This window comes from Cibotium barometz, chromosome 35 (genome assembly GCF_041138505.1).
Source record: "Cibotium barometz isolate CiBa-2024 chromosome 35, ASM4113850v1, whole genome shotgun sequence".
In the NCBI taxonomy this organism is placed as follows: Eukaryota; Viridiplantae; Streptophyta; class Polypodiopsida; order Cyatheales; family Cibotiaceae; genus Cibotium; species Cibotium barometz.
This window is the reverse complement of record NC_141080.1, coordinates 39,424,239-39,712,596: the sequence shown is the minus strand read 5'-3', so window position 1 is coordinate 39,712,596 and position 288,358 is coordinate 39,424,239. Positions and strand designations below refer to the sequence as shown.

Sequence of the window (288,358 nt, the reverse complement as noted above, 5' to 3'; positions counted from 1 at the left end):
ATGAAGGAGATTAAGAAGAAGGGAGATCGATGGAAGTAAGATTATTGTGAGCGACAAGTAAAAGTTACGACTTATATAAAGGAAGGAGCTAGCGTAACCTAGAAGCCAACGGTAACTTGCCACTGAAGTTTTACCGTCTTTCCATGATTTGGGTTTGGCACATTTTTCTACAGAAGGCATTAAGAACTTTGAGATGAGGAGACAAAAGAAGCTTGTAGGCTAAGTCACCTACTTTCATTGAATTCAGATAAGGTTCACAATATCTGGGGGATAACTTCTTATACTTCCCAAGAGATAAAGAACTTCTTTTGGGCCGTACTCGAATGAAGACCAAAACCTTGATATCCAAAACATCGATTCTCACTTCTAAACTCATTGTTCTGAATCTTTAAAACAGGTGGGACTCTTGAGAAGTATTCAGGGAAAAGGTTCTTCCTTTTTTAAACAGAATCTTTCTTTTATTTTAGAGAGAGAATAATTATAAGATCAGAAAGGGAGATTCTTACTCCTGTATACCTCGAAGGGTGGGGGAGAATCTTACATTCTACCCCACTTGAAAGTGCGAGATGTCCTCATCTCGCAAGGTAGCGGACAACTCTTTTTCTTAAGATCCAATTTTTTCCTGGGTTCCTTATATTCTGGACAACCTAACAGAATACTGGGATAATTATCCCTTAAATGGAACTCATCATCATTAAATAACAATTCATTCAAATCATATCATTCATATCTTTAACATGATAATGGTCCATTAGACCGAAAAATTCCCTTCTGAAGATTCCTCCACGAAAATTTTAGTTAAGCAAGTTCTCAATTTGTCATCCCTTAACTTGATCTACGGGTCAAGTGTTAACAATAGCAATCAGACAGCACAATCCACTAATCTCATAGTGATTTGTTGAAATCATTATTATCATTCCAGTTATGAATATTATCACTGGGACTCGTCCCATTCATCCTCATTGTGGTTTCGCTCAGCTTATTACATTTCAACTAAATTTCAGAATTCATCATTTTCCAATCAGAATCCAAATCAATTTCATCAGTTCTCAAACAGAATTAAAAATCATATCAACCACATTTGAATTCATCCTCTGGATAGCATTAACGCTTATAATTTCAAGTCTTAGATTTACTCGTATATACTGTCAGTAAAGAGCTGCAGTATACTCTCGTCGGTATATACGGTTAGTCACGGCACTTGGAATTATAAGGTAAATACCATCATGTCTAGGCCTCAAGCAAGTCAGGGATTCTATATAATTACGGTACTTTCATCTGAAGACCCAATTACCAAATTACGAATTTCAGTTTGAATATCAAATTGTATGAATTATATCACACAATTACAACCTTTTTGTGCTTCTTGATAATTTTTTGACATATTTGGCTTCTCAGTTGATCTTTATTAACCAATTCGCTCTGATACCAACTGTAAGATCCCGGTCTCCACCGCGCAACAGACTCGGGGTACTAGCAGCGGAAGTAGCACATCGTGCACTGGTAGGGGTCTCACACTCGGGGCCTCGCCCACGGATATCCGGACAAAAGACTAATCCGTCGGTTTTTCCAAAACCGAACCCGAAAAAACTTCCCTTATCCGGAAAGCACGGGCGATTCCTCCAGGATAACTTTTTACTCTAACGTAGTCAAGACCATTAATAGTGATCATGATCCGACTGCACTTATAAAGATACTCGGTCAGATCAAGGAAGAAACTTGCACTTGGATCATTGGGATCAACGCTTTTTTCCCCATCAAGAGGCACAGTCGTTGATTCCTATCCATAGAACAATTACTATCCGAGACTTACTTCATCTATCGTAATAACGGAAATTGAGTCTCGATTTACGGATCCATCAGTCCAGCCTAACCCCATCCGATCCCATGGGTTAGCTAACCGCCCAACCGCCCAACCACTGTAGTGATGGGATCCAATTTGAAATTTGGTTAGGTTTTGTCTCGATCCTTCATCAGAGTATCTATGGCATCATTGGCAACTAGAACGCTCACCACCTATCCACACAGGGGCCTTTTTGATAGTTCCTAGCCCATAATACTCGGCAATATAATCACTTATAAAAATCAAGATGGACTCTCGTTGAAGATCAGCAAGATCAACCAACAGATCCATAAAAAGAGCCATGGACTCATCCATTGAAGACCAGCAAGGTCAATCAACCAGATCCATGCCCGGTTTCAGAAAACAACTCTTACTCCTTGTTCCAATATCTTCCTCGACGCACGCGTGGGTATCCTAGGCGACCCAGAGCCCGAGCACCGTATGGTCAGCACCCTCTAGGATCCTTCGCAGGTGACCTAGCGCTTCACTCATAGGCCGCTTCCTTGGTCCCTCATCCAGCGTATCGGAAGCTCACCATTTTAATCGAACCGAGGCTGGTCAAGACCTCGGCCGATCTTGCTACGCGAGACGTCCTCCATTGACTCTCCGTCCAGCAGTTGCAACTTTAACAGTTAGGTCTCCACGACCTTAATCACAAGACGGTCAAAATGCTTTCCCAGCATTCTTGACATAAAACAGCCATTTACAAATAGCATTTACAACAGTTTACAAATACAGTTTCTATATTAACTCTCATTTTTCCACATTATTTCTCATTAATCCACATTACTTATTCCACATTCCATTTATATATGTACTCATCCAATCACATCATTTTCCATCTCTTCACTTCAGATTCCTTCACATCACATATCATATATTCACATCCATATCCACATCCATACATCCACATCCACATCCACATTCACATCCATACATCCACATCTACATGCTTACCTCCATTCCCACATCCTCATTTATACATCCACATCTCGTATCCACATTCATACATACACATCCATACATCCACATTCATACATACACATCCATATCCACATCCATACATCCATACCCACATGCATACATCCACTATCACGTCCTCATTCATACATCCACATCCACATACATACATACATCCACATCCACATTCTCATTCACATCTATACATCCACATCTACATCCACATACATACATACATCCACATCCACATTTCACATTCACATCTATACATCCACATCTACATCCACATTCACATCTATACATCCACATCTACATCCACATTCACATACATCCACATCCACATTCCCATTCACATCTATACATCCACATCTACATCCACATTCCCATTCACATCTATACATTCACATATACATCCACATCTACATCCACATTCCCATTCACATCTATACATCCACATCTACATCCACATCTACATCCACATTCACATCTATGCATATACATCTTCATGCATACATCCATTTTCACATTCATACATCCATACTCCCATCTCCACATCCACTCATCCACATACATACATCCATTTCCACATTCCCATCCATATAACCCCATATGCCTTCACATCTAATCTTTTACATCACATCCATTCTCGCCCTATCACAACCCATATACATCACATCCTATCACATCTCATATCTATTTATAGAATACAAGAGAATTCTTATATTTGATATAAGATTTCTTTACACATTTACTTATGCATAAATTTCATTTAAGGAGATTAATACTTCCGAAGTAAAATCAATCTTTTATGCATCTTCCTATGCATAAATTCATTTTAACTGAAAATGACACTTTTGAATTAAAATTCAATCTTTTATGCATCTTCCTATGCATAAATTCAATTTAGATGAGAATGACACATTTGAATTAAAAATCAATATTTTATGCATCTTCCTATGCATAAATTCAATTTAGATGAGAATGACACTTTGAATTAAAAATCAAATTTTTATGCATCTTCTTATGCATAAATTCAATTTGGTAGGAATTACACTTTTAGAATAAAAGAATTTCTCTTATGCATCTAAGTTATGCATAAAATCCATTTATGATGAAAATCACACTTTTAGTATAAAAAGAATATCTTTTATGCATACCTCTATGCATGAAATCCAATATGATAAAAGTAATACTTTTGATATAAAAATTTATCCATTATGCATACTTCTATGCATGAAAATAAGAATGGTAAAAATAACACTTTTGATATAAAAATTTATCCTTTATGCATACTTCTATGCATGAAAATAATAATGATAAAAATAACACTTTTGATATAAAATTTTATCCATTATGCATACTTCTATGCATGAAAGTAAAAATGGTAAAAATAACACTTTTGATATAAAAATTTATCCATTATGCATACTTCTATGCATGAAATAAAATGGTAAAAATAACACTTTTGATATAAAAACTTATCCTTTATGCATAATATTAAAATTCAATTTCTCCATGATTATAATGAAATTCTTTCAATTAATCTAGGATGATAATTCCTAGAATATGGTAGGAAGTCCTCTTTTTATGCTTTGAATGAAATTATTTTATGCATAATTTTTATAAAAATTTTGCCATAGCTCCGCTACTATGACTGATAAATCTCAATTTTTCTAAGGGATAAAGCTTATCATTAAGGAAATAATTAAAATGATTCTCTAATTGGATCATTAATCCATAATGGATTGAATCATCAATATTCATAAACTAAAAGCATAGAAAAAAGCCATTAATTTGGCCTCAAGCATAGCTTAATCTTGGGTTAAGGAAAAGCTTTATGAAAAGCTTGATTTGGATTGAGAAAGGGTCATGAGTATGACCATTTCTTGAGTGAGAGAGAGAAATTACATAAAAACCATTAGGAATTAACTTCAATAGCATTTATTAAGTTATGTAACCCTTCACTACTATTCACCAATTATCTTTAATAGCATTTAAAAAAACCATACCAATTAAGCTTCTCAAGCTTGAGAGGGGTTGAGAAGAGAGAACATTGAGAAATTATAGAAAATGATCAAAATTCACTAATTACCTTACAATTTGCTTGATTCTTTGTTCACGGTAGAGGCCCCCAACCAATCAATTGGTTAAGTATGTTGATGGAGCCACCAATGGGAATTGAAGAAAGAGGGAAGCTCCAAAAACTAGTGAATTATTAATGAATTCATAGTTCTTGGCTTAGGTGGAGTAGAGTAACGATGCATAAACACTATATTTTTCAACAAGGGGGAGGCTTCTATTTATAGGAAAAATTGAGCTCCTAACCAAACAAACTGATTCTAGAATTTTCTAAATCAGTTTGGTCAATATTTGACCATTTTTAGGTCAGTTAAGCTAACTTTTTGGAACTAGACTTGAATGAGGAGAGAGGAGAGATGAATTATCTCAATTTTTATGAGTTTAAAACTCATTCAAGCATGTGAAATATGCACCTCCTTTAAAGAACTCCCCTTCCTTACATATGTGTCATAAAGGAATCATTTTAATATTGCTCATAGTTTTTTTACTAATAAACCTTGTACATTTTCAACTCTTCATCTTATGTGAGCATTTACTCATTTTTGGGTATCTTCTTTTACAAATTGGATTTATCTCCTCCCTACACATGGATTGATGCTATTGGCCCATAGGAACCTTAATTGGACCATAATCCAAAAATTTCTGAAAATCTAGACCCTTAGGCTAAGGTCCTTTATACCCATTTCTAATTAATTCCAATTGCACATTGGAAAGTTCTTTTTGAATTTCTGTTTCAGGGGAACTTATTTTAATAAGATGAGATAATTTTCAATCCAAAAATATTAAGAATCTGAATATTTTCTCTCTAGAATATTTTCTCTCTAGAATATTTTCTCTCTCTAGGTTAAAACAGTTAGAAACAAGGTCTTTTATATTTCTGAAGAGGGATTGATTATAGGGGAAGATGCTGACATTTTGAGAGGCTGGGGAGGAATCTTACATTCTCTCCCACTTGAAAAATGCGAGATGCCCTCATCTCGCCAACTGGGGTAATTTCGCAAGATGCACAAGTAAGAGACTGAGAGAAAATTTTTAATTAAGATTAACCTTAAAAAAGTCTCAAAAAGAGCAAGATTCAAGATAAGAACAAGATTTAAACTTTCTTCATTCTCGAAACATATACAGTAAAGATAGAAGAACATCTTTACACTTCCATAAGCCCGTCCATCATATGGTCACAAAAGCAGCACTCACAAGCTACGCACGTATAAGGTAACTCATCTATGGGAATAATTCTGTAGGTTATTGCCGCACCTATCTCAGTGGTATGAGGTGATCTAACAAAAGGTCCTCTGAGAGGCAAGCCAAAAACGGGGTAAAGGCATATCTTCTCATGAGGAAGAAAACACGCCAGTAAGAAGACCCCCTCAGAAAACCCCAGATGCCTTGATCTCATGACGCAGTAGTATCGGGGACCCAAACCCAAAGCTTCAATAACCATGGCCAAGCGGACATTATTACGAAAATGTTGCTGACCCCAGGGTGTTACCCTAGTTATGTTTTGATAGGTCCGCCATTTGGTCTGCGCTACAGAAGTTCCCAAGTGAGGGAAAAGTGAGCGCTCATACTGTTCTATAAAATCCTTCTTCACAGACTCACTTGCGTCTTGAAGGTGAGAAATCATCATGGATAAAACTAATTCCTGTTGCCAAGCCATGAAGGAGATTAAGAAGAAGGGAGATCGAAGGAAGTAAGATTATTGTGAGCGACAAGTAAAAGTTACGACTTATATAAAGGAAGGAGCTTGCGTAACCTAGAAGCCAACGGTAACTTGCCACTGAAGTTTTACCGTCTTTCCATGATTTGGGTTTGGCACATTTTTCTACAGAAGGCATTAAGAACTTTGAGATGAGGAGATAAAAGAAGCTTGTAGGCTAAGTCACCTACTTCCATTGAATTCAGATAAGGTTCACAATATCTGGGGGATAACTTCTTATACTTCCCAAGAGATAAAGAACTTCTTTTGGGCCGTACTCGAATGAAGACCAAAACCTTGATATCCAAAACATCAATTCTCACTTCTAAACTCATTGTTCTGAATCCTTAAAACAGGTGGGACTCTTGAGAAGTATTCAGGGAAAAGGTTCTTCCTTTTTTAAACAGAATCTTTCTTTTATTTTAGAGAGAGAATAATTATAAGATCAAAAAGGAAGATTCTTACTCCTGTATACCTCGAAGGCTGGGGGAGAATCTTACAATACTCATGTGGTGAAAGGTGGAGCTACACGGCATGGGGGGGGAGATTGCACCAAATCTTGTCTTGATGGTGATGTTATTTTCTTTCCTTAGCTTTTGTGTTATGGTATGTTAATTAATTTAAATTTAATTCATTTATTTTTTGATGTATTTTGTGAGTATTTTATTATTTCTCTTCAAGAAGATTAAAGGGTCCCGTGTGACAGTGGTATCAGAGCTTTAGTTTAATTTAATCTTCTTGAAGGCGGTCAAAAACTTGTGGACAAAGAGGTGAAAGAGACAAAAACAAAGGTGATTTAAGTAAATTTTTTGAATTTAAATTGAAGAAGAACATGTTTATGGATTTATGTTTATGCATGGTTGAAAGAAGGCTTGTTTTTAACCATTGAATAACCAATCTCCATCAATCTATTGTCCAAATGGTTTTTTGCTTTACTTAAGCATTATAAGATTTAGTAAAAGAGCTTTTTAAGCTTTGATAAACCCCTTACAACAAGCTTTATATAAATATATATATATATATATATACTTTATCCCATTACCATCTACCTCTCTCTCTCCTTTTATATATATATATATATATATATATATATATATAAGGAGAGAGAGAGAGGTAGATGGTAATGGGATAAAGTGTGTGTGTGTGTGTGTGTATATATATATATATATATATATATATATATATATATATATATATATATATATATATATATATATACACACACACACACTTTATCCCATTACCATCTACCTCTATATATATATATATATATATATATATATATATATATACACACACACACACACACACACTTTATCCCATTACCATCTACCTCTATATATATATATATATATATATATATACACACACACACACACACACACTTTATCCCATTACCATCTACCTCTCTCTCTCCTTTTGGGTGCATTTTTGTGACCAAAAATTTGAAGAGAGAAAACCCATAACCTCTTTAAAGCAAATTTTTGCTAAAAGACATTAGAATTTTTATAAATCTTATCCTTATTCCTTCAAAAGAAAAAATTATTGAGAAAAACTCATCACTCCCCACAAAAGGTAACAATTCAACAAGAAATTCAAAACTCTCAAATCTTTTAAAGACGGAAGTAAACCCATCATTTTGTGTGACTGATTTATAAGCTAAAACTCTCTCTCTTAATTTAGTTTTGATGACTGCTTTACCCATTCCGCCCACGGTTCAAGAACAAATCTAAGCGCTTCAAGAACAAATTGCTAATGAACGAGAACTCCAACGCAAATTAGAGTGTCAAGTCAAGCGTAACAAATGCAAACGCGATGCTTCTGATTCTTTCGACTCAGATGAGGAGGAAAGTGATCAAGTTAGACACACTATTAAAGTTACATTGCGTGCTTAAAATTCTAAGAAAGGCTCACGAATCAGTCGAAAGGCATTCACTTTTTCCAAAATTATGATGGCACGAAAGATGCACAAGTTCTCATTGCTTGGATTAGGCAACTAGATGATTATTTATGTGGTGAAAAATTCTCAGGAAAGGATAAAATTAAATGTGCTTGTAATCACTTTATTAAAAGGATAAAATTAAATGTGCTTGTAATCACTTAATCGAAAGGATAAAATTAAATGTGCTTGTAATCACTTGATCGAAAGTACTGCCTTATGGTGGAATGTGATCAAACAAGGAGAACATAGACCTTCAACATGGAAAAAGTTCCAAAAACTCTTAAAGAAACATTTCCTACCTTCACAATACTAAGCTAAGACTCGACAATGATGGTCTATCTTCAAACATCTTAACACAGAAAATGTATCAACTTATGTGGACAGGCTTTGGAAAACTTTATTACAAATGCAAGTAATCGAGAAGGTTTGCACCAAGGATCAAAGAAGAAAGTTCGTAGTTAGCAGGTTTGAAACCTACAATTTGATCTGAGGTAAATATGTTTTGCCCACATTCTCTTAGCACAGCTATTTCTTTAGCTTTGAATTGTGAAAAGAAAAATGATTTTTCTAAGAAAACAATGAATCCTCAAAGCTCGGCATCAACATCTTTGAACCCTAAAACCTCTACAAAACCATTTGGCACATCTCTTAATGACCATAACATAGGTATTAACACTAAGATAGATAATTCACAAAAAGCTAATAAACATGATTCCAAGAAGTGTTACAGGTGTAACGAGATTGGACACACCCAATCAAATTGTCCATGGAAGTCAAAGTTTATTTCATTAGGACTCAATATGATCGATGAAGATGAAGAAGAAGAATACCACGACGAGTACTCGGACTCTTGAGGTAACATATTTATTGCATTTGATTACTTAACACTTTTTGGTAAACTCAAGGAGAGTTTTTATGCATCAAAAGTAGAACTTCTTGAAGGAATTGGCCCTTTCATCTTGAATTATACTTTATGAATTTTTCACTATGTAGTATTGGTCTTGTGGTATTGGACACGAGATTAATCTTGTGTGAAGGATTTTGATGCATGCTTATCTCTACATGTGTGTGGGATAATTTATGGTGGTATGGGACACTAGAATTTATTACACATAGAAGTCCTTGATATAATGCATTTTGTTGGGGAATATACTTGAATTAATATAGTATATGACAATTGATCTCCTTTGCTTACATAAACAAACAAGAATTTGAGGTCAGTTTCTTACCCAAGCAGGAGGGATCTTACATAATGTCCATCCTTTAGTTCTACTAACACGCCCGGACACTAGTGTGCCATTCTAGTTAATTGGTATCGTTGGGTGACTCCACATTAAATACTGCTTACCTAGTGGTAATTGCATAGCCCTGAGACCATGCTTGACGGGTGTATGTTGTTAAAGTGTAAGAAGTAGTGCCTTGCTTGACAACTATATTGTGGTCAAGTGAAACAAGTGGACTATGCTTGTTGACAACTACACACAGTCGAAGTGAAACAAGTGCTTTATGCAACTGATGTGCCATGCTCATTAGAGTGTAACAAGTGGCAGCTCACACCATGCTAAATGATGTGTACATAGTGATACTCTCATCATAGTGAAACAAGTGGTGAATATATGATGTGTTTGTGCCTACTATCAATGTGTCATATTGGGATTAATTGTACGCTGGACAATTAATTGGGATATGTTTATAGAAATAGATGATGAGCAATGTGTGTGTGTCACACATAAGGGATCTTGTTTATATCATATTATTTTTTATTATTTGTGATTTGATAATGGTGCAAGCATCACAAACTTTTCGCACGAGATTTTTTTTTTTTGTATCATTTTCTTTTACGCAATTGAGTGCAATTGCTTCCTCAAAGGGAGGACTGTTTTACAAGTATATATTTATTCATATTTTTGATGAATTAATAATCTTACAAAAATATGTTTAATTTAATTTGTGCAGGATTCAGTTTAATGGAATATGCAAGTGGGCACAAGATTAACGTATAGGTGTAAATGTGCACATAGTCATTTTATGTAACAAGGCCCACTAGCAATTTTATTTGGGCAAAGGTTTTTATATGTATAAACCTTAGGAGACTTCATATGGTTTAATTTAATTTGTGCAAGATTCAGTTTAATGGAATATGCAAGTGGGCACAGATTAATGTATAGATGTAAATGTGCACATAGTCATTTTATGTAACAAGGCCCACTAGCAATTTTATTTTGTACACTCACCTATTCTTAGCTCCTTGGGCTATTTTACGAAATAAAATTCTCTAAATACTCATGTCGTGAAAATGGAGCTACATGGCATGGGGGGGGAGATTGCACCCAATCTTGTCTAGATGGTGATGTTATTTTCTCTCCTTTGCTTTTGTGTTATGGTATGTTAATTAATTTCAATTTAATTCAAGTGTTTGTTTTATTTATTTTTTGATGTATTTTGTGAGTATTTAATTATTTTTTCAAGAAGATTAAAGGGTCCCGTGATGACAGTGGTATCAGAGCTTTTGTTTAATTTCATCTTCTTGAAGGCGGTCAAAAACTTGTGGACAAAGAGGTGAAAGAGACAAAAACAGAGGTGATTTAGGTAAATTTTTTGAATTTAAATTGAAGAAGAACATGTTTATGGATTTATGTTTATGCATGGTTGAAAGAAGGCTTGTTTTTAACCATTGGATAACCAATCTCCATCAATCTATTGTCCAAATGGTAAAACTAGGTGGGAAAACATTAGTGGGTTTCCCAAAACCACAAAACCACCTTCCTCTCAACACTAATCCTCTTCATAATCTGTCCGTAATTAAAAGAGCAAGGAGAGGAGCATGGAGAGCCATAGCCAAGTTTCTAAACCGTTGAGGGAGGAAGGAACCTATAATGGACAGTGTACAAATCTCTAATAGGGTCAGGCATCCAAGGGTCACACATGGGAAATGGGGAGTCAAGAGTCACAAAACCACAAAACCACCTTCCTCAACACTAATCCTCTTCATAATCTATCCGTAATTGAAAGAGTAAGGAGAGGAGCATGGAGAGCCATGGCCAAGTTTCTAAACCGTTGAGGGAGGAAGGAACCTATAATGGACGGTGTACAAATCTCTAATAGGGTCAGGCATAAACTTGTGGACAAAGAGGTGAAAGAGACAAAAACAGAGGTGATTTAGGTAAATTTTTTGAATTTAAATTGAAGAAGAACATGTTTATGGATTTATGTTTATGCATGGTTGAAAGAAGGCTTGTTTTTAACCATTGGATAACCAATGGTTGAAAGAAGGCTTGTTTTCAACCATTGGATAACCAATCTCCATCAATCTATTGTCCAAATGGTAAAACTAGGTGGAAAAACATTAGTGGGTTTCCCAAAACCACAAAACCACCTTCCTCAACACTAATCCTCTTCATAATTTATCCGTAAATTGAAAGAGTAAGGAGAGGAGCATGGAGAGCCATAGCCAAGTTTCTAAACCGTTGAGGGAGGAAGGAACCTATAATGGACGGTGTACAGATCTCTAATAGGGTCAGGCATCCAAGGGTCACACATGGGAAATGGAGAGTCAAGAGTCACAAAACCACAAAACCACCTTCCTCAACACTAATCCTCTTCATAATCTGTCTGTAATTGAAAGAGCAAGGAGAGGAGCATGGAGAGCCATAGCCATGTTTCTAAACCGTTGAGGGAGGAAGGAACCTATAATGGACGGTGTACAAATCTCTAATAGGATCAGGCATCCAATGGTCACACATGGGAAATGGAGAGTCAAGAGTCACTTGAAGGCCCTCCTATATAATAGGGGCATGGGGCACACTTAAGGGAGGTTACCTTGAGGCTAGGTGTGATGATATGATTTTCTCTTGTATAGAGGATTATATCTACTCTCATGCCATTTCACATTACAACTACATGCTGCTGGATTGGAGTCATACCTGGGACATCAAGGTTAAGGTATGAGGTACTTCATTGTAATTCATGTGTGCATCCCTTGGGCTCGAGGGTGGTTGGGTGGATGAGATTAGTCAATTTATGGAGAATATGCACTCTGGGAAAAATTTCAAAAATTCGACTTTTGACTAATTAGAAGATTTTTTTATCTTATTTCCCTTTCCACTCACGGCTATGAAATAGCAAGGGATTTTTTTTTTCTTCTCCTCTCAACTCCACGATGGCCAGCTGGCGTTACGCATTCGAGAAGAAGAAGACGGCTGTAAATAGCATTGCGAATTCACGAAGAGATGGGCTGTGCGCCAATTGCTTCTCCTAAGCTTTTATTAAGCTTGTGATTAAGCTGTGTTTTGACTAGCTCGTAAGCTTTATTAAGTAAGCTTTATAAGCTTTAATTAATAAAGCTTACAAGCGGTGCGCAAGGCTATTTCTTTTTCCAAAAGCTTATTAAGCTTTGATTAAAGCTACATTTTTTTTGCTTTACTAAAGCGTTATAAGATTTAGTAAAAGATCTTTCTGAAGCTTTGATAAACGCCTTACAAAAAGCTTTATATATATATATATATATATATACACTGTATCCCATTACGATCTACCTCTCTCTCTGCTTTTGGGTGCATTTTTGTGACCAAAAATTCAAAGAGAGGAAACCCATAACCTCTTTAAAGCAAATTTTTACTAAAGGACTTTAGAATTTTAATAAAGCTTATCCTTATTCCTTCAAAAGAAAAACTTATTGAGAAAAACTCATCACTCTCCACAAAAGGCAACAATTCAACAAGAAATTCAGAACTCATCACTCTCCACAAAAGGCAACAATTCAACAAGAAATTCAAAACTCTCAAATCTTTTAGAGAAACGGGAATGAACCCATCACTGATTTATAAGCTAAAACTCTTTGTCTTAATTTAGTTGCAAGATGACTGCTTTACCCATTCCACCCCCACGGTTCAAGAACAAATCTTAGCGCTTCAAGAACAAATTGTTAATGAACGAGAACTCCGACGCAAATTAGAGTGTCAAGTCAAGCGTAACAAATGCAAACACGATGCTTTTGGTTCTTCCGACTCAGATGAGGAGGAAAGTGATCAAGTTAGACGCACTGTTAAAGTTATGTTGCATGCTCAAAATTCTAAGAAAGGCTTACGACTCAGATGAGGAGGAAAGTGATCAAGTTAGACGCACTGTTAAAGTTATGTTGCATGCTCAAAATTCTAAGAAAGACTCACGAAAGGCGTTCACTTTCCAAAATTATGATGGCAAGAAGGATGCATAAGTTCTCATTGCTTGGATTAGGCAACTAGATGATTATTTCTCTAGCAAAAAAATCTCAGGAAAAGGATAAAATTAAATATGCTTATAATCACTTGATCGAAAGTGTTGCCTTATGGTGGAATGTGATAAAACAAGGTGAACATAGATGTTATGGCTCAACCTAACCCTCCTTGGAACACATCCAAAAAGAGATTACCTGGTGAACCGCAAACTGTCATCTCGTGAGGTTCTTTCCAATGGTCGAGCTCGTAACCCTTGAGGTCTCCAGCTCTACAACTCCTTGAGAAGCAATTCCACCGCATCTCCTGAGCGTTGTCACACTCTCGCGTTGCATTATGGGTCCTCGTCCCTCCTCTCACCTCACTTCACTCACACACACTCACTAGCATGCATTAGGGAGAGAGATTAGCAAGAGGACTAGCAAGAGCAAGACTCGATTGCACAATGGAAGAGTATGTTGTATTATGAGAGAAATTCACTTATATACATGGCCATAAGTGTTCACACTCACTTAAACTGGGCCGACCGGGCACTTTAGGCTTATAAGAGGCCTAATGCTATTATAATGACTACTCTTATAATATATCCATGAAGTACATCACTTAGAACTTCATCCTAACTTGCTACCACACGCTCTTGAAGTGAGAATTGCCATAAATACTCCATCACACCATTACAGGCGCCCGTCCAAGTTGTAGCTTTAGACACTATTGCTTGATATCTTGAATGTATGACCCTTTGGTGTATCTACCGTGACTCCTTGATGTAAGATAATGGCGGTAGCTCTTGTTAATCCTAGAATTGGATTAACATTCCCCCCTTTCCTGATGACGATCGCGTCCGCGTGATCGTGTTGAAGACCTTTGTGTGTGGGGAGAATGAACAAGCTTTGTCGATGGCTTTGATGTTGAATGACGTTCAATGGTCTTTGGTCCTCCGGAAGGAATAAGAAAAGCTAATTAATGAATGAAGAGGTTAGTGGTGTATTGGAAATTTCTAACGGGGTGGGGGGGTTTTTGTGAATGATTGCATTTTTATTTTTTGTGTGACTTTTTTTTAGCCCACTTTATTTTTGGCAATCATCGACAGAGTTACATGTTATTTTTGTTAGTGGGGACACTAAGAGATGTTAATAATGTGGGAGAGAAGAGAGAGAAGAATCCAGAGGAACGTAGGCTTAATCATCAGAATGAGATGATGATTCTCAGTTCCTCATTTGATTTATTGAAGCGACTTTCATCATTTGAAGTAATTGGCTTGTGATGATGTCCCTTTGTGTGGCAAGATTCTTGTCAAATGTTTGTTGAGTAGGACCTGATCCTGTCTTCTTCTGCCCATGTGCTTTTTATGTTTTTATGTATATTTAACTGCTCTTAGAAGCAGATTTTCATGAAGTATAAGAATTGAGTCATATAGACTCTTATTGACTACACTGTAGTATTGAAGTAGCCCCTTGGTGAGGATTGAAAGAATTACGTCGACTTGCGAGGCTAATATAGAGATCTTCACTAGGAATTGAAAATCATTGAGTTGTAAAGACTGTGGCATCGTTTGGAGAGGTTTGTAATTTGAAGGAAAATTCCAGGCGATGGGTTGTACCATTGACTAGGCTTTTGCCCACTATGGAAGTTGTCGATGGTGAGGCTTTGGTGTAAATGTTCTCCAGTGCATGAGTATGGATATGTACACATGGAGCAGCTACTACATTAATTTAGCCAAAGAATAGTAAGCCATAAGCTTAACAAATATATAGTGGCTATTGTGTGATATGGCTTAATCCGTGATGAGGCTAGTGAAAGTGCAGGTTCTTAAGCCGTGAGATGGAACTCCTTGAATTGTAATTCGGTGAGATGAAATTCTGTGAATGTGTAGATTTTGATCTCGTTTTTCTTTTTTTTTAATAAGGTCATTAGTTGCAAGCATCAGCTTCTTGTGCACTCATTTCTCACTTCCAGAGGGGTGACAAGAGCATTGTTATGATGTTATTGATGTGCTCCTAAGTCTCCATTTTATTGCTTCTTTAATTTGTTGTGGAAATGATGTGGAGGTAGTAGGGAAGACTGCTGATTGTCTGCATGAACAAACAAGCTCCTATGTTGGTGCTGAATGCACGAGAGTGGTTGAGTGACTCAATTGCTGTTGCTTGGGCCTCCTTTTTTTATCAAACTTTAGGTGAAGTTGGGATTGAAGTCGGTGGTGAGGTTTTCTTCACATTGTTCGATTTTGGCAACCATATGATGGAATTACCATCATAGTATTTTTGTTGTTGAAGCACATACACAGGCACCCTTCTTTGATGAACACTGTAATTTGGTGGCCAATGTGCTTGGTGTTGAGGCTTCCTTCTTTGTGCAAGCTTAGGGGACTTTGTGATGCGCTTAGAGATCCAAGATTTGGTATTTCTTTGGTAGTACCCTTGTATTTGCAAGAGTGTTTTTGGTACCCACACTTGTTGCACTGGTGGAGCTCTTTGAGGAACTCGCATAGGCTTTTGTGGACGGTATTGTGGAGTATTCTTCTTCCTTAGCTTTCGAGTACTTCATTGAGGAGGAAGTGGTTTTGACTGTCGAGGTACCCAAATTTTATTGGCACCTTCATAGTAGCTACTTCTCCACCCACATTTTGATTGGCACCTTCATAGTAGCTGCTTCTCCACCCACATTTTGATACTATTAAGATATCTTGATTGTGGTTGTCATGGTTTTTGGGTGATGTGGAAGGTTTGGGACCCTCCATGACTTTGGTTGGCGCTGAGGCTACAGGTTTGAAACTCATTGGCATTGTTGATGAGGTTAGAGTCTCGTGGAGTGGTTGTCGTTGATGATGATGAGGCCTTTGAGCATGTGGTTGTCTCCTTTGGTAAAGTTTGTAAATGAAGATGCATAGGCTCCGAGGTCTTTCCTTTGAGTTCCCTGTTAGAGATAGATGGTTGGTGGGCTCTGGGAAATTCTTCAGGAATAGCTGTTGATTGTGAGGTTTTGGCATCAAACTTCGTAGGTGAGGATGGGGTTAAAGGAGTAGAGGCTTTATCGGAGTTGGTTGTTGATGTAGATGGTAGGTCATTGTGTAGAGTGGCTTTTGTGGAAGAGGCTTGTATCCTTTTATGTTCACCATCATAGATATCCCATTAAAGTTGGATCCTCTTCCTCGGAGTATGGTATTGTTAACTTCTTGTCGCGTTGACCATCATGATGACTCTATCGCTAGAGCAAAGCACAGTGGTTCTTGGGCAACAACAGTCCATTTATGCCCCAAGATTAAATCTGCTTCCAACACATACTCAACCACAAAAAACTTGCAAGTGAGGAAGTTAGTTTCAATATACATTGCATGTTAAAGTATCCCAAACATGGCATGTTCAAGTATTGTGTAAAGGTAATCTTTACAGGATGTGCCGTGAGTGTTGGTTGACCTAACAAATCCCATAGCTCAAGGGTCATGAGATTGTGTTCTCATGTTGGATAAAGTTGTGCATGAGCTGTGGTGATTTTATTTGCAATTTCCAATCCAACCAAAATCCTAGGGATTTTTTTAGTAAGATATGTTGGAATATCCGGCTCCTGCAAGGTTTCTTCCTCCCGTAATAATAGCAATTGTACATCGCATGCAGGAGTGTTCAAGGTGACTGTTTGCATGGATTCATCTAGTGAATACATGAGCTATGGTGGTTTTATTTGCAATTTCCAATCCAACAAAAATCCTTGGGATTTTTTTAGTAAGATATGTTGGAATATCTGGCTCCTGCAAGGTTTCTTCCTCCCGTAATAATAGCAATTGTACATCGCATGCAAGAGTGTTCAAGGTGACTGTTTGCATGGATTCATCTAGTGAATACAACGATTCAGTTATCCAAGGTCCGCTAATGATGACATCATACTCAAGGGAATCTAGGGTGACATAAAATGTAAATTCCATATCGCCATCGATTGTTCGAGTAGTGTATCTAAAGTATCCTGGAACTTCAATGTTTTGTTTATTGGTTCCTTTTGCAAGACTATTGCTTGTTGAGGTGAGGTTAGGTTGTCCCCCAATGAAACCTGTCTATTGTCATGATGTTATGACTTGCTCGAGGGCTAATCAATGCGCACTTACGTTGAACATCATTACCTGTAGGGAAATCCAACCATACCATGATAGAATCTTGCAAAGGAACCATGGGTGTTTCGGTTATTGTTTCACCTTCAGATCATGTGTCTGTTTCATATTCCCATTAACTTTCATCCTCTGTTTGGGTCTCAGCTTTTTCAAGAGTACCCAATGCGTACAATGGCACACTTGGCCCTCTGACAATTCTTAATGAGGTCTGTTTGGAAACTTGTGAATCCTCACAGTCCTGGTTTATGTAGTTCGTTATGTCCTTGTATAACTCAGGTTGAGCCATGAATGGTACAAATGTTGATATGATGTTGGCTTTATCATGAGAGAAGAGCATTCCTCCGAATGAGGTTTTGAGAGATTGTTTTAATCTTGTAAGGGAATTATTGAATTCCTCACGTTCTTTCTGAAGTCTATAGTTCGTACAATCTATCTCAAATGACTCTTCTGTGTAGAGAGTATGTCTTCCTCCTCTTGAAAGGGAAAGCGGTACTCTTCCAGGCTTTGAATCTTGGTTGTTGTTTTAGGATTGGCATTATGAGGCTCAATCACAACCGGTGACCCTATAAGACATTCAACCAAGCTAAGCATACTCTCTTGAGCTTGCTTTTTGCATTCCACATATGTCATATGATCATTGCAACAAGCCTAGCCTTATGGCGATCCACTGTGCCATCAGGCTTACGCTTCAATTTGTATACCCACTTAGTGCCAATGGCCTTCTTGCCAGGGGGCAAGTCACATAAAGACCATGTACCATTCTTCATAATAGCATCGTATTCTGCTTGCATAGCAGCCATCCAATTTTCTGAACTTTGTGCCTCATCAAATGAAACAGGCTCACTTTCATCGCACATACTAGAAACAGCCAATGCATAACAATCTGACGCATAAGAGGCACCATGAGAGCCAGAACGAGTGCGACTAGACAAAGGGGCATCCAACTTGCTGTCACGCAAAGTCTGCACCAGCCATCTAGGCATATTCCTAGAGCCCTCAATCTCTTGTCTCTCATCCTCAAGTGCATCATGCACATCTGCATCAGATATAGGCTGATCTGTGCCATCATTTAAAACCTGCATAGGCTGAAAAACTGCCTCATGAGGTATTGCACTTGACTGTGCACCACTGAAAAGAGGCAACAATGTATCATAGACATCACGTGAGCTGATATCTGTCTCCTTAGTACATGAAACCAAGGGCTGAACTGCATCTTCCACAAATACAACATCACGGCTAACCAAAATGCGCTTTGTCTGTGGATGATACAAACGATAGCCTTTGCTCTCAGCACTATATCCAACAAAAATACATTTGACAGCTTTGTCATCCAATTTTCTGCGATGTTGCACAGGCACTAATGCATATGCTAGGCAACCAAAAACACGTAAATGGCCAACAGATGGCTTGCGGCCATGCCAAGCCTCATATGGAGTGACAACCTGTAATGCTTTGGTGGGACACCTGTTTAGTACATAAGTGGCACACATGACAGCCTCAAGCCAAAAACCATGTGGTAGACTTTGACTCTTAACCATACATCTTGCCATTTCCATGAGAGACCTGTTTTTTCTCTCAGCCACACCATTTTGCTGTGGTGTATACGGAACTGTACATTGGTGTTTTATCCCACGCTCAGCCAGAAATGCATTAAATTCTGAAGACATATACTCCCCCCCTCGATCTGAACGGAGGGTGCCCATCTTACTTTCTGACACATTTTCAGCCATAACCAAAAACTGTTTGAAGCACAAAAACACTTCGGACTTTGCCTTCAAAGGATATACCCATGCATGCCTGGTAAAATCATCAATGAAAGTCACGAAGTAAAGGTAGTTTCCAAATGATGGAGTTTGCATGGGACCGCAAACATCACTGTGAACAAGCTGCAATCTGCGTTCAGCTCTCACTGATCCATCTTTGGGAAAGGAAGCACGCTGCATTTTACCCAATATGCAGCCCTCACAAACATGCTTGATAGGTGCCTCAAGCTTAGGCAAAGAAGACACCATTTCAGATTTCTGCAGGCGCAGCAAACTTGCAAAATTCAGATGACCAAAACGTGCATGCCACAGTTTTGCATTTGAAATAGCCTGCGTATCCATAATAGCACATGCTGAATCCTCTACACATTTGCCATCCATATTGAGCTTATACAGCCCTCGACATAGTGAACCAGATGCTACAATGATGTCACCACAAGAGAGATCATGAACAGTACATCTGTCATCCACAAATTTTATAACCAAACCTGTTTTGGCAAATGCGGAGACTGACAGCAGATTCTTTTTGATCCCTGGCACATACAATGCATCAAAAAGTGTAAAGGTGTTGCCATTTGCAACATTCAGCACAATCTGTCCAACTCCTTTAACGGGATAAGAGGAGTTATTGGCACAAGTGACAGTATTCCCTGTGGGAGCAGACTCAAGGAAAGTGAATAAACTGCGCTGCGAGGTGATATGCTTAGTGGCACCACTGTCAAAGTACCATACATCTGAATCTACTGCAGACATACATGTGTCATGCAAAGATGGGTCATAACTGCACTGCGCATTGAATGCCCATTCTGTATCTAGCACAACATTAGCAGACTCATTGTTAGAAGGAGAGGCATCTGCAACAGCCATACCAGCCTCTTTCTTCTTAGCCTCTTTCGCAGCCAGCTTAGGGCAAGCTTTGATGACATGATCATTTCCCTTACAGTACTTGCAAAATGTCTTCTGTTTGTCACCCTTCTTCTCATCTTTGTCTTCCTTCTTTGGTTGCGCAGCATTTGCAGATTTCTGCTTACTAGAAGAAAAGCCAGCTTTACCTTTCCCGCTTCTCTGATTAGCAACGAAAGCTTGATCTGCGACACGCATAATATTCCTGTTTTGCCTTGACTGGTCTTCTTGCAGCAAAACAGAAACTAACTCCTCAAATGATAAGGCATTGGGATTGCCTTTCATCATCAAGCGAAGAGTGGAAGCAAAACCCTGATAAGAATCTGGTAGACCATTCAAAACAGTCTGCACAAGTGAACTGTCTGACAGGATTTCATCTGCAGAAATGAGCTGCTCTTTGAAATCCTTGATCTTTGTCAAAAAGCTATCCATAGAATCACCTTCGTTCATATGCTCACTCTCCAACTGTTTTCGGAGATAAGCAACACGAGCCTCATTTCTTGCCTGATACAATGTGGCAAGTACATCCCAAGCATCCTTAGAAGTCCTGCAGGAGCGAATATGTGGGATAATGGTACGTTTGACAGACAGCGCAATCAAGGCATGAGCCTGCGCATCTCTACCATCCCAACGAATCTGCTCTGCTGAAAGTGGTGGTTCTCGAACAGCTGCTACAGCACTTGTGCCTGCACCATCATCAACAGTACCTGTTTCTGATGTGTTTGCAGCATTCCCAGCCACAATAGGACGTGCATCAATACATATGTGTTATGCTCAAGAGAAGGGCATTGATTTTGATGAGACTTTTGCTCCCACATGTCGTATGACCACTGTTCGTAGCATCTGTGCATTAGCAGCTCATAATGGTTGGAATGTACATCAGCTGGACATAAAGACTGCGTTCTTAAATGGAGATTTGCATGAGGAGGTGTATGTATCGCAGCCTCGTGGTTTTGTTCAAAGAGGGCAGGAAAACAAAGTGTGCAGGTTAAAAAAGGCTTTATATGGTTTAAAGCAAGCTCCACGAGCTTGGTATGAAAAAATACATGCATATTTGACTGCACATGGGTTTCAGAATAGTCCAACAGAAAGCACTTTGTATGCTAAACGTGTGGATGGTGTACATCTAATCATTGCTCTCTATGTCGATGACATGCTGCTCACAGGACCAAATGAGAATCATATTGCTGATTTTAAGGCTGATTTGAATGCCTCTTTTGAGATATCAGATTTGGGGCATTTGCATCATTATTTGGGGATACAATTTAAGCAGTGTGATGGAGGTATTGCTTTGTGTCAGACAAAGTATATTGAAACATTGTTGCGGAGATTTGGCCTTGAAGACTGCAAGCCTATTGCTACTCCAATGGAGACAGGTTTGAAGTTGAGTCTTCATGATGCTGGAGATCACTTTGATGTCACACTCTATCAGACAGCTGTTGGTTGCCTCATTTATGTATGCATTACGAGGCCAGACATTCAGTTTGCAGTCTCACAGGTGAGCAGATTTATGCATAGCCCAGGCATTAAGCATTGGCAGGCAGTGAAGCGTATCTTTCGCTATTTGAGTGGTACTCGGCATCTTGGGTTGTTTTATCCCAAGGGGGGATCATTGCCGCCAGATTTACATGCTTTTTCAGATTCTGACTGGGCTGGTTGTTATGACACACGCGTGTCCACGAGTGGTTTTTGCTTCATGCTTGGAAGCTCATGCATATCATGGTTGAGCAAGAAGCAGCCTACTGTGGCCACTTCTAGTTGTGAAGCTGAGTACAGGGCAGCTTTCACAGCTACGGTTGAGTGTGTGTGGCTCAGACGCCTTATGGCTGATTTGGGTGTTGGGCAGCCATCTGCCACCACCATCTTCACTGACAGTCAGAGCGCATTGGCAGTTGCGCGGAACCCAGTGTTCCATGCTCGTACGAAGCACATTGAGGTGCACTACCATTATGTCAGGGAGAGACTCTCTGCAGGAGAGATCAGTTTGGCTTATGTGCCAACACAGGATAACCTTGCAGACCTTTTCACAAAGGCTCTGCCTCGTGAGAAGTTCGAAGCTTTTCGCAAAGCTTTGGGCTTACTCCCTTTTGTGGATTCGTCCACATAGCTAGACACTTCCCTATACATGAGTGCTAGCTCTTGTTCACCGCATCACTCCAGGGGGGATTTGTTACCATATTATAGTAGTGATGTGTGTGAACACACTTAGGACCGCCGGGGCACTTTTTCCCTCACTAGGAGGTTTTTTCCCCCGTGCATTGTATATACGCCCATTATCTTCTAGGGCTTGTAATCTTTCATTTTTGGCACTCATAATACACTACTGTGTTGTGCTCAAGCTTCCTCATCTTCTTGAAGTTGTGTGTGCATTCCTGCAACCCTAATTCCAACAATTATTATCCATTTGGGGTGGTTGGTTGGGTTCTAGTTTCTCGATTGGTCTATGTAGTGCACTAAGCGAGGAGTAGCCTCGCCAAAGTCACCATCGCTAATAAGAAGGTTTCCCCTCATCATCGAACTCGGGCTCTCTAAGCTCATGTGAGAAGCCAAAGGGAGCATCCTCATCTACAAGAGCGAGTGTGGAGCTACCGAACCACGTTGCACATAGGTATGCACTCTGTCCCTGGAAGCACCACGAATTGAAAATCATTGAGTTGTGAAGACTGTGGCATCGTTTGGAGAGGTTTGTAATTTGAAGGAAAATTCCAGGCGATGGGTTGTACCATTGACTAAGCTTTTGCCCACCATGGAAGTTGTCGATGGTGAGGCTTTGGTGCAAATGTTCTCCAGTGCATGAGTATGGATATGTACACATGGAGCAGCTACTACATTAATTTAGCCAAAGACTAGTAAGCGATAAGCTTAACAAATATATAGTGGCTATTGTGTGATATAGCTTAATCCGTGATGAGGCTAGTGAAAGTGCAGGTTCTTAAGCCGTGAGATGGAACTCCTTGAATTGTAATTCCGTGAGACGAAATTCCGTGAATGTGTAGATTTTGACCTCGTTTTTCTTTTTTTTTTAATAAGGTCATTAGTTGCAAGCATCAGCTTCTTGTGCGCTCATTTCTCACTTCCAGAGGGGTGACAAGAGCATTGTTATGATGTTATTGATGTGCTCCTAAGTCTCCGTTATTGCTTCTTTAATTTGTTTTGGAAATGATGTGGAGGTAGTAGGGAAGACTGCTGATTGTTTGCGTGAACAAACAAGCTCTTGTGTTGGTGCTGAATGCACAAGAGTGGTTGAGTGACTCGATTGCTGTTGCTTGGGCCTCCTTTTTTATCAAACTTTAGGTGAAGTTGGGGTTGAAGTCGGTGGTGAGGTTTTCTTCACATTGTTCAATTTTGGCAACCATATGATGGAATTACCATCATAGTATTTTTGTTGTTGAAGCACATACACAGGCACCCTTCTTTGATGAACACTGTAATTTGGTGGCCAATGTGCTTGGTGTTGAGGCTTCCTTCTTTGTGCAAGCTTAGGGGACTTTGTGATGCGCTTAGAGATCCAAGATTTGGTATTTCTTTGGTAGTACCCTTGTATTTGCAAGAGTGTTTTTGGTACCCACACTTGTTGCATTGGTGGAGCTCTTTGAGGAACTCGCATAGGCTTTTGTGGACGGTATTGTAGAGTATTCTTCTTCCTTAGCTTTCGAGTACTTCATTGAGGAGGAAGAGGTTTTGACTGTCGAGGTACCCAAATTTTATTGGCACCTTCATAGTAGCTACTTCTCCACCCACATTTTGATTGGCACCTTCATAGTAGCTGCTTCTCCACCCACATTTTGATACTATTAAGATATCTTGATTGTGGTTGTCATGGTTTTTGGGTGATGTGGAAGGTTTGGGACCCTCTGTGACTTTGGTTGGCGCTGAGGCTACAGGTTTGAAACTCATTGGTATTGTTGATGATGAGGTTAGAGTCTCGTGGAGTGGCTTTCGCGATGACGAGGCCTTTGAGCATGTGGTTGTCTCCTTTGGTGAGGTTTGTGGATAAAGATGCACAGGCTCCGAGGTCTTTCCTTTGAGTTCCCTATTAGAGATAGATGGTTGGGCTCTGGGAAATTCTTCAGGAATAGGTGCTGATTGTGAGGTTTTGGCATCAAACTTCGTAGGTGAGGATGGGGTTAAAGGAGTAGAGGCTTTATCGGAGTTGGTTGTTGATGCAGATGGTAGGTCATTGTGTAGAGTGGCTTTTGTGGAAGAGGCTTATATCCTTTTACGTTCACCATCATAGATATCCCATTAAAGTTGGATCCTCTTCCTCGGAGTATGGTATTGTTAACTTCTTGTCGCGTTGACCATCATGATGACTCTATCGCTAGCAAAGCACAGTGGTTCTTGGGCAACAACAGTCCATTTATGCCCCAAGATTAAATCTGCTTCCAACACATACTCAACCACAAAAAACTTGCAAGTGAGGAAGTTAGTTTCAATATACATTGCATGTTAAAGTATCCCAAACATGGCATGTTCAAGTATCCCAAACATGGCATGTTCAAGTATTGTGTAAAGGTAATCTTTACAGGATGTGCCGTGAGTGTTGGTTGACCTAACAAATCCCATAGCTCAAGGGTCATGAGATTGTGTTCTCATGTTGGATAAAGTTGTGCATGAGCTGTGGTGATTTTATTTGCAATTTCCAATCCAACCAAAATCCTAGGGATTTTTTTAGTAAGATATGTTGGAATATCCGGCTCCTGCAAGGTTTCTTCCTCCCGTAATAATAGCAATTGTACATTGCATGCAGGAGTGTTCAAGGTGACTGTTTGCATGGATTCATCTAGTAAATACAACAATTCACTTATCCAAGGTCCGCTAATGATGATATCATACTCAAGGGAATCTAGGGTGACATGAAATGTAAATTCCATATCGCCATCGATTGTTCGAGTAGTGTATCTAAAGTAACCTGGAACTTCAATGTTTTGTTTATTGGTTCCTTTTGCAAGACTATTGCTTGTCGAGGTGAGGTTAGGTTGTCCCCCACCAATGAAACCCAAGTGTCTATTGTCATGATGTTATGACTTGCTCGAGGGCTAATCAATGCGCACTTGCGTTGAACATCATTGCTTATAGGGAAATCCAACCATACCATGATAGAATCTTGAAAAGGAACCATGGGTGTTTCGGTTATTGTTTCACGTTTAGATCATGTGTCTGTTTCATATTCCCATTAACTTTCATCCTCTGTTTGGGTCTCAGCTTTTTCAAGAGTACCCAATGCGTACAATGGCACACTTGGCCCTCTGACAATTCTTAATGAGGTCTGTTTGGAAACTTGTGAATCCTCACAGTCCTGGTTTATGTAGTTCGTTATGTCCTTGTATAACTCAGGTTGAGCCATTAATGGTACAAGTGTTGATATGATGTTGGCTTTATCATGAGAGAAGAGCATTCCTCCGAATGAGGTTTTGAGAGATTGTTTTAATCTTGTAAGGGAATTATTGAATTCCATGCTTTCTGAAGCCTATAGTTCGTACAATCTATCTCAAATGACTCTTCTGTGTAGAGAGTATGTCTTCCTCCTCTTGAAAGGGAAAGCAGTACTCTTCCAAGCTTTGAATCTTGGTTGTTGTTTTAGGATTGGCATTATGAGGCTCAATCACAACCAGTGACCCTGTAAGACATTCAACCAAGCTAAGCATACTCTCCTGAGCTTGCTTTTTGAATTCCACATATGTCATATGATCATTATTATCCGTTTGGGGTGGTTGGTTGGGTTCTAGTTTCTCGATTAGTCTATGTAGTGCACTGAGCGAGGAGTAAGAACTTGTTTCATCCTCACTTAGTGATATACTAGAACTTGTTTCATTCTTTGACTTTCTTTGGTTTGTCAGTTTTTCATTATGTTTACCCATGCGACCAAATCAAATTTTCTTTTGGGTTTTTGTATCCTGTGTCGCACATATGGGTGTTGAGGTTTGTGTGGTGGTCTTTGAGGTGGATGCTTCTGCATCATGTATAGCTTTTGGCTCTTTTGTATTTATGTCCCCTTTTGGGTTTATGTCCTCTACAGGCTCCTTTTCCATGTCTTTTAACTCGACCTTGGTTTCGAGAGTTTAACTCGACCTTGGTTTCGAGAGTTTGTTGTCTTTTGTTTTTCTTGAATTTAGAAGGTTTTGTTTTCTCTTTTGGGTTCTGTTTTAAAGCATGTTCTTCTACCCATGTTGAGGTATTGTCTTTTTCTTTCCTTTTGACTATTTCTTGTGCCTTGGCTTGTAAACGTGTAAGCACATCCAATGGCACTGTGGACAATTGCCCATTTTGTACACTTAAGATGTTAAGAGTTGTATTTTGTGAGACAAGTTGCATTGAAGCAACTCGTCTTGGGCAATCTTGGAACATGTGATCTATGCCATATCGTTCACACATTCGGCAAGGTGTCAGTGACTATGGGCATGGAAGTATTCCAAACTATGCAGTCTGCCACCTTATCAGGTCCACGATAATCATAGTTGTCATGGTACAAAAATACGATACCGTACGGGGATTTTCAGTACCATATGAAATTTTAGGATACCGTACGATAAAATATGATTTTTTTATTAAAAAACACCTACAAACATAGACATTTTCAATTTGGAAGGGTGGAGTTTAAAGAAGTTGTTTCAAACCAAAATATCATTAAAAACAAGTTTGAAGTGACAAACAAAAGTACATAAAGCATAGAGTTGCGATGCGATCATGTGTTCTAGGCACAAGTACAAAAAGAGAGGGTAGAGCCAAGGCCCAAGGAGAGACTAGACAAAGGCATCACTATCAAAGCTCTCGCTGAAATCATCCTCATGAGAAGAGGACACATCAATGGCCTCGCCGAAGTCGCCATCGCTAAGAAGGTTTCCCCTCATCATCGAACTCGGGCTCTCTAAGCTCATGTGAGAAGCCAAAGGGAGCATCCTCATCTGCAAGAGCGAGTGTGGAGCTACCGAACCGTGCATCCATGGCTTCCTGCTTGCACTCCTCTGCCACTACCTCCACACCCACGACGAGTGCGAGTAGGTCGTCGATCAAACGACTCGAGCTCTCGATAGATCTCTGCATAGATCCTCTCCTCCTCATATTGCACTTTGTTTACACTCTCAAGAGTACCCCCTGTGAGCTTGAATGCATCCACATTCACCTACATTATACAATGATCAAGTGACAAGAAATGTATTAGAATTTAGTTTCAAATTTCAATAAACATTGAAGTTTGAAATTTGAATGCTTATAACTTATAACTTATAAGTTATAAGTTGTAACTTATACCTGTCTCGCTTGCCGATTCCATCTTTTGCATTGCGCACACCATGCGCAAGTTAGCACGGTAATACACTAGCCGCTCTAACTATTGCATGCTCAAATGATTGCGTAACTTTGTGTGTACAAGTGAGTCGGAACTCGAGTTTCTCTCACATGCACCTGAACAGCAATCCTGAGCTAGAATTCTCAAAGCCACCTTTGGAGGCTTGAGAGCGCATACCCAAATGTCTCCAACCAAAAAAGGGGCTTCACAAGGGATTCCCTCTTCCAACAGGTAGTAGATGCAAATGCCTAACTTGCCCATATCCTCCATGAGCAAGTCAATGCAATGGACGTCATAAGGCGTCCATACTATATGGAGGGATAGTCCTCCTTGAGAAACTTCCCCATCCGACGGCAATTTGAAGCGTTGTCGGGTGATGACTTGCACCACGTTCTCCGATCCGACCTACATGTCACAATGCACATGAATGGATGCAATGAGCATATACGGTATGAGACTTAAGTCATGATATAGCCACATATGATCATATCACATATACTAAAGCCTAAACTTTAAAGACTTGAGTGCAATTTATATAGTATATGACAATTGATCTCCTTTGCTCGCATAAGCAAACAAGCATTTGAGGTCAGTTGCTTACCCAAGCAAGAGGGATATACATAATGTCCATCCTTTAGTTGTACGAGGACGCCCGGACACTAGTGTGCCATCCTAGTTAATTGGTATCGTGGGTGACTCCACATTAAATACTGATTACCTAGTGGTATTGGCATAGCTTGAGACCACGCTTTGACAGGTGTATGTTGTTAAAGTGTAAGAAGTAGTGTCTTGCTTGATAACTATATTGTGGTCAATTAAAACAAGTGGACTATGCTTGACAACTGCACACGGCCGAAGTGAAACAAGTGGTTTATGCAACTGATATGCCAGGCTCATTGGAGTGTAACAAGTGGAACCTCACACCATGCTAGATGATAGTGATACTCTCATCATAGTGAAATAAGTGGTGAATATATACTGTGTTTGTGCCTATCAACGTATCATATTATTGGGATTAATTGTACACTGGAAAATTAATTGGGATATGTTTACAGAAATAGGTGATGAGCAATGTGTGTGTGTCACACATAAGGGATCTTGTCTATATCATATTATTTTTTATTATTTGTGATTTGATCATCCTGCGACGAGGAGCATCACCAATTTTGGTGTCGCACGAGATTTTTTTTGTTATTGTAGCATTTTCTTTTATGCAATTGAGGACAACTACTTCCTCAAACGGGAGGACTGTTATAGGTATATATTTATTCACATTTTTTATGAATTAATAAATTTATAAAAATATATTAATTATTTAATTTATGTAGGATTCAGGTTAATGGAATATGCAAGTGGGCACAAGATTAATGTATAGGTGTAAATGTGCACATAGTCATTTTATGTAACAAGGCCCACTAGCAATTTTATTTGGGCAAAGATTTTTATATGTATAAATCTTAGGAGACTTCATATGGTTAGAAATGTGTAAAGCAATACCCCAAAAGTGGGAAAAGGAAGCCCAATTTGTACGCTCACCTATTCTTAGCGCCTTGGGCTATTTTATGAAATAAAATTCTCTAAATACTCATGTTATGGAAGTGGAGCTACACGTCAAGGGGGGGGGAGATTGCACTCAATATTGTCTTGATGGTAATGTTATTTTCTTTCCTTTGGTTTTGTGTTATGGTATGTTAATTAATTTCAATTTAATTCAAGTGTTTGTTTCATTTATTTTTTGATATATTTTGTGAGTATTTAATTATTTCTTTAAGAAGATTAAATAGTCTTATGACAGTGGTATTAGAGCTTTGGTATGACAATTGATCTCCTTTGCTCGCATAAGCAAACAAGAATTTGAGGTCAGTTTCTTACCCAAGCAGGAGGGATCTTACATAATGTCCATCCTTTAGTTCTACTACGGGGACGCCCAGACACTAGTGTGCCATCCTAGTTAATTGGTATCATGGGTGACTCCACATTAAATACTGCTTACCTAGTGGTAATTGCATAGCCCTGAGACCATGCTTGACAGGTGTATGTTGTTAAAGTGTAAGAAGTAGTGTCTTGCTTGACAACTATATTGTGGTCAAGTGAAACAAGTGGACTATGCTTGACAACTGCACATGGTCGAAGTGAAACAAGTGGTTTATGCAACTGATGTGCCATGCTCATTAGAGTGTAACAAGTGGCTTGAGAGATGGCCTATGGAGGAGAGAGTGGCTTGAAAGTTGAGAGTTAAGAGAGAGCGAGAGAGGGGGGGGCTTGATGGTCACTTGAGTCTTGACTCTTGATGAGTAATGAGAGCCTTGAGAGAAGCTTAGGGGTGGGCATTTTATAGGAATCTTCAATGGCCCATGGCAATGGGCCAAGCAAAGGCCTAAACACATGTGACATGTCACATATCACATGGGCCACAAAGCAAGCCAAAAACGGTCCTTAAAACGGCTAAAAAACTACGCAAGAAATGGGCAGCGCAATGGCTATAAATGGCTAATCGTACCATACAATATCGTACCGGTAAGGTCGAGAAACAACTATGGCGACTATAGAAACACTGAAGTGTTTGATTAACTGCTTCCTGAGCAGTTTTCACCCTTTGGACTGTTTCTGTTTGGTACACGGGAGGTTTTGAGTCCATTGTGGATGAAGTGGGACACTTTTTAGAATCATGGTCAAAGATTTTACAATATATGCAGTATAAAAAAACAGGTGCCTTGTATGCACAATGAGGATTGGGATGGTCGTAGTGATTGCATTCAACACAAGGCATTTCGCTCCTCACTATTAGAGGCATTAAGGATGTTTGGTTTTGAAGGTTTACATCCTCTCTTACAAATGTTGGCTGTAAGGTTTTAAACAAGGTTGCATAAAATTCTAGGAATGTCAATTCCGAGATCAATCTTTCTTTTGGCATTGCTTCACTTGGTTTAGATGAGGAACATCTCGTAGCATGATCATCTTCTAGCATGTTGTCATCTAAACATATTGCTTCTTTACAACATTGATCAAATGTTTTCGGATTGGTTACAATGATCAAGTTGTGTAAGCTGTTATTCATCAAGCCCATCATGAAACATCTCCTCAATTAAACATCGTTTAATTTTTCCCATGACTCACAACGTGAGTCCAAGAGTTTTATTCGAAGGATAAAATCTCTAATGGATTCATTGGGTTGACGTTCAATTGAATAGAGTTCTATTACTGCACTCCATCGATCACCTTGTCTGGAAAAGCCATGTATAAAGGCTAATTTCAAGGTTTTGAAGTTGGCCTTGATCGCCGACATTAATGCGATGAACCATCAACTAGCTTTTCCCTCTAAGCATAAGTTCAACACATGTACCTTAGTGGGGCAGTTAGGATTTCCAAAGGCTTCACATCTTTGTTCAAACATTTGAATGAATTGAATAGGGTCTATTGTTCCATCATATTTATCCATAATTTTAGAAATTTGTACGGCCGTATTTTTGTATGAATCATTGAGGTCGTATGTGAGTGCTCTTGTTGGAAGAGACTTAGTGAGTCCTTGGGCCACCCCCCTTCCTAGACTAGTCAATATATCCAAGGTGTGGGCATCTAGGAAAGAGTTAGTACTTGTAGGATTTGCGGGAATGTTAGGCAAGGGACCAAAGCCTGGTTGAATCGAAGTGACAGGGGGTGTAAAACCCGATAACACGCTTGTTATAGGCATGGCCAATGGCATTGGGAGGTGAATTGGTCGCATAGATCTCAATGGCTCGAAGATGTCAGCCATTGGGTTAAGTCCTTGTGTGATCCCTGGCAATCCCTCTATCGTGGACATGTCAGAGTGTCTAAATGCTCCTTAATGAGCAATCACAGTTTTTTTTTTTGCTTTTTATACTTTCCCATAGCCCGTACAGCCTTAAGAGGCTTCGCGTACTCTTCGTTGGATCAAATGGGTGTCCGTTTGCCCTAATTACCTTAAGCATTATACGCACGTGAACCTCTGAGATATTTTTTCAAAAAGAGTGTATGCTAGGAACTTTTCAGATGGAAGAGGAAATCCTAAAACCTATTCTCCATCACTGTCTCAGGATGGAAAAAAAATTTGAGAATTTTTTTCCTGTTTCGTAGCACGTTTTTGAGAGTGTTTCAAAAGGAATTTTAAAAAACTCTGTATGAGGGAGTTGTAGTATTTTTGGAGTACTACAACTTTGTTTCCCTGAGTCGCCCGTGATTTTGTCATTTAGACCCTCAAAAAGTAGCCCGAATATGGCTCGTCTTTGTTTTCGCGCTGTTTTTTACGATTTTTCGTGGTTTTTGGGCTTTTTTATGCCTTGATTTTTGGGTCGAATTTTGAGGTTGTTGGTCAGAGGCCAAAATGGTTGATTTTGACTTCGAACGACCACGTCCAAAGTCGAAGAGCTCGATGTCAGCTTTCTGATAAGCCCTAGAGCGTCTTCATCAGATAAACGGTTTAGGAGATACGGGCCTCCAAACAGGGGTGTTTTCCAGAGTTTTTTTTCCTCGTGAACTGTTGTTTCACGCCGTCACGTGTGAACTCTGCGGACTTCACGTGGAAATTAAATTTTAATTTTTTTTTTCACGTGAACTGATGTTTCACGCCTTCACGTCGCGTGAACCGGACTTCACGTGGAAATTAAATTTTATTTTTTTTTTCGCGTGAACAGTTTCACGCCTTCACGCATGAAGCAAACTTCACGTGGAAATTAAATTTTGATTTTTTTTTGCGTGAACTGTTGTTTCACGCCTTCACGTGTGAACCGAACTTCACGTGGAAATTATATTTTGATTTTTTTTTAAACGTCATTTTTTCGTTCACGTGATTTTTTCGTTCACGTCGGATTTTTTTTTTGAGTTTAGTGGAAAATACGAATTTTGGACATTTTCCCAAAAAAGGTAAGTGGAATCAAAAAAGTCAACCTTTTAATGACACACCTTACACCCTTCATAAATAACTCCCAAACAACTCATGAGCATCTTCTCAATTGAATGCTCATTAGCCTTAATGAATTATGTAAAAAAAAGTGATTAAGAATTAATCCAAGATTAATCCTTTCACTAATCTTTCCTTTCTTTACACTAATCAAAGACTCTAATTAACCACTAATCCCTAATTAATTGACACAATTAAGCACACCATTGGATAGAGCAAGAAAAAACTAATCTTTGTGCATCAATAATTATATAAATTAATCTAAATTAGGAGATTAATTAGACTTTTAATTATAGTCTCCTCTTTAAGGTAAAATTAATTATAGTCTCCTCTTAATTAATTAGACTCTTAATTATAGTCTCCTCTTTAAGGTAAAATTAAGCTAAAAGAGTCAAATTTTTCCAATTGATTAAAAATTTGATGTGATTAGGTATTTTGATGCATCTAGATTCTCTCAAAACACTCAAAAATCCCAATTTCGACTACTCATATGATCAATTTTAGACCCCAATTAACACATTTTCTAATTTTTTAGCCTCTTGAATAAAAATAATCACCCTTAATGACAAAAACCAGTCCATTAAGAGAAATTAGTCAAATTCAAGGGTTTTTTGATGGGTTTAAGATTTTTTTTGAAAGATTAAGCTACTCCTTATGCTTGCTAACACTCTAATCCAAACAATTTCAACCAAAAACACACAATTAAACTAAAATTAATGATCTTACATCTATGTTTAAACTAAAGAGAGCTAAAATTCACTAAGATTTTTTTAATGCATTCTCTTGCATTGTTTGATGCAATGGATGCAAACTAAACCTAATACAAACTATGTGCAAGTCGTAAGAACATGAAAAACCACAAAAATAATAACAAAAACAACAAATTAATCTAAAAATTAAGTAAAAAGCATTCTTTTCAAAAACAAAAAAAAAAGGAGCTATTCTACACCAAATCTCACACAAATCACCATCAAATCCATATCTTTTTCATCGAAAACCACTAATCAAGATAATGGGCAATGGGTTATGTGTAGATTAGAGAAAAGGATGGAAAAAGGCAAGGGATGGCTCCTCAACAGCAACGCCAAAAATGTTATGGCTCACCCTAACCCTCCTTGAAACACATGCAAAAAGAGATTACCTAGTGAACCGCAAGTGTCATGTGAGAATCTTTCCAATGGCCGATCTCGTAACCCTTGAGGTCTCCAAGCTCTACAACTCCTTAAGAAGCAATTCCACCGCGTCTCCCGCGAGCGTTGTCACACCGCTGCGTTGCACTACGGGTCCTCCTCCCTCCTCTCACCTCACTTCACTCACACACACTCACTAGCATGCATTAGGGAGAGAGATTAGCAAGCGCAAGACTCGATTGCACAGTGGGAGAGTATGTTGTATCATGAGAGAAATTCACTTATATACATGGCCATAAGTGTTCACACTCACTTAAACTGTGGCCGGTTGGGCACTTTAAGCTCATAAGAGGCCTAATTCTATTACAATGACTACTCTCATAAAATATCCATGAAGTACATCACTTAGGACTTCATCCTAACTTGCTACCACATGCTCTTGAAGCGGGAATTGTCATAAATACTCCGTCACACCATTACGGGTGCCCGTCCAAGCTGTAGTTTTGGACATTATTGCTTGATATCTTGAATGTATAACCCTCTGGTGTATCTACCGTGACTCCTTGATGTAAGATAATGGTGGTAGCTCTTATTTTGTTAATCCTAGAATTGAATTAACAATAGACCTTCAACATGGAAAAAGTTCCAAAAACTCTTAAAGGAACATTTCCTACCTTCATAATACAAAGCTAAGACTCGACAACGATGGTCTACCTTCAAACAACTTAACACAGAAAATGTATCAACTTATGTGGGTAGGTTTTGGCAAACTTTATTACAAATGCAAGTAATCGAGAAGGTTCGCACCAAGGATCAAAGAAGAAAATTCATTGCATGTTTGAAACCTACAATTCGATCTGAGATAAATATGTTTTGACCACATTCTCTTAGCTTAGCTATTTCTTTAGCTTTGGATTGTGAAAAGAAAAATAATTTTTCTAAGAAAACAATGAATCCTCAAACCTCGGCATCAACATCTTTGAATCCTAAAACCTCTCCAAAATCATTTGACATATCTCTTAATGACCATACAACACAGGTATTAACACTAAGATAGATAATTCACAAAAAGCTAATAACATGATTCCAAGAAGTGCTACAGGTGTAACGAGGTTGGACACATCGTATCAAATTGTCCACGGAAGTCAAAGTTTATTTCATTAGGACTCAATATGATCGATAAAGATGAACAAGACGAATACCACGACGACTACTCAGACTCAAGGAGAGTTTTTATGCATCAAAAGTAGAACTTCTTGAAGGAACTAGCTATTCCATCTTGAATTATACTTTATGAATTTTTCACTATGTATTAATCTTGTGGTATGGGACACGAGATTAATCATGTGTGAAGGATTCCGATGCATACTTATCTCTACATCAGTGTGGGATAATTTCTGGTAGTATGGGACACTAGAATTTATTACACATAGAAGTCCTTGATATAATGTATTTTGTTAGGGAACATACTTGAATTTATATAGTATATGACAATTGAACTTCTTTGCTCACATAAGCAAACAAGCATTTGAGGTCAATTGCTTACCCAAGCAGAAGAGATGTTACATAATATCCATCATTTAGTTCTACAGGGATGCCCGGACATTAGTGTGGCATCCTAGTGAATTGGTATCATGGGTGACTCCACATTAAATACTGATTACGTATAGTGGTATTGGCATAGCTTAAGACCGCGCTTGACAGGTGTATGTTGTTAAAGTGTAAGAAGTAGTGCCTTGCTTGACAACTATATTGTGGTCAAGTGAAGCAAGTGGACTATGCTTGACTCCACATTAAATACTCATTACGTAGTGGTATTGGCATAGCTTAAGACCGCGCTTGACAGGTGTATGTTGTTAAAGTGTAAGAAGTAGTGCCTTGCTTGACAACTATATTGTGGTCAAGTGAAGCAAGTGGACTATGCTTGACAACTACAAACGGTCGAAGTAAAACAAGTGGTTTATGCAACTGATATGCCATGCTCATTGGAGTGTAACAAGTGGTAGCTCACACCACGCTAGATGATGTGTACATAGTGATACTCTCATCATAGTGAAACAAGTGGTGAATATATGTTGTGTTTGTGCCTATCAATGTATCATATTGGGATTAATTGTACACTGGACAATTAATTGGGATATGTTTACAGAAATAGGTGATGAGCAATGTGTGTGTGTCACACATAAGGGATCTTGTCTATATCATATTATTTTTTCAATACCCCAAAAGTGAGAAAAGGAAGCCCAATTTGTACGCTCACCTATTCTTAGCTCCTTGGGCTATTTTATGAAATAAAATTCTCTAAATACTCATGTCGTGGAAGTGGAGCTACACGACATGGGGGGGGAGATTGCACCCAATTTTGTCGTGATGGTGATGTTATTTTGTTTCCTTTGCTTTTGTGTTATGTTATGTTAATTAATTTCAATTTAATTCAAGTGTTTGTTTTAATTTATTTTATTTTTATGTATTTTGTGAGTATTTAATTATTTCTTCGAGAAGATTAAAGGGTCCCGTGACAATCATGTTTTTAAAAAAAGGAAGCTGATTCCTTGTTAGAGATCGGGATAGGTTAAGGAGGCTATCAACCTTGTAGCATAGGAAAGAGATGATGACAATAGCCAGGGGAAATTTGATGATAGAATGTAGAGTCTCATTAGACAAGTTGGTAAGGTTAAAGGTGCTGAGAAGAGAGCTCACAAAAGGCAGCTTTGAGAGTTGATGAGGTAGGGAGGTATGCTTAGCTCAAAGCTAAGTTGGATTTTTTTTAAGAATGAAGAGCACAAACTCGTAGGATCTTGTCCTAGTAGTACAAATTATTATAACTTATTGACATTGTACATTGTTTTATATGTGCAAGTTAATGATTAATTCCCAAGTTCAACTTAGATCTCCATGTAAGTAATTAATTATTTTTTTTGGGCAAGGAAGTTGTTACTCACACACCTGTTCATTTTACTGTTTCCTACCCCTTTTTTTAGGGCAAGGAAGTTGTTACTCACACACCCGTTCGTTTTACTTTTTCTTACCCCAGTATGGAGTGGGGGGAGGGGTAACTTTTGAATTCGCGTCCCTGTGGGTCGAGTTGTTGGTCAATTATGCCCACCCCTATCTATCTATCTATTGACCATGGACAACCAAGGAACAAGGAGAGGAGAGAAATCTTGGATTTCTAAAAAATAAGAGGAAAAAATCCCTTAGATTTGACCCTTTGTATTTCCTTCGATTTGACCCTTTGTATTTTGGCACATTGCACATTTCGCTTCTACATACCACAACAATGAGCGGGTTGAGTACTAGTTAATTACAATTTACATTTCCCTTGTATCTATTGATAGTGGTTTGTGATACTAGCCAGTTGGAAATTTGGAATTGCGTGGAAACTCGCCCATAGTCGATGGTGCCGCCCACGGTCGTGGGCGCCGGGCGGCCGACGGCCCGACCAAGTAAAGGTGTAAAGTCTAAAAAGGTCAAAGCTCGACAGCCGCCATAGCTATGGTGGTAGCTGACCGCAACAACACCCTGCAAGCATTCTACGCAACCATCTCCGTCTCCATTTCCAACTTGCCTTTCCCCGTTCTGCGGATCCTCAGTGTTTCTTGATCCGTTGCAGTCATGTTTCTCTTCGACTGGTTCTACGGCATCCTCGCCTCGCTCGGTCTATGGCAGAAGGAGGCCAAAATCCTCTTCCTCGGCCTCGATAACGCCGGGAAAACGACGCTCTTACACATGCTCAAGGACGAGGTAGGGCAATCTGCTGCTATCTCTGTGTTTAGGGTTTCTCTGTGTTCTGGTTTAGGGTTTCCATGTGTGTGTTTTCCATTGTCTGTCATGTGGTTAGGGTTTCTTTCTCCATTTGTACTTCTGTGTAGGAATTTTCGTTTCTGTTTGGCCGCTTTTGTCTAGCTTTTCATCGATTTTTTATGTTCAGGGTTTTCTTCTTTATGCAGGTTAGAGTTTTGGCTTCTAGGGATTTCCATCTTCATTTTGGTTGCGTTTCCACGTCTGTCATCACACGTTGATGTTAATGGTTTTGATTTGTTCACCCGTGCATCAAGTTTCTGCGTTCTGTAGGATCCGATTTGATTTCCTGTGCCTTTGGTAGAACCCTTGAGATCGTAGAACCTGGCAATGTAAGGCATCAGTCGTAGCATTTTGTGGGATCTTTATTTTGTAGCTTGCCTTCATCTCATGATCTTGTATTCAGATCGTCTACGGTATAATATTCCATGATTATCCACACCGTAGAACTATTTTTGGTTCTCATATGATAGTTGGTAGGTGCATGCATGAATGATTTATATTTCAATTACTGGAGTTGGAAGAGATCAGGTCCAACCAGTGGTAAATATCAGTGGCATTTACCCTCTGAGATTTCTGTGCCTCAATCCTTTTTTTCCCCCCTTTGTAGCCCTGACGTAATCTTGCTACACTTAAGCATTACACCACCAAACTAAGATCCAGTTTGGAGTCAGTCCCATGACAGTGGTGTCAATTAATTATTTCGGAGAAATACATGCTTACTTTATAATCTGAGCTCATGGACGAACTGAATTATTCTGAATTCTTGGTTTTTAAAGCGTGGTAATGCAGTTTTTTTTCTCTTAAGGAATATTTAGCTTGGTAGTTTATGACTGACATGTTATTGTGTTTGTGTACAAATTATGCTGGTCAAGATGGGAGGCATATAGATGTTTACCCTTGGAGAAGTGATAGGACTGGTTTATTTTTGAACCTGTGAAAATAAGGACATGTCTTTGTGCATAAGATCCGCATTGAGAGAGTTGTCTACTCTACGTATATATCAGGTTGATAGTCTGGAAAAGTCACTCCTCATGCTAATATTCTCCTGTCTAGTCCCCAGAGAAGTTTTCCCAGGGACAACCTCATCTTCAACGATATGTGTGGTTCTTATATTCACCTTTATTATCGGTTTTAGAAGGGAGTTTATGGCAAAATGTCTCCTTGCTCATCGGCGGAGCCTTCCCTTACTTTTTGAAGGCTCCATAGAAGTATTTAAAAGTGGTTCATGTATGTAGTTGTTCGGGACATGCCTTCTGTAGAAGGCAGTGGCAATACAAAAACAAGGAATGCAAAATTATCAGCACTACCCTATGTACATGGGAAAGGTTAAAAATGGATCTGCAGCCCTGCCACCGGGCCTTTATTGTTGTCTTTTTCCTTCACCGTTACAATCTGAGTTTCTGCTCTGCTGACAGCATTGGCTGCCTATCCAGTTGAGGACCGTAGGTGTCGTTATTTTATACAAATAATAAGAAGACTTCACACAGACCATGACATATATGGCATAGCATCAAAGACATAGGCAGTCCTAACATATAAAGTTAACCCTAACATAATGGGCTGCCAGCATCCAGTAGGTAGTAAGTGCAATCCAGAGCCTTAGTGTAACATTCAAGGTGGTTAAAAAGATTAGGTAAGATACTGTGAGTGTTTGGTGCGAAGTATGCAAAAGTATTGATCAGGATTAAGGTACATAAGAAAGTGGAAATATAAAATTTGATCTCTTTTAGAGAAAGCTGCTTGGAGGTGGCTTATAGCCCACGGGCTGGATTGATGAGGGGTTATGAGCTCATGCAATAAAGTACAGGTGAAAGTGGGCCTCAAAATATTTAAATAAAAGTTTGCATTCTTTATAGTCTAGCGAATTCCATAATAAACAGCTATGCAAACCTGCTCTTTTGAAGGTTTGAGCAGCTCTGATCAGCGTTGGTGTGATACATGGCAAGAACCTTCGGCCTTTTTATCACAAACTTTATCTATGCCAGAAAGGTGGTGAAGATCATGCCTATCCAACCAATCTTTGCCACATCCAGGTCCAGCACATGGAGTCCACACAATCTATGGGAACTTATCCTCTAGCATCCTTCCTATGGACAGAGGGTGATCCATCATATGTGATTACTTGCATGATGTTTTCCGGGTCAATCCTTAGGATTGGCTCGTGAATCTGTCTCCAAATGTACCCTCCTAGGATGACTTTCCTTGGTACAGATGCATGGATGCATGCCACACAAAAACATCGTGCCCTTACATGAGGACATCTAAATGTTTGACATTCCTCTTCTTGATATTGGTTGAGATACCCCATAAGAGCATGCAACCACACGCATCTTGCATCTTTCTCTGTTCGTAGTTCTATTGTGTGTGCAGACTCATAAGAGAGTCCCTCCCCATTGTACCCAATTTGGTTGAGGGTTTTTTAGTTAGAAGTGATTTTATTTTTCACCAGTCTGGATCAAAACAGTTTCTTAGCTTGAGCGATCCAGCTTGATTTCTGAAGCGTTTGTATGTTGAGGTTGAAGGAATTGCGAGATTGTACATCTGTATTGCAATGAATTTTACACACCCAAGATCAGAACTCGAGGGTGTTACATGTCACATTAAGGTTTCTTGCTGAGTAGGTCAATTCAAGGGAGATGAAAGGCAACCACTATATATATACTAAGCTTGTTGACATTGTTTCCAGCAATGTAGTAGAATCATTTGTTGGTAAGCTTTATGCTTTTACCTTTTAATTATCCGTTGTGTCCGTCTCTTGCAGAGATTGGCCCAGCATCAGCCAACACAATACCCTACGTCCGAAGAATTGAGCATTGGGAAGATCAAGTTCAAAGCTTTTGATTTGGGAGGTCACCAGATTGCTCGCCGTGTTTGGAAAGACTATTATGCTAAGGTAATTGACATTGAGAGTTTTTGGGATGGGAAATTAAATTTTTTATGCAAATTCAATTGCACCAAGAGTTGGATGCAAAATGAACCCTTTTTTTTTTGTAATTGTTTTTGTATTGCACCATTTTGTCATTGCTTGCAGGTTGATGGCATAGTCTATCTGGTTGATGCTGCTGACAAAGAGAGATTTGCTGAATCCAAGAAAGAACTTGATGGTCTCCTTTCAGATGATTCTTTAGCTTGTGTGCCTTTCTTAATCTTAGGGAACAAGATAGACATACCTCTTGCAGCTTCAGAGGATGAGTTGAGGTATTACTTGGGGCTTTCCAATTACACAACAGGCAAAGGGAAGGTAAATCTTGGTGACACGAATATCCGACCTATTGAAGTTTTCATGTGCAGTATTGTTAGGAAGATGGGGTATGGTGATGGTTTCAAGTGGCTATCACAATACATAAAGTGATGCTGCTGGCACTGTGTTCCTTTGTAAGTAAAGGTGAAGCTGAAACAATTATTATTTACAGATCTGAGACTTGGGGGTGTTTGTAAGGGGTTTAAGTACTGTGCTGCACTTGGAAGGGAAGAGGCTCTCTCAGATCATTTGGCATTCACAATAATGGCTTTGCTTGGGTGCGAAGTGTATCTACAGGGTAGGGGGTTAGTGGTGAGTTGGCTTAGCAACTTCTCGAGTAAAGATTTGTCTTTTCATGTTGGTATTTCAGAATATGAATGTAGAGAGAGAACTAAACTGCTACTTGTGCATTGCCATTCTTTAACGCTTTTTTTTCTTGTGAAAACTCCACCTCATAGTATATATATATATGTAGTCTTTACTAACATAGGCTTGCAATGAGAAAGGGCTTCAGTGTGAGATTTGTGCACTTTTTCATTGTGCTGCATTTTGCTAGCTGGGCTGCTTAATGCAGACAGACCTTGTTGTACCAAATTCTGTCTTACTTCAGCAATTTATAAAAACTGAGTTCGCCGTATATGCCGCAATAACTGCTCCAAGGGGGATAAGATACTGCTTCACTCCTGCAGGATGGGTGTGAAATGTTTTAGGACTGGGACTTGGTAAGCTTCAGGACTGGGACTTGGTAAGCTTCAGTGTGTTTTCCAACAGGCTGAAACAAGTTTCCCATGTACTTTGTATAAGCAACCATTTCTTGGCAATGTCTATCACTGTTCAAGGATTGTTACGTGTGTCCTTTTTATCTCAGCTCATCATAGAAGAACGAGTACAGTTCTTGACCATGAACCAAAAGCATTTGCTGTGGTACGACGATGGACGTGATCTCGTGTTTTTTATTCTATTAGATGTATGTGATTTGTATAGCTAATGTTTTAGTTATGTAATGGTTTGTATTTGGTACAGGATGTTTGGTACAGGATGTCATGTAATGAGATCTTTTGCTGTCAAAATCTTGATATTTAACAATAATGCAGCAGATAAGTTGAATCTTGGTACTGGGTAGTGATTGGCATAACATCTCTTTGGAGGAAACTTTTTACTATTCATGTTGTGTTTCAGAATAAAAATGCAGAGAGAATTAAATTGTTTCTTGTGTATTGCCATTCTTTAACACCTTTTCTAGCCCCTGAAAAAGACTGGAAAAAAACAAACCTTTAACAACCTTTCTGATTGCATGGATTCTACTTAAAGTGAAGTTATCGTTACATAGCCCCTATGGCTTCGAATCCAACAGGAGGGCTATGGAGATCCCTCAGTCTCAGCAGAATCAGAGTCAGCCAACAGGGCCAATGTGTGAAAGCCGCATAATTTAGTCTTTACTAACATAAACAGGATTTGTGAGAATTGTGCGCTTGTTAATTGTGCTGTGTGTGTTTTGCTAGCTGCCAACTCTAATAGGCAGCATGTTGTATGTCTTGGACCAAAATACTGCAGTCTTGAAAAAACTGAGATAAAGGGTATGCACTCCACAAGCTCTGCAATTATCCCACCGAGGGGTTAAGATACTGCTTCGCTCTTGTGGGATGGGTATGAAGGGTTTTAGGACTGGGAATTAGTAATGCTGGTGTATTTCCTAACAACCTGAAACAAGCTTCCCAATGTGAATCATGGTACTGTGTACTATGTTTTGAAGAAACCATTTCTTGGATGTCTGTTACTATGCACGGACTGTCATTGAAAGTGGGAAACCCTCTACTTCTCACGGGTGCCCAACTACAATAGTAGCTTGGTGCTCATCATTCCCTAGCACCCAACATTTAAGCCTGACCATGAGCTTGAGCATGTAGTTCAAAATGAGTGCCCGATCTTGATCAGTTTCCCAAACTTGCCCTATTATTTGTGGTCGGAGATGCCCAAAGTGGCTGGTGCCATGGTTTATGCCTCCCCTTTAGAACTTAATAAAGGTTGCGGTCCCTATAAGGTGTTGCATCCTTTGACAATGAAACATCTCATAATCTTGCCTTTTCCAACCTAGAAGGAATCAAGTTCAATGTGGCTATCAATTTTGGCACTTACTTGGATTCTTGCTACAAATGGAAACCATTGCTTCCAAGGGCCAGAGGGACTCCCTTCAATCATTGATGTAAAGGGCTCAAACTCCCCCACAAGGGATGCATCATGGAGATGATCAGATACCCCCTCATGCTAGGCCGGTTCTATTGCCACACCCTCCCCCCTGGCCCCCATCTTGGATCCAGTGCAGTGGGGCAGAGGTCTTGTAAGTGGGATAGGGAACCAGTTTGCGACACTACCCTGGGGGTAGATGATAAGCCCTCTAACTCTTTCACTCCCATACATTCGAAAGATCCCAATACTCCTCCTCATGGCAAGCCTCCCCTCTCAAAAGTAGGCTTCCCAAGATCCCTCAGAGTCACGGCGGCAAGAGTTCAAGAGACAACGGTCATGCACTCATTTTGCATAATAAGTTTGATGCCCTTGCACACATTGAACCCATTGATCTTGATAGGACATTCCCCATACTAGTTAGTATGTCCATGCTTGCAAAGGTCAACATCCTCTCCTAAAACATTCGTAGGCTCAGAGAAGCATACTAGAGTTAGCTTGTGTCAAATTTTTTTATACTCAAGTCCTAGAGATGCTCTATGTTGAAATGAGTGATGCTAGAGTGTCAAGTCACCTACTCAAAGTTATCCACATGAGCTATCAAAGCCTTGTTATACCTACCTCATATAAAAAGGGTCACTTTTAAGTAATGAAATCAAGCAAGCTCTCAAGCCACTTTTGAGTACAAGTCTTAATCTTGTAACCTATTTGTACTTGAGTCTAAATCTTAATTAGTTTAATTTATTTAGGATCATAATTGTGTTTAGGTATCATCTACTCTAGCTTAGCTTAGTACTAATCACATTGTTAATTAGTATAGGATTAAGTCACCCTCATCATCACCATCTCCATGGAAGCTTGGATCCTCAAGTTTCAACATGGTATTAGAGCGAGGTTTAGGCTCCCATCTCCATGGGAGCTTGGATCCTCAAGTTTCAACATGGTATTAGAGTGAGGTTTAGGCTCCCCATTAGCTTAGCTTTAGCTTTCCTCAGCTTGATTTTAGTCATTAATTATCATTAAGCTTCACTAATCTCATCTTATCCATTTCCTCTACTAGTGGCTCAAATTCGTGGAGTTTGGCAGTGCTTGTTCCCTCAACCATTTTAGAAATCCCTTTAAGGGGAGATTCCTTAGCTCATTTCTAAGAGACTCGCTAAAGAAATTAGATGAATTTGATCCCTATTGCTCGATTTTCACATTCCACGCCACGTTGCTATTTTTGCCCATTCTCACACTTTGCTTACAATTGAGACAAGCCCTCTTAGCTTGCTAATCATCATTAAAGAAACCCACGGCCCGAAATTGAGCGAATTTAGTCTATTGCAAAGCAACCGCAAGAAGCAAAAAATCAATCAAAGAAAAATCCACGTTTTTTCAACTAGGAATGGTGTCCCTTTTGTTTGAGGCTTTTCTCATCATCAAGGGAAATCTAGCCATCCTAAAAGCCCCATCAAATTTGCTATCTATAAGCTTAATTCCATCCTCCAATTTTTTATCCTCTAATTACTCCATGATTATAGTACTATTTACTATCATTAACTGTGATTAGCAAATATTTAATATATTACAGCTTCAAGTCTGAAAAATTGAGGTTGATTTAAGCCTAGAGGATTTGTCATCGCCATTCAGACCCTTTCCATCCTCTTGCATTGAATTTTACCAAAAAAAAAGAGGAAGTATTGGTCCATCAATTGTAAGAGAGTAAAGACACTACCATGAGACTTGTCACAAGGTCATGGTAAGACCCTCTCATCATGGAGCATGTAGAAGTTATCTCAAGATTCAATGGTGATGTGTTTTTTACATAGCAAAGCAAGATCATGTACTTGCTTATACATAAGGAGCTTTGGAACCTAATTGAGGATGAACAAGTGGAGGTGGCGCCACTTGAAATTAACAAAGCATTGGGCCTTATGCTCCAAACCTCAGTGATGATGTGATTAGTCACATTGCCGGCATCAAAGATGCCAAATTGGCATGACAAGAGCTTAATAAGATCTTCGACACACAGACTCAACGATCTTAGAGATTAACCTCTCATGCAGTTCTACAAGCTTGAGAAGAAAGACACATAGAGCATGGCACAACACATCAACAAGTTTAAAGATATTAAACACCAACTAATTTTCTTAAAGAATATGATTCCATTGCTGTACTATTGAAAATTGTTGATAAAGGACCATATGAATCACTTGTGGCTGCACTAAAAAATGTACTTGATATAGCATTATATGGTAGTGATGTGTGTGAACACACTTAGGACCGTCGGGACACTTTTTCTCTCACTAGGAGGTTTTTTCTCTCGTGCGTATGTACACCCTCTTATCTACTTATTTTTGGGGTGTATACTTATCTTTTGTATCTAGCACACATTTGATTATTCTAATCTAGTGAGTTTGTATGCTCTCAAGATTCTCTATCTTGTGTGTGTGCATTGTTGCAACCCTAACCCTAATTCTAACAATTGGTATATCAGAGGTATAGCTTCCTTGACACTTGATCTAGTAGTCTGGCTCTCTCCTCACGACTCTATTTTTCTGTCCTCTGATTGAGATACCCTCTTAGGAGAAGAAGATATATACTATAGTGTGCTGTATACTATGTATACAACATTTTTTAGGATCTGTGGTTCGATTCGGATGTGTTTTGAGGCGTGTTTTGTGCATTGTAAGGTTTCTAAAGACGTTCTAGAGAGGTGCCATTTTGGATTGGTTCTATCTGATTTTGGGTGTTTAGGCTGTGCAGCGGTAAAGATTTGGTGTGCAGCAACAGCATCTACAGTGTCGTCAACAACATCGACCATCATACTTTTGCTAGTAACACTCTATTCTCTACTCTGTTGTTTTTCATACACTTTGTAGGTGATTCAATCAATTGTTGTGACAACCATCCGAGGTTGCATTCAGTGAATATTGAGTACTTACAGCGTGCTGAAAGATTTTGCATTTGATAGAGAGTCATAGCTAGCAGTAGGTGATGTATTCAACATGTCTGCTATGATGAGGACAAACTTGATGGGACTAACTACCCATTGTGGTACTATATGATGAGGCATGTACTGGTTGCTAAAGGCTTTTGAAATATGGTCAGTGATAGTGAAACTCGTTATGTTTTCCAATTACCAGTGCAACCAGGTGCTGCAGGTACATCTGAAGTAGAATATGATATAGATGTGGCTCCTCCACATGCACCACCAATACCTCCCACTGCTGCTCAAACAAGATGGAATGGAAGAGATGTACTACAAGCACATGCATTGCTTGCACTTTCTGTGAAGCGAAGCATTAATCCTCATATTCGGTCATGTAAGACTTCAAAACATGCATGGGGAATGTACTTGCTATATATAATAGGTGTGCAATGAAACATATGTTGCATATCTGTGCAAACAGTTGGAGTCTGAGTACATGAATGAGGGAGACTCAATGGACAGCTTCTTGACCAAGATCAAAGATTTTAAGGAGTAGCTCGCTAGTGTGGATGAGATATATCTTGATAGTACATTGGTGCCCACAATTCTCAATGCATTGCTGGATTCTTATCAGAGTTTTGTCTCTACCCTTAGACTCATGATGAAGGAAAATCCAAATTCCCTGACATTTGATGAGCTGGTTTCAGTACTCTTGCAAGAAGAGAAATCTAGGCTAAATAGATCTCTTATGCGAGTTGGTGACCAAGCTTTTATTGCCAATCGGAAAGGCAAAGGTAAAGCTTCTTCGTAGGGTGGCTATTAGCCAAAATTAGAATCCTCAGGCAAGGATGCAGAGAAAGAAGGTGATAAGCCTAAAACGTAGGGCAAGTGTCACTATTGCAAGAAACCAGGGCACTATATAAACGAGTGCAAAAAAGGCTAGAGAAGGAGAAAAAGAAAGAATCAGGCATGATTGTGGCTAATGCATCTGCACCAAGTGCAGAGAAGAAGGAATCTACAAGTTTTGCTCGAGATGATTGGACATGGATTGTACATTGCAGTTATGATCCTTATGTTCATGATGTGTGCATGTCAGTGGTGGCAGAATCGAATGCTTGGTACTCTGACAATGGTGCTAGTAAGCACATTACTTCACAAATTTTTTTTCTCATCTCGAAAATCTGTCCCAAGTGCAGGAACCATCACATGTGCAAATGGTTCCTCATATCCTGTCAAAGGAGTTGGTAGAGTTGTGCTCACTACTGCAAATGGAGGTGCATTTACTCTTTCGAAAGTTTTATATGTGTCAAGCATTAAGAACTTGTTGTCAGTTTCAACCTTAGTCTTGTCAAGCTTGATGATGAAATTTGTGAATGACAGATGTACAGTTCAAGATAGAAATGATGGTTATTCTATCAGTGTCAGGTACCTTGTTTCATGGCCTATACAACAAGATGGATGTATTTGAGAAGTTGCAGCATGATGCTTGCTCAATCTCTACGATGTAATGCAGAATTTTGGCATGCACGATTTGGCCATCTGAATTATGGCAGTTTGTTATGCCTTCAAAGACATGATATGGTGTCCGAGTTGCCAACTCTTGAGACCCCTGCTAGACATGTATGTGAGGGGTGTGTTCTTGGTAAAATGCATCGGAAATCATTTCCAAAGGATGGATCTATGAGAGCTATTAAGAAATTATAGCTTATACATAGTGATGTATGTAGTCCTATGAGGACACCATCTATTGGGGAGATATCGCTACTTCGTCACTTTTATTGATGATTACTCCAGATATAGCTATGTGTATCTATTAAAGCAGAGAGGTTTTTATGTGCTTTAGGCACTTTGTATCCATGGCTGAGAATGCATGTGAATGTAAAGTTGGCACCCTTTGTTCGAATCGAGGGAGAGAGTATATGTCCAAGGAATTTCATGTATATATGGTTGAAAAAGGCACAAGACATCAATGTACAGTGCCATACACACCTCAACAAAATGGTGTGGTTGAGAGGAGGAAGAACAGGTCTCTCATGGAGATGGCACGATGTATGGTGAAAGCCCAAGATTTACCTCAGTTTTTGGTTAGAGGTAACTATGTGCGCAAACTATGTATTGAACAAATGCCCTACCAAGGCCTTGCAATCTGAAACTCCTTATAAAGCTTGGTATAGCAGGAAGTCTTTTGTGGCTCATTTGCATGTTTTTAGTTGTCTGACAAGTTGCTCTTGTGCCTGAGTAGCAACAACGTAGTAAGCTTGATGATAAGACAATTAAATGCATATTTGTGGAATACAATTCAAAAAGCAAGGGATGTAGACTTCTACCATCCGGTCTCAAAGCGGATTTTGATAGTAGGATGTTGTTTTTGTCGAAAACTCAATTCAACCCATGCTTTCATGAAAAAAAAATAGCAGAATGTATGCTCACAAGACATGTTTGATTCGCTCCTACCTTTGTTTAATGAAGGACAGTCATATGTAAAGCAATTGAATGCTCAACCAAGTGTTGAAATTCAACCTTTGTTTGTAGGTGCAAAATCAACCTACGAATCGGCCTTTTGATGAGGCAATTATTGAGGATGTAATGGACGAGGAGAAAGCAGCCATAGAAGAATCTAGGCGTATGACGAAATGGCTTGTACGAACATTGAGGGATAGCAAGTTGGTAGCTTCTTTTACCTAACAGAACTCGTGCAGGTTCTCATCATACAAATTATTCTCATGTGGATCATGTTCTCATTTCTACTTTATGTAATGAGGAGGAACCTGTTTCCTTTGAGGAAGCATATGATGATTATTGGATGCATGCTATGCAAGATGAGAATAGCTCTGTACTCAAGAATGACACTTGATATTTGACAGATCTACCTCATGGCAAGAAGGCCATTGGTACTAGGTGGGTTTACAAGTTGAAATGCAAAACAGATGGTAGCATTGATCACTACAACGCCAGACTTGTTTGCAAAAGGGTATGCCTAGCAAAAGGGCATTCATTATGATAAGACCTTTGCAGCCACATCTCATATGACTCATTAAGTGTCTCATTGCTTTGGCAACACATCATGGGTGGAATGTAAATCAGTTGGACATTAAGACTGCATTCTTGAATGGTGATTTACATGAGGAGGTGTATGTATCGCAACCTCCTGGTTTTGTTGTGAAAGGAGAAGAGTCTAAAGTATGCAAGTTGAAAAAAGGCTCTTTATGGCATTAAGCAAGCTCCTAGAGCATGGTACGAGAAGATTCATGCATACTTGGTTGCAAATGATTTTTGCAACAGTTCAACAGAGAGTACCCTCTATGTGAACAAGAGTAAGGACACATTTTTTGTCATCGTTCTATACATTGATGCCACGCTCCCTATGGGACCCGATATAGATCAAATTTCAACCTTTAAGGCTAATTTGTAGTCATCGTTTGAGATGTCCAATTTAGGACCCTTGCATTACTATTTGGGGATTTAGTTTATGCAGTGCAATGATGGCATTGTTATTCTGTAGTCTACATATGTACATAAGCTATTGAAGAGGTTTAATCTTCAAGACTATAAACCTGTGACTACACTTATGGACACAAATACTCGACTTAGTCTTCAAGATGTAGGAGACTCTTTTGATGCTAGTTTGTATCAGTAGGTTGTTGGATCTCTTCTTTAGGTGCAACACGAGGCCAGATATATACAGTCTCAGAGTTGGGCAAATTTATGCATAGCCCAAGCACAAAGCATTGGCAGACTGTTAAGCGAGTTTTCTCGCTATTTACACAGGGCACTCAGTATTTTGGATTACTTTATCCAAAAGGAGGTAAGTCACAACTACATGCTTTCAGTGATTTAGATTGGACTGGATGTTATGACACACAAGTGTCCACTAGTTTTACCTTGGTGATTCATGTATATCGTGGCTCAACAAAAGACAGCCTACAATGGCCATTTCCAACTGTGAAGCTGAGTACAAGGCAGCTTTTACAGCTACAATTGAGTGTGTGTGACTAGAGCATCTTATGACTGATTTGGGTGTTAGACAATCGTCTAGCACTACAGTTTTCACTTACAGCTAAGTACATTAGCAATTGCGAGGAACCCAATGTTTCATGCTTGCACTAAAAGCATTGAGGTGCATTACCACTGTGTCAAGGAAAGACTCTCTGCAACAAAGATCAACTTGGTGTAAGTGCCTACACATGACAACATGGCAGACTTATTCACGAAAGCTCTTCGTTGTGAAAAGTTTGAAGCTTTTCATAAAGATTTGGGCTTATTGTCTTTTCAAGATTGATCGACCATTCCCTGTACATGTTCACATCATCACTCCAAGGCGGATTTGTATCATTATATGGTAGTGATGTGTGAACACACTTAAGACCGCTGGGATACTTTTTCCCTCACTAGGAGATTTTTTCCCCTGTACGTACGTACACCCTCTTATCTACTCATTTTTAGAGTGTGTACTTATCTTTTGTATTTGGCACACAATTGATTAGAGAGGGAAGTAGGGGAAAGTTGCTCCTCTTTTTCTTCTCCCCCATAAGAAGAAAAAGATCGTACACCACTTCAAGCTTCTCTTCTCCATCTTGCCAACCAGATTTGGTAACCCTTAAACACCACACCTCTTTTTCTCTCACACAATCACACACACACACACACCCGCACGACCACACAACATCGTGTATATTAGTAATGCACCCGCATCTACGGCAACAACATTTCATCCATTTGTATTTTTATTTTTCTTACACCCAATACTTTTGTACATGTCTATAATCAAATCATGTATCTACAATTCAGCCATTTTCATTGTGATACCAATGTTGGACATAGAGATATGTAGTGTCTGTCTCAAGTATCCTGTATTGAATATAGTGTTGTAATACCTTAGTGTTAACAATGAATTCAAAAAGTTCATTCACATGCCATTCAAAACCTCAATATAAGACACCATCGAAGTTCGATTATTCACTACCACAATTTCCATGAACATATTAGTGCCCCAAAAAAACCAAGGTACATTTACCTTAAGATTAGGTATACTAATTGTTATAAATCTACTTACATCTAGAATACTAATTGTTTTTTTATGCTGAGTCAACTATTCTTGAATTTGTTACCCAAAAATAGAGCACACGACAAGGGAGTAAAGATGGATTACGATGACATGCCAAGCCCAAGGTCTCATGGTGGTTGAGTTGCAGAAGGTACAATGCATATTAACCACAAAAGCCTCACAACGTGGATAATTTGCATCCCTCGTAAGTTCCACAAAATGCAGCAGCACCCACCCTGAAAAAACTCAAATATAACCTTTCAAAATGTCCACCACACTTAGGTCAAAATCTGCTCCTAAACCAGACATTCAAATTTAAAACTTTACATCCTAACCCATAAGCAAAGCACCTAAACCTTACTCTCTTAATTATGTGCTTGATTTTTAATTCACCACCTTGCAAATGTGCTTATCATAAACTAGAGAGCATTACGACAATACTCGTCTTTGATTGAAGCACATCCCAAATTCAGCTTGAATTGGTCCTCCATCTGGCTTTAACAAAAGATAGCCGAATCTCTCCAAAGCCAAGACTCATGACAGCCTTCTATGATCCACGTGAAAAAAGAAAAGTGGCAGCACGGGACATATGAGGTTGAAATTACATGTTTCAAAAAAGTCTGTCTCTCTCCTCCCAAAACAAGGCAACCCAGTTGTGAAGGGCATTAAGTCACAACAAGATGCAATTGCAACTTGTCAAGTCTACCAAAGAAAAACAAAAAGAGACAAGTGCTCTCTCTCTCTCTCTCTCCCCCTTCAAAGTCCTTATTCTAGCAGTTCCAAGGTTTTTCAACCCATGACAAAAGTGAGGGAAGCAAGTGGGCTTTTAGTTTGCAGTGGTGGTGGAATTTTTGGACGGGTTAGGGGGGAAGGGGGTTGTTAGAGGAGGAAAAATTGTTGATTATATTATCAAGACAGCAACTCAAAATGCAGCTTCCTAATCCACATCTGGAGAATCAAGGGTACCAAAGACAATCCATGGATCTATTAAAAAGCTCATTCCGAAAGCACCAGCAAGCTCTCCAAGCAGACCACCTGTCAATATCCCCCCCAAAAAAAAGGTAAATCATTTTGATAATAAGAATAAAGCATCAAGAACCTCTATTTACACAGCTATGCTGAGTACCAAGACATAATCAAAATAATGCAGAGTGTGTGCATGTGCATGTGTTCGCACGCGCAAGAGAGACAGAGTCAGAGAGAGAGAGAGAGAGAGAGAGAGAGAGAGAGTCTGAAATACCAATCCATTGCCCGACAGCAGGTCTAATCACCACAGCTCCAAGGCCTGCTCCCACTGATGCGAATGCAAGAGATGCTCCACACTTCAATGTGTTGCCTACTGTCTTCTTCCAAAGGATGACAAGCTCCTCTCTCTCTATCTGGTAACAGGCTTTAATGTTGCCTTCTGTCAACTTTCTCTTCCGATGGTACAAACTACGGATGCAGCTGTAAATGTCCAGGAGCAGTTGCACTAACCAACTTGCTGCAATCGCAACCGCATGGCCTACAAAAAGCCCAGAGCTCTCATTTGATGCCAATCGAAGCACACCCACAGTAACTTGCTTGAATTTTTGCATTTTTGTAGAAAGACATCATGTAAATGGGAAAGAGAGTTTCCAACCTCTGAACGTCGTTTTTGTGACACCAAGAAACAGCTCAAACCTTGAAAGAAGCCGTCCTGCCTTCCTTTCTGAAGACCTTTGAAGATCTGCTCACATTTTGAACCCCTTACTTTACACCACTATATTTCAAAGAAAATAATGAATGTTTTCTTTTGCTAAAACTGACTCTTCTAAACATGCCCACCATTGGGAGCTGGGTCATTACAGGAGTTTCCTGCTCATATACCCTTGACACTTGCAGTATGATCCTCATAATATAATATATGTAACATTATTCTCTCAAAAAAATGACCTAAGCCATAACCTTATCCAATATCTTAGGCCTCATGTTCTCACTTCACGAGCCTAACCATGAGGTAAGGTGCTAAGATTAACTGCTCTGTCACTATACCTTTGAGTAACTTCCAAGCAATCCGCTTTGAAACACACCGCACTACTATCCGTTCTAACAAGCATCTCGTTGTGACAACGGTCACCTAAAAGAACACATTCTAGTCAGTAAACATCACCAAAACAAAGAAGCATAAGCTCAACCCCAAAGGCGTGTCCAAGGCCAAGTGCAAAATCAAACATCTTTTTAGCTACATGTAGGTGGGAATGATACCTACGGGTGTTGATAAAGAACAAAACTGCAAGAATGATTACACAATGCAAGAAGCTAGACCAACGTCATCAAATCGACTAATACTACTACTTCGACTATTAATACTAGAACTACCACTACCTAGTACTTCACGATAACCACCACCACCACCATCACCAAAATTACTGCTATGACCACCAGGGCTACTACTACCACAACTATCAACTACCATACAAACCAATACTCCTCCCACCACTCCACTACCCCACCATAACGACCACTTCTAGGACGACCACCACCACCACCACCCACTATTACTACAACTGATTCTCTGCAATTCCCCTTTTGTTGCATCCCTGGCCAAAGATGGCCCATTACTTTTCACTTGTTTGTCCATGAACAGAAAAATGTGGCTTTTTTAAGTAAACGGAAATAACCAACCTCGCGCAAGATTGTCCATCCTGATCCCTTCAAAGCAGCCTTGCAGTCAATAGGCTCTTTTGGTGATTCTTCCTCGAACTCATCTTCATCCTCTGACTTCAGGAGCAAGACATATGCCTCCAATACTGGTTGAAAATTCAGTAACAAAGCTCTCGTGATTGTTAAACTGAGGGCTCCAGGACTTAATGCAGAAAAAAAGGGTTTAAGAGTAATAACATAAGGCTTATCCGGAAAAGCTTTTGTGTAAATCCCATCTACTGGAAATGTTGTTGCTTTCCAATCTTCTAAATCAGTGTCTCTGTCGTGAAATTCTTCACAATGTGCTATAGGTCCTAGGGAATCCCTGAAAAAAATCCCCAAAGAGCATTTAAATTTTGCATTTAATTTAATAAAAAGGACTTAGAACCTTAGACATGACTGATATAAATTAATGAAAACAAATAAGAGCACAGATTAATATTGATAACCATAAACTCAAAGTCATAGATTCTCTCCAAGTATGTCTGGTTTTGCAGTTAAGCCACATTAACACATCCTTCCTGAGGAATATGAAAGGTTGGCCAGCAATGGACGAAAATCTGACTCCTGAAATAACTCTTGATTCTTTCTTAAGAATCTCATAGACGATCTACTACCATACTTCATCTCTCATGCATTAACAAATAGCAAAGATGGACAATGAGAGTGAAAATAGGGATTGCACTTGTGGCTACAACCAAAGCTGTGGAGGCCTGTGGAGATGCAGCTACCTTCTTGGGGAATTGGGCCTTCGTATGTCCCTTACCTTGGCAGAAAAAACAACAGTTATCCTTGCTTACTGGCCTATCTCAATAGGGGACAATTTACCACCCATGATGCCTTGAGCATGCTTTTGGTCATGGGACCCTTAGGGCCAGATGATTGGGCTTGGGTTTGGGAGGATCCTTGCCCCTGGGACTTATGGTCAGTCTTACCTTCAGGTTGATATTTATTCTGGCTACTAGTGCCCATGGACTGCTAAGGTTTCCCATGATTCTATTTCATCTCCATATATTGGGCAAGCTGGATGGCATCAAACATGATTTTGGGCCAGAGAACCCGCACATCCCACTAAATCTAATGATCAAGCCCATAGAGAAAAACACCAAGGCGCTCTTTATCAGACTTCTGAAGCTGAGTCCCGAGCTGGGTTACCTTATAATGTATTGAAGGACTAGCTGTGAGTTCCAGCAAAGACCTCAAAACTCGTCCTCCAAACTATTCAAATACTGGGGAGGTAAAAATCTGGTCTTGAGATCATAAAGGCTTCCCACGTTGAAGTGAGTACGCGCCCCTCGGTCTGCTGGCCCTGCCCAAATGGTAGCATCACCTGTGAGGTGCATCGATGCTAAAACAATTTTATGATGGTCATCCTTAGGAACAACAGAAAAATACGAAGTAAACTGATAAAACCATGACTGAACAACATCGGCATCCATCTTACCACATCATACTTACTGAATTGGATCTGCTCGTGAATGCCGGTTGTCTTTGGAGTCGTTTGCCAGTTCAGGTTGTACGGAGAGAAGCAAGGCTTTGAACTCCTGTTACCGAGTTTCCTCCATCTGCTGAAAGCATTCATGAACGATGGTTTGCTCTTGAGCCCGTTCAGCTGCAAGGGAAGCCAGCAGCCTCTCAAGCTCGATCTCTCAATGAAGGGCATTGGCCCTTGCAGCTGCCTCACGCATTTCCTCCATGTCATGGGCTTCAGCCAAGCGTTTGACCTCCGCTGCACAGGCCTCCTGATTGAACTGATCCAACTCCATGGCTCTTTGCTGACGAATCGATCTTTGGATCTTGACGTAGAGCGGGGATAGCTGGGCAAAAGACTTGAGGACCTCTGCATGTCCTGTTGCTGCTATATCAAGGAATTCCGTGGGAGAACATGAATCAAGGTGAGTAGTGAGCTGCTCCTGTAGTGACTGTTTTGGGCTGAATGGAACCTCTGTTTTGGAGCTGATTCGGGGCACCTTTTGGGCTGCGTTTTCTCACTGTATGTACTATGTACCATGTTGCTGCAGCTCTCTGGCCAGCCTGTATGCGGCATTTTCATGTTGATGTAGGCCGCCTATGTGCTGTGCATTTTTTGCTCCATAGACGGCCTTCTGATGACCTGCGTTTTAGTGTTACAGGCTGGCTCGACAGCCTTCTATTCTCTCCTTCAGATGATGAAGATATGGTTGATCACTATGCTCCCCTTATGCAAGCAATTCAAGGGTTGATTCCCTCTTCATGCTTGGGCTAACCCTTGAGCTCACAGGTTGCGATGCATTATGCCCTTGGCTGGCTGCTCTAATGTAGGCATCAAGAGCTAGGAGCCTAGGATTGCTCTCAAAAGATGTGCCCTTAAAATCTCTTTACATAGGCACCCTCTATCAGCCTAATAATTGTTAGAAATGTGCATCTCATATGCGGTGCGGGAACCAAGGCTTGCTTAGTAGTTGGATAAGTCACCTTTCTTGGTGGTCATGTTCATCTAGGAAGTCGTGCTCTAAGCCTATATAAAGGCAGCCCATTACTCATTTGTTATCATCATCCATCATCTATTGCACCTTGGCTATTACCAAGCCATTGTACCTCTTGGCTACTCTAATACATTGTTGACATTGTTCACTCATGTGTGTGTCTCTCTCTCTCTCAAGTGTACTTCCGCACGTTGCTCTATCATGGTGTCACAACACGGGGGCCTTCGCATGAGTCTTTGATGATGTGAGAGCAAAGCATACAGGACTACATGTGTGTAACTATTTGGCCCTCCTAGCTCTTTTGACATGATGGAACCCGTGCCTGGACACTGGACAGACAGATGAAAGCAAGGGAACAAGGACCATTAAGTTGGTTCAAGGAAAAGCACTAGTTTTGGTCAAAAAGCAAGGAAAAGCAAAAAGCCAAACTGAGTTGACCGTGAGCCAAGGGCACCATTGGCAAGAGGAGGTTGAGCCGAACCAAAAAGCTAAAAGCCGCTTTTTCAAAAAGCAGCTCTAGGGCCAAAAAGCAAGGCCCTAAAGCCAAAAAAGCAAAACAAAAGAACTTTGATTAAAGTTGAGTAATATTTTATTATTAAAAGTCAAAAAGACAAAAGCACAGTGAAAAAGTGAAAAGCAAAAGATTGGCCCGCTTTTGGCAATAGGGCTTCCCACCATAGTAACATGGGACAGGGAACGAGGACGCGGACGGCATATGGAATATACAATTTATTGACTACAAAGCACACTAAATAAAATAACATTTATGTTTTTACACTTTGAACATTCAAGGCATCACTTTAAATGTGCAATACGTGGTGCAAAGTTCAAACACCGAACAGGCGCTAATAAGACTTAAGTACACCGACAAAGTTCAAACCAATATATAAGCATGGAATGATGATCACTATCAAATAACAAAAGACTAGTGTCTACAATGCATATAAAGTGCTGAGTCAAGACTCAAAAGTAAAAACAATGAAACATAGCTAAATGATAAATCATAGAGCTTGCAATGCTCACTCGGAGGCTCTAACTCTTGCAGCTTCTCTATCATTCTATCCATTGCCTCGTACACCTTCCCGATGCATGGTTGCACAGCATCTACAAGCCTCAACAAGTGGACAATAGGCCTCACCATAGCATCAATGCGTTTCACATCCTCCCAAAAGGAAGTGCTCTCTGCATGCTCCCTGCATAATATGCCTACGGCTGTCGAAGCCAATGCAAAAGTGGTGAACTCGTCGCTGATGAAGAGCTGCCTCAATGCACCACTGCAATCCCTCATGCGGGCCAACATCCAGCAGTTGAAGGCAAATCGGGTGTCTAAGTATTTGAGAAGTGAGAGCCTTGATTTCTTGGAGAACTCGTGGCGGTGGTTCAAGACAAATGTGACCATTTGATTGGCCTCCTGAATGATTGGCTCAATCCATGACATCTTTCCAATATCCTTTAAAAGATTGTTCAAACAATGTGCCATACAATATGACAAAGTCATGTGTGGATACATGCCCTCAATAATAGCTCCATCTGCCCTATTTGCAGCCTCGCTATCTGCAACAAAACCCACCACACATTCCGGGCCCATGAGCTCAATGCCACTTGCCCACTCTGCTGCAAGCACGTCTGCACTCTTCCTTGTCCCTGAGGCATCATGTGAAGCAATAAAGTACATCTCGCCACAGGAATATGCAACGAGACCATGGATGGACTGCTTTCGTGTGTCACTCCATCCATCTGCAATGAGTGACACTCCATTCTTTGCCCATAGCCGCTTTGTGTTCTCTGCAGCTTGCTCGCCAAGGCGCTTCTCCTTGTCGAGCAATGTGGTGCGCAGAGAGACTGATGATGGGGGGGTGTAGTTTGGACCATACTCCACAATCATCTTCACCATAGCCTTTAAGTACTCGGATCTGATTACAAAAAGAAACAAGTGAACTTTCAAGAATGAAACTTAGAAAAATCGTGTCAAGAGGGAAGAGTCAAGGCTTACCTAGGAGTATGGAAAGCAATATGGTCATGGAAGAAGAAACGAGCCACAGTTGTATCAACCTCTTCCTTCTTCTTAGGATCCCAACTTCCCTCAAGTGTACTCTGTCGCCGCACGGGTGTGGGCATCGCAAAGGAACCTACACCATGTGGCCGTGGTGTAGCTGTGGTAGATGCACCCCCTGACCCTGAAACAGACCCCTCCGGTGGTGTCACAAATGTTGTAGGATCCACAGCCACACGTGTCGGCCTTGCAGCCCTCAAAGCCTCATGCCCAACAATGCGCTCAAGAAGCTCCCTTCTCTTCTCCGATGTGATTCCCGTGCAAAATCGAACCTCGTGCCCGGACTCATGCATAAGGTGGGCTCTCACTTTGTCTGACCCACTCGTCCGCCTATAGAAGCAAAGCTTGCAAGACCACGGGCGTGAACCTCCTCCACTTCCAGGGCGGTTGGCATTAACCTCTTCCCACCATGACCAACCATCGGTTCTTCTAGCACCACCACGACGTGTGGAGCCAAAGGTTGCTTGTGAAGAAGATGCCATGAGAGAGGGTGAAAGTTGAGAGAGAGAGAGAGAGAGAGAGAGAGAGAGAGAGAGAGCTCTTAAGGCTTAGGGCTTAAAACTTAAAAGTTAAGAGGCTAGAGCCTAGAGAAAGCTTGCAGGTTGAGACGAGAGGGAGAGAGAGATTGAGAGTGAGGGAGTGGGAGAGAGAGTGAGTGAGAGAGTGGCCCGTGGGAGAGGGAGTGGGAGAGAGAGAGAGAGAGAGAGAGAGAGAGAGAGAGAGAGAGAAAGAAAGAAAGCTTTTATTAACGTCTTCCAAAAGACCGAACTCGGCCTATGAGACAAATCAGTGTACTTGTGTGGGGTATCCTCTGTCATCCCAACAAAATGAAAAAGTACTGAACTAAAAAAGCTGAATCTAGGTGTGCAATAAGTACAATGAGTGGGGGAGGTGACGGAGCTCTACTACTAGGAGAATGCAAAGCTATATGCATGGAGTATACAATCATGATATGCAACCTAGCTAGCTCCATCCTGTACCATACTGGGGGTATAGAATGGTATACATCAATGAAGGGGGTGTCCACAGCTCCCTGAAGAACATGCCTGGGTCTGCTCTGAAGCGAGCCAATCACTCCACACCCTCTCTGTGAAATTGAGCTCTGATCTCTGTCATCTCTCTCTGGTATAGGCGTGGTGTCCGAAAGCCAAGTGTCCTCTGTCTCCTGCAGGCTCTGAGTGTCTCTGCTCTCTGGAGAGTAATTCCCTCTGTGTAGGAGCTGGGAGTGGGGTGGATCTCTGAAAAAATGTAGTAATTTGTGTTTGTCGTCCCCCCTCTGGAGCTGTCTGAGCCTGTAATGATGTCTCTCTGTGACGTTGTATGTCTAGAATGAATCTCCCTAGTATGCGCTGGTCTGCTGCCTCAAAGATCTGGCGTAGGGAATGTGGCTCTCTGAATAAAATGGGATATCTCTCTCTGATGGCTGTATATGCTCTGCATCTGCATACATAATGCTCCTCACTCTCCACCTCCTCTCTGCACAATCTGCATACCCTCTCCTCTCGGGGGATCCGTGCTGCTCTGCCAGTCTCGATCTCCAATCGATGTGATGAGACTCTAAGCTGACCACCAATAGCTACTCGGGAGCCGTGTGGTAAAAAGCCCTCCATGTATCTAGGCCTCTCTATAAATCCATCATTAGTGATACTCATGAAGTGATCTCTGTAGTATAGCATCTTCGGTGGAAGAGGCTCTGTAGGTGATATCCATGTCTCTCGTTTATAGAGCTGCCATAGGTCCTGTCTCAATACTCTGTTCCTCTCACTATGAGAGAGACGGATATGTGGTACATCCCTGTCATACTGGAATGGTGGTAGATGATCCATGTCTAGGCCATGCTGTGAGAACCAATGTGTGACCTATGCATACCATGATCCTCTGTCTCCTGCCTCAACCAACTGTTTAGATGCCTCAAAAGCTCTGTATGAAAATATGTCCTGTGGCATCTCTCTTAATCTGTCTAGCAGGCATATAGTCTGGAATATGGCCTCTACCATCATAGGATGGTGCAGCAAACTCTGCTCGGATAATGTCATGAGGTACTGACGGTTTGCTGCGTATCATGCGTGCCATCATGAGGGCCTGTGGTCTCTCTATCTGTGTCCACCAATGGGTAGCAAGTCCTGGCGCCCATACCGCTGCTCCATACATCAGTGCCAGTGTGACTAATGTGTCAAATAGCCACCCTTTCATCCGGGGTTCCTGAAAATGCGTCTGGTGGCACTGTCTCTCTAGCATAGCCAATGCTGCATATCCCCGTGTCAATCTAGCTCTGGCTGCTGAACCCATGGTGAAGCGCATGGCTGCTTCCGGGAAGGTAACCCCTAGGTACACGTATGATGTCACCACCTCCACCTGGCGTCATGCGAGAGTGAATGTCAGCTGACTCCTGCCTTGTCTCGATGTATGAAAGACCATAACCTTGGTTTTCCCAAGGTTCACAGTAAGACCCCTCTGTGTGCAGAAATCATCTAATGCATGTAGATGCTGCTGTAGACCTCCTGGAGACTCAGACACTAATACAATATCATCAGCATAAAGCATAATATGTACTGAGGTACCTGCTAAATCAACTCCATCTCCGCCTCCCCGTGTAATGAAGTCAGCCACCTCATCAATGTATAACCCAAATAGCGTGGGGAAAAGTGGGCATCCTTGCTTCACACCAATGGTGCTAGCAATAGTCTCGGACATACCTCCTGGACATCTGACTCGCCCAAAAACCTGCTCATATAATGCATAGATGCCCCATGTCATATCTGCTGGTATGCCAAGAGACTGCAGGCGCTGAAAGAGCCTCTCTCGTGGTACTGTGTCAAATGCCTTGCGGAAATCCACAAAGTAGCAATAGAGCTTTCTCTTCCTCACTCTGGCCTGATCAATCATACATCTCAAAGTGAATACATGGTCACTAGTAGAGAAAGCTCTCCTCAAGCCTGCCTGCCTGCCCTGATGAGCGTAAACCTGCTCGCTCACCATATAAGCTAAGCTCTTGCTCCAACACTGCACCATAGAGTTTGGACAACACGTGGCCAACCATAACCGTCCTGTAGTTGCTCGGATCGAGCATATCCCCTATTTTGTGAATCGGCACAATGGTGTGCATCGTCCACTCCGCAGGTAAACCCTCTGCTAGTGCCCTGTTAAACAAGTGTGCACGAAAAGGAGCCAAAGAATCTACTACATATATGAGATGCTCACCCTACAGGCCCATATGGTCGGCGGCCCGTCCATGCTGTAAGCGGCGGATAGCTTCCTTTACCATTGAGTGGGCAAAGAAGCTAGCTGTGGTAGGTCGAGGCTCCTGTGGCTGAGGTATAGGTGGTTGCTGTGGGGCGTGGTATAGGCCCTCTGCATATGTGTGCCATGTCTGTGGGTCTGCAATGGGTGTTGGTGTCAGGGGCTCTCTGAAGTGCCGCCATGAGATAGGGCTATCTCTACTCATGAAGAAATGAAAGATCTCTAGCTCCTATATCGCTGCGAAGGCCCACCTTTTGTGGCGAGTAAGTCTCCTCATCTCTCTCCTCGACTCTTGCTCTGTGATGGCTCCCAAGGCTCGCTGTATGCGGAGCCGTGAGTATAGGGCTCTGCACTCGTCATCATACCATCTGTTCTGGGGCATAGTCCCAGATCTCGCAGGCTCTCCTGAGTGGACACGACGTGGGAAGCTCTGTAATGCAGCCGTGTGTAGGAGTGATGCCAGCTGGCCTGTAATAGTATCCATAGGTGCCAGGGGATCCATGAGTAGGAGCCCATCCTCTACTCTGCCAATGTATATATGTCTGCCATGTCATGTCTGAAGTGGATGGTAGTGTGTGGCGTCGGTATGTGGGGGGCTGGTGATACTGGTGATCCGGCTAGTGAAAATGCCAAGTATGTATATCTGCCCCAATAGGACGAGGTGGGATGGAGAATGAGGTGACAAGCTGTGATGCCTCCAAAGATCCCATAATGTAGTCCACCACCGTGCCTCCGGTCCGTTTATGACCCCCATGTGGGAAGCATGTCAGCCCTCCTGATCCCGGCCACTGTAGCATCCCGTTATAAATAACGAGATGATGCCTGGTTCCCAACTCTAGTAAGTGTCCTCTGATGCCCGACTAGCCCCTATCTCCTCTGGATCCACAAGGTGGAGGATCTCCATGTCATCATAGTCATACACCTCACACTGTCTGCTCTGTGTGTGGGCATTGAAGTCACCCGTAAGAAATACTTCCCCTAGTGTAGAATAATGCATAATCTCCTCTGACAGACAAGTGTATGGCGAGGCTCCTGTCTCCTCCTCCTGTGGCATGTCCTCTGTAATGACATAGGAAGATCCTGATGGAGGAAAGTAACATAGGGCTATGTATATAACCATGTCCTCACGCTGGCTTGGCTGCCATCACCGCCGCCTTCGCTGTTCCTTGTTTGCCGCCGCCTTCTCCCTGGGCTGCCCCTGCTCACCGCCGCCTTCGCTGTTCCCTGTTCGCTTCCGCCCTCTCTGTTCGCCACTGACGGCCAGTACTGCTGCTCAATCTCGAGGAATGGCCTCGAGTCTCCAAGAGAAACTCGAGGCCCTCGAGACGGCAATGAAGGCACTAATCAAGGAGAATAAGAAGACATCCGATTCCAACCTCAATGAGGTGGAGAACAAACTACATCGGCACATCATGGCCCTCGAAGCACGGGTCACGGGCCTTGAACAAGAGAACACAGCACTCAAGGAGGAGGTGAGTGCATTGAAAGTGGAACTGGTAGCCGTCAAGAACACCGAGAAGGAAGAAGGGGAGATCAATGAAAACACTCTCACGGCCATCAAAGAAGAGATCTCCAAGGAGATCACAAAGGACATGGAGGGAAAACTCGAAGCCAAACAGTCAGGATGGGTTGAGGTGGTGAAGAAGAACATCCGCAAAGAAGTGAGGGAGGAGACTCAAAGGGAAGAACATCAAATCATTTACACCACCATTGAGGAGGAGAAGATGAGGCATGCCCGCCGCCTCAACATTCGAGTCACAAGTATAGCCGAGACACCCAAGCGAGCCCTCATCCTACAGTTTGCAGGAGAGACGGAGAGGGTCACCTTCATGAGGAAGAGGGTCATACTACGAGGCTTAGAGGGAGCTCCTATTTTCTTGGATGATGATCTCACGAGGATGCAGCTAGAGCATAGGAGAGCTTGCATGCCACGAGTCTTACACGCGAGGAGAGAAGGCAAGAAGGCCTTCTCTCGAGATGGTCGGGTCATCATTGATGGCCGGCCCATGGATTAGCTGTTTGGGGCCTATGGGACACAGACCAAGCCACTGAGACAGAGACACACATGGCAGTATGGAACTGTAATGGTTCACTATGGGTGCAGCCTGGACGACTGGAGCATGTTATGGTGGGGAGAGACATCATAATCATGACAGAGACACATCAGAGCCCAGAGAGAGGGCTACCTCGAGTAGAGGGATTCCAGTGGGAGTCAGCATACAGGAGGACCACACGCCAGAGTACCTCGAGAGGGTCGGGGGGAGTAGTAGTTCTATTCAGACGGGAGCTACAGGGGAGACTAAGAGTGGTAGCACAGGATCCAGAGGCCAGATACATGTGGATCAGCTTAAAAAAACGGGCACAATAAAATAGCGAAAAATAAAAAAGGTGCGAAGCCGTCCCATCCCCGACATGTGCTGCCCGTTCCACCATTCCTAAGACGGCGTCCCCCACCCGTGCTAGAACGCCTGCCGATTCGGGACGACGTTTCTGCGTCCCGGCCCTCCGTCCCCTCCGTCCCCTATTACTATGCTTCCCACAAGTATAAAAGAAGCCAAGAGTCCCTCTTGAATCATCATCATCAAGCGTGTGGAGATTATGAAGAGCGTGTAACTTTTGATGTAGGAGTTGAGGGGAATTCCTAAAGCAATCTATTTCTTCGTACTTGGTATATGTCAGAGATCCAAAGGAATTTGAGAGTGATGAATCATTCCCGACTCTTGATCTTCAAAGAAAAGATTTCTTAAGGAAATATGAAGATTGTTTTGCAGATACTCTTCCAAGAGAGTTACCTCCGGAGAGGTCGGAAGATTAGCAGATTGACATCATGCCAGGAAGTTCACCTCCTAACCAACCTCCTTATCGTGTGAGTCAGGCACAACCAGAGAAGATTATGAAGCAAGTGAAAGAACTACTGGAGGAGGATTTGATTAGACCTAGTTCATCACTCTTTTGTTCTCCAGTTTTATTGATTCAGAAGACGGATGGTTCTTGGCGTATATGTATTGATTACAGGGCTCTTAACAAGATCACTGTGAAGAACAGATTTCCTATTCCTAGGATTGATGACATCTTAGACAGATTGGATGGAGCCACCATCTTTAGCAAGATTGACTTGAAGAGTGGTTACCATCAAGTCACTATTGTTCCAGAGGACATCCACAAGACCACATTTGGACTCTATGAGTATCTAGTAATGCCTTTTGGTCTTACCAATGCCTCGGCTACCTTCAACCAAATGATGGAACGAATATTTCGACCACATAGAAAGTTTCCAACTACCTTTTTTTATGATATTATTGTGCATTCTAAGAAATAGAAAGAGCATCGAAAGCACTTGGATACTATGTTTCAGGAACTGCATAAGCACAAGTTGTATGTGAACGACCAGAAGAGTGGGTTCTTTCTGCCAGAAATTCACCACTTGGGCCATATAGTGTCCAAGGAAGGGGTCAGGATAGATCCAAACATGGTCAAGGCTATTATGAAATGGCCAGAGTTGACTAGTGTGCATGTAGTTTGAAGTTTCCTTGGCTTATGCTCTTACTACATAAAGTTTATCAAGTGGTTTGCAATGGTAGCTAGTCCATTGCATGATTTGACAAAGAAAGCCGTGGGATTTTGATGCGCCAAAGCTGAAAAGAAGCCTTTGAAGCATTAAAATTTTATGCTAGCAAAGGACGGTGTTGATTACTCCAAACTTATCAAAGCCTTTTATGGTAGAATGTGATGCCTCATTAGATTGCATTGGAGCAGTCTTGAACCAAGAGGGCCATGTTGTGGCCTATGAGAGTCGAAGACTTCAAGGAGCTGAAAAGACCACACCCCAATATGAGAAAGAATTGATGGCTATCATTCATGCATTGAAGATTTGGAAGCACTACCTTATGGGTGTTGAGTTTGTTATCAAGACGGATCATCAAAGTCTTAGGTACTTCATGTCTCAACCTAAGATATCCGAAAAGCATATAAGATGGGCTAGTTAGTTGGCCCAATTTCATTTCCAAATTATGCATACCCATGGTAAAGACAATAAGGTAGCATATGCTTTATCTCAAAGACCCATGAGCCATGCGGTCTCTATGGGATATCATATGGATTTCACTTCGATGAAAGATCTTTATGCTACAAATGATCTTTATGCTACAAATAAGGATTTCAAAGATATTTGGAACAAAATGCAAAATGGAGACTTGGTGACCTCCTATGTCATCAAGAAGGGTTTCCTTATGATGCGAACCCGGTTATGTGTACAATGTGACTAAAGATTTGAGGCCAAAAGTAATGGAAGAATGCCATGCTCCACCCTACATGGGGCATAGAGGTATCATGACTAAAACTCAAGCTTTGAAGAGCTATTTTTTATTGGCCTAGGATGAGAAAGGACATTGAGCAATATGTTCAAGAATGTCTGGTTTGTCAGAAGGTCAAGTTTGATCGACAAAAACCCACATGAATATTGCAACCCTTGTCAATTCCCAATGTTCCATGGGAAAGTATTGCTATGGATTTTATCTTTGGATTGCCAAAGTCAAGATATGGAAATGATGGTATATGGACTGATATTGATAGATTCAATAAGCAAACCCACTTCATTCTAGTAAAGAAAACTATTCGCACAGAGCATATGGCAAGATTGTTTATTCAAACAACAGATTTTCAAGCACCATGGATTGCCTATAAATCCATTGTGGGGGATAGAGATCCTCGGACTACTAGTTTCTTTTGGAGAGATCTTTTCGACAACATAGGGACAAAGCTGAATTTCTCTTCGGCTTATCATCCTCAAACCGATGGCCAAAGTAAGATTGCAAATCTCACTATCTTAGATATGCTAAAGCCTAAAGTGTTATGCTCTCAAAGTGAAGGATCAATGGGAGAAGTATTTGCCTTTGGTTGAGTATGCTTACAACAACACCATTCACCCCTCGACAGGCAAAGCTCCCTTTGAGACTATCTATGGCAAACCATTGTGGTTGCCCGTACTAAGAACCAAGGAAGAGATCTTCCATGCAGATGAGTTTGCACGAGATTTGGATATAGCTTTTGCACAGGTTAGAAGGGCTATAGAGACATCTCAAGCCACGCAAAAGAGAGCTGCAGATAAGCGTAGAAGAAAGGTCACATTTGAAGAAGGGAACTGGGTCTTGTTGTGGTTCGAGAAAGCACAACTCAGAAAGTCTAAAGCTACGGAGCACAAGGACCCCAAGCTTGCTCCTAGATATTATCAACCTTTTCAAGTTACAGATAACAACGATGTATGCTATCGATTAGGCCTTCCAGAACATTGGAGGATACATAATGCCTTCCATGTCGACTTATTGAAACCATATACAGGACTACCCCCCAGGAGCATGTATTGGAGGCAAGGTTGCATCCGTACGTACGTACGGATCGATCCGTACCGTACGGAACGTACTGTACGGATCCGTACGCGTACGGATCCATCCGTACGTTTATTTTTAAAAAAAAAAACCCTTTTTGACCTTCGCCGTGCGATTTTGGCCTTGTTTTGGAATTTCGCCCAGCCGCCAGCGCTCTGTTTCGCTCCGTCTCTGCACACTGTGCACAGGTAAGTCACACGCTCTCTCGCTCATGGCCTTGGTCCCTCATGATGCATCTCGTACTGTACCCCCTCTCTCTCTCTCTCTCTCTCTCTCTCTCTCTCTCTCTCTCTCTGCCAATGTACTACTGTCTACATGATTAATCTCGTCTCTCTCTCACTCCCTCCCGAGTCCGGGGTCCCTCTCCCTCTCTCTCTCTCTCTCTCTCTCTCTCTCTCTCTCTCTCTCTCCTCTCTCTCTCTCTCTCTCTCTCTCTCTCTCTCTCTCTCTCTTTCCTCCTTTGGAGTATGCTCTACGTTCTCCCTCTCTCTCTCTCTTTCTTCCTTTGGAGTATGTACTCTGCTCTAAGCTCTCTCTCTCTCTCTGTTTGTGTCACAGAGCTTCCAGGATCCAATATGCCGAAGCCATGCAACCCCTACTGGCAGGAGCACACGAATGTCATCCGTGTTATTAATACGCCGACCCAAGCTGGTTCTGGCACGCATAGATGGCAGTGCAAGTATTGCAACTTCGAGCTCACGAGCACAATTTCTCGTGTCGTGATACACAAGGACCCCAAGCTACGGAGCACAAGGACCCCAAGCTTGCTCCTAGATATTATCAACCTTTTCAAGTTACAGATAACAACGATGTATGCTATCGATTAGGCCTTCCAGAACATTGGAGGATACATAATGCCTTCCATGTCGACTTATTGAAACCATATACAGGACTACCCCCAGGAGCATGTATTGGAATTTGGAGGATCCACCAGAGGTGGAAGAGCCAAGAAGAGATTTTGCAGACGAAACAAATTGTATTCCATTCTGTGAGAAAAAGAGGAAAGACAGTGGTCATAAAATTCCTCTTGAAGTTTAAGAATTATTCGCCTATGGATACGAAATGGATGCCAGAGGAGTACTTCAAGGACTATCCAAAGATGCTTCAAGCTGATGAGGAAGCAATGGGTCCAGATGTATTTGAAGTACAAGCATAGACATCTTGCGAACGAGACAGATTCAAGAGGGAGAGATTGTATCTTTAGCCCTCTTCATTGTATATATTTATATTGAAATGGAATTGATCATTATCTTGCTTATGTAATGGTTAATTCGGTGGGCTTAAGTTTGGGTGGCAACAATGCCAAATAACCCAAGGAGCAAGGTTTATATTTGGGTGGCAACGATGCCAGATGACCCATTGGATGGCCTTTTGTGCCAGATATCTTGGACTTCATAGTCAGGCGATCATTGCGACCAGATCCCAAATGACTATTGATGAACAGTCGGGCAGTCATTGCAACCAAATAGCCCAAATGACTTTATTATTGGATTTTATAGTCGAGCAATCATTGCGACCAGATGACCCAGATGACTATTGATGAACTCTCAAGCAAAAAGTCAAATTGAGTTGACCGCGAGCCAAGGCACCATTGGCAAGAGGAGATTGAGCCGAAGCAAAAAGCTGAAAGCCGCTTTTTCAAAAAGTAGCTCTAGGGCCAAAAAGCAAGGCCCTAAAGCTAGAAAAGCAAAACTAAAGAACTTTGATTAAAGTTGAGTAATATTTTATTATTAAAAGTCAAAAAGACAAGCAAAGTGAAAAAGTGAAAAGAAAAAGATTAGCCCGCTTTTGGCAAAAAGCAAGGCTTCCCACAAGTATATAAGAAGCTTCATGGGCTGATGAGGCTGGAGCCAATTAGAGGGCTATAAGGACAGTCTATAACAATGGACTAGAGAATATATTGGAAGTTTTTTGCCAAAAGCGGGCTAATCTTTTTCTTTTCACTTTTTCTTTAGAGTCCCTCTTGAATCATCATCATCAAGCGTGTGGACATTCTCAAGAGCGTGGAGACCTTCATCATCAACTTCATCTTCATCACCTTCTCCATCCACCAATCTGTTGTGTTGCGCCACCATCGCCGCCAACCTCTACCACCAACAACGCCACCGGTCAACCCCTGAGCCACTTGCGCTGCCGCCGCTACATGTGTTCCTAATGTCTTCTGCCAGCCTTTGCCGCCTGTCTCAGGCTTCGCACCGCCTGTTCAGCCCCTGCGTCGCGCCGCCTAGTCAGCCCTTGTGCCGCCTGTAGCGCGAGCCAACAGCGTTGCTGGCGCCGCCTGAAGCCAACAGCGCCACTGGCACCAACCACTGATAGCCGGCATTTGCCTTTGCTGCCCATATATCCACCACCTAGTACAAGCACCACCCTACCATCTGTGGACTTATTCACTCTTTCGAGGGGCTTTTTGTTCGAGGTTTGGCTTTTACTTCATCTTGGGCATTGAATCTACTACTAGACATCACCCCATAAAGCTCCTGGTGTACAAGCTAGGGCTTCCTACGGATACTGGATACTAGTGCTAGCCCAGTGAGAGATTCTTGTGGGTCATCCTGTCAGAATACGCAGCGGAGATGATGACCAGATCTGGGAACACTAGAGCAAAACGCATGCAGAAAAAATACAACACAAGAGAGAGAGCGATGTAGGTGTGTAACTCTGCTCTATATACACAAGAAAATCTCGAGTATGATACACTAGTGGCAAGGGGGCTGGGGGCCTATTTATATGCCCCCACATTAGCAGTCGGCCTGCTGTAGACAGCCGACTGGCCCTGAAACTCCACGACCAGCTCACATCTCCAGTCAGCCAGATCATCAGCAGTCGGCCACCTCATTGATGGAGTCGTGGACCAGTTCAGCAGTCAGCCAACACATAGGCTGCCTCCCAAGCCACAGAAAAAATAGGAAAAATAAGGCTAAATTCGGAGAGTGGGGAAAAATTATAAAACACCTCATAAGGGCGGGCACACCCACAACAAAGGCCCTCTCGATGACCATGGGTTCCTCCAGTGGAAGCCCAAACCTGTAATGTAACCTCTGCATCCTCACCACCTCACAAGCAGCATCACAAACAGCCCGGTACTCTGCCTCTGTGCTCGACAAGGCAAAAGATGACTGCTTCTTACTGCTCCGGAAAACTGCTCCTGGGCCTGAAGTAGATCTCCTCGTGTCCGGATCTCCTCCCCAAACTGAGTCACTCCAACCGTGTAGTCGGACTCCACCCAACAATCCCCCTCGTGTACAAGAATCCATGATCCTTCGCATGCCGCAGAAACCACAGGAAACGCAATCCTGCCTCCCAAAGAGTCATCTGCAACAACCATGAGCTCAATTGCCTCATCAGGAAGCTCCCGTCCAATCTGGTGTCCATCAACCATATCAATGAACCATTCTGCTTCTGAGTCAAAGAGGCATCACACTGCTCACAAGGATCAACACCTGTTACAGTGCAAAAACAAGTCCTGGAAACCTGATGAAGACCACGCAAGGCCTTCTGAAACCTGTCAACCACACCCTCTGAATCTGGAACCACAAAGCCTGGAGTATGCACCTCCTTCTGCAAGTAATCAACTGCCACCTGCCTGGCTTTCCGAAAGGTCCCCGTGGAAAGAACATCCTCATCTACAGGAGGTTCTTTGTCCCAAATACTACGAGACATCAGAGCATAAGTTACCTGTTCAGTTTCCTCTAACTGACGAACACAAGAACTACCAACATCAGTACTGGAGAGTTCCTGCCAACTGCTGCCATCTACTGGCAAGCTATCCACCATCTGGTCCCGGAAAGCCTGCACGTGCAGCGTATCCACACTTAAGTGGCCATTACCAAACTGCCACTCATCACAAACCTGAGGACCTGGGAGAGAGAGTGCTGAAAGCTTGTAGACTCCATTCTCCAGTCCACCTTCCCAAACCACTTGGCTTGTTGCTTTGTCCCGAAGAGCAACAAAATGCTCATCAAACTCCACCCGTACGCCAGTCTTGCAAACCTGATGCACTGACAACAGATGAAAACCAAGTGCCGGAACACACAACACCTGGTAGGAATGCTTCCCCCCTCTGCCATTGGGAACTATCTCCATCCTGCCCTCACTGTGAACTGGGATAGTGGACGTATCCCCAGTAAGAATATGACCAGAAAGCCTGCAGAGATCCTGTAAACCGGAACGGGAAGGAGTCATGTGCCTGGAAGCACCACTATCGAGAATCCACTCCCGAGTATCCGTTGCGGAGAGTCCTCCAATCTCCTCCCTGCCTGAAGAAAATGAAACATCGGTGTCCACCACCTCCAGGTGCACAAAAGTCGGAGTCTTCATGATTGCTGCCGAGGAATCTTCACCCTTCTGGTCAGCGTCGGACTTCTTCTCAGAAGACTTCTTCGATGAAGCCTTTCCTTTGCCCGAGTTACGGCCTTTCGACCGTTGGCCAGTTAAGGCCTCCGAACCTCCACCCTGAGGAGGGTTCGTAAATCGTTCCTCCTGGTCCAAGACCATGGGCACAAGCTCCTCCACGTGATGGTGCTGAGCCTGCCACTGGTAATCAAAGACGAGTAAAATGCTAAGTACGAAGAGGGCAAGTGTGACAGCAACGTTATGGCCATGTCCTCTGACGATATCTCCTTCCTTGCCTGAAGAACTTCCTGCTGAGAGCCTGCAGCTTGTTAATATGCTCCCGCATCGTCGACGACTTTGCAGGGCTCATAACCCACATCTGTACTTCCAAGGAAATCCTCTTCATGGGCGATACCCTGTTGTAAAGAGAAGCCAAATGCTGCCATATACCTCTGGCCAGCGTCATGTGCTTTACATGATTGATTACCTGTGGTGTGCAGTTGAGAAAGATAAACGAACGGACCCTAGCGTTGACACGATCCCACATCTGTGTCTGAGCCTCCCGGTCCTTTCGTGTCGACAGTAACTCCCCTTCCTCTACTTCCGGCCGTGGAACCCCAACAACGACGAAATCAGCGAGGTCGTAAGACTCCAGAACAGATTCCATCATAACCTTCCATATGCCGTAGTTGCTCCCGTCCAACTGACGGTCCACCGGGAACGTGGGGAGTGTCGGGATCTTCACATGCCTCTCGGCCATCTCAAACAGATCTGCCATTGCGGGGATGTACTCTGAAAAGGGTGGGTGGGTGCGAACAAAGAAGAACTAATACCTGCAAGTGGCTGTCCAGCAAATCAGCCCGCCGTCCTCTTGCTTCTCCTCTTCCCGAACAGTCCAAAACAGTCCACCAATCAGCCACACAACAGTCCCCCTCTTGCTCACACAAATCCCAAGAACTATCTAGAGCCTAGGCTCTGATACCATGTCAGAATACGCAGCGGAGATGATGACCAGATCTGGGAACACTAGAGCAAAACGCATGCAGAAAAAGTACAGCACAAGAGAGAGAGATGTAGGCGTGTAACTCTGCTCTATATACACAAGAAAATCCCGGGTATGATACACTAGTGGCAAGGGGGCTGGAGGCCTATTTATATGCCCCCACATCAGCAATCGGCCTGCTGTAGGCAACCGACTGGCCCTGAAACTCCACGACCAGCTCACATCTCCAGTCGGCCAGATCATCAGCAGTCGGCCACCTCATTGATGGAGTCGTGGACCAGTTCAGCAATCGGCCAGCACATAGGCTGCCTCCCAAGCCACAGAAAAAATAGGAAAAATAAGGGAAAATTGCGGAGAGTGGGGAAAAATGATAAAACACCTCATAAGGGCGGGCACACCCACAACAAAGGCCCTGGTGTATAAAACTGGACAGGAGATGACTTCTAACACATCCTCTTGGTGTGCTCGGCATTAGAGATCTCCTGCCTTGACATCGACTCCGGCCCAGATTTCTACATCAACATATTTGTTTGACTTTGTTTTCATTGGTTGTATTGGTCTTGGCTTGAAAAGCCCGTGGATTGTTCCTGAATAAATTCCTAAAAAGGGACAAGGCTTGCCCGCTCAGTGTGCAAAGCTCCCTAAACCCTTCTCTCTCTCCCTCTCTCTATCTTTATCTCTTGGATACGTGGTTGAATCTGTCACGGCACGCCCTGTTGGGCTTACAATGTGTGCATGTTTGTTGACGGAAGGCCTTTTGGTCGGTGTAGCACATGAACCCTCCCATATCAAGCCTTTGAAGAATCTGTGTGCAGCGTCTTTCTTTAAGAGAAGGTTATGGCTGCATTTTCTTTCTTTAGGTCTTTCTGCAGTGGAGGCAAGGCAAAGCGAAGGCAATGCACGCAAGGCAGAGCAAGGCAACACAACAACTGAAGGCAGCTAAGAGCAAAAGCAGGGCTCCAAGGTGGAGCACACGGCAGCAAGAAGCAAGCAAAGGCAGCCAAGAAATAAAGTGTAATATGCGGAAGCTTCAGAGAAGGATCGGTAACTTCACTTGTAGTTGCTGTCTGCTCGCTGAAGCTACCACCCCTCCCTGCTCGCGCTTCCTGCACACCTGCGCCCTCCGCCTTCCTGCCTGTTCGTCCCCTCGCGCCCCCCTCAGTCCTCGCGCCTCCCCTTGCCCCCCCCCCGCCTGCCTGCCTGTTCGTCCCCTCGCGCCCCCCTCAGTCCTCGCGCCCCCCCTTGCCCCCCCCCCCCCCCCCCCCCCCCCCCCCCCGCCTGCTTTCGCTTCTGCGCCCCCCTCCCTTGCTGCGTTGCCCGCCATTGCCCCCCCCCCCACCCGCCTTCACTACTGCGCCCCCCTCACTCGCTACACTGCCCGCCGCCCATCCTCGCCTTCGCGCCCCCCCCTTCTTTCACGCCCTCCTCCCCTCTGCAGCGCCCGACCCCCCCCCTCCGCCAGCTCTTTCTCCACCCCACCCCTCTTGAGCGCCCCCCCCCCCCCCCCCCCCGGGCTTCTCCTTCGCCGCTTCACCCCCCCTCCCTTTTTCTTGCTGACTTCCGCCCCCAGGGGGTTTTGCTTTTTTTTCTCCGGCCTTCGTCTTCCGCCTCTCCGTGTGCAGCTCGGTTCTTGCAGGATCTCCGCTTTCGCCATAGCTTCAGACTCTGATGGAAGCTCCTCCCGCCCGCCTCAGAGGGACTCCCCCGCAGCCCCTCGCCCGCCCCTGAGGACACCCCCATCAGGCTTTCTCTTTCGCCAGAAGAGGAAGCGAGCCTCACCGCAGAGGTGGAACGCCTCCAGGCTCATTCCACCATCTGCCGTATAGTCGGCACTCGCCCCAGCAGAGGGGAGATCCGGGATCTTCTCCAGGCCCGCCTTCTTGCAGATGTGGGCAAGATCCTGGACGTACAGCTACTGGGCCGTGGACATTACCAGATCGAGTTCGAGACCGCCCAGAGCGTGGCCAAGGTCCTTGCCATGAGTCCCCTTGACATCAGGGGTGCTCGGGCTTTCTTCAGACCTTGGCAGCATGGCTTTGACCCAGCAGCGGCTAAGCAGGGAGAGCGCCTTTTTCATGTTACAATTTGCTTCCCTGGACTCCGCCGGGAGTATCTTCCGCTCCTCTCTAGGCTAGGAGCATTGGTGGGCTCGGTACTAGAGACTGGCCCCACAGCAGCTTCAGTGGTGGCCAGAGCAGCTGGGCTACCTTCGGTCAGAGTTTTGGTGTCTGACATCTCCTCCCTTCCGAAGGTCATTCAGCTACCCAGGATAGGGGGGGGATGGATTGATCAGAGAGTGGAGTTCTCGGGGCTCCCGAACCAGTGCTTCATTTGGAGGCAGGTCGGTCATCTGGCCAAGGCCTGCTGCCCTCGCAGGAGACCCCAACCCTCACCACAGCAGCAGGCCCCAGATGGCCCGCCCACAGATGCGGCTCGGCAGGCTGCCTCCGGGACACCTGCTCAGGCCACAGAGACCTCGGAGTGGCAGCCTGGACAGGGGCGCCGCTGAGGGAGACAGCCACAGCAGCACGCCCAGAGACCGCTGCAGCAGCAGCCACAGTCTCAGCCTCACTGGGTTCCCGTGAGGAACAGCTTTGCTCCCCTCCAGGAGGAGACCCCTACGGCGACGACTGAGGACCAGGAGATGCCAGCACCCCCTCCTTCACCCCCCCCCCCACCCCCGTCCCCTCCCACCGCCTCGCTCCCACCCTCGCCTCCTCCCGTCCCCGCTCCGGTTTCGGCAGCAGCTCCCTCTCCACCCCCCTCGCCCCCCCCTCCTCCCCCCCCGCCCGCCTCACCTTCCCAGGAGGCCCTGGCAGTCCCCTGGGGTTCACCTGCAGTCCGGAGGGCGCTGAGCACCGACCTCGCTCGAGCACCTCAGAGGAGGCCTACCATGCCGATTCGGGCTTCACGGATATCATCTATCCGCAGTCGGCTGAGTCGCCTCGGCATTAGACAGCGCTCGGAGGCTTTTGATTACGCCTTCACACGGCTTTTTGGAGCAGAGGGCCCCCATGAGCCAGCACCCATCCGAGTTCATGTAGTGATACCTCCGGCCCGCGGGGAGGAGGCACTAGATTCAGCGGTGGCCTTCTCGTTCCCTCTTTGTGGCCCTTGCGACCGGGAGTGGACTCTAGAGCTCGCTCTTAGCACTTTGAAGACTCAGGCAATTGAGTTTTCTCATCATGTGAGCGATCTGGAGGTGACAGATGTGATAGGCCGACTATGGGAGTTGGCTCATTTTTTCTTGGATCCCGGGAGTGTGGATGCCTCAGGGATTCGTCATTTGGTCGTTCGCATAGTGGCAAATTTAGCACGCGACCCTGGATATGTATGTATACACGAGGTTGCTCTGTCAGAGCGGGAGACAGTCGCCATGGGCCACAGCCACTGGCACCTGATCCGTGATTCTTGCAGTACACCGGGTGGGCAGATTCGCAGCCGCTCGGATGGGGACTACTCTCCATCCAAGCCGCTTGCGAAGGCCCGCCGTACGGCTGAGACAGCATCCACCTCAGCAGGTCATCCATGAGGATCATCTCATGGAATGTACAGGGCCTTGGAGGAGCACATTTTATACGCTATCGTGGTTGCTTGAGGCAGGAGCTTCAGAGATGCCTGGTTGGTGGCAGCATTGATATTTTGATGATGCAAGAGCACCACTTGGGTGAGAGCAGGATCCGGAGATATGGTTCGGTGATGCCTGGTAGATGGGACACCTTTTGGTCTGCAGGGTTTGGTCCTTTGGGTGGACAGGGAGGAGTATGCATGGTCATTGCAGATGTATGGCGGCAGGCCATTGTGGATCGAGGGATCATTGTGCCTGGTAGAGCACAATATGTCATTCTGAGGATGCATGACGAGCTATTGGGCGTGCTCAACGTCTATGCGCCCAATCATGCTAGTGCCAGAGTAGAGTTCTAGACTCAGGTTACGGATGCATTGCCAGAGGCCGCACATTGGTGTGTCGGGGGAGACTTCAACATGCTTGAGGACCCGGCCGATAGGGTGGGAGGCAGTCATGTTACAGTGCACGGCACGGAGCTTGCAGCTTGGGACCAGTTTTGCATGTCACTGAGGATCACTGATGTGGGCCTTCTCCCGTTCTCAGGACAATCTTAGTTTCTCTCGGTCGGATCGCCGGCAGGGAGGGACTAATCTATCACGGATTGATCGCTTTTATGTGGGCGACTGGTTAGGGGAGCGAGGGGGCTCCGTCGGCATTCTCGCTGGCACCTCATTTTCAGATCATGCGCCAGTTATCTTGACATTGGAGGAGAGGACACGGGAGCCCAGCTTGCAGTTGAGGATCCCAAAGAGGGTACTTACAAATCCCAGTCTCGCTGAGGACATTGAGAGGATCTAGCATGATAGTCAGTGCTCTGACCAGGATGCAGCAGGCCAGTGTGCCAAGGGTCTCATCGAGCTTAGCTCTTTTTTGCACGCTACAACTTTGACACGATTGGGAGAGATTCGCGAGCGGGAGCATCGGCTGAGACGCAGCCTTGCTTCGCTACAGCGCCTTCAGGAGCAGCAGCCTCCATGTGAGTGGGTGGCGTCACAGCTGAGCCAGGCATGCCAGGACGTTAGAGAGGTAGAGGAGCAGAGACATGAGTTTTACTATCGTCGTCAGGCCTCTCAGTGGACGCAGCTTGGTGATAGAGTGACTGGAGAGTTTTTTGAGATCACTGGACCCCGCCATGCTCGAGCAGGAGTCCGTCAACTTGGTAGACCGGATAGATCGGTAGCTACTGAGCCCGGGGAGATCAGAGCCATTGCCACGGCATTCTATAGAGACCTGCTTTCAGCGGAGCCAGCCACCACTGAGGATCGAGATGCTTGCAAGCAGACTGTGTGGGCCCATGTGCAGAGGAGGGTCACAGATCGTATGCGCACAGTTCTTGGTGCGCCTCTTTCAGAGCTTGAGCTTGCCAAGGCCTTGAGGGTCCTAGTTGCCCAGGGGAGGACGGACTGACGCCGGCCTTTTTTATGCGCTATTGGGACCTTTTGGGGCCAGGCCTCCGCAGGGGCTTTCAGTATGTTTTGGACACTGGGGTGATGCCACAGAGCTTTTCAGAGGGCTTGATCTTTCTTATCCCCAAGGGGGAGGGAGTATCAGATGATATTCGGCATTGGAGGCCTATTACGATCCTCAATACTGTCTACAAGGTCTTAGCAAAGGCCTTGAGTTTGAGGATCCAGCCCTTCATGGGGGAGTTGATTCATGCCACCCAGACAAGATTCGTCAAGGAGCGCAGTATCCTTGACAACATCTTTACTTTCTGGGAGGCGACGGCCCGAGCTAGATTTCTTGGCGAGGACTTGGTCGTGATGCTTCTCGATTTTGAGAAGGCATACGATAGAGTTGATTGGGGTTTCTTAGAGGGCACTATGCTTCGCCTGGGCTTTGAGCCAGGATGGATCAGAGGGGTGGCGGCTCTGTATTCCACAGCTTGTAGCCAGGTGTTGATTGCAGGAGGACGGGGGCCGAGTTTTGAGCTGACCAGATCAGTCCGTCAGGGGTGTCCCCTCGCCCCTTTTCTTTTTCTCTTCTTTGCGGAGGCTATGAGCATGTATTTGACGGCAGAGGAGGTTGGTTTGAGAGGACTCCAGCTCCCAGTCCGGGGGAAGGACCTGCTCGATGCTGAGTTTGCAGACAACACGGGCTTATTTTTGCATGGCCAAGAGGCCAATCTTCTTCGGGCAGAGCAGTCGCTCCACGTTTTTAGTGCACGCCTTTCGAGCTAGTGGCCCCACGGTGGATGGGAGCCTTTACACACTTGGAGATCCTGATTGCTGTCAGAGCTTGCGCTGAGGATGGCAGATGCCTCTACTATGAGATTCAGGATGAGGGCAGACTTCAGAGAGTGGAGGTGGAGTCGCCTTTGGTTGCAGAGTGCACCTTTCAGAGGATTCGGGTAGTGGCCGCCGCTTCTCGGAAGTGGCATATTGACCCCAACCCTACAGATGTGCTCCCGGATTGGCGCATATGGGCATATGCAGCGCGCCCCTTGGCCCGGCTACAGTGGGACCCGTGGGAGTACGAGTGGCATGATCCTTATGCATCCCTTGAGGCCACAGAGATCACCTTTTTCTAGTATACTGTTCGGCTGGGGCGGCATATTTTGGCGGCGAGGATGGTCTCTCCAGCTACAGCGGGGCATTGGCGGCTACAGGGACTCTCACAAGAGTTCCTGGAGGATTTTTGGGCTCGGCTCTGGGCTAGTCGACAGGCCCGCAGGATCTCGACTTTCCAGTGGCTGGTCGCCCACCACCCACAGGGGCTCAGCACAGCTGTCACAAATCCCTATATTCTAGGGACATGCGGATGCGTGTCAGGCCTAGAAACATGCGGATGCATGTATGTATTATACCTGGGCATGTGTATGGATCATATGAGTGGATGCATATGAGTCCAAGGACATGGCAGGACATTTGTGGACTTTCGGGCGGTGCCCGTGTGGGTTCCGGCCATGCACACATGGTGTGTTATGATGGCAGGCGGAATATTTTCAAGTACAAGAATGATGATAGGTGGTTCTCCAAGTTTACATGTGCACAATGCATAAATGATGCATGCCATAACTTTATTTTACTTTGTGTGACATTGTCTTGCTGCCTGGACAATGCTTGTTATTTTGGCTTGTGAAGTCCGAGGGACCGGGGACGCCCGGGCACCTTGTGGACGCGCGTGTGCACACCTGTTTGGGCCTAAAACTGTGGGCTTATGGGTTTTGCAGGTGGTAAGTGCGTCCACACTCAATTTACAGCTTATTTCATTTACTACTAAAGTTTATTGGTTTGCAGGTCCACACTCATTAATAAGTGGCCGGACAACTTATAATGCGTTCGCATTTGGTTGGACCAAAATTAATGAAGTCCGGACAACTTATGGCCATTTCCCATTTGGTTGGACCTAAACTTATACAAACATGACAAATGGAGCACTATGGGCTGGACACCTACCTGGACACCTTATGGGAACACTTGTCAGCCTGTATGTGAACCCACCAAGCCCCATAGGTGGCACTGGAGAAAGGCGCCTCCTTCAAGAGGCCATTTGGGCTGTTTTATTCATAATTCAGCACATTGGAGAGCTGGTTGAAGCTTTGGGAGTTGCTACAGGGCTGGTTGCTTGCTTCCCGGACTCACACAAGCTTGGATATCGATCCCCACACTCTTCTAAAGGGCTGGTTGGTAAATTTCAGACCTGTATTTTCTGGTTATTGCGAGTTTTGGGCTGGTTACAGGTGTCCAAAGTCAACTTGGACAGTACGGGACAGCTCTAGGGACCTCCACAGGGCTGTAGGACCCTTTACAGGTGGATTTCTCGCGATGGAAAGCTGCTGTTTTGGACTGGTTATTGCATAAAACAGGCCGGACAGCAATGGAATATGTGAGCATGGATGTGTCTCAAGGATTCCTGGTGTAACAGGTGTTTAGGGCAAGCATTGGGAACACTTGCTCGCGGAGAACACAAGTTTCTAGATCAGTTTCTCGCGTGGAAACAGGGCCTAAAGATCCTTTTACATCCTGTGCAGGGCGGAGTACCTGTGAGGATTGTGATACTCTTGTGCAGGGCGGATGTACCTGTGAAGAGGCTTGTGCAGGGCGGATGTACCTGTGTGTAGGGCGGATGTACCTACAGATTCTCTTGATTGAAATGTATTCATTCATGATGTATTTGGAAGAATCAGGTGTGTGCAGGCTGGTGGTGAATCCCCAGGCACCCGTAAACTTGTACTTGCAGACTCTTTTGGTAATTTAACCTAAAGGGGGGGGGTCAGCCTATCATCGGCCCCTTTATGTGGTGTACTGTCATTTTCAGCTTTGTGGTTGTAATGCTCAAGTGTTAAGTGCTCAGAATCTTGTTCACATTTATACGATTCCAATACACGCTTCCGCCTCCCGTTACATTGGTATCAGAGCTCAGTTTTTCCCCTCATTGGAAAACGGTCTGAGGCTTGGAATCTTAAGTGGTGACCTGATTTGAGTGTCATGGACAGCCACATTTCTGACAGTGTGGAGAACACACAGGACCGTGAATTTCATGGTACAAGGGATGCGAGAGATGCTGCAGGCAATGATGTCTATGGAGATGCAGGTACTCATGACACTATGCATTCTGATTTGGAATCTTTGAGGCGTCAAGTGCGACGCTATAGGGCTGAAACCGAAGAGCTTAGGTCATTGAACAATGACCCGGATGTACAAAGGGTGTTGGCTGCGAAGGCAAAGGCTTCGGTCCATGAAGTCACTTTTGAAGCAATTGCAAAGGAAATGGATGTTGAGAAACCCCGAGAGCTTGCACTTGCATACCTAATGGTTAAGGGTGATGTATACACTGAAGCAGATGGTAGTTTGGCTTTCAAGAAGCCACCCCTCATGGCTGCCCATGGTGATGCACATGATGCACAACAAGCAGAAAGAGCACAGCAAGTGCCAAATGCTGAAAGGACAAGAGTCCCTGGTGCTAGGCTTGATGCAGGTCAAGAGAAGAGTAAGGATGAGGGATCCTCTACTCATTCCCGCTTTGCTCCAAGAAGACATGTCCGTTCTCGTGTTGAGCTTTCCACTCATTTGGAGAGTGTGACTCAAGAGAGAATGAAGAGGGATCGTGAATCTTCATCGCGGCATCATCATCATGCAGATGAACAGGATGTACATAGGGATGTATATAGAAGGAAGAAGCCTCGAGAGTTCAAGTCCGGTGACAAGGATGTAAAGTTTGAAAACTTTCAGGGACGGATGGACTCTACCAAAGCACTTGCTTTCATTAGACAGTTTGAGATAGCTTTTTGCAATGAAGACTTTTCGGAAAAGTCTATGCTCAGGCATGTCGGAATGCATCTCAAGGATACGGCAAGTGATTGGTGGCTTGCAAAAATACTTGATGGAAGTGCTGCCCCAACTTGGTCTTCTTTCAAAATTCAGTTTTATGATCAATTCTTACCACCAAACTTTGCAAAGGATGTACGCAAGGAGTGGGATTGGCTGTCCCAAGATGAGGGAGAGTCCGTTGCTTCATACATAGCAAAGTTTTGGAAAGTCCTTCTCAAGGTTACTCCCTTCATGAAGATTGGAGAGGACGAGAAGAAGAGAAAGTTTGAATCGGGGCTCCATCACATCATCCAACAAAGCTTGGGAGTGTACCCAAATAAGACCATACAAGAGCTTATACACTCAGCCATGATTGCGGAGAATTTGCACATAAAAGCACCCACAAATAAGCCATTTGCAGGTCAAAACAAGAGCAAATTCAGGGCTGGTTATGACCAGAATGTCATGTGCATCAGCAATGCCATGGACCTTCTCAAGGCTAGATTCAGAAGAGGCAAGCAGATAAAGACTAGGAACCAGATAGAGTCAGACTGTGGAGCACAAGATGCAGTAGTAGACAGGTTGGACTTGGAGAAGCACCAGGGAGCAGTCGGCTGAGGACAGAAGCTGTCGGCTGAACCAGGAAGTAAGGCGTATGAAGGCAAGACAAGATGCCCAAGTCGGCTAATTAAATAAGCATTTAATGCATTTTATACTGGCCGACCAGCAGTCGGCCAGTTTCCAACAGTTCCTACCTTGTCCAAGGAGCATATAAAAGGCATCAAGGGCTCATAGCATTACTCATTCCACCCACTAGGGGTGTGGGTCACTTAGAGGTCCCATAGGGGACAGATTTAGGGATTAACAACCTTTTTATGAAGGCAGCCCATGGCTGTACAGATTTGTACCTTTTTTGTACATAGTATATACTGAAATTCCAGCACTTCTCACTCTCTCTCTCTACTCTCTCTCTACCTGCGTTTTTGCATCATGGTGCGTTTTTGCATCAGAAGGTCTTCAAGAGTGTTTAGGGCTGAAAGAAGACTACCCAGAGCTTCCGCGCGTTACATTGGTATCAGAGCGATGTCATGTGCATCAGCAATGCCATGGACCTTCTCAAGGCTAGATTCAGAAGAGGCAAGCAGATAAAGACTAGGAACCAGATAGAGTCAGACTGTGGAGCACAAGATGCAGTAGTAGACAAGTTGGACTTGGAGAAGCACCAGGGAGCAGTCGGCTGAGGACAGAAGCTGTCGGCTGAACCAGGAAGTAAGGCGTATGAAGGCAAGACAAGATGCCCAAGTCGGCTAATTAAATAAGCATTTAATGCATTTTATACTGGCCGACCAGCAGTCGGCCAGTTTCCAGCAGTTCCTACCTTGTCCAAGGAGCATATAAAAGGCATCAAGGGCTCATAGCATTACTCATTCCACCCACTAGGGGTGTGGGTCACTTAGAGGTCCCATAGGGGACAGATTTAGGGATTAACAACCTTTTTATGAAGGCAGCCCATGGCTGTACAGATTTGTACCTTTTTTGTACATAGTATATACTGAAATTCCAGCACTTCTCACTCTCTCTCTCTACTCTCTCTCTACCTGCGTTTTTGCATCATGGTGCGTTTTTGCATCAGAAGGTCTTCAAGAGTGTTTAGGGCTGAAAGAAGACTACCCAGAGCTTCCGCGCGTTACATTGGTATCAGAGCATCAGGCTCAGCCAAGCTAATCACTGATTCAGTCCCATATGATGGTGTACAGGTCCAAGGTACAGGAAAGTACACGGATTCGAAGCCCAAGGCGGGAACACAGATCGAGAAGAACTCCCAGGAGGTTTGTTGGTGGTGTTCCACAGTGCCAGATGGGGATGGCAATTCCGTGAGCCAGATGGGTTCTAAGGGAACGGTCCCAAGGGAGGTTGATCCTCCAAGGGTGATGTGAGAGTGCCAGACTCAGTTCCAGGAACGAAGACCAAGACGGTGTTCAGAGTCAGGGCAGGAATGGATTGTGGACTAGAGGAAGACCAGATGCATAGATCTTCATCAGAGACAGAGTGGATTGGAGAACAGATCGGATTTTCAGGGAAAAAGGTTTGCCAGGGATGGATGATGACAGAGGGACTTCGGAACAGGATTGGGATGATGACAGTCATCCAAGAGCAGGTTGGATTCCCGTCATCAAGTTTAGCAGAGGGGGATGTCATGTGCATCAGCAATGCCATGGACCTTCTCAAGGCTAGATTCAGAAGAGGCAAGCAGATAAAGACTAGGAACCAGATAGAGTCAGACTGTGGAGCACAAGATGCAGTAGTAGACAGGTTGGACTTGGAGAAGCACCAGGGAGAAGTCGGCTGAGGACAGAAGCTGTCGGCTGAACCAGGAAGTAAGGCGTATGAAGGCAAGACAAGATGCCCAAGTCGGCTAATTAAATAAGCATTTAATGCATTTTATACTGGCCGACCAGCAGTCGGCCAGTTTCCAGCAGTTCCTACCTTGTCCAAGGAGCATATAAAAGGCATCAAGGGCTCATAGCATTACTCATTCCACCCACTAGGGGTGTGGGTCACTTAGAGGTCCCATAGGGGACAGATTTAGGGATTAACACGTACTTGGATGCCACGTAGACATTCTGTACAGAAGGTGCAGGACCTGGGATGGTGAACTGGTCCCATGTGAGCCCAGTCCGGGACGAGTCAGCCAGGGATCCATCTCAGTCGTCCGAGGTCAGGTGTGCATTGTCCTGCACATGAGTCCAAGGTCAGGTGTGCAATGTCCTGCACAAGAAGCAGTGCCAGTCCGCGCTGTGAGTCTCCCTCTAGAATGATGTCAGATGTGCTGTGTATCTGGTTTGCAACTGGATGCCAGGCCTCTGTAGGCATGTAGTTTGCATGTAGAGATGGGGCCAGCCCATAGGGCTACCCCAGTGTAGGTATTTGCATGTGCATACTTTGATGGGCATGGGGGAGGTGTAGAACCACCCCCAAGGGGCCAGGAGGGCCCAAGACTATGCCCACCAGCCAAGGCAAGGGCTGGAGGGGCAGTCGGCCAGCTCCAGACCCTCTGGACAGGCAGCCGACAGAGGGTAGAACCCCTAACAGTAGGCGGCCAGGTGTGGGGGGGCAGCCCTACACCTCTACGCATGGTGCCCAGCAGCAGGCTGCTGTCCCAGATCATATGCGCAGGCTGGACAGTACTTGTCAAGTGTGAAAACACTTTTATAAAAGTGTGAACCCAATTTATTATTAAATTCAGTCGTGGAGCTTCATGAGAGCCAGCCGACTGCATGATTTGGGAAGTATAAAAGCCCAAGTCATAATTCATTCATATCATCTCATAATTCACCAAGAGCCTCAAGCATACAAGGGCCAGGACAGCCAAGGGTTTGCTAAAGCTAAGGGGTGAAGGACTGAAGGTCAAGGGCAGGTTTTCCAGCCAAGAAAAGGTCAAGTACTCTTGTATTTGTTTCAGATTCACATCATTCTAATAAAGCAAATACACCATCCGTGGTGGGGGCCCTACAGAGGGTAATTGGGACCCAATACTGTGTCCTTCTCCATCTCCCCCTAATCTCTCTATTTTTCTGCACATCGTCTTTCAGTTTGTGCGTTAATTCCGTCGCGAAAAGAGTGCTGTTTTCTGAGTCTTGAAGTACCGATCCTTCTCCGAAGCTTCCGCATATTACAGTGGTATCAGAGCCTACTTCAAGGACGAAGATTCAGCAAGAAAACCAGAAAATTTTTTTTCGCTCGTGTGGTTGGTTTTTAGACGCCGGTGGACTACCCTTTCGGAGTGACTCCTGTCCCTCGAAGGACGGTTGGTTTTTAGCCTCCGGAAGCCTCCGGAAGTCTCCCACACAGACAGTGGATGGTCAGATTGCGTTCCGGAAAGGAATTGCAGATTCCCGCTATGGCGAGCTTTGGCGACGAGAGAGAACCAGAACCATGGGACCAGAGTGCACCAGGCAGCCCAGCTAGGGCACCCGGCTTGAGTGTACAGGACATGTTCCAGCAGATGATGCGAGCAATCGCAGACCAGACAACCAAGTTGGACGAGCAGAAGGCGCGGATTTTGGCTCTGGAGGAGCGTTCTCGCTCTCCAGCGTCGCGTTTTCCATCTCCTCCTCCCTCTCCTTCCGTACCCCAGATACCAGATCCTCGTCACAGGGACCCTCTCGAGGGGTCACAGCCGCAGTCAAGCTCTTTGCTTGAGAGGCAGATACGGGCATTGGAGATTCGACAACGAGAAGACGAAGCCATGCGACGGGTGGAACACGAGCGTTACCTCCAAGCTTTGGACGCCAGATTGACACCGGCGGCGCCCTCGAATCATTTTCCCGAGAAAATGAACTTCAGTAAGTATAATGGTAAACTCGATCCCACTACTCTGTATTCATGGTTACATCAATTTGAAGCTTACTTTGCCGCAGTTAGGAAAACAGATATTGACAAAGTGATCTTAGCCAGTTGGTATTTGGAAGGTGAGGCCATTCCTTGGTGGACTCAGTGGGCTCATGCCCACACCAGATCAGGTATGGCAGCTTATGGGTGGGACGAGTTCGTCCGTGACCTTAAGCAGCGGTTTTTACCGCCCCACTACCTTGAGCGACTCGAAGACGAGTTCAGGGGAGCGCGTCAGAACGCGCAACCAGTCCTTCAGTTTGCCAATAGAATTTCGACCTTGTGTCTACAATTAGGCTTATCTGATGCGGACAAGAAAGGGCAGTTTTTGTATGGCCTGGACACGCATATCCAGTGGGAGGTGCGTATGTTTAGACCAGCCACCTTTGAGGACGCACTCTCGCTTGCGCAGAGTGCAGAAATGAAACACAATGGTGGCAAGCCCAAGACTTCCCAGCCGGCTTCTCCCAAGGCTAACGCCTCGGGGGGCAAAAGCCAGAACCAGACGGGGTCTTCCCCAGGACAGAGCCCGGGAGCCTCTGGCTCCAAGAACTCGAACAATGTGTCTAAGCTTACTCCAGACCAGAAAGCGGAGGCAGGCAAGACAGGTGGCAAGTTGAGTGCTGAGGAGCTTTCTCAGTACAGGAAGGAGGGTAGATGTTACTTTTGTCACACAAAAGGACATACTTCTCGGGATTGCCCGAAGAAGCCTCCAAAGCCCGCCGCCGCCTCCACAGCTTCAGTGGTGAGCACAGCTCCCACACAGACCCCAGTGGCTACCCCTAGTTCTTCAAACCCCGGTGCTTCAGTCGGAGCAATTATTAGCCGGGAGCTCGAAGATAAGCAGAAGGGCGCCCATGACCAGGAGTATGAGCGCAACGAATTGCTCAAGTCCTTTGGCTACATAGGTGGCCAGAGAGTCGTTGTCTTGTTTGACAGCGGCAGCACGGAGGATGTGATCACGGAAGAGGCCGCTAGGCGTGCCCGTTTCGAGCTCACTCCGGTGGACAAACAAGTTGAGGGTTTTAGCACAGGTATGACAACGAGCGTCAAGTATGAGGCTCTAGGTGCTAAATTAGTGATTCAGGGCATAGAGTTTGTGCGTGACTTTATGGTTGCCCCTCTTGTAGGAGCAGACATAATTTTGGGGATCCAGTGGTTTCACAAGTTCCTTCCTGATGTCAAGTGGGACAAGCACACGTTCCAGATTGATCGGAATGTGTCAAACACCCCTGTGACCATTAAGTGTGAACCAGGTATTCCAAACTTTCCGCTCATAAGCCACTTGCAGGCTAAGAGAGCAGTCAGGAAAGGCGCACAGTGTGCGATGATTTACATCCAGACTGCCCAGACGGTGGCCAGTGCTTCCGAGAAGTACTCGGTTCTCCATGAAAAGTTCCAGAAGATTTTTCTTCGGGACAGTCTCCCTCCCCAGCTTCCCCCGTCCAGACCGGAGGATCACAAGATTGACCTCCTCCCAGGCTCGGAACCCCCGAGCAAGTTTCCGTATCGCCTTTCTAAGGCAATGGAATCGGAGTTGGACCGCCAACTCCAAGAATTGTTGCAAGCTGGCTTCATCCGCCCCAGCGTGTCGCCGTTTGCAGCACCGATCTTGTTTGTCAAGAAGAAAGATGGGTCTTCTCGGTTGTGTGTCGATTATCGTGCACTCAACAAGCTGACTATCAAGAGCAGATTCCCGATGCCTCGAATTGACTATATTCTCGAGAGGCTGAATGGAGCTAAGGTGTTCTCTAAATTGGATTTAAAGAGTGGGTACCACCAGGTTCGGATTGTTGAGGGGGACATCCCCAAGACAGCTTTCCGTACAGAACGGGCCCACTATGAATTTGTGGTCATGCCATTTGGTTTGACGAACGCCCCAGCTACATTTAACCGCATGATGATGCGTATTTTCCGGGAGTTGATTGGAGTGTGTGTGTTCATCTTTTTGGACGACATACTCATATTTTCAGCTACAGTTGAGCAGCATGACATTGATGTGGAGAAAGTCCTTAAGTTGCTGGAAAGCAACGAGCTCTATATCAATGAAAAGAAGTCAGAATTTTATCTGTTCCAGGTGCATTACTTGGGATATATAATCAGTGCCGAAGGCATTCGACTTGATCCGGCTAAAGTAGCCGAGATTGTTAACTGGGAAGTACCTCAGACTGCTTATGACATTAGATCATTTGTGGGTATATGCCAGGCATACTCCACCCACATTGACAAGTTTTCTGATCTCTCGGCAGACCTCACCGATCTGCTAAAGGGAGTGAAAACAAGGAGGCAAAAGATTCGAATGACTCCACGAGCGTTGGAGGCATTCCAGAACCTCAAGGTGGCTTTGTCAGAAGCGCCTTGTTTAGCCCTTGCCTCGTGGGACGAACCATTTCAGGTGATCACCGATGCGAGTAACATCGCAATTGGAGGTGTATTGCAACAGAATGGTCATCCAGTAGCTTACATGTCTCGTAAGTTACTGCCCGCCGAAAAGAATTACTCAGTCTACGATCGTGAACTCCTAGCAGTCATTCAGGCCTTGAAACATTGGAAACATTTCCTGTATGGCCGTGACTTCGAGGTCCGCACTGACCATCAGGCATTGCGCTGGATTCAGACGATGCCAAGTGCACAGTGGAGTGATCGACAGCACCGCTGGAGTCAGATATTCCAGCAGTTCGGTGGCATGATTGAGTACCTTCCAGGAAAGGCCAATCCAGTGGCCGATGCTTTGAGCAGGAAGGGACAAGTATCTACGATTCAGACCACTAGACTAGACCTTGTTGGTACAGGACTAGAAGACATGAAGCACACGTACGCGGATTCCGAGGAATTCGGTACACAGTGGGAACAGGCATTGGATGCCACAGGACCATGCCATTTTCTGATACGCGATGGTTGGCTTTACTACAAAGGCCGACTGTGTGTCATGAAATCATTCCGGGCAGCTCTTCTCCATGATGCCCATGACGCCATTACAGGTGGTCATAGGGGCATGAATTCGACTCTGGAGAAGTTAGAACGGCAATACTATTGGCCAAAGATGAGGCGTGATGTGTTTACTTATGTACAACGCTGTGACATTTGTCAAAAGGTGAAAGCTCCTCGTGGAAAGAAGATAGGGTTGTTACAGCCTTTGCCAATTCCTGAGGGTCCTTTCCAAGACATTTCGATGGACTTTGTCACAAATCTGCCTCCCAGTCCGAGTAAGCGTAATACACAGTGTTTGACTATTGTTGACAGGTTCAGCAAATTTGTGATGCTTATTCCTTGCAGGGCCAATGTGACCGCCGAGGATGTTGCCCAGCTTTTCATTCGGCATTGGTACCCGATTGGTGGGATTCCTAGGACCATAGTGTCAGACCGAGATGCCAAGTTTACCAGTCATTTTTGGAGGGCATTGTTTGATAATTTTGGTACTAAGTTGAATTTTTCCAGTGCATTCCACCCACAGACAGATGGCCAGACAGAGATATACAACCAGTTGGCCTTTGATGTGCTGAAGTGTTACGTCCACGATCAGCAAGGTAAGTGGGAATCGTTTTTGCCTTTAGTTCAAGCTGTTCTGAATGACTCTTTTTCTTCAGCTATTGGCAGGACTCCATATGAGGCAGCGTTTGGAAGGCCTTTCCAGTCGTTGTTCACCAGGACCTCGTCTTCAGTACCGGAGGCGAACAGAGTGACGGAGTCTTACCAGGAGATACTAGAGTCCGTCAAAGACAGATTGGCTAAAGCGCAAGAGGCCTACACTCGACAGGCCAATAAAGACCGAAGGGACATGAAGTTTTCGGAAGGAGATTGGGTATATCTTCGGATTATGAAGCAAAGATTAAAGCAGGTGGGCAAGCGATGCCCAAAGTTGTCTTTCAGGAGCTTCGGACCCTTCCCCATCCGGAAAAAGATTAATGAGGTGTCTATGCAGTTAAAGCTACCTCCGAGTTGGACTATGCACGATGTATTTCATGTCAGTTGGTTAAAGCCATATGCAGGTCCACCCCCTTCAGAGGTCAAAGACGAAGCGGAACCAGACATCATTGATGAAGCCGAAGTAATGGTTCCAGAACAGATCCTTCTGCACCGTTTCAAGCATGGCTCAGGCCGAAGACTACGACAGTTCCTCACGAAGTTTCAAGACCGAGGAACTCATGAAGCGGTATGGCTCGACAAAGAATTCTTCGAGGACTATCCGGCTTTATTGACGGATTATTTGGAGGCTATGCAGCTTCCGTCAAGTTAAGCAGAAGGGGATGTCACGTGCATCCCGCACTTGGATGCCACGTAGACATTCTGTACAGAAGGTGCAGGACCTGGGATGGTGAACTGGTCCCATGTGAGCCCAGTCCGGGACGAGTCAGCCAGGGATCCATCTCAGTCGTCCGAGGTCAGGTGTGCATTGTCCTGCACATGAGTCCAAGGTCAGGTGTGCAATGTCCTGCACAAGAAGCAGTGCCAGTCCGCGCTGTGAGTCTCCCTCTAGAATGATGTCAGATGTGCTGTGTATCTGGTTTGCAACTGGATGCCAGGCCTCTGTAGGCATGTAGTTTGCATGTAGAGATGGGGCCAGCCCATAGGGCTACCCCAGTGTAGGTATTTGCATGTGCATACTTTGATGGGCATGGGGGAGGTGTAGAACCACCCCCAAGGGGCCAGGAGGGCCCAAGACTATGCCCACCAGCCAAGGCAAGGGCTGGAGGGGCAGTCGGCCAGCTCCAGACCCTCTGGACAGGCAGCCGACAGAGGGTAGAACCCCTAACAGTAGGCGGCCAGGTGTGGGGGGGCAGCCCTACACCTCTACGCATGGTGCCCAGCAGCAGGCTGCTGTCCCAGATCATATGCGCAGGCTGGACAGTACTTGTCAAGTGTGAAAACACTTTTATAAAAGTGTGAACCCAATTTATTATTAAATTCAGTCGTGGAGCTTCATGAGAGCCAGCCGACTGCATGATTTGGGAAGTATAAAAGCCCAAGTCATAATTCATTCATATCATCTCATAATTCACCAAGAGCCTCAAGCATACAAGGGCCAGGACAGCCAAGGGTTTGCTAAAGCTAAGGGGTGAAGGACTGAAGGTCAAGGGCAGGTTTTCCAGCCAAGAAAAGGTCAAGTACTCTTGTATTTGTTTCAGATTCACATCATTCTAATAAAGCAAATACACCATCCGTGGTGGGGGCCCTACAGAGGGTAATTGGGACCCAATACTGTGTCCTTCTCCATCTCCCCCTTCTCTCTCTATTTTTCTGCACATCGTCTTTCAGTTTGTGCGTTAATTCCGTCGCGAAAAGAGTGCTGTTTTCTGAGTCTTGAAGTACCGATCCTTCTCCGAAGCTTCCGCATATTACACATATAAAAGGCATCAAGGGCTCATAGCATTACTCATTCCACCCACTAGGGGTGTGGGTCACTTAGAGGTCCCATAGGGGACAGATTTAGGGATTAACAACCTCTTTATGAAGGCAGCCCATGGCTGTACAGATTTGTACCTTTTTTGTACATAGTATATGCTGAAATTCCAGCACTTCTCACTCTCTCTCTCTACTCTCTCTCTACCTGCGTTTTTGCATCATTGTGCGTTTTTGCATCAGAAGGTCTTCAAGAGTGTTTAGGGCTGAAAGAAGACTACCCAGAGCTTCCGCGCGTTACACAGAAAAAGGGTGGACAGCCACCTAAGAATGCTCCCAAAGATGGTCGAGATGCAAAGGATGACTCCGAAAAGAAGCCGGGGGGTAAACGCCACAATTTTGGGCTCTCAAAACAGCAATTGGAAGAGTACAGGAAGGCTGGAAAATGCTTTAAGTGTGGCAGTAAAGACAATATATATCCTAAATGCCCACAGAATCCTAAGAATGCTGAGCCTAATGTGCAAAAGCCTCTTGTGAATGTTGTACCCGATGTGCAGGGTAATACAGGGCATGAGCCCAAGAGTAGAGTCATATGCAAGGCTTGGGGCAAATTGAAGGATCAGCCCGCTTTGTTTCTTTTTGATGATGCTTAGTTTTGGGCTGGTTACAGGTGTCCAAAGTCAACTTGGACAGTACGGGACAGCTCTAGGGACCTCCACAGGGCTGTAGGACCCTTTACAGGTGGATTTCTCGCGATGGAAAGCTGCTGTTTTGGACTGGTTATTGCATAAAACAGGCCGGACAGCAATGGAATATGTGAGCATGGATGTGTCTCAAGGATTCCTGGTGTAACAGGTGTTTAGGGCAAGCATTGGGAACACTTGCTCGCGGAGAACACAGGTTTCTAGATCAGTTTCTCGCGTGGAAACAGGGCCTAAAGATCCTTTTACATCCTGTGCAGGGCGGAGTACCTGTGAGGATTGTGATACTCTTGTGCAGGGCGGATGTACCTGTGAAGAGGCTTGTGCAGGGCGGATGTACCTGTGTGTAGGGCGGATGTACCTACAGATTCTCTTGATTGAAATGTATTCATTCATGATGTATTTGGAAGAATCAGGTGCAGGCTGGTGGTGAATCCCCAGGCACCCGTAAACTTGTACTTGCAGACTCTTTTGGTAATTTAACCTAAAGGGGGGGGGTCAACCTATCATCGGCCCCTTTATGTGGTGTACTGTCATTTTCAGCTTTGTGGTTGTAATGCTCAAGTGTTAAGTGCTCAGAATCTTGTTCACATTTATACGATTCCAATACACGCTTCCGCCTCCCGTTACAGCAGCTGGCACCTGGCTTGTTTACAGCGGTCTTCCGGCGGCCTGCGTCCGATGCGGCCACCCTATGGAGACACAGAGACATTGCCTTTGGGATTGCCCTAAGGCGCAGCAAATTTGGCTGCGGATGCTACGTATTCTGGCCCCCCTCTCTCCAGAGGGTATGTTTACGTGGGGTGCCACTGCTTGGTCAACTTCGTCAGGGCCTGCTATGGGCTATGAGATGGAGCAGGACAGTCAGGCCATCAGATTCATTAGGGGCCAGCCTCGCCTGGTTCCGGCACCGGATTTCTCGTCCGCCAGCTGGACACAAGAGAGGGATTTACGATGGGAGCTTCTCAACAGCCTCACCATCTGGATCACCTGGAGGGCCCGGTGTTTCACGGCCTTTGAGGGGAGACTGGAGCCACCAGCAGAGACTGTACGGGGGATTTGGCAGGAGTTGATCCACACCCTGCGAGGACAGTATGACCGCATCCGGGGCGACTCAGATGAGGCGATCTTGCAGCGCCAGGCCTTTCACACCACCTGGCGCAGCGGCCCCTTCTATACCTTACACACGAGATCCCCCCGTTGGCATTACAGGCCACCTATTTGGCTTCCCGCCCCCCCCCCCATTGTATGATTTAGCCCCTCAGTCCTTTGTACTCATGCTTGTATTTTGCAGCACCTAGGGAGAGTCTCCCGAGATGCCTTGCTGTATTCACTGCAGTGTTTCTCTTATGAGTAGGAGAGATCTTTTGTAGCCCTACGGGCGTTTTTATATAACTAATGAAAGGATCTTTTCTCGAGAAAAAAAAAAGGATCGGTAACTTCAATACTCAGAATTCAGCACTCTTTCGCGAGACGGAAATTAACGCACAAACTGAAAGGAGAAGTGCAGAAAATAGAGAGAGAGGGAGAGGTGGAGAGGACACAGTATTGGGTCCCAATTACCCTCTGTAGGGCCCCCACCACGGATGGTGTATTTGCTTTATTAGAATGATCAGAAAATCTGAAAAAAAAATACAGCAATCTTGGACCTTTTCTTGGCTCGGAAATCCCTGCCCTTGACCTTCAGCAGTCCACCCCTCTGCTTAGCAATTCCCTTGGCTTGTCTAGCCCTTGATTTTCTTGAGCTCTTGGTGAATAATGAGATGGTGAATGGGATTGTGGCCTCCACTATTTATACTACCCCATCAGGAGCAGTCGGCTGGTTCACTTTTCCCTCCATGACCTGTTTTAATAGTATTTAATGCTGAAAATTCCCACGTTGACACTAGACTGTCCTGGCTGCCTCTGTGGGCTGCTGTCCAGGCCAGCGCAGGCTGCTGGGCAACACCTGGGCACTGGCCGCCTGCAGTCCAGGCTGCCCTATGGGCTAGCCAACTGGCTGGGCTGGCCCAAAAGCCAGTCGGCTGCTTGGCGAAACCCTCTTGGGCTGGCCGACAGCCTGCCCAGCCCCTCCTTGGGCTGGTGGGCAAGTCCTGGGGCTGGGTGGCCCATAGCCTTCCCCGTGTCCAAACCTGCTGCATACCTACATCTACACAGCTGTCTGACATCTCGTGGGGGCAGACCAAACATACAGAACAACTGACATCATTCCAGAGGGAGACTCACAGCGCGGACTGGCACTGTTTCATGTGCAGGACAGTGCACACCTGACCTTGGACTCATGTGCAAGACAATGCACACCTGACCTCGGACGACTGAGATGGATCCCTGGCTGACTCGTCCCGGACTATAGGCTCACATGGGACCAGTTCACCATCCCAGGTCCTGCACCTTCTGTACAGAAATGTCTACGTGGTATCCAAGTGCGGGATGCACGTGACATCCCCTTCTGCTAAACTTGACGGAAGCTGCATAGCCTCCAAATAATCCGTCAATAACGCCAGATATTCTGGAACCACAATTTCTGCTTCATCCACAATGTCTGGTTCCGCTTCGTCTTTGACCTCTGAAGGGGGTGGACCTACATATGGCTTTAACCAACTGACATGAAATACATCGTGCATAGTCCAACTCGGAGGTAGCTTTAACTGCATAGACACCTCATTAATCTTTTTCCGGATGGGAAAAGGTCCGAAGCTCCTGAAAGACAACTTTGGGCATCGCTTGCCCACCTACTTCAATCTTTGCTTCATTATCCGAAGATAAACCCAATCTCCTTCCGAAAACTTCATATCCCTTCGATCTTTATTGGCCTGTCGAGTGTAGGCCTCTTGCGCTTTAGCAAATCTGTCCTTTACTGACTCTAAAATCTCCTGGTAAGACTCCGTCACTCTGTTCGCCTCCGGTACTGAAGACGAAGTCCTGGTTAACAACGACTGGAAAGGTCTTCCAAACGCTGCCTCATATAGAATCCTGCCAATAGCTGAAGAAAAAGAGTCATTCAAAACAACTTGAACTAAAGGCAAATACGATTCCCACTTACCTTGCCGATCGTGGACATAACACTTCAGCACATCAAAGGCCAACTGGTTGTATATTTCTGTTTGGCCATCTGTCTGTGGGTGGAATGCACTAGAAAAATTCAACTTAGTACCAAAATTATCAAACAATGCCCTCCAGAAATGACTGGTAAACTTGGCATCTCGGTCTGACACTATGGTTCTAGGAATCCCACCAATCGGGTACCAATGCCGAATGAATAGCTGGGCAACATCCTCGGCGGTCACATTGGCCCTGCAAGGAATAAGCATAACAAATTTGCTAAACCTATCAACAATAGTTAAGCACTGCGTATTACGCTTACTCGGACTGGGAGACAGATTCGTGACAAAGTCCATGGAAATGTCTTGGAAAGGACCCTCAGGAATTGGCAAGGGCTGTAACAACCCTATCTTCTTTCCACGAGAAGCTTTCACCTTTCGACAAATGTCACAACGTTGTACATATGTAAACACATCACGCCTCATCTTTGGCCAATAGTATTGCCGTTCTAATTTCTCCAGAGTCGAATTCATGCCCCTATGACCACCTGTAATGGCATCATGGGCATCATGAAGAAGAGCTGCCCTGAATGACTTCATGACACATAGTTGGTCTTTGGAAAAAAGCCAACCATCGCGTATCAGAAAATGGCATGGTCCTGTGGCATCCAATGCCTGTTCCCACTGAGTACCGAATTCCTCGGAATCCGCGTACGTGTGCTTCATGTCCTCTAGTCCTGTACCAACAAGGTCAAGTCTAGTGGTCTGAATCGTAGACACTTGTCCCTTCCTGCTCAAAGCATCGGCCACTGGATTGGCCTTCCCTGGAAGGTACTCAATCATACCACCGAACTGCTGGAATATCTGACTCCAACGGTGTTGTCGATCACTCCACTGTGCACTTGGCATCGTCTGAATCCAGCGCAATGCCTGATGGTCAGTGCGAACCTCGAAGTCACGGCCATACAAGAAATGTTTCCAATGTTTCAAGGCCTGTATATCTGCTAGGAGTTCACGATCATAGACTGAGTAGTTCTTTTCGGCGGGCAGTAACTTACGAGACATGTAAGCTACTCGATGACCATTCTGTTGCAATACACCTCCAATTGCGATGTTACTCGCATCGGTGATCACCTGAAATGGGTCGTCCCACAAGGCAAGTGCTAAACAAGGCGCTTCTGATAAAGCCACCTTGAGGTTTTGGAATGCCTCCAACGCTCGTGGAGAATCTTTTGCCTTCTTGTCTTCACTCCCTTTAGCAGATCGGTGAGATCTGTCGAGAGGTTAGAAAACTTGTCGACGTAGGTGGAATATGCCTGGCATATACCCACAAATGATCTAATTTCATAGGCCGTCTAAGGTACTTCCCAATTGACAATCTCGGCCACTTTAGCCGGATCAAGTCGAATGCCTTCAGCACTAATTATATATCCCAAGTAATGCACCTGGAACAGATAAAATTCTGACTTCTTTTCATTGACGTAGAGCTCGTTGCTTTCCAGCAACTTAAGGCCTTTCTCCACATCAATGTCATGGTGCTCAATTGTAGCTGAAAATATGAGTATGTCGTCCAAAAAAAATGAACACACACTGTCCAATCAAATCCCGGAAAACACGCATCATCATGCGGTTAAATGTAGCTGGGGCGTTCGTCAAACCAAATGGCATGACCACAAATTCATAGTGGGCCCGTTCTGTATGGAAGGCTGTCTTGGGGATGTCCCCCTCCACAATCCGCACACCTGGTGGTACCCACTCTTTAAATCCAATTTTGAGAACACCTTTGCTACATTCAGCCTCTCGAGAATATAGTCAATTCGAGGCATCGAGAATCTGCTCTTGATAGTCAGCTTGTTGAGTGCACGATAATCGACACACAAACGGGAAGACCCATCCTTTTTCTTGACAAATAAGATCGGTGCTGCAAATGGCGACACGCTGGGGCGGATGAAGCCAGCTTGCAACAATTCTTGGAGTTGGCGGTCCAACTCCGATTCCATTGCCTTGGAAAGGCGATACGGAAACTTGCTCAAGGGTTCCGAGCCTGGGAGGAGGTCAATCCTGTGATCCTCCGGTCTGGACGGGGGGGAGCTGGGGAGGGAGGCTGTCTCGAAGAAAAATCTTTTGGAACTTTTCATGGAGAACCAAGTACTTCTCGGAAGCACTGGCCACCGTCTGGGCTGTTTGGATGTAAATCATCGCACACTGTGCGCCTTTCCTGACTGCTCGTTTAGCCTGCAAGTGGCTTATGAGCGAAAAGTTCGGAATTCCTGGCTCACACTTAATGGTCACTGGGGCGTTTGACACATTCCGATTGATCTGGGACGTGTGCTTGTCCCACTTGACATCAGGGAGAAACTTGTGAAACCACTGAATACCCAAAATTATGTCTGCTCCTACAAGAGGGGCAACCATAAAGTCACGCACAAACTCTATGCCCTAAATCACTAACTTAGCACCTAGAGCTTCATACTTGACGCTCGTTGTCATACCTGTGCTAAAACCCTCAACCTGTTTGTCCACCGAAGTCAGCTCGAAACGGGCACGCCTAGCGGCATGTTCCGTGACCACATCCTCTGTGTTGCCGCTGTCAAACAAGACGACGACTCTCTGGCCACCTATGTAGCCAAAGGACTTGAGCAATTCGTTGCGCTCATACTCCTGGCCATGGGCGCCCTTCTGCTTATCTTCGAGCTCCCAGCTAATACTTGCTCCAACTGAAGCACCGGGGTTTGAAGAACTAGGGTTAGCCGCTGGGGTCTGTGTGGGAGCTGAGCTCACCACGGCAGCTGTGGAGGCGGCAGCGGCCTTTGGAGGCTTCTTCGGACAATCCCGAGAAGTATGTCCTTTTGTATGACAAAAGAAACATCTACCCTCCTTCTTGTACTGAGAAAGCTCCTCAGCACTCAACTTGCCACCTGTCTTGCCTGCCTTCGCTTTCTGGTCTGGAGTAAGCTTTGACGCATTGTTCGAGTTCTTGGAGCCAGAGGCTCCCGGGCTCTGTCCTGGGGAAGACCCCGTCTGGTTCTGGTTTTTGCCCCCCAAGGCCTTAGCCCTGGGAGAAGCCGACTGGGAAGTCTTGGGCTTGCCACCATTATGTTTCATTTCTGCACTCTGCGCAAGTGAGAGTGTGTCCTCAAAGGTGGCTTGCCTAAACATACGCACCTCCCATTGGATTTGCGTGTCCAGGCCATACAAAAACTGCCCTTTCTTGTCCGTATCAGATAAGCCTAATTGCAGACATAAGGTCGAAATTTTATTGGCAAACTGAAGGACTGGTTGCGCGTTCTGACGCGCTCCCCTGAACTCGTCTTCGAGTCGCTCAAGGTAGTGGGGCGGTAGAAACCGCTGCTTAAGGTCGCGGACAAACTCGTCCCACACATAAGCTGCCATACCTGCTCTGGTGTGGGCATGAGCCCACTGAGTCCACCAAGGAATGGCCTCACCTTCCAAGTACCAACTGGCTAAGATCACTCTCTCAGTATCTATTTTTCTAGCTGCGGCAAAGTAAGCTTCAAATTGATGTAACCATGAATAAAGAGTTGTGGGATCGAGTTTACCATTATACTTACTGAAGTTCATTTTCTCGGAAAAATGATTCGAGGGCGCCGCCGATGTCAATCTGGCGTCCAAAGCTCTAAGGTAACGCTCGTGTTCCACGCGTAGCATGGCGTCGTCTTCTCGTTGTCGGATCTCCAATGCACGCATCTGCTGTCACCAATTGGCCGACCATTTGGTCCATCTCGAGTTTTGTGCCTCGTTCACTTGAGGCCAGGCCGGTGTCTCATGTGAAGAGGTCAGTATTCTTGCTTGACATGGACGAGAGCCAGACTGGTGCCACCCATGTTAGCAGGATGGTGTTGTATGGACGGGAGGCAGACTGGTGCCACCCGTGTATGACCTGGACTGTGTTCTATCCATGGGATTGTCACGCCATGGAAGGGCCAATATTTGTGCCGTGTCTTACCTATGGGACTGTCACTCCATAGGGAGGCTCGTGCCTGGAACTGTGTCTTACCTATGGGACTATCACTCCATAGGAAGACCAGGATTTATGTTTTACGTCGTGCCATTTTTGTGCCGACAGATATTTTGTACTTGTTCCATGAACGGGAGATATGTCCATGATACTATTTGCAAATGCAATCATGTTCTGCATGTTTGAAATTGTTTTTGCATGACTTGTATTTTTGTGTTTGCCTGTTTGACGTGTCACTTACTGAGCGGGGATGCCTGCCAGTGAGTCGTGAAGTCTGCTTTGTCTTCTGACGAGTTTTGTTGCATGTGAACAGGTGGTAAGTGTATTGCACATGTTGGTTTAATATTTTATATTCTAACCTTTTGTTTTATAAGGTTATATGTTTACACTCACTTAAAAGTGGGCACCCCCTTTGGGCACCCACTTAGGGGCCAAGGTGGGGAGCCACACTTGACTTGTGTGTGTGGGGGTGGGTGCATGGTCACCTACCCACACCACCATGGAGCTGGCCACCCACATGCAAACGTGGGGAGCCAACCAACACTATGGTTTTACTCCACTCCAACCCTTACAAAAGGAAGCCACCACCTCCATCGTAGAAAATCAGCGATCGTTTCCACCATCTATCCCGGCGTTCATCTCTTTTGATTTCTCAGGCTGCGCCAACCTCATCCCCACAGCTGATGGTGGCGCCCTTGGTCCAGCAGGCTGACGGCAGCCTGTGTGCTTCATCTATAACAGCTGTGTGACCAACTTCAAAGGACTGTTTCTCTACTCTACAGGCGGCCACACAGGCTGCGCCTGTCCACTGCAGGCATCCTCTCCTTTCAACAGCCAGGCGGCTGTGGCTGTGCGCCTCCAGACAGGCAGCCAAACTGGCTGCGCTGCCCACCACAGCAGGCGGCTGTGTGTGTGTGCGCACCTCCAGACGGGCAGCCAAATAGGCTGCGCTGCCCACCACAGCAGGCGGCTGTGTACTCATCTCCAACATCGGGGATGCCTGCCAGTGAGTCGTGAAGTCTGCTTTGTCTTCTGACGAGTTTTGTTGCATGTGAACAGGTGGTAAGTGTATTGCACATGTTGGTTTAATATTTTATATTCTAACCTTTTGTTTTATAAGGTTATATGTTTACACTCACTTAAAAGTGGGCACCCCCTTTGGGCACCCACTTAGGGGCCAAGGTGGGGAGCCACACTTGACTTGTGTGTGTGGGGGTGGGTGCATGGTCACCTACCCACACCACCATGGAGCTGGCCACCCACATGCAAACGTGGGGAGCCAACCAACACTATGGTTTTACTCCACTCCAACCCTTACAAAAGGAAGCCACCACCTCCATCGTAGAAAATCAGCGATCGTTTCCACCATCTATCCCGGCGTTCATCTCTTTTGATTTCTCAGGCTGCGCCAACCTCATCCCCACAGCTGATGGTGGCGCCCTTGGTCCAGCAGGCTGACGGCAGCCTGTGTGCTTCATCTATAACAGCTGTGTGACCAACTTCAAAGGACTGTTTCTCTACTCTACAGGCGGCCACACAGGCTGCGCCTGTCCACTGCAGGCATCCTCTCCTTTCAACAGCCAGGCGGCTGTGGCTGTGCGCCTCCAGACAGGCAGCCAAACTGGCTGCGCTGCCCACCACAGCAGGCGGCTGTGTGTGTGTGCGCACCTCCAGACGGGCAGCCAAATAGGCTGCGCTGCCCACCACAGCAGGCGGCTGTGTACTCATCTCCAACATCGGTGCTCCTACAGCTAGGCGGCCAACGGCTGTACTCTGTAAACAAGCGGCCACATCTCCATCTTCTGCAGACTGCTCATCCTCTCCTCAGGCGGCTGTACCTTCCATGCGTAGCTACTGTTCCTCCCGTTGGTAGTTGTGCTCCTACAGCCAGGAGGCTATACCTTTCTCCAGGCAGCTACTCCTCTCGACATGCTGCTACATCTTGGTATCTCGCAAGTAACTGCGTACTGACACCATGAATTTTGGTCTTCCATCTACCATCCACAAGTAAGTGAATTTCATATTTTAGTAAAGAACTTTATGTGATAAATCTGATAAGGGATTCTCTCCACGGCAACACCCGTTCGGTGCCGGGTAGTCCAAGCTCTTGGAGAACCACGGTCCAAAGGTGCTAAGATCGGGAGAGCCAGGCGTTAGTACGAGAGCGCCTGTTTGTGCGTGGTCTTGGAACACCAGTGGGGCGCTCTCCGCGGAGTCCAGTGAAAGCATTGGACCACGCTAGTGGTCGTTCTACTTCGAACATCTACTTCGAGCCTTTTGTTTGGTACTGTATTCATTTGTACATGGACATCATCTGGTTCTTGGAACCCATGGAGCATTGTATTTGTTAAATACTCCCAATAAATATATCATATATTGAGGGGGGGGGGGGGGGGGTCGGCCCGTTCCGGCCCCAGTGCTGGTGTCCATTTATCTCATTTCATTTCAATTCAATTTCAAGTTGTTATTAAGTTGTCCATTTCAAATTGTGATATTAAGTTGTGCTATTATGCGTGTGGGTGTCCAACGGAGTCTATTCCCACTTGACGGGATCGGTTTCATCTGCAACTCAAGCAAGGAGCTTGGCTGCGGCTATGACCCCGCGAGAGGATCCCTGTGACGAGGATCTGGAATCTGGGATACGGAAGGAGAGGGAGGAGGAGATGGAAAACGCGACGCTGGAGAGCGAGTACGCTCCTCCAGAGCCAAGATCCGCGCCTTCTGCTCATCCAACTTGGCTGTCTGTTCTACGAATGCTCGCATCATTTGCTGGAACATGTCTGTGACACTCAAGCCTGGTGCCCTAGCTGGGCTGCCTGGTGCACTCTGGTCCCATGGTTCTTGGTCTCTCTCGTTGTCAAAGCTCGCCATAGCAGGAAAATGCAATTCCTTTCCAGAACGCAATCTGACCATCCACTATCTGTGTGGGAGACTTCCGGAGGCTTCCGGAGGCTAAAAACCAACCATCCTTCGAGGGACAAGAGTCACTCCGAAAGGGGTAGTCCACCGGCGTCTAAAAACCAACCACACGAGCAAGAAAAAATTCTGGTTTCTTTGCTGAATCTTTGTACTTGAAGTAGGCTTTGATACCACTGTAATATGCAGAAGCTTCGGAGAAGGATCGGTAACTTCAATACTCAGAATTCGGCACTCTTTTCGCGACGGAAATTAACGCACAAACTGAAAGGAGAAGTGCAGAAAATAGAGAGAGAGAGAGGGAGAGGTGGAGAGGACACAGTATTGGGTCCCAATTACCCTCTGTAGGGCCCCCACCACGAATGGTGTATTTGCTTTATTAGAATGATCAGAAAATCTGAAAAAAAAATACAGCAATCTTGGACCTTTTCTTGGCTCGGAAATCCCTGCCCTTGACCTTCAGCAGTCCACCCCTCTGCTTAGCAATTCCCTTGGCTTGTCTAGCCCTTGATTTGCTTGAGCTCTTGGTGAATAATGAGATGGTGAATGGGATTGTGGCCTCCACTATTTATACTACCCCATCGGGAGCAGTCGGCTGGTTCACTTTTCCCTCCACAACCTGTTTTAATAGTATTTAATGCTGAAAATTCCCACGTTCACACTAGACTGTCCTGGCTGCCTCTGTGGGCTGCTGTCCAGGCCAGCACAGGCTGCAGGGCAACACCTGGGCACTGGCCGCCTGCAGTTCAGGCTGCCCTATGGGCTAGCCACCTGGCTGGGCTGGCCCAAAAGCCAGTCGGCTGCTTGGCCAAACCCTCTTGGGCTGGCCGACAGCCTGCCCAGCCCCTCCTTGGGCTGGTGGGCAAGTCCTGGGGCTGCTTAGCCCCCCTTGGGGTGGCCCATAGCCTTCCCCGTGTCCAAACCTGCTGCATACCTACATCTACACAGCTGTCTGACATCTCGTGGCAGACCAAACATACAGAACAACTGACATCATTCCAGAGGGAGACTCACAACGCGGACTGGCACTGTTTCATGTGCAGGACAGTGCACACCTGACCTTGGACTCATGTGCAAGACAATGCACACCTGACCTCGGACGACTGAGATGGATCCCTCACTGACTCGTCCCGGACTGGGCTCACATGGGACCAGTTCACCATCCCAGGTCCTGCACCTTCTGTACAGAAATGTCTACGTGGCATCCAAGTGCGGGATGCACGTGACATAGAGGAGGCGGGTAGCAGCAACGTGCAGAGGGAGGTAGGCAGCAAGGCTGTGGTGAAGTCGTCACGACAACAAGCACAGAGCAGCAACATTTATTTTTGAAGCAGGAGAATCGGCCAAGCCAAAGCAAAGCAACTGCACTTTATTGCGTCCTTTTTGCTTTTCGTCTGCGTTTTCTCTCCTACTAAGCGATCGTTTCACACCGGATTCTAGTAAAAGGGGATTTGGCTCTCTCTTGGGGTTCATTTCCGTGACCGGCCAAGATCTTTTGGAGTCTTGAAGTGAAAGGTGATGAGATCAATGCTTGTGTCATTGCTTCATGTTGCTGAGCCCGAAGTATCTTCTGCTACGAATTTGCTAGATAATGTTTTGATATTGGTGGTGATGGATCCCAAGTAAGTGTTTCATGCCATGTTAGTAGCGTGGCACGTCGGAGTTCTCTTTGCAGAGTGAACCTCGATGGAGCATTTACATAGCAAGCGTCTACACGCGGATGGCAATACAACTTGACATATTTTCTCGGCAATGGTGAAGGGGGGCATTGTCTCGATTGGTCGTTGCTAAGAGCATGGACGAGTTCCGTGCAGAGCACAAAGGACGAGCCAAATAGATCGAGGTCTCCATCTTCAAGGAGCGGCAACGCTCTTGCATCTCTTGGGGTTTGCAGCGTCAAGGACTATAGGCCCTAGGGAGGTGTCGGCATCCCTACAGTGATAAGATTATACTCCCCCCCCCGTGCTTTCAGCCAGAGAGAGGCATGTGGGGGGTGGAGGGAGGCTATCAAAAGCTCCTTTTTGGTGCATGGTGACCCATCAGTTGGAGTTGCAAAGCACACAATGGGCTAGGGTAGTTAACTTTGTGTAGTGTCTAAACTTCATTGTTTGAGGTTTTTCATAGGGACTATTGGACGTGATGTGTTCACAGTTCATTGTTGAGAGAGTATGGACGTGGAGGAGTCTTTAGTTCATTATTCATCCTTGGCGTTCATTGCACACTTGTGTGGGAACTAGGAACCAGTATTTTCCTTTGGTGCTCAAGATAGCATTTTGTTATGAGAAGACAGGTTGGCAAGTGCATTCTCCATAGTGTATCCAATAATTCGGGATGTTGGGGTGTTCATGGTAGTGTCACGTGCATCCCGCACTTGGATGCCACTTAGACATTCTGTACAGTAGGTGCAGGACCTGGGATGGTGAACTGGTCCCATGTGAGCCCAGTCCGGGACGAGTCAGCCAGGGATCCATCTCAGTCGTCCGAGGTCAGGTGTGCATTGTCCTGCACATGAGTCCAAGGTCAGGTGTGCATTGTCCTGCACATGAAGCAGTGCCAGTCCGCGCTGTGAGTCTCCCTCTGGAATGATGTCAGATGTGCTGAGTATCTGGTTTGCAACTGGATGCCAGGCCTCTGTAGGCATGTAGTTTGCATGTAGAGATGGGGCCAGCCCATAGGGCTACCCCAGGGCAAGGTTTTGCATTGGCATACTTTGTATGGGCATGGGGGAGGTATAGAACCACCCCCAAGGGGCCAGGAGGGCCCAAGATATTGCCCACCAGCCAAGGCAAGGGCTGGAGGGTCAGTCGGCCAGCTCCAGAGCCTCTGGACAGGCAGCCGACAGAGTGTAAAACCCTAACAGCAGGCGGCCAGGTGTGGGGGGGCAATCCCACACCCATGCGCAGCATGCCCAGCAGCCAGGGTGCTGCCCAGAACATGTGCGCGGGCTGGACAGCCATCAAACCAGTGTGAAAACACTTTATTGAGTGTGAAAGCATTTAATGATGAAATTCAGTCGTGGGCTGTCCTGAAGCCAGCCGACTGCATGAAGGGAGGGGTATAAATACCCCAGCCCATAATCCCATTATTCATCTCACAATTCACCAAGAGCCTCAAGCATTCAAGGGCCAGGACAGCCAAGGGTTTGCTAAAGCTAAGGGGTGAAGGACTGAAGGTCAAGGGCAGGTTTTCCAGCCAAGAAAAGGTCAAGTACTTTGTATTTGTTTCAGATTTACATCATTCTAATAAAGCAAATACACCATCCGTGGTGGGGGCCCTACAGAGGGTAATTGGGACCCAATACTGTGTCCTCCATCTTCCCCTTCTCTCTCTATTTTCTGCACATCGTCTTTCAGTTTGTGCGTTAATTCCGTCGCGAAAAGGGTGCTGTTTTCTGAGTTTTGAAGTACCGATCCTTCTCCGAAGTTTCCGCATATTACAGTGGTATCAGAGCCTACTTCAAGGACGAAGATTCAGCAAAGAAAACCAGAAAATTTTTTCGCTCGTGTGGTTGGTTTTTAGACGCCGGTGGGCTACCCTTTTCGGAGTGACTCCTGTCCCTCGAAGGACGGTTGGTTTTTAGCCTCCGGAAGCCTCCGGAAGTCTCCCACACAGATAGTGGATGGTCAAATTGCGTTCCGAAAAGGAACTGCATTTTCCCGCTATGGCGAACTTCGGCGACGAGAGAGAACCATAACCATGGGACCAGAGTGCACCAGGCAGCCCAGCTAGGGCACCCGGCTTGAGTGTACAAGACATGTTCCAGCAGATGATGCGAGCAATCGCAGACCAGACAACCAAGTTGGACGATGAGAAGGCGCGGATTTTGGCTCTGGAGGAGCGTTCTCGCTCTCCAGGGTCGCGTTTTCCATCTCCTCCTCCCTCTCCTTCCGTACCCCAGATACCAGATCCTCGTCACAGGGACCCTCTCGAGGGGTCACAGCCGCAGTCAAGCTCCTTGCTTGAGATGCAGATACGGGCATTGGAGATTCGACAACGAGAAGACGAAGCCATGCGACGAGTGGAACACGAGCGTTACCTCCGAGCTTTGGACGCCAGATTGACACCGGCGGCGCCCTCGAATCATTTTCCCGAGAAAATGAACTTCAGTAAGTATAATGGTAAACTCGATCCCACTACTCTGTATTCATGGTTACATCAATTTGAAGCTTACTTTGCCGCAGTTAGGAAAACAGATATTGACAAAGTGATCTTAGCCAGTTGGTATTTGGAAGGTGAGGCCATTCCTTGGTGGACTCAGTGGGCTCATGCCCACACCAGATCAGGTATGGCAGCTTATGGGTGGGACGGGTTCGTCCGTGACCTTAAGCAGCGGTTTTTACCGCCCCACTACCTTGAGCGACTCGAAGACGAGTTCAGGGGAGCGCGTCAGAACGCGCAACCAGTCCTTCAGTTTGCCAATAGAATTTCGACCTTGTGTCTACAATTAGGCTTATCTGATTCGGACAAGAAAGGGCAGTTTTTGTATGGCCTGGACACGCAAATCCAATGGGAGGTGCATATGTTTAGACCAGCCACCTTTGAGGACGCACTCTCGCTTGCGCAGAGTGCAGAAATGAAACACAATGGTGGCAAGCCCACGACTTCCCAGCCAGCTTCTCCCAAGGCTAACGCCTCGGGGGGCAAAAGCCAGAACCAGACGGGGTCTTCCCCAGGACAGAGCCCGGGTGCCTCTGGCTCCAAGAACTCGAACAATGCGTCTAAGCTTACTCCAGACCAGAAAGCGGAGGCAGGCAAGACAGGTGGCAAGTTGAGTGCTGAGGAGCTTGCTCAGTACAGGAAGGAGGGTAGATGTTACTTTTGTCACACAAAAGGACATACTTCTCGGGATTGTCCGAAGAAGCCTCCAAAGCCCGCCGCCGCCTCCACAGCTTCCGTGGTGAGCACAGCTCCCACACAGACCCCAGTGGCTACCCCTAGTTCTTCAACCCCCGGTGCTTCAGTTGGAGCAATTATTAGCCGGGAGCTCGAAGATAAGCAGAAGGGCGCCCATGACCAGGAGTATGAGCGCAACGAATTGCTCAAGTCCTTTGGCTACATAGGTGGCCAGAGAGTCGTTGTCTTGTTTGACAGCGGCAGCACGGAGGATGTGATCACGGAAGAGGCCGCTAGGCGTGCCCGTTTCGAGCTCACTCCGGTGGACAAACAAGTTGAGGGTTTTAGCACAGGTATGACAACGAGCGTCAAGTATGAGGCTCTAGGTGCTAAATTAGTGATTCAGGGCATAGAGTTTGTGCGTGACTTTATGGTTGCCCCTCTTGTAGGAGCAGACATAATTTTGGGTATCCAGTGGTTTCACAAGTTCCTTCCTGATGTCAAGTGGGACAAGCACACGTTCCAGATCGATCGGAATGTGTCAAACACCCCTGTGACCATTAAGTGTGAGCCAGGTATTCCAAACTTTCCGCTCATAAGCCACTTGCAGGCTAAGCGAGCAGTCAGGAAAGGCGCACAGTGTGCGATGATTTACGTCCAGACAGCCCAGGCGGTGGCCAGTGCTTCCGAGAAGTACTCGGTTCTCCATGAAAAGTTCCAGAAGATTTTTCTTCGGGACAGTCTCCCTCCCCAGCTTCCCCCGTCCAGACCGGAGGATCACAAGATTGACCTCCTCCCAGGCTCGGAACCCCCGAGCAAGTTTCCGTATCGCCTTTCTAAGGCAATGGAATCCGAGTTGGACCGCCAACTCCAAGAATTGTTGCAAGCTGGCTTCATCCGCCCCAGCGTGTCGCCGTTTGCAGCACCGATCTTATTTGTCAAGAAGAAAGATGGGTCTTCTCGGTTGTGTGTCGATTATCGTGCACTCAACAAGCTGACTATCAAGAGCAGATTCCCGATGCCTCGAATTGACTATATTCTCGAGAGGCTGAATGGAGCTAAGGTGTTCTCTAAATTGGATTTAAAGAGTGGGTACCACCAGGTTCGGATTGTGGAGGGGGACATCCCCAAGACCGCTTTCCGTACAGAACGGGCCCACTATGAATTTGTGGTCATGCCATTTGGTTTGACGAACGCCCCAGCTACATTTAACCGCATGATGATGCGTATTTTCCGGGAGTTGATTGGAGTGTGTGTGTTCATATTTCTGGACGACTTACTCATATTTTCAGCTACAGTTGAGCAGCATGACATTGATGTGGAGAAAGTCCTTAGGTTGCTGGAAAGCAACGAGCTCTATGTCAATGAAAAGAAGTCAGAATTTTATCTGTTCCAGGTGCATTACTTGGGATATATAATCAGTGCCGAAGGCATTCGACTTGATCCGGCTAAAGTGGCCGAGATTGTTAACTGGGAAGTACCTCAGACTGCTTATGACATTAGATCATTTGTGGGTATATGCCAGGCATATTCCACCCACATTGACAAGTTTTCTGATCTCTCGACAGACCTCACCGATCTGCTAAAGGGAGTGAAAACAAGGAGGCAAAAGATTCGAATGACTCCACGAGCGTTGGAGGCATTCCAGAACCTCAAGGTGGCTTTGTCAGAAGCGCCTTGTCTAGCCCTTGCCTCGTGGGACGAACCATTTCAGGTGATCACCGATGCGAGTAACATCGCAATTGGAGGTGTATTGCAACAGAATGGTCATCCAGTAGCTTACATGTCTCGTAAGTTACTGCCCGCCGAAAAGAATTACTCAGTCTATGATCGTGAACTCCTAGCAGTCATTCAGGCCTTGAAACATTGGAAACATTTCCTGTATGGCCGTGACTTCGAGGTCCGCACTGACCATCAGGCATTGCGCTGGATTCAGACAATGCCAAGTGCACAGTGGAGTGATCGACAACACCGCTGGAGTCAGATATTCCAGCAGTTTGGTGGCATGATTGAGTACCTTCCAGGAAAGGCCAATCCAGTGGCCGATGCTTTGAGCAGGAAGGGACAAGTATCTGCGATTCAGACCACTAGACTTGCCCTTGTTGGTACAGGACTAGAAGACATGAAGCACACGTACGCGGATTCCGAGGAATTCGGTACACAGTGGGAACAGGCATTGGATGCCACAAGACCATGCCATTTTCTGATACGCGATGGTTGGCTTTACTACAAAGGCCGACTGTGTGTCATGAAATCATTCCGGGCAGCTCTTCTCCATGATGCCCATGACGCCATTACAGGTGGTCATAGGGGCATGAATTCGACTCTGGAGAAATTAGAACGGCAATACTATTGGCCAAAGATGAGGTGTGATGTGTTTACTTATGTACAACGCTGTGACATTTGTCAAAAGGTGAAAGCTCCTCGTGGAAAGAAGATAGGGTTGTTACAGCCTTTGCCAATTCCTGAGGGTCCTTTCCAAGACATTTCGATGGACTTTGTCACAAATCTGCCTCCCAGTCCGAGTAAGCGTAATACACAGTGTTTGACTATTGTTGACAGGTTCAGCAAATTTGTGATGCTTATTCCTTGCAGGGCCAATGTGACTGCCGAGGATGTTGCCCAGCTATTCATTCGGCATTGGTACCCGATTGGTGGGATTCCTAGGACCATAGTGTCAGACCGAGATGCCAAGTTTACCCGTCATTTTTGGAGGGCATTGTTTGATAATTTTGGTACTAAGTTGAATTTTTCCAGTGCATTCCACCCACAGACAGATGGCCAGACAGAGATATACAACCAGTTGGCCTTTGATGTGCTGAAGTGTTATGTCTACGATCAGCAAGGTAAGTGGGAATCGTTTTTGCCTTTAGTTCAAGCTGTTCTGAATGACTCTTTTTCTTCAGCTATTGGCAGGACTCCATATGAGGCAGCGTTTGGAAGGCCTTTCCAGTCGTTGTTAACCAGGACTTCGTCTTCAGTACCGGAGGCGAACAGAGTGACGGAGTCTTACCAGGAGATCCTAGAGTCCGTCAAAGACAGATTGGCTAAAGCGCAAGAGGCCTACACTCGACAGGCCAATAAAGACCGAAGGGACATGAAGTTTTCGGAAGGAGATTGGGTATATCTTCGGATTATGAAGCAAAGATTAAAGCAGGTGGGCAAGCGATGCCCAAAGTTGTCTTTCAGGAGCTTCGGCCCATTTCCCATCCGGAAAAAGATTAATGAGGTGTCTATGCAGTTAAAGCTACCTCCGAGTTGGACTATGCACGATGTATTTCATGTCAGTTGGTTGAAGCCATATGCAGGTCCACCCCCTTCAGAGGTCAAAGACGAAGCGGTACCAGACATCATTGATGAAGCCGAAGTAATGGTTCCAGAACAGATCCTTCTGCACCGTTTCAAGCATGGCTTAGGCCGAAGACTACGACAGTTCCTCACGAAGTTTCAGGACCGAGGAACTCATGAAGCGGTATGGCTCGACAAAGAATTTTTCGAAGATTATCCGGCTTTATTGACGGATTATTTGGAGGCTATGCAGCTTCCGTCAAGTTAAGCAGAAGGGGATGTCACGTGCATCCCGCACTTGGATGCCACTTAGACATTCTGTACAGTAGGTGCAGGACCTGGGATGGTGAACTGGTCCCATGTGAGCCCAGTCCGGGACGAGTCAGCCAGGGATCCATCTCAGTCGTCCGAGGTCAGGTGTGCATTGTCCTGCACATGAGTCCAAGGTCAGGTGTGCATTGTCCTGCACATGAAGCAGTGCCAGTCCGCGCTGTGAGTCTCCCTCTGGAATGATGTCAGATGTGCTGAGTATCTGGTTTGCAACTGGATGCCAGGCCTCTGTAGGCATGTAGTTTGCATGTAGAGATGGGGCCAGCCCATAGGGCTACCCCAGGGCAAGGTTTTGCATTGGCATACTTTGTATGGGCATGGGGGAGGTATAGAACCACCCCCAAGGGGCCAGGAGGGCCCAAGATATTGCCCACCAGCCAAGGCAAGGGCTGGAGGGTCAGTCGGCCAGCTCCAGAGCCTCTGGACAGGCAGCCGACAGAGTGTAAAACCCTAACAGCAGGCGGCCAGGTGTGGGGGGGCAATCCCACACCCATGCGCAGCATGCCCAGCAGCCAGGGTGCTTCCCAGAACATGTGCGCAGGCTGGACAGCCATCAAACCAGTGTGAAAACACTTTATTGAGTGTGAAAGCATTTAATGATGAAATTCAGTCGTGGGCTGTCCTGAAGCCAGCCGACTGCATGAAGGGAGGGGTATAAATACCCCAGCCCATAATCCCATTATTCATCTCACAATTCACCAAGAGCCTCAAGCATTCAAGGGCCAGGACAGCCAAGGGTTTGCTAAAGCTAAGGGGTGAAGGACTGAAGGTCAAGGGCAGGTTTTCCAGCCAAGAAAAGGTCAAGTACTTTGTATTTGTTTCAGATTTACATCATTCTAATAAAGCAAATACACCATCCGTGGTGGGGGCCCTACAGAGGGTAATTGGGACCCAATACTGTGTCCTTCTCCATCTTCCCCTTCTCTCTCTATTTTCTGCACATCGTCTTTCAGTTTGTGCGTTAATTCCGTCGCGAAAAGGGTGCTGTTTTCTGAGTTTTGAAGTACCGATCCTTCTCCGAAGTTTCCGCATATTACAGTGGTACCAGAGCCTACTTCAAGGACGAAGATTCAGCAAAGAAAACCAGAAAATTTTTTCGCTCGTGTGGTTGGTTTTTAGACGCCGGTGGGCTACCCTTTTCGGAGTGACTCCTGTCCCTCGAAGGACGGTTGGTTTTTAGCCTCCGGAAGCCTCCGGAAGTCTCCCACACAGATAGTGGATGGTCAAATTGCGTTCCGAAAAGGAACTGCATTTTCCCGCTATGGCGAACTTCGGCGACGAGAGAGAACCATAACCATGGGACCAGAGTGCACCAGGCAGCCCAGCTAGGGCACCCGGCTTGAGTGTACAAGACATGTTCCAGCAGATGATGCGAGCAATCGCAGACCAGACAACCAAGTTGGACGAGCAGAAGGCGCGGATTTTGGCTCTGGAGGAGCGTTCTCGCTCTCCAGGGTCGCGTTTTCCATCTCCTCCTCCCTCTCCTTCCGTACCCCAGATACCAGATCCTCGTCACAGGGACCCTCTCGAGGGGTCACAGCCGCAGTCAAGCTCCTTGCTTGAGATGCAGATACGGGCATTGGAGATTCGACAACGAGAAGACGAAGCCATGCGACGAGTGGAACACGAGCGTTACCTCCGAGCTTTGGACGCCAGATTGACACCGGCGGCGCCCTCGAATCATTTTCCCGAGAAAATGAACTTCAGTAAGTATAATGGTAAACTCGATCCCACTACTCTGTATTCATGGTTACATCAATTTGAAGCTTACTTTGCCGCAGTTAGGAAAACAGATATTGACAAAGTGATCTTAGCCAGTTGGTATTTGGAAGGTGAGGCCATTCCTTGGTGGACTCAGTGGGCTCATGCCCACACCAGATCAGGTATGGCAGCTTATGGGTGGGACGGGTTCGTCCGTGACCTTAAGCAGCGGTTTTTACCGCCCCACTACCTTGAGCGACTCGAAGACGAGTTCAGGGGAGCGCGTCAGAACGCGCAACCAGTCCTTCAGTTTGCCAATAGAATTTCGACCTTGTGTCTACAATTAGGCTTATCTGATTCGGACAAGAAAGGGCAGTTTTTGTATGGCCTGGACACGCAAATCCAATGGGAGGTGCATATGTTTAGACCAGCCACCTTTGAGGACGCACTCTCGCTTGCGCAGAGTACAGAAATGAAACACAATGGTGGCAAGCCCACGACTTCCCAGCCAGCTTCTCCCAAGGCTAACGCCTCGGGGGGCAAAAGCCAGAACCAGACGGGGTCTTCCCCAGGACAGAGCCCGGGTGCCTCTGGCTCCAAGAACTCGAACAATGCGTCTAAGCTTACTCCAGACCAGAAAGCGGAGGCAGGCAAGACAGGTGGCAAGTTGAGTGCTGAGGAGCTTGCTCAGTACAGGAAGGAGGGTAGATGTTACTTTTGTCACACAAAAGGACATACTTCTCGGGATTGTCCGAAGAAGCCTCCAAAGCCCGCCGCCGCCTCCACAGCTTCCGTGGTGAGCACAGCTCCCACACAGACCCCAGTGGCTACCCCTAGTTCTTCAACCCCCGGTGCTTCAGTTGGAGCAATTATTAGCCGGGAGCTCGAAGATAAGCAGAAGGGCGCCCATGACCAGGAGTATGAGCGCAACGAATTGCTCAAGTCCTTTGGCTACATAGGTGGCCAGAGAGTCGTTGTCTTGTTTGACAGCGGCAGCACGGAGGATGTGATCACGGAAGAGGCCGCTAGGCGTGCCCGTTTCGAGCTCACTCCGGTGGACAAACAAGTTGAGGGTTTTAGCACAGGTATGACAACGAGCGTCAAGTATGAGGCTCTAGGTGCTAAATTAGTGATTCAGGGCATAGAGTTTGTGCGTGACTTTATGGTTGCCCCTCTTGTAGGAGCAGACATAATTTTGGGTATCCAGTGGTTTCACAAGTTCCTTCCTGATGTCAAGTGGGACAAGCACACGTTCCAGATCGATCGGAATGTGTCAAACACCCCTGTGACCATTAAGTGTGAGCCAGGTATTCCAAACTTTCCGCTCATAAGCCACTTGCAGGCTAAGCGAGCAGTCAGGAAAGGCGCACAGTGTGCGATGATTTACGTCCAGACAGCCCAGGCGGTGGCCAGTGCTTCCGAGAAGTACTCGGTTCTCCATGAAAAGTTCCAGAAGATTTTTCTTCGGGACAGTCTCCCTCCCCAGCTTCCCCCGTCCAGACCGGAGGATCACAAGATTGACCTCCTCCCAGGCTCGGAACCCCCGAGCAAGTTTCCGTATCGCCTTTCTAAGGCAATGGAATCCGAGTTGGACCGCCAACTCCAAGAATTGTTGCAAGCTGGCTTCATCCGCCCCAGCGTGTCGCCGTTTGCAGCACCGATCTTATTTGTCAAGAAGAAAGATGGGTCTTCTCGGTTGTGTGTCGATTATCGTGCACTCAACAAGCTGACTATCAAGAGCAGATTCCCGATGCCTCGAATTGACTATATTCTCGAGAGGCTGAATGGAGCTAAGGTGTTCTCTAAATTGGATTTAAAGAGTGGGTACCACCAGGTTCGGATTGTGGAGGGGGACATCCCCAAGACCGCTTTCCGTACAGAACGGGCCCACTATGAATTTGTGGTCATGCCATTTGGTTTGACGAACGCCCCAGCTACATTTAACCGCATGATGATGCGTATTTTCCGGGAGTTGATTGGAGTGTGTGTGTTCATATTTCTGGACGACTTACTCATATTTTCAGCTACAGTTGAGCAGCATGACATTGATGTGGAGAAAGTCCTTAGGTTGCTGGAAAGCAACGAGCTCTATGTCAATGAAAAGAAGTCAGAATTTTATCTGTTCCAGGTGCATTACTTGGGATATATAATCAGTGCCGAAGGCATTCGACTTGATCCGGCTAAAGTGGCCGAGATTGTTAACTGGGAAGTACCTCAGACTGCTTATGACATTAGATCATTTGTGGGTATATGCCAGGCATATTCCACCCACATTGACAAGTTTTCTGATCTCTCGACAGACCTCACCGATCTGCTAAAGGGAGTGAAAACAAGGAGGCAAAAGATTCGAATGACTCCACGAGCGTTGGAGGCATTCCAGAACCTCAAGGTGGCTTTGTCAGAAGCGCCTTGTCTAGCCCTTGCCTCGTGGGACGAACCATTTCAGGTGATCACCGATGCGAGTAACATCGCAATTGGAGGTGTATTGCAACAGAATGGTCATCCAGTAGCTTACATGTCTCGTAAGTTACTGCCCGCCGAAAAGAATTACTCAGTCTATGATCGTGAACTCCTAGCAGTCATTCAGGCCTTGAAACATTGGAAACATTTCCTGTATGGCCGTGACTTCGAGGTCCGCACTGACCATCAGGCATTGCGCTGGATTCAGACAATGCCAAGTGCACAGTGGAGTGATCGACAACACCGCTGGAGTCAGATATTCCAGCAGTTTGGTGGCATGATTGAGTACCTTCCAGGAAAGGCCAATCCAGTGGCCGATGCTTTGAGCAGGAAGGGACAAGTATCTGCGATTCAGACCACTAGACTTGCCCTTGTTGGTACAGGACTAGAAGACATGAAGCACACGTACGCGGATTCCGAGGAATTCGGTACATAGTGGGAACAGGCATTGGATGCCACAAGACCATGCCATTTTCTAATACGCGATGGTTGGCTTTACTACAAAGGCCGACTGTGTGTCATGAAATCATTCCGGGCAGCTCTTCTCCATGATGCCCATGACGCCATTACAGGTGGTCATAGGGGCATGAATTCGACTCTGGAGAAATTAGAACGGCAATACTATTGGCCAAAGATGAGGTGTGATGTGTTTACTTATGTACAACGCTGTGACATTTGTCAAAAGGTGAAAGCTCCTCGTGGAAAGAAGATAGGGTTGTTACAGCCTTTGCCAATTCCTGAGGGTCCTTTCCAAGACATTTCGATGGACTTTGTCACAAATCTGCCTCCCAGTCCGAGTAAGCGTAATACACAGTGTTTGACTATTGTTGACAGGTTCAGCAAATTTGTGATGCTTATTCCTTGCAGGGCCAATGTGACTGCCGAGGATGTTGCCCAGCTATTCATTCGGCATTGGTACCCGATTGGTGGGATTCCTAGGACCATAGTGTCAGACCGAGATGCCAAGTTTACCCGTCATTTTTGGAGGGCATTGTTTGATAATTTTGGTACTAAGTTGAATTTTTCCAGTGCATTCCACCCACAGACAGATGGCCAGACAGAGATATACAACCAGTTGGCCTTTGATGTGCTGAAGTGTTATGTCCACGATCAGCAAGGTAAGTGGGAATCGTTTTTGCCTTTAGTTCAAGCTGTTCTGAATGACTCTTTTTCTTCAGCTATTGGCAGGACTCCATATGAGGCAGCGTTTGGAAGGCCTTTCCAGTCGTTGTTAACCAGGACTTCGTCTTCAGTACCGGAGGCGAACAGAGTGACGGAGTCTTACCAGGAGATCCTAGAGTCCGTCAAAGACAGATTGGCTAAAGCGCAAGAGGCCTACACTCGACAGGCCAATAAAGACCGAAGGGACATGAAGTTTTCGGAAGGAGATTGGGTATATCTTCGGATTATGAAGCAAAGATTAAAGCAGGTGGGCAAGCGATGCCCAAAGTTGTCTTTCAGGAGCTTCGGCCCATTTCCCATCCGGAAAAAGATTAATGAGGTGTCTATGCAGTTAAAGCTACCTCCGAGTTGGACTATGCACGATGTATTTCATGTCAGTTGGTTGAAGCCATATGCAGGTCCACCCCCTTCAGAGGTCAAAGACGAAGCGGTACCAGACATCATTGATGAAGCCGAAGTAATGGTTCCAGAACAGATCCTTCTGCACCGTTTCAAGCATGGCTTAGGCCGAAGACTACGACAGTTCCTCACGAAGTTTCAGGACCGAGGAACTCATGAAGCGGTATGGCTCGACAAAGAATTTTTCGAAGATTATCCGGCTTTATTGACGGATTATTTGGAGGCTATGCAGCTTCCGTCAAGTTAAGCAGAAGGGGATGTCACGTGCATCCCGCACTTGGATGCCACTTAGACATTCTGTACAGTAGGTGCAGGACCTGGGATGGTGAACTGGTCCCATGTGAGCCCAGTCCGGGACGAGTCAGCCAGGGATCCATCTCAGTCGTCCGAGGTCAGGTGTGCATTGTCCTGCACATGAGTCCAAGGTCAGGTGTGCATTGTCCTGCACATGAAGCAGTGCCAGTCCGCGCTGTGAGTCTCCCTCTGGAATGATGTCAGATGTGCTGAGTATCTGGTTTGCAACTGGATGCCAGGCCTCTGTAGGCCTGTAGTTTGCATGTAGAGATGGGGCCAGCCCATAGGGCTACCCCAGGGCAAGGTTTTGCATTGGCATACTTTGTATGGGCATGGGGGAGGTATAGAACCACCCCCAAGGGGCCAAGAGGGCCCAAGATATTGCCCACCAGCCAAGGCAAGGGCTGGAGGGTCAGTCGGCCAGCTCCAGAGCCTCTGGACAGGTAGCCGACAGAGTGTAAAACCCTAACAGCAGGCGGCCAGGTGTGGGGGGGCAATCCCACACCCATGCGCAGCATGCCCAGCAGCCAGGGTGCTGCCCAGAACATGTGCGCAGGCTGGACAGCCATCAAACCAGTGTGAAAACACTTTATTGAGTGTGAAAGCATTTAATGATGAAATTCAGTCGTGGGCTGTCCTGAAGCCAGCCGACTGCATGAAGGGAGGGGTATAAATACCCCAGCCCATAATCCCATTATTCATCTCACAATTCACCAAGAGCCTCAAGCATTCAAGGGCCAGGACAGCCAAGGGTTTGCTAAAGCTAAGGGGTGAAGGACTGAAGGTCAAGGGCAGGTTTTCCAGCCAAGAAAAGGTCAAGTACTTTGTATTTGTTTTAGATTTACATCATTCTAATAAAGCAAATACACCATCCGTGGTGGGGGCCCTACAGAGGGTAATTGGGACCCAATACTGTGTCCTTCTCCATCTTCCCCTTCTCTCTCTATTTTCTGCACATCGTCTTTCAGTTTGTGCGTTAATTCCGTCGCGAAAAGGGTGCTGTTTTCTGAGTTTTGAAGTACCGATCCTTCTCCGAAGTTTCCGCATATTACACGTAGCATCTTCATCAACTTGTTTTCTTGAAGCAATTATGCACACACTGAGCTGCAGAGGGGGTGTCAGAAATGTGCATATCATGTGGTCTGGGAACAAGGGCTTGCTTAGTAGTTGGATAGTCACCTTTCTTGGTGGTCATGTTCATCTAGGAAGTCATGCTCTAAGCCTATATAAAGGCAGCCCATTACTCATTTGTTATCATCATCCATAATCTATTGCACCCTAGCTAGTACCAAGTCGTCGTACCTCTTGGCTACTCTAATACATTGTTGACATTGTTCACTCTTGTGTGTGTGTCTCTCTCTCTCTCAAGTGTACTTCCGCACGTAACTCTATCAATAATTGGTCCAGATTTGCCCCCTTTTGGTCCCCGCCACCAAGGGTGCCCATGGGTTGGTCCATGGCCCCCCAAAGATTTAAGGCTTTTGACTTGACACGGCACGGACTTGGACAAGGAGTTGACACACAATTGGGCTTCCTCAAGCACACAACCAAATAGTCTAATAAGTGCCCGATTGGCCGATACAACATTAGAGAACTTGCAAAGAGGGTTACATAGACTTGAGCCATTGGCACGACGAACACTGACCCTAAACCTAGATGGTGCTTGGCGACATGTCCCTTGGACTAGGGCTCACAACATGCTCTTGGCCCATCAAAAAAGGTGATTGACAGCTGTAAAATGTCTACATGGCACCCTAGGACAATAGTGCACTTGACGTGTGTGGGACAATGCACACTATGTCATAAGCCCTAAACCGGGACAATGCACTCTCACTTTGTCCTAAGACTTAAACCTGATGGCAAATAGCCACTGGTCCCCGGACTAGGGCTCACAATATGCTCATCACTCATCCCCAAAGTGTTACTGATCCTGAGCACTTGACTCTGCAAATATGTCACGCAGCACCCAAGTGTGGGGTTCCAGGAACACAAAGAGATAGGTAAATGAAGATCGGTATAACATACCCGTTTTCAGCATCGTATGGGCACCTGATCATGCATATCAACCCAACTGTGGGCTTGGGCACAGCACCCAATCAGCAATCTAGATGTCAATGACTAAACTGCACATTAGATGGTGGAACAACCAAAACCAATGCATGTAAAAAGGGGTACTCCAATGTCATGCAACCAAAACTTAGGTGTGCAGCAGTTTTTTTACTGGACTTCAAAGGAAACATTGGAAAAGTATGTCCAAAGATTCCAAAGAAGAAGTCCAAGAAAGACCAAACTAGCGCAACAGCCTTGACCCCAGCATTTACTACATCTCCGGCAATAATAGATTTCCTTCAGCATGACACAAATGAAGTAGCAAATCAAAGGTAAATGTAATGCATGTTGAAGGTCAAAAGTCATGACTATACTGCTCGTGTACTAGCAGTCATATCTGAGCAGTTGGTGATGGGTGCCCTAAGTATGCCTTTTATCTAATCTGAGGGGAGAACTCATAATAAACTTGGATTTGAAGTTATGGTTCTAAATTAGATATAGAAGTGCTCCTAAGAAACACACCACGACAAGAATGATTAAGGCAAGGATTTTGAGATTCTTTTTCTAATTCTTTTGGTATTTGTAAGGTACCTGGAGAATGTGTAAAGAGGCAGGATGCCAACGGCGGAAGCGGCGGCAGTGGCGGCGGCGGCGGCGGTGGTGAGGGATGCGAAGGAGTGGACGGCAACAGGATTGGTGAGAGCGACAGAAGGACCATTCTTGGAGAGCAGCTCCAGAAGCAGAGCTAGTCCAGCCATGTCGTCTTCAACCACCTCTGTGCCCTAAATCTGCATCAAACGTCCCTGCTTCTTCTACTGCACAAAAATTTCTTCGCCTAAGCCCAACACAGGAGATCATCGCCTTTATGGATCTCGCAACACCAACAGGCAGCTTATTAGTATATAGGCAGCTGAAGTCTCCCGCAATTTTATTTTATTTTTTAAAGCTCCTATTTGTACGCAATTGCCTGTTTCCACGCTGCCAAACTGGGGCGCATGTCCCTAGCTTTCTGGCTTACCACCAATACTCAACCCACGCGTTGATGCGGTATGTAAAAGACAATAAGAAGTGAAACGCGTGAATGGAAGCCGGAATACAAAGGGTGTCAATCGAATGGATTTTTTCCCTCCAGGATTTCTCTTTTCTCTCCTCTCCTTGTGCCTTGCTTGTCCATGGTTAATATGTAATAGATAAGTCCCATTACTTACTCACTTTGGATGTCCTTCTTTCCAAACCTTATTTTCAAAGGTGGATTTCTTTTTAAGGCGGCTTATGAGGTACCTCCCATTACTCACCAATGAGTCCACCACATCATAACCAAGCTGTGCGAGCAAGCTGCATAACCATACAGCCTCACATGTCGTAGGCATATGCTTAAGATATCTCATAATGCATCTAAATGTGACTTCCTGGGTGTCTGCATGTACTGACTCACAACTCCGATTGCATAACTAAGATATGGCCTCATAATTGTGAGGTAGATAAGTGATCCCACCATCTTCTGATACATGTTGCAATCTTTTATTTCTACACCCATATTTGCTATCATTTTGGCATTTGCATCCAGTGGCGTAGACACAGGCTTACATGCCGTCATGCCATACTTGGCCAACATGTCCAATGCATACTGTCTCTGTAATAGCCATGTATCCTGTCTCTATCCTATCCACTTCTCATCACCTCTATGCCAAGAAAATATCGGAGGCTACCGAGATCTTTCATCTCAAAATCCCCTCTCAATTGTGTCTTAACATGTGCAATCAGCTCCTCATTGCTTCCTGTGACAAGTCGTCTACATAGAGTATGATGTAAACTCTATCACTCCCTGTGTCAAGTCATCTACATTGCTTCCTGTGACAAGTCGTCTACATAGAGTATGATGTAAACTCTGTCACTTCCCCTGACTAGAACAAATAAAGAGGGATCCGCCGAGCACACCATAAAGCCAATTTGTTGCAAATACTCGGTAATGCGACCATGCCGAGCACAAGGTGCTTGCTTCAAGCCATAGATTGCCTTACGTAACCTACACACCCTGTGAGGGTATCTCTCATCCTCATAACCTAGTGGTTGTTGCATGTATACCTCCTCAATCAACTCTCCATTGAGAAATGCATTCTTCACATCCATTTGATGCATTTGCCATCCGTTAGCCATAGCTAATGCAACGACCATCCTGATTGTAGCCATTTTGGCCACAGGGCTGAACGTCTCATCATAATCGATGCCATACTGCTGAGCATAGCCTTTGGGCAACCAACAGGGCTTTATACTGACTTATGCTTCCATCTGCGTTGTGCTTGATTTTATAAACCCATTTGCAGCCTATTGCATTCTTGTTTGTCAGTAAATCAACCAATGTCCAAGTGCCCTTCTGCTCTAATGCATTCATCTCGTCATCCATGGCTTCCACCCACTGTGGACTCTTTGATGCATCTTCAAATTTGTTTGGCTCCTTTTCGTGTAATACATATGACATATACGCATGATGTACTACCATAAAGCCATCATATGTCAATCTATTCACTGGATATCTCACTCTGCTAGACCTGCGAGGGATAACACTCTATGGTGTATCATTTTGACTAGGCTCTAGTCCCATCTGCTGCTCAAACTCTATCCCCACATTAGGCTAAATATTTATGCTTCCTCTTGCATGAGAGTCTAGGCTCACTAGGGCTGACTTAGTGCCACTAAATTCCCTAGCATGGGGCTGGTCTAAAGCTGCCATATCAGGCATACTCGTGGTACTTCTTATGTTGCCTGCACTCCCTGCATGCCTACGTAAATGTCCTGACCATGGACTTACATTTCCAGCACTTGTAACTCCACTAACACTAGTGGATGGCTCTCCAACATAGGGCTACCCATTACCTTGACTTTCAGGCATATCCGTGTAAGAATTAGGCACTCCATTTGCTGGTTTATACCAGCTACTCAACTCATTAAATACGTCCTCGACTAATGCGAAGTTCTTTTGTCATTGGATTTTAACATCTGTATCCTTTTGACTCCAATGCATACCCCACAAAGACACATTTCTCTGCCTTTAGATCAAGCTTCCTCCTCCTTTCCTTGGGTACATGAACATAGCATATGTAGCCAAACACTTTCAAGTGTGATACATCCGGCTTCACACTCGTAAATGCCTCTTTTGGCGTCATGTCATGCATTGCCACTGTGGGCATCCTATTCACATGATGTACATTGCACACTGCACAGCTTCAGCCCAAAAATGTCTTGGCATATGCTTTTCATTCAATAATGCTCTTGCAGCCTCTGTAACACTCCTATTTTCCTCTCAGCTATGCCGTTTTGCTGAGGCGTGTACACACATTAGACCTTGCCTCTGTATGCCATGAGCATCTAAATAGGCTAAAAATTCTTTGGACATGTATTCTCCCCCTCCATCCGAACGAATGTGCATGCCGATCTCTCTCAACCATGGCCTTATACTGCTGAAATTTGCCATAAACTTCTGACTTTTCTTTCAAGAAATATACCCACATCTTCCTCGAATAATCATCGATGAAGGACATAATATTTTAGCCCGCTCATGCTAGTCTGAGATGTCGTCCATACATCAGTGTGCACGAGTTGTAGGACCTGTCGAGCTCTTCCCCCTTGCACTACGAATGGCTTTCGTGCTTGCTTGGCAAACTGGCAAGCACTGCAAACACATGACGGCTCAACGAATGTGAACTTTGGAACACGTGTACAACACCTGAACCTGGAAGACTTTTCAGCCTTTGGTAATTCATGTGTCCAACTCTCTTATGCCATATTTCTAGGCTTGAAATTTAGCATGCAACGTAGCCATGTGTGCCTTCTTTTCCTCGGGCTTTACCGCTCTGAGCATAAACGTCCTGCCCCGACCTTTTTACCTTGTGCAACCACATGCATGTTATGAAAAGTGTCAAGCATGGTACACCCATGTTTGGTTAACTGAACTTCCAAATGTCTCTCGGCCTACTGACACAAGGTTCTTTGTGATACTTGGCACATACATTACATCAGCAAGTGTTTGCTTCCATTGTCAGACTGTATGGGTACATTACCCATATGCGTAATCTCATGCTTTCTATAATCCCTAGTGTATACATAGGATACATGCGTAATCTCATGCGTTCTATCATCCCTAGTGTATACATAGGATACATGCATAAGGGGCTTCATGCTGTCAAAACACTCCACATGTGGTGTCATGTGATTTGAGGCACCTGAGTCAATGTACCACTCTGCATCCATCTTGCACATAGCACCCATTACATGTTGCATGGCTAGAAGATCTCCTACATGAGATGAGTCATTCGAGGCATAATTTCCTTGAGATAGCTTCCCAGAGCGTATGTCTGCTTGCTTTTTGTGACACTCATAAGCATAATGTCCTGCAATTTCGTAGTAATTGCAGTTGCCGGGCTTTCTTCCTTGCCCTCAGCCTCCACCACGGCCACGATTGCTCCCCCTGCCTCGAGCAAATCCACCTCTATTTTGAGTGTACTGTGGTTGATTTCCTTGTTGATTTTGTTGGCCTTGTTGGCCACCGCCTTGGCCTTGTTGATTTTGTTGGCCTTGCTAGCCACCACCTCAGCCTTGGCCTCGATCGCCAAATCCCGAGGCTCTTCCACAATCGTTTCCACCGGTCATTAATGCTTGCTCTTGCTTTGAAGATGAAGCACCACTAGTGCTGGCAAGCACACCTTCCTTCGTCAAACACATTTCCTCGTCGCTAATGAGAAGCGGAATGAGCTCATTGAACTTAGGTATGTTCTCCCTGACACGGAGATACTGGTAACGAAGGATTGGTACTCCTTACCTAAACCGTGTAAGCATGAGTCTACATCATCATCATCAACTATCACAGTGATGCTTCCGAGCTGATCTATAATCCCACGGATCCTCAACACATAGTCCTGAATACTATAATTCTCCGCAACACACCATGAAGCTCCTGCTTCAACTAGAGCTTAAGAGCCTTAGTGCTCGTCTCAAATAACCTTGCGATCTCATCCCATGTTTCTTGTGTAGTCTCCTTGTCATGTATGTGACCAAGGATGCCATCATCAATGGTTATCAAAATGTAGTGCAATGCCTGATGTGTCTTATTCCAATTTTTCACGCGGGTAGGTTGGCTTCGCCCTCTGGTCTAGCCTCAACACTTGACGTGATATCCCACAGGTCTTTGCCAATAAGGAAGTTTTTAATGTGGAATTTCCATTCGGGATAATTGTGCTTTGCTAGCTTCGCACCAGTGAAATTTGACACACTCGTAAATGACTCTCTAGACATGACTCAATCTGCAATAAAATCGACAGAGTCTCCCCACAAATACTGATGCAAAATAGTGCTCAAATTAGCGTACAAACGGAGAAAAAAATGACCAAGTATCACTACACAAATCCCTGTGCATTCAATGTGTCAAACCCTTAAGCTGCCCGCAAAGGCAAGGCAAAATCTACGTTTTTTGCTCTGCAATCACTGCATACAAGGCATCAATGGCATCACATGCACCTTCCTCTGCTCACAAGCTACCTCACAAGACATGCCTAATGTATTCCAAGCCTTCAACGATGTGAATAATGCACAATGCCTCTAGATTTGCCCAGCGAAGTAACATCCGCTTCCTCCTTTTTTTTGCACAGTGCTGTAACTGTGGGAAGTTCTTTCAAAGGCAGAAGGGTCTCGAATATGCCGTCGGACCTTAAATGTGGGCTATTAACTGAGATGCAACAAGTAACGTAGTCACTTACAAGGAGAATGATGCCGCCTGTACTGTAGATTTTTGTGTAGGATTGAGAATGGTCCCAAGCTGATCAGCTTCACGATAGGCCTTGAAAACAGGCCCATTGGATTCCTGGCCAAGTTGGGGGCTTGCTTGCTTTCTTGCTCGATGGTTGCTCCTTCCACTCTGCTTCTTCTCTGAGATTCAAATTTACTCACTTTCTCTAAGCATTAGGGTTTCTTGCAAGATAGACTCACACACCCACCGGCCCCTAATGGGCTCTGATACCATGTCACGAGGGTGGCATGCACCACGCATGCATACACCCAAACATGATAACTGGAGGAAGGGAGCTTCTTAGGCTCTAAACTCTATTACTCTAAGTATTCTACAACTCAAATGACTAAGTGTGCCTCATATATGGCGGCACTAACCAACACACACTACATCTAATCTGCAGGGTGACGTGTCTCGCTTATTACCATACAACTGAGCCTCCGCCTTTCCACACACAGCTAGTGGATAGAGTCTGGCGTCCTTGGTGCCATGTATCTCAATAGTGCCAACCATATGTCTATAAATGCTCACACTACATGTTCCTCCTTGCACTTTCCATGTGCTACCTTTTTTGACCTTTGATTTCACCTTTTACAAATGACCATACAAATCAACCTTTGCCAATGTACCCTAAGTCTATCCTTTTCTATGCTCCTCCCCTTGCTCTACACATGTTGCACCCTCACACATTGCATTTCTCAACACCTCCCCTCAATGTGATGAGGGAATAACACCTAACATGTATTGACTTGACCTCCACTCCATACTCATATGGTTGTAGCGGTCCATCTAGTTTGCTTTATGAGCTACAATGTTGGCTTTATCTTGACACTTTACACACCGGGAGAGTGGGGTTACAACCACGGATTAGAAGCCATGCCATTTCTTTACTAGCACCCTTGGTGCTCTTCATTTCTTGGGCTTTTTGACTCGTTCTCCACCTTGGACTCAAAGGCTTTTAGCTTGTTCCTTTTGCTTGTGGATGATTAAGTGGCTCTTACCCATTTCTTTCTCAAGGGCTCTTTCTTTGCCCTCACACACTTACTCCACGTATGCTTATTTGGCCGCGTTTCATTAAGGTTACATTTTTTTTTGGTCATGCATTTGTCTACTCTTATTGGGGCATTTACAAATGTTGCATATTTTTGGTGAAAACATTTTGTCGAGACGATGATGACTTTATTGATGGTATCGCTTTTGATGAGGTGCATGTCAATGATGCCCAAATTAAAATGGCAATTTTCATGGTTTTGCATATGAGCACCTCTATTGTAAGGCTTTTTACACCATTCATTTTAATAAAAAAAGATAATTGGAAAACCTTGTCAAGGAGGAGAATTAGTGCGCCACACAATCTGCACTTGAGCTGACTGAGGGCTTTGTTTGTATTGTGTCTAGGTCTTGCTACTGAAGCTGTCTCCTCCCGCCTTCTCTTGACCGCTATAGCAGACTTCTTATTTGTTACAAACTTATTATATTAAAAAAAGCCTACAGGATGATTTATGCCTTGGCTGTCATCAGGGTCTTCTACCGTTGTGGGCGATGCGCTGGTTGCAATGCCTTAGAGAGATCGTTGATATTTTGCCCACTGCACCGCGACTGAAGCTTGGTGCTGCAAGATGCTATGTTGTGAGATGCCTTTTAAACTATTGCCGTCTTCTACATGGTCAGCCTTTGATGCCACTAACTGTGCTCTTTTTGAGTGGCACGTTATGGTCTCGCTTCTCTCCATTTGTTCTCATGAGAAATAGCCCTCTCTTCTTTGCTTTGTTGCTTTCTTGATGCTGTAGATAGCTACTACAACCTTGGGGAGAGCTGTGGTGCCTCTTCTCTACACAACAACAGGAGACTTCCACACAAACAAGAATGAGGAAAGTCCTAATGGAACCCTAATTTGTAAGAGAAATAAAGAAGAACTTAATGATTCCCTAATCAATAATCGCGCTTGTAAGTGAAGGCTAATCGCTTTGCTATGGCCAGCCCCTAGGTGGCTTTGATACCAAGTTGAAAGAGCATTAATCTAGGGCAGCTCATAGCAAGTGATCAAATCCATGGTAAAGTTTAAGAAAACACTGATACAAAATTATGCTAGAGGTTAAGCAATCACACAATGATAAGGATATAAACTCAATAATCTCATTGCATTAGAGTTGATCCAAGTACATCCTTTTATAGCTCTCATGGAGCTCCCATCTCACAAGATGCGTGCACCTTAGTGCCAACCATGTGTCCATAAATGCTCACACTACATGTGCCTCTAGTGCCAACCATGTGTCCATAAATGCTCACACTACATGTGCCTCGCTATAATTGGTAGAGAAGGTAACCTGGGTAAGAGAAGGTAACCTGGGTGGAAGATGAGGCCATGAGGAGCCAGGCGAGTAGTCCCTAAAAAAACACAAGCAAGAGGGGCTAAAAAAAGCCAGCAAGAGAGGCTGAAAATGCAGCTTAGATCGAGCAGAGCACTGCCATGAACCTGGCCAAGGAAGCTTCGCTCGGCCAGAGCACCACCATGAACCTGGCCAAGGAAGAGAGAGCAGAGGTGGAGCATCTCATGGCATTGCAAAGGAGGGCATGAGGAGGAGCGGCTCTACGGGGTGTCTAAGCAGCCCTGGTAGAGGTAACCCCACAACCACAAGCACCGCCCGGTAAAACTGGCTGAGCAAGACGAGCCACTAAGATGGGGCGGAGTATCAGCACTCACTCCGCTTGAGTGGGTGGTAGGAGAGGGCATCTAGCAGTGGAAGCACGCTTTGAATGGCGGAGGTAGGGTGATGCTTGGTGGCGTGGGTGGGTTTTGGACGTTTTTTGCAGGCGGTAGGTTGGTTGTCTTCGCAAAGGCGGGTGCCCAACTCTATGGAGGTTAGAATAGCTTCATGTTGAAGATGTGTGTGAATAGGAGATGAGGCGGCTTGAGGGGAAGAGGAGATGGACCTTAAGCCATGGTAATGAAGTACAAAGGTTAGAGAGAGAGAGAGAGAGAGAGAGAGAGAGAGAGAAGTAGTAGAGCTCAAGTATGCGAGAGAGATTGTAGAACTTGAATGGTACTCTTAATGTAAGAATAAAGGACCCAAGTACATGCTTTTATAGGCACTGAGCTTTATCTTTTGACACCACTAAGGACACTTGATTAGACTCTAGAGTAACTCCGAAATACCCAACAAGTGATAGCATTGCCTATAGCCAAATTGCTATCGTTACCACCATAAACATGACATAATTAAATTAGCCTTGATGAACATTAAGCAAAGACAACTTGCCCTCACCTAAGCCTTGGTGTATTAGAGCTTAATAATAGTTATACAATTGAACACCAACAATTATCAACAAAATTTGGATTGCCTAATTTTTTAAAGGTTTTGCCAAGGTTACTAGGTATTTGGTGCTCTAAAACCAAATATTAAAAAATTGCTCACTTATGGTAGCCATATAACATACACTAATTACTTACCTTATCACATTACATACCAATATTACCTGAATAAACTTTTGAAAGTTTACACACCTTGGATGCACTTTCCTCTTCCCTTTCTCAAAGAATTTCATAGCCTTAGGTAAGACATTGATCTTTGAAGAACTATCTTTGGGAAACCTTAAATAAGGCAATTTAAGACCCATAATTACAAGAGCATCTAATTGTCCAAGTCTTCTGGTAACTCATAGTGAAGGAGTGTCACACATACACTCCATGAAAAAAGCACTTGTATTTAGAAGTTCCAAAAGCATTGTTGAAAATAAGTGTAGAAAACACTATAGGCTTGCCATAACTTTTATAGGGTTGACATCAAACAAGGTATTAAACCTATAGGCACAAAGACTCCCTATAATTTTACTTTATAATAGGAAAATTTGTTTAGTTGTTTTGGTGGTCAAACTTTTGTTCGTTCATTCAAAGAGAAATTAGCACATAGGACTACCCATGGTAGGCCAAAAACCATCAAAGACGATGCACTAGCCTTGATTTTTGTATACAAGGGTGCATAGGTTGTTTTACACAGTAAAGAAACATTTTCTTGCTATAAAATGAGGTATAAAATTATTAATCGGGTTGAGTAGGATGTAACCCGAGGGACAATACCTTGGGCCAAGGGTGAGGTTCGAATCATAGCATCTAATTGACATTACTATGGGGTGGTAATATGAATTACAAAAAAGCGTATTAAACTCTCAAAGAAAATGATTTAACTTAAATAAATCATTAAAAAATTGGATCATTCAACTCTCACAAAGGTTTAGTATTATTATTAGATTATTACTAGATTTTAAGTATTATGGAGTCCCTAAGAAGAGATTTATTTTTTTGCTTTGGCCCCTCACTCCACGAAGGGGTGAAAAAAATTCCCCAATACAAAATCATTCTCGGCTGAATCGCGCTCAGAGACGAAGAGCAGGAGCGGCGTCAACTGAAAACCGAGGACAGAAAGCTTGGCCGTGCATAATCCATCGCTGGGCGGAGTAGCTTAAAAGCCAGCTTTCATGCTCTGATGGTCCTCCTCTAAGTTGTCGCTGGTAGCGTGCAGGTGTATGTAGTGCAGTAGGGTCGATCAAAGAGCAGGATGGGAAACAAGCTGGCTCGCACCACGCAGGCGTCGGCGTCGGAGTACTACCTCCACGACCTCCCTTCCACGTGCAACCTTGTGCTCAAGGAGCCCCTGGGCGGCGGCCGCTTCCTCAAATCCGTCCTTTGTATCCACGACGAAGGGCTCGTCGTCGTCAAGGTCTACTTCAAGCGTGGAGAGTTTCCGGATCTCAAGGTATGCCCTTGGATTAAGTTTGCTACCAGGATGTATGTCTCATAGCTGAATTCATCAGATAATTCTACCAGGATGTATTTCTCATAGCTGAATTCATCAGATATGCCCATTCCATAGTTCAACACCATACCATCCATCGTAATACAGAAACAGGGAACATACCTGCACCCACCATATGGGTGTCTGCAAGCATACACTGCAAAAGCCTTTCATTTTCGTAGAATCGGGAAATTGAAAAACACAAGTGCATCTACCACGCTCATGAATCATTGGCAATCGCTTTGGAAGACAAACAAGTTTTTGCTCATTGTGGCCGCAAATGAAGACTGAAGGCAGACGATCCTTCAATTTCGAGTTGATGCCACAGCCTGCTTCGACTTCTGAATCGCCTCCAACACTTTTCTCTGAACCTGATCCTTCTAGAATTAAACTATTCCATCTGCGACAAAGAGCTTGTGGCAGTGATCCATGCTCTTGAGACTTGGAGCAAATTTTATATGGCACACAGAGTTTGTGGAATGAAGTAATTGCACTGACTGCTCTGCCTATCTGGCTGTGTGCGCAATGTGCTAGAGTTGTTCCTTGAATCTTTCCCCGTTACAGCTGTGAACTGTCCCTCAACTACCCAAGATTGCTATGCTAATAATACACATTGTCATCCATTGAAGTCTATGCAAAGGTCCTTGAAATGGCGGTGCTTTTAAGCACTCATGGCCTTCTATGCAAGGCTAGGATAGATAAGAGTAACATGGCTTAAGTATCTTTGTTAATACTCCAACCAAAAATTATTGATTGTCTTTTGGGACCTCTTTCCCCCCAATGGTCACGGAGGTGCAATGGAAGAATTACAGAACACTTCTCTCATTGTATACTTACGTGCTACATAACCTCTTACTTTGGGTTGCACCAAGGACCAAGAAGCAATCTAAACTTCCTACCCATACAACCACTACAAAAGGACCATTGCTTCTTAAAGAAAAAGCAACAAACAAACTCTAACCCATAGGCCAACTCACACCTACTTACGATCAATGACAATACATGTGTACTGCAGATAGGCCATTCTTGCTATACAAACCCATAAAACATAGTTCCAATCATACGGGTAAGATTGCACTGTTAGAAGTCATCTCCTATCCAGTTTTATACACCAGGGCCTTTGTTGTGGGTGTGCTCGCCCTTATCAGGTGTTTTATCATTTTTCCTCACTCCCCGCATTTTTTCCCTATTTTTCCCATTTTTTCTGTGGCTTGGGAGGCAGCCCTGTAGTGGCAGGAGGACCTTGAGCCTGGCCGACTGCATCTGTGAGATAGCCGACTGCACCTCATGAGTCGTGGGACTCTTCTGCTGCTGCTGGCCGACCCATCTTGATGCTGGCCGACTGTGTTTATCCAGTCGTGAGGCTTCTTGTGTCTAGTCGACTGCCTACAACAGGCCGACTGCACATGTGGGGGCATATAAATAGGCCCCCACCCCCATACCACTCATTGTATCATACCGGGATTTTCTTGTGTATATCAGAGCAGAGTTACACGCCTACATCTCTCTCTCTCTTGTGCTGTTTTTTTCTGCATGCGTTTTGCTCTCGTGTTCCCAGATTTGGTCATCATCTCCGTTGCGCATTCTGACATGCACCTGCAAATGTTTGAATCAAACGGCATGGTATGGGATTTTTATACGTGGCTCTTTTTTTAAAAACAATTTTTTTGGGGTTTTTCATTTTGCATGACTTTTTCACCCTATTCTTTGCTTTGTGTCTCCTTTCGAGTGCCCAACAACAAGTAGTTGCCAACGCATTTTGCCTCCATTGCAGGTAATATTTTGCCTCCATTGCAGGTAATATATGTGCGCTTCACTCGGCCTAGTACGCGGCTTGTACAACATGTGCATGTGTTGTGGCTTCTTGTACGGGTTGTCTTGGGCAGCGGACTGAAGCAACCTTTTTGATGAAGAGTAAATGTGACATCGGTTATCTGTTTGGCATAGCAAATTGCAACAGACAGATTGACTCAATCATAATTGTGAAGGCTCGTGTGCAACATGGCTGTAAGTTCTTCGACAAAAGCATGTAGCTTGTCTTTTGGGGACAAGGGACAATGTAGGAATCTCCGTTACCAAGCTGTTAAACTATGAGATATAAGAGGCCAATGATCTTGTTTGGGTCAAATGGTGTAGTTGTGATCGTGCTTGAAAGTCCGCATTGGCAGGCATGAAGTGCTTACCGATCACATGCTCGAATTTTTCCCACGGTTGTTGACGGTGTTCCCATCAGCCAGTCGTCGTTGCCATCATAACAATGCATTGTCTTTCAACAAAGATGTGGCGAAGGTAATTGGTGAGGTCCAGGGATGCGGAGCTTGTTAAGAATATACGCTTATTGCGTTGGGACTAGAATAAGAATCATAAGGTTTAATGTCCAGTTTCTTAGTTTTAGATGCTTATAAAAGATAATAAATAACCTTTAAGTCATCGGCTTCTAACTTTGGGGGCATAATGTTGGTGTTTAGAATGGGTGTGTCGATCGAAGCTACTAAACTTGGAGGTTGAGAGTGTCGTGACTTTATCTATTGCATTTGTGAAGTAAGAGTCTCCAAAGTCTTTTTGCATTGCCACCATCTGGGCTTGCATCTCCTGTTGCCATCAAGAAAGCACTTGTTGGTCTTCAAGAATTGCTTCATCCACCATGGTAGGAGATGGAACTTGGTTGCGTTGCTGCAGCTCCTGTGGAGATGTTGTTATGTCCTAGTGAGAACCATCGTCGGGAGGTTGAGTTGAGGCCATTGTGGAGTAAAGTTGGAGCGAGGCTATCAAGGGAGGAGCAACGATAGACCACCCGGTGTATCGTGGAAGATAGGCAAGCATTGTGGTCGGGTTGGGACTTTGGGTGTCATGTGCATCCTGCACTTGGATGCCACGTAGACATTTGAACAAGAAGGTGCAGGACTTGGAGTGGAAATTGCATAGTCTGGGACGAGTTAGCCAAGGTTCCACTCTTATGTGTTCGAGATCAGGTGTGCATTGTCCTGCACATGATGCAGTGCTAGTCCGTACTGTGAGTCTCCCTCTGGAATGATGTCAGGTGATCTGAGTATTTGGTCTGCGATCGGGTGTCGGACATCTGTAGATGCATGTAGGTTTGCATGTAGAGAAAGGGCCAGCCCATAGGGCTATCCCAGGGCAAAGCCTAGAGCTCTTGTTGTGGCCATGGGGGAGGTGTAGAACCACCCCCAAGGGGCTAGGAGGGCCGCAAGCTGCGCCCACCAGCCTTGGCTTGGGCTGGAAGGGCTGTTGGCCAGCGCTAGTGCTTCTGGACAGGCAGCCGACAGGCCCCAGGCCCTGGACAGTCTTGTCGGCCAGGTGTGGGGCAGCCCACACAGCCAGCACATGGGCTGTCCAGCAGTCCAGCAGGTGTGCTTGGTGGCCAGCCATTTCATTGATGTGAAAGCCACGAGATTAACTAGCATTTAATGTCTTTTTAGCAAGTCGTGAGGATTTGCTGCATGTAGACCTGGCCGACCAGCACCAGTAGGGATATATAAATCCAACGCTGGAAATTCTGTAGATTCATCTCAGTCTTCACAAAGGGTTGATGCGTTCCAAGGGCGAGGATAGCCGAGGGGAGTGCTCCAACCAAGGTGAACATTGTAGGTCAAGATTTAGTCTTTATTTTCTGATTTGCATCATTCTAATAAAGCAAATACACCTTTCATGGTGGGGGCTTGTCATGTGCACAGAGTGTATCTACCGTGTGCTACACGCACACAAGACTAGCTTCGAGGCTTGGGGAAGCTTGGAGCTAGGCATGTTGATTGGCGAGCTGGGCTAGGGATAGACTGACGGGTGGGCACCCAAGTATGGACGGGCGGGCACCCAAGTGTGGATGCTCGGTGACCGGCCAAGAGCCTATAAAAGGGTGGCCAAGGTTAGCATAGAGTCTCGTGAGTCTTTGTGAGAGCTCTATGGTCAGGAGCCTGGATCTAGTGCAGACGTGCACTTGCTTTATGCAGCCGAGGCCGGTAGCGGTCTTGAGGCCCGCGAGGGTAGCTCCGTGCGGTATGGGACGTCCGGGGTAGAGACTGGTCGGTACGTCTTGCTAGTTAGCTCAGCTCGTGGCTTGGTGGGGACAGCCAAGACTTGTGGGTTGTACCCACGGCTGTCAAGGTTGGGAGGTGAGTAAGGCCTGCACCCCCTTCACGTTGCTTGGCTTTGTTTTGCAGGTTTCGAGTCTTGTACTAGGAGCGTTCTACGAGGTGATCCTTGGGGGATTTGACAGTGGTATCAGTGATGCCTTCAAGAACATGCAAGTCGGTAGGTAGAGAAGAAAGAGGTCAAAGAAAGAGGTATGAATTCGAGAAGACTGCTGTTTTTCGTGCATACTGCTGTTTTTTTCAGAATTCAGCATGTTATGTTTGCATCGTTGGAACCCAAGTGGGTTGCGGTCATGCAACGGGTTGTTTGTTAAGCAAGAAGAAGAGTTGTTAAGGTAAAGGCTGTGAATTCGTAAGTAAAAGAGAGAAGAGGAGAGTAGATCTCATTCGACTGCATGATTCAGTTGTTAAGGTAAAGGCTGTGAATTCGCAAGTAAAAGAGAGAAGAGGAGAGTAGATCTCATTCGACTGCATGATTCAGCGTGAGCAGCTATTGCATGTATGTTGGTCGGCTGTTTAGTCTACACAGCCTATGAGAGAAATTGCAGCAAGGACTGGTGTTGAGTAGAAGAGGGCTGGTTGGCGATCGCTTAGGCTACTTCATTCCTTTTCGAACCAGTTGTTGGCGTGCAGGTCAAGGGCTTTGCTGCAAATCGGTGAACGAATTTCTGCAGAGAAAAAAGCGGAAAGCAATCTGTCGACAAGGAGCAGTCGCTTTTTGTTGTTTTAAGCCTTTGTTAAAAAAAAAAACTTGCATGATCTTCTCCGAGTTTATGGAGAAGTGCATGGCCATAGAATCCACATTCTTTTGGACACTGGCAGCTCACATAACTTTGCTAATTACAAACTTGTGCAGAAATTGGGTCTGGACACAACACCTAGCGATCATACCTACGAGGTATGCCTATCTGCGGGTCGGCCAAGTATGGGATCGAAAGGTGAAGAAGCTACCGATCCGGATTCATGACCATGCAGATATTCTGGAGTGCTATGTTATGCATTTAGAGCATGTAGACTTGTTATTAGGGATTGAGTTGTTTAAGACTCTTCAGGTCCAGATAGATTGGTCTAGTCATACTTTTTCTTTTGAACATAGGAACACCGAGTATTGTATCTTAGATGATTGTATACATCCCTCGTGTAAATAACGTTGATTTTGGAAATATAATGGATTCTTCTTTGTATAATGCTTTCCACTGTGTCTTGATTTCACTTTCTTCATTTCTCATACCTATTATGGATGTCAATGAATTAAGTGTGTTTGAAAGCAAAGAATTACAGAAGTTACTTGATTCGTTTAAAAATGTATTTCCTAAGGAACTGCCATCAGGCTTACCACCTGAAAGGGCAGTGGATCATCGTATTGATCTGGTCCCTGGTGCTCAATCTATTAGCATTCCACCTTACAGGATGAGCCAGGCTGAGGAAGATGAGTTGGCCAAACAACTCGAAAATTATTTGAGGATGGGTCAGATCCGTCCAAGTAAATCACCTTGGGGTGCACCTGTGTTACTTATGAGAAAGAAGGACAACACCTGGGGAATGTGTATAGATTACAAGAGATTAAACAAAATGACAATCAAGAACCGTTATCCTCTCCCTAGATCAGATGACCTGATTGACCGTTTAGCCGGAGCAAAGTACTTCACAAAGATAGATTTACGTACTGGCTATCACCAGATACGTATTTATGAAAGGCACGTCGAACGAACCGCCTATGGAGATGTACAAATTCAGCTTTCAAGCGGTGATCAAGGTACACTCAAAGATGTCTTATTTATTCCTAAATTGGCAAGAAATTTGCTAAGTGTGGGCTGCATAACAGATCAGAAAATGTCTGTGGAGTTTTTTAGTGATCACTTTGTCATAAAGGATCTCAAGAAAGGTGGAGAAGAGATAGCATGCGGTGTAAGAAGCCATGATAGGTTGTACAAGCTCATGACAATGAGCGGGCAGCAAGCATTGTTGACAAAGAAGGGTGAATTGACGAAGCTTTGGCACAGAAGGTATGGGCATTTGAATATTGAGGCTTTGAAGTATTTGTTTGATAAAGGATTGGTGATAGGCTTGCCTCAAATGGAAGCCATTTCAAGGGTGTGTGAGCCATGTATACTTGGCAAGCACTCAAGGAATCCCTTCCCTCATGCAAGCTCATGGAGAGCTCAAAGATCATTGGAATTGGTGCACAGTGATTTATGGGGACCTACTCAACGGAAATCAATGGGCGGTTCAAGGTATTTCCTGTCACTTATTGATGATTTTTCAAGAAGATGTTGGCTGTATTTTTTGAAGCACAAATCAGAGGCACTTGAATTGTTCAAAGAATGGAAGGCACAAGTGGAGAATGAAGCAAATGAAAGGATAAAAAGGTTGAGGACTGATCGTGGTGGTGAGTTTAATTCAGATTTGTTTGATTCCTATTGCATGGAGCATGGGATATTTAAACAACTCACTACATCTCATACTCCACAACAAAATGGTGTTGCCGAAAGAAAGAATCGAACTCTTGTGGAAGCCGCAAGAAGTATGCTTAAAGATGCGAATTTGGGATCAAAGTTTTGGGCAGAAGCTGTGCATACCGCAGCTTATCTTCAAGATAGAGCACCAACCAAAGCGTTGGATGGTAAGACGCCAATGGAGGTATATACGGGATACAAGCCTAATGTGTCTCATTTAAGAATTTTTGGATGTGATGCTTTTGCATATGTTCATAAAGAAGCAAGACAAAAGTAAGATCATAATCAGTCGTGATGTGAAGTTTGATGAAGACTCCTTCTCAGCCCATGAGGGAGATTTGCATGAAGTGGATGGAAACCTCATTTTTTATGAGGTAGATGTAGAGGATGGCACCCAAATTGATGAAGACACCCAAAACAGAAATAAAAGACCAGCAAATACAGTTCCTAATGGAGGTGATGTGGCTGTCCCAAACAGTCCAAGAAGAGGCTCAAATGATGGGGGAGGTGAGACTCTACAAAGTGGAGCACCTACTCAAGCAAAAAGACTTCCAAAGTGGTATATAAAGACGATAGATGAAGGACAAATGCAGCAGCCTGAATCAAGCATGGATGGTGAGAGACAAAGTCAAAGACTGAAAGCAAAGAACAATTTAGCCCGTGTCAATTTAGCACTCATGTCAAAAGTGTTAAGTGAAGAAGAGCCTGTGACATATGAAGAAGCAAAGAATAGTGCAGCGTGGCGAAAGGCAATGGAAGAGGAGTATAACTCCATCATGAAGAACCAAACATGGAGCCTTGTTGATTTACCAAAAGGTAAGAAGGCAATTGGCACAAAGTGGGTGTATAAAATCAAGTACAAATCAGATGGTACTCTTGAAAAGTACAAGGCGAGATTGGTGGCAAAAGGGTATGTGCAACAAGAAGGCGTGGACTATGAAGAGACCTTTGCTCCCGTGGCAAAGATGAACACTATCAGGACTGTTTTGGCTGTAGCAGTTCATAATGGATGGGACATAGAACAAATGGATGTGAAGAGTGCTTTTCTCAATGGCATTCTTGAGGAAGAAGTGTATGTGACGCAGCCAAGAGGTTTTGAAGTGAAAGGAAGAGAAGAGCAGGTTTGCAAGCTCAAGAAGGCATTGTATGGTTTGAAGCAAGCTCCACGCGCATGGTACTCAAGAATAGATGAGTATTTGCTGTCCAATTCATTTGTGAGAAGTAAAAGTGATGCAAACTTGTATGTTTTTCATCATAATGAAGAAATGTTGCTACTGATTGTGTATGTGGATGATTTAGTCATCACATGATCAAATAGCTCTCTTATTGACAAGATAAAGAGGAGCTTATCATTGGAGTTTGATGGATCTAGGGCAGCTTCATTACTGCCTTGGTATTGAAGTTTGGAGGCACGAAAGCAGCATCTTTCTCACGCAATCAAAGTATGTGAAGGATTTACTTGAGAGGTTTGATATGGCAGATTCAAAGCCTCTACCAACACCCATGGAAATCAATGAAAAGCTCACGTCAAGCGGCAATGAAAAGAAAGTGGATAGTACAGCATATAGGCAGCTTGTGGGCAGCCTCATATATGCAACAATAACTCGCCCAGATGTTTCTTTTTCAGTTAGTGCACTGAGTCAATACATGGCAGATCCAAGAGAGCCCCATTGGAAGGCGGCAAAGAGAGTGTTGCGGTACTTGAAAGGCACTTTTAACTATGGCATTGAATATGTTTCAGTTTGTGATCTCTTGCTATGTGGATATTGTGACTCAGATTGGGCAGGAAGTGTGGAAGACAGAAGATCAACCACAGGTTATTGCTTCACCATTGGTAGTGGAGCTATCTCGTGGAAAAGTAAGAAGCAACCAACTGTTGCTTTGTCATCAACGGAGGCTGAATATATTGCAATAAAGAGCGCTGTTTGTGAAGCCATATGGCTGCGCCGTATTTTGGGAGAAATCATGATGAATCAGGATGATCCTACGACTATCTTTTGTGACAACCAAAGCTGCATACAAATTGCAAAGAATCCAGTGTTTCATGCGCGCACCAAGCACATTGAAATTCAGTATCACTTTGTGCGGGAGAAGGTGCAATCAAAGGAAATAGAGTTGATGTATTGCTCTACTGAAGAGTAGGCCGCAGATATTCTCACCAAGGCGTTGGCAAGAGATAAGTTTGAAAAATTCAGAAATATGTTGGGCATAAAAGAAAATAGATTGATCATTAAGGGGGAGTGTTAGAATTAATGAGGTCAATCTAATGTGTAATGTGTAAGGGGGACAATAAATGAAGGGAAATAGATGTGTACCACTTGTAAGGTACAAAGAGTGGTTGAATAAATGAGGGTGAACCTAAGGGTCACACCTATGTTGATGTATATCATTTTATTTTCAGTTTCTAATGGAAGTTACTTTGAACGTGTCTACTCGCCCACCTTCTCTCTCTTTCTCTCAAGTTCCATTTCCAGCTTTCTATTGCGCATGTTTTCAATTACGAGTTTCTTGTGTTACCTTTTGGGTTAACCAATGCTCCAGCCACTTTTCAGCAAATGATGAACGATCTTTTTCGTCAACATTTGGGAAATTCGTGGTTGTGTTCCTGGATGATATTTTAATATATAGTCGTACTCTTGAGGATCACGTTAGACACCTCACGATTGTCTTAACTATTTTAAGACAGAATCGACTATATGCTAAATTAAGTAAATGTGAGTTTTTTATGACAGAAATCATTTACTTGGGACACAAGATCACAAGAGACGGGTTGAGCATTGACTATGACCGAGTTCAGAAGGTTTTGGATTGGCCTATACCGCAGACTGTGAAACAACTTCGTTCTTTTCTCGGTTTTGTTGTTTTTCTTTGGAAATCTGTGTGGGAGTGCTCTCAGCTCACACTATCGATGACCGACTTGTTAAAAGGTCGTGGACGTAAGTCGAATCAGCCTATCACTTGGAATAATGATCTGGATATGGCTTTTAGACTTTTGAAAGATAAAGTTGAGGAAGCACCTATCTTAGCACTATCCGATCCTAGTAGGCCTTATGTTCTTGAGACTGATGCCAGTGACTATGCAATCGGGGCTGCTCTATTCCAAGATCGTAGACGTGTTGCTTTCGAGAGTAGAAAGCTGGACGACACTCAATCTCGTTGGCCAGATCTTGAGAAGGAGCTTTATGCTGTCATTCACGCTCTCAAGGTTTGGAGACATTATTTATATGGCTCCAAGTTTGTGGTATTGACTGATGATCAAGTGTGTGTGTGATGCAGATGATTTGAGAGGAAGGAAAGCTCGATGGGTTGAGTTAATGCAAGATTTTGATTTTGAGATCCGTTATCGAAAGGGGTCCAAGAATAGTGTAGCGGATGTGCTTAGTCGGATTAGAGAGGTGAATACTTTGTTGTTCACTGAGATTTCTACTGACTTATTTCAGTTATTGAGAGGGCTTTGCAGGATTGATAGTTATTTTGGTCCATATTGGCAGAAGATCCAGGACGGGAGCTCATTGATTGACCAAGACTCAGTGATTGAGTAGCCTACCATTTAGGCTGCGGGAGGCCAGTGGATGATTTGGAATGGTTTACTATTCCGTAATGACAAAATTTGTGTACCACAAATCTTGGACATTAGGTCCAAGATTCTTAAAGAGTGTCATGACGCCCCTTCTGCTGGACACCCTGGGGTACACAGGACATTAGCTTTAGTGAAACACACTTTTTATTGGCCAAAGATGAAAGGGTATGTAGAAGATTATGTCCTCAAGTGTCAGGTTGTCAAGCAAATAAAGCTGAATGCTTTAGACAGGCTGGGCTGTTGCATCCTTTGCGAATCCTGGGTAATAAATGGGAAAGTATTTTCATGGATTTTATTACTGGATTGCCAAGAACACGTCGAGGCCACGATTCTATTTGGGTTGTGGTGGATCGCTTGATAAAAATGGCTAGATTTTTATCGACACGGAAGACCATTATAGCTATGCAATTTGCAAGGCAATTTATCGAGCAATTGTTTAGACTGTACGGGTTACTGTAGAACAGAGTCAGTGATAGGGACTCTAAGTTTACAAGTGACTTTTGGAGGCTTGTTTTTGAGAAGTTGGAAACAACTTTGAATTTGAGTTCCTCAGATCATCCTCAATCTGATGGCCAGACTCAAAGAGTTAATCAGATTTTGGTGAATATGCTTTGAGCATATGTCTCCAAAAGACAGAGTTCATGGGAGGATTATCTTTCTATGTTAGAATTTGCATATAATAGTACTAAGCATACGAGCACAAGTTTTAGTCCTTTTATACTTATGTATGATTTTCAACCTAGATCACCTGTTACCGTAGGATTTTCAGGACTTCAGTATGATGGAGCACGTAATTTTTTGCAAGATATGCAAGAAATGTTACAAGTTGCGAAGGAATCTATTAGAAGTGCTCAAGACAGAGACAGATTTTGTTCTAATAGACATCGTTCTGCCAGAGAGTTCTCTGAAGGAACGATGGTGTATTTAAGAGTTCCAAAAGATTTCGAGACTTTACGGACAGGTCGATCTCCGAAATTATCTCCTAGATATTGTTGACTATTTCGGATTACATGACGGATTGGTTCAGTTGCATATGAACTGTATTTGCCTTCTCATGTGAAAGTTCATCCCATATTTCATGTTAGTAGACTTAAGGAAGTACTGGGTGGAACAGACCAATTAGTAACTCCTCAAGAAATCATAGATGTCGAGGATATGACATTTGTTCCACACGAACCGGAAAAGATCCTTGGATTTCATGAAAGACGATTACGAAATACACTTCTCACGGAGTACAAAATCAAGTGGAAGGACCGTGTTGAGGAGGACGCTACATGGGAGACATTGACTACCCTTCAGAGAGATTACCTTGGGTTTTTACTGAGCTCAGGAGTGAGCTCTTAGAGGAAGGGGAGTATGTCATGTGCACAGAGTGTATCTACCGTGTGCTAAATGCACACATGACTAGCTTCGAGGCTTGGGGAAGCTTGGAGCTAGGCAGGTTGATTGGCAAGTTGGGCTAGGGATAGACTGACGGGCAGGCACCCAAGTATGGACGAGCGGGCGTCCAAGTGTGGACGCCCGGCCAAGAGCCTATAAAAGGGTGGCCAAGGTTAGTCAATTGTTCATAGAGTCTCGCGAGTCTTTGTGAGAGCTCTATGGTCAGGAGCCTAGATCTAGTGCAGACGTGCACCTGCTTTATGCAGCCGAGGTCGGCAGCAGTCTTGAGGCCCGCGAGGGTAGCTCCGTGGCGGTATGGGACGTCCCGGGGTAGAGATTGGTCGGTAGGTCTTGCTAGTTAGCTCAGCTCGTGGCTCGGTGGGGACAGCCAAGACTTGTGGGTTGTACCCACGGCTGTGAAGGTTGGGAGCTACACTCCCTTCACGTTGCTTGGCTTTGTTTTGCAGGTTTCGAGTCTTGTACTAGGAGCGTTCTACGAGGTGATCCTTGGGGGATTTGATAGGACCCTACTGAGACCGCTCCCTACAGGAGGCCTATAGATCGGAAGACAATATACACATTTAGAACACTTAATTTAACTCATATTAACAATGGAAACAACATCAGCAACATAAATACTGCAAATATTGAAAATACACGACACTAGCACTGGGGCCGGAAAGGGCTGCCCCCCTCTCAATACATTCTATATTTCTTGGTGTATTTATATGTACAAGTGTCACGGGTCTAATAGGCCAGGTTTCTCCACGAGGGAGTGAAAACAACCAAACAAATTGGTTCAAGTCGATGAAGATGTGTTGGTCGGAGTAGCCTCAAATCATAGGCTCATTCCCACCTTCATTGGGTGGACACTTGCCTTTCATTGGTCTTCTGGGACCGTGCACCAACAGGCACGTTTGTTAATGCAGGCCTAGGGGTACACCGCGGAGGGACATGACCTGGCTCTCCCCAATGAGCTTTGCTTCCAAATTCCCTGGTGAGTCTAACCTTCACTGGCTCTCAAAGGCTCTGAGAGCGTGGTTAACAACACCACATAGGGAAATATATTGACCACACCAGGAAGAACATTCCTGAGCATAGTCAGCATATACATGCTTTCCTGAGCATAGTCAGCATATACATGCTTTGCTGCTGCACTGCACAACTTAAAGAATTCTCTGAATTTAAATTAACAAATTTCAGATTTACACAAATGAGAAAACATGAGGGCACCTGGTACAGTGAGTACAATTCAGGTACAACAGGTACAATTTGCAGTAGTTACAATCAGGCACATCAGGTACTTCACACGTGTGCAGGTACAACCAGCTAGGTAGTATTCAGATTCTGTACTTGTTGCAGATACATCAGGTACATTAGATGCTTCACACATGTGCAGGTACAACCAGCCAGGTGGTATTCAGATTCTGTACTTACAACAGGTATGTCATGTGCACAGTGTGTATCTACCGTGTGCTACACGCACACAAGACTAGCTTCGAGGTTTGGGAAAGCTTGGAGCTAGGCAGGTTGATTGTCGAGCTGAGTTAGGGATAGACTAACGGTGGGCACCCAAGTATGGACGGGCGGGCGCCCAAGTGTGGACGCCCGATGACCGGCCAAGAGCCTATAAAAAGGTGGCCAAGGTTAGTCATTAGAGATATAGAGTCTCGCGTGTCTCTGTGAGAGCTTTATGGTCAGGAGCTTGGATCTAGTGCAGACGTGCACCTGCTTTATGCAGCTAAGGCCGGCAGTAGTCTTGAGGCCCGCAAGAGTAGCTTCGTGGCGGTATGGGACGTCAGGAGGTATAGATTGGTCGGTACGTTCATCTAGTTAGCTCAGCTCGTGGCTCGGTGGGGACAGCCAAGACTTGTGGGCTTGCCCACGGCTGTCAAGGTTGGGAGGTGAGTCAGGCCTGCATCCCCGTCATGTTTGTTTGGTTTGTTTAGTTTGTTTGCAGGTTTCGAGTCTTGTACCAAGAGCGTTCTACGAGGAGATCCTATGGGGATTTGACAGTGGTATCAAAAAAACCAAAATAAAAAATAAAAAATAAAAAGCAAAAACTAAGTTAGCTTTTGGGGAAGCCTATATATTTCCCTTAAGCGGGCTTCTTGCTACACATCTCTCAAGCTCTCAAGCTCTCAAGTTGTCTAGCACTCTTATTTATGCAAGATCAACCTTTTCTCTCACCTTGCCCTCTTCAAGATGTCGACCCAAGAATCCGAGTTGGAGCCCATTCTCGAACGTGAAGACCTGCCGGCTACGGAAGCCATCGATGCCGATCTTTTCGATGATTATGTTTCAAAATCAGATTTCCAAGAGTTTAAAGTTGCTCTCGAAGCTTCTTCCTCGGAACGTCAAGCACAAATCGCCACGCAGATGCAGGCTTTACAGAACTCCATCTCTTTGTTGACCACTACCCTATCTACTCTTTCGGGTATGGATACCTTGGCATTTGCTTTAGGCCCCAATATTACTCCGGAACAGTTTGGGAGCGAGCAAAAGCAGCGTACCTGAAACGAGACCCAAGCAGGGGTCACCCCTTCCTGGACTCACTTCTCCAATTAGCACTTTAAAATACACTCTTAAAAGACAATAGCACAAGACAAAATAGCAATAAAAAGTAATTAACAACTCTGAGCATAGATAGATGACACCACACTGAGGCCGGAACGGCCGGCCCCCCCCCAAGGAATGATATTATTACTTGGCAGAATTTGTTACAAGTACACGGGCCCAAGGCCAGATTTCCAATAAGCAATGCACAATGAAAAACAAAGTATCAAACCCAAATATGTTTGTTGATGCCGAGTCTGCAGTCACCAAGGGCTGCCCCGTCCATAGCACCTTCCAGAGTCACACTCCGCGTGCAATCCACCCGTCCCTGGCACTACGGATCACGCCGTGCCAGTCCTAGCGATGGGGCACCCTCACGGAGTTGACTCGGTGAATGGAAGAGGAGTCCAGACATAGAAGAGCAGGAGAATTCCTCATTCTTCGCGATGAAAATCTTCTGGAGCCACCGTACAGCCAGTAGGAAGGGTGAAACAACCTGGGCCACTTGTAGGGAATGCGTATGACCTAAATCCACGCGGATAACCCCACTGGTCTGACCTGAATCACACATGGGAGTGAAGAGGGCTCCTGCTAACTGTTTTGAGTACACACGTGAGAGAAAAAAGAGAGCTGTCCAGACCTGAATCCCCGCGTGGAAGTGAAAAGAGAGAAGCTGTACCATTCAGTCCATGGGAAAAGGGTTCTAAGGATGCTGTACGGCCAGAATCAACAAGTAATGATGATATTGTACTTCCTGTACCTGCTGTACCTACTGTACGACCAGAATCAGCAAGAAATGAGGGTAATATACCTGCTGTACCTGCTGTGTGGTTCAGTCCTCAAACAATAGTTGGAATAGGAGCTGTACGACCTATTTCATGAGAATAATGAATGCTCCAACTGCTGTACAGCCTGTTTTCTCTAAATCCCAGCAAGCAGTTGTGTTTTTCTCTTCCAAAATGCAAGGGAGAGGGCTGGAAGTGAGGCGCCTTCTTCCCATGCAAAGGATTGGGTGTGGTAGGTGGGGTAGGTGGCCAACCCCCACCCCACATGCTATAAAAGGGTGCCCAGGCCAAAAGAGGGTGCCCACACTTATAAAGTGTCCACCTACTTTTAATGAAGTATGAAACCTGTAAGTTATAAGGCTTATAACTTAAAACTCTTATTAAGATAAGGATTTCCCACCTGTTCACACGCCACAAAACCTGTCAGAAGACAAGGCATTCCACGGCTCACGGGAGGGCGTCCCCGACCCCTGAGCTAGACACACACGTCAGGCATGCAAACGAAACCAGTTCACGCGAAAACATTTCAAAGGCAGGCAAACATGAGTGCACAATGCAACATTGTTAAAGGATAATCTCCGTTCATGTACTTGCACAATACTTGACATTTCCGGGCACAAACAGGCCCACCGGAAAGTCAATTCCAGGTACACACACAGTGTACAATCCACCCGTCGCTGGCACTACGAATCACACGCCGTGCCAGTCCTAGCGGTGGTAATCCAGAAACATACACCGTGTGCAATCCACCCGTCCCTGGCACTACGAATCACGCCGTGCCAGTCCTAGCGATGGAGCACCACTACAGAGTATGCTCATCCAGAGCCCAAAGCTCACACAAGAAGATAAGAGGACCATTAGATAGCTCAATGGTGACATCTCCCCGTCTTCTAAACAGTTGTCCGCAGCTGAAAAGCTTCCAAATAGTCATGGAGAAGCTGCGGATAATCTTTGAAGTAGTCCTCATCAACCCACTTAGCATCAATGGGGAGATAGTTCTTGAACTTCACCAAATAGCGTCTCACAAGCTTGCCTGCAGATAGCTTACGCTCTTTATGGAACACAATCTGCTCCGGTTGCAAAATCTCTTCCAACTCATCCACTTCTGGTGGATCCTCAATGATAGGAAGACTTGGTTCCGGACCCACATACTTTCGTAAGAGGCTAACATGGAAAGCATTATGTATCTTCCAATGGGATGGCAATGCTAAAGGAAAAGCAACTTCATTGATCTGCTCAATGACCTTGAAAGGCCCATAATACCTGGATGAGAGCTTGGGAAACATCCCCTCCTTACCAGATCTCTTACGGAGTCTAGCTTTTTCGAATTTCAGCAATACCCAATCATTTACCTTGACATCCAAATGCTTTCTATGCTTGTTTGCAGCCTTCTTATGCTTTTCTTGAGAACGGGCTATGGCTGTCCGAACCTGTGCAAAGGCATCATCCAAGTCCCTGACAAAGTCATCAGCAGCAAAAATCTCATCTTTAGTACGTAGGATGGGAGGCAATACCACTTGGCCATAAACTATCTCAAAGGGAGCCTTCCCAGTAGAAGCATGCACCGTGTTATTGTATGCAAACTCCACAAGTGGCAAATACTTTTCCCACAAAGTCTTTTGATCAGCCACATAGCATTTGAGAAGGTCCAATACGGCTGAATTTGCTGCTTCACTTTGACCATCGGATTGAGGATGAAAAGCGGATGAAAAATTCAGCTTTGTGCCCATATTGTCAAAAAGTGCTCTCCAGAAGAGACTGGTAGTTCGAGGATCACGGTCACCCACAATAGATTTAGGCATACCATGATGCTTGAATACCTGTGATAAGAAAACTTTTGCCATATGATCTGCCTTGATCGTTTTCTTGACCGGCAAGAAATGAGCTTGCTTGCTAAACCGATCAACGATAGTCCATATAGCATCATTACCTTGCTGAGTGCGAGGCAAATCCATGATGAAATCCATAGCTATACTCTCCCATGGCTGCGAGGGAATAGGCAATGGTAGAAGCAATCCAGAAGACTTCTGACGATCAAACTTGACCTTTTGGCAAGTGAGGCAAGCACGTACATAAGCCTCAATGTCCTTCCTCATCCCTGGCCAAAAGAAGTAGCGTTCAACCATATGAGTAGTAGGTAGAATACCTCTATGTCCTGCATACGGGGGAGCATGGCATTCTTCCAACACTTTTTGCCTCAAATCTGTGAGCACACAAAGGCAATTATCTTTAAGGAGATACCCATCTTGATCACATATGATGCATGAGAATGACCAGCCACCAAGTCAGCCCATAAATCTGAAAAATCAGCATCTATATGGTACTTATTTTGCATAGACGACAAGTCTCCATGAGAGGCAATAGAGATAGAAGCTATATACGGCCTTCGAGACAATGCATCGGCCACCACATTCTTCTTTCCCGGTGTATGCACAATCTGAAAATGAAACATAGAGAGGAAATTTGCCATCCGCATATGCTTCTCTGAGAGCTTAGTTTGTGTGAGAAAATACCGTAAGCTTTGGTTGTCGGTCTTCACCATAAACTCTGCACCCAGAAGATAGTGCTTCCATATGGTCAATGCATGAACCACTGCCAATAGCTCCTTCTCATAGATCCCCAAAGAAAGCTCCGTATCACACAAACGGCGGCTCTCAAATGCCACGGGGTGTCCTTCCTGGTTTAGGACAGCACCTAAACAATCTCCACATGCATCACATTCCACAAAGAATGGCTTGTGCAAGTCAGGAATGATCAACACGGGCCCAGATATGATTGCATCCTTTAGTGAATAGAAAGCTTTGCTTTCCAATGAAGTCCACTGAAAGGGGACTTTCTTCTTTGTCAACTGATGAAGAGGGGCAGCAATCAAAGCAAAATGCCATATGAACCGTCTATAGTATGAGCATAACCCAAGAAAACTACGAACCTCATGCACTGACTTGAGTTCAGGCCAATTCTTGATAGCCTCAATCTTGGCGGGATCCATTCGTATGCCATCTTGAGAAACAATATGCCCAAGATAATGAATTTCGGAGAGGAAAAACTCACTCTTCTTAGCATTGATGTGAAGTCTATGCTTTCGGAGTTCTTCAAAGACTATGGCCAAATGCTTTCTGTGCTCTTCTTCACTCTTGGAATAAACCAAGATGTCATCGAAGAAAACTCCAGTGAAAGATCGATGATCTCTAAAAATCCTGTCCATCATACGGTTAAAAGTGGCAGGAGCATTTGTAAGACCGAAAGGCATAACAAGATACTCATACAAACCAAATGCTGTCCTGAAAGCGGTCTTATGCACATCCTCTGGTACTACCCGTACTTGATGATATCCACTCTTCAAATCAATCCGGCTGAAATATGCCGAGCCATCCAATCTATCCAAAATATCATCAATGCGAGGAATAGGAAACCTATTCTTGATGGTTAGCTTATTTAGAGCCCGATAATCCACACACATACGAAAAGAGAGATCCTTCTTCTGCACTAGAAGTACGGGAGAGCAATACGGTGAAGAGCTAGGGCGGATCAAACCTTTTTGCATGAGCTCATTGACTTGCTTCATGATCTCCTCCTGCTGTGATGCACTCACACGGTATGCCGGCCTATTTGGTGGAGAACTGCCAGGCACAAGGTCTATACGATGATCCTCCGGCCGTGGTGGTGGTAGCTCCCCTGGAAGTGAATCTGTAAAGCAATCTTCATATTGTTTCAAAAATTCCAGCCTATCACATGTGAGAGAATCAAGAGAATGATCAACATGGTCTACCCTATCACGAACAAAAATCATGTACGAGCAAAGACCCTTTCTCATGGCTTTATTTATTTGTATGTGGGATACAATAGGGATAGAATTCCCTTCCACACCGGCATCAATAACATGCTCTTTGCCCCTATGCATAAATGTGATCCGGTTGGTCTTGTAAGCCTTGCGAGGATCAAGACGGGAGTGCCAAGGCTTTCCAAGCAATACATCACACCCATTTAATGGTGCAATGAGGAAGTTCTCATGGTCCAAATATCCCTGAATATGCATGCGAAGCTTGCCAATAAGAGGTGTGACCTTGACTTTCTTGCCAACAAATGCACTTCCGGCCTCAATCTCCGGTCCCATGTCACCCACACTAATGCCCAATGCTGTAGCCATTTCCAATGATATGAAGTTGTCCGTGGCACAATCATCAAACATAAATAATGCGGGTTGATCTTTGAGCTGTCCCCATGCCTTGCATACCATCCTATCCAAAACATCATGGGCTGTCCCCCCTTGTACATCGGGCACCATATGCACGTTAACCTTGGTTTCCTTTGGATCCTCTTTGCCTGCTTTCTTTGGGCATTGCTGGACCATGTGATCTTTACTACCACAAGAAAAGCACTTACCGTCACGTATATATTGCACCCTTTGTTCCGGAGTAAGTCCATAGTTAGGCCTTTTGTTGGGACGCTTCTTCTCTGAGGTACTTTCAGCTTTTGGAGCTCCCTTAACTTCATTGGAGTCCCTTTTAGGTGGCTGTCCACCCTTATGCAGATTTGGGACAGCCTTGTCCTTCCCCTTTTGAGCATGTCCATCTCTATAGTTTTGCTTCAGCTTGTGCTCCAATTGCTCGGTGGCCAAAGCAGCTGAAATGAGCTGTTGTAGAGTGTGGTTTGGGTACAACTCCAAGCCCGATTGGTAAACCGGTTGGAGTCCCGATTCAAACTTTCTCTTGCGTTCCTCATCATTTACCTGCATAATAGGGGAAACTTCCAAGAGTGTTTTCCAAAACTTGGATACATAAGCATGAACTGACTCACCTTCATTCTGCTTAACCCAATCCCATTTCTTGCGGATGTTCTTATTGGCATTAGGGAGTAAGAATTGGGCATAGAATCTAGTTTTGAATTCAGCCCAAGTGTCCATGGGAGTGCCTGAGAGCTTTTCTGCAAGCCACCAATGAGCGGCCGTGCCCTTCAAGAACATGCTGGCATGCCTCACCTTGGACTTTTCTGAAAAATCCTCATCACTAAAAGCAATGTCAAACTGGGAAACAAATGACATAACCTTGGAAGCATCAAACTCACCATGATATGTCTCGAACTTGACGGATTTGTCCCCGGCTTTGAATTCCTTTTGCTTATGAACATGATGCTCATAATCCCCATGCGTCCTCTTGATTCCACGTTCATGTGGATCAGCCCTGGCATCCATAGATGCTCCTGCATACTTAGGTGGCATAGGTGGACGTGAACCATGTGCTGTACCTGCATGCATGTGTGTAGCCCCACCACTATCTCTTGCAGCATAAGCATAATCCGGAGAGGGTGTGGAGATGGGAGCATGAAGAAATGGCTCTTCACGGGAGAGTTCAACAGGTAAAGTAGTAGTACGGGGATGTCGGTGCTCTCTAAGCCCATGGGAAACCTGCAAAGATGAAGAATGAGGCTTGTAACGATCATCTCTAGAAGTAATGTTACCTTCATAGGCATGGCTATGCCTCCCATGTAAGGTAGAATCACGTCGGGATGTAATGGAAAGCTCCTCTTTGTGGACAGCAGATTTCAGCTTTGGAGAGGCTATCCCAGGCATGTCCACCAATGGAGATCTCTTTATAACAAGCTCCCCATCCTGGCCCTGCAATACATCACCCTTGTCCACTAGGAATGAAAGAGCTAGCTCACGAGGTTTCAGGCGTGATCCACGAGCCAAAGCTTCAAAGTCTTGAAAGACGGTTGCCTCCTTTTTCTTTGCATCTAGCACTTGTTGAATGTGTGGGTCCTCACGTAGGCTGGCCAATTCCATCTCCCTGGCATGGAGAAGCTCTCGCATACGCTGAATTTCAGCATTCATGGCACTTGGCTCTTGCTCTTGCTCCTGCATTTTCTCCTTGCCACGGGACGGCTGTCCCAACCATACATGATCACGGGCATAAGGCATCCGTCCACTTGCTTGTGTTCCACTGGAGTGCCCCTTTGAATTTGGTACTTCCTTGCTACTTGCTTGGCTAGCCATAATAAGAGTAAAGTCACTAATGGAGAGTGGTCAGGAAACCTTTGGATCGTCTCCCAATGTAGAAAAAGGAAGATCCGTGCTCTGATACCACTGAAACGAGACCCAAGCAGGGGTCACCCCTTCCTGGACTCACTTCTCCAATTAGCACTTTAAAATACACTCTTAAAAGACAATAGCACAAGACAAAATAGCAATAAAAAGTAATTAACAACTCTGAGCATAGATAGATGACACCACACTGAGGCCGGAACGGCCGGCCCCCCCCCAAGGAATGATATTATTACTTGGGAGAATTTGTTACAAGTACACGGGCCCAAGGCCAGATTTCCAATAAGCAATGCACAATGAAAAACAAAGTATCAAACCCAAATATGTTTGTTGATGCCGAGTCTGCAGTCACCAAGGGCTGCCCCGTCCATAGCACCTTCCAGAGTCACACTCCGCGTGCAATCCACCCGTCCCTGGCACTACGGATCACGCCGTGCCAGTCCTAGCGATGGGGCACCTGTCAGAATATGCAGCGGAAAATGATATCCAAACTTGGGTAGACAAGAGCAAGTAGACTGCAGAAAATAATCAGCACAAGAAACACTGAGAGATGTGTGTAAACTCTTCTCTATACACAAGATCCCGGAGATAACTGAATGAGAAAGTGGAGGAGGATGGGGGGGAATATATACAAGCCCCTGAGGGCAGTCGGCCAGCTCTGGAAGAGGCCCACGACTCACAAAATGTCCACGACTGCTGAAAAACAGCAGTCGGCCAGCATTTGGTGCCCCTCATCTGCCCAGATCAAGTCGGCCAGCACTCAGATGGCCCACGACTGCTACAGATGCAGTCGGCCAGCCTCAGAGTGGTCCTGGCATCACCTGGCAGCCCTCCAGCCACTAGGAAAAAAATGGGAAAAATAGGGAAAAATACGGGGAGTGTGGAAAAATGATATACGGGCGGGCACACCCACAACAGAGGCCCTGGTGTATACAAATAGACAGGAGATGACTTCTAACACCCCCTCTCAGCTCCTGGCTGTGTGACCAACCCCAGGGAGCTGGAGTGCCGCCTGAGCGTCGCCTGAGGTAGAGACTTCGTGAAGAGGTCCGCCGCATTGTCCTCCGTCGAACAATAAAGTAGCAAGATGTCACCCGCCAAGATCTTCTCACGAACAAAGTGATACTGTATCTCTATATGCTTGGTCCGGGCATGGAAAACCGGGTTCCGAGCAATAGCTATACAACTCTGGTTATCACACTGGATGACTGTGGGCTCCCTCTGTGGAAACCCCATCTCGCCAAGCAGCCTCCGCAGCCATACAACCTCACAAGCAGCACCACAAGCAGCCCGATACTCTGCCTCTGTCGAAGAAAGGGCAATAGTCGGCTGCTTCTTGCTGCTCCAAGAAACCGCTCCTGAGCCGAGGGTAAAAGTGTATCCTGAAGTAGATCTCCTCGTGTCTGGATCTCCTCCCCAATCTGAGTCACTCCAACCTTGGAGCTTGACTCCATTCCCTCCTGTGTAAAAGAGTCCCAGATCCTTCGTACTCTGCAGATACCGCAAGATCCGCAATCCTGCGTCCCAATGAGTCTTCAATGGCGTCTGCATAAAAGAGCTCAACAACCCCACGGAGAAGCTCAGGTCCAATCTGGTGTTCAGCAACCAGATCAATGAACCAACCAACTTCCGGTACTGCGAGGCATCAACTGGCTCACAAGGATCTGTAACGGTTAACTTTGTGTTCGGGTCCATCGGCGAAGTAATAGGCTTGCAGTTCTCCATCCCAAAGGCCTCAAGCAACTCACGAACATACCGCTGCTGAGAGACGAAAAACCCCCTCTGGGTCTGCCAGATCTCCAATCCCAAGAAGAAGTGGAGTAAGCCTAAGTCGGTCATCTCAAACTCTTTTGACAAGGCAGCCTTCGTCACTCCAATGTGCTCCACATGACCGCCGGTGAGAATGAGATCATCCACATAAAGGATGATGAGTGTGACCATGCCGCGTTCCCGAAAGAGATACAGGTTCGGATCTGCAACCGATCTCTGGAATCCAGTCCGAATAAAGAAGGAATCAATCTTCTGATTCCAAGCCCGCGGAGCCTGCTTAAGACCATACAAGGCCTTACGTAACCTGTAAACCATCCCTTCCGACCCTGGAACAATGAAGCCTGGAGGCTGCTCAACGTACACCTCCTCCTGCAGGTCACCATTAAGGAACGCCGATTTTACATCCATCTGGTACACGGGCCACCTCTGAGAAGAAGCAAGGGCAAGAACGGTCCGAATCGTGGTCATCCGCGCTGTCGGTGCAAAGGTATCCTCGTAGTCGATGCCTGGCCGCTGAGCATAACCCTTAGCCACGAGCCTGGCTTTGTGTTTGTCCACCGACCCATCAGCCGCGTACTTGGTCTTAAAGACCCATTTGACACCAATGACTGACCGCTTCGACGGCCTCGGTACCAACTCCCAAGTGTTGTTCTTCTCGATGGCGTCAAGTTCCACCTGCATGGCTTCCCTCCAAGTATCCTGTGAAAGGGCTTCCTTTACGGAAGTGGGCTCTTTATCCCGCATAAGGCGAGACATAAGAGCATAGTTCACCTGAAGAAGCTCCGCCGTGTTGCTTTTATCTCGAACTCGATGTGATCTTCGAGGGCCGTCCTCTGTGGTCCACTCGGAGGGTAGCTCCGTGACACCTGACTCCCGAAGGGTGTCCATCAACCACCTAGGTACTCGAACTGATCGTGGAGCCTCCTGTGGTCGCGGGGGCTCAACTCCAGCTGCGGGCTCAACCTCCTGTGATGACTGAGGTGGATCAACTGGAGTGATAGACTGGGAATCATCATCAGACTCTGGATCTCCAAGAAGTGGCGGCTCCTCGACAGTGGATGCTGGAACATGCTCGTCAAAGACCACATCCCGGCTGACAACAATCTCGTTCCTCTCTGGATCATACAACCTGTATCCCTTGGAAAGAGAGTTATATCCCACAAATACCAGCTTGCGGGACTTGGAGTCAAGCTTCCCCCTCTGCTTCTTCGGAATATGTACATACGCGTTACTCCCAAAGACACGGAAGTGCGAGACATCGGGTTTCCTGCCAAAATATGCCTCAAATGGAGTCATATGTGGTACAGAAGTCGTCGGAGAGCGGTTAATGGTATGGACAGCTGTCGCCACAGCCTCACCCCACAGTGGACGAGGAAGATCTCGATGCTCCAGCATGGTCCTCGCCATCTCCACCACAGTCCTGTTCTTACGTTCAACAACTCCATTCTCCGAAGGCGATCCGGTATTGGCCAATTCCCTCTTGATGCCATGATTTGCACAAAACCGAAAGAATACAGTCGAGGAGAATTCCCCTCCTTTGTCAGCCCTGAGAGTCTTGACCTGAAATCCAGACTCTTTCTCCACCATCACGTGCCAATCCTTGAACCGAGCAAAAGCCTGGTCCTTCTGTGAAAGAAAGTAGACCCACGTGAATCTGGTACAATCATCAACAAGCAGCATGAAATAGAGAGATCCTCCCAAGGATGGTATCTGCTGTGGTCCACACAAGTCAGTGTGAATCAACTCCAAAGGTTTCGAAGCCCGCCTGGAAGCCTGCTTCGGAAAGGATTCCCTGTGCTGCTTACCACGTATGCAAGAACTGCAGCGTCCTTGCCTACTACCAACATCTGGCAAGCCAACCACCATCTGGTCCCGGAAGGCGCGCCGCAAAGCATCCACATTTAAGTGGCCAAAACGAAAGTGCCACAAGTCTCCGACCTGAGAGCCTGTCAGTGAGGAGAGTGCAGAGAGTTTGTAGATACCGTTCTCCACACCGCCTTCCCAAACAACTTGGCCTGTCTCACGGTCCCTAAGAGCAACTGAATGCTCCTCAAATTCCACCCGAAAGCCAGTCTTGCATACCTCATGCACTGACAAAAGATGAAAGCCCAGAGCAGGGACATAAAGAACACGGGAAGCATGCTTGCCCCCCTTGCCGTCGGGAATGATCTCCATCCGGCCCTCACTATGAATCGGAATAGTGGAGTTATCACCAATAAAGATACGACCTGACTGCCGCTTCAGATCCAGGAAGAAGTCACGGGATGGAGTCATGTGCCTGGAAGCACCACTGTCGAGATTCCATTCCCGAGTATCCTTTGCGGTGAAGCCAACTGCCTCCTCGCTCGAAGACGATGAATCAACGGAGTCCACCATCTCCAAGTGCACAAATGCCGGAGTCTTCGCAGCTGAGGCTGAGGACTCAGCACTCTTCCCTGTCCGCTTAGGGCACTTCCTCCAGTAGTGGCCTTTCTCGCCACAATCATTACAAGATCTTTCGGCCTTCAGCTTCTCTCGTTCTGGATCAGGCTTCTTCTCGGAAGACTTATCTGGTGAAGCCTTCCCTTTGCCCTTGTTGGTATTACGGCCTTTCGACCGTTGGCCAGTTAAGGCCTCCGAACCTCCGCCGTGAGGAGGGTTCGTGAAACGTTCCTCTTGGTCCAAGACCATTGGCACAAGCTCCTCCCAAGTAATGGTGCTGAGCCTGCCACTAGTGATCAACGAGGAATAGAAAGCGGAATACTGACCAGGCAAGTGGGAAAGTAACGTGATGGCCATATCTTCGGACGATATCTCTTTCCCAGCTTGAAGGACTTCCTGCTGAAGGGCCTGCAGCTTGTTAATGTGTTCCCGCATCGTCGAAGACTTTGCAGGGTTCATAACCCGCATCTGCACTTCCAAGGATATCCGCTTCATGGGTGATACCCTGTTGTACAAAGAAGCCAAGTGCTCCCATATGCCTCGTGCCAGCGTCATGTGCTTCACATGGTTGATCACCTGTGGTGTGCAATTGAGGAATATAAAGGACCGGACCCTGGCGTTGACACGGTCCCACATTTGTGCCTGTGCCTCTCGGTCCTTCCTCGCGGATAAAACCTCCCCTTCCTCAGCTTCCGGCCTTGGCACCCCTTTGATAATAAAATCAGCAAGATCATATGACTCCAGAACTGACTCCATCATGACCTTCCAGATGCCATAATTAGACCCGTCCAACTGCCGATCCACTGGGAACGTGGGAAGAGTCGGAATCTTCACGTGCTTCTCTGCCATCTCGAGTAAATCCGCCATCTCGGAGAGTAACCTGAAAGGGTGGGTGGGTGGGAAAAAAAAAAATCTGAAAATCAGAATATATGCAAGTGGCTGTCCAGCCCCTCTGCCCGCCTTCCTCTTGCACCTTCACTTCCCGTTCAGCCCGAAACAGTCCACCGATCAGCAACCTGTTGCTCCCCCTCTTGCTCAGAAAAAACGCCCAAGATCTGCTAGAGCCTAGGGCTCTGATACCATGTCAGAATATGCAGCGGAAAATGATATCCAAACTTGGGTAGACAAGAGCAAGTAGACTGCAGAAAATAATCAGCACAAGAAACACTGAGAGATGTGTGTAAACTCTTCTCTATACACAAGATCCCGGAGATAACTGAATGAGAAAGTGGAGGAGGATGGGGGGGAATATATACAAGCCCCTGAGGGCAGTCGGCCAGCTCTGGAAGAGGCCCACGACTCACAAAATGTCCACGACTGCTGAAAAACAGCAGTCGGCCAGCATTTGGTGCCCCTCATCTGCCCAGATCAAGTCGGCCAGCACTCAGATGGCCCACGACTGCTACAGATGCAGTCGGCCAGCCTCAGAGTGGTCCTGGCATCACCTGGCAGCCCTCCAGCCACTAGGAAAAAAATGGGAAAAATAGGGAAAAATACGGGGAGTGTGGAAAAATGATATACGGGCGGGCACACCCACAACAGAGGCCCTGGTGTATACAAATAGACAGGAGATGACTTCTAACAGCACCCTCACGGAGTTGACTCGGTGAATGGAAGAGGAGTCCAGACATAGAAGAGCAGGAGAATTCCTCATTCTTCGCGATGAAAATCTCCTGGAGCCACCGTACAGCCAGTAGGAAGGGTGAAACAACCTGGGCCACTTGTAGGGAATGCGTATGACCTAAATCCACGCGGATAACCCCACTGGTCTGACCTGAATCACACATGGGAGTGAAGAGGGCTCCTGCTAACTGTTTTGAGTACACACGTGAGAGAAAAAAGAGAGCTGTCCAGACCTGAATCCCCGCGTGGAAGTGAAAAGAGAGAAGCTGTACCATTCAGTCCATGGGAAAAGGGTTCCAAGGATGCTGTACGGCCAGAATCAACAGGTAATGATGATATTGTACTTCCTGTACCTGCTGTACCTACTGTACGACCAGAATCAGCAAGAAATGAGGGTAATATACCTGCTGTACCTGCTGTGTGGTTCAGTCCTCAAACAATAGTTGGAATAGGAGCTGTACGACCTGTTTCATGAGAATAATGAATGCTCCAACTGCTGTACAGCCTATTTTCTCTAAATCCCAGCAAGCAGTTGTGTTTTTCTCTTCCAAAATGCAAGGGAGAGGGCTGGAAGTGAGGCGCCTTCTTCCCATGCAAAGGATTGGGTGTGGTAGGTGGGGTAGGTGGCCAACCCCCACCCCACATGCTATAAAAGGGTGCCCAGGCCAAAAGAGGGTGCCCACACTTATAAAGTGTCCACCTACTTTTAATGAAGTATGAAACCTGTAAGTTATAAGGCTTATAACTTAAAACTCTTATTAAAATAAGGATTTCCCACCTGTTCACACGCCACAAAACCTGTCAGAAGACAAGGCATTCCACGGCTCACGGGAGGGCGTCCCCGACCCCTGAGCTAGACACACATGTTAGGCATGCAAACGAAACCAGTTCACGCGAAAACATTTCAAAGGCAGGCAAACATGAGTGCACAATGCAACATTGTTAAAGGATAATCTCCATTCATGTACTTGCACAATACTTGACATTTCCGGGCACAAACAGGCCCACCGGAAAGTCAATTCCAGGTACACACACAGTGTACAATCCACCCGTCCCTGGCACTACGAATCACGCCGTGCCAGTCCTAGCGGTGGTAATCTAGAAACATACACCGTGTGCAATCCACCCGTCCCTGGCACTACGAATCACGCCGTGCCAGTCCTAGCGATGGAGCACCACTACAGAGTATGCTCATCCAGAGCCCAAAGCTCACACAAGAAGATAAGAGGACCATTAGATAGCTCAATGGTGACAGTACCAAGGGGATAGTGGACACTTGGCTACATAAATGGCAAGTCCATTTTCAGTTTCATCCATATGACGATGGAAAAAAGATCCAATTAGTAGCAGGTTTCCTCTCAGGCAAAGCTTTGCTTTGGTGGAAGGAACTCAACCCTAAACCAACGACTTGGGCACAGTTTGAAGACGTCTTCAAGAAAGAATTCCTCAAGAAAGAGGATGACTATGATGTTGTTGCCCGGTTTACTACTTTGACCATGACCTCGCAGAACCTCACTTATGAGGTCTATCTCCAGAAATTTAGGGACTTGCAGATGAAAGCTACGAAGATGGATTCCACAACTCTTTTGGATTTCTTTGTAGCCGGTTTACCTGACTTATACCGTTTACAAGTTAAAAACAACAAATGCAAAACTTTGGACGAAGCCATTCATTCCGCTCGTATCTATGATGATACAATGGTCTCTTCCAAGTCTAAACCCATTACCGAGCAGGCACAAAAGGAAGTTCTCCGCACCGATGGCTAGCACGACAGAAGGAAAGTCTTCGGACCAATCTTCGAAGAATTCAACTTCGACACTAGCGAAGAAAAAACGTCTCCTCAAGGCTTTGAAGCTCAAGAAGAAGGGACGTTGCTTCATCTGCGATGAAAAAGGACATATGCGTAACGAGTGCCTGAAGCAAAAGGGTGGAAAGACCAACGCAGGACCCAAGCCAAAGGCAGCTAACCAGTTGTCTTTGACAGGTACGTCAGTTACTGTACTTTCTCGCCCTAGTACATGTTCTGATTGTCTGTTCAACTCTAAAGTTTTTGGCTTGCATGATCTTCTCTAAGTTTATGGAGAAGTGAATTTCCATAGAATCCACATTCTTCTAGACCCTGGCAGCTCACACAATTTTGTTAATTACAAACTTGTGCAGAAATTGGGTCTTGACACAACACCCTACGCCTACCTGCGGGTCGGCAAGTATGGGATCAAAAGGTGGAGACGTTACCGATCCGGATTCAGGACTACAAAGATACTCTGGAATGGTATATTATGCACCTAGAACATGTAGACTTGTTATTAGTGATATGCTTTGAGGCACCACTATCAAAATACCAAGTACATGCATGCTCTGTCAAACTGAGTGCCTGTGAAGACCAAGAGGCATCATAGCTGCATGTGAAAAAACAGTAATCCCTGTCCTCAACAAAAGAAGCAGTCTCTGGAGGAGCTTTAGGAGCATCATTAACAGACATCCCAGCTTCCTTTGCCTTCTCTTTGGCAATCCTCTTCCTACATTCCATGATGTAGTGACCTGGCTTCTTACAGTAATGACATTTGCCCTTCTTCTTGGGCTGTCCATCACCTTTCTTGGTATCCTGTGAAGAACCACCATCACCTGAATTTTGATTTGCACTCTTTGGCTGAGATTTCCCTTTCCCCTTTTGACCTGTAGTAAATGCTTGTTCAGCATTTGTGTTCATATTCATATTCTTCCTCATTTGCTCCTCTTGTAGTAAGAGAGCAACAAGTTCCTGATACTTGAGGGGTTCAACAGCATTCCTCATGCTGAGGTTCAAAGAGGTATGGAAAGCCAAGTAAGATCTTGGCAAAGAGTGCAAGATGGTGGACACAAGCTGTGTCTCAGGAATAATCTCATCCACATTGATGAGTTGCTCTCTCAAATCCTGCAGCTTGTTTAAGTGGCTAGACATATCATCTCCTTCATTCATCTTCTGATTTTCCAGCTCTCTTTTCAAAAATGAGATCCTAGCCTCATTACGAGCAGCATACATTTGCTCCAAAGTCACCCATGCATTCTGTGAAGAGCCAGTTGAACGAATATGAGGTATAATGGACCTCTGAACTGACAATGCAATGAGTGACAAAGCTTGTGCATCCCTGGCATCCCATGTCTTTTGAGCATTTGTTCTCTGAACAGGCAATGGCTGTCCTGGAGCCTGTACCTGTTGTCCTCGTCCACGAGCACCCCCTTGGGGAGGAGTCTCTGGAGCCAATGGACCTGGACGTGGTTCATCACCACTAACAAAATCCCAAAGACCTTTTGCCACAAGCACATTTTTGAGCATAAAACTCCACAAGGAGTAGTTCGTGCCATCCAATTTGTCTTCCTTAGACAAATATGTGAATACATCACTTTGCTGTTGATTTGCCATTATGCTTTACGCACAATGTTGTACCTGTTTACCAAAAAACCCAATAGCAAAAAACCCTGATAACAACTGTACTCCACTGAATACAGTTCACCCAATTCTGCCTGCACTCTCAATCCTCTGAATGTGCAGCTCAATGCACCAATGACTGAGTAGAGCAGCAAATGGCGTACACAATGCCAAAATGCCCCAAAAATGCCCAAATTTGCTGCACCCAAACTGTGCAAAAAACCTGTATATTTTCTTGCTAGAAAATCTGCCTGTTGTGCCTGTATATTTTCACAGAGAAAATTAAAGTGCCCAGTATTCAAAACTTGTAATGCTTACCAGCTGAGATTTCAACAGGTACAAGTTGACTGTAGTGTGCAGATACGTGGACTGTTGTACTGTGCAGGTACTCGTAGCAAGTACAGTCGACTGTATGCAGGTACAGTACGAGAGCAGTCCTCTGTAAGCAGGCAGGTAGAGTACGGGTACTGAGGCGACCACAGTACTGTGCAGGTACAGTCGGCGCTGAAGGCGTATGGCTGCGCAGGTGACAGTCGGCGCTGTCTGGGGCTGCAGGCGGCGTCTTACAGGTGGCGCACAGGTACACGTACAGTCGGCGCTGTCTGAGGCTGCAGGCGGCGTCTTACAGGTGGCGCACAGGTACACGGACTGAAGGCGGCGCTCACAATAGTTGTAGGCGACGACTGACTGATGCAGTACCCGACTGAAGGCGACCACGTTACTGAAGGCGGCGCACTGCTGCAGGCGGCGTTGGCTGAGCTTACTGTACGGGCAGGTACTTTTGTACGGGCAGCAGCAATACAGAGCTTCAATGCTCTGCTGAAGGCGGCGCAGACTGTGTACGTATGATGTACGGGCAGATGCAGCAACAAGTGTACGGGTAGTGTTGAGCAGAGCTTCAATAGCTCTGATACCAATTGAAGATAAACAGGGTTAGGGTTAGGGTTTACAGAAAGCAATCAGGCGTGGAAACCAAGGAGAAGGAGTGAACACGACTGCTGTATATCTCAATGAATAGAAAAAATCAAGTACAAGCCACATGATAGTGACCCCTAAAGGATAAGTGTTCACATGTCCGGCCATAAATGTGCCGGGTGGACCAAAACACTTATAAACTGCATATAAGTGAAACTGAACTAAACTGGGGGAAAAAAACCTCCACTAACTGAAGTAAAAAGTGCCCCAGTAACCTACTGATGATCACTAGCACTCCTCTGGGTGCATACACAGCATAAAACCCAACAATATCTATGGACTTTGTAGGGCCTCTACCAGCATCCACTGGATCCCGTAACACTCAGTGTTTTACCATTGTGGATCGCTTTAGTAAGTTCTGCATGCTCATCCCATGCAAGCATACGGCCACAGCCGAGGACGTAGCCCGTCTGTTTCTCAAGCATTGGTATCCAATTTGTGGTTTGCCTAGCACCATAACATCAGACAGAGATTCCAAGTTTACCTCGCATTTTTGGAGGGCATTATTTGAAAACTTTGGAACTAAGTTGCAGTTGTCTAGTGCATTCCATCCCCAGACAGATGGCCAGACAGAAATTTATAATCAGTTGGCCTTTGATGTCCTCAAGTCATACTGTCATGACCAGCAGTCCAAATGGGAGCACTATCTTCCATTGGTCCAAGCTATCTTGAACGACACGCATTCATCCAGTGTCGGACGGACTCCATATGAAGCAGCCTTTGGTCGCCGTTTTTCTTCTCTTTTGACGAGAATGGTGTCTCCATCTTTAGAGGCTAATAAAACCACGGAAGCATTTTCCGAGATCATTGAGTCAGTCAAAGACCGCTTGACCAAAGCTCAGGAAGCATATAGCAGACAGGTAAATAAATCTAGACGAGATGTCCACTTCAAGGAAGGGGATTGGGTCTATTTGCGTATCATGAAGCAGAGATTGAAACAAGTGGGCAAACGTTGTCCCAAGCTTTCATTCCGTAGTTTTGGCCCTTTTCCAATAGTTAAGAAGTGTCACCAATTGGCCGACCATTTGGTCCATTCCTACTTTTTGCGTCTCGTTCACTTGAGGCCAGGCCGGTGTCTCATGTGAAGAGGCCAGTATTTTGCTGACATGGACGGGAGCCAGACTGGTGCCACCCGTGTGTTAGCAGGATGGTGTCGTATGGACGGGAGCCAGATCAGTGCCACCCGTGTATGACCTGGACTGTGTTCGATCCATGGGACTGTCACGCCATGGAAGAGCCAGTATTCGTGCCGTGTTTTACCTATGGGACTGTCACACCTAGGGAAACTCGTGCCTGGAACTGTGTCTTACCTATGGGACTGTCACTCCATAGGAAGACCAGGATTTTATATTTTTTATGTCGTGCCAGTTTTGTGCCGACAGATATTTTGTACATGTTCCATGAACGGGAGATATGTCCATGTTACTTTTGCACATGCACACATATTTTGCATGCTTGAAACTGTTTTCGCATGACATGTATTCGTGTGTTTGCCTGCCTGACGTGTTACTTACTGAGCGGGGACGCCTGCCAGTGAGTCGTGAAGTCTGCCCTGTATTCTGACAAGTTTCAGTGCATGTGAACAGGTGGTAAGTATGTCGCACATGTTTGTTTTAATGTTTTAAATTCTAACCCTTTATTTTTATAAGGTTAGGGGTTCACATTCATTTAAAAGTGGGCACCCCCTTTGGGCACCCACTTTGGGGCCAAGGTGGGGAGCCTCACTTTTAAGTGAGTGTGGGGGTGGGCATGGTCACCAACCCCCACTAGTCCCCTTCATGCATGCGTAGGTAGGACTAAGGTTAACTACACTTCAGTTTTTATTAAAAGAGAGGGCCCTCTTCAAGCGTGGCATGGATCGCTTCTCTCTTACGTGAAGAACCAGGCGGCTATCATCCATCGCTTCTCCTCTACACGGCTGAAGTTCACCTTGTTGCTGCTGTACGGCTGCTCCTCCATATAGGCGGCTGCCTTCCCTGCAGACTGGCTGCTACTGGCGACAGTCTCTCCCTCTCTCCAGTCGGCTGGCTGCTGCGAACCACCCTCTACAGGCTGGCTGCGCCTGACTCCCCAAGGCGGCTGAATTAACTACTGTGCCCGCCTTCCCTACAGGCTGGCTGCAGCCACTTCAACTGTGCGCTGGTGTTAACTGCCGGCTGCGCCTGACTCTCTACAGGCGACCCTCTGCTGTTGGCTGAAACTACTCTACAGGCAGCTGTTTACTCCACGTTGCACTCTTCCAGGTGACTGGCTGTACTATACACCTGGCGGTTGCTTCACCATCCATACAAGAGGCTGCCATCTCTTCCTTTTACCACTGCTGCGCATACACCCTTCAAGGCGGCTGCTGTGTACCTGCTTACAACGTACAACCTCTGGCGGCTCAAGTTGTACTTAACCACAGCAGGCAGCTGTGCCCTTTGTGGTGGAACTTGTTTGGAGGTTCACCACGTGGCTACTCTTTCTCCAACAAAGGTGGTTTCAAAGACTACACAAACACTACAAGTTTTGGTCTTCTATCAACCATCTACAAGTAAGTGATTTTTCAGATTTGAGAAAAGCATTTAATGTTTAAATCTGGTAAGAGATTCGTCCCGCTCGGCCTACACCCGTTCGGTGCCGGGTTGTCCAAGCTATATGGGCGAACCTCGGTCCAAAGGTGCTGAGATCGGGAGAGCCAGGCGTTAGTACGAGAGCGCCTGTCTGTGCGTGGTCTCGGAACACCAGTGTGGTGCTCTCCGCGGAGTCCAGTGAAAGCACAGGACCGTAGTGATTGGACCACACTAGTGGTCGTTCTGCTCCAAGTTTTTCTACATCGAAATTCGAGCTTTTTGTTTAGTATTGTTTTCATATGTACATGGACATCATCTGGTTCTCAGAACCCATGGAGCATTGTATTCTTTAAATACTCCCAATAAATATATCATATATTGAGGGGGGGGTCGGCCCGTTCCGGCCCCAGTGCTGGTGTCCATCTTTCCATTTCTGTTCATTTAAAGTTCAAGTTATTTTAAGTTGTCCATTTCATATTTGTGGTTTTAAAGTTGTGCTATTAAACGTGTAGGTGTCCAATTGAGTCTTTCCCACTTGACGGGATCGGTTTCATTGGTATCAGAGCACGGTTGTTTCCCTCTTCCTAGTGGGGAAACGAACCTGTGTATTGGACATCCCGCTTTTAGCAAACTTTGAACACAATGGACAGCCAAGGCAACCCTTTGGAAGTACCAAATTCGAGGGGTCTCTCTAGTGCTTCTCGTGGGTCTGATGCCCTGCGAGGTAGACACAAGCCTCTTGAAAGGGTTCTGGATAGTGAATCCAAAGGTCAACTGTCTCCAGGAAAGACAGTTATGCTTGAACAAGACCCTGATGCTATGAGGGCTGAAATGGAACATATGAGAAAACTTTTGCAGGCTCAAGAGCAAGAATTGAAGTTTTTGCATGAAGATCCTCATCTGCAAAGTGCTATTGAAGCCAGGAAGGCTGATGCTATGGTTGATGTAACCTTTGAATCTATGGCTCGTGAAGTGGGCAAGAAACCAAGGGAGTTGGCACTTGCCTATCTCCTTCGCAAAGGTGATATCAAAGAGGGGGATGACGGAGAGCTAAAATTCAGAAATCCACCTCGTTTGAAGCATGGAGATCCTGCATCCCAGAGGCTGAAATCTTATATGCAAAATGAAGAGGTGACTGTCACCTCTCGACATGCATCTTCTCCCCAAGGCACTAAGCCTGACAGAAATATGTATGCCAGTGCTCATGGAGGGCACGAAAGTCACATGCATGCAAGATATGTATCTCATGGTGACAGGTCTGCTTCCAGGAAAATTTTGCCTTCTGAGTTGTCTCATGGAGAGACCATGCCATATGCAGGTAAGTCACATGCATCTGAGCTTCGAGTTCGTGGAGCACATGCCACCGTGCCCCATGAAGCTTCTATGACGGCCCATGGAGCCCATGCAGATAGGGCTACCCCGTTGGATAAGGGGAAAAGAAAAAGAGAGGACCATGAGCCTCATGCCAGGAAGCTCAAGGAGTTCAAAGCAGGTGATAAATCTGTCAAATTTGATGTCTTTCATGGTGAACATGATGCTTCTAAGGTGTTAGCGTTTGTGGCACAGTTCGACATTGCCTTTAGTGATGAGGATTTCACAGAAAAGTCGAAGGTGCGCCATGCTAGCATGTTTCTGAAAGGCACTGCTGCTCATTGGTGGATCACCGAAAAGATCACCAAGGATCCCATCTCTACTTGGAAGGAATTCAAAGACAGATTTTATGCTCAGTTCTTGCCACCCAATGCAGAGCAGAAGTGACTCCCTTCATGCTAATCTCTGAGGAGGAAAGAAAGAGGAAGTTTCGTTCTGGATTGCAACCTGCTTATAGATCGGGTATTGATTTGCACCCAAAACATACGTTGCAACAACTCACAGCTTCTGCCCTTGCTACAGAGCAATTGGTGCTCAAGATCAAGCAAGATCAAGGAGGTTCCAAGGCGAAGGACAAGGCTGCCCCAAATCAGCAAAAGGGTGGACAGCCACCTAAAAAGAACTTCCGGGAGCCTTACAAGGGTGGTAAAGCTGAAAATAAAGAACAGGGCCCAAGAAAGAACAAATTTGGATTAACCCCGGAGCAAAGAGAGCAATATGCTAAGGATGGAAAATGCTTTTCTTGTGGTAGCAAAGACCAGATGTTCCGGCAATGCCCAGATCGCAAACCAAAGCACGAGGACAAGCACACCAAAGCAAATGTTCATGCAGTTCCTGATGTGCAAGGTAATACAGGTCATGATGCTAAGGAGAGAATGGTTTGCAAGGCATGGGGGCAAGTTAAGGATCAGCCCGCACTCTTCATGTTTGATGACTGTGCAACTGACAATTTCATCTCTATGCAAATGGCAGCTGCATTGGGTATTGAGGTTGAAAACATGGGACCTCAGATTGAAGCCGAAGCTGCATTCATTGGTAAAGAGGTGCAGGTTACCCCTTTGATTGGGAAGTTGCGTATTCATATACAGGGCTACCTTGACAATGAGCATTTCTTAGTTGCTCCTTTGAATGGATGTGATGTATTGTTGGGCAAGCCGTGGCATCATAGGCTTGAGCCCCGCAAAGACTACAAGTCCAATATGATTTCTTTTATGCATAAAGGCCGCATGCACTTTATTGATGCTGGCAAAGAAGGGGATTCCATCCCAGTTGTATCACACATCCAAATTAATAAAGCAATGAAAAAGAGTCTTTCAGCGTACTTGGTTTTTGTGCGTGATAGTCTTGTGCCAAATCATCAAAATATGGATGCTATGTCTAATGATAGGCTGAATTTTCTTAATGCATTCAAAGACTGTTTTGCTGACTCATTGCCAGGTGAATTACCTCCCCAAAGGCCCGAAGATCATTACATAGATCTTGTGCCAGGTAGTTCTCCACCTAACAAACCCGCATACCGAGTGAGTGCTGCACAACAAGAAGAAATTATGAAGCAGGTTAATGAGCTTTTAGAGAAAGGTTTGGTTCAGCCCAGTTCCTCACCTTACTGCTCTCCTGTGCTTCTTGTTCAAAAGAAGGACGGATCATTCCGTATGTGTGTAGACTATAGAGCTTTGAACAAGCTTACCATCAAGAACAGATTTCCTATTCCACGTATTGATGATATCTTGGATAAGCTTGATGGCTCAGCTTGCTTTAGTAGACTTGATTTGAAGAGTGGTTATCACCAGATACGCGTGGTGCCACAAGATGTCCATAAGACTGCATTCAGGACAGCCTTCGGATTATATGAATTCTTGGTCATGCCTTTTGGTCTCACCAATGCTCCTGCTACTTTTAATCGTATGATGGATAGGATATTCCGATCCCATCGTAAGTTTACAGGAGTCTTCTTTGATGATATCTTGGTTTTCTCCAAGAATGAGCAGGAACACAGAACTCATTTGGTCACAGTGTTCGAAGAGTTGCGGAAGCATAAACTTTTCGTCAATGCCAAGAAAAGTGAGTTTTTCCTTTCAGAGATTCATTATCTAGGACATATTGTATCCAAGGATGGAGTTACAATGGATCCTGCAAAGATAGAGACTATTCGGAATTGGCCCGAACTGCAAAACGTACATCAAGTACGAAGTTTTCTGGGATTATGTTCGTACTACAGGCGTTTCATAAGGCATTTTGCTATGATTGCCACTCCTCTACATAATCTCACGAAGAAGAAAACTGTTTTCAAATGGACTTCAAAGGAACAGGATGCTTTCTTGCAGCTCAAGCATGCAATCATATGTGGTCCAGTATTGATAGTTCCTGACTTGCACAAGTCATTCGTGGTTGAATGTGATGCTTGTGGTGATTGCATAGGAGCTGTCCTAAATCAAGAAGGGCATGCAGTTGCATACGAGAGTCGTCGTTTGCATGATGCTGAGCTTCATATGGATATCTATGAGAAAGAGCTCTTGGCTGTAATTCACGCCTTAAAGATTTGGAAACATTACCTTCTTGGGGCTGAATTTGTGGTCAAGACAGATCATCAAAGCTTGAGATACTTTTTATCTCAAACCAAGCTTTCAGAGAAGCAAATGAGAATGGCGAATTTTCTTTCCATGTTTCATTTTCAGATTGTGCATACTCCAGGAAAGAAAAATGTGGTGGCCGATGCACTATCTAGGAGGCCTTATATTGCTGCAGTCTCAGTGGCCTCTCATGGAGATCTATCTGCTATGAGAGATTTGTATCATTTGGATGCTGATTTTTGCCATATATGGACTGATTTGATGGCTGGTCATTCACATGCCTCTTATGTTATCAATGAGGGTTATCTCATGAAGGATAATTGCCTATGTGTGGTGAAGGATTTGCGTCCAAAGGTTATGGACGAATGTCATGCTCCACCATACGCTGGTCATAGAGGTATAATGCCTACTACTCGCATGATTCAGAGGTACTTCTTTTGGCCAAGCATGCGTAAAGACATTGAGGCTTATGTGCGTGAATGTATCACTTGTCAAAAGGTGAAATTCGACACGCAAAAGCCTCCAGGTTTGCTTCAGCCATTACCTATTCCCTCGCAACCTTGGGAAAGTATCACGATGGATTTTATTATGGATTTGCCTAGATCCCAGCATGGGAATGATGCTATTTGGACTATTGTGGACAGGTTTAGCAAGCAAGCTCACTTCTTGCCCGTCAAGAAAACCATTAAAGCTGATCATATGGTAAAGCTTTTTCTTGCTAATATTTTCAAGCATCATGGTATGCCTAAATCCATTGTTGGGGATAGAGATCCCAGGACTACAAGCCTATTTTGGAGGGCTTTGTTTGATAATATGGGTACTAAGCTTGAGTTTTCATCAGCTTATCATCCCCAAACGGATGGCCAAAGTGAAGCTGCGAATTCAGCTGTGTTGGATTTATTGAAGTGTTATGTGGCAGATCAAAAGAGTGCATGGGAGAAGTATCTTCCACTTGTTGAGTTTGCCTACAACAATACAATCCATGCTTCCACAGGAAAGGCTCCGTTTGAGATTATTTATGGCAGAGTGGTCTTGCCACCCATCCTTCGTACCAAGGATGAGATTTTTGCTGCTGATGAATATGTTCGTGACTTGGATGTTACCTTTGGTCAGGTGCGCACAGCCATTGCAAGATCTCAGGATAAGCATAAAAAGGCTGCTGACAAGCATAGAAGGGACATGGAAGTCAAAGAAGGTGATTGGGTATTGCTCAAATTTGAGAAGGCTAGGCTTCGGAAGAGGCCAGGACGAGAAGGATCATATCCTAAGCTTTCTCCTCGCTATTATGGACCCTTCAAGGTGATTCACAAGATCAATGAAGTGTCATACAGGCTTGCTTTACCTAGTCATTGGAAGATTCACAATGCTTTTCATGTGAGTCTATTTCGGAAATATGTGGGGCCAGATCCTGATGAGCCTGTCACAGAAGATCCACCAGAGATTGAAGAGCTTGAGGAGATCCTCCAGCCAGAACAGATTGTTTTTCACAAGGAGAGAAAGCTACCTGCAGGAAAGCTTTCCAGGAGATACCTTGTGAAGTTTAAGAATTATTTGCCTATTGATGCCAAATGGGTAAATGAAGATTATTTTGCAGATTATCCGCAGTTGCTGCAGGCATATCTTGAGGCTTTTAAGTTGAGGTCAACTCTTTAGAAGCCCGGGGGGATGTCACCAATTGGCCGACCATTTGGTCCATTCCTACTTTTTGCGTCTCGTTCACTTGAGGCCAGGCCGGTGTCTCATGTGAAGAGGCCAGTATTTTGCTGACATGGACGGGAGCCAGACTGGTGCCACCCGTGTGTTAGCAGGATGGTGTCGTATGGACGGGAGCCAGATCAGTGCCACCCGTGTATGACCTGGACTGTGTTCGATCCATGGGACTGTCACGCCATGGAAGAGCCAGTATTCGTGCCGTGTTTTACCTATGGGACTGTCACACCTAGGGAAACTCGTGCCTGGAACTGTGTCTTACCTATGGGACTGTCACTCCATAGGAAGACCAGGATTTTATATTTTTTATGTCGTGCCAGTTTTGTGCCGACAGATATTTTGTACATGTTCCATGAACGGGAGATATGTCCATGTTACTTTTGCACATGCACACATATTTTGCATGCTTGAAACTGTTTTCGCATGACATGTATTCGTGTGTTTGCCTGCCTGACGTGTTACTTACTGAGCGGGGACGCCTGCCAGTGAGTCGTGAAGTCTGCCCTGTATTCTGACAAGTTTCAGTGCATGTGAACAGGTGGTAAGTATGTCGCACATGTTTGTTTTAATGTTTTAAATTCTAACCCTTTATTTTTATAAGGTTAGGGGTTCACATTCATTTAAAAGTGGGCACCCCCTTTGGGCACCCACTTTGGGGCCAAGGTGGGGAGCCTCACTTTTAAGTGAGTGTGGGGGTGGGCATGGTCACCAACCCCCACTAGTCCCCTTCATGCATGCGTAGGTAGGACTAAGGTTAACTACACTTCAGTTTTTATTAAAAGAGAGGGCCCTCTTCAAGCGTGGCATGGATCGCTTCTCTCTTACGTGAAGAACCAGGCGGCTGTCATCCATCGCTTCTCCTCTACACGGCTGAAGTTCACCTTGTTGCTGCTGTACGGCTGCTCCTCCATATAGGCGGCTGCCTTCCCTGCAGACTGGCTGCTACTGGCGACAGTCTCTCCCTCTCTCCAGTCGGCTGGCTGCTGCGAACCACCCTCTACAGGCTGGCTGCGCCTGACTCCCCAAGGCGGCTGAATTAACTACTGTGCCCGCCTTCCCTACAGGCTGGCTGCAGCCACTTCAACTGTGCGCTGGTGTTAACTGCCGGCTGCGCCTGACTCTCTACAGGCGACCCTCTGCTGTTGGCTGAAACTACTCTACAGGCAGCTGTTTACTCCACGTTGCACTCTTCCAGGTGACTGGCTGTACTATACACCTGGCGGTTGCTTCACCATCCATACAAGAGGCTGCCATCTCTTCCTTTTACCACTGCTGCGCATACACCCTTCAAGGCGGCTGCTGTGTACCTGCTTACAACGTACAACCTCTGGCGGCTCAAGTTGTACTTAACCACAGCAGGCAGCTGTGCCCTTTGTGGTGGAACTTGTTTGGAGGTTCACCACGTGGCTACTCTTTCTCCAACAAAGGTGGTTTCAAAGACTACACAAACACTACAAGTTTTGGTCTTCTATCAACCATCTACAAGTAAGTGATTTTTCAGATTTGAGAAAAGCATTTAATGTTTAAATCTGGTAAGAGATTCGTCCCGCTCGGCCTACACCCGTTCGGTGCCGGGTTGTCCAAGCTATATGGGCGAACCTCGGTCCAAAGGTGCTGAGATCGGGAGAGCCAGGCGTTAGTACGAGAGCGCCTGTCTGTGCGTGGTCTCGGAACACCAGTGTGGTGCTCTCCGCGGAGTCCAGTGAAAGCACAGGACCGTAGTGATTGGACCACACTAGTGGTCGTTCTGCTCCAAGTTTTTCTACATCGAAATTCGAGCTTTTTGTTTAGTATTGTTTTCATATGTACATGGACATCATCTGGTTCTCAGAACCCATGGAGCATTGTATTCTTTAAATACTCCCAATAAATATATCATATATTGAGGGGGGGGTCGGCCCGTTCCGGCCCCAGTGCTGGTGTCCATCTTTCCATTTCTGTTCATTTAAAGTTCAAGTTATTTTAAGTTGTCCATTTCATATTTGTGGTTTTAAAGTTGTGCTATTAAACGTGTAGGTGTCCAATTGAGTCTTTCCCACTTGACGGGATCGGTTTCAAGAAGATAAGTGATGTCTCAATGAAGTTAAAGTTGCCTGCCAGTTGGACAATGCATGATGTTTTCCATGTTTCTTGGCTAAAACCATATGTTGGTCCAGAAGTGTTTGATGTTTCAGATGAACAACAGCCAGACGTGGTAGACGAGGCATAAGTTATTGAGCCTGAACAGATCCTTCTTCATCGATGGAAGCATGGTTCCGGTCGACGGATTCGTCACTTCTATACGAAGTTCCGAGATCGAGGCACCCACGAAGCCGTATGGCTCGACGAGGAGTTCTTCCAGGAGTACCCCCAGTTATTGGCGGACTACTTGGACGCCATGAACTTGCCGCCAAGCTAATCAGGAGGGAATGACTTTTGAGTTTATGGCTCGAGAAGTGGGCAAGAAGCCAAGGGAGTTGGCACTCTCTTATCTTATCCGAAAGGGTGACCTAAAAGAGGGAGGGGATGGACAGCTTATGTTCAAGTGTCACATGCACTCTGCACTCAGTGCATGGTGACAAGATGGCTCATCATCAGAAGTGCAACATTTGTACAGTTTTAGAACCCAGTAGGATGATATTTGTCGTACGCCGTGACCCCATTGTACATCCTCAGTCCAGGATAAGTCAGGCACGAGCTACGTAGGTCATTCCTCAGCCTTAGTGGGTCAGTCAGTCAGTCAAGTCCCTTAACCCACTTGGAGAGAATCATTCATGCATGTAGAGTCAATAGAAGCCTTAGGGTTTGCATCAGAAAGCACTCTGCATCTTGCATAATATGCATACATATGCCCGTGCATCATTTAGAACATCCCCAAAGCCTTAGGGAATTTACTGGGATTTATCTGGTATTTTTCCCATATTTATTAGTATTTATTTATCATTATTTGCATTATTGGGCATTTATAAATATTAAGTTTATTAAATGACCAACCTCCAGTTAGTATAAATAGGCTTGCCTAGAGCCTCTTTTGCTCATTCAGTCTTCATTGTGCTAAGAGCTCTCCTCTCTCTTGCTTTCAGCCCAAGACTAATCCAGCCCTAGTGCCCATAAGCTTTCTTCTCCAGTCCTTGAGATCCATAGCTTCAGCCCAGCCCTAGGTGCCTGTCCTCAGCCTCTTTCAGCCCTGAATTCAGCATCAGTTCATGCCCTAGATTCAGCATACATCTTCAGCTCAGTTCCACGCCTGAAAACCAGCAGCATTCAGCCTGCATATCTGCATTTTGGTGCAGCCGTACAGCAGTCCATCTGCGTTTGCTCCAGCCATACAGTTTCCAGCCCTGAAATCATCTGTTGCTGCTGCGTTTCAGTCCATCAACACTCCTACACACCTGCGTTTCTGTCCACAGCAGAATCCAGCCCTGAAGCAACAGTCCACAGCAGTTTCCAGCCTTGAAACAGTTGTTTGCATCAGTGTCCAGCCTTCTGTGCATCATCAGCACATTCAGCAGTCATCTGGTGAAGGTAACTCAGCATTCATATGTGTTTTCAGCATTCTAACAGTGTGTAGAACAGTCCACCTTCTTCTTCTTTGAGCCTCAGGTGTGCAGCCCTTCCTCATGCCCTTGGGAGGAGTGCATAGGCTCGAGATCAAGTCATTGAGGTGTTTCTACAGCAGTGTACAGATCAAACATACTCCGATCCTCCGAGATCTTGCGTTTGGCTTATCTACAGTCCAAAGTCATTCTCTCTAAAGTAATAAAGCAAATACTATCTCGTTATCGGGATAGGGGGCCCTTCAGTGGGTAATTCGGGACCCAATCTGGTGTACAGTGTTCATATCTCTCTCTCTCATCTCTTTAAAGTTTGAAGTAAATGAAATGGATTGCTAAACTCACGAAACTCAGGATACAGAAGACGGTGTGAGCATATTGTGTGACAGGATCAACCAATACAAAGACTTCCGCTGCATATCACATCAAGAATCCACCCCATTTGAAGCATGGAGACCCAGCCTCTCAAAGGTTAAGATCATTTTTGCATAAAGAAGAAGTATTGGTCACTTCTCGCCATGCATCCACTGTTCATGGCACAGGAGGAAACAGATTCATGCATGCTGAAGGCCATATGGATTCCAAGTATGTACAGCATGGGGACTGGTCGGCATGCAAGCCAAAAGACCTTGCCTATTGAGTTGTCTCGTGGTGAGACAATGCATCTTTTCGCGAGGACACATGCAGTGGGGCCACAAGAACCAAAGACCCATGTCACTTTGCTTAGTGAAACACCTAAGATTTCCCATGAAACTCATGCAGAGAGAGCTGCCCTGTTGGACAAGGGCAAGATAAAGAGCCTCATGCCAAAAAGCTCAAGGAATTCAAGGCAGGGGACAAGTCAGTGAAGTTTGATGCCTATCATGGGGAGTTTGATGCTTCTAAGGTGCTTGTTTTTGTGGCTCAGTTTGATATTGCATTTAGTGAAGAGAACTTCACTGAGAAGTCCAAGATCTGTCATGCAAGCATATTTTTGAAGGGGAGAGCTGCCCATTGGTGGATCACTGAAAGACCACCAAAGACCCCATTTACACTTGGAAAGAGTTTAAGGACAGATTTTATGCCCAATTCTTGCCACCAAATGCAGAGCATACACTCACCTTAAAGTGGGATAGACTTGACCAAAAGGATAATGAGAGTGTGCAGCAGTATGTGAGCAAATTTTGGAAAGTTATGCTCGAGGTTACTCCTTTCATGCAACTCTCCGAGGATGAAAAGAAAAGAAAGTTTCGTTCCGGGTTGCAACCAGCCTATCGTTCAGGCATCGAATTGCACCCGAAACAGCAGTTTATAGCATCTGCTCTTGCTACGGAGCAATTGGTGCTCAAAATCAAGCAAGATCAAGGTGGTTCCAAGAGCAAAGAGAAGGCTGTCCCAAACCTGCAGCCACCTAAAAAGAGCTTTCGGAATATCCAGAAGGGAGGTAAAGCTGAAAATACCTCATCCAAGGATAATGGGCCAAAGAAGAACAAATTTGGCTTGACTCCCAAGCAAAGGGAGCAATATGCAGAGGGGAAATGCTTTTCTTGTGGTAGTAAAGAGAATATGTTTAGGCAATGCCCCAACCGCAAACAAAAGCATGAGGACAAGCAACCCAAGGCAAACATGCATGCAGTTCCCGATGTGCAGGGAAACACGAAGCATGATGGTAAAGAGAGGATGGTATGCAAAGCATGGGGTCAAATCAAGGATCAGCCCGCTCAATTTATGTTTGATGATTGTGCAACAGATAATTTCATCTCTACCCAGATGGCAGCCGCCTTGGGCATTGAAGTTGAGGACATGGGGCCTCATATTGAAAGCTGCCTTTGTTGTTAAAGAGGTGCAGGTTACCCCACTTATTGGGAAGTTGCGCGTACATATTCAGGGTTATCTTGATCATGAGCATTTCTTGGTTGCACCTCTTAATGGATGTGATGTATTGCTTGGCAAGCCATGGCATCATAGGCTTGAGTCCCGCAACTTGTACAAGACAAACAAAATTTTCTTTATGCATAGAGGTCGCATGCATGTTATTGATGCTGGCAAGGAAGGGGATTCTATTCCAGTTGTATCTCACATCCAGATTAATAAAGCAATGAAAAAGAGTCTTTCAGTGTACTTGGTTTTTGTTCGTGATAACATTGAACCAAGTCATGAAAACGTGGATGTTTTGACTCAAGATAGGCTGAATTTTCTTCATGCATACAAAGATTGTTTTGCTGATGCATTGCCAAGTAAACTACGTCCTCAAAGGCCCGAGAATCATCGCATAGATCTTATGCCAGGTAGTTCTCCACCTAACAAACCCGCATATCGTGTGAGTGCCGCACAACAAGAAGAGATTATGAAGCAGATTAATGAGCTTTTGGAGAAAGGTTTGGTTCAGCCAAGTTCCTCACCTTTTTGCTCTCCCGTGCTTCTTGTACAAAAGAAAGATGGGTCATTCCACATGTGCGTGGATTATAGAGCTCTAAATAAGCTCACTATCAAGAACAGATTTCCAATCCCGCGCATTGATGACATTTTGGATAAGCTTGATGGCTCGGCTTGTTTCAGCCATATTGATTTGAAGAGTAGTTATCACCAATATACGAGTGGTGCCAGAGGATGTTCACAAAACTGCATTCAAGACAGCTTTTGGATTGTATGAGTTTTTGGTGATGCCTTTTGGTCTCACCAATGCCCCAGCCACATTCAATCGTATGATGGATAGGATATTCCGACCCCATCAAAAATTCACAAGTGTATTCTTTGATGACATCTTGGTTTTCTCCAAGAATGAGCAAGAGCATAGGACTCATTTGGCTACAGTGTTTGAAGAGTTACGGAAGCATAAACTCTTCATTAATGCCAAGAAATGTGAGTTCTTTCTTTCAGAGATACACTATTTGGGCCACATTGTATCCAAGGATGGTGTCAGAATGGATCCTGCCAAGATTGAAACCATTCGGAATTGGCCAGAGTTACAAAATGTACATGAGGTACGTAGCTTTCTGGGGTTATGTTCATATTACAGGCACTTTATAAGGCATTTTGCTATGATTGCCACGCCTTTACATGATCTCACGAAGAAGAAAGCCACTTTTAAATGAACCTCAAAGAAGCAAGATGACTTTTTGCAACTCAAGAATGCTATCATATGTGAACCCGTATTGATTGTTTCCGACTTGCAAAAGCCATTCACAGTGGAATGTGATGCATGTGGGAATTGTATAGGGACTGTCTTAAATCAAGGTGGTCATGCAGTTGCATATGAGAGCCGTCGATTGCATGATACCGAGCTTCATATGGACATCTATAAAAAAGAGCTCTTGGCTGTAATTCATGCCTTAAAGATATGGAAGCATTATCTTCTTGGGGCTGAATTTGTAGTCAAGACAGATCATCAAAGCCTGAGATATTTTCTATCTCAAACAAAGCTCTCCGAGAAGCAGATGAGAATGGCAAACTTTCTTTCCATGTTCCATTTTCAGATTGTACATACTCCGGGAAAGATGAATGTAGTGGCAGATGCATTGTCCAAGAGGCCTTATGTGGCTGCACTTTCAGTGGCCTCTCATGGGGACTTATCTACCATGCGAGATTTGTATCATTTGGATGCTGATTTTTGCCATATATGGACTGATTTGATGGCTGGTCATTCACATGCCTCTTATGTGATCAAAGAAGGTTATCTTATGAAGGATAACTGCTTATGTGTGGTGAAGGATTTGCGTCCAAAGGTTATGGAGGAATGTGACGCTCCACCTTATGCTGGTCATAGAGGTATCATGCCTACTACACGCATGATTGAGAGAGATTTCTTTTGGCCAAGCATGCGTAAAGACATTGAGGCATATGTACGAGCATGTCTTACTTGCCAAAAGGTGAAATTTGATAGGCAAAAGCCTCCAGGTTTGCTTCAGCCATTGCCTATTCCCTCTCGCAGCCATGGGAAAACATTACTATGGACTTCATTATGGATTTGCCTAGATCCCAGCATGGGAATGATGCTATTTGGACCATTGTGGACAGGTTTAGCAAGCAAGATCACTTCTTGCCTATCAAGAAAACCATTAAAGTTGATCATATGGTGAAGATTTTTCTTGCTCACATATTCAAGCATCATGGTATGCCAAAATCCATCATTGGGGATAGAGATCCCAAGACTACAGCCTCTTTTGGAGGGCTTTATTTGATAACATGGACACTAAGCTTGAGTTTTTATCAGCTTATCACCCCCAAACGGATGACCACAGTGAAGTTGCAAATTCAGCCATGTTGATTTTGTTGAAGTGTTATGTGGCAGATCAAAAGACTGCGTGGGAGAAGTATCTTCCACTGTAGAGTTTGCCTACAACAACACAGTTCATGCCTCCACAGGAAAGGCCCCATTTGAGATTATTTATGGCAGAGTGGTCTTACCACCCATCCTTCGTACAAAGGATGAGATTTTGGCACAGCTGATGAATATGTGCGTGACTTGCATGTAGCCTTTGCTCAGGTGTGGACAGCCATTGCAAGGTCACAAGACAAGCATAAAAGGACTGCTGACAAGCATAGAAGGGACATGCAAGTCAAGGAAGGTGATTGGGTATTGCTGAAATTTGAGAAAGCTAGGCTTCGGAAGAGGCCAGGACGAGAGGGATCATTATGGACCCTTCAAAGTGATTGACAAGATCAATGAAGTGTCCTTCAGGCTTGCTTTACCCAGCCATTGGAAGATACACAATGCTTTTCATGTGAGTCTTTTACGGAAGTATGTGGAGCCAGATCCAGAGGAGCCTGTCACAGAAGATCCGCCAAAAGTTGATGAGCTTGAGGAGATCCTTCAGCCAGATCAGATTGTATTTCACAAGGAGAGAAAGTTACCACATGGGAAGCTTTCTAAAAATACCTTGTGAAATTTAAAAATTATTTGCCAATTGATTCCAAGTGGGTAGACGAGGATTATTTTGCCGACTACCCTTAGCTTTTGCACGCATATCTTGAGGCTTTTCAGTTGAGGACAACTGTTTAGAAGCCCGGGGGGATGTCACCATTTGGTCCATCTCCATTTCTGGAGCCACTTCTCTGGGACTGTCACTCCATAGAGCGACCAGATTTGTGCCATGTTCACATGGGGCCAGGTCAGTGTCCCATGTGAAAGGGCCAATCTTTTGGTGTCACATGGACGGAAGCCAAATTAGTGTCACCCGTGTGACCAGTGCTGCGTCACATGGACGGGAACCAGTTTCCTACCACCCGTGTGTGACCTGCTTCCTGATGTATGGACGGGAGCCTGTTGGTGCCACCCGTGTATGGCCAGGATGGCGTCTTACCTATGGGACTGTCACTCCATAGGAAGACCAGGACATATTTTTGTAATTCTGTCGCGCCAGTTTTGTACTTGACAAGAACTTCTTGTACAAGTTTCATGAAAGGGAGATTTCGTCCATTACATGTGCACATGCATTTATGCCTGCATGCATAAATTTGTTTTTGCATGACTTGTTTACGTGTGTCTGCCTGTTATGCTGTGCCAGTACACTGGACAGGGACGCCCCCAATGTACCGTGGAGTGCTGTTTGCTGACTCGGTGGTGTGGCGTGTGAACAGGTGGTAAGTATTTCCATTTTGGCCCTTTTAAAAGGTAAAATCCATAAACTATGGTTAACTTTAATGTTTATAAGCTAATGTGTTCACACACATTTTAAAAAGGGGCTGGACATTTTCTTTTGATGGTGCCCATAGTATTAAATTGGTATTAAGGCTTCATAACCTTTTAAAAAAAAGGTATTGCATGAAATATTGGTATTTTATGTCCCACGTGGGTGGTGGCTGGATTTTTATCTCCGTCGCCTGCTGTCTCTCTCTCCATCGCCTGGTCCTCTCCTCCATTTTGTACTCGCCTGCTGCCCACCTGAATGGTACTGGCTGCCTGTGTGCTGTAAAGCTGATGTACCTGCTGTACCTGCCTCCCACCTGCACACGTGTGCTGTAAGGCTGCTGAAATCTGTACCTGCCTGCTCTGAACCGGCCTGTACTTGCTGCCCATGTGCTGAATCTGCAAGTACAGCACCTGCTGCAAGTACAGTACTACATAGTACCTGGCTGGTTGTACTTGCACACGTGTGAAGCATCTAATGTACCTGCTGTACCTTGTCAAATTCCCATAGGATCTCCTTGTAGAACGCTCCTGGTACAAGACTCGAAACCTGCAAACAAACCAAACAAACATGACGAGGGTGCAGGCCTGACTCACCTCCCAACCTTGAAAGCCGTGGGCAAGCCCACAAGTGTTGGCTGTCCCCACCGAGCCACGAGCTGAGCTAACTAGATGAACGTACCGACCAATATCTACCTCATGATGTCCCATACTGCCACGAAGCTACCCTTGCGGGCCTCGAGACTGTTGTCGACCTTGGCTGCATAAAGCAAGTGCACATCTGCACTAGATCCAGGCTCCTGACCATAGAGCTCTCACAGAGACATGCGAGACTCTATATCTCTAATGACTAACCTTGGCCACACTTTTGTAGGCTCTTGGCCGGTCATCGGGCGTCCACACTTGGATGCCCGTCCGTCCATACTTGGGTGCCCGCCCGTTAGTCTATCCCTAACTCAGCTTGACAATCAGCCTACCTAGCTCCAAGCTTCCCCAAACCTCGAAGCTAGTCTTGTGTGCTTGTAGCACACGGTAGATACACACTGTGCACATGACATACTCTCCTTCCTCTAAAAAGCCAGGGTAATCTCTCTGAAAAGAGTAGTCAATGTGTCCCATGTAGCGTCCTCCTTAACACAATCCTTCCACTTGATCTTGTATTCTATGATAAGCGTATTACGCAATCTTCTTTCACGAAATCCAAGAATCTTTTTAGGTTCGTGTGGAACAAATGTCATGTCCTCGACATCTATGATTTCTTGAGGAGTAACTAACTGGTCTGTTCCACCCAGTACTTCCTTAAGTCTACTAACATGAAATACAAGATAAACTTTCACATGAGAAGGCAAATCCAATTCATATGCGACTGAACCAATCCGTCGTGTAATACGAAATGGTCCACATTATCTAGGGGATAATTTCGGAGATCGACCTGTCTGTAAAGTCTCGGAATCTTTGGGAACTCACAAATACACCATCGATCCTTCAGAGAACTCTCTGGGTAAACGATGTCTATTAGAATAAAATCTGTCTCGCTCTTGAGCACTTCTAATAGATTCCTTCGCAACTTGTAACATTTCTTGCATATCTTGCAAAAAATTACGTGCTGCATCATGCTGTAGTCCTGAGAATCCCACTGTAACAGGTGATCTAGGTTGAAAACCATACATAAGCATGAAAGGACTAAAACCTGTACTTGTATGCTTAGTACTGTTATATGCAAATTCTAACATAGGGAGATAATCCTCCCATGAACTCTGCCTTTTGGATACATATGCTCGAAGCATATCCTCCAGAATCTGATTCACTCTTTCAGTCTAGCCATCAGATTGAGGATGATCTGAAGAACTTAAATTCAAAGTTGTTTCCAACTTCTCAAAAACAAGTTTCCAAAAATCACTCGTAAACTTAGAGTCCCTATCACTAACTATGTCATGCGGTAACCCGTACAATCTAAACAATTGCTCGATAAACTGCCTTGCTAATTGCGTAGCTGTAATGGTCTTCCGGGTCGGTAAAAATCTAGCCATTTTTGTCAAGCGATCTACCACAGCCCAAATAGAATAGTGGCCTTGATGTGTTCTTGGCAATCCGGTAATAAAATCCATGGAAATACTTTCCCATTTGTTACCCGGGATTTGCAAAGGATACAACAACCCAGCCTGTCTAAAGCGTTCAGCTTTATTTGCTTAACAAACTTGACACTTGAGAACATAATCTTCTACATACCCTTTCTTCTTTGGCCAATAAAAAGTGTGTTTCACTAACGATAATGTCCTATGTACCCTAGAGTGTCCAACAGAAGGGGTGTCGTGACACTCCTTACGAATCTTGGACCTAATGTCCAGGATCTGTAGTACACAAATTTTGTCATTACGAAATAGTAAACCATTCCGAATCATCCACTAGCCTCCTGCAGAGCAGCCGGAATGTTAGGCCGCTCAGTCATTGAGTCTTGGTCAATCAATGAGCTCCCATTTTGGATCTTCTGCCAAAATGGACCAAAATAACTATCAGTCCTGCAAAGCCCTCTTAATGACTGAAATAAGTCAGTGGAAATCTTGGTGAACGACAAAGTATTCACCTCTCTAATTCGACTAAGCGCATCTGCGACACTATTCATGGACCCTTTTCTATAACGAATCTCAAAATCAAAATCTCAACCCATCGAGCTTTCCTTCCTCTCAAATCATCGGCATCACACACATACTTGATTGACTAATGATCAGTCGATACCACAAACTTAGAGCCATATAAATAATGTCTCCAAACCTTGAGAGCGTAAATCACAGCATAAAGCTCCTTCTCAAGGGTTGGCCAACGAGATTGAGTGTCGTCTAGCTTTTTACTTTCAAAAGCAACAGGTCTACCATCTTGAAATAGAGCAACCCCGATGGCATAGTCACTGGCATCAGTTTCAAGAACATAAGGCTGACTAGGATCGGGTAATGCTAAGATAGGTGCTTCTATGACTTTATCTTTCAAAAATTTGAAGGCCATATCCAGATCGTCAAGTGATAGGCTGATTTGACTTACGTCCACGACCTTTCAACAAGTCGGTCATCAGTAGTGTGAGCTGAGAGTACTCCCGCACAGATTTCCGAAGAAAAACAACAAAACCGAGAAAAGAACAAAGTTGTTTCACTGTTCGCGGTATAGGCCAGGCCAGAACCTTCTGAACTCAGTCATAGTCAATGCTCAATCCATCTCTAGTGATCTTGTGTCCCAAGTAAATGATGTCTGTCATGAAAAACTCACATTTACTTTTTTTTTTTCCGAGAAAAGATCCTTTCATTAGTTATGTAAAAAACGCCCGAAGGGCTACAAAAGAGATCTCTCCTGCTCCTAACAGAGAGAAGAGCAGTGAATACATCATGGCAGCCCGGGAGACTCTCCCTAGGTGCTGCAAAATACAAGCATCAGTCTAAAGGACTGAGCGGCTAAATCATACAATGGGGGGGGGAAAGAGCCAAACAGGTGGCCTGTAGTGCCAACGGGGGGATCCCGTGTGTAGGGTGTAGAACGGGCCGCAGCGCCAAGTGGTATGAAAGGCCTGGCGCCGTAAGATCGCCTCATCCGAGTCTCCCCGGATGCGGTCGTACTGTCCTCGCAGGGTGTGGATCAACTCCTGCCAAATCCCCCGAACAGTCTCTGCTGGTGGCTCTAATCTCTCCTCAAAGGCCGTAAAGCACCGGGCCCTCCAGGTGAACCAGATGGTGAGGCTGCTGAGTAGCTCCCATCGTAAATCCCTCTCCTGTGTCCAGCTGGCGGACGAGAAATCCGGTGCCGGAACCAGGCGAGGCTGGCTCCTAATAAATCTGATGGCCTGACTGCCCTGCTCCATCTCATAGCCCATAGCAGGCCCTGACGAAGTCGACCAAGCAGCGGCACCCCACGTAAACATACCCTCTGGAGAGAGGGGGGCCAGAATACGCAGCATCCGCAGCCAAATCTGCTGTGCCTGAGGGCAGTCCCAAAGGCAGTGTCTCTGTGTCTCCATAGGGTGGCCGCATCGGACGCAGGCCGCCGGAAGACCGCTGTAAACAAGCCAAGTGCCAACTGCTGAGCCCCTGTGGGCGACTAGCCACTGAAAAGCCGAGATCCTGCGGGCCTGTCGACTAGCCCAGAGCCGAGCCCAGAAATCCTCCAGGAACTCCTGTGATAGTCCCTGCAATCGCCAATGCCCCGCTGCCGCTGGAGAAACCGTCCTCCTCGCCGTCAAAATATGCCGTCCCAGCCGAACAGTATACTGGAAAAATGTGATCTCTGTGGCCTCAAGGGATGCATAAGGATCATGCCACTCGTACTCTCCGGGGTCCCACTGTAGCCGGGCCAAGGGGCGCGCTGCATATGCCCATATGCGCCAATCCGGGAGCACGTCAGCAGGGTCGGGGTCAATATGCCACTTCCGAGAAGCGGCAGCCACTACCCGAATCCTCTGAAAGGTGCACTCTGCAACCAAAGGCGACTCCACCTCCACTCTCTGGAGTCTGCCCTCATCCTGAATCTCATAATAGAGGCATCTGCCATCCTCAGTGCTAGCTCTGACAGCAATCAGGATCTCCAACTGTGTAAAGGCTCCCATCCACCGTGGGGCCACTGGCTCGAGAGGTGTGAACCACTCCTCTGAAAGTGCCTCCTGAATATCATCCCTCATAATCAACCCTCCTCTGAAGTGACTCAGCCTCTCCACCTGGGTCTCCTCTGGTAGACTGCAGAAAGCCTGCCAGTCTCCAAAACTACGAGCTGGGCCTGCCGCTAAAGGTCCCCAGGCTAGACGAGGCCGAGAACCCAGCATATGACCCTGCTCTGTACGAACCGCTGGGCTCCAGATGAGCGGCTGCCTGGCCCGCTCCTCAACACAAGAAGGAGGCCGCTGAGAGAGCCCCGGTCTCAGCAGCTCCCAAGCTCTCAGGATACTCAAAGCAAATCTGTCCTCCCATCCTCTACTGAGGCTTGTCCTCGTCATCTCTATGAAGATCCAGCGAATCTCTGGTGCCCAAGTACCCCCTGCAGGAGGCGCCCGGGCCTGCAGTCGCTGCAAGAGGAGCTCTTTCCAAGGCTCAGCGCCTGGAAGCAACCCCCGAACAATAAGCTTCCCCAATAAGGCTCTACTCTGATCGACTGGATCTATAATGCCCAAACCGCCCTGAGCCAGCGGAAGTGTAATAACTGCCCATGCAACCTTTGCCCGAGCTGGCTGACCGTCCCGCCCAGACCACAGAAAGTTCCTGATCAGCCTCTGTACCTGGCTGATGCAAGAGCTCGAGAAAATCTAGCAAGACGTAATGAAAACTCACATTTACTTAATTTAGCATATAGTCGATTCTGTCTTAAAAGAGTTAAGACAATCAAGAGGTGTCTAACGTGATCCTCAAGAGTACGACTATATATCAAAATATCATCCAGGAACACAACCATAAATTTTCCAAAATGTTAATGAAAAGAATCGCTCATTATTTGCTGGAAAGTGGCTGGAGCATTGGTTAACCCAAAAGGTAAAACGAGAAACTCGTAATGGCCATACCTAGTCCGAAAGGCGGTTCTTTCGACATGCCTTTTATGAATACGTATTTGGTGATAGCCAGTACGTAAATCTATCTTCATGAAATATTTCGCTCCGGCTAACTGGTCAATTAGGTCATCTGATCTAGAGAGAGGATAACGGTTCTTAATTGTTAGTTTGTTCAATCTCTTGTAATCTACACATTCTCCATGTGTTGTCCTTCTTTCTCCTAAGCAACACAGGTGCACCCCAAGGTGATTTACTTGGACGGATCTGGCCCATCCTCAAATAATCTTCGAGTTGTTTGGCCAACTCATCTTGCTCAGCTTGGCTCATCCTGTAAGGTGGAATACTAACAGGGTGAGCACCAGGGATCAGGTCAAAACGATGATCTATTGCCCTTTCAGGTGGTAAGCCCGATGGCAGTTCCTTAGGAAATACATCTTGAAACGAATCAAGTATCTTCTGTAATTCTTTACTTTCAAATACACTTAATTCATTGACATCCATAGAAGGTATGAGAAAAGAAGAAAGTGGAATCAATACACAATGGAAAGCAGTATACAAAGATGAATCCATTATATTACCAAAATCAATTGTATTTACAAGAGGTCCCTGAGAGGGATGTATACAATCACCTAAGATACTATACTGGGTGTTCCTATGTTAAAAAGAAAAAATATGACTAGATCAATCTATCTAGACTTGAAGAGTCTTAAACCACTCAATCCCATCTCGCAGGGATTTGTTTAGTCATGTTGGCCCTGCCCCTGTTGGCAAAACTGTTCAGTGTGCCAACAATGCTTCATATCCACTGTGTGGCATTGGGGAGATTCAGCTTACAGCCATTGATGGCTCCATTCTCCGCCTTACAGATGCCTTATATGTACCAGGGATAAAGAAGAATTTGTTGTCCATTTCTTCTTTAGCACATTGTGGAATGCAAGTCCATTTTGATGATGATAAATGCATGGTCAGAGACAAAGCAAATGCCTTGACCTTGATGCTTACTGGTACATTATGTCATGGACTTTATGAGTTGGATGCATTTCAGCCAGTGGATCAGTCTGCTTATCATGCATTCACTCTTACTCCAGCTATGGTTGACGCGGAGTTATGGCATGCTCGCATGGGGCATGTAAATTTTGGTAGTCTTATGCTTATGCAGCGACATAATATGTTTACAGATCTACCTCTCATGGAGAAGCCTCCAGATCACATTTGTGAAGGATGTATTTTGGGAAAAATGCACAGGTTTTCCTTCCCACGTGATCAGGCTCTAAGAGCAACTGCAAAGTTGCAACTTATACACAGTGATCTTTGTGGTCCCATGCAGACGAAGTCATTAGGTGGTTGCTTTTATTTTGCAACATTTATTGATGACTTCTCTCGTATATGCTGGGTCTATCCTTTGACACAGAAATCACAGGTATATGATGCATTTTTGGCCTTTGTAGCACTTGCTGAGACAGAGTCAGGATGCAAGGTGAAGACTCTCCGTTCTGACCGAGGAGGGAAATATATGTCACATGTGCTGAATTCCTTTGTTGGGAGTAAAGGTATAAAACATCAGTATACTACTCCTTACACTCCACAGCAGAATGGGGTTGCAGAAAGGAAAAATCGGTCACTCATGGAGATGGCCAGATGTATGCTAAAGGCAAAAAGACTACCACATATCTTTTGGGTGGAAGCAGTAATGTGTGCTTGTCATATTTTGAATCGATGTCCCACAAAGGCATTGGTTTCTATTACTCCTTTTGAGGCTTGGCATGGCCGCAAGCCTTCTGTATCGCATTTTCGTATCTTTGGGTGTCTTGCATATGCACACATACCCAAAGAGTTAAGGAGGAAGCTTGATGATAAAGCCACAAGATGCATTTTTGTTGGGTATAGCCGTGAGAGCAAGGGCTACAGGTTATATGACCCACTATCCAGGAAGATATTCATCAGTCGGGATGTGATTTTTGATGAAAAATCAAAATTATCCATGGCTGGTTATGAGGCAAATCAGGCTGAGAATGATGTGTTTGAAGGTCTACTACCCATGGAGTTTCATTCCACAGTTGGTGATCCAACTCATGAGGGTACTGGACAGCCAGCAAATGATGTAGGTGGTGCAGAAATTCAGCAGCCAAATGAGCCAGAAGCTGAACCAAATATGGGACAGCAGGCACCACAGGTCAGACATATACCTAGATGGTATTTGAGGACATTACAGGACAGCCATTTAGAGGGTCCTCTTGCTGGTCGTACTCGTAGGGAGACAACGACCAATGAGCATGCACACATCATGGATTTGAATCTGGTTATGGCAGCCAGTTTACAGGATCATGATGAGCCTGATTCATTTGTGGATGCACGAGATAATGTGCATTGGAACAAAGCCATGCAGGATGAGATTGATTCTATTAAAAAGAATCAAACATGGGATTTGGTTGATCTGCCCAAAGGCAAGAAAGCCATTGGTACTAAATGGGTCTATAAGTTGAAAAGACATGCAGATGGATCCATTGACAGGTACAAAGCCCGTCTAGTTGCAAAGGGCTATGCACAGAAGAAGGGCGTTGATTATGAGGAGACATTTGCTCCTACATCCCGTATGTCGACACTTAGGTGTGTCATTGCATTGGCTGCACATCGTGGTTGGGTTGTTCACCAGTTGGACATAAAGACTGCATTCCTACATGGGGACCTCGAGGAGGAAGTTTATGTATTTCAGCCCATGGGATTTGCAGAACATGGTCATGAGGGGAAAGTATGCAGGCTGAAAAAGGCCTTGTATGGTTTGAAACAAGCTCCACGAGCTTGGTATGCAAAAATAGATGCTTTTCTACTCACTCAGGGATTTGTGAACAGTCCATCAGAGACCACTTTGTATGTGAAGAAAGAAGAGACAGATCTGCTGGTCATCAGTCTTTATGTGGATGATCTCTTGCTCATGGGATCAAATGATGACAACATTGCAGCATTTAAGGAGATACTGCAACAGACATTTGACATGTCTGACTTGGGCCTTGTACATTACTATTTGGGCATACAGTTTGTGCAGGATAACAGAGGCATTGGGTTGTTTCAATCACGTTATGTTGCTAAACTTCTGGAGAAGTTTCAATTTCAGGATTGCAAGCCTATTAGTACTCCTATGGAGCCTGGGATGAAACTGTCACTACAAGATGACAGTGCTTCCTTTGATGCCACTACATATGCTCAGGCTGTTGGGTGCCTCATATACTTGTGTAATACAAGGCCAGATATTCAGTATGCAGTCTCTCAGTTGAGCAGATTCATGCACAGCCCACGGTTGTCACATTGGCAAGCTGTGAAGCGTGTATTCCGTTATTTGCAGGGTACCTCGTCTCTTGGTTTGCTTTATCCTGAGGGAGGTGACATGCAGTTACATGCTTACAGTGATTCAGATTGGGCTGGTGACTTTGATACCAGACATTCCACTAGTGGGAATTGTTTCTTCCTTGGCGCTTCATGCATTTCTTAGCTAAGCAAGAAACAGACCACAGTGGCCACTTTGTCTTGTGAGGCAGAGTACAGAGCAGCCTACACTACTACTGTTGAGTGTGTTTGGCTGCGTCGTCTTATGACTGATATGGATATTTCAGTGGAGGAGCCTACACCTATCTATACTGATAGTCAGAGTGCCATTGCTGTGGCCAGGAATCCTGTGTTTCATGCTCGCACGAAACACATTGAGATTCACTATCATTTTGTTCGGGAGAGACTCCAGGCAGGAGATATAAGTCTGATCTACTGTCCTACAGATCAGAATGTGGCAGACATCTTCACCAAGGCATTACCACGTCCGAAATTTGAAGCATTCCGCAATGCTTTGAATTTGTTTCCTTTTGGTGGATGATGTACAGTGATCACATATCACTCCAGGGGGGTTTGTTGGGTTTTATGCTGTGTATGCACCCAAAGGAGTGCTAGTGATCATCAGTAGGTTATTGGGGCACTTTTTACTTCAGTTAGTGGAGGTTTTTTCCCCCCAGTTTAGTTCAGTTTCACTTATATGCAGTTTATAAGTGTTTTGGTCCACCCGGCACATTTATGGCCGGACATGTGAACACTTATCCTTTAGGGGTCACTATCATGTGGCTTGTACTTGATTTTTTCTATTCATTGAGATATACAGCAGTCGTGTTCACTCCTTCTCCTTGGTTTCCACGCCTGATTGCTTTCTGTAAACCCTAACCCTAACCCTGTTTGTCTTCAGATATGTCGATAAAAGGTCCGTCGGGGATAGGCAAAGGTTGAAGTAAACCTGCCTTCTTTGTATGGGGAACCTTGACTTTTTGACAAATCTTACAGGCTTGTACATGTGCATAGACATCACGCCTCATCTTTGGCCAATAAAAGGACCGTTCTAATTTCTCGAGGGTACTGTTGATACCCCTATGTCCTCCAACTAAGGAGTCATGGGCATCGTGGAGAAGAGCGGAACGCTTTTCTTGAGTAACACAGAGACGGTTCTTATAGAACAACCAACCGTCCTGTACTGAATAGTGGCCAGGCTCAGAAGTGAGGGCCAAACTATACTGAGTACCAAACTCAGGGGAGTCGACATATTGGTCTTTCATACTATCCAAGTCCTTCCCCGTGATTTCGAGAATGGTAGCTTCTTGGATTGCCTGGATGCTGGACTTTCGACTGAGAGCATCTGCTACTGGGTTATGCTTACCAGGGATGTATTCAATCATACCTCCAAACTGTTGGAAGATTTGACTCCACCTGGCCTGTCGATCACTCCACTGGGCACTTGGCATAGTCTGAAGCCACTTAAGTGCTTGGTGGTCTGTTTTCACTGTGAAAGCCTGCCCATAAAGAAAAGGCTTCCAATGTTTGAGCGCTGTGATCACACCCAAAAGCTCTTTGTCATATACTGAATAATTCTTTTCAGCGACATCCAACTTTCTGCTGTAATATGCCACGGGTCTATTGTCCTGCTGGAGGACTGCACCTATGGCTACATTGCTGGCATCGGTGATGACCTCGAAAGGTTCGTCCCATGATGCTAACTTTAATACAGGTGCTTCTGAGGCAGCTTTCTGGAGTGCACGGAATGCATCAAGTGCCTTACCTGTAACTGAGACTTTCTGCTTGCGAGTCTTCACCCCCTTGAGCAAGTCGGTCAGAGGTGCTGCAAGGTTGGAAAACTGATGGACATGTGTGCTATAGGCCTGACAAAGACCTACGAATGAACGGATTTCTTGGGCGGTCTTAGGAATATCCCAATCTAAGATCTCTTGAACCTTTGAGGGGTCCAGTCTAATCCCATCGGAACCGATGATGTAGCCTAAATACTGAACTTCCTTAACACCAAAGATAGACTTTTTGGCGTTTATGTAGAGCTGATTATCTCGCAAAAGTTGCAAGACTTTCTCCACATCTTTCTCATGCTGCTCCGCAGTGGCTGAGAAGACTAGTATGTCATCAAGGAATATGAAAACACACTTCCCAATGTGGACTGCGAAAATCCTAGACATCATCTTATTGAACGTTGCGGGTGCATTTGTAAGCCCAAAAGGCATGACTACGAACTCGTAGTGACCACGCTCTGTCCTGAAAGCTGTTTTTGGAATGTCAGCTTCAAAAATACGGACCTGATGGTAACCACTCTTGAGGTCGATTTTAGTGAAAAACTTAGCACCGTCTAAACGCTCCAAAATGTACTCTATCCTGGGCATAGGAAACTTGTTCTTGATAGTGAGTTTGTTTAATGCCCTGTAGTCTACACAAAGGCGTGCCGACTTGTCCTTCTTTTGGACAAATAGGATAGGTGCAGCAAATGGGGAGGAAGAAGGCCGAATGAATCCGGCTCGGAGAAGCTCAGATAACTGCTTTTCCAACTCGCCCTCTAAAGTCTTGGAAAGACGATAGGGAAACCTGCTAGGAGGGTCTGATCCAGGGACCAAATCAATGTGATGGTCCTCAAGGCGAGAGGGTGGGAGACTGGGTGGGAGATCGTCCCTAAGCATAATGTCCTGGTGTCTGGATAGGAGGTCTGCTAACTGAGGGATTGAAGATGTAAGGGATGCTACTAATGAGGGAGGGGCTGTTTGAGCACGAACATAAAGGAGTGCTCCTTCTGCTCCCTTGCGGATAGCTCGTCTGGCCTGGAGATGTGAAATCAATGGGATGCCAAGAATGCTTCTATCCCCACGAATCATGACAGGCTCAGGAAAACCTTTACAAATAGTAAAAGTGTCGTGCCCCCAATTGGGAATAGGCTCATACTGACGGAACCACTGAATTCCTAAGATCATGTCACACCCTAACAGAGGGGAGACGATGAAATCTCGTTGAAATGAGGCCTTCTGAACTTCAAAGGCAAACTGCTGTGCCTTCTGGGAAATGTGGGTGCGAAGACTAGGTGTAAACCCGTCCACATCCAGATGATATGGGACTAAAGTGCAGTTCAATTTATTAGCCAACTGGGGAGAGATGGCGTCTTCAGAACTACCCATATCGAAAAGGACTACAAACTGTCGGCCCTGGGCAGAGCCATAAGCTCGGATAAGGCTCTTCTGAGCAGCATCGCTCTCACCCTCCTGCTTAGCATCAAATACCACGGATGGTATAGGATGCATGGAAGGTAAAAGTTGAACTGCATTTGAGGTAGTAGGCGGGGCTGGAGGAGCTGGGGAGGCTGTGGCAACTGTGGCAGAAGGAGCTTTGGCAGCTTGTGCCGCTTGCCATTTGTGGCAATCCTTCTTACCATGCCCTATAATATGACAGAAAAAACATCTATTTTCTGACTGATACTTCTTTTGCTCCTCTGGAGGAAGATAACCTCCAGTAATGCCTGCTTTAGCCTTTTCATCAGGGGTTTTCTTAGGTTCTTTATCCTTCTTACCCCCTGAACTGGAGCTATTACTGCTGTCCTTCTTAGCATCTTTAGAAGATGCGTTACCTTTCCCTGACTGTGCAGCTGATTGTTGCTACTGGGGTTTGGTACTGGACTGAGATGTCTGCTTGGGCTTGCCCGCGTTGAGCTTCATTTCTTCGTTCTGAGCGAGAGTCAGAGCCCGGTCATATGTACTTGGTTCAAAGTTACGAACTGTGAACCGAATGTTGGAGTCCAATCCATGAATGAATTGCTCCATCTTGGCCTGCTCAGATAACCCTAACTGCTGTGCTAAAGTAATAACCTTACTGGAAAACTGAAGCACTGGGGAACCGTTCTGTCGGAGTCCATAGAACTCGTCTTTCAGACCGGTCATGTACTGGGGCGGGAGAAATCTGGTCTTCAGGTCATGGACAAAGATGTCCCAGTCAAAGGCTGTGACACCTGTGGCCTGGTCAGTATGAATACTAGACCAATGCTGCCACCAAGTGACTGCCTCACCAGTGAGATGGGGAGCCGCTAAGTGGACTTTGTCTTGTGGGTCTGTGATCCTAGCTAATGGAAAATGAGCATTAAATTGATGAACAAATTGATTAACTGAAGAATGATCACACTTACCATCATACTTGCTGAAATTCGGTTGACTGCGAATGATGGTGGTTGCTGCTGCGGGATGCTGGCTGGTGACACCTATGACTGGGGAGACTGAGGAGAGCTGCTGATACCTCAAGTGTATGGCCTCCTTTTCCCGTTGGTGTTCGAGTAGCATACGTTCTCGATCAAGCTCACGTTGGTGTTCCCGAGCGGCGAGTTCAGCCTGACGCCGGTCTTCGTCGATCCTGCGTTGGGCTTCCTCATAGTCCCGTCTTTCTTCTTTTTCTCTTCGCCTTCGGGCCTCGTCCTCTCTCCTTTGTTGTTCCATCTGAAAGAAGAGGGAGATGTAGTCGGGTGCTGCTGGAGGTGTAGAAGGACGTGCTGCTGCTGCCTCCAAGAGTTGGAGACGCTCCATGAGTAGCTGGTTCTGAGCTCTTAGAAGAGCTATGGTGTCTGCTGTAGGCGGAAGAGCAAGGTCTCCTTCGGGGGAGACGTCTTCCGGCTGATGAGTACTCTCTCCTGTAGACATGATGCTGAAGTCGGTGGTCGTGCCGGAACGCAATCTAACCATCCGAGGATGCCCCCACGCTAGGATACGGTGTGTGTGGACTATCTGAATCTGATACCAATGTGATATGCAGCGGAAGTCTTTGTATTGGTTGATCCTGTCACACAATATGCTCACACCGTCTTCTGTATCCTGAGTTTCGTGAGTTTAGCAATCCATTTCATTTACTTCAAACTTTAAAGAGATGAGAGAGAGAGATATGAATACTGTACACCAGATTGGGTCCCGAATTACCCACTGAAGGGCCCCCTATCCCGATAACGAGATAGTATTTGCTTTATTACTTTAGAGAGAATGACTTTGGACTGTAGATAAGCCAAACGCAAGATCTCGGAGGATCGGAGTATGGCTGATCTGTACACTGCTGTAGAAACACCTCAATGACTTGATCTCGAGCCTATGCACTCCTCCCAAGGGCATGAGGAAGGGCTGCACACGTGAGGCTCAAAGAAGAAGAAGGTGGACTGTTCTACACACTGTTAGAATGCTGAAAACACATATGAATGCTGAGTTACCTTCACCAGATGACTGCTGAATGTGCTGATGATGCACAGAACGCTGGACACTGATGCAAACAACTGTTTCAAGGCTGGAAACTGCTGTGGACTGTTGCTTCAGGGCTGGATTCTGCTGTGGACAGAAACGCAGGTGTGTAGGAGTGTTGATGGACTGAAACGCAGCAGCAACAGATGATTTCAGGGCTGGAAACTGTATGGCTGGAGCAAACGCAGATGGACTGCTGTACGGCTGCACCAAAACGCAGATATGCAGGCTGAATGCTGCTGGTTTTCAGGCGTGGAACTGAGCTGAAGATGTATGCTGAATCTAGGGCATGAACTGATGCTGAATTCAGGGCTGAAAGAGGCTGAGGACAGGCACCTAGGGCTGGGCTGAAGCTATGGATCTCAAGGACCGGAGAAGAAAGCTTATGGGCACTAGGGCTGGATTAGTCTTGGGCTGAAAGCAAGAGAGAGGAGAGCTCTTAGCACAATGAAGACTGAATGAGCAAAAGAGGCTCTAGGCAAGCCTATTTATACTAACTGGAGGTTGGTCATTTAATAAACTTAATATTTATAAATGCCCAATAATGCAAATAATGATAAATAAATACTAATAAATATGGGAAAAATACCAGATAAATCCCAGTAAATTCCCTAAGGCTTTGGGGATGTTCTAAATGATGCACAGGCATATGTATGCATATTATGCAAGATGCAGAGTGCTTTCTGATGCAAACCCTAAGGCTTCTATTGACTCTACATGCATGAATGATTCTCTCCAAGTGGGTTAAGGGACTTGACTGACTGACTGACCCACTAAGGCTGAGGAATGACCTATGTAGCTCGTGCCTGACTTATCCTGGACTGAGGATGTACAATGGGGTCACGGCGTACGACAAATATCATCCTACTGGGTTCTAAAACTGTACAAATGTTGCACTTCTGATGATGAGCCATCTTGTCACCATGCACTGAGTGCAGAGTGCATGTGACACTTGAACATAAGCTGTCCATCCCCTCCCTCTTTTAGGTCACCCTTTCGGATAAGATAAGAGAGTGCCAACTCCCTTGGCTTCTTGCCCACTTCTCGAGCCATAAACTCAAAAGTCATGTCTACCATAGCATGAGCTTTCTTGGCTCTTGCTACATGGGAGTCCTCATGCAAGAATTTCAGCTCTTGCTCTTTTGCCTGCAAGAGCCTCTTCATGTGTTCCAACTCAGCCCTCAATGCATTGGGCTCTTCCTCATGCATGCGTTCTTTACCACGTGATGGCTGTCCCATCAATGCACTGTCATAGACACTCTCAACAGGCTTATGCCTTCCATGCAATGCATCGGAATCCCGTGAAGCTCTTGATTGGCCCCTCGAATTCGGCACTTCCAATGGGTTGCCCTGGCTGTCCATTGAGTCAAGTGTTCGTACTTGCTTCCGATCTCAAAAATCCTTGTCTCCTCTTGAGAAAGAAAGACGACCGGGCTCTGATACCAATGTGATCGCTTCCTACAGGAGGCCTACAGATTGGAAGACAATATACACATATTTAGAACACTTAATTTAACTGATATTAACAATGGAAACAACATCAGCAACATAAATATTGCAAATACTAAAAATACACATGACACCAGCATTGAGGCCGGAAAGGGCCGGCCCCCCCCTCAATACATTCTGTATTTCTTGGAGTATTTTATGTACAAGTGTCACGGGCCTGATAGGCCAGATTTCTCTACCAGGGAGTGAAAACAACCAAACAAACTTTGTTCAAGTCGATGAAGATGTGTCGGAGTAGCCTCAAATCACAGGCTCATTCCCACCTTCACTGGGTGGACACCTGCCTTTCACTCTCTTTCGGGACCATGCACCAATAGGTACGCCCATACTAGCGTAGGCCTAGGGGTACACTGCAGAGGGACGTGACCTAGTTCTCCCCAATGAGCTTTGCTCCCAAATTCCCTGGTGCGTCTAACCTTCACTGGCTCTCAGAGGCTCTGAGAGCGCGGTTAACAACACCACATAGGAAAATATATTGACCACACCAGGAAGAACATTCCTGAGCATGGTCAGCATATACATGCTTTGCTCCTGCACTGCACAACTTAAAGAATTCTTTGAATTTAAATTAACAAATTTCAGATTTACACAAATGAGAAAACATGAGGGCACCTGGTACGGTGAGTATAATTCAGGTACAACAGGTACAATTTGCAGCAGGTACAATGAGGCACATCAGGTACTTCACACGTGTGCAGGTACAACCAGCTAGGTAGTATTCAGATTCTGTACTTGCTGCAGATACATCAGGTACATTAGATGCTTCACACATGTGCAGGTACAACCAGCCAGGTAGTATTCAGATTCTGTACTTGCAGCAGGTACAACAGGTACATTAGATGCTTCATGCAAGTACAACCAGCCAAGTACTATGCAGGTACAATAGGTACATTAGATGCTTCACACATGTGCTAGCCAAGTACTATGCAAGTACTGTACTTGCAGCAGGTACATTAGGTGCTGTACTTGCAGATTCAGCACATGGGCAGCAAGTACAGGCCGGTTCAGAGCGGGCAGGTACAGATATCAGCAGCCTTACAGCACACGTGTGCAGGTGGGAGGTAGGTACAACAGGTACATCAGCCGTACAGCACATAGGCAGCCAGTACCATTCAGGTGGGCAGCAGGTGAGTTCAAAATGGAGGAGAATACCAGGCGATGGAGAGAGAGAGATAGCAGGCGACGGAGATAAAAATCCAGCCACCACCCACGTGGGGCATAAAATACCAATATTTCATGCAATACCTTTTTTTAAAAGGTTCTGAAGCCTTAATACCAATTTAATATTATGGGCACCATCAAAAGAAAATTTCCAGCCCCTTTTTAAAATGTGTGTGAACACATTAGCTTATAAACATTAAAGTTAACCATAGTTTATGGATTTTACCTTTTAAAAGGGCCAAAATGGAAATACTTACCACCTGTTCACACGCCACACCACCGAGTCAGCAAACAGCATTCCACGGTACACTGGGGCGTCCCTGTCCAGTGTACTGGCACAACATAACAGGTAGACACACGCAAACAAGTCATGCAAAAACAAATTTATGCATGCAGGCATAAATGCATGTGCACATGTAATGGACGAAATCTCCCTTTCATGAAACTTGTACAAGTTCTTGTCAGGCACAAAACTGGCGCGACAGAAATAAAAAACTATGTCTTGGTCTTCCTATGGAGTGACAGTCCCATAGGTAAGACGCCATCCTGGCCATACACGGGTGGCACCAACAGGCTCCCGTCCATAGAACACGAAGCAGGTCACACAGCGGTGGCACGAAATTGGTTCCCGTCCATTTGACGCAGCACTGGTCACACGGGTGGCACTAATTTGGCTCCCGTTCATGTGACACCAAAAGATTGGCCCTTTTACATGGGACACTGGCCTGGCCCCATGTGAACATGACACAAATCTGGTCGCTCTATGGAGTGACAGTCCCATAGAAGTGGCTCCAGAAATGGAGATGGACCAAATGGTGACACCTACAGAGATTATTTGGGACCCAATGTTGTGTCCTCTTCTCCCTCCTCTCTCTCTCTCTCTCTCACGGCCATCAAAGAAGAGATCTCCAAGGAGATCACCAAGGACATGGAGGGAAAGCTCGAAGCCAAGCAATCAGGATGGGTCGAGGTGGTGAAGAAGAACATCCGAAAAGAAGTGAGGGAGGAGACTCAAAGGGAAGAACACCAAATCATTCACACCACCATTGAGGAGGAGAAGATGAGGCATGCTCGCCGCCTCAACATTCGAGTCACAGGTATAGCCGAGACACCCGACTCCACCCCCGAGAAAGATGGACAGCTTCTATGCATGAAGCTCGGCTACAAGGAAGAGCACCCTCTCCCCTTCACCAAAGCGTGGAGAGCCGGGAAAGACTCAACACGCAAGCGAGCCCTCATCCTGCAGTTTGCAGGAGAGATGGAGAGGGTCACCTTCATGAGGAAGAGGGTCGTACTACGGGGTTTAGAGGGAGCTCCTATTTTCTTGGATGATGATCTCACGAGGATGCAGCTTGAGCATAGGAGAACTTGCATGCCACGAGTCTTACACGCGAGGAGAGAAGGCAAGAAGGCCTTCTATCGAGATGGTCGGGTCATCATTGATGGCCGGCCCATGGATTAGCGGTTTGGGGTCTATGGGACACAGACCAGGCCACTGACAGAGATACACATGGCAGTATGGAACTGTAATGGTTCACTATGGGTGCAGCCTGGACGACTGGAGCATGTTATGGTGGGGAGAGACATCATACTTCTGACAGAGACACATCAGAGCCCAGAGAGAGGGCTACCTCGAGTAGAGGGATTCCAGTGGGAGTCAGCATACAGGAGGACCACACGCCAGGGTACCTCGAGAGGGTCGGGGGGAGTAGCAGTCCTATTCAGACGGGAGCTACAGGGGAGACTGAGAGTGGTAGCACAGGATCCAAAGGCTAGATACATGTGGATCAGCTTACAGCTCTCACAGGACAGGGTTATATACATAGCTTTATGTTACTTTTCTCCATCAGGATCCTCCTATGTCATTACAGAGGACATGCCACAGGAGGAGGAGACAGGAGCCTCGCCATACACTTGTCTGTCAGAGGAGATTATGCATTATTCTACACTAGGGGAAGTATTTCTTACGGGCGACTTCAATGCCCACACACAGAGCAGACAGTGTGAGGTGTATGACTATGATGACATGGAGATCCTCCACCCTGTGGATCCAGAGGAGATAGGGGCTAGTCGGGCATCAGAGGACACTGGACCAGATAGAGGACATTATGGGGACCACTTACTAGAGTTGGGAGCCAGGCATCGTCTCGTTATTTATAACGGGATGCTACAGTGGCCGGGATCAGGAGGGCTGACATGCTTTCCACATGGGGGTCATACACGGACCGGAGGCACGGTGGTAGACTACATTATGGGGTCTTTGGAGGCATCACAGCTTGTCACCTCATTCTCCATTCCACCTCGTCCTATTGGGGCAGATCATACATACTTGGCATTTTCACTAGCCGGATCACCAGTATCACCAGCCCCCCACATACCGACGCCACACACTACCATCTACTTCACACAGGACATGGCAGACATATACACTGGCAGAGTAGAGGATGGGCTCCTACTCATGGATCCCCTGGCACCTATGGATACCATTACAGCCCAGCTCGCATCACTCCTACACACGGCTGCATTACAGAGCTTCCCACATCGTGTACACTCAGGAGAGCCTGCGAGACCTGGGACTATGCCCCAGAACAGATGGTATGATGACGAGTGCAGAGCCCTATACTCACGCCTGCGCATACAGAGAGCCTTGGGAGCCATCACAGAGCAGGAGTCGAGGAGAGAGATGAGGAGACTTACTCGCCGCAAAAGGCGGGCCTTCGCAGAGATACAGGAGCTAGAGATCTTTCATTTCTTCATGAGTAGAGATAGCCCTGTCTCATGGCGGCACTTTAGAGAGCCCCGGACCCCGACACCTATTGCAGACCCACAGACATGGCACACATATGCAGAGGGACTATACCATGCCCCACAGCAGCCACCTATACCTCAGCCACAGGAGCCTCGACCTACCACAGCTAGCTTCTTTACCCACTCGATGGTACAGGAAGCTATCCGCCGCCTACAGCATGGACGGGCCGCCGACCATATGGGCCTGCAGGGTGAGCATCTCATATATGCAGTAGATTCTTTAGCTCCTTTTCTTGCACACCTGTTTAACAGGGCACTAGCAGAGGGTTTGCCTGCAGAGTGGACGATGCATACCATTGTGCCGATTCACAAAACAGGGGATATGCTCGATCCGAGCAACTACAGGACGGTTATGGTTGGCCACGTGCTGGCCAAACTGTATGGTGCAGTGCTGGAGCACGAGCTTAGCTTATATGCTGAGCGAGCAGGTTTACGCTCATCAGGGCAGGCAGGCTTCAGGAGAGCTTTCTCTACCACCGACCATGTATTCACTTTGAGATGTATGATTGATCAGGCCAGAGTGAGGAAGAGAAAGCTCTATTGCTGCTTCGTGGATTTCCGCAAGGCATTTGACACAGTACCACGAGAGAGGCTCTTTCAGCGCCTGCAGTCTCTTGGCATACCAGCAGATATGACATGGGGCATCTATGCATTATATGAGCAGGTTTTTGGGCGAGTCAGATGTCCAGGAGGCATGTCCGAGACTATTGCTAGCACCATTGGTGTGAAGCAGGGATGCCCACTTTCCCCCACGCTATTTGGGTTATACATTGATGAGGTGGCTGACTTCATTACACGGGGAGGCGGAGATGGAGTTGATTTAGCAGATACCTCAGTACATATTATGCTCTATGCTGATGATATTGTATTAGTGTCTGAGTCTCCAGGTGGTCTACAGCAGCATTTACATGCACTCCATGATTTTTGCACACAGAGGGGTCTTACTGTGAACCTTGGGAAAACCAAGGTTATGGTCTTTCATACATCGAGACAGGGCAGGAGTCAGCTGACATTTACTCTCGCAGGATGCCAGGTGGAGGTGGTGACATCATACGTGTACCTAGGGGTTACCTTCTCTGCAGCAGCCACACGCTTCACCATGGGTTCAGCAGCCAGAGCTAGATTGACACAGGGATATGCAGCATTGGCTATGCTAGAGAGACAATGCCACCAGGCGCATTTTCAGGAGCCCCGGACGAAGGGGTGGCTATTTGACACATTAGTCACACCGGCATTGATGTATGGAGCAGCGGTATGGGCGCCAGGCCTTGCTACCCATTGGTGGACACAGATAGAGAGACCACAGGCCCTCATGATGGCACGCATGATACGCAGCAAACCGTCAGTACCTCATGACATTATCCGAGCAGAGTTTGCTGCGCCTCCTATGATGGTAGAGGCCATATTTCAGACTATATGCCTGCTAGACAGATTCAGAGAGATGCCACAGGACAGATTGTCATACAGAGCTTTTGAGGCATCTAGACAGCTGGCTGAGGCAGGAGACAGAGGATCATGGTATGCACAGGTCACACATTGGTTCTCACAGCATGGCCTAGACATGGATCATCTACCACCATTCCAGTATGATAGGGATGCACCACATATCCGTCTCTCTCATAGTGAGAGGAACAGAGTATTGAGACAGGATCTATGGCAGCTCTATACACGAGAGACATGGATATCGCCTACACAGCCTCTTCCACCGAAGATGCTATACTACAGAGATCACTTCATGAGTATCACTGATGATGGATTTATAGAGAGGCCTAGATACATGGAGGGCTTTTTATCACACGGCTCCCGAGTGGCTATTGGTCAACTCAGAGTTTCATCACACCGATTGGAGATTGAGACTGGCAGAGCAGCACGGATCCCCCGAGAGGAGAGGGTATGCAGATTGTGCAGAGAGGAGGTGGAGAGTGAGGAGCATTATGTATGCAGATGCAGAGCATATACAGCCATCAGAGAGAGATATCCCATTCTATTCAGAGAGCCACGTTCCCTACGCCAGATCTTTGAGGCAGCAGACCAGCGCATACTGGGGAGATACATTCTAGACATACAGCGCCACAGAGAGACATTATTACAGGCTCAGACAGCTCCAGAGGGGGGGAGACAGACACAGATTACTGCATTTTTTCAGAGATCCATCCCCCTGCCAGCCCCTACACGACAGGGAATTACTCTCCAGAGAGCAGAGACACTTAGAGCCCGCAGGAGACACAGGGCACCTGGCTTTCGGACACCACGCCTATACCAGAGAGAGATGACAGAGATCAGAGCTCAGTTTCACAGAGAGGGTGCGGAGCGACTGGCTCGCTTCAGAGCACACCCAGGCATGTTCTTCAGGGAGCTGTGGACACCCCCTTCACTGATGTATACCATTCTATACCCCCAGTATGGTACAGGATGGAGCTAGCTAGGTTGCATATCATGATTGTATACTCCATGCATATAGCTTTGCATTTTTCTCCTAGTAGTAGAGCTCCATCCCCCGCACACCCAGATTCAGCTTTTTTTTGTTCAGTACTTTTTCATTTTGTTGGGATGACAGAGGATACCCCATACAGGTACTCCGATTTGTCTCATAGGCCGAGTTCGGTCTTTTGGAAGACGTTAATAAAATCTTTCTTTCTTTCTTTCTTTCTCTCTCTCTCTCTCTCTCTCTCTATTTTCTGCACATCTTCTTCAGTTTTGTGCATCATTATCATCGTGAAAGATTGTTGAATTGTAAAGGCCCGTTATTTAAAAAAAATGTTATAAGGCTATAAGTCTCAATGTTATAACATTTGCTGAAAATTGTTAAAAAAAAAATGTGGCCAAAATCGTGGCTATTCAAACTATATGACAATTCAACCTTGAAGGGACGACTGTAGCATATGAGGCATGGAAAAGGAAGAGAGAGGGCCTATCAACAGTGTAGACAAAAATGTTCCCGGGTATCATGAGAGCTTTTTGTTTCCTTTTTCTTTTTTGTGAAGAGGCCTACCTCATATTTGGGGGAAAATCACAAATTAGGCAATTGGGCAAAGGTGGCAAAATTGATTAGATTACTCTCTCTTGCTCTGCCATACAAACCATGCTATACCTAATTCTAGGGTTAGGGTTGGCTGATTTTTAGGGTTAGGGTTCTTTGAATTTAGGGATAGGGTTTAGCTAAGGGCATACTACAGGTAGGCGCTTGTATGCTTTGATACCACTGTGAGGACTTCTTAGCCTAAGGATATTTTGTAAGACATGATAAGAGACTTAATACTGAAGGTAAAGACAAGTAGAGTGGAAAGTTGTGTTGTCTGCATTGAGACACAAGGCCTTCTTAAATAGGGCCCGAAGAGGTACAAGTGAAGCATCACATCCTGAATGCAAGGGTGTGGCTCTTTATCAAAGAGTTATGTCTATAGACAAACAATTGTGTCTTCAGGACGAATGGTCATATCCTTTGGATAAGACATGCCTCTTCATAATAACCCTTGCGATGGGACACAACCTTTGAACAATGTCTCCTTACTAATAATCAGGATTAGGTTGTAATTAGAGAGATTAGTCTCAAATCTTGACATTTGCAGCAAAAAGCATGTATGTCAGCTTTTCTTCACCTCCTAAAGGTTTCACACTTGACCCTCACGAATTAAAGGATTGCTTGTGGCCAATAGAAAAAGCAACACATACCTAGTGATGAGGGTGATATTCTCATGCGAGAAATGGTGCTCTTAACTTCTCCAAGGTTAGATTTATGCATCGATTATGGCCAATGACGACGTTATACATGTCATGAAATTGCCGTGCTTGAAAACTATTCAAGACACATAGTGGGTTCTTATAAAAGTCAACCGCTGTGTATCAGGAGGTGACTTGGTCTTGTGGCATGGAATTTGTACTGCACTCTAGCTGATCTCGGTCCTCTAGAGAGAGAATGACAGGCATGTGAGCTAAAATACCTACCAAACCACCTCGTCCATAGGTCCACTCATCAACATAGAACGATCCAAACGGGAGAGGTTGGGGCGTGTGCTCCCTGTGTTAGATCTGGAGAATCTCAAACTCCCTTGGCTATGCCCAAACTTTGGGAGATGCCAAGGGTCCTATCCCCTGATGGTGAAGACGAGCTCCTCCCAAGCCGCAAGCTCTGCACCAAAAATGGTATCTTGGCCACCACCTAGTTTATCCTCCGTGGTCGCCAACATATTAAGGTCGTTCCCCATACACCAGAAATCAGCCTTAGGAGGCCCTGCCAAATCATGCTCGAGAAGTCCGCTCGACTTGGTGTTGAGCTAGGGGTGTAAATGTTGAGGAGGCCCACCCAGTCCTCCCCAAGTCTGCTGATAGTCACCCATTGTGCCCTCCCCGGGACTATGGTGCTGGAGCCGAAAGAACCTGCTTGTTGATTGAGATACATACTCTGCCCTGGATCCTAGTGGGCCGAAGGCGGGTGACCAAAATTTGTGGCTCTTGCCTTGCAAAATCTTTCGGCATTTGCAGGTACGACCAACTGACAAGTGATGCTCTTGAAGAAAGAGAATGTCAATAGAGCCTCCCACTAAGGCTCTTTGCAGTTCCTCGCCTAGAGCGGCGCTGTGGGCCGCCCAATCTGTGAATGTTCCAAGAGACCATCCGCAGCAAAGGGGTCAATAGGGCTCTAGCTATCACAGTAGAGGTATTTGTAGGAGGGGGATCACCAACGATACATGAAGGTAGACCAAAAGGATCACCTCCAAACTTGAGCTCTTGAGCTCGCCATCGTGGTTCTTGTGGCCTGATCCTCCAAGCTTCATGACCAAAAATGAGTGACAATGTCTGAGGCGCAGGTTACCTAGGTGATGAGAGAGCTGTATCACCTGTTCATGAATAGTGGAGGCAGATTCCAGACTCCACTTTCGCTTTGCTGCTACGCTGAGTGGGAAGGGGAAGATCCTTAATCTACTCTCAAGAGGGGTCGGTTCGGATAGGAAGATGACAGAGACTTGGAGAGGAGCCAAAGTCTTTGCAAAAGCACACTCATCCACTGGTAGGCATCTGAAGAAGTTGCAGTCCACAGGCTGTCTCATATCTTGGGGGGGGACCACTTGGAGACTCCGGTGGCAGGGCTCTCACTGGGGAAGCAGCAAATGCATCCCTACAAGCTCCGAGAAGTGATGGATCAGTCTGCGGACAGAACCCAAACGGCGGGTCCGCCCAGGCTCAAGGGCTGTTGGTGGTCGATGGGAGTGCTCTAGAGAGGCTAGGGGAGGAGGGAGGGGGTGGGGGTCGGAGGAGGCTCTGGAGGGGAGGATGGGGGAGAGGCTGAGGGCGAAGGGGGGGGGGTGGTGGGGGAGGGAGAGATGGAAGATGGCATCTGCTCCTAATCTTGAGAGGCCACCTATTGTTGGGGGATTAGATCCTTCCATGGCGCGCGACGCGCTCGCGGGGGGGTGGGGAGGGTCCCCTCAAAAAATCAGGGAGATTGGTACCAAGCCACTCTGTGGGACTAGTCTCTAGGTTGGACCATGTGTTGGGACCCTTTGGGGGGTGGATGGGACCTCCACTCTAGACGGGTGATTTTGAGGTAAATGCTCAAAACGATTTTCTAACATGACTGTTTCTGCTTTGGTCCCGTCGGATTGTCTCGCTTGCGGCAGTGTGCTACTTTAGCTGGGTGTCGATGTTGCCTCCGCTCGGTTGTCTGCCACCTACTCCCATCCTCTTCCTCTGGGGCAGGGTGCTGGGGCTCTGTCTCGCCGCAGGGGGGAGGTGGCGCTGGGTCTGCCCTCTCCACTCTGTGGGGGGGAACGGGCTGGACCAGCTTGTTGAGCTCGCCTAGACTGAAAGCTTTGGCAAGGTGACCCATCTGACGACAAATGAAAAACTGGCCAGGAAGGCCTCAGTACTCCACCTGTTGAAGGATGAGGTCCCCCTGGAGGCTTCGAAGAGAGATGACGTGCGGTACTCTCTCCGGAGAGGAAATGCTGATGCAAAGTGAAGTGATCCCTGGCACATGCGCCAACATCGAGGCGGTTGTTGCTGGGGATTCCAATTCTTGCCCTATCATTCTCCCAATGACGGAGGTATTCCTTCCTGAGGCGGCCTGGAAAATAGATTGTGATCGGGAATCTGGATACTCCTGCTAGAGGGTCGGAGCCGAAATACTGTGCTGCCAATATGCAAAAAATGCATGTGCTGTGCGCAATGCAATGGGACTCAGTTGAAGCACGCGGCCGGAAGTTGGGGTGTCGAACTCCACCTGGTAGTAGCCGCGCCCGAGGGTATGGATATCTATGATCTTGCCTGGCTCGCTGAGGAGCCTGACCTGGAGCAAGTCACAAAGCTGGTGTGCTGGGCGGCTACCCAGAATCTTGCAAACCAATGTTGAGGCTTCAAGGGAGGCTACTGTTGATGCTAGGAGGTGAAGGTCCGCTTCCAAGAAAAAAAGGGGGCGGCGGCCTCTATTGGGGTGATGGAGCAGTTCCCATGGAGTCCTTGTGAAGGGGCGAAGACCATGGGAAGCTGACACCTACTGAAAGAAGAACAGCCCGAGCACAAAAACCTGCTGAGTAGAAACACAAATGTGGAGGCAACGAAGCGGGGCGTGAGGAGAAAGGAAAGGCGAGGGCGGTCATCATAGGAGGAAGGGAGGATGCGACGAAGAGGTGTGAGAGGATGGAGAGGAAGGGTGGCAGGAGAGAAGTGGAGGAGGAGGCAGGGTGAGATGGAGATGAGGGCGCACAGGTGGCAGAGGGGGGACAGATGGGCAGAAAACGGGCGCACAGGAGGGCTGAAGGTGGGGGCACACAGGAGGCAGGGCAGGCAGGAGGGGGAAGGCAGCACTCAGGGGGAGGGCAGCGCTCAGGAGAAGGGGAGGGTGAAGGTGGGCGGGAGTGCTCAGGAGGAGGGAGGCAGGGGCAGCAGAAAGGAGGAAGGGAAGAGAGGAGAAGAGCAGGTGCGCAGACAGGATCCAGCTCTTGTTTTGAAATCCTTATGCGGAGGGTGGAAGGATACTCTTGATTGCTTCTTGCATGGCCAAGGGACTGAAAAGCAGGGCAAAAGCAAAAAAGCAGGATAATAGAAAAGCAATAGCTTTCATTGTTGGAAAATGTAAAGAAGAGCTTCAAAGCTTGTGTATTAATTATGGCTGTTTCCAACTCTGACCAGTTTTAAGGAATTCAGCTTTGACCAGTGTTCATTGGTTATGTGTCTCTAGTAGCCATGGAAGAGATATAGGTATCTGGTAATCAGTGATTACAAGACCGCAGAAAAAACGCTTGCATTGCATCTTCCGGTCAGATACGCAGTGATCAATCCCTTCAATAAAAAGTGCTGCTGTTAAGCTGCAGATAGCCTTGGGAAAGACGCATTTCTTGGCTTTTGCCTGCTTGCCTTTGGAAGCCCATTGATACAATGGGTGTGCATCCCTTACTTCGTGCTATCTTTCTTTGTTTCAGGTCCCAAAACAGGGGATGCTGAACTCTTCTATTAGATACACTGTTCAAATATCCTATCATGCATGAAGTAGGTACTTTCTTGCCCCATGTTATGGTGTATACACTCTCTCTCTAACGTTCGCTGCAATCGTATTACCTGTGGCATGCAGGAACATGAAAGGAGGCTTTACAAAATCAGGGAGCAACTGAGCAAGATAGAGCACTCACATGTTTGGCCTTTTCAAGTGAGGACTCTTTCTGTTCTATCCATGTACTAAGGTTGCCTTCTTCTAATTGAAGTAAATTTATGGTAACTATACTTTTGCCCTTAATGCTTTGTTACATCACCTGCATTTACGGAACTTCTCTGAGGATGGGTATTTAAGAGGGAGTCTAGAGGGCCTTGCCATGTGGCTAATCACCCCCTATGGCTAAACTCCTTTTTTGACCTTAACCTTTAATTAAACGTTAATATGGCCATCTCACCCTCTGGCATAGTTCTCTAGAATCCTCTTTATTAAATAGGCCAGAAGAATTGTGTACACTGTAAATACAGGTGATGTAACTTGCTTCCTGTACATTGAGCTGAGAATACTCACCTATTTGTGCAGCACTGGCTGGAGACAGACAAAGCTGCGTATCTTCTTCGGCAGTACTTTTTCAGCAATTTGCACGATCGCATCAGCACTCGCCCTTTTCTAAGCATGATTGAGAAGAAATGGCTTGCCTTTCAGGTATGTAGACATACTTTAGTTGTGTGTATGGGGTGGTTTGTTTTGGGGGGTTTGGGAAGGGGGGGGGTGTGAGGAGGAGGCAGAGGGGGTTGAGATGCTTGCAGGTGACTTGAATTTTCTTGCTAGCTTGCTAGATACTGGCCGACCTGAGCTCTCTGGTTGCGCAGCTGCTGCTTGCACTGAAGCAAAGCCATGAGCGTGGAGTCTGTCATGGTAAACACAATTTCTTAAAAATATGGTTTAGCAGGGGCTTTTTTTGTTCAGAATATTGGTTAATAAGAGTGAGCGTGTTTGCACATGCAGGAGATATCAAGTGCGAGAATGTGCTGGTGACCTCTTGGAATTGGCTATACCTTGCAGACTATGCATCTTTCAAGCCAACTTTCTTACCTGTGGATAATCCGGCCGATTTTTCGTTCTTTTTCGATACTGGAGGAAGACGCCGATGCTATGTTGCACCAGAGGTTGATTCAATGGCTTGGCTTTAATTGGTATTGCATATAGGCAACCTGCCTTTTACATTATAAAAGGCAGATCTAAGCGATAGTTCTTTTTTTGCGTAGGGACCAGTTCAAAACATAAATTGAAAATTGAAAATCTGTATCTAGACTCTCTCTACATCATTTTGGTCTCAGACCCTTTCGGTTTTTTGACAATGTTAATATTCCTCTCTCTCTCTCTCTCTCTCTCTCGCAAACCGTCAGTACCTCATGACATTATCCGAGCAGAGTTTGTTGCGCCTCCTATGATGGTAGAAGCCATATTCCAGACTATATGCCTGCTAGACAGATTCAGAGAGATGTCACAGGACAGATTGTCATACAGAGCTTTTGAGGCATCTAGACAGCTGGCTGAGGCAGGAGACAGAGGATCATGGTATGCACAGGTCACACATTGGTTCTCACAGCATGGCCTAGACATGGATCATCTACCACCATTCCAGTATGACAGGGATGCACCACATATCCGTCTCTCTCATAGTGAGAGGAACAGAGTATTGAGACAGGACCTATGGCAGCTCTGTACACGAGAGACATGGATATCGCCTACACAGCCTCTTCCACCGAAGATGCTATACTACAGAGATCACTTCATGAGTATCACTGATGATGGATTTATAGAGAGGGCTAGATACATGGAGGGCTTTTTACCACACGGCTCCCGAGTAGCTATTGGTCAGCTTAGAGTCTCATCACATCGATTGGAGATCGAGATTGGCAGAGCAGCACGGATCCCCCGATAGGAGAGGGTATGTAGATTGTGCAGAGAGGAGGTGGAGAGTGAGGAGCATTATGTATGCAGATGCAGAGCATATACAGCCATTAGAGAGAGATATCCCATTTTATTCAGAGAGCCACATTCCCTACGCCAAATCTTTGAGGCAGCAGACCGGCGCATATTGGGGAGATTCAGTCTAGACATATAGCGTCACAGAGAGACATCACTACAGGCTGAGACAGCTCCAGATGGGGGACGACAGACACAGATTACTACGTTTTTTCAGAGATCCACCCCACTCCCAGCCCCTACACAGCAGGGAATTACTCTCCAGAGAGCAGAGACACTTAGAGCCCGCAGGAGACAGAGGACACATGGCTTTCGGACACCGTTTATACCAGAGAGATGACAGAGATGAGAGCTCAGTTTCACAGAGAGGGTGCGGAGTGATTGGCTCGCTTCAGAGCAGACCCAGGCATGTTCTTCAGGGAGCTGTGAACACCCCCTTTATTGATGTACACCATTCTATACCCCCAGTATGGTAGAGGATGGAGCTAGCTAGGTTGCATATCATGATTGTATACTCCATGCATATAGCTTTGCATTCTCCTAGTAGTAGAGCTTCATCACCTTCCCCACTCATTGTACTTATTGCACACCTAGATTCAGCTTTTTAGTTCAGTACTTTTTCATTTTGTTGGGATGATAGAGGAGACCCCACACATGTACACTGATTTGTCTCATAGGCCGAGTTCGGTCTTTTGGAAGACGTTAATAAAATCTCTCTCTCTCTCTCTCTCTCTCTCTCTCTCTCTCTCTTTACGACAAATCTCACTACCTTTCTATCACCCAAGTGTGGTAGAAATGGCTAGTGGAATTGCCCTTGGGATGACATGAACCCGCCTGGGTTCAAGTCTCTCCGTCGATTGGGTGTATAACCCTCTAAGTCGATTGGGTGTATAACCCTCTAAGTCGACGTAAAGCGACTCCGTCTCCGTCTCTCTCCCCCCGACATCAGATCGGTTCTGGCCGAGATGGGTATCGTCATTAGCTGATAACAACATATCTCACTCTACATAGGATCATCTGCTGATCACATGTACTGTCAGATGTTTTCATTTTATTTTTCTTTCAGTTTTCCATGGCTCAGTATATCCATGGTACCATTGTATAACTTTTGGTCTCATAGGCCCTTGGGGTCTTCCGTAGACGTTAATATAACTTACTTTTGGTCTCATAGGCCTGCTATCGCCCACTCTCTTTGGACTGTACATTGATGCGGTCTCTGATTATGTAGACAGATTGGGAGGCCCAGGGGCATGCCTGGCAGGGGTGTTGATACCCATCTTGTTATATGCTGATGATATTGTTCTAATCTCAGACTCTCCGGAGAGATTACAGAGACACCTGGATGCATTACAGGCTTTCTGTGCGAATAGAGATCTGACAGTGAACCTTGGGAAAACCAAGGTTATGGTGTTAACACCACACAGGCAGGGGTGACGAGATCAGAGCCTCAGTTCACTTTCCGAGGGGAGCCGGTTGAATACGTCAGGTCATATGTCTACTTGGGAGTTAATTTCACAGGACCGCGTTTCTCCCTGAAGGAGGTAGCAGTAGCTAGATTAGCTCGAGGGCATGCAGCCTTGGGGACACTTGAGAGGCAGTGTGCACACATATAGGTTTAGGAACCACGCACCAAACTGTGGCTATTTGATACGCTTGTCACACCGACCCTCCTGTACGGAGCTCCAATTTGGGGGCCCAACATACATCACAGATCTCAGAGAGGGACAGATGAGGGATGGAGGCAAATGGAGAGACCACTGATTATGATGATTGCCCGCATGATTCGGAGCAAATCATCAATACCACATGAGATTGTTCGGGCTGAACTGGGTGCCACACTAGTAGAAACCGAGGCCCTATTCCAGGCAGTTACCTTTTTACAGCGGCTATGGGAGCTCCCTTAGCATAGGTACTCCCGATTGGCATTGACCGCATCCATACAGTTGGCAGAGGATGGAGATACTCATTGCTGGTATGCTCAGATGAGATCATGGTTTGACCTACATGGTTTGCGGATAGAGGCACTACCACCCTTTCAGTACAGTCTAGATTGTCTGTTTTTGGATCTCACCCGCTTAGAGCAAAACGGCGTGATCAGGATGGATATCATCAGAGTGGACACAGAGAGGACATGGACTAGCCCCCTTGAGCCCTCAGGCACGAAAATGGCTCATTACAAGAGCCATTTTCTACACCTCTCACCAGATGATTTTATCACCCGTCCGGCGTACATGGATGTACACCTATCACATGGGATACGTTGTGCCATAGATCCGGACCTCATCACACCAGCTGCAGATTGAGACAGGGCGATATGTGCATCAGATCTTGGATGACTGCATTTGTCAGCTATGCTACCAAGAGGTAGAGACAGAGGAACACTACATTTGCCGATGTACAGTCTATTATGAGATCCGAGGGAGAGATCACTGCCTCCTCCGAGAGGGTTTTTGGCCGTTACGCAAGGTCATGGAGTTTGAGGATCAGAGATGCCTGGGATTGTTTCTACTTGAGCTAAGGAGACACAGAGAGGCCCTCTTGGCAGACAGGAGGCCGAGCCATGATGTACCTAGATAGAGGACCCTGACAGATTTCTTCGGCACCAGCACCAGCAACCCAGCCCACACACCTCCTGATACCTCCTCCATTGGGCCATCAAGGCACCGACCACGCTCTCAGGGAGTCACCACTGATAGAGCAGTTATCTTATGTCGTGCTTGTCGGCCACGCCCACCAGGATCCCGACCACGGCATCCTCACCATCGCCAGATCAGAGCCATTATCGGAGGTGCCTACCTCGCTTCTACGACCTCTCCATTCTAGACAGCCCCATGGCGGAGATACTTGATCTAAGGAGAGGGCAACACTTCAACTGATCAGCATACATGGATCTACCTGATATACATTTTTCAGTGTTTTCCAGTATTTTCTACTTAGTATCATCTCGGAGTCTTACAGTTCTGTTCTTATAACTGTAGGACAATTGTACTTTTTAGTCTCATTTAGTTGTTCTCTTTGATGAGACACCAACTTCAGATGTACTCTCAGTTTTGGTCTCATAGGCCATTATGGCCTCTTAGAGACGTTAATATATCATTTCATTTCATTTCTCTCCCCGACATGGTGACCTCCTCCAATCACAGAAGGGAGATGCTATTGCTGCTTTGTACTCTATTTTGGAGGAGGATAGTATCACTGTATGACCACATATTGTCATCATGTGGCATCACATGAATACTTTAGCTTATGTGGCTAGTTTCATACAGTTTTGCTTTTCCATGGTTCAATATTCATCGTGGATACATTGTGCTACTTTTTTGGTCTCATATGCCCTCTTGGTCTTTTGAAAACATTAATATATCTATGTTTCTTTCTTTCTCTAGCCAACAAAGGCAGGCCCCTCAGAGAAAAATTCTTCTATTGTTTATTTGTGCTTTCCAAGCATTTAATACTTTTGTTGTTGATGGAACAGAGATTCTATGAACCGGGTGGAGACGTGGGAAATGTTACAAATGGCCCTTTGAAACACGCCATGGATATCTTTTCTGTTGGGTGAGTGTTTGGAAGATTGTAATCTAGTTTGTTATGAGAATGTAGAACATTGTGAAAGCCCAAAAAGTAATGTATCTGTGATTATTGTAATGCAGTTGTGTTATCGCAGAGCTCTTTATGGAAGGCCAGGCACTTTTTGACTTGTCACAGATACTCGCCTATCGCAGAGGACAATACGATCCAGGCCCTTCATTGCAAAAGGTCTACAAAATGAATGCCTGTCCTGTGTTCCTGTTGCTGCTAAGTAGAATCGTCTCGGTTTTGTTGATAGTTTTTTCTTGTCAAAGTAGGTACTGGATGTTGGGATTCGTGAGATGATTCTTCATATGATCCAGTTGGATCCAGAGGCACGCCTCACAGCTGAACAATACATGCAAAGCTGGGTGCCTCGTGTATTTCCCGCCTATTTCACACCACTCCTGCATAGTTTTTTCTCTTGCCTGCTTCCTCTCGACATCGACACAAGAGTGAGTCACCTTCCTCTACTTGGTTGTATTAACTTACCAAACGTACTGAGATGACCTTGGGGCATGCTTCTCTTACAGGTGGCTGTTACACAGAGTGCGTTCACTGAAATATGCAAGCAGATGATAGAGAGTTCTCCCAGTAGCTACAAGGATCAAGTGGTTGCTGGAGCTGCCAAAAATCAGGATGATGTGCAGGAGGAAGGAAAGACCACAGAAGCTAAGGTATTGGAGAAGGAAGAAGTGTCCATCAGCACAGTGAAGAACGAGCTTGGTTCTGAGCGCGTAACTGATGGAGCTTACTCCAGATCCTTACCTAGTGCACTTGTGAATGATATAAATGATCTCTTGAGAGATGGGCAGACTGGTGGCAAGCTTGCTTTGGGTAACCTGGCTGGGATTTCCTTGACTGGTTCAGTTGTCAAAGGAGGTAAAGGTGACATGTATCTTGCTGCACTGAATTCACCTTTGCATGAACATACTGGTGTGGTTCGAACCAGCTCTGAGATGGCTTTTCTTTCAAACAAAGTAACTAATATTATTGAGAGACACTATTCAGAGGAGAATTGGTATACAACTAACCTGGACATTATGCCTGTGCGTCGAACGAAAGCAGCTGAAGTAGTTATGGCAAAAGCATTTTTAAAGCAAGACGAAACATCGATTGAAAAGGTAAGCAGTTTTAAAACTTTCAAAGTACAAACAGAAAGATTGGTGGATGCCAGTTGAGATGTCTAGTGGAGAACACTATGTCATCCACGCATATGAATAGTGATTTTGCATATTTGCCCAATTGAATCCTTCCTCCTTTGCAAAGGCCACAATCATCATTTTGAACACAGTGCTGGCTCCTACTCAACCCAGATATCTTAGCTCTGGAACATGCCATTGCCACTAACACCTGGAATGTGGGTTCGGGTGGTATGGTATGGGATACTGGATTATGGATGAGGAGTTGTGGCTAGGTGTTGGTTTAACTGGGGAGCTTCTGAGGTGGAGCTATAGTCGGGAAGTGAGCTAGCCAAGCCCCTGCTTGGGTGTTAATTTTGATTAATGTAATACAGGCTTGGCTCTATCCTCATAATGCATAAATGGTAATTTTCAGGTAACCTTAAATCATGTTTCACAACTCATGTCCTCCAACCTAGTGGTACTCCAATATTTTCGATTGCTGTCTGTAAGCTCAACATTGGCATTTTGAAGTTGACAAAATCACCAGAACATCTCCCTTCTACCTCGGTAATGCATCAATTGCGTGAGGAGCCAAACTCCTCCCTGAAGAGACAATGAAACCCCCCTCGTATCTCATAATACACAGGCCATCTGAACAAGTAGTGCTCCTAAATCTCTACCTCCCTGATCCTGCATAATCTGCATATCCATGCCCCTCGAAAGACCCCATGGGTCTATGAGACCAAAAGTAATTCTTTGAATCATGGGAAAAAAAACAACTGAATCCATAAGAGTTCTGAGTCATGGAAAAAAAACAACTGAATCCATGAGTGTTCTGAGTCATGGAAAATAGCTGAATCTATGAGACCAAAAGTAATACATCAAATCCCTGAGAGTTCTGAGTCATGGAAAACAACTGAAAACACTAAACTATCTAGTAATGCTATGGGAAGCCAGATGGCTGATACAATATGTATCACCATATGGTATGAATCTCAGCTAATGATGCCATCCTCCATGAACAAGGATGTCTATGGAAGACCCCGAGGGTCTGTGAGATCATAAGTAATACAATGGTACCATGGATATACTTAGTCATGGAAGAAGTGAAAAGGAAATTAAAAAAATGGAAAAAACACCAATGTGTATATACATCCAGATAGCATATGATCATCCGACCATCCCTCCTTAGCCAGTACCAATCTCAGGGAAAAAAGAGGGTCAGGCCTCCGTGATGGGAACACGTCGTGTTAGTGGAGGAACTCTTGGATTTGTCTCTGTGTGGTGGAGGGTCCTGATGCTCTAGGTCGGCGGCGTCTGCAAGAAAGAAAGAAAGAAAGAAAGATTGTATTAACGTCTCTCTCAGGCCAAAGAGAACTGGCCTATGAGACAAAACCATGTACAATGTATGTGGTATCTCTGAGTATCAGATGGTGCTCAGTGCACAATACAGCAACTGGAAGAAAACTGAAAGAAAACTGCTACTGTGAGGTCGGGATGTATGTACATATATAAGGATGGAGCACTACTGGGGTAAATGCACAACTATATGCCAGGGTGATACAACGATGCTCAATGCAGGCATGCTCCTAGTCAGCTCCATCCTGTGGTGAGGGGGGGGTCTAATATGTCATACATGTCAGCGCCAGTTGTAATGATATGCAAGATGGCCGCCAGAATGGGTCCCGGCTGTCCTCTCTCCTGTAGTTGCCTCTGGTGTCGTGCCCGAATGTCCCTGATCATATGTCGATGTCTGTGGGAAAGTCGGTATCTGGGTGCTCGTGGACGCTGCAATGCTCGAATCTCCTCTGCTCTCCTCAAAGTGACCCCTCGGCCCATCACTGTGGGATCTGGCATGGCTGTCCTCTGGAAGAAATCGGTCAGTTGAGTCTGTCAGATCTGGGCTCTCCTCTCTCCTGATTGGAGTAACTGCTCTCTGTGTCGGTATATCTCTAGTAAGAAGCGCCCAAGTACTCGTTGGTCTGATATCTGCAGGATGGACTGAAAAGATGTGTCTGCTCCTCTGAAGAGAGTAGGGTAGGTGGCTCTGATCCCATCATAATATGGACATCTGCATACAAAGTGTGACTCGCTCTCCACATCTTCTTTGCATAATCTGCATAATCTCTCCTCCCGCGGGATGCGGGCTGCTCATCCAGCCTCAATCTCCAGGGGGTGTGATGAAACTCGAAGCTGTCCAATCACTTCTCTCAGAGCATGTGGAAGATATAGATCCATGTAGTGCGGTCTCTGAATGAAACCATCATAAGTCAGCATCAAGAAATGATCTCTGTAGTATGCCATCTTCGTACGGAGAGGCTGTCATGGTGTCACCCATGTCCGCATGATATGTCTCTGAATCAGCTCCTGCCTGATGACTCTATTCCTCTCAGTGTGTGAGAGGGAGAGGTGTGGGGCATGTAGGTCATACTAGGTAGGTGGTAATCGGTCCATATCATACCCAAAACTCTGGAGCCACTGGACTACCTGTGTATACCATGAGCGATTGTCCCCTGACTCTGCAAGCTGCCTGGATGTTGCGCGGGAGCCGGTCCACCGGCATGTCATTGAGTCTGTGCAAGAAACATACTTTCTGAAAGAGTGCCTCCACTAGCATCGGTGGTGCAGCAAAGTCTGCTCTCACAATGTCATGGGGAACGGATGGCTTGCTACAAACCATCCGGGATAGCAGTATGACCTGTGGTGGGCGCTCTATTTGGCTCCATGTGGAGGCTGCCAAGCCTGGTGTCCAAACTGGGGCTGCGTACATCAGGGCTGGGGTGACTGAAGTGTCAAAAAGCCACCCTTTTGTATGGAGCTCCTGGAAATGTGCCTGATGGCTCTGTCTCTCTAGCATAGCGCTGCATAGGCTCGGGTGAGTCGATCATGGGCTGCCTGCGTCATAGAGAATCGCTCAGCTCTGTTGGTGAATGTAATCTAGAGAATCGCTCAGCTCTGTTGGTGAATGTAATCCCCAAATATACATAAGATGTAGAGACCTCTACTTGGCTGCCCTCAAACATAAAAACAGATCTCCTCCTCATTGCTGGTGATGTATGGAAGATCATAACCTTGGTTTTCCCAAGGTTCACTGTGAGGCCTCTGTCTCTGTAGAAAAGCTCTAGAGCCCCTAGAGGCTGCTGTAGTCCTTCCTGTGTCTCTGAAATCAGAATAATGTCAACAGCATATAGCATAATATGTACCTGTGTGTTCGAGATCTGCTCGCCGACTCCACCTTCTCGCTGAATATAGTTTGCTAGCTCGTCGATGTACAGCCCGAAGAGGGTGGGAGATAGTGGGCATCCTTGCTTCACACCAATGCAAACACTTTTGCACAAAGTCATGCACATCCTTCCAAAGCCTTTCTAAAAGAAAATCTTCCGTATTTTATTATAGGTCTTGAACACTCCCAAATGACCCACCATGGGTGAAGAGTGCATCTCTAGTAGGATTTTCAGCTTGAAGGATGAGTCAGGAACCAAATAGATCTTTCCCTTGTACCAAAGCAACCCATTGCGCACCCCAAAATGTGGATATTAATCACATAACCCTTGCTGTAATTTTTGAAACATTGGACCAGCCATGTCATCCACCAAATACTCCTCTTGTATCTCATGAATCCAATCATGATGCACCTCCGAAATGGCATGTATAGTGCAAGTCCATATCCTAGAAAGTGCATCCGCCACCACATTGTCCTTTCCCGCCCTGTAAGCGATCTCGAAATCATAGTTTTGCAAGGTAGCAAGCCATCTCTTTTGCTTTGGAGAAAGGTTTTGTTGGGTGAGGAAGTATTGGAGTACTCGGTGATCGGTCCTTACTTTGAAATATCCACCATACAAATAGTGATGCCACTTCTTCATGGCATGTAAAATGGCCAACATTTCTTGATCATAAACATGAAGGTCCGTCTCCTTCTTAGTGAGCTTTCTACTCTCTTAAGCAATCACCCCATGCTCTTGATATAGCACGGCACCAATTCCTCTCACACTTGCATCAGCCCGTATAGTGAAAGGCTTAGAAAAATCAGGGCAAACCAATATTGGAGATGAAATTAGTGCTTGCTTGAGCTCTTGGAAGCTCTTATCGGCCACGGCATTCCAAAAAAATGCTTCCTTCTTAAGCCTATCTGTAAACGGGGCTGCCATGTGAGCATAATGGCGTATGAATCTCTTATAAAAGGATGATAATCCCAAAAATCCCTTTAGTTGAGTAGTGTTGGTGAGTGTAGGCCACTCTTTCACACATTGTACCTTCTTGGGATCCATCTTAATGCCATCATTTCTCAGAATGTGACCCAAGTATTCCACCTCTTGTGACATAAAGGTGTACTTGCTTTGCTTGGCGAACAACTTATGCTCTCTCAACACCTTCAACACTTGCTTCACATGCATCAAGTGCTCTTCCCTTGACTTGCTATACACAAGTATGCCATCAAAGAAGACCAAATCTGATTTGTAGAGAAACGGCTTCAAAACTTTGTTCATAAGAGCTTGAAATGTGGCCGGGGCATTTGATAATCCAAAAGGCATAACCATGAATTGAAAGAGACCCCGTTCAATCTCGAATGCCGTCTTAAACTCATCTCCATCTTTCATCCTTATTTGATGATACCCGGACTTGAGATCTATCTTGGAGAAATATTTTGCTCCTTTTAACTTATCAAGTAAGTCATCAATTCTTGGAATGGGGTATTGATTCTTTATAGTGATCTTGTTGAGATCCCTATAATCGATGCACATTCTATAAGATCCATTCGACGACTTCGCCCCAACTTGTGTCTAGATTCAAACTAGGTACGAGGGTAGAAAGGCTTGGCCGGGAGATCGGGAGATCGGCAAGCATAAAGCGCTCCTTCGACACACAACTTGACTACATTGCAAGCATGCCGAGGCTATGGAAGCCAAATGATACTTGATTGAGCATGCCATGGACATTTGGTGGTGATCAAAACATGAGAGTTGCATTGTCAAGTGAATGCTTATGGTTGTGAATACTTGGGACATTATGTCATGAATGGATTATTATTGAGATTTGGTCGTATTGCAGGGAGATTATGGCCAAAGTTTTGCAATTTTCCTACATTCTGCAGTGAACACAAAAGTGTAGTTCAGTCCCAAACCATTTAAGATCTCTCAAGGACATCGAGAAACCTTGAAAGGGCATCTTAAGGCAAATCTAACAAGCCGTGAAGTGGTTGATTTGGTCAGTCTGAAAGTTTTAATTTAGTCCAAAACAGTGTGGATTGAATTCAAGATGTTTACATAGCTTAAGAGCACTATCTAAGAGCTTCCAAATGAGCCAACAAACTCTCGATTCCGTTACCGTTTAGATGGTAAATCTCACATAGTTGACTTTCAGCTAAAAGTCAAAACAGAGAGATATAGAGGTGCTCAAAGTGGTAATTCAGGGTGGTAGGAGTGTTTCTCTCATCAAGACGAACGCGGCAAACTAAAGAACTCTCAATTTGGTTACCGTTTGCTCTACTAATCACTTGGTAGCATGGGAAACCGTGGAAAGCCATCAAAAGTTCAAGCACAAGTGCTCGTGGAGGGAACCAAGTTCAAGATGTTGCCAATGAGGTGGTTAGTGATGGATGGGACATGTGATTGACACTCCATTGGGTGATGATCCACATGGTCAAAATGTGACACCACATTCCGTTCTTGAATATGAACAAAACTTAAGGGCAATGCAACAAGAAAGGGTACCTCGACATGACATTAGTGGGCAAGTAATGGATGAAGGCATACCGGTGCACGCTAGTGGACATAATCAAAATCTCTTTAAGAAACATCACCTTGGATATATTAAGGATTGCTCTCACCAATGCAATCAAGGATGCACAAAGAGATCCCTAAAGAAAGGTGCGCTACATTAGTAGTGAGCTCGTGCGTCAAGGCAATAAAAGTGCTATACCAGTGTAATGATGGGGAGAGAGAGAGAGAGAGAAAGAGAATGCACTCATAATGGAGCACCACATGCACTCAAGGGAGTACCACCATAGCTATGGAAGCTTGAAGCTCTAAGAAAGTATGATTTGATTAGTAAAAATGATTAGTTTTTTCAATTACAATATGTTCACTTATATACTTGTCCATCTTTTCAATTACAATATGTTCACTTATATACTTGTCCATCTTTTTATACTTATTAATGTTGCATGGTCTGTCCACCCCCTTTTGCATACCCAAAATCCGGTCTTCAACAGTTGTTGCAGACTGTTCATCCATCTTGTCTACCATTTTGATGCATGAACTTAGCATTCTTATTGCCTTGACACACGAGCTCACTACTCATGTAGAGCACCTCCTTTTGGGCATCTCTTTGTGCATCCTTGATTGCATCTGTGAGAGCAATCCTTAACATATCCAGGGTGATGTTTCCCAAAGAGATTTGATTATGTCCATAGGTGTGCACCGGTATGTCTTTATCCACTATTCTCGCTAATGTGTAGAGGTATCCTTTCTTGTTGCATTGCACTTGAGTTTTGTTTATGTTCAAGAATGGAATGTGGTGTTACATTTTGACCATGTGAATCATCACCCAATGGAGTGTCAACTACATGTACCATTCCATCACTAACCACCTAATTGGCAACATCTTGAACTTGGTTCCCCTCCACGAGCACTTGTGCTTGAACTTTTGATGGCCTTTCACGGTTTCCCATGCTACCAAGTGGTTAGTAGAGCAAACGGTAACCAAATTGAGAGTTCTTTAGTTTGCCGTGTTCATCTTGATGAGAGGAACACTCCTACCACCCTGAATTATCACTTTGAGCACCTCTATATCTCTCTGTTTTGACTTTTAGCTGAAAGTCAACTATGTGAGGTTTACCACCGAAACGGTAACGGAATCGGGAGTTTGTTGGCTCATTTGGAAGCTCTTAGGTAGTGCTCTTAAGCTATGTAAACATCTTGAATTCAATCCACACTGTTTTGGACTAAATTGAAACTTTCAGACTGACCAAACTAGTCCCTTTGCACCTTGAAACGGTGTCCAAATCAACCACTTCACGGCTTGTTAGATTTGCCTTAAGATGCCCTTTCAAGGCTTCTTAATGTCCTTGAGAGATCTTGAATGGTTTGGGACTGAATTGCACTTTTGTATTCACTGTAGAATGTAGGAAAATCGCAAAACTTTGGCTATAATCTCCCTGCAATACGACCAAATCTCAATAATAATCCATTCATGACATCATGTCCCAAGTATTCACAATCATAAGCATTCACTTGACAATGCAACTCTCATGCTTTGATCACCACCAAATGTCCATGGCATGCTCAATTAAGTATCATTTGGCTTCCATAGCCTCGGCATGCTTGCAATGTAGTCAAGTTGTGTGTCGAAGGAGCGCTTTATGCTTGCCGATCTCCTGATCTCCCGGCCAAGCCTCTCTACCCTCGTACCTAGTTTGAATCTCGACACAAGTTGGGGCTAAGTCTTCACATCCAATGTACCTAATCTCCCTCCTTGCCGTTTTTCCAAAAGCACTCACGACAAGGAGTGTTCATGCCATGCTCTCCCCGGCCCTCTCCTCCAATGCCCAAGGTACCCTCACAAGCATACTAGATGCTAGGAAATCGAAGTGAGAGTACAAGTGAGGTGTATGTGGATGTAATTTCAAACGAGAAGGTAGGAGCACTTACAATGTGTTTAGCATGACTCATGCTACTTTCATTTTATCAATTACAATGAGCATGTACTCATGCTTTTCTTCAATCACCATAGTAGCTCCAATACACCAAATCACATCAAAACAACATCCAAGTAGCATCCAACACCATGTGAATCAAAAGGCAAACGATTTGCAAGAAATAGCTCCAAGTAAAGGCTCCCAAAGATCAATGCAATCATAGGATCATGTAGATGTATGTGCTTGTTTTAGGCCAAGCTTTGGCACTAACATGGAGCCATAATTCACTGTTCATGGACAGCGCTTTGCCTTCACTTCATAGCCATCATTATTGTCCAAGAAGATCATCCAAATGGCAAACAGAAGCTTCAATAGACCAATGGCAACATAAGTGTATGTATGGAGACGTAATGCTTGCTTAATGCCAAGCAAGGGCACATGAGAGGGCCAAAATTTTACAAAAATTTCAGCCTAGATGTACCGTACTCTTGCATCCCCAAATTATCTCAATAGTAGGTACATTGACCATGCAAAGGCCTTCCAACTCATAGGCAATGCATACCATCATTCCATGTGGCATTCAAAGAAGCGAAACAATGGCCTTCAAAAGTTAAAATGTTGCCTTACACATTCCAAAAAAAAAGCGCACAGTCGAAATGTATGAAGAAGGCTCACGCTGATCGCTGCCGTCGCCATGTCACGTTGAAGAAAGTGTTGAAGGTGTTGTGGTGGTTGAAGGTGTTTAATAGCTGCGATTGTTGGTCGATGTCGTACCTTTCATAGATCATCTTCATAGCCACAGGGTGCTTAAAAAAAACATAGCAAACGGATCTAGGCAAGCCAAAACAAGCCCTTGAATCTTAAGAAAGCCTTAATAGTCATGATTAATAGCTATTGAAGGCAATTAAGAGCGAGTTTCTTGCAGAAACGTGCTGTAAGAAATCATGAATAAGTCCATGAAATTGGAGGTGAAGCACAGATTTATTGTGATCAAGTTAAAGAGGAGGTTGATTATCACCAAAACCCTAAGGTAATGCTTGCAAATCTCTGAGATTGAAGCTCTAATTTCTCCCACATCAAGCAAGAAGAAGATGGAAAAGTAAAACGTTTTGGATTAACTCCCTAATCGAGATTAATAGTTTTTCCCCAATTTTTATCCCAAGATTAAAAATTAGGGACGGCTCAGTCAGAATTTGGTCCTAGGAAAAGATGAATCAAAAGATTAATACCACTCAAGAAAGATCAATTGCCTTCAATAAGATCACTCCTGTCCCATTTCTTGATCAAGAAAATCAGGAATTCCTCAATTTTTCTTGAAACTAAGATGAAAATAGGTCAAAGACATGCCTCTGATATCACTGTAATGATGGGGAGAGAGAGAAAGAAAGAAAGATATATTAAGGTCTGTGAAAGGCCAAAGTGGCCTATGAGACCAAAACATAGTACACAGTTGATGGTGTCTCATCAAAAGTAAGACAAAAAGGACTAAAAAGTCCTAAAACAATCCTATACAGCTATGAAAGAAAAAAACTCCTACTGAGGTACAACAGAAGTGTATCATATCTACAACTAGCATAAGACTGGTGTAATCTGCTCATCTCAGTATCTCTCTCATGGGGTGCTGTAAGATAGAGAAACTAAAGTGGCGGGGCAGTTGTCTCTTGTGGCGGGTGATGATGGCTCTAATCCACCGGTGATGAAGTGTCCGTGGGGACGAGGTCCTGGTAAGCGTGGGCGTCTCGCTCGACAAAGTGCTATGGCTTTGTCAAGGGTGACTCCTCTTGAAGGACGTCTATGGGATGTCTGGCTCGCTGAGGGGGTAGTGGAGGTCCTGGTCGTATCTGCCGGGGTGGTCCTGACCCTGAAAAAATCTGTCATGGCTCGTTGGCAGGGTGGATCCTGCTGTGCTGTCTTGGCTCGTAGGAGAGCCTCTCGATGGCGTCTGAGCTCCAATAAGAAAATCCCCAAACAACTCTGATCCTCAAACTCCATCACACGTTGTAATGGTCCAAAACCCTCTTGGAAGAGACACTAGTATCTCCCTCGTATCTCATAGTACACAGTACATCAGCATATGTAGTGCTCCTCTGACTCCACTTCGTGGTGACATAGTTGACAAATGCGGTCTTTTGGCTTCATCCCCTCGTATCTGCCAGTCTCTATCCTGAGCTGATGTGATGAAGTGTGGATCTGTCCAATGGCACTGCGAATGCCATGTGAGAGATGGGTGTCCATGTATGTAGACCGTGTCACAAAGCCATTTGGGGAGAGATGTAGAAAATGGTCCCGATAGTGGGCCATCTTCGTGCCTAGTGGTAGGGGGGGCTGGACCATGTCCTTTTTGCATCTAGCCTCACGATGTCCATCTTGATCACCCTATTCTGCTCAGAGCGACTAAGGTCCAAAAAGGGGCAGTCCAGGCTGTAATCATATGGAGGGAGTGCATCAATTGTCATGCCATGTAATCTCAGCCAGGTACACATCTGGGTGTACCAACATCGTGTATCGCCGTCTGCTGCTAACTGCTTGGAAGAGATAACTGCTAGGTGTGGGTATGCTCCCATATCCTCTGCAAAAATGTCACTGACTGGAATAGGGCTTCGGTAACCACTGGTGCGGCTCCTATCTCTGCTCTGACAATCTCATGAGGTACCGATGGTTTGCTCTGAATCATGCGTGCTATCATAGTCACCAGTGGTTTCTCTAGTACCTGCCATCCATCATAGAAATCTCTCTATGGCCTGACCTGGTCAACAAGCGGCTCCCTCCTTGTGTGGTAGAGGCTGGGTCCCCATATGGGTGAGCCATATAAGAGTGTAGGTGTGACCAATGTGTCAAACAACCAGAGTTTGGTGCGCGGCTCCTGAAACTGAATGTAGGCACATTGTCTCTCTAGTGCCCCTAGGGCTGCATATCCACGTGCCAATCTAGCCTCTGTTGCCTGCCTCAGAAAACTGTGGTCCACTGAATGTGACTCCTAGGTACACACATGAAATGGTGTACTCCACTAATTCACCTCTAAAAGTGAACTGATGGTCGGATCTAGTCACCCAGGCCTAGGCTTGCACATATCGCCCTGTCTCAATCTGTAGTAGCTGGTGTGATGAGGTCCGGATCTGTCCAATGGCACAACGTATCCCATGTGATAGGTGTACATCCATGTACGCTGGGCGGGTGATAAAATCATCTGGTGAGAGGTGTAGAAAATGGTTCTTGTAATGAGCCATTTTCGTGCCTAAGGGCTTAAGGGGGCTAGTCCATGTCCTCTCTGTGTCCATTCTGATGATATCCATCCTGATCACGCGGTTTTTCTCTGAGTGGGTGAGATCCAAAAATGGACAATCCAGACTGTACTGAAAGGGTGGAGAGAGAGTGAGAGAGAAAGATCGAGAGGAAACACAGGTGAGAACTTGCTCTCAATATCATCACCAAAAGGAATACATGTCCCGAGCAAGAGGGGAGAACCTCGTATGTGAGGGACTGCAACTAGGCAAGCAATGAGATATGAGGGAGGCATGCCAGCTATATATATGCCGACATGAAGGTAGCTGACTGGTGATAAAGTACCTCCACGACTGGGAAAATACCCAGGACCATAAAATGGGGAATAAATATGGGTAAAATATATGTGAGGGTTGACCAGCCCCTCAAGCTAACATGATCAGCCCTAGAGGCTAAAATAGGACACCAAATAGGAAGCCCTCTCTAAAGAAATAAAGCAAATACTATCTCGTTATCGGGATAGGAGGCCCTTCAGTGGGTAATTCGGGACCCAATCTGGTGTACAGTTCTCATATCCCTCTCTCTCATCTCTCTTTAAAGTTTGAAGTATTAAAGTGGATTGCTAAACTCAGGAAACTCAGGATACAGAAGACGGTGTGAGCATTTGTGTGATAGGATCTTCCAATACAAAGACTTCCGCTGCATATCACATTGGTATCAGATTCAGATTGTCCACACACAACATATCCTAGCGTGGGGGCATCCTTGGATGGTTAGATTGCGTTCCGGCACGACCACTGACTTCAGCATCATGTCTACAAAAGAGAGTACTCATCAGCCGGAAGACGTCTCCCCCGAAGGAGACCATGTTCTTCCGCCTACAGCAGACACCATAGCTCTTCTTAGATCCCAGAACCAGCCGCTCATGGAGCGTCTCCAACTCTTGGAGGCAGCAGCAGCACGTCCTTCTTCACCTCCAACTACATCTCCCTCTTCTTTCAGATGGAACAACAAAGGAGAGAGGATGAGGCCCGAAGGAAAAGAGAAAATGCAGAACGACGGGACTATGAGGAAGCCTAACGCAGGATCGACGAAGACCGGCGTCAAGCTGAACTCGCCGCTCGGGAACACCAACATGAGCTTGATCGAGAACGTATGTTACTCGAGCACCAAGGGGAAAAGGAGGCCATACACTTGAGGTATCAGCAGCTCTCCTCAGTCTCCCCAGTCATAGGTGTCACTAGCCAGCAGTCGCAGCAGCATCAACCACCATCATTTGCAGTCAACCAAACTTCAGTAAGTATGATGGTAAGTGTGATCATTCATCAGTTAATCAATTTATTCATCAGTTTAATGCTCATTTTCCATTAGCTAGGACCATAGACCCTCAAGACAAAGTCCACTTAGCGGCTCCCCATCTCACTGGTGAGGCAGTCACTTGGTGGCAGCATTGGTCTAGTATTCATACAGAACAGGCCACAGGTGTCACAACCTTTGACTGGGACATCTTTGTCCATGACCTGAAGACCAGATTTCTCCCGCCCCAGTACATGACCGGTTTGAAAGTCGAGTTCTATGGACTCAGACAGAACGGATCCCCAGTGCTTTAGTTTTGCGGTAAGGTTATTACTTTAGCACAATAGTTAGGGTTATCTGAGCAGGCTAAGATGGAGCAATTCATTCGTGGATTGGACATTCGGTTCACAGTTCGTAACTTTGAACCAAGTACATATGACCGGGCTCTGACTCTCGCTCAGAATGAAGAAATGAAGATGAACGGAGGCAAGCCCAAGCAGTCATCTCAGTCCAGTACCAAACCCCAACAGGGGAAGGGTAATTCGTCTTCTAAAGACACTAAGACAGACAACAGTCCTAGCTCTAGTTCAAGGGGTAAGGAATCCAAGCCTAAGAAGACCCTTGAGGAAAAGGCTCAAGCAGGCATCACTGGAGGCTATCTTCCTCTAGAGAGGAGCAAAGACAGTATCAGTCAGAAAACAGATGTTTTTTCTGTCATACCATTGGGCATGGTAAGAAGGATTGTCCAAAAAGACAAGCGGAGCAAGCCTCCAGAGAGCCTTCTGCCACAGTTGCCTTTGTTCCCCCGCTCCTCCAGACGTGCTTGCTACCACAATGCAGTTCAGATCTTACCTTCTATGCATTCCATGCCATCTGTGGTACTTGATGCTAAGCAGGAGGTTGAGGCAACAACCACACAGAAAAGCCTGATCCGAGCTTATGGCTCTGCCAAGGGCCGACAGTTCATAATCCTTTTTGACATGGGCAGTTCTGAGGACGCCATCTCTCCCCAGTTGGCTACCAACATGAGCTGTACCTTAGTGCCCTATCATTTGGAGGTAGACGGGTTTACACCTGGTCTCCGCACCCACATCTCTCAGAAGGCACAACAGTTTTCTTTTCAAGTTCAAAAGGCCTCATTCCAGCGAGAATTCATTGTCTCTCCTCTTTTGGGATGTGACATGATCTTAGGAATCCAGTGGTTTCGTCAGTATGAACCTATTCCCAATTGGGAGCAGGACACCTTTATTATCTCTAAAGGTTTTCTTGAGCCTGTCATAATTCGGGGAGATAGGAGCATTCTTGGCGTTCCTATGATTTCTCATCTCCAGGCCCGACGAGCTATGTGCAAGGAAGCAGAAGGAGCATTAATTTATGCTCAGACAACTTCTACCTCATCAATAACCACTGTCTCATCATCTTCAGTCCCTCAGCTAGCAGATCTCCTTTCTCATTCAGACATTTTTAAGGATGATCTCCTACCCAGTATCCCACAGTTAGTAGAACCTCCTAGCAAGTTTCCCTCTTGTCTTTCCAAGACTTTCAAGGGCAAGCTAGAACAGCAATCAGTTCTCAAACATTTGAAACATGTTCCTTATGGACGCATTTTCACAGTCACCACAGATCACCAAGCACTTAAGTGGCTCCCGATGATGCCAAGTGCCTAGTGGAGTGCTCAGCACACTAGACAAGGTCAGCTCTTCCAACAAGTTGGAGGAATGATTAAGTACATTCCTAGTCAGCATAACCCAGTAGCAGATGTTCTTAGTAGAAAGACTAGCATCCCGACCAGTGAGGAGTCTACCATTCTCAACATCTCTGGAAAAGACTTAGAAGATCAGTATGTCGATTCCGCAGAGTTTGGTACTCAACCCAGTTTGGCCCTCAATTTTGACCGTGGCCATCATTCATTTCACAGACAGGCATGTAAGTTTAGACGAAGGCTCGAGATCAGTTCATCGAGGTATTTCTATAGTCGTGTACAGTTCAGCCAGGCTTCCGATCCTCCGAGATCTTGCGTTTGGCTTATCTACAGTCCACAGTCATTCTCTCTAAAGAAATAAAGCAAATACTATCTCGTTATCGGGATAGGGGGCCCTTCAATGGGTAATTCGGGACCCAATCTGGTGTACAGTTCTCATATCCCTCTCTCTCATATCTCTTTAAAGTTTGAAGTATTAAAGTGGATTGCTAAACTCAGGAAACTCAGGATACAGAAGACGGTGTGAGCATTTGTGTGACAGGATCTTCCAATACAAAGACTTCCGCTGCATATCACAAACAATCGGGGGGGGGGGGGGGGGGTGATGGCACAAGATAACCAGAAGGGACAGGCGCTGACCTAGGGCCTAGTAGAAGGCCCTTTGAAGAGGCCAAAAGGGGAGCCCAAAGAGCTCGAAGAACAGGGCGTGGGAAAGCAAGCCCAAATTGGCCAGAAACGCAGCCTGTTGGGATATCAATGTTGCTGCCCAGACCTGGAAAAATAGTCGCCTGAGAACCCTAGAAAGTGCCGCCAGAAGGGCAGGTATGCTGTCTTGAAAAAGACGCCCGTGTCAGGCCGCCTAGAGGCTGCCAACTGACGCCCTGATGAAGAGGGACTGCAGCCCACTGAGTTGGGGATGAGTCAGCCCTTGAAGAACTGAAACGCAGGCTTCAACACAGATCTGTCCATAGGCAGAGAAACGCAGAAATCAAGAGGTAGAGGATGGAGCATCCAACATTGACGATCACTGGTGCCCTGATACCATGATAGAGAATGTGCAGTGGAAGAAGGGAAAGTGGAAACACAGGAGAGAGAGAGTGAGAGAGAAAGATGGAGAGGAAACACAGGTGAGAACCTGCTCTCAATATCATCACCAAAAGGAATACATGTCCCGAGCAAGAGGGGGGAACCTCGTATGTGAGGACTGCAACTAGGCAAGCAGTGAGATACGAGGGAGGCATGCCGGCTATATATATGCCCACATGAAGGCAGGCGACTGGTGATAAAGTACCTCCACGATTGGAAAATACCCAGGACCATAAAATGGGGAATAAATATGGGTAAAATATATGTGAGGGGTGACCAGCCCCTCGAGCTAACATGGTTCCCTAGAGGCTAAAATAGGACACCAAATAGGAAGCCAGCAAGTAGGGGATGATGTCTAACACTAGTCATTGTATCCGACATGCCTCTGGGAGTCCGTACTCTGCCTATCACCGCCTCATATAATGCATAAATGCCCCACTGCATCTCCTCGGGAACACCAATGTCATGCAATCTCCTTATGAGTCTGGCATGTGGCACCGTGTCAAAGGCTTTGCGGAAGTCCACAAAGCAACAATATGTCCTCTTCCCCTGTGCTCGTCCCTTCTCAATGAGAGCCTTGAGGGTAAATATGTGATCCAAAGTCGTGAAACCTCGTCCGAAACCTGCCTGCCCAGGTGTCTGAGTCCATGTGTCTTAGCCCATCTACACAGCTCTCGATCCAAAATAGATCCGAATATCTTGGCCAAGCAATGGCCAATCATGATGGTCCTGTAGTTCCCTGGTATCATGGGGTCACCACTCTTAAATAGAGGTACAATAGTATGTGCCGACCAACTGTCTGGGAAACCTTTGCAAATGGCCCTATTAAACATGTGTACTAGCAGTGGTGCCAATACATCTCTGGCATGTGAAAAATGTTCTGCCACCAGACCATCCTGGTCTTGGGCTCTTCCATTACGTAGTCCGTCAATAGCATCCAAAACCATCCGAATGGTGACAAAAGTATTATGATCTGGGCGAGTCGCTGACGGATGGGGGATGGGGGGCTGCCTTGGTACTTCATATAAAGTTTGGTACTTCATATAAAGTTCTTGCATATTCATGCCATGCCTTAGGTGCTGTGATAGGTGTGGGTGGCTGTCGCTCATGGAACATCTTCCACGCCCTCTTGCTGTCCTGCCCCAAAAATAGTTGGTATATCTCCCTCTCAAGCTTGGCCAGGTAATCCCGCTTCTTCTTCCGCAGAAGGCGTTTTAAGAGCGTTCTAGCATGTCTATGTGTGTGGATACCAAGGGTGATCTCCCGCTGCAAGCTATCACGAGTCTTGCGGCATTCATCGTTGTACCAACCATTCTGTGGGGCCGTATGGCGAGGAGGGGTAGAAAGAGGGGGGGTATACGGGAAAGCATATGCTGCTGAACCATGTAATACATCTGCCAACTCTTTCGTGAGCTCATCAAGTGGACTGCTCGGGTCAAGAGCGAACAGACCATCATATACTGCACTGCCATACACCCTAGAGGTCTCCCGAGTAAAGTGATATCTTGGGTATCTCGTATGACTAGAGGGTGGTGTGCCTCAACATATCCACAAGTCACAGAAAATGTCAAATATGCATGGTCTGCTGCTATCCCAATGGGTCTGCCCGAAATGGAGGGATCCTGTTTATCATGTATCAAGGTAGGTGAGCCCATCAGGTAATCCACTGTACTAGCTCCTCCCTTTTTGTTCCAACATGTGAGAGCATCTGAACCTGGCCAACGGGATAGGCCATTATAGATAACTAGCCCATGTGCACTCCCCAAAGCTAGGAAGTGTCTCCCATATTCTGTCACCTCTCGTGTCTTGGGCAGATCTCTGCATCCCTTTCTCATCCGCTGCTCATAATGCACTCATAATGGAGTACCACCATAGCCATGGAAGCTTGAAGCTCCAAGAAAGTATGATTTGATTAGTAAAAATGATTAGTTTCCCTAATTACAATTTGTTCACTTGTATACTTGCCCACCTTTTCACACTTATTAATGTTGGGCCCCCATACTTGCCCGGCTATATCCATGCCCATGGGCTTCCCTTATGTCCAAGACCAAGCCCCCTTCATTACAGATGATGGCTTGGATCCTCCTGTGGTGGCGTGGCCGTGGGCTGGGGTCTGGGGCATCGGGCTCTGCATAACACAGTGGCTTTGTCGAGTGTCACACCTCTTGGCCGAGTTCCTGCACTAGCCTGTGGTCTGGGTATGGTGGGTTGATCGGCCCTCGGAGTGCTGGTATGGAAGAGAGAGAGAGAGAGAGAAAGAGAGAGAGAGAGAGAGAGCGTCTACTAAAGACCCAATGGGCCTATGAGACCAAAGTGATACAATAATGTCCATGGCATATCTCATCATGGAATGGAAAATAAATCAGAAACAAAACATAAACTAGCTATCTCACTGGGGTGATACAAAACTGTCCATGGAAACTCCTCATGGAATACTAAGAACATAGAAACATGAGTGCAGCATCAGCTCCGAGTAGATGGTATACCACTCTCCAAAATATCAAGCATGGGGCTAATGAGTATGGCCGAGAGGTCTCCCTTAGCTATGTCACATGGAAAGGTAGCTCGATGGTGGTGGAGCATGTCCTGGATCTGGAGCTGATGAGGTGATCGTGGCCGAGAGAGAGAGAGAGAGAGAAAAGAAAGAAAGAAAGAAAGATATATTAACGTCTACGAGAGGCCAAAGTCGGCCTATGAGACAAAAAATAATACAACTGTGTTCTTCCGGTCATCGGAAGAAAAGAAACAAAAGAAAAAGTGTGCATGTGTCTGAGAGAGAGAGAGAGAGAGAGAGAAAGAAAGAAAGAAAGAAAGATTTTATTAACGTCTTCCAAAAGACCGAACTCGGCCTATGAGACAAATCGGAGTACCTGTATGGGGTATCCTCTGTCATCCCAACAAAATGAAAAAGTACTGAATAAAAAAGCTGAATCTGGGTGTGCAGGGGATGGAGCTCTACTACTAGGAGAATGCAAAGCTATATGCATGGAGTATACAATCATGATATGCATGTGTCCGAGAGAGAGAGAGAGAGAGAGGCATGCCCTTAATTGCAATGTTTGTCTGTCTCTTGTAGGTTTTGCAAAAGGACGAAAGTTGTGCACTCGAAGATTTTGGTCCCACACCCACGGCTGATGCATGGAAATGTGAGGGTATGGTGTTGATAGGGTCTTTACTTTGTGCCAGCGTTCGAAATGTGAAACTTCCCCAAGTAAGACGAGGGGCTGTCCAGTTGCTGTATAAGTCATGCCTCTATATAGATGATGAGGCACGCCTTCAGCATGTCTTGCCTTATGTTGTGGCTTTACTCTCTGATCCAGCAGCTATTGTCCGGTGTGCTGCCCTGCAGGCAGTTTGCAATGTGTTGTCTTTAGTACAAAACTTCCCTCCAAGCGATGCAAAAATTTTCCCAGAATATATTCTTCCTCTTCTTTCTATGCTTCCGGATGACCCAGAGGAGAGTGTCCGCATATGCTATGCTGATAACGTCCACAAGATAGCAGAGACAGCATGCCGCTTCTTAGAGTGCTCACAGTACATGACAGAAATAGGAGTTTTGGATAAATCTGTGCAATCTGTAAAGGGGGCAGCCAAGAAGCTGGCTGGCCTAAGCTTGCACAACCAGAATGGCAGCAGATACATGCTTGAGCTTTCCCAGCTTCGAGAAACCATAGCTCGTGTTATCCAAGAGCTAGTCATGGGGCAGAAGCAGACTCCTACCATCAGAAGAGCATTGCTACACCATGTTGGGCAGCTGTGTGATTTCTTTGGTAAGAAGCAGTGTAACGATATTCTATTGCCAATGCTTCCAGCCTTTCTTAATGATAGGGATGAGCAATTACGAGCTGTTTTTTTTGAGCAAATCGTGCATGTATGTCTGTTTGTGGGACAGACCAGTGTAGAGTCCTACCTCCTCCCGTATATCGAGCAAGCCTTGAGTGATGTGGAGGAAACAGTCATAGTGAATGCATTGGAGTGCTTGGCAGCCCTTTGTGTACACAGGCTGTTGAGGAAGAGGGTTTTGCTAGGGGCAGTAGAGCGTTCTGCTCCTCTTCTGTGTCATCCAAGTCAGTGGGTCAGGAGGTCTGCCATAACTTTTGTGGCTTCAGCAGGTGCGAACCTAGAGCTTGTTGACTCTCATGCATTTTTGCTGCCGATACTTTCTCCATTCGTGCGGCGAGAGCCAGTCTCCCTATGCTTGGAATCTGCCTTATCAGCTTGCCTTAAGCCTCCAATGTCACGTGAAGTATTCAACCGTGTGCTCAGTGATGCCATGCTCTCTCAGACAGCCATGGAAAAGATGGACGTTAAGAAACCGGATTTGCGGCTTAGAACCAAACAGAAGCCAGGTCTGCAGAACGTTCCACTTGATGTGAGCTCAGCAGTGCTGTATGAGCGACGGAAAGCTGATAGAGAGAGCTTCAATTCAGTCTCTGTGGATCCAAGAAATACCAAAGCTTCTTCTCCTTTCTTGAGTCCTGTGTTGCAGGGGGATCGCCCTCCTTTTACAGAGACAGATGATGGAGAGAAGATGAAGGCTATGGAAGGCTATATTCGAAACCTTTCCAGTACAATGCAGAGCCGGATGCACAACTGGGAGATTGATAACTCAGAGAAACTCCAGAGCTCAATTATTGGGACGAATGCAGGTGTTGGAGCGGGGTTCTATTCTAATTATGATGGCTCATCTGAGGGCATTCCTTTGTATTCTGTACCCTTGAGTGAGAAGCGGGGCGACAGTCAGACATCACTTTCTTTCAATGAGGACTGGAGCAGGTTAATTGCTGTACGTCATGGAGCTCAACCATTTCCCATGGCAACCTTATCAGAGGCTCCCAATAGTCTCCCCACCATCACATCTTCACAGTGGGCAGAGGGCCATTTTTCAGCTCCTACTGTACTTGAGTCCCGAAGACAGCTGGGGGTTTCAGGATCTAGGTTCATGAGTGGGTCAACCTATGGCATTGTTGGGCCTCGTCGAGTTTATGAAGTCATTAGGGATGTGGATGCTAGAGAAGGTGACCTTGAAGGTATGAGCTCAAGTTTACCTTGGGCCAAGGCTGTAAGCAGAGTCAGAGACAATTCTGGTCCAGAAGTTGGTGCTCAAGGATCTGTCTCACCCTCTGAGCCAAGTTCAGGAACAGTGCAGTTAGCAGAGACAGGTATTGGCCAATCATTCTCTCCTTCCATGCCTGACAACCAGTGGCGTCCTCGTGGTGTTTTGATTGCCCATCTGCAGGAGCATCATCGTGCTGTGAACAAGGTTGCTGTGTCACATGATAACTGCTTTTTTGTCAGTGCATCAGATGATGGCAATGTGAAGGTCTGGGACTGCAGAAGGTTAGAAAGCAATATTTCCTTTAGGTCACGGCTCACATACTCCTTCCATGGAGGAAAGGCCCTTAGTGTGTGCATGATTGGTACTGGACCTCAAGTTGCTGCAGCGTCAAGTAGTGGCGTAGTGCATGTTTTCAGTGTGGATTATGTTGCACGAGTGGCTGGCAGCGTGGAAAGGTATTCGGGACTAGCAGATGTGAAAAAGCTAGAAACTCAAGAAGGAGCAGTTCTATCACTGCAGAGTTATACCCCCGATGGACCACCCATGCTTCTCTATACTACTCAACGCAATGGCATCCATTTATGGGACTTGAGAGCACAAAATGATGCATGGTGCTTGAAGGCAAAACCTTCACAAGGCTACATCTCTTCCACAGCTCTAGCTTCTTGTTATAATTGGCTTGTTACAGCAACCTCAAGAGGTGTGCTTACTCTTTGGGACCTTAGGTTTCAAATCCCAGTGAACACCTGGCAGCATCCGTCAAGCTGCTTAGTTGAGAGTATATGCCCAGTGTTATCCCAGTCAGAGTCCATGTCAGCAACGATGTCACGGCCATATTTATATATTGCTGCTGGCCGGGATGAGGTTGCTCTTTGGAATGCAGAGGATGGAAGCTGTCAACAGGTAAATGCTTAGTGGTTTCAGAGTGCTTATAATGTCTATACTGCAACAAGACAGATTAACACCACAAATATGCTTTACTAGCTGCAGATTTTGACTTAAGGTGGCTTTTGTTTTGGATCTAGGTTCTGCGGTTAGCATGTGATCCATCAGACACTGAGTTTTCTGAAGTTCCTGCTGCTTTGGCACGACCCAAGCTTGTGGTAACTGCTGAATCGAAACGCGGTGAAGGCTCAAAGAGAAGTGACTACAGGTTGGATGAGTTGAATGAGCCACCCCCTCGCCTTACAGGAGTTCGTGCCTTACTGCCTTTGTCTGGTGGGAGCGGCCTTCTTACTGGAGGAACAGACTGCAAAGTCAGAATGTGGGATCAATTAAGGTGTGCATTGTACCCTCAAGAAACTTGTTTGTAGAGTATATGTGTTACCCTTCTAGCTGTAGCTATGGCATACTTTGTTTGAGTTCTTACAAAAACGATATCTCAAATGTACAGGCCAGATCGAAGCTACTGTGTCTGTGGGCCAATTGTAAGAAGCTCAACAGTACCAGAGAGTTACAAGTATGATAGCAGGGTGGTTGCAGGTGTGCAAGTTGTGCAGGTATTTTTGTTGTGCTTTTCAATGCATTTGCACCGTGAAGTTGTCAGCGAGACTCGTTTCCATTAATTTTGATTTGTTAGTCAGGCCTTGCAAGTGTCTGATTCAAAGGTTGGCCTCAGATTTCATGCTTATTTGCTGCTGAAGGTAAACCCTGATATAGCTGCAGAAATAGGTCTCCCTCGTTCAGCGATGTGCAGCTGTAAAAGCAGCAGCTTTAGCTTCACATCCCAAGCCTTTTCAAATGGCTTCAAAGCACAGTTGTGAGCTCAAGCAGCCATCTATGCACCCTGCATATGCTGTGCAAAGATTTTCTGCTGTTCCGCTGTGTCTTGGAGAGGCTTTTGGCTGCTGAAATGGGGCTGAATTCTTAGAAATGGAATCGATGCTTTACCGAGGGCCCTTTCATAGGGAATGCCTCCCATCTCTTTCCCCTTTTATGGCAAGTCTCCAGAGATTCCCATCTGGGATAGCTATTCACGATGATTAATTTTTAAGGGTGAGGCATATGGTTTTATTTAAATGCCATCTCACTTTGGGAATACACATGCCACATGCACTTCGGATTCTAATGAAGCAGCTCTCCTTTTCTTACTCCGTGAATAGAAGAGAAGCTTGGTTTTGTGTTCATTGAGCCACATCATCTACTGTGCGTTCGGACAAAGGTCCATACTTGCTCACGTGTCCCCAATTAGTGAAACAATTATTGTCTGTTCTATTGGAAACTTCATTCTGGGATAGGTGTTTTCAGTTACTGAACACTTTTCCTAAAATATTTGATCTGAAATTTCTTGGGAGTAGTTGAACCGAAAGAGGTGCAAATTTTTGATTTTAAAGAATCAAAAGATAATCCAAGATCCAGCAGGTTGTAGTCTGTGGATGAGGTGACTATTAGATCATGCAAGAGAAGCAGTATCCTAATTCACTTTACACTGTTCCAATAAGAACTAACCTAGCCCCAATAACGCCTGTCCAGAATTCAAGAATTCAGTGCTATGCTAGAATCCCCCTTAAGCACCTGATGAGTTTGACCCGCTGGTGAAGGAACGCTCCTCTACTTGTATCTGCAGACTGCAACTGGGCTTGCGTGATTGAATGTGTCTGTTACATTGCAAACTGCTCAGCCCAAGCTTTCTTTTTGCTTCTCTTGTGTTCTGCAGTGCTTGCTCATCCCAATACCTTTTGTTATACTTTTGTTCGGCCTCATGTTTACCCCAAACCTGGCCTGTCGTTTGGCTACTTCTCTGCCTTTTGAATCGCTGGTGCTTCTGCATCAAGTGCAACTGGGATGCCTGGTGCTCTGTGTATATCTGATGTTGTGGTTGTATCATGTGTATAGTCATTTGGCACAAAGGAGACATGCATGGGATTGATGAAGGGGAACTGAAGAGGCTTGCCCCTCCCAACTGCTGTGTCTGAGCCTGGATTGCTGATTGAAGGTTAAAATCAATTTCCAAAATTTCAGCGCATTTCCCAGAAGAAAAAAAACAAAAATTCGTGGCTAAATATTGGCTGTCTAGACCTTCTCTTGTAGAGACCTGCTTTGATACCAATATCAAGTTCACTAATGGACGTGCAAGACATCATTGGAAGTGCAACCCACTCAGGAAGATGCCCAAAGGCCAACTCAGTCGGGCAAAGAGAAGGGCAAGTAGCCCAAGACTTCGACCTCACAAGTGGCCGAATGGTCATCTTGCACACACAGCTAGCAGTTGCTTCTTGTGCACATGGATATGTGCTAATGACTATGTTGAACATGAGATGGTTGCGTCAATAAAGGTATGATTATAACCTTTGTAAGATTACTTAATACATATGTGACCAAAAAGGGGTGGTGAGCAACTATGAGCAACTGGGCACTGACAATGAATTTACGAGGGGTGGATTGATGGGTTCTCCATAAAAAAAAAACGGCTGTAGAAGTAAAGGTAGTCATGAAGAAAAAATGGGCTTCTTCAAGGTGCACGGCATTATCTTCAAAGGTATTATGGCGAGTCAAGTTCACCAATGTAGTATTAATCCCTAGATTGCTCTTCCTCACTTTGTAGGTATGGAGCTCCAAACCGTAATCACACAATTAATTCTTAGTTACTTCAATATAACATTACATGAACTCTCTTGCCCCTATTTGGTACTTCCTCATCAAAGGCCACTAATAACATGCTTCACTAAATCCCCGTTGCCTGGTACTTGCCACGTGGCGAAGGCTGTAGTCCCCTTGGGTCTTTAACCATAATAATGCAATCAGTGCCTATGGGCATTGCCTTAGGCCTTTCCTTTGATCTTGTTGCGTTAAGCCAATGAATGGCTTAGCATTTGTGATTAGCAGTGGAATCCACTTTGAAAACATACGCTTTGAGCTCCATTAGCTGTGGATTAGAGTGGAAAGTTAATTTTTGTTCATGCATTTCAATTGGTAGCTTAGAAGCATGCAAAATCAACCAAAAGCAATCTAAAAACACTTTATCACTTGCACAATCACCATTAATTAGGATTAGGAACCTTAATCACTCTCATCAAGTCCAAAAAAACTCAAAAAACTCAAGAAACCAAGCCAAACTCTCTCCGGTGGGGAGACGTCAGTCTACTGTCGTGTGAAAAAACAGATGTGAGCGTGGAGACATGAGCATGAGTTTGGAGGCGGTCGACAGACGTGAGTCTAGAGGTAGATATACCTAATATTGTGCCAACAATTAAAATTGCCTTGAAGACTTGTAAGGACATACCTACTCATGTTCTATTAAGATTTTTCCTGTCATACAACCTATACTAGCTAAAAATTCCAAGGAAAATTCTCGTTCTTTGCAATTATTAGAGCATTAAGTACAATTATTGTCCATTAATTACACGCCAACTTGTCATATGTTTATTTCATAAAAATCTGTGCCTAGGTAGACCTATTTCATAAAAATCAAATCTGTGAGCCTAGTTTCGTACAAAAAAGACATGAGCCTATAAACGCATGTCTATAGGCATGAGCCTTTGTCCGTGAGTCTACATGCGTGAGTCTAGAGACGTGAGCCCACTAGGTGCACGTGAGTCTAGCTCACTAGACATGCATGAGCCTATTTCATACAAAAAAGGCATGAGTCTACCAGATGTGAGTCTAGAGGCGCGAGTCCACTAGAGGTGAGTCTGGAGGGGTGAGCCTACAGACATGATCTTACATGCGTAAGCCTAGCAGAAAAAAAAAGAGGTTCCAAAAACCAAAAAATCTTTTAACAAAAAAAAACATTTATTTTTTGTAGTGTGAGCAAAACACAAGTGTCACAGTGTTTGAATTCATTTTCAGACTTGCTTCGGAAAGCACCAGAGAATGTTTCACTAGAGTGAAACCTTTGATGCGAACTTGATCTAGACTAATTATTGGACGAGAATACAATCGTCTGTAGTGCATCTAGCCACTCTCCCTCAAACCCACCTAGCCTTCGGCCAACAAGCGACTAGCTCTCAACAGAGTGCTCCCCTGTTAAGAAGGCAAGTCTCATTTTGATCTACCTCAAGCAATGAGCTTTGGGACAAGATAAGCTAATTAAATGGAGATGTGACTAGAGGGAACAATGGAACCTAGGGGAGCGGGAAGGAACTGCCACGGTCCTCCGAGCCCCAGATCCATCAACTGGCTCTGTAAATAGTGCCATCAACTTCATGAAGAAGGCATTAAGCGGCCATATCTTTGGGCGAAGCTCCAATGGAGGAGTTGGAGCAGGACCAAGAACCTCAAGGTTCACTCCCTCAGGAAGTGCGCAAAGCATGTCAGGCGCCACAATGTTTCAAACATTTGGTGTCGATCCTAAGCTGGGTTTGTGTGTCATGCGAAAGCCTTTGACTTGCTTAGCCACAAGTCTGGCTTTGTGTTTGTCCACCGATCCATCTGACGTATACTTGGTCTTAAAGACCCACTTGACACCAATGACAGACCGTTTTGATGGCCTCGTAACCAACTCCCAAGTGTTATTCTTCTCAATGGCATCGAGTTCTACCTGCATGGCTTTCCTCCAAGTATCTTGTGCAAGGGCTTCCTTGACGGAAGTGGGCTCTTTGTTCCGCATGATACGAGACATCAAAGCATAGTTTACCTGTAAAAGCTCCGTTGAATGACTTTTATCATGAACTCTATGCGATCTTCGAGGTCCGTCCTCTGTGGTCCATTCGGAGGGAAGCTCCGTAACACCTGACTCCCGAAGGGTGTCTACCAACCACTTGGGTACTCGAACAGAACGCGGAGCCTCCTGTTGCTGCGGGGGCTCATCTCCAGTTGCGGGCTCAACCTCCTCAACTGATTGAGGCTGTCCAGTTGGAACAATCGACTCGGAATCATCATCAGAATTATTTGGGTCTCCAAGAAGTGGCGGCTCATCAACAGTGGAAACTGGAACATGTTCATCAAAAATCACGTCTGTGTTGACGACAACCTCGTTCGTCTCTGGATCATACAACCTGTATCCCTTGGAAAGAGAGTTATATCCCACAAAGACAAGCTTTTGGGACTTTGAGTCGAGCTTCCCCCGCTGCTTCGTTGGAATGTGAACATATGCATCGCTCCCAAACACACGAAAATGGGTGACATCAGGTTTCTTGCCAAAATACGCCTCAAAGGGAGTCATGTTCGGTACTGAAGTCGTCGGAGAATGGTTGAGGATATGGACAGCCGTAGCCACAGCCTCTTGCCAAAGTGGACGAGGAAGACCACGATGCTCTAGCATCGTCCTCGCCAACTCCACCACAATCCTGTTCTTACGCTTAACTACTCCATTCTCTGACGGCGAACCTATATTGGCCAGCTCCCGCTTGATGCCATGTTTTGCACAAACCGCACGAAATCATTGGAAGAACATTCTCCTCCTTTGTCAGCCCTAAGAGTCTTTATCTGCAAGCCAGACTCTTTCTCCACCATCACATGCCACTTCTTGAATAGAGCAAAATCTTGGTCCTTCTGTGAAAGGAAATAAACCCATGTGAATCTGCTACAATCATCAACAAGCAGCATAAAGTACAAAGAACCTCCCAAGGATGTTGTCTGCATAGGTCCACACAAGTCATTGTGTACCAACTCCAAAGGTTTTGAAGCCCGCCTGGAACTCTGCTTCGGAAAAGATTCCCTGTGCTGCTTACCACGAATGCAAGAACTACAACGTCCTTGCCTGCTACCTACATCTGGCAAGCCAACCACCATCTGGTCCCGGAAAGCTTGCCGCAGCGCATCCACATTCAAGTGGCCAAACCGAAAGTGCCACAAATCACCAATCTGAGAACTTGTCAAAGAGGAGAGTGCGGAGAGTTTGTATATACCATTCTCCACGCTGCCTTCCCAAACAACCTGGCGAGTCTCGCGGTCCCGAAGAGCAACAGAACGCTTCTCAAACTCCACCCGGAAGCCAGTCTTGCACACCTCATGCATTGACAATAGATGAAAACCAAGTGCAGGGACATAAAGAACACGAGAGGAGTGCTTCCCCCCTCTGCCATTGGGAATGATCTCCATCCGGCCCTCACTGTGAATCGGTATGGTGGAGTTGTCGCCAATGAAAATGCGACCTGACTGCGGTTTCAAATCCTGAAAGAAGTCACGGGCGGGAAGGAGCCATGTGCCTGGAAGCACCACTATCAAGAATCCATTTCCGAGTATCCTTGGCGGTGAAGCCAATTGCCTCCTCGCTCGAAGAAGTTGAAGCATCGGTGTTGTCTAACATCTCCAAGTGCACAAAGGCGGGAGTCTTTGCAGCTGAAGCTGAAGAATCAGCACTCTTTCCAGTCCGCTTGGGACACTTCCTCCAATAGTGGCCTTTCTCGCCACAATCATTACAGGTCCTCTCGGCCTTCAGTTTCTCTCGGTCTGAATCGGGCTTCTTCTCAGAAGACTTCTCCGATGAAGCCTTCCCTTTGCCCTTGTTGTTGTTACGACCTTTAGCTTGTTGGCCGGTCAAGGCCTCAGAACCTCCGCCTTGTGGAGGGTTCGTGAATCGCTCTTCCTTTTCCAAGACCATGGGCACAAGCTCCTTCCATGTGATGGTGCTGAGTCTGCCACTGGTGATCAAAGAGGAGTAAAAGGCTGAGTACTAAGAGGGCACATGTGACAACAACGTTATGGTCATATCCTTTGTTGATATCTCTTTCCCTGCCTGGAGAACTTCCTGTTGAAGAGCCTATATAGCTTGTTGATGTGCTCCAGCATCGTCGACAACGGAAATGAAGACAACTGCTGTAGAGAGCAATACATAGTTGAAAGAGAGAGAGAAGCTAGTGTAACTCTGTTGTATGCACCAATATATCTCGGAAATATACAATAGAGAGTGTGGGGGGGAAAGGGGCCATTTTATATGGCCCTTGGCTGCTGGTCGGCCAGCCCAAAACAGTCGGCCAGGCATCTGGGGGCAGCCGACAGCCCACACACAGCTCCAGAAAAATAGGAAAAAATGCGGAGAGTGAGGAAAAATGGGAAGACACCAAATACGGGTGGGCACACCCACAATAGAGGCCCTGACATAGTGTACAGACAGGAGATGACTGCGAACATAAAAGGCATATCAGTTAATGTAATGGAATTTGTGAGGATTATGTTGTTAATCCCTCATATTGTATACTAATTACAACTTAAGTACTTAACTTAGAGAACAAGAGACTTCAAGAGAACACTTGAGAGAAGATTGAATTGAATTGATTAAACTGAGTACAATGGGTCTCTTATATAGGAGATGAAGAGACACATTTGAAGAGGCATGTCCTTTGACGAAAGGACATGACCATAGACGAAAGGATACAACTTTAGGCTAAGGGATGTGTCTATTCGATGTAGAGGCACAACCATTCATCAAGGGATACAACCATTCGTCGAAGGGATGTGGCTATTCTATGAAGAGGTACATCCTTTGGCGAAGAGTCGCAACTAGTCGAGGGTAGGGGTTCCCTTGGTTGGTTACTCTTTGTATCTGCAACAGGAATCAGCAATGAAGAGAGAATCTGATACATACATACGTCACAATCGTGACATTCCCTCCCATTTAAAATAAAACCCATGTGTCAAATGATAGACATCCGTTTGTGAAAGAATTCCTGAAGAAGATTAGGGTACTGTTGCATGTCTTCATCTGTTTGCCAAGTGGAATCAGACTCATCCAAATCCATCCACTTCACAAGAAATTCTGTAGTCAACTTTCTTCTTGTTTCCTTCTGTTGCATGTCGAGAATTACTTCTGGAACAAGGATAATATGGTCATCTTCAATTTCTGGTACATATGAAGATAAGTCTGGAATAGGCGAATCTCCTTGAACATACTGTTTGAGCCAAGAAATGTGAAAAGTCGGATGAACCTTCCCCCATGAAGGTGGAAGTTTCAACTTGTAACTGACAACTGAATTTTTCTTAAGAATCTTGAAAGGCCCATAGAAGCGAGGTCGCCACTTTGGAAAAACTGACTTCACTGTTTTGTAGCAGTGAGGTGCCACATACAACAAGACCAAATCTCCTCCTTGAAAATCTGCATGTCGACGATGCTTGTTGGCCTGTTTTTGATATTTTTGTTGCACATGGACCAATTTATCTCGAACTTGCACAAGCACATCTTGCATCTCCTGAACCAACTAATCTGCCAACGCCACTTTGTGTTTTTGTAAAACAAAGTTTGTAGGCACAAGAGGAGTACGCCCATATGCTGCTTGAAATGGAGTTAATCCAATTGCTAAATGATGGGAATTATTATAAGCAAATTCCACGAGTAGCAAATAATCTTCCTATGATGCCAAAAGGGATTGAATGTAATGTCGAATCATTTCTTCCAAAATCTGATTGACTCTTTCAGTCTGTCCATCTGTTTGAGAATGATGGGCTGAACTGAACAACAAATTCGTGCCAAGAGATTTGAACAAAGATGTCCAAAAATGTCCAGTGAACTTTGGATCTCTGTCAGAGATGATGGTCTTCGGCAAACCATGCAATTTGAAGACATGTTGCACGAACAATGACGCCACATCTGGGGCTGAAGCAGCTTTCTTGCAAGGAATGAAATGCGCCATTTTGGAAAATCGATCAACCACCACAAGAATTTGAGCATTGCCTTTGGATGAACGAGGCAAAGTGGTGATAAAATCCATACTGATACTTTCCCATCTCTCATTGGGAACTGGCAACGGTTGAAGTAACCCTTGAGGAAGTTGTCGAGAGGCTTTCATTATCTGACACGAATGACAAGCTTTGACAAATTTCATAACATCTTGCTGCATCTGAGGCCAGAAGTATGTAGCAGACAAAAGCCGATATGTTTTGTTGATACCAGGATGAGCAGCATAAGGAACTTCATGATGCTCTTGAATGAGAATCTTCCGCAATGAAGTATTGTGAGGCACGCAAATGCGATCAGAAAAGAACAGCAATTCATCTATGATGGTGTAGGCTGCAAACATGTTCATTTCTGTAGGACTGGGATTAGAAGATTTGAGAGCACGGAACGCATCTCCAAAATCTCTATCAGTCAAATACTCATTTTTGAAACAAGCAGGGATTTCCATTTGCACATCTGTGATGGCAAAATTAGTGGCTCGAGGCATGCAACTCAAAGCATCTGCAACCACATTCTGAAGACCAGGAACATACTGGATAGTCATGTGGAAATTAGCCAAGAATTCAACCCATCGGCCTTGTTGAGAGTTCATAACAGGTTGAGTGAAAATGTACGTCAAAGATTGATGATCTGTACGTACAACTGAATATGCTCCAAGAAGATAATGTCTCCAAGTCCGATAAGCATGCACGATTGCCAAAAACTCCTTATCATACATAGGATACCTGTTTTGAATGGCTGAAAACTTCCTGTTGTCAAAAGCAATGACACGATCATTCTGCATCAAAACTCCACCAGAAGGCATCTGTCATTACATCAAAGGGCTGAGTGGGATCTGCAATGGCCAAGACGTCATCAAGGCATGCTTGAGATCATTGAAGGATTGCTCAGCTTCAGAAGACCACTGAAGTTTGTCCAGCTTTGTCAATTCTGTCAAAGGGGCAGCAATCTCTGAAAACCTATGCACCTTGTTGTGATAAAAGTTAGCAAGCCCAAGAAAGATCGAACATTTGAAATGGTGAGAGGCAAAGGCCAATCCACAATCGCCTGAATCTTCTTAGGATCTACTGCAATCCCATTAGTAGAAATGATGTGACCAAGATAATCCACATGGTTCTTGAAAAATTCGCTCTTCTTCTTATTGATGTACAGCACATTGGTGCGTAGTACTAAAAAGACAATTTGTAAATGCTCTTTGTGATCGACCATAGATCGGCTAAAAACCAGAATATCATCGAGATAAACGATCACAAACTTGTCCAAGTACGGCCCAAAAATTTCATTCATCAGGGTCATGAAAGTGGCCGGGGCATTGGTTAACCCAAAAGGTATGACCAATAATTCATAATGGCCATATTTTGTCCGAGAGGCTGTCTTGTATTCATCACCATTACGGATACGAATTTGATGATAGCCGGACTTCAAATCAATCTTGGAAAACACCTTTGCACCAAGCAGCTGGTCGAACAACTCATCGATGCGAGGCAAAGGGAATTTGTTCTTGATTGTCAGCTTGTTGAGAGCACGGTAATCAATGCAAAGCCGCATTGATCCATCCTTCTTTTTGACAAGCAAAACCGGGGCTCCAAAGGGACTTTTGCTGGGGCGGATGTGACCTTTGTCCAGCAACTCGTGTAATTGCCTTTGTATCTCCTGAGATTCAGAGTAAGAAACACGGTATGGAGCTCGGGTTGGAGGAGGTTGACCTGGGATAAGATCAATGGGGTGATCCATAGGACAACGAGGAGGCAATGTCGTCGGAAGATCATTCGGAAACAGATCCTGAAAAACCCTGAAGAAGGGTTGCTTCAAGTAAGCAATTGTTGATGACGAGGCTTGATATTGCTCACTAGTTTCTGCTTCAATCTCCCGTAACATAACCAAGGATGATGTACAGTCACGTTTGCGGACGAGGCATTTGACTTGCAGGGCAGAAACAACAGTGATGGGTTTGGCACTGAAAAGGCCACGAAGTTCCAGCTCTCGACCATCATGGTATAAGTGGATTGAATGAGAACGAAAGCTGATCATTGGATCATATCGATACAGCCAAGATTGTCCCAGTATCATGTCATAATGTGACAACGGCATCACTGAAAAATTAAGGTGATCTTGGTTATCTTGAATTTGGAACTGAAGCTGTTGCACCTTTTTGTTACAATTAAGGAAGGAACCATCAGTAAGCTCTACTTGAAAAGCATCCACAAAATGTCGAGTCTGTAGGTGAAGCTTGTGAACCAAAGAAGTGCCCACAAAATTAGTGGAACAGCCACTGTCCACTAGCACATTGATGGGATGGTCGCCAATGAAACCCAGAAGACTAAGGACCTGCTTGGAAAGATTCACCGGAACAGGGTTGGTACTTTAGCCACTAAGCATCAGGGTACTGACAACTTCAGAAACGCGAACAGAGCAAGCTATTTGTTTGTTTTTGTCTTTCACAGAAAGCGGGTCATGATCAGCATGGTGGCAACTGTCCACCTGAGAATTGCGCCGAGTGTTGGAGGGTTTAGGGCGCTGAGGACATTCATACCACTGGTGATCGCCAGAACAAATTGTACAGAGGCCTGGACGACTAGGTTGGGATGAAGTGGCAGTCGATGAAGAGGTTTGCTGTCCTGAAGAGGTTTCTCGCTTGAAGTTGCGCCGATCATTGCTGCAACGGTCCTGTCGGGACCGATCTCGGTTGCTGTTGCCGGAGGATTCGGTCTGAGAGGATCCTGCGTTTGACGCGGGAGCTTGCCCGGAGAAGCACGACTGGAAGGACTGTTGTCCAGAATATGGTCGCCGAGAGTTTGGTTGTCCAGGATTGGGACGCTGGGGTTGGCTAGTCCCATTGGGTCGATTCCGCTGGTAAGAACGGGCGTCGGAGGAAAAGTTCCTGGGAGGACGCTTGTAATCACTAATGCGCTCGACATACGAGATTGCTTCATCCAGGGTGGCAGGATTGTACTTATGGACTTCGTCTTGGATTGTGGGTTCAAGCCCGTCAATGAAGCTATGAAGCTGGTCAAAGGGGCTGAGTGTCTCTATCTCGAGAGCCAGTTTTTGAAACTCATGTACGCGGCCACGGAGATAGTTTGACTCAGGCGGCGGAGAGAAGACCTGGCATGAAAGTTCACATTGGCAGGCTCAAAAGCCTTGCGAAGAGCACGTCGGAATTTATCCCACGTCGGAGTAGACTTGCCATCTGAAATCCTGCGTCGCCACCAAAGGGAGGCGGTATCTTTCAAGAGGGTACTGGCCAATGCCACCTTTTTATTTTCGGGCAATTCGGTATTTGAGAAATAAACCTCCATCTTGTAGAGCCAGTGATCGATTAACCGCTTATCGCGGCGGCCATTGTAGGGCTCAGGTAACTTGATATCCATCTTTCTTGTCTGTGCTGTGGTCATTAATTTATACAAAAGTTTGAGTTCAACATTGTCTACCTCGGCGGTCGGATCGGGAGAAGTTGAGGGATCGTCCTGCTGGCCCACCGAGGATAATGATGAAGTCGGTGAACGCAATCGACGCGCTTGCTGTGACTTCTTGGATCCCTCGCGCTGGTGTTGGTGCCGTTGTTGCATGTCTTCCATTTGTGATTGCATTGATGCCATACCGTCGAAAAGGGCCCTTTGCAAGTCCTCCATCTGTTGTTGAAGAGTGGTCATCTGCGAGGCTTCCATCTGAGGATCGGCGGGTGGCACGTTGTCGTGCGAAGTCGACATCTAGAGAACTCAGAGAGAGTACTGAGGTGAAGCAGGAAAGGTCCACCCGAGATGTAGGAGGATGGAAGGAACAGCTGCTGGAGAGGCAATAACGGGATCCTCGTACTCGAAGTCGGGGTCCTCCACTTCCTCGGGATCGTCTTCGGAGGTTACTTCATCTGCTTTTACTTCTTCGTTTGGTTCCGCCAAAGAGCCGGGCACCGGAGATAATGGAGTATAATCGGGGACGAAGATCTCGCAGTAGAATGTCACAGGAGGGCGCGTGGAGGAGATATTGCGGAGGCCATCCACACTGCACTTTGGAAGAAAGTGTGCCAACTGAGGGTACCGTGACAAAAAGTACTCGAAATGAGCAAGGTGCAGTGGCTCGCAGGTGAGGTAAATAGTCCAGATCGCCCAAGTGTCGGGTTTGGTTACATGCGGGCTGCTGACATGTATGCGGTACACCTGTGAGGCCGGGGCTATTGGGATAGGAGAGTCCGGGAGACTTGGAATCCACCCAGCATCGGCGGAAAGTGGCACCGGTTCCGAAGTGGGGGCACGAAGAGGGCTGTGTTCGGGAAGGAGAGCCTCGGGGATCTGGTCGATGTAACTCAGGTAGGGGATGTGCATGTAGGGCTCCTCTGGAAAATTGTCCATGAAGCATGCATGTGGATGGCAAGGGTGCACACACAGTGTGACGTGGGCTGAGCCGGGAGAGAGGGTGAAGGCGAAAGTGCAGCTGGCGGCATCTTGACAGCCGGGGGGGGGGGGGGGGGGGTAAACGTCGAATCGCCAACGGAAGGAGGGGGCGCTTCACACTTGCGCACACCTTAAAAAAAAAAAAATTGATTAGAGGCCCAAATGCCACGTAGCCTGCCCAAGATTTTATTTTTATTTATTTTTGTTTATGGCTTAAGGGTGACGATGGCCTGGAATCGTCACGTACCCGACCGGGAGAAGGGGTGCGCCTCTTCGAAAAGGCGCCGCCAGCTGCATCTGCACGATGCGAAGAGGGGGGGCGGTCGATACTCAGCAGCGAGGGGCGCTCAAGGCCGGCAGCTGCACGAAGCGAGGAGGGGGCTCATGGCCTACAGCGAACGAAGCGAGGAGGGGGGTTTTGCGCCAGGTCCGCCATCGCTCCATAACTTCCATACAACACACGTGTGGGTTGTCGAGGTGGGAGAACGTTGAGTGAAGAGGCTAAGTGGCCCGCATAACCCACGGGGGGAGGAAAAAAAATATTTTATATCACCATGGGCAAAGCTTTACGCCAAGTCCACCATTGCTCCATTGCTTCCATACAACTCTGAGAAGAGGGGTGGACGAGGGAGTGCCGCGGAGAGGGTGAGGGCTTCACAACCCACGGGTAGGAAAGATTTTAGCTCTGATACCACTGTGAGGATTATGTTGTTAATCCCTCATATTGTATACTAATTACTACTTAAGTACTTAACTTAGAGAACAAGAGACTTCAGGAGAACACTTGAGAGAAGATTGAATTGAATTGATTAAACTGAGTACAATGGGTCTCTTATATAGGAGATGAAGAGACACATTTGAAGAGGCATGTCCTTTGACGAAAGGACATGACCATAGACGAAAGGATTCAACTTTAGGCTAAGGGATGTGTCTATTCGATGTAGAGGCACAACCATTCATCAAGGGATACAACCATTCGTCGAAGGGATGTGGCTATTCGATGAAGAGATACATCCTTTGGCGAAGAATCGCAACCAGTCGAGGGTAGGGGTTCCCTTGGTTGGTTACTATTTGTATCTGCAACAGGAATTAGCAATGAAGAGAGAATCTGATACATACATACGTCACAATCGTGACAGAATTTTTTTATACACTCGTGTTGATTTGGGTGAATAAAACTCTGAAACACTTGGTGTAGTGGGAAATGGCAGCCCAAAATGTTTCCCCTGTTGACTGAAACGTTTCAGCCAGCCATTTTGGAGTTATTGAAACGTTTCAGTGATGGAAACACGACCTATCTCGAAATGCGTTTCGGCCCTCTAGATTAGCCGTTTCTGCTCGTTTCATGTAACTATGCTTTGAGGGGTAACTAGAGCCTCTAGAGTTTGAGGAGTTGGTGGGTTTTGTTTTATAGAAGGAGCATACTAGGAAGAATGAATCTTTTGCATGGCAGTGACTAGGCCTTTTTTGCTAATGCAAAGGCAAGGGTGGCTACTATCAGTCTAAGGCTGATTTTGGACAGCCATCAAGCAAAGCAAAGAGTGATGCAGATCAGCCCAAGAAAAAGGGCAAGTGTCATTATTGCAAAAAGCCGAGACACTACATTAGTATGTGCAAGAAGAGATAGGCCAAGGAGAAGAAGAATCTATCTGGTTTGACAGTGGACTCTTCTAATGCTCCTGCATGCAAAGGTGATGATTCATCTAACTTTTTGTAGGATGATTTGGCTTTTTTGGTTTGCAGTTGTGATCCATCACAAGAGCACTTGTCTCTCAATGTTAATGAGAAATAGGTTATATAGTATTTTGATAGTGGGGCCTCTAGACATATCACCTCCAAGAGAGATTTGTTCAATTCATTGAGAGCAAGAAAGTCACATGTTCAAATAACACTTCTTATCCTGTCAAAGGCATTGGTGAGATCATTCTCATAGCTGCAGATGGTTTAGACCTATGCATTTTATGTGGCTGGGATAAGGAAGAATCTACTATCAATCTCCTCTTTTGCCAAAAGAGTTAAAGTGGTTACTTTGAGGATGAAAGATGCACAATGAGAGAAACAAAGCTGTATTAACATCTACAAAAGGCCAAAATGACCTATGCGACCAAAAGGTTACATTATGTCCATGAAATACATTATCATGGGTACTAAAAATAAAAATCAAAGAAAGTAACAAGAGCTGAAATGTCAAATCTGATCCCAAAACAAAAAGTGTCCAGCTCTCATATCACCCTAAAATATCCCGCATAGGACACTGCAACATGGCACTCAATCTAGTAAAGTTGGGGCGGCGAGAGAGAGTCCTGTGGTGGTGGGAGATAATGGCTTTAATCCTCTTGTAGTGAAGCGGGCGTGTACGGGGACCACGGGGTTGGGGGCGCCGGGCTCCGCATAGCTCAATGGCGCTGTCTAGTGTCACTCCTCTCAGCCGAGCTCCTGCATTAACTTGAAGGTCAGGTGTAGTGGGTGAATTTTCCCTCGTCGCTTTGGGCTAGAAGAAGTCGGTGAGAGCTCTCTGTATTGGTCCTCTGACGGGTACCGTTGGTTAGGGCTGCAAAAGGGACTCCCTGTGTCTGCAAAGCTCTAGGAGGAAAAGCCCCAAGCATCTCTGGTCTAGGAAATCTATGATCCTGGACAGTGGTTCAAATTCATCTCGGAAGAGGCAGTGAAATCTCCTGCTAATCTCATAGTATACTGGGCATCTGCATACATAGTGGACCTTTGTCTCAGCCTCTGTGACAAAGCTAACATATCTTGTCCTCTGGTGTAGTTGCCCCCGGCCCATATCTAGTTGTCTCCACTCTCAACTGATGGGATGAGGTGCGGATTTGTCCAATCGCACATCACACCCCAAATGACAGATGTGTCCATGTAGCGGGGGCGTGTGATGAAGCCGTCCTTTGTCAGGCGAAGAAAATGGTCCTTGTAAAAGGCCATCTTCGTTCTAGGGGGTTGGATGGGTGGGCGCCATGTCCTCTGAGTATCCAGTCTCACGATGTCCTTCTTGATGACCCTGTTCAGCTTTGTGTGGTTGAGAGCAAAGGAGGACGCCTCTATGCTGTACTGGAACGGAGGGACTGCCTCCATCTACATGCCATGTGTACCAAACCAAGCGTTGACCTAGGCATACCAACATTGCATGTCTCCGTCTAGTGCCAGCTGTCTTGAGGACTCTAGGGCGAGCCTGGGGTATTTGTCTGGTGGGAGCTCCCATAATTTGTGCCAGTACGTCACTTTCCTTTGTCACAATCGGTGCAGCCCCTATCATTGTTGCACGATCTCGTGTGGCAATGATGGCTTCATGCGTGAGATGATCATCACTAGTGGCCTCTCCATGGGCTTCCACCCCTCATATACATTCTCCATGTTTGTCTCAGCTGGCTCCTCCCTCCATCTCCTCATGTAGTATAAACTAGGAGCCCAGATGGGAGCTCCATATAGTAGTGCGGGTGTGACTAGTGTGTCAAATAGCCAGAGCTTCGTCCTCGGCTCCTGAAATTGTATCTGTGAGCACTGTCTCTCAAGTGAGCCCAAAGCTGCATAGCCGCGCATCAATCTGCCTTTTGCATAGAGAAACACGGTCCTGTAAAAGTGATCCCAAGGTATATACATAGAGGTCACATGCTCCATTGGCTCCCCAGTATATGTAAACTGTTGTGTAGATCTGCCTGTCCACTGTGGGGAGGTGTTAAAGATCATAACCTTGGTCTTCCCAAGGTTTACGGTGAGATCCTGATCCTCGCAAAAGGCCCGTAATGCATCCAAGTGTCTCTGCAGCCCCTCTGGTGAACAATGTCATCTCTCATCTGCATACAATAGAATGGGTATCAAAACTCCAGCCAAAAGTGCTCTTGGACCTCCCTATCTGTCAATGTAGTCAGACACCTCATCAATGTAGAGCCCAAATAGAGTGGGAGATAAGGGACAGCCGTGTTTCACCCCGATAGTGCTATGTATGTCGTGTGATTCCCCGGGGCCCTGGGGTCCGCACTCTGCCAATGACAGACTCATAGAGTGTGAGGATTAGTCTAGCCCGTGGGACTGTGTCAAAAGCCTTGTAGAAATCCACAAAGCGGTAGTATATCCGGTGCCCATGTGCTCTCCTGTCAAATCCCCACGGATCCCCTCGTGATCGATCTTGGTTCGAACTCGAATCCTGCAAACAAACGAACAAACAAACAAGCAAGGGGGTGCAGGCCTGACTCACCTCCCAACCATGACAGCCGTGGGCGAGCCCACAGTCTTGGCTGTCCCCACCGAGCCACGAGCTGAGCTAACTAGGTTGACGTACCGACCAATCTCCTCCTCGCGACGTCCCATACCGCCACGAAGCTGCCCTCGCGGGCCTCGAGATTGCTGCCGGCCTCGGCTGCATAAAGCAGGTGCACGTCTGCACTAGATCCAGGCTCCAAGACCATAGAGCTCTCACAAACTCGCGAGACTCTCTATATCCAATAACTAACCTTGGCCACCCTTTTATAGGCTCTTGGCCGGTCATCGGGCGTCCACACTTGGCCGCCCACCCGTCCATACTTGGGTGCCCGCCCGTTAGTATATCCCTAACGCAGCTCGTCAATCAGCCTGCCTAGTTCCAAGCTTCCCCAAGCCTCGAAACTAGTCTTGCATGCGTATAGCACACGGTAGATACCCACTGTGCACATGACATACTCCCCTTCCTCTAAGAGCTCACTCCTGAGCTCACTAAAAAGCCAGGGTAATCTCTCTGAAGAGAAGTCAATGTCTCCCATGTAGCGTCCTCCTCAACACGATCCTTCCACTTGATCTTGTATTCCGTGATAAGTGTATGACGCAATCTTCGTTCACGAAAGCCAAGAATCTTTTCAGGTTCGTGCGGAACAAATGTCATGTCCTGGACATCTATAATTTCTTGAGGAGTAACTAACTGATCTGCTCCACCCAGTACTTCCTTAAGTCTACTGACATGAAATACAGGATGAACTTTCACATGAGAAGGCAAATCCAATTCATATGCAACTGAACCAATCCGTCGTGTAACACGAAATGGTCCACAGTATCTAGGGGATAATTTCGGAGATCTACCTGTTCGTAAAGTCTTGGAATCTTTCGGAACTCGCAAATACACCATCGTTCCTTCAGAGAACTCTCTAGGTGAACGATGTCTATTAGAATAAAACCTGTCTCGGTCTTGAGCACTTCTAATAGGTTCCTTTGCAACTTGTAACATTTCCTGCATATCTTGCAAAAAATTACGTGCTGCATCATGCTGAAGTCTTGAGAATCCTACTGTAAACAGGTGATCTTGGTTGAAAACCATACATAAGCATGAAAAGGACTAAACCCTGTACTCGTATGCTTAGTACTGTTATATGCAAATTCTAACATAGGAAGATAATCCTCCCATGAACTTTGTCTTTTGGATACATATGCTCGAAGCATATCCTCCAAAATCTGATTCACTCTTTCAGTCTGGCCATCAGATTGAGGATGATCTGAGGAACTCAAATTCAAAGTTGTTTCCAACTTCTCGAAAACAAGTTTCCAAAAATCACTCGTAAACTTAGAGTCCCTATCACTGACTATGTCCTGCGGTAACCCGTACAGTCTAAACAATTGCTCGATAAACTGCCGAGCTAATTGCGTAGCTGTAATATTCTTCCGGGTCGGTAAAAATCTAGCCATTTTTGTCAAGCGATCTACCACAACCCAAATAGAATCGTGGCCTTGATGTGTTCTTGGCAATCCGGTAATAAAATCCATGGAAATACTTTCCCATTTATTACCTGGGATTTGCAAAGGATGCAACAACCCAGCCTGTCTAAAGCGTTCAGCTTTATTTGCCTGACAAATCTGACACTTGAGAACATAATCTTCTACATACCCTTTCATCTTCGGCCAATAAAAAGTGTGTTTCACTAATGATAGCGTCCTATGTACCCCAGGGTGTTCAGCAGAAGGGGCGTCGTGACACTCCCTCAGAATCTTGGACCTAATGTCCGAGATCTGTGGTACACAAATTTTGTCATTATGGAATAGTAAACCATTCCGAATCATGCACTGACCTCCTGCAGCCTGAATGGTAGACTGCGCAGTCACCGAGTCTTGGTCAATCAATGAGCTCCCGTCCTGGATCTTCTGCCAGAATGGAGCAAAATAACTATCAGTCCCGCAAAGCCCTCTCAATGACTGAAATAAGTCAGTAGAAATCTCGGTAACGACAAAGTATTCACCTCTCTAATCCGACTAAGCGCATCTGCAATTCCAAGGTTGATGTGTACGTACTGTACGTAATGTACGGTACGTATTTGTACGTTGTTGCGTACAGATAAAATTTTTGTGTACGTAAAAATACGTACCATTGTAAAAAATATCAATCTATATGGCATTTCATATCAAAGTAAACATAAAAAGATCCAAATACATTTTAAATTGTGAGAGAGACCTAAAAGACAATCTAATAAGGTCTTTGCTAATACGCATTTGATTAGTAATCACAAAACCCTTGCCGCATGTTGTAAAACTTGTTACTTTAGAAATCAAACATCAGATACCAAAACCATTTTTCAATCAGATGACAGAGATCAATCTTCAATCACCAATCACCACTCTTAGAAGTTAGCTCTATATAAACTGATGAATCAGTGTTCACAGTGCACACAACAAAAGTCTCGACTCTCATCCATGTCAAAAGGCTGCAAATGCATCAAGATTCAAAACAAACTGAATACAATGCACATACTACATAGCAAGCTGCAACACTACATCATAGAAATGTCCTCAAAAGGCCCATAAGGGCTAGTCCAGAGTCTAGACTCCACAATGAAACATGATCTAAGAGTCAAAACTCCTCATCAGATGATGATGATGACGATGCACCAGAAGAGAGCAAGTCCCCATCTGTCAAGACATTGCCCTCGTCGTCATACGCAGGCTCTGCCATCATGGGCACATGTGATGATGTGAAAGATGTATCATGAGATCCATGTGCTACATCATCATCTCCTGGCTCACTCTGAGTATGAATGAGAGTGACAGCCTCATTCGCCCGAGTCCGCTGCGTACGAACAGGCAGCTTCCCCCGACGAATGCTCCTCCGTCTAGCGCTCTCTGAATCTGCAGCCTCCTCACGCAAAGGTATCGCCAAAGCCCGTGCGCGTGACCTTGTGACACGACGATCGATGCTCTCCAACTCTCTATGAAGGAGTCGTATAATATCTGCTTGCTCGTCTCTGACACGCTGCTCCACGTCGCCCTCAGTAGAGGTTGGCACCATCTTCACATGGGTCGGATCTGCCTGTGGAAAAGCAAAATCCGACAAGTCAGAACCACAAGAAATGACTTATATTGAAATGTGTCAAAAGACGTACGACAGTTAAAACTTAAATATACCTGCTTGGGTGCCCCCAAAGCATGATAATCTCGCACGAGCTTCATGTTAGCTCGGCAATACACTAATCGCTCCAGCTGAGCGGTACTAAGTCGATTGCGGATCTTCGTGTGAACCAAGGAGTAGGCACTCCAATTGCGCTCACAAGCACCAGCAGAACAATCCTACGATCACGAATCACGATACGATTTCGGAGTCAAGACTCAAAACCCTTAATGAATCAAACTTGAAACTTTAAAGATGGATGCAATTGTGAAAGAGTCAAGAGTACCTGCGAGAGGATTCGGAGAGCAAGATGAGTCGGCTTTGGAAGACCTTGTCTTCCATAGCTCTGCCACCACGTGAGAGGAAATTTCGTCGCCTCCTCTCTCAAAACCACCGCTCTAGCAAAGGATGGTCCTAGATTGTTCATAAAACTCACCATCTCTGCATCAACCTCAAGTTGCTCATCCTCGTCGTACATTATGTTGATGTACTGGTCTTTCTGCGTGAGCAGAGTGCTCTCACTAAACAGCTCTGGCTTCTTGTAGAAGGGATGAAGCAATGCAGCCATCCCATGAATGGGACGGCTCATAAATGTCCATCGCCGCTCTACAATAGCCAGGATGTCACCACGGCTACAAATTGACAAGCCAACATTCCAACAGTCATTATATAATATAACTTTAAACATATTGTTCATTGTTGCAATGTGCATATTATTTAATATTAATATAATCAACCAAGAACAATATCCAAGTGTACACTCACTGAGACTCCGTCAATGTCGTACAGGTGGCAATATGGCGCTTCATCTCCATGAAGAGATGATAGACCAGTCCAAGAGTAGAGCCCTCCATATCTGTGATTCGGAGGAGGACATGGATAGGCTGCAATGCCACCGTCAAGCTCTGTACCTCTGTCCAAAAGGCCTCGTCAAGCACTTTCCGCTGAATGTATCTAGTGGCCTCTGTCTGTGCATGGTGCATAAACCTCCATTTCGGGTCCACCACAGTCTGTAGTAGTGGGTCCCGCAATCTAAAAAGCCTCTGCAAGACCAAGAACATATAAGAAAACCCGGTCTTCGAGGGTCGCACCATATCAAGTGCACTATGGCTCCTGAAGATGGCCAAAGCCTGATGTTTTTTTCGGAAAAATGTAGTAATCTTCATGGCATCTGCAACATTAGGTTGCACCCATGGCAACTTTCCAATATCCTCCATCAGCAGGTCCAAGCAATGTGCAGCACAAGGAGTCCAAGCAATGCGAGGAAACTCTGCCTCGACCAATTCACCCATACGCTTGCAATTTGAAGCATTGTCTGTCACCACTTGGACCACATTCTCTGGCCCAACATCCAAAATTGCCTGTCTGATGTGGTGATAAATAAACTCAGCACTGATGGATTCTCCTGCCTTTCCTGCATCCACAGCCCGCAAGAAGTATGTGCCAAGACATGAGGACACCAAAATATTGATAATGTGTCGTCTACGCATATCACTCCAGCCATCAGATATGATGGTGCACCCAAAAGACTGCCATCCTGCCTTGACAGGTACCAATGCCTTGTCTATCAAGGCTTTCTGCTCTTCAAGCATCGTGGTACGCATTTTGTTATACTCCACCCCGGACCACGAGTCTGTGTGGCCAACCTCTGCTATGGCCCTCACCATTCTCTTCCATTGATCAGTCCTCAGTACATTGAAGGAGATGTTGCACTCCACAAGAGTGCTTGCAATCTCCATCTCAGCCACTTTTTGTCTCTCTTTCACCCACGAAAGAGATGACACACGTGAAGGCAAAGTACTCTGTCTCAGCACATGTGCATCATCATCCTCATCACCCTCCTGCATGACACGGGCCCTCTTTCTGCCCCCTGTAGACTGGCTATCCTGTGTGGAAGAATCACCCATCTCCCCCACAAGCGCATCATGAAGTGCATCTTGAGTGTGCTGGCTGCCCCTTACCTTCTTTGAACCCTTTGCTGTTGATGAATTCTCAGCAATGAGCTTGTCTCTGATATCCTGCGGCACCTGCTTGCACCCACCACAATTGCCGGTGGTGCGAATACCTGTCAAGTGTATCACGACACGAGAAATTGTGCTCGTGAGCTCGAAGTTGCAATACTTGCACTGCCATCTACGCGTGCCAGAACCAGCTTGGGTCGGCGTATTAATAACACGGATGACATTCGTGTGCTCCTGCCAGTAGGGGTTGCATGGCTTCGGCATATTGGATCCTGGAAGCTCTGTGACACAAACAAAGAGAGAGAGAGAGAGCTTAGAGCAGAGTACATACTCCAAAGGAAGAAAGAGAGAGAGAGAGAGAGGGAGAGCGTAGAGCATACTCCAAAGGAGGAAAGAGAGAGAGAGAGAGAGAGAGAGAGAGAGAGAGAGAGGGAGAGGGACCCCGGACTCGGGAGGGAGTGAGAGAGAGACGAGATTAATCATGTAGACAGTAGTACATTGGCAGAGAGAGAGAGAGAGAGAGAGAGAGAGAGAGAGAGAGAGAGAGAGAGTACAGTACGAGATGCATCATGAGGGACCAAGGCCATGAGCGAGAGAGCGTGTGACTTACCTGTGCACAGTGTGCAGAGACGGAGCGAAACAGAGCGCTGGCGGCTGGGCGAAACAGGCGAAATTCCAAAACAAGGCCAAAATCGCACGGCGAAGGTCAAAAAGGGGTTTTTTAAAAAAAATAAACGTACGGATGGATCCGTACGCGTACGGATCCGTACAGTACGTTCCGTACGGTACGGATCGATCCGTACGTACGTACGGATGTAACCTGCAGCAATTCTATTCATGGACCCTTTCCGATAACGGATCTCAAAATCAAAATCTTGCATTAACTCTGCCCATCGAGCTTTCCTTCCTCTCAAATCATCCGCATCACACACATACTTGATTGATTGATGATCAGTCAATACCACAAACTTGGAGCCATATAAATAATGTCTCCAAACCTTGAGAGCATGAATCACAGCATAAAGCTCCTTCTCAAGGATGGCCAACGAGATTGAGTGTCGTCTAGCTTTTTACTTTCAAAAGCAACTGGTCTACCATCTTGAAATAAAGCAGCCCCGATAGCATAGTCACTGGCATCAGTTTCAAGAACATAAGGCCGACTAGGATCAGGTAATGCTAAGATAGGTGCTTCCTTGACTTTATCTTTCAAAAGTCTGAAGGCCATATCCAAATCGTTATTCCAAGTGATAGGCTGATTGGACTTACGTCCACGACCTTTCAATAAGTCGGTCATCGGTAGTGTGAGCTGAGAGTACTCCCGTACATATTTCCTAAGAAAAACAACAAAACCGAGAAAAGAACGAAGTTGTTTTACTGTTCGCGGTATAGGCCAATCCAAAACCTTCTGAACTCGGTCATAGTCAATGCTCAATCCATCTCTAGTGATCTTGTGTCCCAAGTAAATGATGTCGGTCATAAAGAACTCACATTTACTCAATTTAGCATATAGTCGATTCTGTCTTAAAATAGATAAGACAATCGTGAGGTGTCTGACATGATCCTCAAGAGTACGACTATAAATCAAAATATCATCCAAGAACACCACCACAAATTTCCCCAAATGTTCACGAAAAAGATCGTTCATCATTTGCTGGAAAGTGGCTGGAGCATTGGTTAACCCAAAAGGTTCTCGTAATGGCCATACCTAGTCCGAAAGGCGGTTCTTTCGACATGCCTTTCATGAATACGTATCTGGTGATAGCCAGTACGCAAATCTATCTTCGTGAAATATTTCGCTCCTTCTAACCGGTCAATTAGGTCATCTGATCTAGGGAGAGGATAACGGTTCTTAATTGTTAGCTTGTTCAATCTTTTGTAATCTATACACATTCTCCAAGTATTGTCCTTCTTTCTCCTAAGCAACACAGGTGCACCCCAAGGTGATTTACTTGGACGGATCTGGCCCATCCTCAAATAATCTTCGAGTTGTTTAGCCAACTCATCTTCCTCAGCTTGGCTCATCCTATAAGGTGGAATGCTCATAGGATGAGCACCAGGGATCAAGTCAATACGATGATCTACTGCCCGTTCAGGTGGTAAACCCGATGGCAATTCCTTAGGAAATACATCTTGAAACGAATCAAGTATCTTCTGTAATTCTTTGCTTTCAAACACACTTAATTCATTCACATCCAAGGAAGGGATGAGAAAAGAAGAAAGTGGAATCAAGACACAATGGAAAGCGGTGTACAAAGAAGAATTCATTATATTTCCAAAATCAATTGTATTTACAAGAGGTCCCTGAGAGGGATGGATACAATCACCTAAAATACTATACTTGGTGTCCCGATGCTGAAAAGAAAAAATATGACTAGACCAATCTATCTGGACATCAAGAGTCTTAAACCACTCAATCCCTAATAACAAGTCTACATTTTCCAGATGCATGACATAGCATTCCAGAGTGTCTTTGTAGTCCTGAATCTGGATTGGAAGCATCTCCACCTTGCGATCCCAAACTTGTTTTCCCGCAGGTAGACGTACCTCAAAGGTATGGTTGCTGAGTGTCGTATCAAGACTCAATTTCTGCACAAGTTTGTAGTTAACAAAGTTATGCGAACTGCCAGGGTCTAAAAGAATGTGAATTTTATGGCCATTCACTTCTCCATAAACTCGGAGAAAATCATGCATGCCAAATACTTTAGAATTGAACAGACAATCAGAACAAGTACTAGGGCGAGAAAGTACAGTAATTGACGTACCTGTCAAAGACAACTGGTTAGCTGCCTTTGGCTTGGGTCTTGCGTTTGACTTGGTACCCTTTTTCTTTGGGCACTCGTTACGCATGTGTCCTTTTTCTTCGCAGATAAAACAACGTCCTTCCTTCTTGAGCTTCAAAGCCCTAAGGAGTCGTTTCTTCTTCGCTGGTGTCAAACTGGAATTTTTCGAAGGTTGGTCCGAAGACTTGCCTTCAGTCGTGTTAGCCATAGGTGCGGAGAACTTTCTTTTATGCTTGTTCCCCTGCTCGGTAACGGGTTTTGACTTGGAAGAGACCATCGTATCATAGATACGAGCTGAATGGATGGCCTCGTCCAAAGTTTTACATTTGTTATTTTTAACCTGTAATCTGTACGAGTTTGGTAAACCAGCTACGAAAAACCCCAAAAGAGTAGTGGGATCCATCTTTGTAGCCTTCATCTGCAAGTCACGAAACTTCTGGAGGTAGACCTCATAAGTGAGGTGCTGCGAGGTCATGGTCAAAGCTGAAAACCGGGCAACAACATCATAATCATCCTCTTTCTCGAGGAATTCTTTCTTGAAAATGTCTTCAAATTGTGCTCAAGTTGTTGGCTTAGGGTTCAGTTCCTTCCACCAAAGCAAAGCTTTGCCAGACAGGAAACCTGCTGCTAACTGTATCTTCTTTCCATCATCATATGGATGAAACTGAAAGTGAACTTGCCACTTGTGTAGCCAAGTGTCCACGATCTCCTTGGTTCTTTGCTTTTGCTCGCCTCTGAACGGTTCCGGAGTAATATTGGGGCCTAAAGCTGAAGCCAAGGTATCCATTCCCGAGAAAGTAGAGAGGGTAGTGGTCAATAGAGCGATGGAGTTCTGCAAAGCCTGCATCTGGGCTGCGATTTGTGCCTGACGTTCCGTTGAAGAAGCTTCGAGAGCTACTTTGAACTCTTGGAAATCTGATTTTGACACAAACTCGTCAAAAAGATCGGCATCAGTGCCTTCCGTAGCCGGCAAGCCTTCGCGTTCCACGAGGGGCTCCAACTCTGATTCTTGGGTCGACATCGTGAAGAGGTTACGTGGAGAGAAAATTCGATCTTTGCACAACAAAAGTGCACGGGAACTTGAGAGCTTGAGAGCTTGAAAACTTGAGAACTTGAGAACTCGAGAGATGTGTGGCAAGAAGCCCACTAGAGGGGTTTATAAAGGTTTCCCAAAAGCCGAAAAAAACTCGAAAAGCTAGGCTTAGCTTTTGCTTTAGCTTTTGTGTTTTTTTTTAATTAAAAAAAAATATATATATATATATTTTAATATATATATATGGATATATATATTTGCTTTTCTTAAAAAAAATAAACATCTTGAAACCTTTGAAACCCTTGAAACCCTGGAGGAATCTTTTAAAACTTTGAAAGTTTTAAATTCTAAAAAAAACGAAGGCTAAAAAAAACGTGCTTGCCTTGTGTTTTTTTTTTCCCTCTAGGATTAATCGGTCGGCGCTGCTTGCAGGCGTCACCTTCGCCGTCAGCTTGCTGCCGTCGTCGCCTGTGGGTGCGTGTGCGCCAGGCGTTACTACGCTGGGCCGCCTACATGGCGTGGCTGGGGCGCTTGCCTGGCGTGAGCGCTGGCCGGCCTGGCCTGGCCCGCCTATGCTAGGCTGCGTAGGCCTGGCTGAGGCGCCTGCGTAGGCCTGGCTGCGCTAGTCTGGCCACGCAAGCCTAGGCGCGTGCCAGCCGACTGGCCGCCCATACCATTGCGCCCTCCGCCTTCTACACCCCGCAACAGCAGCGAACAACGGCCAACGCACAAAATCAGCCGGACAGCATACGCTTCGCACGCTCACTCTCTCACTCTCTCTCTCGTTCGTTCAACGAAAAGCAACGAAAACAACGTGCTTTTTCTCTCTCTTTTTTTTTCAGTTTTCTCTCCCTGCAGGTTATTCGACTGCACAACCAAAACTTCTCTTCTTTGCAAAAGCAATCAACCCTTACTCAACCTACCATCTCCCATCAACATGGGGTTCTTTGATGAAGAAAAAACACATACAAAATCTGAAAACTGCAGTATGCACAGAAAAAACAGCAAGCTTTTTTAACACATACCGTTCTTCGACCTCTTCTTCTCTACCTACCGACTTGCTCGTTCACGAGGTATGCTCTGATACCACTGTCAAATCCCCACGGATCCCCTCGTGAGTGATCGATCTTGGTTCGAACTCGAATCCTGCAAACAAACGAACAAACAAACAAGCAAGGGGGTGCAGGCCTGACTCACCTCCCAACCATGACAGCCGTGGGCGAGCCCACAGTCTTGGCTGTCCCCACCGAGCCACGAGCTGAGCTAACTAGGTTGACGTACCGACCAATCTCCTCCTCGCGACGTCCCATACCGCCACGAAGCTGCCCTCGCGGGCCTCGAGATTGCTGCCGGCCTCGGCTGCATAAAGCAGGTGCACGTCTGCACTAGATCCAGGCTCCAAGACCATAGAGCTCTCACAAACTCGCGAGACTCTCTATATCCAATAACTAACCTTGGCCACCCTTTTATAGGCTCTTGGCCGGTCATCGGGCGTCCACACTTGGCCGCCCACCCGTCCATACTTGGGTGCCCGCCCGTTAGTATATCCCTAACTCAGCTCGTCAATCAGCCTGCCTAGTTCCAAGCTTCCCCAAGCCTCGAAACTAGTCTTGCATGCATATAGCACACGGTAGATACCCACTGTGCACATGACATCTCCCCTCCCCAATGGTACCCCGTAATGTGAAGATGTGGTCCAGTGTGGAGTGTCCTCTCCGAAAACCTGCCTGCTTTGGTGCTCTGAGGCTCTACTCCTCCATCTATCTGTTGAGCTCATGCTCCAAGATCGATCCATAAATCTTGGCCAATGTGTGACCAATCATAATAGTCTTGTAGTTACTGGGATCCATGGGGTCACCTGCTTTCAAAATGGGCACAATGATATTAGAAGACCAACTGGCAAGGAAACCTTCGCATAGGGCCCTGTTAAACATATGAATCAGAAGTGGAATTAATACATCCCTTGCATGTGAGAAGTGCTCGGCAATCAGCCCATCATGATCCTGCGTTCTCCCATTTTGCATCTTGTCAATAGCATCTCTCACCATGCTCAAGTGGAGGTGGTTGTTTCGGGACATGGTAAAGGGAGGTGGCATATGCATGCCATATGTTGGGTGAGGTTATCGGGGTCAGTGAGCGACAATGCTGGAAGAGCCTCTAGGCCTCCTTGCAGCCCCGTCCCAAAAACAATTGGTACAACTCTTGCTCGAGGTGAGCTAGGTAGGCTCGCTGCTTCTTCCGTACAAGACAACGAAAGATCTGTCGTGCTTGCTGGTGATGAGTGGTGGAGCCCAGAGCGACCTCCTGCTGTAGGCAGGCATGGGTCTCACGGCACTCCTCATCATACCAATTGTTGTGTGGAATAGTCCCTCTAGGTGGTCTGGGGGTGGCTCTGGTGTGAGGGAAAGACTTTGTGATAGTCACTTCTTGGACTTTGTACCAGGGCCTGTATCACTTAGACTCATTTGAGAAGAGAGCAGAGGATGCATGTTTGGCCACTACTTCTGCCATGCAAGAGGTAGAGTTATGGCATGCCAGATTTGGGCATGTGAATTATGGCCGTTTGTTGTTGCTACAAAGGCATCAAATGGTGTAGGATATGCCTCATGTGAAGCTGCCACGTAGACATGTATGTGAAGGGTGCATTTTAGGTAAAATGCATAGGAATGCCTTTCCAAAGGATGGATCTGTAAGGGATATCCGGAAATTACAGCTCATACACAGTCATGTGTGTGGTCCCATGAGGACACTATCACTTGGGAGCCTCTTTATTTTGTGAACTTCATTGATGATTACTCTAGATTTTCTTGGGTGTACCCTTTAAAAGAAAAATTTGAGGTGTTTGTGTTTTTAGCATTATGTAGCAAGAGCTGAAAATGAAACAGGTTGCAAAGTGCAAATCCTCCCGCTCAAATCGAGGGGGGGAATACATGTCAGATGCATTTAGATATTTTGGCAAAGAAAGGCATCAAATATCAATGCACAATGCCATACACACCACACTAGGATGGTGTGGAAGAACGAAAGAATAGGTCATTAATGGAGATGGCTAGATGAATTGAAACAGGCCTTCGTAAGGGTTGTGGCACAGGTACTGAGCTTATCTTCAAGAAAACAACAATTTCACGCTTAAAACCTTGACAAAATCTGAAAATAAACAAAAGAGAGAGTAGAGAGAGAAGACACCACATTAGGGGTTGAAACAGCCTTGCCCCCCCCGCGAGTTATATTAGATAAAACTCCTTGGAGGAGTCTTGAGTACAAGTTCTTAGAGCTAGAGAGCTCTCTTGTCTTTTTACATGTCTCAACAATGAGAGAATATGTAACACGCGGAAGCTCTGAGAGTCTTCTTTCAACCCTAAACACCACTTAGAACATGGAGATGCAAAAACGCAGACAGAAGGGAGAGTAGAGAGAGAGAGATAGCTGGAAATTCAGTATATTCATATCGTACAAAAAGGTACTCTAGATCTACAGCCATAGGCTGCCTTGAAAAGGTAGTGAAATACCCTACTCTAATCCTAGTCTAGACCCACACCCAAAGGGGGAGTGAATGACTACACAATGAGCATCTGTGCCTTTATATAGGCTCTTGGACCCCTTGGAGTGCTGGCCAACTGCTGGTCGGCCAGCCGACTGGTCATAAATCCCATGTAATGATGCGCTTGCAGCCGCCTTGCCCTTTGGTACAGCCGACAGCCCTGTATGTAGCCAACAGCACCCTGTCATGCAGCCGACAGAGCAAGTCCAACCCTTGCCAATCTGCACCTCATGCTCAAAACTTCCTGGTTCTTAATCTGTTTTTCTGGTTGCCTCTTCAGGATTAGCTCCAGACAATGTTCATGGCAATACTTGCACATGACATCCCCCTCTGCTAAACTTGATGACGGGATTCCAACCTGTTCTTGGATGACTATCATCATCCCATTCTGTTCCCTGAGTCCCTCTGTCATCCATCCATCTCTGGCAACTCTTTTCTTTGAAATCCCGGCCCGGTCTCCACAACCACTTTGACTCTGAGAATAAGATCTATGCATCTGTTCCATCCAGTCCCCAATCCGTTCCTGCCCTGACTCTGAACACTGTCTTGGTCTTCATTCCTGAGAAATGAGTCTAGCACTCTCACATCATCCCTTGGAGGATAATCCTCCCTTGGGACCGTTGCCCGAAAACCTATTTGGCTCACAGGACTGCCATCCCCTCTGGCTTTGTGGAACACCACCAATAAACCTCCTGGTGTTGGGTTTTATGCTGTGTATGCACCCAGAGGAGTGCTAGTGATCATCAATAGATTACTGGGGCACTTTTTACTTCAGCTAGTGGAGGTTTTTTTCCCCAGTTTAGCTTAGTTTCACTTATAAACAGTTTATAAGTGTTTTGGTCCATCCGGCACATTTTATGGCCGGACATGTGAACACATCTTTTAGGTCACTTTATTATGTGGCTATTGTACTTCACATTATAAAACTGAATACACAACAAGAGTCGTGTTCTCTCTCTGCTTTCCCACGCAGGGTTGTTTCTCGTACGCGTACGAAACGCGTACGAATCAATTCGTACGTACGATTCGTACGGTACGATACCGTACGATATCGTACGGTACGATATGCCAGATTTGCCCATTTTTAGCCGTTGCGCCGCCGCCGACTGCGCATTTTCGTGGCCGTTTCTGTCCGTTGCGCCGCCGCCGACTGCGCATTTTCGTGGCCGTTTTGTAGCCGTTTGCTGGCCGTTTTGGGCATGCTTTGTGGCCCATGTGCCCATTGGCCATGGCCCATGCTACATAGCCTTATAAAATGCCCACCCCCTAAGCCTCTCTCAAAGCTCTAGCCTCTCAATGCTCATTACTCAAGCCATCAAGCCCCCCCCTCTCTTGAGTCTTGCTCAAGTGACCATCAAGCCCCCCCCTCTCTCTCTCTCTCTCTCTCTCAACTCTCAACTTTCAAGCCACTCTCTCCCCCATAGGCCCTCTCTCAAGCCTCTCTCTCTCTCTCTCAAGCCTTTAGGCTCTCTCTCTCTCAAGAGTCAAGACTCAAGCCTCACTCTCATTTTCTCAAGCCTCTCTCTCTCTCTCTCTCTCTCTCTCTCTCTCTCTCTCAAGCCTATCCATCTCTTGAATCTTCTAATTTCTCTCTCTCTATTACAATGACAAGGGAGAAGAATGAAGCCTTCAATGTGCATGCTATCCATGTAGAGAAAGCCGATGGAAAGTCCAAGTCATATAGGTGGACTTGTAAGTATTGTGGCAAACAATACACAAGTGGAGTTACTAGGCTTCTCCAACATGTTGGAAAGGTGGGGGGGCAAGTTGCGCCATGCAAGGAAGTCCCCCTTGCTATATCCGATGAGATCTTCAACAAGATCAAGGGTGGATTGGGTGCTCACTATGATAGTGGTAGAAGCTCAAGGGCGGATGATGAGGTCATTTCCCCGCCTTGTGATACATCCTCCCCCGCCGCCTCCATCGGTGCCACCTCCATTGGTGCCACCTCCGCCTCCGCCTCCTCAAAGAGACAAAGGCTTGAGTCTCCCATGAGGCAAGCCACTCTAGCCCAAGCTACCGGGGGGTTCTCTTCTTCTCTATCACATCTCCGAGAACGGCAACGGCTAGCGGATATAGAGATTGCACGCACCATTATTGAGTGCAATCTCTCATTCCATGTGCTCAAGGTAGATCAATGGAAGTCAATGGTGAAAGCCATTGCAAATGTGGGCCCATGTGAAGGATGGACCGGCGTCTCCTATCATGACATGCGCACGAAGAGGCTTGTGGACGAGAGGGAAAGAATCGATAGATCTCTCAATCCGGTGCGGGCGGCATGGTCCAAGTATGGGTGTAGCATCCTCTCCGACGGATGGAGTGACCGGAAGAAGAGAGGCATCATCAATATACTTGTCTCTTGCCCTCTTGGCACATACTTTGTGCGGGGCGTGGATTCCGGAAAGGCGGGGAGGAAAACATCGGGTGCATTCATATATCGCCATATCAAGCAAGCCATCATGGAGGTAAGTTTCAACTTTCAAATTGCACTAAAGTCTTTAAAGTTTAGGCTTTGGTATATCAATATGTGATATGAATCATATGATCATATGTGGCTATATCATGAGTCATGACTCAAGTCTCATACGGCATACGCTCATTGCATCCATTCATGTGCATTGTGACATGTAGGTTGGATCGAAGAACGTGGTGCAAGTCATCACCGACAACGCTTCAAATTGCCGTCGGATGGGGAAGTTGCTCGAGAAGGACTATCCCTCCATAGTATGGACGCCTTGTGCCTCCTCCCATTGCATTGACTTGCTCATGGAGGATATGGGCAAGTTAGTGTGGATGAAGGAAGTAATGACCGAAGCTATCTCTATTGTTACCTTCTTCACCACAAAGGTGAAGGTGCTTGCCATGTTCCGCGAACATAGCAAGTTGGAATTGAAGAAGCCTTCATCTACACGCTTCGCCTACATGTGGCTCGTCTTGGAGCGCCTCCACGATGTGAAATCCTCCCTTCGCCAAACAGTGGTCTCCACAATGTGGAATGAGTGGGATGAGCGAGAATCGGCGGAGGCCGAAGCCATGCAACGGCTTTGCCTAAAGGAGGAGTTTTGGCAGTCGGTCCGCATTATTGTCATTGCGGTCACGCCCTTCTATAGGGTATTGCGGATGACCGACATGGAGGGAGCCACCATGGGCCTTCTTGTTCACTTCATGGGAGAGGCCATAGCAGAGTTACGCGTTTCTCCTTCCATCGACGAGGAGAAGCGCGATGGTATGTTGGCCATTGTGGAGAAGAGATGGAAGTGGATGCGAAGACCTATCCATGGTCTTGCCGCTTTATTGCATCCGGCTTACAAATCACCCGCCCTCTTCACCAACGTGGAGCTACTTGAAGCCCGAGATGCTTACTTGCCCAAAGCATTGCCGGAGGATCGCCATGGGAAGTTCCTTGAGGAGCTCATAAGCTACAATGACCAAAGGGGAGGAGCCGCGTTTGCATCTACTACCTGTTGGAAGAGGGAATCCCTTGTGAAGCCCCTCTTTTGGTGGGAGACATTTGGGTATGCGCTCTCAAGCCTCCAAAAGGTGGCTTTGAGAATCCTAGCTCAGGATTGCTCTTCGGGTGCATGTGAGAGGAACTGGAGTTCCTACTCACTTGTACACACGAAGTTACGTAATCGCTTGAGCACGCAACAGTTAGAGCGGCTAGTGTATTGCCGCGCTAACTTGCGCATGCTGCGCGCAATGCAAAAGATGGAATCAGCGAGACAGGTATAAGTTACAACTTATAAGTTATAAGTTATAAGCATTCAAATTTCAAACTTCAATGTTTATTGGAATTTGGAACCAAATTCTAATACATTGCTTGTCACTTGATCATTGTACAATGTAGGTGAATGTGGATGCATTCAAGCTCACAGGGGACACTCTTCAGAGTGTAAACAAAGTGCAGGATGAGGAGGAGGAGAGGATCTATGCAGAGATCTATCGAGAGCTCGAGTCATTTGATCGACGACCTACTCGCACTCGTCGTGGGCGTGGAGGTAGTGGCAGAGGAGTGCAAGTAGGAAGCCGTGGATGCACGGTTCGTGGTGCTCCCAGGGACATAGTGCATACCTATGTGCGGCGTGGATCGGGTAGCTCCACACTCGCTCTTGCAGATGAGGATGCTCCCTTTGGCTTCTCACATGAGCTTAGAGAGCCCGAGTTCGATGATGAGGGCAACCTTCTTAGCGATGGCGACTTCGGCGAGGCCACTGATGTGTCCTCTTCTCATGAGGATGATTTCAGCGAGAGCTCTGATAGTGATGCCTTTGTCTAGTCTCTCCTTGGGCCTTGGCTCTAGCCTCTCTTTTTGTACTCGCGCCTAGCGCGCATGATCGCATCGCACCTCTATACTTATGTACTTTTGTTTGTCACTTCAAACTTGTTTAGTTGTTTTTAATGATATTTTGGTTTGAAACAACTTCTCTAGACTCTACCCTTCCAAATTGAAAATGTCTATGTTTGTTGGTGTTCTTTAATTTAAAAAACCGTATTTTATCGTACCGTATCCCAAAATTTCATATCGTACCGAATATTCCCGTACGGTATCGTACCGTACGGTATCGTATTTTCGTACCGTGACAACTATGTTCCCACGTTTGTATTTGCAGCACCTCCAAACCCTAACCCTAACAGCTGAAAGCCTTCATTTGGTATCAGAGCTACCAGGTTGGCCTGCCTTGCCTTGCCCGTACTGTTCATCACCACCTTCCGTACTGCACTGCCGGTACACCCTTGCCGTCAGCTATCCGTACGAATTCGCTGACAACTACTGTCCTTCGCCGTACAACTCTGCCTGCCCGTACTGTTCCACCTCTGCGCAGCAAGACAGGTGCTTCCGTACAGCCAGCGCCGCCTTCAGCACCGTACTGTACCTGCTTCCGTACTGTACTACATACAGTCGACTGAACATGTACCTGCTCGCTCTGCTCCGTAATGTGCTCCGTACAGTACCACGACTGCAGCTGCCGTGTACCTGCTCGCCCAGCTCCGGATAGCACTAGTCGACTGTTTCCGTACTGTACTTGCTACGAGTACCTGCAGCTACCTACGACGTGAACCTGCTGTATACCTGTTCACACTGCTCTGTACAGTGCTCCGTACAGTAGCAAGACTGCAGCAGTATACATCCGCCGTACAGTCATCGTACTTGCAGTCTGCTCCGTACAGTCATCTGTACCTGCACAGTACAGTCGACTGTACTACTGCTCAGCACAGTAGTGGTAGGCATTACATACTTTGAATTTTGGGCATTTTTATTTTCTCTGTGAAAATCTTCAGGCAGATACAGGCAGACTTTCTTGCGAAGAAAACTCTACAGGTTTCTTGCAAGGTTTTGGGTGCAGTAACTTTGGGCAATTTTTGGGCATTTTGGCACTGTGTAAGCCATTTTTGCTGCTCTACTCAGTTCACTGGTGCATTGTGTTGCACATTCAGAGGATTGAGAGTGCAGGCATATTTGGGTAAACTGTATTCAGTGGAGTACAGTTGCTTTCAGGGTTCTTGCTATTGGGTTTTTTGATACACAGGTACAACATTGTGCATTGGCATAATGGCAAATCAACAGCAGAGTGATGTATTCACGTATTTGTCTAAGGAAGACAAATTGGACGGCACGAACTACTCCTTGTGGAGTTTTATGCTGAAAAATGTGCTCGTGGCAAAAGTTCTTTGGGATTTTGTTAGTGGTGATGAACCACGCCCAGGTCCATTGGCTCCAGAGACTCCTCCCCAAGGGGGTGCTCGTGGACGAGGACAACAGGTACAGGCTCCAGGTCAGCCATTGCCTGTTCAAAGGACAAATGCTCAGAAGACATGGGATGCCAGAGATGCACAAGCTTTGTCACTCATTGCATTGTCAGTACTGAGGTCTATTATACCTCATATTCGTTCAGCTGGCTCTTCACAGAATGCATGGGTGACTTTGGAGCAGATGTATGCTGCTCGTAATGAGGCTCGGATCTCGTTTTTGAAAAGAGAGCTGGAAAATCAGAAAATGAATGAAGGAGATCATATGTCTAGCCACTTAAACAAGCTGCAAGATTTGAGAGAGCAACTCATCAATGTGGATGAGATTATTCCTGAGACACAGCTTGTGTCCACCATCTTGCACTCTTTGCCAGGATCTTACTTGGCTTTTCATACCTCTTTGAACCTCAGCATGAGGAATGCTGTTGAACCCCTCAAGTATCAGGAACTTGTTGCTCTCTTACTACAAGAAGAGCAAATGAGGAAGAATATGAATATGAACACAAGTGCTGAACAAGCATTTACTACAGGTCAAAAGGGGAAAGGCAAATCTCAGCCAAAGAGTTCAAATCAGAATTCAGGTGATGGTGGTTCATCTCAGGATACCAAGAAAGGTGATGGACAGCCCAAGAAGAAGGGCAAATGCCATTATTGTAAGAAGCCAGGTCACTACATCACAGAGTGTAGAAAGAGGATTGCCAAAGAGAAGGCAAAAGAATCTGGGATGTCTGTAAATGATGCCTCTAAAGCTCCTCCAGAGACTGCTTCTTTTGTTGAGGACAGGGATTACTGTTTCTATACATGCAGCTATGATGCCTCTTGGTCTTCACAGGCACTCAGTATGACAGAGCATGCATGTACTTGGTATTTTGATAGTGGTGCTTCAAAGCATATCACATCTCGCAGGGATTTGTTTTGTCATGTAGGCCCTGCCCCTGTTGGCAAAACTGTTCAGTGTGCCAACAATGCTTCATATCCAGTTCGTGGCATTGGGGAGATTCAGCTCACAGCCATTGATGGCTCTATTCTTCGCCTCACAGATGCCTTATATGTACCAAGGATAAAGAAGAATTTGTTGTCCATTTCTTCTTTGGCACATTGTGGTATGCAAGTCCACTTTGATGATGATAAATGCATGGTTAGAGACAAAGCTAATGCTTTGACCTTGATGCTTACTGGTACATTATGTCATGGACTCTATCAGTTGGATGCATTTCAGCCAGTGGATCAGTCTGCTTATAATGCATTCACTCTTACTCCAGCTATGGTTGATGCGGAGTTATGGCATGCTCGCATGGGTAAATTTTGGTAGTCTTATGCTTATGCAGCGACATAACATGTTTACAGACCTACCTCTCATGGAGAAGCCTCCAGATCACATTTGTGAAGGATGTATTTTGGGAAAAATGCATAGGTTTTCCTTCCCACGTGATCATGCTCTACGAGCAACTGCAAAGTTGCAGCTAATACACAGTGATCTTTGTGGTCCCATGCAGACGAAGTCATTAGGTGGTTGCTTCTATTTTGCTACATTTATTGATGACTTCTCTTGTATATGCTGGGTCTATCCTTTGACACAGAAATCACAGGTATATGATGCATTTTTGGCCTTTGTAGCACTTGCTGAAACAGAGTCAGGATGCAAGGTTAAGACTCTCCATTCTGACCGAGGGGGGGAATATATGTCACACATGTTGAATTCCTTTCTTGAGAGTAGAGGTATAAAACATCAGTATACTACTCCTTATACTCCACAGCAGAATGGGGTTGCAGAAAGGAAGAATCGGTCACTCATGGAGATGGCCAGATGTATGCTAAAGGCAAAGAGGCTACCACATATTTTTTGGGTGGAAGCTGTCATGTGTGCTTGTCATATTTTGAATCGATGTCCCACAAAGGCATTGGTTTCCATTACTCCTTTTGAGGCTTGGCATGGCCGCAAGCCTTCGGTATCACATTTTCGTATCTTTGGGTGTCTTGCATATGCACATATACCCAAAGAGTTGAGGAGGAAGTTGGATGATAAAGCCACAAAATGCATTTTTGTTGGGTATAGCCGTGAGAGCAAGGGCTACCGGTTATATGACCCACTATCCAAGAAGATATTCACTAGTCGGGATGTGATTTTTGATGAAAAATCAGAAATATCCATGGCTGGTTATGATGCAAATCAGGCTGAAAATGATGTGTTTGAAGGTCTACTACCTATGGAGTTTCATTCCACAGTTGGTGATCCAACTCATGAGGATACAGGACAGCCAGCAAATCATGTAGATGATCTCTTGCTCATGGAATCTAATGATGACAAAATTGTAGCTTTTAAAGAGATACTGCAACAACAGACATTTGACATGTCTAGTTTGGGGCTCGTACACTACTATTTGGGCATACAGTTTGTGCAGGATAACAGAGGCATTGGGTTGTTGCAATCTCGGTATGTTGCTAAACTTATGGAGAAGTTTAAATTTCAGGATTGCAAGCCTATTAGCACTCCTATGGAGCCTGGGATGAAACTGTCACTACAAGATGACAGTATTTCCTTTGATGCCACTACATATGCTCAGGCTGTTGGGTGCCTTATTTACTTGTGTACTACACGGCCAGATATTCATGCAGTCTCTCAGTTGAGCAGATTCATGCACAGCCCGCAGTTGTCACATTGGCAAGTTGTGAAGCGTGTATTCCGATATTTGCAGGGTACCTTGTCTCTTGGATTGCTTTATCCTGAGGAGGGTGACATGCAGTTATACGCTTACAGTGATTCAGATTGGGCTGGTGATTTTGATACCAGACATTCCACTAGTGGAAATTGTTTCTTTCTTGGCTCTTCATGCATTTCTTGGCTAAGCAAGAAACAGACCACAGTGGCCACTTCGTCTTGTGAGGCAGAGTACAGAGCAGTCTACACTACTACTGTTGAGTGTTTGGCTGCGTCGTCTCATGACTGATATGGATATTTCAGTGGAGGAGCCTACACCTATCTATACTGATAGTCAGAGTGTCATTGCTGTGGCCAGGAATCTTGTGTTTCATGCTCGCACGAAACACATTGAGATTCACTATCATTTTGTTCGGGAGAGACTCCAGGCAGGTGATATCAGTCTGATCTATTGTCTTACAGATCAGAATGTGGCAGACATCTTCACCAAGGCATTACCACGTCCGAAATTCGAAGCATTCCGCACTGCTTTGAATTTGTTTCCTTTTGGTGGATGATGTACAATGATCACATATGACTCCAGGGGGGTTTGTTGGGTTTTATGCTGTGTATGCACCCAAAGGAGTGCTAGTGATCATCAGTAGATTACTGGGGCACTTTTTACTTCTGCGGCACATTTTATGGCTCGACATGTGAACACATCTTTTAGGTCACTTTATTATGTGGCTATTGTACTTCACATTATAAAACTGAATACACAACAAGAGTCGTGTTCTCTCTCTGCTTCCCCACGTTTGTATTTGCAGCACCTCCAAACCCTAACCCTAACAGCTGAAAGCCTTCACCTGGGAGCTCTTTCGATCTTGTGTTCCTTGCCTTGGGCTTCGTACCCGTGCACTTTCTTGTACCTTGGACCTGTACACCATCATATGGGACTGAAACAACGTTTAGCCTTGCTGAACCTGATGCTCTGATACCAATGTAACACGCGAAAGCTTTGAGAGTCTTCTTTCAGCCCTAAACACCACTTAGAACATGTTGATGCAAAAACGCAGACAGAAGGGAGAGTAGAGAGAGAGAGAGAGAGCTGGAAATTCAGTATATTCATATGGTACAAAAAGGTACTCTAGATCTATAGCCATAGGCTGCCTTGAAAAGGTAGTGAAATACCCTACTCTAATCCTAGTCTAGACCCACACCCAAAGGGGGAGTGAATGAGTCTACACAATGAGCATATGTGCCTTTATATAGGCTCTTGCACCCCTTGGAGTGCTGGCGGACTGGTCATAAATCCCATGTAATGATGCGCTTGTAGCCACCTTGCCCTCTGGTACAACGGACAGCCCCTGTCTGTAGCCGACAGCACCCTGTCATGCAGCCGACAGAGCAAGTCCAACCCTTGCCAATGTGCACCTCATGCTCAAAACTTCCTGGTTCTTAATCTGTTTTTCTGGTTGCCTCTTCAGGATTAGCTCCAGACAATGTTCATGGCAATACTTGCACATGACAGAATAGCTGAATTTATAGTTCTTGCCCAAAAGCACTTGAGAAAAGCGCTTTAAAACTCACATATAGGCCAAAAAGCATCTTTTTAATAATAAAAGCTCTTCTCTTTTTAGTTATTAAAAAGCTTTTAATCTTTTGCTTTCCAAAAGCTAGTCGCATCATTCCAAGCTTGTAAGGTGACCTTGTGTTGCTTTCTTGCCACGTGTCAGTGCCATGTCACCATCACCACGTCATCAATGCCACACCACCTTTCCTTTTTGGGGGCGGATATAGGTTGTGTTTTTGCATATCAACAACCTGTATTTTGATGCTTCGGTGACATGTATGGTCAAAAGTTTTGGATGGAGGCTATTATGTGTGCAGCAACACATGTTTTGAACAGGGGCTCTACCAAAGCTTTAAAGACCAGTACTCCATTTGAGGCCTGGTATGACAGAGGATTGCCTTGCATATGCTCATGTCCCTCCACAGCTAAGAGGCAAGCTGTCACCAGCCTGGACATTTCCCAGTATGAAAGGGGTATGGTGGACTCCAGGATGTCTAAATATTTGGAAAATACAAAGGACCACACTCCTAAAATTTAGGAGAGTTGCTTTTTTTGACCCGACTCCGATGGAAATTCTGGTTTGTCCAGCTTTTATGTTTTATGCAAAGTGATGATAGATATGTGTTAAGGTTGTGGCCATGTTTAAGTTTTTTGATATGCATTGATGGTATCAACAAGTGTGTCAAAGGCCCTGGTCCCCCGGGCACCGCCGCAAGTTACACAATCTAGATGACAAGGGAGTTGAATGCATATTTGTGGGCTACAACAGTGGTAGCAAGGGATAATGTCTCTACAATCCACGCAGTCAAAGGATTTCTGAAAGTAGAGATGTTGTTCTTGTTGAAAATTCAGCACATCCACTATTAGAAATGCCTAATGGAACAATATGTAGGTGTGTCCATTGTAGATCATGACATAGAGGAAGTGTCACCATTTGACCACCCAATTGGTCGACCTGTGCTTTCTCATTATGTATGTACATTGGATTGGCATCCATGGCAGTTGCATATGTCAAGGATTGATGCCACTCATGCGATACTGTGGACTTGGCTTTCCATTGGGACTTGTGCCTTGTGTGTACATGTTTGAAAATGCTTGGAGGATTGGTGTTCCCTTGGGTCTGGTATCTTGTGTACTTGCTTGGAGCACATCTATTTTGGTATAGTCTCATGAATGGAGATTGTCCATACCAATGCTGCCTTGCATAGCATCTTTATGTGCTTGCTTGCAATTGAATTTGCATGTTGTTTTCATGCCTGCTTGCTTGCAATTGAATTTACATGTTGTTTTCATGCTTGCTTGACCAATGTGTAGTTCCAGGTAAGAGGACACCTGCTCGTGAATCGTGTGTGTGAAAGTGTATGCTAACATGGTTATGTGGCATGTGACAGGTGGTAAGTATTGATCAAAACGTAGCATTAGGAATTAGTATTAATTATAAGTGAGTATGTACACACTTCAAGTTTTGGGTGACTAAAATTCACTTATAAATTATGACCAGTCGTGTGTTCGAACTTCGCACACACTGATGTCCCGAGTGGGACAAAACTCAATGCCCACCACCTAGACCTTATCCCCTTTGTACAAAGGGAGCAACCAGCCATGTGTCCATCCTAGCTTGCACCACAAATCACTTGTCCTCTCTACCTGACACCTAGGGCGAAGATTTCCGGTGTCATCGACTCTACTTGCAATTAGTAAGCTTATATATGGAAGCAAGTAGCAGGAGGGAGAAGCAAGAATCCATGTTCACATACCTTGTGTAGTGTTCTCTTGTCCTACATGCTCTCTTGTAGATTGTTGCTACCATGTGTTGGTGGAACAATAGAGAACAGATGGTAGAGAACATGGGCACTTGAGAGGGTAGTGTGAGTTGCAAGTCTACACCGACAACCACATTGTTTGCAATACTATATTCATATGCATTGGTATGGAAATCTGGTGAGAAATGCCCATGACACTATGTGCTTGATTCTCCCAAGATCAATATATCTTATTTGAGGGAGGGGCCGGCCGTTCTGGCTCATTGTGCGTCTCTTGTCAATTCAGCAAATTACTTTTTGTATTGAGCATGTTGTTCATTAAATCTTGGTGTATTTAAGTGTATTGATTAGCATTGTGTTCAACCAAGTTACAGGAAGCAGTTCATGAAGAGGGGACACCTTGGAAGAGGCTAGAACAATGCCTTGTTGGTTGGCCCGTACTTTACAGGAGGAGAGTAAACTCTTGGCCCCTCTTCATAGCAGGATATCCCACCGTGCGCGTGCGCGCGCCGGGGGGGGGGGGTGGTGGTGGTCTATGCTTATAGTGATTTAGTTTGAGATGGAGACTGACACCCATTAATCAACCAATAGGAACTGTTTTTTTCTTGGCAACTCATGGATAACTTGGTTGTCCAAGAAACAACCCAGTGTTGCCACATCTACCTATGAGGCTGAGTACAGGGTAGCCTTCACTGCTACGTAGAGTGTGTATGGCTGCGGATGTTACTTTTTACAGATCTTCGTAAGTGTCAGTAAACACCCACTACCATCCTCACTGATAGCTAGAGTGCTATGGCCAGATCACTTTAACCTACTGCTCTACATAGGATAACATTGCAGATCTGTTTACCAAAGCATTGGCTCGAGAGAAGCTTGAAGCTTTCCGCAAAGCTTTAGGCCTACTCACAAAGAGTGATCTGCAGCCTTGTATAGGTTCACATTACTACTACAAGAGGGATTTGAGGACATATGCTTATATGTAGTGTTGCATGTGAACATGCACCAACTCTAGGGGCACTTTTGTCCTACAGGTTTTTTCCCGGACATTTGGTGTGAAAGTACACCTAGACTAGGTTTATTATTATCACTTGTACTTGTCACTTAACATATTATTGTGTGAATATACGTGCAAGTACTTCTCCCTCTCTCCCTCTCAATCTTTTTTCTTCTTCTGTGTTTTTGAGAGCTTCCATTGCCTCCCAAACCCTAACACTAGGTTTGTGTGAACCAACACCAACCCCATGGGGCATGAAAATCCAAACCTTGAAACAGAGGGTTTTGCGTAACCTTTCCCTTATGTTCCTCCGCCACGTGAATATGCAGAAGATATGCTTAGGATGGCTTTTGAAATGGGAAGGGGGGTTGCAACAAACATAGCACCTAGAGCCTTAGAATTGGGCAAATCAAAACCAATTCACATCTCAAGGATGGTGACCAAATTTGATGGAAGTGGAGCTTCCATTCAACTCCTAGAGAAGTTCTTTCAAGTTTCCAAAGCCATGGACAAGATTGATGATCCCACCAAGATTTGTTCATTAGGACTTTCTTTAAGGCAAAGTAGGCTAGTGATTTAGAGTACTAAACCCGCTTGAAAAGGCTAGCTATGAGGTTTGGAGACGCACCTCTATCGTGGGATTCTCACCCGGTGGAGCCAGATGGAGCCCCATCACACAAATCTATAACCTCAAGCAAGAGCAAGGAGAGATAATGTGGGACTACATTGCTAGAACCAAGTATCTCTTCATGAGATGCAGTCCCCGAGAAAGGCTAGATGACTTATCACTCATTGATCGATTCACGATCGATCTAAGAGTAAGAGGCTTCATGACCATCTCTACAGGTCTAGACACTACACCTTTGATGAGTGTTGCCGTGAGGCAGTAGACCTAGTAGATAATCTTTAAGAGAGGGATCTAGATGTCTTCCACCCGAACCAAGAGATAGGGGACACATCATCCAAAGCCTTTTGTGGCTAAAGGCAGCCCAACCGACACCAACAAGAGTCCTAGCAAGGATGAGCATGGACGGCAGAAAATCTGCTCAACCGGTTAGGCTAGCAGTGGCAGGGCCAGCCCCAAGGGAAACCAACCCCAAGGCCAGCCCAACTAGTTCCTCAAGCTGGACACCCACACTTACTTCCACGAAGAGATATGGTTTGGTGTGCAATTTGCTGCTGAAACCACACAACAACAGTTTTGTGCTCATTGCCAGCGCCCACGAGAACCACAATGGCCTGGGTAAAGGATTAGGATGTGGCGAGGGAGAAGTCTGACAAGTAGCGTAGGTTAGGACATGTGGCATGTAGTTGTTTCTGTTGTAAGTATTGTGCAATTGATTTTTTGTATGTTCAGGGTAACTATTTACACCACTGTACAAAATTTAGAGTGCAGCGGGACAATTAAATAAATTCACAGTTCTTTCAAGTTGTATTTTTGGTGTGCTGTCAGGAAATCTGCATTCGGCATCAAGGGAGCAAAGTTGCCACTACTAAACGGTGTTTAGCTGCAGCTGCAACAGACACGGTGGGCTGTCATCGAGACTCTGTGCTGTCCTTAGCTTCTGCCCAAACCAACCAGCGACTCCTCATTTCCAGCTGCAGAGATGGTTCAATTAAAGTATGGAGATAGATACACACTTCCAGCCTGCCCAAGAAAGATCAGCAGAAGATGCTTCCACTACACATTGGCAAGGGGTAGCTGGACGTAATGGTGGGGTTTGAAAATTCTTATACATACCTCAACAGACTTGTGGACAAGCTTCTTGAAAGCGTCATATTTGTAAAATTTGTGTATAAATATAAACCTTTCAACACTGACTTGTATACAACATAGCCTTGAGGAGTCTAGTGACCTCCTGCAGGAGTGTCAAGATGTCATACTTCTTTTGTGGCATAGTACATTCAAATGTGCAACCCCAATAAGGTCTTACCCTGCTCTTGCAGATTCCTGGAGAGCGCTAAACCCAAAACCTTAAACAAGTGCTGGCTATTGACTATTTATGTCCCTAATGGCTCTGTACCTGGTTTCTTACAAGTGGATTGTTAGAATATCATGCCAGTCATGTGAATAAAGGCAAGACACCAATGTTGCTAGAATTTCTGAAATATACAAAATTGATGGGTATTTATACCCAGCATTTCTATGTATGTAGTCTCTTTCTCTCTCTAATATATGTGTGCGTGTGTGTGTGCTTGAAGCTGTGGAAGCTCGATTGTAAATTTTTAGAAAGAGATCAACTCAAGAAAAAATAGATATTTACATACGATTTGTGGTGAGATCCTTCAACTTTTGTGAAGCTTACACAAAAAAGAGATAACTAGAGACACCATAGTGGCTTCCATGGCTGCCAATAATGAGAGGTTTCAAATGGGTTACAACTTTCAAGGAGACCAAAACATCTTACAGGCTTAGTGGTGTAGCTATGCTTTTTCGTCACCCTTGTCCATGGTGCGGCTAGTGTTGACTAGGAGGCTACACACATGATTTTGGAGCATTGGATGTGTTTGTTTATTGTGTGATTTTGATTTGGAGTTTATTTTGTAGGGCATTCAATTTTCAACTATTGGTAAGGCAAAACTTTGGTTTTTTGAGGATTTTCATGAAATTGGTATCCAAGAGGCTTAGATTTCATTGCTTTGATTTAAGAATAAACTTAGCAATTGTGATTAGGAGCAGAATCCACTCCGAAGACATTAGCATTGAGCTCTATAGGTTGAATTAGAGTGGGATTGTAAATTTTTGTTCATGCATTGTTGGAATTGATAGATTAGAAGTATACTAAACCATTAATAAAAATAAAAAAACACTACATCATAATTTTTAGAGCGAGAGACCTCAACAATGCGACACGCAGGTGATGCAATGTTTTCCATTATAAGGGCAATGCGACACGTAGGTGATGCAATGTTTTCCATTATAAGGGCCCACATCGTGTTGCTGAGTGTCCTCATAGAACCATTGTTCCTAGTGTCCCAACTCTATCCTTGAATCCAGTGCCAAATCCCAATGTCATTCCATGTGGAGCTGGATGCTACAACTATGCTTTCGAACATGCCTTCAAGGATTGTTTCCCAGTGGCAAGAGTATTAGCCACGTTGACAAGCCTTACGAGGATGACTTATTCATACAGCCTCTCTGAATGCTATCAGAGGCTCCAAACTAAGTTGAGGGCAGTTGCCAGGGAAACATCCAAGGCAAGAAAGAAGTCCAAAGCTCTAGCTTCGACCTTGAAAGCCATCATCCTTGGAGCCAAAGATGTAAGCCCCAAAGGTTGCATGAGTCCCTTAAAAGGCTAACGAACTAGAATGAGAGGTCGAGAAGAAGAAGAAGACGTTGAAGAGTATGTAGAAACACAACGCACAATTAATTGTCAAGGGTAACGACGTCGTGACCATTGAAAGTGGTTCGGACGATAGCTCTGAAGCTACCTCCCTCTCGCAGAGATGGCTAGCCATCTCCCTTTCAAGCTAGCTCTTCCCAAAGAGAAGAAACCCATTGACTATGAAAACCTTCCAAAGAAACTCAAGGAATACCCCAACCCCATGTTAGAAAAAGAGAAAATGAAACAAGCCCAAGAGCTTGTAAGGAAGATGCATGGTGAACTAGAGCCAGTACTAGACCAAGTGATCGAGTATGAACCATTGACCTTGCTTGAGCCAATCATCCCTGATCCCATCTCGTAGCCAATAATAGAACAATGAGGGAACCTTAGGGTCTGCCACAGGTCTTGACCGAAACTGTAACCATTCTTAAGAGGCCACAAAAAGAGCTAGTTCTAGTGCCTTTTCCTTTGGAACCAATTCGACCAGCTTCGATGTTGCTAGATGTAGTGAAGGACTCAATGGGAGGTGAAAGTTGGCCTTCCGTGGATCATCAATCACCACAATGTTTTCTTTGATGTGATAGGTGACTAACTTTATTTAGACCCCATCTGAGGTGCCACCTCCTAGGGAATGATCAATGCACATTTCCTACACATTAGTAGGTTTAAGCACACCTTCAAGTGAGTACAAGCTAAGTGAGCATGAATATCCCACGAGGGACAATAGATCTCACAATCTTCTTATCCTTAGAAGTTCGAGTCCTAATAAGTTCTATTTTATAAGGAAATTCTCAACTTTGGAGGGACTTATTTGACTGGATGAATGGGAAATGAAGAGCCCACACCTCAAGAGAAGGAGAATCAGTTGTGCTACATTGAGCGCTCTCCTTCTTCCATACAACAAAAGGACAACCAAAAGTTCCCATGAACAAGTTGGGACACTATTTCGAAAGCGATTAAGTAAACGTTGTGTTACATGTCATTTATAAAGGAGCGACGATCTCTGCAATCTTGGATAGTGGTGCTCGTGTTAGCATAATCACCAAGGATTGTTGAGAGGCTTGAGATAGCCCTATTGCCCCTCCCCAAGGCAGAAGCGTCATGGTCAAGTGTGTTGATGGGAGCACAACTAAACATCTGGTCGTCCTTTAAGATGCAGAGATTAAAGACCTTCAAGCTAAGCTTCTACCACACATTTGTGGTGATGGATTTTCACAGAAGAGGGTCATGCACCATGATCCTCGGAAGGCCTTGCATGAGAGAGACATAAGGCTGGTTCATGATTGGAAAACCAATCACATTTACATACGCAAAGGTAACCAGACCTTGAAAATAAATGTGAAAATAAGAAAGAATTATCCCATGGGTCGAGGCATTCTCGGCAGTGAGTCTCACACAACCGCTTAGACCACTTCAGTTAATATTTGCAGAGCATACAACACAAAAGCTCACATCACATTGATTGATATTTGTAGAGCTTGTAAGAAGATGTTGGATCCTCGTCAAGATGTTAGAAGCTCAAGGTTTCTACGACGAAAACCCTTCCATTTGAGTTCCAAAAGCCTCATGGTACACACCCCAACTTCAAAGCCAAAGAAAGTTGAGCGGCAGCCTCAAACCCTAGTTTGAGCTTAACAGCCAAAATTCCTTTGGGTCCTAACCAGGTTGTTAAAAGCACAAGGCTTGTACTACGAAGGGAACCCCTACATTTGGGTTTCAAAGTCAAGAAAATTAGCACCACAAGCGTTTGCGGCGCTGCCATCAAAAGCTAAAGCAAAGATGGAGTGAAGACCAAAAGACATTATCCCTAAAGCTTAAGCGTGAAGAGAGAGCATTGGCTTCCACCTCGAGTCATGTTTTGACATCACCTCTAGCGAAGTCAAAAGAGTCTATGATGGGAACTAAACAGCAAGAGACAATACCTTGCCCAAATGTAGTGGCCTTATCCGTCCTTGTTCCCATCAAAGAAGAGTTACCCATGATGCCAAACCCCAAGGAGAGCTGTGAAATAATAATTTAGGGTTTCATCACCACATGACAATGCAGGTCATGTGTGCCATATGGCACAAAGAAATATTGGAAAAAGTAAATAAAAAATAGGGTTGCATTGCCATGTGGCAACACAAGCCAAGTATGCCACGTGGCACCTAAAAAAAAACTTGGGATTATGTCACCACGAGGCAATGCAGCAGGTCACATGTTTCACATGGCACCTCAAAAAAGGGGTGCATTTTTAAAGGTGGCAACACAAGCCATGTGTGCCATTTGGCACCTTTAAAAAATCTAAATAAAAAATATTTTTATTTCATTATATTTTTATATTAGAAAGAGGAGAGAAAGAGAAGAAGGGAAGAGAAAGAGAGACAAAGCAAAAAAAAGAGATGGGAGAGAGAGAGAGAGAGAGAGAGAGAGAGAGAGAGAGAGAGAGAGAGAGAGAGAGAGAGAGGGTGTAGGAAAATACCTCAATGAGAAGAGAAGCTAATTGAGGAGAGGAGCCGTGAACCCAACCGAACCCAACAAAATCCCAAGACGAGAACCGGTAAGAGAAACTAACTGAGAAGAGAACTAGGAAGAGAAACTAACCAAGAAGAGAATTGGGAAGAGAAATTAGCTGAGGAAAGGAGCTGCTGGGAACGCAATCGAAGCTAGCAAAATCCTGAGAATCAATTGAGCTGCACATCTTCCGGTTGATTCTCTTTTAAGTTCTAACCTGGAAGAGAAGCTAACTGAGGAGAGGGGCTGAGAACGCAATCGAAGCCATCAAAATCCCAAGAATCAACTAAGATCCACATCTCCCTCCAAGTCATAAAACATGCCTATGAACATGTTAAGTGGGGTAGAGATGCCCAAGAGGTTCAATGGAAAGCTGCACGTGAAGTTCATCATTGTATGGAATTCCAAAATTTTACTCCCAAGCCGCTCTATAATGCTTTACTTTTTTACCCCCAAGTCGCTCTATAATGCTTCATTGTCTAGCATTGCAAAATTTTACCCTCGAGCTACTCTATAATGCTTCACTTTTTTTTGCCAACATTGCCATGCTTCAAGCAAGAGGGCCAATTAGCCACCAACACTTTAAAAAGAGGCATAAAAAGCGTCCAGATCCATTCGGCCTTGTTTGGAAAGCCACCTATAACTCACGGTTTACTGACATACATGCTATAATGGGTGTCCTAAATTCTTCTATTCTCCTGGACAACCCAATCGTATTCACAATCGCCTTATTGGCTAGCCTCGTTACACATCCACATCAACATGGACAACCCAACCTTATTCACAATCGCCTTATTGGCTAGCCTCGTTACACATCAACATGCAATTCCCTAGCCCAAAAAATGTGTACGAGTTGAAGAAAGTAGCAACAAATAAGCATCGAAGAAAGCGGTGTGTTAGGGTTTGCTTCTACACTTCCACACCCTTAGCCCCTGCCCATGCACAACACCTGCAATAATATACACACAGGATTTGTAGTGAGTGTTTTTGAAGTGGATATCACCCCTAATCACTAAGACTAAGCAATCCCTTAGCTTAATGCAACAAAATCGAAGCCTTTTGGGCCTAAATAGCATGCAAATAGCCACGAAAAGTAGGGTATTCAATGCAACGAAATCCAAGCTTTTTGGCCTAAAAATCATGCAAATAGCCAATAAAATTAGGGTTTTCCCTAAACCTGCAAATAGAATGTCCCAAATCCAATGTAAACACGTTTAAAACTTCAAAATCAACACATCCAAGATTCCAAAACCGTATGTCTTTCGAGAGTGTGATCTCCTAAAGTTGCAAATAGAATGTTCCAAACCTAATGTAAACATGTTAAAAACATCAAAATCAAACACATCCAAGATTCCAAAATCGTATGTCTTTCTAGAGTGTGGTCTCCTAATCACTAGCAAAGTGTTATGGCTTAATGTTTTGTGTTTTATCTTACAACAAGAAAAGAAAAAGAGGAGAAAGACGCTATTAGTGTTTGGTTATAAAAAACGAATCAAGTTCTTTAAAAAATGATGTCTCTACTTTTTCAATTCAGTCATTTGCAATGGATTGTATTGTTACATATAGTGAATGCAAGCATAAAGCCCTTGAAAAAGAGAGAGAGGATGTGAGGTGAAAATTATTAGCCCATCCCTTATACATGGTTGCGACATGATGAGCATGGCATATAATACTTAAATGAGTGAGATCCTTACTTGAACATGCATTGATGATTGAATTGGAGTGCTTGAATGAGGTCCCTTATCCTATATAGATGTGCTTGTATGCGTCTGGTGGTGCTAGGGGCATTTCATATAATGTGGGGGTGTTCAATCCTAGAAAAGGAGGATCCCTATTTGAGCTGAGTGTGGTCATGTGAAGCCTTCAATTCATGCTCAAGGGGAGGAAGGGAAGGGGAAGATAGAGGGGCCTTTGTGTGTGTGTGTGTGTACGTGTGTGAGATTTGTGTGTGTATGTGTGAGAGAGAGATTTGTGGAGAGACCAGTAGTAGTCAATAGTAGTTTGTGGGCTCATCATTAGTTTGCAATGGTTCAAAATTCATGTGGGAATATTCATATTTTTATATTGCAAAGAGGAGACAGAAGGAGGGAAGAGAAAAATAGGGAAAGAGCAAGAGAGACAAAGCGAAACAAAGAGAAGGGAAGAGAGAGAGAGAGAGTAGGAAAATATGCCACCGAGAAGAGAAGCTAACTGAGGGAGGAGCCGCAAACCCAACCGAAGCTACCCAAATCCCAAGATGAGAACCAATAAGAGAAACTAATTGAGATCAGAACTAGGAAGAAAAACTAGCTGAGGAGAGAATTGGGAAGAGAAACTAGCTGAGGAGAGGAGCCACTGGGAACACAATTGAAGCTAGAAAAATCCTAAGAATCAATCGAGATGCACATCTCCTGGTTGATTCTCTCCTAGGTTCTCTTCTTGAGAAGAGAACCTGGAAGAGAAACTAACCGAGGAGAGGGGACAAGAATGCAACCGAAGCCATCAAAATCCCAAGAATCAACTAGGCTCCACATCTCCCTCCAAGTCATAAAACATGCCTATAAACATGTTAATTAAGTGAGTTAGAACTGCCAAAGAGGTTCAATGCAAAGTTGCATGTGAAGTTCAACATTGTTTGGCATTCCAGAATTTTACCTCGAAGCCACTCTATAATGCTTCACTTTTTTTTGCCAACATTGCCATGCTTCAAGGCAAGAGGGCCAATTATCCACCAACACTTCAAAAAGAGGCGTAAAAAGTGCCCAGATCTATTCGGCATTGTTCAGAAAGCCACCTATAACTTGTGGTTTACTGACATACATGCTATAATGGGTGTCCTCAATTCTTCCATTCTCATCACACAAACAACCCAACCTTATTCATAATCGCCTTATCGGCCAGCCTCATTACATATCAACATACAATTCCCTATCCCAAACCATGTGTATGAGTTGAAGAAAGGGGACTAATAAGCATTGAAGAAATTGGTGTGTTGGAGTTTGCTTCTACACTTCCACACCTTTAGCCCTTGCCCATGCACAACACCTGCAATAATATACGCACATGATATACATTTAGTAGGAATAGGCCTTGACAATCTCAAGCACCTGCATCAAGCCTTGCCAAAACGACGATAGGCCGTCCATGTACATTTTTGGATGGGTGGACCGTGGGGGGCAGGTGCAAGCCTAACCTATTGTATGACCCATCGCCTAAACCTTCCTCAAATTAGAAGGAACCTTCCCTGGCCTCTTCTTCCACCCCGCCACCCATTAATCCACACTAACTCTATCCTTAATGATCGATATAACACTATCTGTATCCTTAATGCTAGAATCCCTTGAGCCATAGAGGCCGCCTAGCTCCATTACCTCTATGAGCAAATCTAGTGATCTTGACTCCTTAATAAAAGGGATGTCAAGTAAGATATTAGGATAAGAAAATGTCATGCCATGTCAAGACCACTTTCTAAGCATCACATTGTAAGAGTGAGGCATAAAATCATGCAGTGCCAAGAAGATCTAGGCTGCCATCTACCCATGCAACTCATTTCTTAGTGGTCATGTTGCTTATTCTACCAATCATCGGGCACACTTTGCAACCGCCTGAACTTGAAGGGCCAAGACACAAAAAATAGAAGGAGCCCTTGCATGATGAACTTATAAATCTCCTATACCATACCTTTCACGACAGCTCTATAAGCTACATATCACCAAGACTACCCAAAGCTTATCCCCACTATGCCCTGCAACCGATTGTGGATTAGTCCCGAACCACACCACTTAACGTCATATGCTAAGTTCATGGTGTATCATGGGCCATCCACACATTTCCACCTTGACAACACCATCAAATTGGGTGATGCAAGAATGTGATCACCATTAGGAGGGGGGTATGTTAACGACTCTATAGGTTAACATGGTTTCATTAGCCCGAACTACCATAAGGCGCTTGGCCATCTTCTCTTATGTTCTCGAATGGACACTTATCTTTTATAAAGACGATGCTAGAACATATAAAGTGGCCTTGGTGGGCTCATGTCATGTTTAGCTGGATTCACATTATGTCTGAGTGGCTCATGTCACATCAAAATGTGTCTTGCGTGGTTTCACATGAAGTAGGGTCACCTCGATTAGGTGAGCTTAAATCACGTCACGTCTACTGGTGCTCATATGGGTCTGATGAGCTAGGTTGTAAGTGGGAACCTATGTCCATAATAGGGTTATTGGTAATTATTGAGAAATTGGTAATAATTATGGGCCTTAATGGTTAATAATTGATAAGGACAAGAATTTTCCTTGGAAATTGAGGTTGGTATACATTTTTTTGCGGCTAGAGAATCTTTCCAGAAAATGTGTAGGTATACATTTTTTACGACTAGAGAAATTGAGGTTGGTGTACACTTTTTACGACTAGAGAATCTTTCCAAAACATGGGTAGGTATGATCTTACAAGTCTTCAAGGTATGCACGGTATAATATAAGGTACACCTATACTTAGGTTCACATCATGTCTTGAATCAGGCTCACATCATGTCTAGTTGGTGGGCTCAAGTCACATTTGGTAAGACTCATGTTAGGTCTTGCTAGGCTCACATCACACCTTGCTGTATGCCACATCTGTTTTATAGGTGACTATGTGGGCTCACATCCCCAACTCGAGAGCCATTTAGGCTTGTTTTTTATAGTTTTTCTTAGTCTCTTAGACTTGTATGTGGGGTTGTTTAATGTTCCTAATTCATGGAGATTATGCAAGTGATTAAATGTTTAATGGTTAGTTTTATTGATTTTGTGTGCTTTAATGCTATGAAATGCAAACAATGCATGAACAAGAAAAGAAAATAACTTCCACACTAATCCACACAATTGGAGCTTGTAGCTAGTGTTTTTGAAGTGGATATCACCCCTAATCACTAAGACTAAGCAATCCCTTAGCTCAATGCAACGAAATCCAAGCCCTTTGGGCAAAAAATCATGCAAATAGCCAAGAAAATTAGGGTTTTCCCTAAACCTGCAAATAAAATGTCTCAGACCTAATGTAAACAGTTAAAAGCATCAAAATCAACACATCCAAGATTCCAAAACCGTATGTTTTTGCAGAGTGTGGTCTCCTAAACTTGCAAATAGAATGTCCCAAACCTAATATAAACAGGTTAAAAACATCAAAATCAACACATCCAAGATTCTAAAACCGTATGTCTTTCCAGAGTGTGGTCTCCTAATCACTAGCAAAGTGTTATGGCTTAATGTTCTATGTTTATCTTACAACAAGAAAAGAAAAAGAGGAGAAAGACACTATTAGTGTTTGGTTATAAAAATGAATCAACTTATTTAAAAAAATGATGTCTCTACTTTTTCAATTCACTCATTTGCAAATGGATTGTAAAGTGAATGCAAGCACAAAGTCCTTGAAAAAAAGAGAGGATGTGAGCTGAAAAGTATTAGCCCATCCCTTATACATGGTTGTGACATGATGGGCATGGCATATAATACTTAAATGAGTGAGATCCTTACTTGACCATGCTTGGATGATTGAACTGGAGTGCTTGAATGAGGTCCCATATCCCATGTATAGATGTGCTTGTATTCGTCCGGTGGTACTAGGAGCATTTCACATAATGTGGGGGTGTTCAATCCTAGAAAAAATGGATCCCTACATTGAGGTGAGTGTGGCCATGTGTCATGCTCAAGGGGAGGAAGGGAAGGGGAAGAGATTTGTGGAGGAGAGATTAGTAGTATTGGGGAAGACAAGGGGGCCTTTGTGTGTGTGTGTGTGTGTGTGTGTGTGTGTGTGTGAGAGAGAGAGAGAGAGAGAGAGAGAGAGATTTGTGTGTGTATGAGAGAGAGAGAGAGATTTGTGGAGGAGAGACTAGTAGTAGTCAATGGTAGTTTATCGGCACATCATTAATTTGCAATGGTTCAAAATTCACGTGGGAATCGTTGTAAATGCAGAGGTTGGTATGTGAAATGATTTATTAAGACATGAGACAAAACCTGTACTCAGGCCGCCCATCCTCACACAGCTCACAAAAGCACAAGAAGAGAAAACATCAAAACCAGCTTTGATGGGCTTCTTCTCCAACGAGATCCAAACCTTGGAGCTTCGCGCAGGAGACCACATCTACTCCTACCGCAAGACATGTGGTTACCTCTACCCCCATCACGGTAACTAAGCTTATCATCAATCCAAATTCGCCCAAGAAAAACTACACACACACACACACACACACACACACTCTCTCTCTCTCTCTCTCTCTCTCTCTCTCTCTCTCTCTCTCTCTCTCTCTCTCTCTCTCTCTCTCTCTCTCTCTCTCTCAAAACCGATCACCCAAGTGTGGTAGATTCGTTAGTTCATGGAGTTGTTATTCAACACGTCTTGTGTTCGAATCTCACCATCGTCGGATAGATCATATTTGGTCTCTCGGCTACGATGTTAAAAAGGGCTTCTTCTTCTTCTTCTTCTTCTTCTTCTTCTCTCTCTCTCTCTCTCTCTCTCTCTCTCTCTCTCTCTCTCTCTCTCTCTCTCTCTCATTCTCTCTCTTTTTTTCTCTCTCAAAAACCAAAATATACATATTTTTAGTGTTTTTGAAGTCTTGCAAAAGAGTAGTTCGTAAATTCCTTATTTTATTATATTCTACCTACTTTTCACATGGGGATTAAAACCATACTGACAATCGAGCTATCCCATCAAGGTAAATCCTATAAGTTGAGTTTTTAAGTGAGTAAATTAGTTTAAAATTGGGGGTTTCTCTTTGTTAACTTTGTGAGTGAATTGTTATTAAGAAGAACTAGAAAGGAAATGTGCTCATCCAACACATGATTGGGAAGATGCTCAATGATGAGAGCAAGACATTCTCTTGGATTGCTTCTTTTGCGTTATTGCCTTCTAATAATAGAATGGACACATTTGTGAGGATGTTCACATAGTGGTTGGGTGTGCACATGTCTGACCACCTGTGAGATAGGCCCTCGAATCACATGCACAAAGTGAAAAGGGCCATTGATGTGATGATTGTTTGGCCACTCCTTGTGGTCGCTCCATTTTCATAATGCACTTTTGGAGGAGAGAAAACACGTGGCTAAATGGATCCTAAGCCAATGCATATGGCTACCACATGCCCAGGGCTTGTGTGCCATGCTTCACCATATTATGGATTTCTTATGTGCGCTCAATGCTCTTGTGTTGTGTAGACTATGAGTTTAGGGTTTTTTTTGGGCTCTTTCCTCTTTATAAGCTCTAAATGTAGCTATGCTTGGCCTTTTCTATCCCAAGGGTAGTCCGCATTTAAGAGCAGTGATTGCAAGCATAATCATGGTAGCAATGCTTGCGTGGGCCTTGGGAGATATACTAGACTTGTAGGCCTTTAAAAACTTGATTATGGATCTCTACGTGGGACTTGGGAGATATACTAGACTATAGGCCTTTAAACACTTGATTATGGATCTCCCAACAAGCTATGGTCACCCATTTATTGTAGTGTTTTCTTCTTTATCCTTTTGAGTGCTCTCACGACTGTTCATCGTGGTGGCTTCTGGTCCTAATCTCAATGATACTTGGAGCAGAGATGTAGATAGTTATGTTTCCTCAAGTTGGTTGGAGGAAAATGGTGGCACACTTGCTTGTAGAGTTCCCATTGGTGATAGAGCGTTCATTGTCCTCAACCTCAATCTCACCTTGTTATTCAATAGATCCATTGGTTTCTCTAGTGTTGCTTGTTAAAAAAATAAGGCTCTTCTAACAAGGGGATGTCCATGATAAGAATGCAGGGAGAGGGTGAGCTCCTTGCAAAATTTCTTCTCACACACGAGTAGACAAGCAAGAGAGAGATGGAGGGTTTATTTTTTCTTCCATCCTTCAACCATAACATAAAAATAAGAGTTTATATTATAAAGGAAAGTACTTTCCTACTAAAACATACAAGATCGGTTCATAATGTGAACCCGATTATATGAGTAGACGTTATAACTATGCCATAACTCTAATAAGCTAAAGTGGATGTTACACACCTTATAAACCATTGGTGACATATCATTTATAATCTTACCAACCATTTTGGTGGCATAAGTGTATCTGTCATCTTGGCGTGTCATCCATAGTTGCACTAGTTAAGCTTGATATCTCAAGCAATGCTTTGATGCCATGAGTAGAATGTAAGGGAGAAGGCGAGGTTGAGCTTCTTATAAGCTTTTTTTAAACACACACAAGAGTAGAGAAGTATACAAAAGAGATGAATGTTTGAAAATTCTCCTTTATTTTTTCTTCTCTATAACCATAACATAAAGATAAGAGTACATATGATGAGAGAAAGTACTCTTCTATGATAACATACGAGGTCGGTCTGTAGTGTGTGAACCCGACTATATGAGCTAGCATTATAACAATGCCATAACTATAATAAACTTAAGTCTTAGTGACAACACAACTTGTAAAACACTATCATTATATTAACCATAATCTCACCAACTATGCCAATGGTGTAAGTGTTGAGCTATCATCCCAATATGTTATCCATTTCCATACTACTTGAGCTCCATATCTCAACCCTCTCTCTCAAGCGCAATTCTATACCTTACCAAGCAAGCTCCTAAACCTGCAAAGCTTCTCTGTATCCAATACGTTGTGAATTTGCTAGCTACCTCACTCTCTATGCTAACATAAACCAAATCCACATC

At 45.4% G+C, this 288,358-nt stretch overlaps 8 protein-coding genes across 9 annotated transcripts; 4 read left to right on the top strand and 4 right to left on the bottom strand.

The window, feature by feature from the left end:
* The first annotated feature begins 37,311 nt into the window (after positions 1-37,311).
* Positions 37,312-41,321, top strand: LOC147618438 (small COPII coat GTPase SAR1A). Its single transcript, XM_086774876.1, has 3 exons — positions 37,312-37,575; positions 40,397-40,528; positions 40,667-41,321. Exons 1-3 carry the CDS (start codon positions 37,447-37,449, stop codon positions 40,985-40,987), a joined length of 582 nt encoding a protein of 193 aa, XP_086631002.1. The 5' UTR covers positions 37,312-37,446; the 3' UTR covers positions 40,988-41,321.
* Positions 41,322-51,464: 10,143 nt separating this feature from the next.
* LOC147618437 (uncharacterized) lies at positions 51,465-118,877 on the bottom strand. Its single transcript, XM_086774875.1, has 6 exons — positions 118,476-118,877; positions 53,665-54,007; positions 53,032-53,116; positions 52,640-52,726; positions 52,259-52,522; positions 51,465-52,053 (listed from the first exon to the last, which is right to left on the bottom strand). Exons 1-6 carry the CDS (start codon positions 118,640-118,642, stop codon positions 51,956-51,958), a joined length of 1,044 nt encoding a protein of 347 aa, XP_086631001.1. The 5' UTR covers positions 118,643-118,877; the 3' UTR covers positions 51,465-51,955.
* A 9,088-nt stretch (positions 118,878-127,965) lies between these two features.
* VPS15 (protein kinase family protein / WD-40 repeat family protein) lies at positions 127,966-276,039 on the top strand. Of its 2 annotated transcripts, none has more exons than XM_086774872.1 (13): positions 127,966-128,417; positions 204,023-204,097; positions 204,464-204,586; positions 204,754-204,799; positions 204,890-205,050; positions 209,346-209,425; positions 209,521-209,626; positions 209,716-209,892; positions 209,971-210,561; positions 228,592-231,465; positions 231,588-231,841; positions 231,956-232,061; positions 275,342-276,039. In XM_086774872.1, the coding sequence occupies exons 1-13, from the start codon at positions 128,220-128,222 to the stop codon at positions 275,519-275,521; spliced, it is 4,971 nt and encodes a 1,656-aa protein (XP_086630998.1). In that variant the 5' UTR covers positions 127,966-128,219; the 3' UTR covers positions 275,522-276,039. The 2 variants fall into 2 exon arrangements, with proteins under 2 accessions (XP_086630998.1, XP_086630997.1); XM_086774871.1 differs by having other exon boundaries at positions 228,580-231,465.
* LOC147618436 (uncharacterized) lies at positions 144,213-155,202 on the bottom strand. Its single transcript, XM_086775051.1, has 6 exons — positions 155,142-155,202; positions 147,863-149,819; positions 145,836-147,664; positions 145,704-145,759; positions 144,978-145,525; positions 144,213-144,866 (listed from the first exon to the last, which is right to left on the bottom strand). The coding sequence occupies exons 2-6, from the start codon at positions 149,312-149,314 to the stop codon at positions 144,213-144,215; spliced, it is 4,539 nt and encodes a 1,512-aa protein (XP_086631177.1). The 5' UTR covers positions 149,315-149,819; positions 155,142-155,202.
* LOC147618435 (uncharacterized) lies at positions 243,012-243,825 on the bottom strand. Its single transcript, XM_086775050.1, has one exon. The coding sequence runs from the start codon at positions 243,823-243,825 to the stop codon at positions 243,145-243,147; it is 681 nt and encodes a 226-aa protein (XP_086631176.1). The 3' UTR covers positions 243,012-243,144.
* On the bottom strand, positions 251,175-254,388 carry LOC147618434 (uncharacterized). Its single transcript, XM_086774873.1, has 4 exons — positions 252,623-254,388; positions 252,144-252,489; positions 251,875-252,036; positions 251,175-251,779 (listed from the first exon to the last, which is right to left on the bottom strand). The coding sequence occupies exons 1-4, from the start codon at positions 254,299-254,301 to the stop codon at positions 251,324-251,326; spliced, it is 2,643 nt and encodes an 880-aa protein (XP_086630999.1). The 5' UTR covers positions 254,302-254,388; the 3' UTR covers positions 251,175-251,323.
* LOC147618433 (uncharacterized) lies at positions 262,694-263,811 on the top strand. Its single transcript, XM_086774874.1, has one exon. The coding sequence runs from the start codon at positions 262,777-262,779 to the stop codon at positions 263,701-263,703; it is 927 nt and encodes a 308-aa protein (XP_086631000.1). The 5' UTR covers positions 262,694-262,776; the 3' UTR covers positions 263,704-263,811.
* LOC147618432 (uncharacterized) lies at positions 263,804-265,052 on the top strand (the record flags this gene model as incomplete). Its single annotated transcript, XM_086775049.1, has 1 exon — positions 263,804-265,052. A coding segment is annotated over one exon (1,101 nt), but the record flags the coding sequence as incomplete, so codon positions are not given.
* Positions 276,040-288,358: the final 12,319 nt, after the last annotated feature.

Coding starts and splice junctions, on each gene's coding strand:
- LOC147618433 (XM_086774874.1), top strand. CDS start 262,777: ATGACAAGGGAGAAGAATGAAGCCTTCAATGTGCATGCTATCCATGTA.
- LOC147618437 (XM_086774875.1), bottom strand. CDS start 118,642: ATGGCTGGACTAGCTCTGCTTCTGGAGCTGCTCTCCAAGAATGGTCCT. Junction 53,117..53,664: donor GATGGACAATCTTGCGCGAG/GTTGGTTATTTC, acceptor GTGTTCTTTTAG/GTGACCGTTGTCACAACGAG. Junction 52,523..52,639: donor CACAAAAACGACGTTCAGAG/GTTGGAAACTCT, acceptor GGCTTTTTGTAG/GCCATGCGGTTGCGATTGCA.
- LOC147618436 (XM_086775051.1), bottom strand. CDS start 149,314: ATGGCTAGCCAAGCAAGTAGCAAGGAAGTACCAAATTCAAAGGGGCAC. Junction 145,760..145,835: donor ACCGACAACCAAAGCTTACG/GTATTTTCTCAC, acceptor TTTCATTTTCAG/ATTGTGCATACACCGGGAAA. Junction 144,867..144,977: donor GTGAAGCAGCAAATTCAGCC/GTATTGGACCTT, acceptor TCTACTGGGAAG/GCTCCCTTTGAGATAGTTTA.
- LOC147618434 (XM_086774873.1), bottom strand. CDS start 254,301: ATGATTAATCTCGTCTCTCTCTCACTCCCTCCCGAGTCCGGGGTCCCT. Junction 252,490..252,622: donor ACGACATTGACGGAGTCTCA/GTGAGTGTACAC, acceptor GTCAATTTGTAG/CCGTGGTGACATCCTGGCTA. Junction 251,780..251,874: donor CTTTGGGGGCACCCAAGCAG/GTATATTTAAGT, acceptor GCTTTTCCACAG/GCAGATCCGACCCATGTGAA.
- VPS15 (XM_086774871.1), top strand. CDS start 128,220: ATGGGAAACAAGCTGGCTCGCACCACGCAGGCGTCGGCGTCGGAGTAC. Junction 204,800..204,889: donor TGAGCGTGGAGTCTGTCATG/GTAAACACAATT, acceptor TTGCACATGCAG/GAGATATCAAGTGCGAGAAT. Junction 232,062..275,341: donor CAGGTGTGCAAGTTGTGCAG/GTATTTTTGTTG, acceptor GTGTGCTGTCAG/GAAATCTGCATTCGGCATCA.
- LOC147618435 (XM_086775050.1), bottom strand. CDS start 243,825: ATGTCGACTTCGCACGACAACGTGCCACCCGCCGATCCTCAGATGGAA.
- LOC147618438 (XM_086774876.1), top strand. CDS start 37,447: ATGTTTCTCTTCGACTGGTTCTACGGCATCCTCGCCTCGCTCGGTCTA. Junction 37,576..40,396: donor TACACATGCTCAAGGACGAG/GTAGGGCAATCT, acceptor CGTCTCTTGCAG/AGATTGGCCCAGCATCAGCC. Junction 40,529..40,666: donor GGAAAGACTATTATGCTAAG/GTAATTGACATT, acceptor CATTGCTTGCAG/GTTGATGGCATAGTCTATCT.